This window comes from Synchiropus splendidus, chromosome 4 (assembly GCF_027744825.2).
Source record: "Synchiropus splendidus isolate RoL2022-P1 chromosome 4, RoL_Sspl_1.0, whole genome shotgun sequence".
NCBI classification, from domain to species: Eukaryota; Metazoa; Chordata; class Actinopteri; order Syngnathiformes; family Callionymidae; genus Synchiropus; species Synchiropus splendidus.
In genome coordinates, this window is record NC_071337.1 from 4,279,457 (window position 1) to 4,556,598 (window position 277,142).

A 277,142-nucleotide genomic window follows, 5' to 3' on the forward strand; every position below is an offset into this window, starting at 1 on the left:
ACGTGACAGAAGCCCGTCTTGACCCGGTTACGTCCACGCATGAGACAAAAGCTGGCAGCGCTGGCCTCACCCAGCCGCGGTCACGTGTCACGTCCATGCTGAGATCAGCCCTGGCCTCCTGATGTTCTCGAGCTCTGTGGGTAAAAACATGCACAGAAGGTGCCGAGCTCCAGCCTGCAGCGCTTGTCTCAGATGTGCCCCAGCGAAACCAAAGGCTGAAAAACATCCCGCCGCAGATGTCAGTGTCCTCCGGTTCACAGCCACGTGGTCAGCCACTCGGTCACCCGCCGTCTTTCCGTCTTATGGGATGTTTACCAAATGAAGGCAGAACACACCGTTTCACTGACCTTCACTTAGATTTATCAAAATGAAAATGAATAGCTTTCTCTGAAACAAGAAAAAGGAAACAGTCGAGAACGTGTTTTTAATTGAATTTATTGCATGATCTTTAATAACAGCGCCCTCAGTGTGGAGGTTTCAGCTCCTCGCCGGAAAGTCTCAGCAGATGGTGCCATGTGCTTTGGTGCTGCTCCATGTTACATTTCTAACCCACTGCCACACGCTTGCCACCCACCTGACACACTCAGGTGCCAAAACAGAAGTCACTTTCTTGCCCCCAACTGTTGCCCCTCTCAGCCTGACCAGGAAGAGGGGCGGGGCACCGGCAGTCTTGACTTGACCAGCTACTTCTGGGGTGAACCACCGTTCATGGGTTCTCTCACTCCTCACACCTATGTTTTTAAACGGTGGGAGGAAACCAGAGTCAATTTAATTCAAAATAAAATGGAATTAAACTAGAATTTAATTCAAAATACCATAAATCCTGGGCTACAGAGGAATATTAGCTGCACCCACTAAATATAAGAAGGAAAACAGATCTTGTTCATGCATAAGCTGCAGTGGTGGTGTCTGCGCCGTAGAAAGTGGAGCACCTTAAAAATGCATGAGGATCATTTCTAAACTGGTTTGGAAAACGGGCTCCAGCATGGAGACTGACTCATGGAGCAAACTGGGTAATGTTCAGAACTGGAACCATCAACTCCTCACATCTTTTATTGACATTAAAGCGTCTCAAAATGTGCTGTTTTCACCAGTGTGTCTAAGGTTCCGACACCACAGTTGGTCTCAGCTGCTGCTTCTCGTCTCCGCTCCTCCAGGAGATCGGCTCTGTGGGCGGAGCTGCGGACACACGGGCGAAAACAGAGCATTTTGAGCACTTTAGGTCAATAAAACGCCTATGATTTCATCGGTTTGAGGGGACGAGGCTCAATATTTTGGCAGCATGAGGCTGTTTAGCTTGTAAAAATCCAGATATTTGCCGTGTCATAAGATGCAGTATGGAAATGACCATAAGTTGCTGACCACCACAGTTGAGGGGTCCTGATCTTCCCATCTGGTACTGACACTGAGTGGTGGTCTCCTAGACTTAGGTGGGCTTTTAGCTGGAGGTGCGTGTCACCCCTGGTGGACAGACATTGGGACGTCCTGGTGAGCAGACTGTCCAGCCAGAAGAGCTCTCTCTGGGATCCAGAGCAGCAGCCAGTCCTCACCTGGAGCGTGACCACCCAGGGAGGTTATGTGTGGGGGCTGAAGAGCAGGAGCTGAATGATGACGATGCTTATAGACTGGGTGAAAATATGAATGGTGGAAGAGAGTTATGAATGGGGTTAAATGTGGCGGCTTCAGGATGAGGATAATAACATGTTGGATCTAGTGCGGAATCAAAGCTTGGTTGCTTCCATTCTGAAGGAAAACACTTGTTTAAAGGAAAGTCGTTCAGGTCAAAGCTTAGCCGTCTTCTGCTGCTGATCTTGAGGACCTCACCTCAACAAGTCACCTGCAAAAAAGAGTAAAGACGGCCGTGTTTCATGGCTCCAAAACACGGCAACGGAGCGTGTGACATAAACCTCATGAAGATGAAGTTGAATAGGACTGAAGACCTTGTGCAATTAGGAGAAACCTTTTCCGCCTCAGCTCCTCCGAGACGAGGAAGACTCTGGAGGACTGAGGGCGAGTTTCACGTCTTATGTAACAGCGACCACGTCAACGTGTCTCATTCAGCCTCCAGTCTGACTGCTGCCATATTTCTCCTCCGATGGTGACGAGCGTTAGGTCTGCAGCAGCTCCAGGGCGCCGCTGCTGGACCCGGACGTTGCTCGCACAGACCCGGCTCAGTTCTTACAGTTCTGCACCGAGCAGGCTGCACGGAAGCGCTGGTCGCTGCTGCTCCTCCCAGCCACAGGAGGACAGTTCATGGACGATGGATTAGGAAGCAGAGGACCTCACAGGCAACAGTCCAGGGTCACAGATGATTATGTTTAGATGGGATCATTTTGTTCTCGTGTTCTGGTCCAAGTCGCTCTGGCACTGCTTCCTGTTCCTGTCCAACATTCATGGGTCCAATTTGCTTCTTCATTTTTGAAGCAGTTGATGTGCTGCAGTCGAAGTGACTTCCCTCTCAGCTCGGACGTCTTGGAGCGTACGGCGGTGCGACCCACGAAAACCGAGGGATGAAATGTTTCCGATCATTCTCGGTGGATTCATTCCCATTAGACCTGTTTCAAACACCCAGCAGAGATTCCTTTATGACACCAGTGAGCATGTCACTGAAGAGGAGGTCACATGTAGCATCCTGAAAGGTTTTGCCTCATCTTTAAAAACCATGTCGTGCGATACTGTAACCTGAGCTAAGGCCCATTTATGCTCAATGTTACACACAGATCCAGATACGTGCGGAGCCTTCTGCCCGTGCTCTGCGTTTATTTCCATCCTATTTCTGCACGTTTCCACAAAGCTAACTTACGCAGGCCAAACAGAGCAGTACCACTGGAAACCATGTGGGGCAGTGTTGCTGTTACTACCCGATATGTGGCTGTAATGTGGCTCTGAAGTGGGACTTCCTCGTCTGAATGGCGAAGAATCCTCACCTCTTTTGAGTAGACAATCCAAGATGGCTTCTCTGCATGCAAACAGTAAGTAGAAGTTTTGTAATAACGCGATAAAAAACACTTTGTGTTTCCGCTTCTCCTCCAGGATTTGTAGTAGCAACAGGACTGCAGCTGCTAATGCTAAGCGGGCACAAGTGTCTTTCACGCGGACGTCGCTAATTTCTTCTGGCTTTGGAAACTGGAACGTGCTGCACATCATTCCAAGCTCCGACTTCTGAGGAACCTGTAGAATCTGTTGATCCAGCTGTTTTCCACTTGGTGTACTTTATCTGGGAGATTGTGTTCAGCAAGAAATAGTACTCAACAAGTAGAGTGGAACCTCAGTCCCGTACTTCGAACAAATCAGAGTTCGAACAAAAATTTCGAGATTTTTTTGCTTTGGATTTTGAACGAAAATCCAGAACTCGAATGCCCCCGAAAAAAGCTGGACGTGCACGGACCGATCAGCTAACCCACGACGCGCTCTGTTATTGTGTATAACGCAGCCTCTGTATGCAGACGTGTCCCGTTAGCTCCATTTACTGGCTGTTTTTTCTTCATACTGAGGTGTAAAACCTTTCCTGTCTCCACACTGGACCGTGGTAGAGTGTCACAGGGGAGGTGCTGGAGCGCTCACTCCAGGGTTTGATGTCCTGTTGTGGGCTGGAGCTGGGACAGGGATGAGGCCAGTCTGGGACAGAGCGTGACTTGGTTTATGACTTTGTCACAGCCAAACTGCACAGAAGCGCACATCTGGACACGCACCGGGCACCTCTTCACTTCTGGAGAGACGTCACTCACTCGGCAACCCCTCCCACATGCAGCGGCCACACACATAGAGGAACAGCCACCTGCAGCAGACACTCCACATTCACTCCTACAAGAGACTATTTTAAGGCTTGGAACGCATTGGTTGTGGTCGAGAACCGAGGTACCACTGTATAAGATAAAAAACGCATGAAAACGACTTGTCTTCGATTTTGGATTTTAAAATATCAACACTCAGCACGACCCTCGGAACCTGGTCTTTGTGTTTCCGCAGATGTGGACTGGGAGCGCTAAAAGAATTTCTCCACAGATTTTAGACTCACTCAACAATGTTACCGTGGCGCCTCTGGTCCCAGTCACTTCCTGACAGTGACCTCCCAAGGCTCAGTGAACACATGAACCCAGGTCTCAGGTCTGCAGCACCATGTTGTCCCCACATATAGAAATGCAATTTTTAAAATAACGTCTCCCGTACCTGTCACTTCATGTCCCTTCACTCGGCTCCGAATGTCTCCGCTCACCCTAACCTCAATTCCCGTTGAGCGTGAGCATATAAGTCTCATGCTCCTGTGGGTAATCTGATCTTGCCGGCTGATTGACCACAAATGTTCTGCTTACCGTTCGCACAGGAAAATCTTCTCACAGCTCCAGAGATGTTTTTCGTGTAAACAGATGATCTTGCAGTGAAACTGCACCATAGTTAGCGCAGGTGACTCACCGCAGGTGTGAAGCCGTCCGCCCGAACTCTCCTCATCTTCTCTAACCTTCTCCGTCCTCTCGACCATTATTGGTTGGCGACACACAATACAGTATTGACCGCCTCCGAACCAACAATACAAATGCTGACTCTTGAAGCTCTTGCGCTGGAGTCTAATTTCTGGAGGCCAAATCGCTCTTCCCTGGCTGCTGCCATCTGACAGAGATAAAACGGAAACAATGTCGATGGCAGCTCTGTTCCAGATTCCAATTACAGAACTGCAAAACACACGGCCGTCTGCTGTGATGGACTGCTATCCAGGGGTACTTCTGTTTGGAAAACAAGTCGAACCACCCGCCAAACACTTCAGCATGATGGTGAGGGTGTCGGCAATACCTGTCCACGAGGCGACTGTGGTTTTAAGCAGCGGGAGTTTAGAAACCTGCTGCTGCTGACAACAAAAGTGGCACCGTTCTCTCCTCTGCTTCCTGGCGCGCTTCAACTGTTCCACCACCGACACAGCAGGCCGCGCTGTTTCAGAGGATCCGATCCACCACAACCGCAGGAAGCACTTTGAACTAGTGACTTCATCTTTAATTTATAACATTCTTATCAACAAAACCGCAGTTCCTTCAAGATGCTCACACTCTCATCCACCGTGGTTGTGTTGGTTTGTGCCTCCTGCTGTCCTGGTGGTGGAACATTTCTTTGGCTAAAAGACGGAAACTTTCAGCAGGTAGGAGTTGGGAGTCAAGGCCACGCGCTGGTGCCACGTTAACATTGACAACAGAAAACATTTGTCAGTATCAACATGTTCGTTGACGTGGCACACTTGGTTATGAAACGTGACATGTTTGTTTTTTTTTGCGTTTCGCTAGGCTCATGACAGTCACTATTACAGTTGTGGATCCATGCATGGATCTGCCTTCATTTCCTCCGTATTTCTGCACGTTTCCACAAAGCTTACAGATATGAACCAAACGGAGCAGTACCACTGGAAACCATGGGGGGCAGTGTTGCTGTTACTACTTGATGCGTAGCCCTAGAAGAAGACATAACAATGGCGGAAACTCTCCGTCCTCCAGTGGCGATATATTTCACGTCCTTGTCACTGCCTGATGTGGTCTGCCTGCCTGATGTGGTCCGCCCAAAATTCCGGGACTGGAACCAGAAACTGTGCATGTTTTACCAACCGACGTTGACTGGTAAGCGCATGCATTTTTTATAACTTTTTAAAATTTTTACTTCTACAGTCTAGATTAAGGGTTAGGGTGAGGTCAGTGCGGTTTGGCTGTGAAAAAAGAAATAAACCAAAGTAATGCTTGTTTACCGCGAAGCGGTTCATCGGTAAGTTCCGGCTCCAGCACCATCATTTCCAGCGAACCACAGACAGACCAGATCGTACTTACGCATGCGCGTAAAAACGTATAATTTCCAGATTTTAATGTTAAATATGGACTATTTTGACAACTATTCAAAAAACACACAAATGTACGCGATGTAACCAATGAACACAATTGGTAGACCTTGCGCATGTGTGTTTCTAACATCCGGTTCCAGTCCTGGAACTTCCGGTGGACCGCATCAGGCAGTGACGGTCCTCGCCGACCACCGCCTCCTACAACGCTGACTCTGTTATACTGACTCCACAGTCGCCATGTTGCTTTCCGAATTTGTCGTTGACTGTGGGCTGCCCTCCCACGGTGGATATATTGGTGAACAGCAATACCAAAGTAAGTACAGAAATACGTGATCACTATAAAGAACCTGCTGTGAGTGGCGTTTTCCCAGAGGCCTCACTCTGCCGGGTCAGTCATCTGTAGCGTCTCATCATTTCCTTTTAGGACACGGCGACAGGCATCACTGTGTATCAGCCGGATGAAGATAAATAAAGTGTCCCAGGTGGCGCTCACCTCACCCAAACTCTCATCATCTCTTTAACCTTTTCATTTCCATTCCCGTGTCCTTCCCGCACCACAATTGATCTCCCCGGCCGCCGACTTTTCTTTCTTATCTAACCCCCTTTCCTTCAGGAAAGTCTTCCGTTTTTTTAATCCTTTACTCTATTTCATCTATAAATCCTTCCCTCTAAACTTCCTCACCTCCACTTTTGTCCTGCGCTCTTATCTCCTTCCTCACTCAACACGTCTCTTTTTTCTTCTTTCTTCCTCTAATCACCTTGCCTTCTGTCGGAATACCGTTTTATAATCTTCCCAGCTCTTCATCCCGCATGTCGCCCTCCTGGTCGGAGCAAACTTACAGTGCTTGTCATGAATGCATCGATGTTTGTATGAATGAATCTTCACGATGCCGTTTCCATCCAGTTCAACATCTCGGTTCACTGCGACGGTTTACACCCTGAATTCTTACGTAACAGGAAAATCTACTTTTGCATCAATGGAGACGAGCCAGTCGACATTTCAACTCTCTTCATTATTCATTACCTGGTCTCTCCTTCGTCTCACACACTCAGAGAAACGACTCACTGCACTCTGGAGCGGTCTTTTACACTCATGTTCGCTTTGCTTCCATCGCACACGTCAGGTGTAACATTTCCTCTCAAGTGGCTGCGAGATGTCTATACTGACAGCAAAACCCGAGGTTTTCCCACGGGTGAAACAGGGGTCTCACACAGGTCCTCATAGGGCCACAGTGGGTCCTGTTTTTGTTCCAGCCAGTCAGCGGTCTGAAGGCTGTCGTCTACTGACTGTCCGGCCGGTGTTTCTTGTTTCAGCTGCACCTGAATGGTTAAACTGTGTGTGTTAGTTTGGTTGGAACAAAAACCTGCACCCACTGCTGCCCCTTAGAGGAAACAGGGGTCTCACACAGGTCCTCAAAGGGCCACAGTGGGTGGGGTTTTTGTTCCAGCCAGTCAGCGGTCTGAAGACTGTCGTCCACTGACTGTCCGCCTGGTGTTTCTTGTTTCAGCTGCACCTGAATGGTTGAACTGTGTGTGTTAGTTTGGTTGGAACAACAAAAACCTGCGCCCACTGCTGCCCCTTAGAGGACCAGTTTGAGACCCCTGCTGTAGATCATTCGGCGGTGCACGGACACTACTGTAGTTTAAGCTGGTTCCACTGTGCCAGTAGCAGTTGCTAGCATTAGCATCTCTGGCTGGAAACAACGTGGTTTCTTCAAGTTTCATCACGATGCATCGATGAAAGGGGATTCTGACCAATCTGAATCAGGGGTACCTTCGCAAGGCAAACTGGGTCCAATGTCCTTTCCCCTTCTGGTGGGTTTACAGCAGAAAACAAAGTGGTCATTCGATCCGAGATTCTGTGGTAAGTAGTGATAATCTGGCCTTGTGTTTAGCTTTAGCTGAACCTGATCCTGGACATAACCCAGAGGTTGAATCCTGAATGTGGCCGTAATCCAGTCCCAGGAACGGGAGCAAACATTCATGGCCACAGTTGGTTCAGGGACCAAATGAAGGTCTTTGGTTCTGTATGTTGATGTCAGATACAAACAGCTCATCTCCGTCCCTCTTGTCACATTCACCCAATAGTACTGTCCTACATTAATGTCACTTCTCGGATTAGATACATGTTTTTGCATTTGAGATATATATATATATAAAGATGATGAAATCTGTCCATCAGTTAGGAGTCTGCGCCTCTGCAAAAGGAGTTAGCGCCTCTCAACTGTCCTATTATTCAATGCAGCTTCTAAGTTCCTAGAAAGGAAACTCGGATTTGCCATCAGCCGTTGCTGCCGCGCCAAACTGCACATGCTGGAAAGGCGTCAACCATCCTCTCAGCACAGGGAAGCCACTGTCCTGGAGAGTTGCACAGAGAGTTGGCGGCAGCAGCAGCAGCAGCAACGACTGTACAATTGTGTGTCGAGAGCTGCGCCAAGGAAACAGTTGAGTCAAGAGCAGGCTGAATGCGTGGCATTGAGCAGCACTCGTGAAAGAGATCTGTCAACACTCTGCGTCCCTTCGGTGCTGAGGCTCCCCTGGGAGGGAGAGTCTGTCACGCTGGCTGCGCAGTTGGTGGAGAGATTCTTGACCTTCGCAGCGGCCACAAGCTGAATCTGACTTCCTCTTCCAGTCCCAGGGTCAGCAGCGCCCCCTTCTACCTTTGTTTCCTCTTTTGCTGTCTCAATACTGAACGCCTGCTTGTCGATACATCAATGAGTCTATTTAAGAAGGCGGGATGCGAATCAATGCTCAAACAAAGGCCGGGTTTCAGAGGAGACCGCTGCACTGGCTCCAGGATTATCCAACATCGATGGGGTTATTGACTCCAACGTGGAGAAAATAGGACGTGAAAACACAGAGATTCCAGGCGGTGGACTGTGGCAGTGATGTATGGCCACAACAGTGAACACGTGTAGGCAATTATCGTATTGAGTCACACACAGATTTGTTTGGTTTGCTGTGATAAAAAGTTCTAAAAATATTCCCTAAGAAAACACTCATTCTTGGTTATGGCTTCAGTTTTGTTCTCATGGACTAGCGCCTCATGTGATCCTGGTCTTCTCTGGTCCGTCAAAGGTGGAGACAACAGTCTCACGAGGCCAGAGAGGCTGGGGAGCAGCGTCCGGTGGCCCGTGTGGACCAGTGGAACCAGCCGGTCCTCTCACGACTTACATCCCTGAGGGCCCCTCCGACGCTCACTCACCACCCAGCCTCCTGTCTACATCAACCATCCAGAACAGAGGGAGGTTGTGATCTCAGTATAACTTTCTCTGTCGCTTCACCACTTCACAAGGCATTCACGTATTATATACATATTTCCGGACGTTCAAAAAGAATGCCACCGGGTTTGGATGTAAGGTTTGACTGTCACACTGCAAGCTCCGACCGTTGTAACTTGGTATGTATATCTCCTTCAGAGACACGTGCGGTACTCTGCAGACCACGCTGTATTCCACCAGCACCACCCCACGGAGTAGCATCTATCCAAACCTTTTGGTTGGTTGAGGAGTCTGGCGCTGCACTGCCTCAGCATCAGGAAATGCCACGACAGGGGAAACATTTGACTCAACTGAAAGCCTCATGCCTCAACATGCAATGCAGGAGACTGACTCGCCCTGGGACACTGAAGTCCACTCGTCAATATGTGATGCCTCAGGAGGGAGAAGGTGTTTGCTCTTCAACCTTTCCACCCGGGTGAAGCCATCCATCCACCAGACACCTCTGGTTTACACCAAAAGTGTTCGGCACACAGACATCAGCCTTCTGTGTCCTGACGCATTGGTGTATGGATAAGCAAACAGGGTGCCACCCGGAGGCTAACCTCTGTCTTCCTTGTGACGCGACAGGATGTGCAGCGGAACATGAAACCAGTGGAAGCCTGCAAAGTCTGCACCGACTTTGGACGTAAAAGTCCATTTTCAAATAGTCGCGATTTAACGCCTTGAGAGTGAGAATGTCTCCCTCTCTGCCTCACACTGTATTGAGCTGAATGTGCAAGTTTGAGCTACAAAATAAAAAGCTTTGATCAAACACATTGATCAGAATGGTTGCTCTGGGGCCAAAAACTGGGGGTAGGAGGTTTGCCAACAAACAAAGACTGGAGTGTTTTCATCTGTGTGAACTATGTGGCGTCAGAAGTGGGTAGAGTTGCAGTCGAGACCAATGAAACTGAATTCTCAAAAATGAAGAAGAGCGAAGGCTGTCCCAATTCTCAGGCAGTGAGGAGCAAGATTCACTGCCACCTACTTTAGGATGGACTCAGAAAGCTTTGCATAATTTCACACAATGAATATGGCATTTCAAACCGGCGACGAAAGCAAACTAAGAATTTAAGTGTTTTCTAAAGATATTATTATTATGAAAACGCCCATTTCATGGATTATTTACCTCACTGCTGGATGACATTTACTTCTCCTTCTCAACCTTCTTCTTCTTTTGGCCTTCCACCCTTGTTGGTCTGGGTCTGGACTCTGCCTCGAACTCTCAATGTCTTCGTCTGGTACTTGTCCTCTGTATGGTCAGGTCCCAGTCTTCGGTTAGATGGAAGTGGTGTGGAAATTGGATTGGACTCGTGTTGTCTGAGGTGTGTAACGGAACCTTTTGTCCTTTGTGAGGGACCCGGGAGGTGAGCGGGCAGATGGTTCCAGGCCACCCCTCCTCTCTGTGAGAGTGCGACGGTCACCTGAGGTCAGTGTGGAGCTGCGCACTAATGGAACACCTTGGTGAAGGAGACGTCAGTGACTATGACGCTTGGATGTGTGAAGAGAGAAATCCAATTCCAGCTGTCAAGACCGCACCAGCTGCCACCGGCAGATAAGAGTCCGGCTGAGGACAATGTGGAGTCAAACCGGCAACTTTCCTGCTACGAACTCCACTCCGTCCTTCAGAAAAGGGAATATGAAATCATCCTGTCGATGCTAATGATTTCTCCTCCTCATGAATGATTCAGCTCCAGAAACACAGAAGTATAAACCTCCAGCAGCAAAGAAGATGAGCAACTGAATCCTGCTCTTATTCCTCTGGGCACTCGCTCGCCCCCTCGCTCTTCTTGCCCGCCGATCTATTCTTAGCCTCCTGGCAGGGAAATCCAACACAGGAGCGGCTCTATTAATAGCCTGCTGTACATCGATCCACACATGTGAGCAGAAAGCAGGGATTTCTGCCTGGAGAGACTGCGGACACTGGCGGCTTGGTAATGAGAGTTTATCGCCTGCTCTGCAGATTTGGATGCAGCAGAGCGAGCGCTTCTTGGCTCGCACAGGTTGGATGCTGCCGGTGGTTCTGTCCGTCCGCAGTGTGGATGGAAGGAGTTGACTTCCAGCATCTCTCCAGCACGTAGGTCCGTATTTCACGTCTGTTTCGGCGTTTTACACTCTTTGTTTTGACAAATCATAGTAATGAAGTGAAAGTACTTTGTTACTGGTAAGTACGCTGAGAACACCTAGCAAGAGATGTGAGTATAAGGCCAGAACCAAGACCACGTCCAAGACTTCAAAGGCCTGAGACCAAGTCGACACCAAGACGGAGTCTAAGTTGAAGTCTATTATTCAGACAGGGACTTGCACAGAGAGTACCAGCCCTTTTTTACGGATTAAGAGAAGAGCCCCTTATGGAGGCCATTTTTTCCCCTTCATTCTTAAATTTGCTGTAAAAAAAAGTTACTTTAATTTGACATCACATTTATGAGTTCTCTTCAGACTCCCCGACCTGCACGGGTCTTGGTCTCATCATTGGTTTTGGTCTTGGTCTCGACCACCTCATTGGTCTTGAGTAAAAGAAAGTTACTTTAACTTGACATGACATTTATTTGAGTTCTCTTGAGACTGGTTCCCCGACCTGCACTGGTCTTGGTCTTGGTCTTATCATTAGTCTTGGTCTTAGTCTCGCCCTCCTCATTGGTCTTGGTCTTGGTCTTGGTCTCGCTGTCGTCCTTAGTCTTGGTCTTTGTCTCACCCTCCTCATTGGTCTTGGTCTTGGTCTCGCGGTCGTCGTTAGTCTTGGTCTTTGTCTCACCCTCCTCATTGGTCTTGGTCTTGGTCTCGCCGTCCTCATTGGTCTTGGTCTCACCCTCCTCATTGGTCTTGGTCTTGGTCTTGGTCTTTGTCTCACCCTCCTCATTGGTCTTGGTCTTTGTCTCACCCTCCTCATTGGTCTTGGTCTTTGTCTCACCCTCCTCATTGGTCTTGGTCTTGGTCTCGCCGTCCTCATTGGTCTTGGTCTTGGTCTTGGTCTTTGTCTCACCCTCCTCATTGGTCTTGGTCCCGCTCTTTTCATTGGTCTTGGTCTTGGTCTCACCCTCCTCATGGTCTTGGTCCCGCCCTTTTCATTGGTCTTGGTCTTTGTCTCACCCTCCTCATTGGTCTTGGTCTTGGTCTCTTACTTTAACCTGACCTTACATTTCTTTGAGTTCTCCTGAGACTGGTTCCCCGACCTGCACTGCAGCGCTCAGTTCTCATGGGGCTCCCCCGACTCTGCTCCTGCCTCTCTGAGACACTTGTGACTGAGATCTTAGTGATTGCCCTTTATATTATGCGGTGGTGAAGCATTGACTCATTTGAAATGATGTGACACTTGGAAGAGTAAAATTAAAGGAGAGTCAACATATTTTAGTCAGGTATGAAAATATCTCTTCTTAGAAATGAGGTTTTTGTGAAAAGATGTAGAACATTATGACCAAAACCTCGGATCAACTGTTGCCATGGGAACAGAGTCTGAGCATCACTAGATCCCAACCTCCACTCCAGCAGCCGAAAGCCTCCCCGACTCTGGACCGGTTGGCCCGGCTCCGGAGAGGCTGGTTAAATGGGTCGTGTGGTCCCTTGTCACCACTATGTTTGTGATTATGAGCCACAGAAACGGAAGGGTGTTCTGTTGACCTTCTGCTTATCTGGGCCAGATTATACCCTCCGACACAAGCTCTGGCTCTGGAGTGTGAGCGCACCGGATCCTGGTTCCTTGCTTCGACGTGGGAACCGAGCTGGACCAGGCGGATGAGAGGATTTTCTGTGTGAATGAAACCAGCTTAACAGAGCCTTGTGCATAAACACCTCCAGCTGTATTTGAAGTTCCAACTGGGATTTACTGAGATTTCCAGCTGCGGCGCTTCAGAGTCGGGGAACAAAGAAGGACAGTCGGGATGAGCTCGACCCAGATCGGGTCCAAACTCTCCTCATGTTTCTGGAGAAAGTCTGCATGTAGGTCAGCAGCTGCGGACGTACGAGAGGGAGCCTTGTCAGAACCATGTTATCACCCTTGACATTTACCATCTGCACGCGCATCACATTCAAACTCTCACGTCTCAGAGGGGAATCTGGATACAGCGCTCAAGCTGGTGAAGGTGCAGAGTCGGAGGGTGGAAGAGGAGCTGATCGTCCGGACTTCGCTCGCGACCCGTCCTGACTCCCATGGCGGGATGCATTGTTATTGGAAAGTGGACTTTAGCGTCCGATACTGACGCCGAAGGCAGCCTTCAGCGCTGCATGGTGGCGTGTTTAATTCTCAGGAGACATAAATATGAAGGAAATGTAACTCTTACTGTACACAATATTTTGGAAAAAAATATAATGATTTAAAATATAATAACTGAACAAGTAAAAGTTTGAACCAATGGTCAGAAGAAACATTACGAATGTCTTTAAAATGCCTGTTCTGGTCAATACATACATCAGAACACTGTACATTTACATAAAAATCTAAGTTTATCATTCCATATTGGACTTCTGAAAAATATAAAGCGCCTTTTATGCATCCATGCTGACCAACGTGCTGCTCAAAATATCAATGATTCACACCATGAAAGATGGGCTTTTACCAGAGATTTAGAAACAGGAAGTGAAGAGGCTGTCGCAACTGTTCAGGTACCTGATTCCACGGCAGCCCTTGGCTCGAGTCGGCTTGTGGGGACCGCTACTGGACAGCACTGCAGGTGGTGATGGACTAGCTCGCTAACTAACCTCCAGCTCCAGGTCCAGGTCTGCTGTGGTCGTCTCACGTTGTGTCTGAGGTTTCTGGATCTAGACAGATTGCCAGCCTCTTCATTCATCTCCTGATGTTCTTCCGCTTGAATGAGAGTCAGTGGAGGGATTTAAGAATGGCTGTCATTCTGGATTTTTGGCGGCGGGAAGACGAACTGTCTCCCGTCCACGTGACTTGGAACCTAATGGACCTGAAGAGTTCGCACACGTTCGGCAGAAAAGTTCCCGTGTCTCGCTGTGTGTGTTTATGCATGTGTGTGTGTGTGTGTGTGTGTGTGTGTGTGTGAGTGAGAGTGCGTGCAGGTGGAATCGAGTCTCACGTTGCCTTCACACACTCATGCTGACAGCGTATGAGTCAGAGGGCCTCGCAGCCTACTGTAGCAGTCTGTGGGCAGCCGGGGGCGGACGCGGGTCACTCATGCATGAATGAGGCTAGCACGCTCACACACACATACACGCGCCACGCTTCATCACAAGCTAACGTGTGACATCCTACTTCCATCATCTGACGGGCGAAAACAATTATTTAAGGAAAATGTCGGTGAGGAGACTTCATCGCTCCACAGTCAAACCAGGAGCACGACCCAACATGGCGCAGCTGTCCGCCAGCTTACGCTCCGGGTGGCGCCGTCTGCTTCTGACCACGTCCTCGGCGTCCGCATGCTAATGTGCTAAAGCTTGAGTGGACTCTGGAAACGCTATCGCGGAGGGTGTTAAGTTGTCATGGCGTAGCGCCACACGTCTCACAAGTCCCGGCAGAGCAGGGTTCACGACTTCAGGTCAGGTTTAGCTTCAGGTGGCTCTTCTCTGCAGCAGCTTTTCCATCGGATTTATTGTCTCTCACCACAAAGTGTGGCAACCCTGCCTTTCAAACAAGACATTTTCAGAGCCCACTAGATGGCGCTCCAAAATCTTTTGATTTGAGCAACCATTTCAATGTAGCCTCATGTCACTTTTAGATCAAGAGCGCCACCTACTGACCTGGGAAAATGAGGACCCTGTTTCATGGAGCCTCATCAGCCCATCACTAGTGAAGGTGTGCACCCATGGGTTAACTGGACTCCTCACTCGGAGTCAGGGTGTGTTTACTACCCTCGCTCTCAGTACCCACTGTGTCCAGCTGGGGGCAGCATATGTAGACTTGTTGTTTGTGAAAGAAGGGAACCCTTCACCGCCAAATGGCCAATGATGCTGCCGAAAACCTGCATTTCACTAGACCAGTGGTTCTTGACCTTTTTGACCTCTGGGCCCACGTTTTCCAGAACAAATGGCTCTGCGATGGGATTTCAGAATGACTGATTTCATTGGTGTTCAATAGCCACATTTGTAAACAAACCAGAACCTTGTGAAATGACATGAAACCATGTGATCGGCGCCAAGATATTTGTCACGGAAAAGTCCAACCAGCAGCAGAAGCAGGTGCAAAACATGTTCATCAAATCTGCTCGTGAAAAAAAGAAGAAAATAAATAACCTTCATGCAAATTGTTGAGAAAATTGGAAAGAACTGGACGGCATGAACACAATTCTGAATAAAAAAAATATAATAGGACAACATCTAAATATCATAAAATATTTTCTTTTGCTTAAATATACTCTAAAGAAGAGAAGTAAAGTGTAAATATCACCACCATTCAAGAACGTCTCCATAGTTGGTAACTATCACAGATTTGCAGCTGTCTGATCAATTCAGTGACTCACTACTGCCACCGTACATGGCAGGTGTAGAAAGACTTCTAGGGGGCGCTCCCAACCATGGGCCTCGGCCCTATAAGAATCACTGCGCTAGACTGCTGCTGCACTTCCAATGCCTCTTTCCAGAGAGGTCCTGGGACGCCTAGCTTCACTCCCGCAGAAACAGACTCTGATCCAGGCCAGAGTCTGCTGTGTGAACCCCCCTCTCGCACCGCTCCCGGATCTGAGGAGTTGAGGAGGCTTCCCTCAACATGAGGACCACTGTGTTCTCTGATGTGGAGGTATTCTTTTCTCTGACTCAGAACAGTCTGTCTGTTCTCCTGCTCTCAGCTCTGCTTTCAAACAGCGGCTCCTCGTCTTGTTCCCGATCGCTGCTGCGATACAGACAGATGAGAAGTCATGCGTTTCTCACGTCGCTCTGATGCCCCGCCCCCTGCCCCATGTTTGTTGGTGAGGCTCACCACCATCCCTGCTCGTCTCCACCTGCGACACCAACTGCTGAGATCTTCTAGTCACAGACCACTTCACAACAACAATGGCGGACGACAGAGGAATTGGACCGTCACTGCCTGATGTGGTCCACCGGAAGTTGCGGGAGTGGAACCAGATGTTAGCAACACGCATGCACAAGGTCTACCAATTGTGTTTATTGGTTATATCGTGTAAATTTCAGTGTTTACACGATGTTTTTTCAGGGAAAACCTGGAAATTATACGTTTTTACGCACATGCTTAAGTACGATCCGGTCCGTCTGCCTGATGTGGTCCGCCGGAAATGATGGTGCTGGAGCAGGAAGTCACCGACGAACCGGTTTGCGATAAACAAGCGTTACTTGGTTCATTTCTTTGTCGCAGCCAAACTGCACAGACCTCACCCTAACCCTTAATCTAGACTGCAGAAGTAAAAATAAGTAAAAAAAAAACATAACCACGGACACATGCACTTACCAGTAAACGTCGCAATTTCCGGTTCCAGTCCTGGAATTTCCGGCGGACCACATCAGGCAGTGACATGGACTCATTGATGCAAAGCTCGGAAAATGTTTGTTATTCATCTCCTTTGGTTTATACACTGTGAGCACGCTTTTATGCACCACCTACAGGCCTGGCATGTGTACTACACCATCGTTTCCAAATGGATGCAGATTTTTCCCGAAAGATCGGAAGAGATTTTCACGTGGACAAGGCCGCGACCGTAATGTTTACTCTTCTGCAGGACGACCTTCATCTCTACAAGCATTTTCAACAAAGGTAGCGCTGCATGGGCGGAATATCCCGCAGTTATCGGTCACGATTGAGCCCATGCTCAGCGCACCGGCCGTGAAGTCAGGTTGAGGTCCAAACACACTGCTCCAAGTAAGAAGCTGCGTGAGATTTGAGGATCACGTGAGCGTGAAGTTGAAATTATCGGCTCCATAGTAGCAGCCGATAATTTCCCTGTTTTGGGGGGAAAAAAAAAACTGAAGTGACTTTCAGTGAGACGGAAGAGAAGGCATTTGCCTCTGGTTCGCTCTCGTGCCTCGGCTGGGGTTCATAAAAACATCATTATTTAGCAGGATCCGTGAGTGGGATGGAGACTCACGCGCAGGCAAATGAACAGATTCTCCGCAGTGCTGAAGGAGCAGAGTAAAGTCAAGAATCAGGAGGAAGAGGAGGAGGAGGAGGGGGAGTGGGGAAGACACGGGGACACAGAGAGGGAGAGAGAGAGAGAGCGACTTGACAGAGTGAGAGATAAGGAGGAGGGGGGGGGCTGAACTGCAAATTTTGGAGCGCAGACTCGTCAGTGCGCGCACTTCTGCTGTCAGCTGCGGTCGGATCCTCTGCGCCTCGCAAGGTGAGCAAACCTGACGACGATGACGAAGGTGGTGATGATGATGATGTGGAGGAAGGCTTCTCTTTCATCTCCATCATCTCCGCTGACGCCATCGTCTGCGCACGCCAGCGGCTCCGCGGGCACGAGTCGGACTTGGCGTCAGTTTTGGAATCCAGCTGCTGTGGTTTGGCGATGCGCATCTAGAAAGTCAGCGAGGCGGTGACGGGGGTGCGGTGGTGGTGGAGGAGGGGGGGCTCGGTGGTGTCAAGACGAGGCAGAGCTTTGGGGCAACATGCGTGCGGTCGTGCGCACATTTTTATTGATATGTAACGCGCATGCGTGCGTCAAAAAAAACGGAACTCTTGGCTAGTCTCGGGGATCCCATGTGTTCCAGCAGACTGCAGCACCACTTGCTGGGTCTCAGTGCGTGTGCGGGAGGGAGAGATGCTGCTCCGGTCCAGAGCACCCTGTGAGGTCTCTGAGGTCATAGTTGGCTGCGTGTTCCTGGGTGGATGTGCTTCTGTTTTGGATGACACACGGGTGTGTTTGTGTGACGGGGCTGGAGCGCGAGATGAGAACAGTGTACCTTATCACCGTTATGGACTGAACTTGACCTCCTGACCACTGATGAGGACCCTGCGACCCAGAGGTGGACAATTACGTTTCCTGAAGGGCCACATTAGCATCTGTAACTGCTGTGAGGGGCCATCATCTACAGAAACTCAGCTGTGACTACAAAACATGACGGGAAAATATCCAAAATATACAAAGATTATTATTATAAAGAGACTAAATGTAAGTCAGGATAGTATGAAGTGTAAATATGCGATGAAAACTATTGAAATATTTCATTTTATAGGCACTTAATTTGAATATAAATCAACATGACTAAAATGTTCAAGACAAAAAGGCAATTTATTTCAAAATATATTTTCAATATTCCTTCAATGTATTTTGAAGAACAAGAAAAACACGCAAAAATGGCCAATGAAAAGAAGAAAATTTTAGCCTTGAAAATGTGGTATATTTACTGCTGAAGTGGAGGTCGTGACTAAAAGAGAACAAAAAAAGGCAGAAAATTTACAATGTATCAGTTTAGTCTGACGTCAAAAAGGCCACAAAAGTACAGGCATCGGGCCACATATGGCCCCCGGGCCACACTTTCCCAGGTCCTCCTTTGCCGATTTCATGACTGGAGGTTGAGTGTTAACCTCACGGAACTCTGCGTTCACCACATGTGAAGATCGGTTGAGCTAAGATCTGAGGTCCAGATTCAAATGCCCTTCATCTCGTCCTGCTTGCTTCATGTAGCAATATGAGACAACCTGAAGTGCGGAAGCATCAGAACCTGGAGGTCGGCTGAGAAGAGCGGACCAGGAGCGTTCAAACACAAGAGGGAGGCTGGACGTGATAAAGCTGTGTCGGTAGCAAGTACTCGGCTCCGGGTCTCCAGGGTTGTGAACTGAGCTTCAGATTGTAGTGAACCAACTGTTGCAGCGCGGGCTCCGCTGTGACCCGGTTCCTCTCCGGAGCTTGGAGACCCGAGCAACCCAGAGGAAAGAGAAGTACTCCAAGAGAATTTGGGGAAGACTGACATGAAAGAATGAATTATTGATTCCCTGAAAGAGCATGGACACGAGCGGTGGAAGAAGCTGAGACGTGACGAGACTGTGTTCTGCCCATGTGCTGTAAACCAGGCTCCGGTCAGGCGACCTGTGCGAGAGCTGTTCTGTACCACAGTATCTGTCCGCCCCTCCAAACCTTCCCTTCTCCCTTCTTCCCACTGTTCTATCCATCGCTCATGCCAGTTGGCTGCGTCTCCTCGCTGCCAGCAGGGTGACATACTGCCTCCTCATCACAAAGCAAACATTCTCCCTCCGCTGTTTGTCAAACAAGCCCCGCCCATCAGCGCCGCGGGACCCTTTTGCCTGTCAGCACTGTCAGCTGGGCAAAGGTAAACTACGCTGAAGTCATGTAGGGGGGAAGAAGCAGAGATCACCTCCTGGAGCATCACCTGACCCCGGAGTCCAAACTGGCTTTGGTCCGGAGTTTGCTTCTTATGGGGGCCACACACTTTCAAACTCTTATAGGGGAAAAAAACCCTGCTGGACTCGGACTCACCGCAGCCTGTCGGACTATTTCAGAGACCCTGACTCCGAGTCCAGTTGCCTTGTTAAAGCCTTTCAGTTCTGCGGCGGCCGACTGGCGCAGGCCAGACAGAAGCAAGGTGTCGCGAGCACGGCGCTGACACAGCTGTCAGAATGGCTTAATGAAGTGGTCCATTTGGAGAAAATGTATTCTCCAAGCAAAGCTGCAGATTACGAAGCAGATTATTGCTCCTCCACTGACGATCCTGCTTTAATTAGAACTCAGACTCGTTCAGAGACTGTGAAGGTTCATTCATGGGAGTCACGGTCAGCGTCGGCTCCTGAAGAACCAGCAGTGACTTGTTTGTATCGGTAGGGTTGAGTCGCCAACGTGGTGAGCTATTTGTTCTGGGTTTATGATGTATTTGATGCTGAGTTATGAAGATACCGAGGTCATCGTAGGGAGTGACTGGAAAGGACTAGATCGGAAATGATGTCAGAGGGACGTGAAGAGAAGTTTGGAGACAGAGTTAGGAGGTCGGATGGTTTGGACATGTGGAGAGGAGAGACCAAGGATGTTGGAGATGAAGAGGAGGACAACCAGTGAGGTTCTGGTGGAATGAGGACATGAGGTGGTGACGAGAAGATGATGAAGGACTTGCTGAGAGGAGAAGAGGAGGTGGGGTCTGCTGGGAGACAACGTGTCAGATCCAGGACCTGATGAAGAATTACACCTCCACTGAAGACAGTTGAGAACCAAGAATGTTGGAGATGAAGAAGCGGAAGACAAGTTCTGATCGAAGGAGATAGAAGATGATGAAGGCAGGTAGATGTGGGAGACCTGCTTAAAAGAGAAGAAGAGGTGGGGTCTGTTAGGAGACAACGTGTCAGATCCAGGATCTTGGAGATGCCGAACAATGATGGTCATGTTGGAGATGAAGAGGAGGAGTGAGGTTCTGGTAGAGGGAGGACAGGAGGTTGTGACTAGAAGATGATGAAGACAGGTGCAGGTGGGGGACTTGCTGAGAAGAGAGGAGGAGGTGGGGTCTGCTAGGAGACAACGTGTCAGATCCAGGACCTGATGAAGAATCACACCTGCACTGAAGACAGTTGAGGACCAAGAATGTTGCAGTTGAGCAGGAGGAGTGAAGTTCTGATAAAAGGAGGACATGAGGTGGTGACTAGAAGATGATGAAGACAGGTGGAGGACGTGCTTGGAGGAGAAGAGGAGTTGAGACCTTGAGACCTGCTGGGAGACAACGAGTCAGATCCAGGACCTGATGAAGAATTACACCTCCACGGAAGACAGTTGAGGACCAAGAATGTTGTAGTTGAAGAGGAGGAAGACAACCAGTGAGGTTCTGATAGAGGGAGGACCTGAGTTGGTGACTAGAAGATGATAAAGACAGGTGCAGATGGAAGGACTTGCTGAGAAGTGAAGAGGAGGTGGGGTCTGCTAGGAGACAACGTGTCAGATCCAGGACCTGATGAAGAATTACACCTCCACTAAAGATGGTTGAGGACCAAGAATGTTGGAGATGAAGAAGAGGAAGGTGATGAAGACAGGTGGAGGACTTGCTGAGAGGAGAGGAGGAGGTGGGGTCTGTGGAGGTCAGGACCCGATGTAGTATTACACTGAAGACAGAGGAGGACCATGATTGTTGGAGAACAATGATGGTCATGATGGATGAGGTCATCCAGAAGTGGCAATGCTTGACAGATTCTGAGAGGCTGTTTGCTCATGCTCAAATGTGCAGTGACTTGCCAAGGTGGAACTCAGTGTGTGTCCCGCCTCTTCAGCAGTGGTGACTATGTTTGAGGACCACTTCATCCACCAGTATTAGAAACGTGGTTGAGTGAAGGTCGACACCAGCAGAGATGATGGTAACAAGGAAAAACAACGGCCCCAAAAGTCACCTTGAGCAGAGTGGAGTCTAAACTATAGGAGGTCAGAGGTGAGGATCAGGTGGTGCAGCACTTCCTTCCAAGCTTTCCTTTAGTTCCTGAAGCAAAAAGGCCCTCACTCGTGTGACAAATGCACTTGCTTCAGCAGGACCGTCTTTGGGTCAGAGGCCAAATGAAGGCGCTGTCATCTCCGTCCGTGCAGGCGAGTGAAGAGCAGCAGGTCTGAAACATCTCCTTCTGCTGGTTCAGGTTTATTGCAGTGCTCAAGTGTGTGTGTGTGTCGAGGTGTGTGTTACTGCTTCTCCTCTCCATGGCGCGCAGAACAGGGAGCACTAGTGCCACCTAGTGACCAACATCCTCCACTGCAGGTTTCCACAGATGAATTGCTGCAAATGTCTTTTAATCTTGAAACATTTTCACAGCAACGCAATGAGTTTGTTTACTAATTCACCCTGGACTCAGACTCTCAGTGTGATATCCAAAGCTTATTTTTCAGGAAACAAACGCTATTTTTGAATGAATAAGAGTCAATTTGGGGTGGAAATGAAAGGAAAAACGGTTTCCTGCAGAGACTTAATATCGCTGTTTTGAAACTAATTTAAAATGAAAGTGGGTGTTTCAGTGGACCTGACGCTGTCTTTAACATGTGTATCACGAAGCTTTGAAGCTTTAGTGATTTCAGATTCTTTCACCGGAGAAACACTGCGTTTATTGCTTCTGTGCTGTGTGGAAAGGCCCAGACTCCTCTGGTGCTCCAGTGCTGTTACAGCTGATTGTGCCGTCGTGGAGTGAATAAGTGGCGAGCGCGAACAATAAAAAGTTCGTCTCACGTAAGTGATGTTTGGGTCGACTCCAGGTCTGAGGTTTTTCAAGTGCGGAGAACCAGTCGCAGTGTCAGCGGCACTCGAGTGCTTCACGCTGCCAACACAAAGAAGTGGGTTCATTTTAAACACAGTTATGGAGGAGCCAGCTCCATCTGCCCCTTTTTTTAGTGTTTGGTTTGTCTTTTCTTCACAGCGGAGAATATTCAGAAATAAATGATAATAATAAGTAATAAAATGTTAAAATATAAATATGTTAAACGTTGACAATAAAGTGGCCCTTCACCTTCATCTGCGTTCACAACTTATCATTCATTACTAAATACATTTTTAATGTATCTCACTTATTTTCTTCCTCAAAAGTCTGAAATGTCAAATTAAATTCAATTCTTTCAATTCTCATTTTAACAGTATTTATTGTCACTCCAAATACAGAATAAATATATTTTACGAAATTATCTTTTTCTACAGTTTTGTTCCCAAGATATTCATACCTCAAAAGATTTCCCAGTATTTATGACTTATATTGAGATTAACCTATAAAAAACTATAATAAAGCAACATATTGAAGAAACATGATGTCACGTCATAATATTATTTCACTGTTTTGATATTGTTTTATAGTATTTATGAACAAAGTTAGAGTTAGATTTCACAACACTCACAGTATGTGGTGTGGTCCTTCGTCCTCCCCTGCACTGGACGGATGGGTTTGAATCATCTGGTATGAAGTATAAAGAGACTGGAAACACAACAGTGAGATGGATTTTTGTGGTTTCATAACTGGAATGTTTCTGCGCCTCAACTGACGTGAAAGTTGTTTATAGCAAGAAGAAAAGAGAGTATTTTTCTGGAGTGAAATGATGCTATCATGGTCTCCTGCCTGTTGGAACACAAGGAAAAAGGGAAGTGAGAAGAGGAAATGAAGCAGCTTTTCATTGTTCTCTGTGCGTCAGATTATGTTTTCACCGCAAGGTTTCCGGAGAGAGTCGGAGCCGATCTCGAGGTTGCTCTCCAGTCTAATTCCCCCTCTCGTCCTTGTCTAGCTGCTGAACTCAAATTCAAGATGTAAACTCTTTGAAATGCACGAGTCGGTTCATGCAATGGACCCTGCGTTTGGATTATAATCCAGCTCTTTGACCGATCCCAATCCTTTCCTCCTCAGATGAGCTCCTTCAGCACCAGGGCTCTGACGCTGCTCTCCTCGGTGTTTGGCGCCTGCGGCCTGTTGCTGGTGGGTTTGGCCGTGTCGACCGACTACTGGCTGCTGATGGAGGAGGGCATCGTGCTCCAGCAGAACCAGACCATGGAGGTGAAGATGGGCCTCCACTCGGGCCTCTGGAGGGTCTGCTTCGTGGCAGGTAGGACTTCATCCCAGTCATTCTTCCACTGTAGGGGAGGAGGTGGTCCCAGCTACACAGGGGGAGAGACAGGGGACGCCCTGGAGAGGAGGACACACTCACACAATTTTTAGTTGTGTTATTTTTGGAGGAAACCAGAGCGTCCAGTGGACGACGCAACTCCTCAGAAAAAGCAGAGCCCGGCGTGTGCCCTTCATCCCACCATGGTGACAGACTCACGAACAGCAGGATGATTATTGTCTGAAAACTCCCGGCTCGGCAAAACATTTTTCAGATCAACACCAAACTCTGACCCTCCGTGCAGACAGCAGCCCATTATTGTCGGAGTCGTCTCCGCGTTCCGGGTCACCATGGCGTCGCTCTCTGGAGGCGGCCATGTTTGTGTTTCTCTGTTGTCTGGTGCCGGGAACAAAAGGTCAGAGCAGGAAAAACGCCGTGGGCCTTCAGATGCAGCGCGTGCGGCGGAGTGTGGCACGAATGTGTGTGGAACGCTCCCCGCACTGAGCGCCGGGCTGCGTGCCTCCAGTTGGACTTGCATTATCATATTATCTGTGTCTGTCAGCTGGACCTGACTCTCTGCTCACGACCTCCACCTCTTTCTTAGTGACTCTCCGTCCACTTCCTCTGTCTCCCGCCGTGAAGTGACACCTCCACATGACCCGCTCTCCTCTCCCCAGGGCCGGAGAAGGGCAGATGTGTGGCGTCCGAGTACTTCACCGAGCCAGAGATCGAGATCACCACGGAGAACACGGCCAACATCCTCAGTGAGTCACCGCAGAGGGAGCCAGCCGTTCACTCAGACTCACTCGGGATGGAGCTGACCCCAAGTCATGGAGAGTGGGTCCCGCCCACGTCCGAGGAGATGCCCGCCTTTTGTGTTGGAACTCGGAAGCTAGTTTCTGCTACACAGAGAAACTAGAGTTGGGAGTCGGAATTTCACTGATACAATAGTCAAAATAAATAAGTACAATTTAAAAAAATGAAATACAAGAAAAATAAAATATTAAAAAGGCACAACCATATATTTTTAAATGATTATAACTGTTATACATTTATTATTATCATCATTATTATAGTGAAACTGTACCACGAACATTATGGAGTTACCAATAAAATGTATTTATAATGATCATAATAACGATAATTTTAAGGAGTTAAAAAAGTGCTGATCTGTGCACTCAAATCTTTACCTGCAAGCAACTGATGGTGTCATCAGGTGTATTTTTGTGCACAGATTCAAACCAGGAATCACTTGAGAATCTGTTGAACAAGAACTAAAGACAGCCCTCGTCTCGTGTTCTGCAGCTTATTCACCAAAAGCTATGTTCATATTCATGTTCATATTCAAGGCGATTTATCCGACAACACTGACAATGGTCAATGTGCTGACGTCAGCGCTTTAACCGGCCGTGTTAACCAATCGGTGGCCAAGTTTTACAGCAGAGAGGGAAGATTCAGCGACAAGAAAAAGAGAAGAAGCTCATGGTTGCGGTTGCTAACCTTCACGAGAGCTTCTCTGAAGGATCTGTTGGACCCAGAGTCGATGGTGTCTGAATCTTTTGTTGAATTCTAGTCGATACTTTCGTGACCCACTTCTTTATGTGTATTGAGAAACGGAGTGAAGTTGCTTGAGTGGCTCGACTACTCTGGTGTGAGTAGCGCCATAAGTGTTGCCAAGTTGTGTCTGGTGTGGACCCACCTGAAGGGTGTGGTGTGGGGCGGAGCCTACGTGAGGTCGGGGACACCCTGGACAGGTCACATGTTCATCATGGGACACGTGGGCAGACCACCACTGACTAAAACACAGTGATGAGCTGATGAGGCTTCATGAAACACTGTCTTTATTTTCGGGCCCCACTAGATGGCGCCCTCTGTTCTAAACTCTTTGGTGATGAACAACCATTTTAGTGAAACCTCACGACGTCTTTAAACCCAGATCGCCACCTACTGACCCCAGAAAATGAGGACACTGTTTCATGATGCCTCACTAGCCCTTTCCCTACTAAAACATTTCTGAGACATGTCGCGGGATGCTCGGCGGCATGGTAGCGCGAGGTCTGTCTGATGCGCGGTTCTTGCTAGCTGGAGCCCAACGTTCATTAAAATAGTATTAAATAAATAATAAAGTCGACAACCAGGAGCCAAAATTGAACAATCTCTCTCCTTCAGAAATGGTTCGGACCGCGACGCCCTTCCCCATGGTGTCGCTGCTCTTCGTCTTCACCGCCTTCATCATCAGCAACATCGGACACATCCGACCACAGAGGACGATCCTCGCCTTCGTGTCCGGAATCTTCTTCATCCTGTCAGGTGGGAACGTTGAATTTCCTCAAACTGCTGCAGTGTATTATGGGAAGTGGCTTGAATTACAGGTGCTAACAGGTATTTCCTTCCTCTCACTTCTGTGAGCGAGTCACGTTTATCAGAATCTGTCGGCATCTGGATCTCCTCGCCTCCTTGTGAGGCTGGTCGCCCAGCGTGAGGCTGTAAATGAATAGTCGGCACAATGACATCACTTCCTGCAGGACACAGGCTGAGACTCGCCCCTGCTGAGGGTCAGGCTGACGGAGTGATGGAGCAGATGCGTGACTCATCACTTGTTCCTGAGCGGACATGATGATGTCATCTGTTTTGTGCTCATGAGCTCAAAAGTGTCGACTGCTGACCGGACAAATGCACACGTGGGATTTAAGGCTGCTTTAATTCTGCCGTCACGTGACCCGGGTTTGTCTGGAGGGCAGGTCTGAGACGCCGCAGATCCCATGTACGGAGAGGACACAACCCAAAACTAGAGAGAGCTGCAGAATCATCGCTCGCTCTGTCACAACGTGTTTTCCTTTTCCTCGCCTCCTCCAGTCTTTTCTTTCCATCTTTCACCTCCGGGTGGTGTCCTGCTGCGGATGTGCATGTTTCTGCATGTGACTGCGCACAAAACCACCAGGAGGGGGGGGGGTTCTGTCAGCAGCTGTCATTCATAACACTGACATCTGCTGGCCAGACCTGTGAAGAGCAATATATTGTTATTATTCATGTTATTATTGTTGGTGTTGATAATATTTTTTCTTCCAAAAATATAATCTGTGATCCGTCATTACAGTGTAATGGGGGAGTTGTTTATTTTTATTTTTATTTTTATTTTTATTTTTATTTTTATTTTTATTTTTATTTTTATGCTTCATCAAGGGTTTGAGATACTTTGGAACCAGAGTGTTTTTCAGCAGTGTCCTTGTTTTTACAACCCACTAGATGGCGCTCTCTCCTCTACAGTTGGGGTTTTTTAGCAAGTTTGAATGGCTCCTCACATTTTTTTTATGGAGGGCCCCACCTACTTAGCTCTGAAAATGAGGCCTCATGAAGCTTCATCATGGTCCTCTCTGTTTGTGGACTGACTTTTCAGTGTGTGTGTCCCAGGTCTCAGTCTGGTGGTGGGTCTGGTCCTCTACATCTCCAGCATCAACGATGAAGTCATGAATCGACCCCGAGAACCCGAACAGTTTTTCCACTATCACTACGGCTGGTCCTTCGCCCTGGCTGCGTCTTCCTTTCTGCTGAAGGAGGTGAAAACACACACATTTGTATCCCTCTCCCCCTGAACACGTGGCTCACCTGAACCAGGACTCTGAACCAAACTGAGACCCAGTTTGACCCAGTTATTTGGAAATCTTAACCCTCAAATCGATGCTTGGATTTTAAGGTCCTCACAAGGAGGTGTTTTGTTTACAATTGGTCCCCACAAGTCAGGATTAAACCAGGCGCACACACACAGTCTCAACCGTTTAATGTGGAGCGTTTAGCAGAACACTTTCATGCGTCCACAAATTGCTTCCTGGGACGCAGCCGAACACACACACACACGCTCACACACACACACACACAGGCGGTGCACATCAATATTCATAACTGTTAATATGTGGAGCACTTGAGGGCAGCGCTGTGGCAGCACATCCTCTCCTCCTCCGGTGCTAATCTCTTCCTCACATCTCTCCTCCTTTATACATCTGGTCCGATCTGCTCTGCACATGAGCATCTCTGTCTCCGTCCTCTCTTCTTCTGTAACTCCCACCCGTCCTTTGACTTCCCTCTCTCCTCCATCTTGTAGCCACTCTCCTTCCTTATGTCCTCCTTCTTTATCTCCTCCTTGCAGCTTCTCTGACGCTCACACCTCCTTTCTCTTTCTCTGCAGCGGCGTCTCCTTTCATTTTCATCTCAACTTTTTTTTATTTTCTACAGCTCTTTCTCTACGGAAAGCTAGGAGGGCCAACATTCAGAAATACATTTGGAAGCAAACACAGAAATGAAAACGGAAAAAACTTCCAAATGGAAATCAAAATTCCCACCTTGACTTCCATCTGTTTCTGACTTCTAAAACTGCCCTGTCTCTGCTTGTCAGGGAGCAGGAGTGATGTCCGTCTACCTCTTCATGAAACGCTACGCCGAAGAGGAGGTCTACAGGCCCCACCCGGCTCTCTACCGCCCCCGCATGTCCGACTGCAGCGACTTCAGCGGCCAGTTCCTGCACCCGGACTCCTGGCCTCCTCCGCAGCGCGGACGCAGCCCGTCCGACGTCTCCTCGGACATCTCCATCCAGCTCACCCAGACCCCGCCGCCACAGCCTCCGTCCAAAGGCGGGGCCAGCGGGCGACAGACCCCTTCCTCTTCCTCCGGCCCTTCGTCGGCCGCCAGTTATCCGCTGCAGCCCGTGTCCTCCTCGTCCACCTCCTCCTCCTATCCTCACCCTCTCCATCCCAGCTCCACCCTTCAGAGGGCCTCGCACGTGCACTCTCAAGCCGCCGGACCTCCCCAGTCCCTACCGATGGTGGCGCCCCCTGCTGCTGTTCCGCCTCCACACTATCACACGCACATGAGGATGAGCGCCTCGCCCTGCTAAACCAGGCCGGCAGAGACCAAAAACTGAAGCACATGCGCTGGTACCTGTTGGAGCAACGAGGGAGGATATAAAACATCTGTTGCTGGAGGGATACAGTCGTGAAGGGGCACTTTCTGAAATTTATTTCAAAAAGAACAAGAGGCTGAGCCTGGATTTTTGAGACTGAAGTGGCAAGGAAGTGCCATGTCAGTCATGATGGGCTGATGAAGCTTCATGAAACACCGTCTTCATTTTCAGCGCCCACTAAATGGCGCCCTCTGCTCCACAATCCTTAGAGATGAACAACCATTTCAAAGTCAACTCAAATCATTTTTAGACCGAGAGCGCCATCTACTGAGCTCCGAAAATGAGGACGCTGTTTCATGATGCCTCATCATGTAAGGGTGCGCCCTGTGAGGCTTTTGTTGAAATGAAAACATGCTGATTCGGCCAATACATTGCAAGCCTTAGAATTACCTTAAAACAGTGATGGGTTGATGAGGCTTCATGAAACAGTGTCCTCATTTTCAGAGCTCAGTTGGTGGCGCTCTTGATTTTTAAAATGAAGGTTGCACAAATCCAAAGACTTTAGAGGATGGAGCCATCTAGTGGGCTTTTGCGAACGAGCATAGTGTTTCATGAAGCCTCATAACAAATTATACGCTGTTTTTATAGCTTGCAAATTATTGGATGAATCAGCATGTTTTCGTTTCAGCCAACTGTATAGGTTCAATCACACTAAGAGACAGATAAGTGGCGAAGCTTCATGAAGCCTCATTATCCAAGCCCAGTATTCGTTTCTTTAGCTTTGGGGGACTAGTTTACTGAAAATATCGTCTTTGAACAAAGAGCCCCACCTACTGGGCTGTTAAGGGGTAGACAATGCTTCATGAAGCTTCATCAGCCCACTGTAAATTTTCAGTCCGCACAAGATGACTTCATAAGCTTTGGCTATGAGGGACTATTTTACTGTTAACTGGCATCATGTTGGGGCCGAGAGCTCTTCCTACTGACGTGTGATGTAGGGGGCGCTGCTTCATGAAACTTTATGAAGCGCCAAAGGTTTTTTAGCAGGGACAAATGTAGCCAGAAGGTTTCTCATTAAACGCACAATACCAACAAGACAGATCACATTTCCTCAGACCAAGCTTTGGAACTTTCTTTCAACACACACCAGGGAGGTTTGGGGAGCAAGAACGAGACCCTCCATGGTTACTCAGACCCCGACCATGACTGTGTGACAGATGCTGTGTTGGAGGAACAATCCTGAAGAGGAGTGTCTACAGACTCAAACATGCATTCTAGAATCGCATGCTTCATCAGGACTTCCATCAGAGCATGAGGACCACCGTACCTACAGCCGTTGTTCTCCAGAGGAGCGTTCTTGTGGACAAGTCTGTGTCTGAAGTGATGGGACAAGGACATGATCTCAGCTCCAACATAGAGATTAAAGAGACCAATTTTCATATCAACTTTAAATCCCACTTGTGGGTCCATGAACTCGGAGAAAAGCTTCTCACTTTTCTTCCACCAGAGACTTGAAGTCGTAATGATGTGCTGGTGAAGCTTCATGAAGCTGTGATACATTCCAGAGCCCTGTAGATGGCACTGTCTGCTCTATACGCTGTAGCTACTTAACTGAAACATTGCTGACAAACAGAGAGCGCCACCTACGCAGCTCAGGAAACGAGGCTTCACGAAGCTTCACCAGCCCGTCTCACCTGGCCTCCTGTTGTTTGGGGGGTTCCTCTGGAGCAGGAAGGGTGTAAATAATTAGAAAAGATACTTTAAAGAATTGAATTAAAAACAATCGCAGTGTGTCAATCGTCGTTGCCTCGGAAGCTACCAGGTCGGGAAGGTCCTTGAGCAAGGCACTAGAACCAGAGGCAAGCTCCCTGTTCATGTGGCTCCGGCTCGGCGAGGCTCGTATCGCTTCCATCTCCACGATAAACGCCACGATAAATGTAGCCAGAAAAACCTGTGAGGAACCGACTCAGTAGCGTCCGCTGGCGTTTGTAGCGGAGCTTCACGGTTGAGTGTGAGGACAGTGTGTAGCAAAGCAGCGAACTGTCAGCATCTTTCATTTCCGCCGTCGCCGGCGGCTGTGACTTCGCCATTCGTTTCTCCTCAGTATTCGCCAAGGCCAATTTTCTATGCTTTCCTTTCAGCGCTAACCAACTGTTGTAAATACACTTTCTCTGTATCTACTGTACTTGTTTACAGGATTCTTTCAATCCAATATCAGCTATTTATTCAACATGTGCTGGTTTTATTTATCGCTGCTGTGATTTATGTTTGGACTAATAAAGCTTCCCAGCCTCGGAGCAGCTCTTCATGGTTTCAGGAAGTGAATGGGGCGTAGTTTCCCATAAGAACCAGCTGGTGGCAGCAGACTCTAAAGTAGGAAGACAAGTAGGATTGTACGACATGTAATCCTCCTCCTTTTTTATGGTGGCGCTGTGTCAGCTCTGGGAGGGAACCGAGGTTAGTGGCAGGGTCACCAGGCAGTGAGGAGGCTCAACTGAGGTTCAGAGATACACTTCTTATAAACCACCACTGAACCCTGACCCCGGGGTCGAGGGGGGGTGGAGTCTGTCCAACAGGAGCCAGAGATGCTTCCCCCACATTTGGACCCGCTGAGTCACTTTCCAGCCGCGACGGGTCGGCGAGGGGGTGGAAGTGTTGGCTCCCTCTGGAGGGACGGCCTGTTCACTCACTTTGCTGATTCATACTTCGGGCAGAGCCGTTTGTAATCTGCTGAATATTGATGACTCACGGCTCCGACCAGTCTGAGTGGAAGGAGGCGACGCTCCCTTCCATGGATGCCATCCCTCGCTGCTTCAGCTTCATCCTCTCATTCATGTCCAGTTGTGTTGCCGTGGCAACAGGGATATCGGAGCCGTCCCTTTCCCCGGCCCTGATGAAGATGAAGCCTGTCTTTCTGTTCAGTTCTCCGCCCAGGAACAAGTGCAAGATACAGCTGCAACTTCACATTTACACTCCGCCTCGGCTCTTTTTTCAGTATTTATGAGTCGCTACTTTGCAGCTAACACTCACACTAGAGGCCCGATGAAGAGACCCGCATTAAAAAAGGTTTTTATCATTTTGTATGGAGGGAAAGTGCTGTGAAGACAGACTGGAGTCGCTCAAACCTGCGCTCTGTGCCTCCACAATTTTAGATCTAAACTTTTGTTATGTTTATGTCATTTAGTTTAAAAAATAAAAAAGCTTGTCCAATACAAAAAAAATAAAATAAGATCACTTTTATTAGTTTAATGAGCGCAAATATATATTTCATTGCATATCAGTAGATATGCAATCATCGTGGAAATAACAATAATAATATGATGGATGAATTCAAATCAATCAATACTATAGTTAAGTGAAATGCACTGTAAAAATAAACAAATCCATAAATAATAATAATAATAATAATAATAATAATAATAATAATAATAATGGGATTTTTTGCTTTAATAAGTGACAAAAAAAGGAAAGGAAAGTTAGGATGATGAAGTGATTCAGTTTCAATCAAAATAAAATAAAATGAAATACAATAATAGAAAATAAAATAAAATAAAATACACATTGTGAGTTCTGGATTTTCTGACCAACTCTGATCCTGAACCCTACTAGACCCAGCCACCCTACACGCTCCAGAATAAACAGTTCTTCCTGGTTTGGCTGCTGGAGCTTCATGAAGCCTCATTTTCAGAGCCCAGTGGTTGGCCCTCGATGTTCAAGGACAAACATCATAGTGCCATCGAGCGAGGACACTGCTTCATGAAGCTTCATCTGGCACTCACGACTGACATGACTGCACTGGTGTGTGTGTGTGTGTGTGTCTGCCAGTCAGTGCATGACTGAGATTGTGTGTGTGGCTCAAACTTGTGGAGGTGTGCACGCACTGTGTGATGTTGACATGCATATATTGATTTGTGTGTGTGTGTGTGTGTGTGTGTTCAGAAGCGCGTTCGTGCGCGGGCCTTTGTCATATTCCATCAGTTATCACACATATTCATGAATTCCCATTTTATAATCTGAGAAGGACTGAGCTGATGTTGCATCCACTACTCCCACAAAACACACACACACACACACACTCTCTCGCCAGCTCCATCATAGACTTTAGAATCCTCTGTTACCATGGTGACGGAATAGAGCACGCTGTTCTCTTCTGTTGCTTCATCTCTCTCTCTCTCTCTCTCTCGCTCTCGCTCTCTTCAGTGGATGCAAAGCAGCAGCAGGAAGGATTGAATTCATCTTCAGGTTCATCCAATTTTTTTTTTCACCTTCCTCTTCATCCTCTTCATCATCGTCGTCACCCTCATCACCATTCTGAAGCACACCTCACCTCTCACCCACGCGTCTGTTTCCTCCTCAGGACAACTGCTGTGACAGTTCCCAGAGACCAGCGGACACAAGTGAGGACTCACTCGCCTCGGCTGCTCGCTGGAGGACGGACGTGGAGGAAGACAAGGGAGGCAGGTGTTGCCTCGGCGGTGGATGGAGGAAGCTCGGACGCTGCAGAGTGACCCTCGCTGACCACTGAGACCCACCGCAGCAGAGGAGATGGAGGCGAAAACCCGAAGCATGCCCTCAGGTAAGACACGCAGAGATCTGCCCCAGGATGGATGCCACACCAACACGCACACAACTCACAGCAGACGGACGACTCAAGCGTCCGGGGGTCAGCAGCGACGCCAACAACTCCAGCAGACCGGCTCCAAACCCGACCACTTCAGGTCCGGTTGTCTGGCTTCGTTTTAGCGCCGCTTGCTAACATTTACCAGAAATGATCCATTTGTTCACCTCTTCAGTTCATTTTTAATGACATCTTGAAATCCACCTCAAAAAACATTCATGGAAATGTCTGTTTTATATTTGCAAATGAAGAGTGTTTTCATTAGGCTCTTCAGTTTAAATGCTTTTTAAAAATTTCCCACCAAATTAGCATTTTTAAATTGTTTTCCAACAAATGAAATGTACATATTTCTGTTTATTCTTTCTCCTTCTTTAGAAACAGCACATAAATAAATGCTAAAATACAGAAGAGGCTTACATCCACTGTACAGTGACGTTGAGTTGAATGGCATCCGTTGGTTCCTGCCAACAAAGTGGGGTCTTAAAACTGACTTGCAGTATTTATTTTCCAGTTCTGAACCACAAAAATGAACAATTCAGAGTGTTTTTTTGTTTGATTTTGTCTTCTGAAACATTTGAATGATATTAGACATACAGACGCTGGACGGAACTGGAATGTGAACTGTGCAAGGTGACGTGACGGAGGCCGATGGGATGTTTTGTCATGGCTGCTTTGACACTTGTGCCCTTGTTAGTCCAAGAATCCTTCCCGAGGTCGAGTGTACGGCAACTTCTGAAGTCGCTGAATTTGTTTTCCGTTGGCTGCTGGAGTCTTTTGTGTCACTGACCGTGGTTACATGCGGAGCGTAGCCCGACTCAGGCAGTGACTCGATCAAGCCGCCGAGTCCAAATGTGCCATGTTCTCCTGGTTAACATGCAGTGGAGAGAGAGTAATGCACCTCCGTGACCAGGGGTGGCGCCACTAGCTCTTCAGTCCTTCCAGTCCTGCTGCCCAGAACCAGGAGCTTAACTTCAGATCAGGAATCCGCTTGTCTGGATTCAACTCACAAGTTGCTGAATAGCATGAAATATTCAGCTGATATTCATACTAGCTTAGCAACCATGCTAACAGTTTCTAACGTGGACGTAATGTTGTCTCTTAAAAACAACAAATCACATCTTACAATCCTCTAGTGAGAACTAAAGATCAGAACGCCCTGGGTGAAGACAAATTCCAGATCACTGTGGTTGCTAGTTACAAAACACAGCTGACATCAGCTACGTAGCAGAAGTAAACATACTGCTCCTCAGACGTGCCGACGATCTAATAGTGTTATCGACAATCAAGAAGTGTAACTGCGTGTTTAACCTTCTCGGACTTTGTGGATGTCCGCGGTGAATATAAAACAAACCTGAAGCTGGTGCAGCGGCCGCTCATAGTCCAGCTGCTGGCTACATGCTAGCTTAGTCCAGCTACTGGCTACATGCTAGCTGAGTCCAGCTACTGGCTACATGCTAGCTTAGTCCAGCTACTGGCTACACTCTAGCTTAGTCCAGCTACTGCCTACATGCTAGCTTAGTCCAGATACTGGCTACACTCTAGCTTAGTCCAGCTACTGGCTACATGCTAGCTTAGTCCAGCTACAGGCTACATGCTAGCTTAGTCCAGATACTGGCTACACTCTAGCGTAGACCAGTTACTGGCTACATGCTAGCTTAGTCCAGCTACTGGCTACATGCTAGCTTAGTCCAGCTACTGGCGACATGCTAGCTTAGCCCAGATACTGGCTACATGCTAGCTTAGTCCAGCTTCTGGCTACATGCTAGTTTAGACCAGTTACTGGCTACATGCTAGCTTAGTCCAGCTATTAACCCCATGATCCAGGTTGCGTAGCCCATCTCTCTCTCTTCTCAGTCTGCAGTTTAGCCACCTAAGATGACGTCGTCAGAGGTGAGGAGATTCTAGGATGGACGGTGTCGCAGCAGTATACGACTAAATCAAGGCTAAATCAAAACACAACAACTACAAAAGCAGAAGCATTTTCACCCTATGAGGCTTCATGAAACACTGCGCCATGTGGCTTAATGAAGCTACTGGATGCCACTGTCTGCTCCAAAATCCTTTGATTTGAACAACCATTTCAGTGTAGCTTGATATCATTTTTAGACCAAGAGCGCCACCTTCTGACCTCTGAAAATGAGGAGCCTGTTTCATGAAGCCTCACCAGCCCATCACAGGCTCTGATGTCAGGCCCCTCAGGGCTTTCATGGAAACCCTGAACCTTTTTTATTGGCTACAAGTGCTGATGAAGCTTCATGAAGCGTCGTGCTCGGAGCCCTCTAGATGGGGCTCTGCTCTACAGTCGTAGAGATACTATTTCAACCCCAATGAAACCACTTATTTTCAAGCCAACAGCGCCGCCTATTGAGATCAGAAAATGAGGCTTCACGAAGCCTCGAAGGTCCTCAGCAGCGGGGCAGTGAGTGTACCTGCTTGTGATCATCTTGAAAACACGTCACACACTTGATCTCGGCTGAATCAGGATTCACCGGCCTCATGTAGCAGAACTGCAGCTGCGCGTCTGGTGCGCTACACACTGGGATTAGTCATCACACCCAGAGTTACAACCGTCCACCACAGAGGAAAGTCAAAGTCACTTCCTTCTGTGTCTGATGCATCTTCCAGCAGAAAGGTTTTCAGGGTCAGAGTGGTCTTTTTGAGGAACGGTGTTGCCATGGCAACACAGCAGATGTCCAGAGAACAATTCGGCGTCCAGCTCGTCGTCTGGGATCAATGAACGGCCGCATCAGGTGGATGTTGGCGGTTTGAACTGGCCTGGTTTGGTTCTCTCTTCTCCTCATTGTCTTCCTCCTCTCTGCCTTATTCGTCTTTTCCACCCTCATCTCCACTTCTCTGGATGAATGGCTCTATGTGACGTCTGGACAATCTCGCCCGCAGACATCAGCTTCCTGCCGCGGCCGGCGTTAGTCTGGTGCGAGCGCGGCATCCAGGTGCTGCTGACCACCATGGGGGCCTTCGCAGCCTTCGCCCTGATGACCGTTGCCATCGGCACCGACTACTGGCTCTACGCCCGAGCGTTCATCTGCAACAGCACCGCTAACTCCACGCAGGACGACAACAACAACAACAACAAGGACAAGAAAGATCCCGGGGCCCTCACCCACTCTGGACTCTGGAGGATCTGCTGTCTGGAAGGTAGCGCTGGTGGCTACTCTGTGTGTGTGTGAGAGAGTGTGTGTGTGGCGCGCATCAGTGTAATAACAATAGACATAAATAGGTGAACATACACACACAGCAGATGCAGACAACAAGCCGCACATCCATGAAGAAGTCAAGCTGACAACCTGCAGCAGGCGTCGCAACATTATGAGCTGAAGAGGTTCTGTTGATGTTCAGAATGAACTGCACACTCATGTGCTCTCACACACACACGCTCCATGTCACCCCCCCTCAGGAGGCGCTACAAAAAAAATGCAAATGGACAAAGACAATTGAAGCGTTGGTGTCAAGGTGCTGGACTGACACATTGATATTGTGTATGGAAGGAGCTCATATTGTCGACAAGGCTTGTTCACTGGAGTTGGTTCACAGTCAATGCTATTGAAGCATTGTGTTTATGCTATACTAATACATATGACATGCACACATGCTCACGCACGCACACACACTCACATTTACACACTCACACTCACACTCACACTCACACTCACGCTCACGTTCTCTCACACACACACACACACTCTCGCGCGCGCTCACACTCGTGCACACTCAGTCACATTTACACACTCACACACTTACACACCCACTCACACTCTCACTCACACTCACACACACACTCACTCTCACACACTCACACTCACTCTCACACACACTCTCACACACTCACTCTCACACACACACACACACACACTCACTCACTCTCACACACTCACACACACACTCACTCTCACACACTCACACACTCACACACACACACTCACTCTCACACACACTCTCACACACACCCACACTTACTATGACACACTCACACACACTCACACACACTCACTCTCACACACACACACACACACACACACTCACTCACTCTCACACACTCACACACACACTCACTCTCACACACACACTCACACACACTCTCTCTCACACACACACACACACACTCACACACACTCTCTCACACACACACACACACACACTCACTCACTCTCACACACACACCCACACTTACTATGACACACTCACTCTCACACACTCACACACACACTCACTCTCACACACACACTCACACACACTCTCTCTCACACACACACACACACACACACACTCACACACACTCTCTCACACACACACACACACACTCACTCACTCTCACACACTCACACACACACCCACACTCACTCTCACACACACACTCTCACACACACACTCACACTCACACTCACTGAAATTGAGGCTTGGATTTGAGATATCCAGCCAAATGGTCCCCACAAAGGCATTATGAAAGGACAAACCAGGAACACACACACTTTCCCAATGTCCCCACATTCATGCAACCAGATTAGATGAGATCAGATGCAGCTACGTGAAAGCAGAAGAGAGTTCGGGCTTCATCCGTGTTTCCCTCCTCTGTTCCTCCCAGGTCTGAAGCGAGGCGTGTGCTCCCAGATCAATCACTTCCCCGACGACGCCGACTACGACCAAGATGCGGCCGAGTATCTGCTGCGTGAGTGACGAACACTCCACTCACATGCTGCAGATAAATGGCGCTGGACGTGCGTTCGTGCGTGCGCATCTAGGCACATCGCTCGCACAACCACAGAAGGGGGAAGTGGGCGGACATCAATGCTTGGATGTCAGATTTGAAGTGTTCCTGGAGATGAGTGCAGAAAAAACTGGTCCCGGTGCACAAGGTTGTGCGTCTGGGGGTGTGCGCAGAGCTTTATTTTCCACGGAAGGATTGAAAGAGCAGCCTTCACTAATGGATTATTTTCAGCGTACACATCCTGCCTCCACTGCGGTTCCTCTCCTTCTGCCATGAACCTTCTCAAACTATACGTTCCATCCGTATGTTATGTAAAGACGTCAATTTCTGTGGAGGAGGGGGGGACGCTAGCGTCAACTCTCATGTCTGCCGCTGTTCATCGTGGACCAATGAGGGCTTTCAACGGTGCTTTTCACGGGCTGATTTGCCACCAGTATTTGTGGTCAAACATGAGCGTTTGGCACATGAGGGAGGGAACATGATGCCGCACGTGTCAGGTAGAGGAGCGGGAGAAAGGAGGCTAAAGTTAATGGTGGAATTGGCAGGAAAGTCATCGCAGAGCCATGACTGTGGCTCTTAGCTTTGTCTACACAGACGTATGAGTGAACGTTCTGCTGAAAACCAAAGGGTTAAGCGCTCAATGTGCCTGGTCGTTGCATGGTCAGTTGTTATAACCAGCGTTGCACGCTAACAGCACAAAACTGCAAAAACTTCGGAGGATAATATTGACGTACCTATCTTTGCATGTCTAGGACGATGCAAAATATAACCAAATATATAACATTCATCGGTAACTTCCAAAATTACGGACAGACTCTAGGAACTGGCTGGTTACGGAATTTACGTGAAATTTCGCAGTAGTTTTGTGTGGAAGAAGGGACGCGTGTTTAGGGAACATTGTGTGGAAGCATAGCGAGAGGGGCGGAGCTCTTCCTGTCCGCGAGAGAGCGGCTCCCTCTGTTGACATGGAGTGTGTGGAGGCTTGTATCTATCTGTCTCTCAGTGCCGATCCAGTCCTCTGTACAACGCCGGCAGTTTACGTCGGTATGAGCTGGATTATTCACACATACATCAGCTAACGTATTCTCCGAAAGGTGCTGAGACATGGCGAATGTTTTGGTATGTGACGCGTCAACAATGAGAGTTTTGACTGACCGGGTGCACGCTCTTTCCAACGCGAAAAAAAAATCGACCTTGGTCTGAAAAAATAAGTCACCGTTTCGCTCAGCGTAATCACATTGCTGTGTGCACGCTTGGGTTGAAAACAACAGCTTCGAAGAAACAATGTGTGAAATATTGGAAAGACAAAAGAAGCATGACTGTAAACTACAGCTGTGTAAACTTCAGGAGGAAACAGATATGACATTTGAATGGTTGCCTGCACATTATGGCAACGTATGTATGGTGCGCTCATTCAGGAAAATGGATCCTTTTTCCTGTTTCAAAGTTAAACGTGATTCAAAGTCTTGGAACAATATTCCGAAATTTCGTCAGAAAAACTTTTTTTTCTTTTACGTTTTTTTTTTACTTATTTCCTGTATAAACAATCATCTCAACAGCAACTTGACCGAAAACGCAGCCGGTTCGGTGGCTCCGTGTTGCGGCTCATTTGGCGAAGAGCCGAATGAAACTGGGCAAAGAGCCGCATGCGACTTGACCAGGCCTGATCAGTTTGTTCGTCCGGTCAAACCAATAACTGAGCAAAACTGAGTTCCTGATGCTGTTTAACGTTGAAGAGTTTTATCATTGTCTCCTTCAGTGAAGCAACTTTTTTTTCTGTGAATTGTTTCTTATATGAGAAAAACTGCTGGAACAGGAAGTGCTTGATACCTTCCAATGTTTTCCTGTAAACGATAGATTGGCATTAGGTCGTACTGTCGACCCGACCAATAAGTACATGTCTGTATTGTGATAAAACAGGTGACTTACACTCTTAGCCAATAGGATTTACGATTTGCGCCTGTTCCGACACGATGCCGCCACGTAAGATGAAATGCTGTGCTTGTCGGATCAAACTGCAGGTCAGTCGGGGCTTCAGCAAACTTTTGTCTCCTTCATCTTCGCTTCAGGGCTTCAGATCAGGCAGCTGCAACACCGTGGCTCTCCCATGAGTTCCGTCACTTCAACTGCTCAGTAAAAATAAATCGGCTATTTCAGACTGATCTTTTGACAAACAGAACACCGACTGAGATGAAGCACGTCGAGAGAAAAGGAGAAAAATTTGGTTCCTGCTGAAAAATGTAGGATTTATACCGTCTTGTGCAAAGCAGAAATGTCGATTCCTCTTGGGCAGTTTGCCAAGACTGGAGATGAGGACTCCCTCGGGCCCCAACATTCGGAACATCAAACGAACCTTTGCCATCTGTGATATATTTTAGAAACCCTCCAAGGGTTATGTATACATGAGTCTTCAGTTCCAAGTCGAGATGTTTCTTATTCCATCGAAGCCCACCTCAGGTCTGAAGGCTGCCTGTGTGTTGCAGGTGTGGTCCGAGCATCCAGTATCTTCCCCATCCTCAGCGCCATCCTGCTCTTACTCGGCGGGGTGTGTGTTGCGTCCAGCAGCTTCTACAAGAGCAAAAGGAACATCATTCTTGGTGGGGGGATTCTCTTCGTGGCAGCAGGTATGTGTTTCCTGTCCATCATGAGAACGGTTCGACGGAATTCCGTTGGCTGAAGAACTTTCTTGTCCCGTGACTCAGGTCTCAGCAACATCATCGGAGTGATCGTCTACATCTCGGCGGCTCTGAGTGACATTTCGCCCAAAAAAGATGAGGATAAAAAATGGCACTACTCCTACGGCTGGTCCTTTTACTTCGGAGGTCTGTCCTTCATCCTGGCTGAGATGGTCGGCGTACTCGCGGTTAATATCTACATCGAGAAGAACAAAGAGTTGCGCTGCCGGTCCCGTACCGACCTTTTCAAGAGCACCACTCACGCCATGCTGCGGCTCCCCAGTTACCGATTCAGGAGACGCTCTCGTTCCAGCTCCCGCTCCACTGACCCACCTCATTCGCAAGAGACCTCACCGGTCGGCGCCTCTAAGACCTTCAGCCTTCCGCCGTCTGCGCCACCTTTCTCAGTTGCCACGCTTCCAAACCCTCACCATAAAAGCAGTGGAGGAAGTGGTGGCGGTGGGGACATCTCCATGTACACGCTGTCTAGAGACTCAAAGCTAGGCAGCCTCGGTGGTGGGGCCCCTCCTCTCTACGGCACCGTAGACCGCGCCACCCTCTACCAGCTCCATAACTACTTCCCCAAGGATTCCAGCAGCAGCTCTGGAGGAGGTGGAGCGGCCGGGATCGGGAGTGGTACGCTTCCTTCACACTCCAAATCAAACCTGGCAGCCGCGGCAGCCGCCCAGAATGCTGCGCCGTTAAATACGTCCACAGCGGCTGCTGCTCCCACCCAGCAGCCCCCGATATCAACGGCAACTATGGAGCGGGAGCGAGGGAACGTCGGAACCCTGGACCGACTGACGGCAAAAAGGGACAGGGATAGCAACTCAGATACCCTAAACAGAAAGACGACGCCGGTTTAAAGGTGGACTTTAAACGCGGTGAAAGGTCTGTTTGACATTTGAACGGGAGATTCATCAGCAGTGAGCCCGACCCGGAGTCTGTCGTGACTAGCTGCCATAAATTATGACCAGTCATGCGAACCCCGGCAGCTTCTCCCTTTGGAATGGCTGATGCCTTCCTTGGCTAACAGTTTAGACAGTACAGAGAGAATACTGGTTTTTGACACACCCCTCACTATCACAACCTTCATAAACAGTGTCAAAATCAAGGCAAGTCAGGCCCCGCATCACTTTCTGCGGCCCAGTACAGTTGGCCTGAGCTTAAGTTTATTCAAGGCACACGTTGACCAGAGTGGTCTTTCACACTGTTTGGGGTTTTGAGAAATTTGATCATGGTGATTTGAGAACTCAAGACCATCTTGTGTCTTTTACTTGACCCAAGAGCACATCGGTGAACTGGGAGCACATAAGACTGATGCTTCTTTTGGCGAATTTATGATGCTCATTTAAGGTACTCTTTCAACGATTCCATTACTTTCTTGCCAAGACTCAAGTTCAAACTCTTATTTGCTGCACCTTGACCACGCCCCCTTTGTTGGGATTGGTCAAGGCCGGAAAGTTTAACACCGATGCAGGGGACAGCCTATTCTCATGGCGTAATATATTGCCGGCTTCTGCGATTGATACATGTTTTAATGGAGTACATCGGGATCTTTCTTTTGTGCTACGCAGTACCTGCATCCCACGGAACGGCGGAACACGTGCTTCAAATGAATGCCTGATGCGTCAATATGCAACGCTGAAGGATGCCTTCGGCGTCAGTGCAGGGCGTAAAACTTCACTTCCCAACGTCAGTGTATTACGCCATGGGAGTGAGGATGGGTTTCTGGGGAGACACATCATCGTGCAACATAGAGCTGAACTTATTCCCTTGTGACGTAGAAAACACAATCTGCCTGGCTCAAACAAAACAGGGTGCGTCCGCATGAATACACTTTGACAGTCGTCCAAGAGGCAGATAGCAAGGTTCACATGACTGATCCAGACTTGATATTCAGGCGACTGCCGGGCGGCTGCTGCTGGGTCTCTCCACAAAGGGCTGCAAATATTGTCGACATGGAGGGGGTCCGTTCAGGTTACACTCAGGGGGGTGGAGATCTCGATACAACCTGATCAATATCTCACGTCAGTATAAAGCATTAGCCATTGTATCACACTAACCTCTTTACGTAGGCCTGGAAAAAAAAAGCACATTGTGGATAGTGATTATTTATCTTGATAGTGTTTATAACAATCCAGTCAAGTGTGTTGTAGTATTTGTGTTTCGGACTGAAAACGTTCCTGTTCTGAATCTTAATATTAGACGTGAGCAAGTTTAAAAAGTGCTTCTGTGTTTTGAGACGCTGTCTGATGGTGGGACGTGAGCGGGTTCGGCAGTCGGACGCGCAACTGCCTCGAGTCTACGGTTTATTTTCCTCATTCAGCTCAGACCAGTAAATGTTTGAGGAATAAAAATGAAGATTCCAACTCCGAAACATCATGACCAGCTAATTACATAAACCAACGTGTTTGCTAGTGAGAGGCTGATGAAGCTTCGTGATGCTTCATTTCCAGAGCCCAGAAGAGGGCACTTTATGCTCAATCCTTTATTGGAAATGAAACCAGGTTTAAACCAAGAGCGCCTCCCAGTGCTCGCTGAAAATGAGGACACTGCTTCATGAAGCTTCATTGGGTTTTTCCTTGATCAACTCTGACCTCTGCAGACTGGGAACTCCTCACAGGAGGCAGTTACATATTCATATAATATAAGGAGAACCTACACACGATGTTCTGTGTGGACAGGATCACATCTATTGCTCGCTTAAACTGAATGTCAAACTTTTAATAGGTGTCAAACCTGCGCAGGGGAGAATTCTTCTAGGAGGCGCGGAAAGAGCGAAGCCGGTGCTAAAGAGTTACAGACCTTCATTTAGGCTATCATATTCAAGTGACTTGACACTGAAGTAGCACAGTGAAGCATAAGGCAAATATACTCTTCTGGCAGCAGCATGTCCCACTCACCACCTACCATCACTTTCCTCCCTAGTTCCTGGGATCCAGCTTTGTTTCTGTAGCTCCACCATTCCAAAAGGCATCACTAGAGCCCTCAGCTAAAAACGTACACCGTGAACTGTGTGCAGAACATCCCTGTATAGCCGGGACTGAGCACGTCCATAGAAGCGCCCGTACTGCTCCTGAGTGGCCATTTTCGGTTCAACAAGATTGTGTCTCGTAGAGTGTGTTAACGTTGCAGGTGAGTCTATGAAGTGCAGGGTATAAATCTGTGTTTTTTTATTTCTATGAGGACTGTTTATGCGCACTGCTTTTGGGCATCATCAACCCGCGGTGAGAGGGTGAACTCATTGAAATTGCTTTCACTCTTAATAGGATACAATTGGCGACAAAGTGTCAACACACAATGGAGGGCATGAACCCTAGAACAACAGGGATTCCATTTCAGCTTTCATGATTTTTCTGGGAAATGGAAAAATACTGAAGAGAAATGAGGATTGTGAATTCATCCCGGCCGCACCAAAGACCAGAAGATTAGGACATTGGACATGTGCGTCTTAGAATCAGGACGACAGAACCTAGGACTTATTTAAGTGTGGACATCACCTATGGTCATGAACTGCCAATCTCAGAGATAGGGTGAGGAGCTCTTCTACACTGAGAGGAGCCAGCTGAGGCGGCTCGGGCATCTGTTTTGGATGCTTCCCTGTCGCCTCGCAAGAGGGGTGTTCCGGGCATGCCCCCTTGGGAAGAGGCCTTGGGGATGACCCAGGACTCGCTGGAGGGACTGTCTCTCTCGGGTGGCCTGGGAACGCCTCCTGGATGAGGTGTGTGAGGACAGGAAAGTCTGGGCATCCCTGCTCAGACTGCTGCCTCGGCGACCTGGTCCCAGATAAGCAGGAGAAGAAGAAGAAACATACAGTGGGGCTGACGTATTCACAGGGGTTAGAAGTGGAAGAGGGACGGGTGATCAAGGAAAACTGGACAAAGTGAAGCTACTGTGGAAGACATAGCGAACACGCATGACCGTCTGTTTACATGGAACGAGGGACGCAGGTACTATCCACTATTTAGCGCTGACTCAGTCAAAAATAATACTCCAGTATGTTTGATATGCCTTGAATCAGTGGTGAATCGATGGGTTTTCTCTGCAAATGTGTAGTGGATATGATCTTCAATCCCAAATAGGTGACCCACTATATCTCGAAAAGAATTTGAATTGAGGACAAAAAACAATAAATTCTACAGAGTGCAGACAGAAAAAATACCACGGTCTGTCAAGAAAAGAAGCAAATAGCTACTGTCGTCTTCCTGAGGTAGGTAGAGAACTGTCAGAGATTTGGAGTAGAGTTTTCTCTCGTTCAATCCTCTTTGTGCTTGTTTCCTGGATGAATTTCAATTCATCCAGGAATTCAATTCTCTTTTTTCTTATATTCCGTCACCAGAGCAAGTCCTCCTCTTACGAATCGTGGTCATCCTGGAGTCATGCCTTCTCATCTGTCCTCCATCTTGGACCTCACTGGTTGTCTTCCTCCTCTTCATCCCCAACATTCTTGGTCCAACTCTGTCTCTGCTCTCCACAAACTCTGACATATTCATTCCTGATCTTGTCCTTTCAAGTCACCACCTCAGTATCTTCATCTCTGACTCTTCCATCTCTGACTCCCGAGTCCTTAAACACTCACAAGTTTCATTTCATCGCTTTTCATTCTCCTCCATATTAACTTCAAACTGCTTTTGTGCCTCAAATCGTTTCTCACTGTTTTTGTCTCTATCTTGGGTTGTCCTCCCCACCCCTCCCCCCGACATGACCAACGTAGCCTAATAATCAGTGTTTTTTAAAGTTCTTCTTAGTGTTTGACTGTAAACTATAGAATTTATATTTATCTATTTATTTTCTGGTGGTGTACGTATCAATAATCCTCAGTGTACCATTGTTTCAGAGTATCTCGGCTCTGTGAAGGCTTCACGTCTGTCGGGTCCTCTGGGAAAGTGAGCTCTATGTTGTCTGTTTCGATGTTTCTATGTGGTGAATTACTGGGTCGGGAGCTTCAGGAGAACAGCGAACACACTGGCAGAAAATGTGACTTTTGTACGCGTGGATATAATCAACTCTGACTTCTCTTTGATATCTCGATATTGTGGTTACTTACTGTGAAGCCAGCGCCGGCAGGTACTTTTCTTTTGGCCGAAAAACGTCCGGCGACTGACGCCAAACGGTTGGAAGGAATTTTTAGCGGGAAGATTCGAAGGACTGACACTTGTGATACGGAAGCAATACGAAAATATCCTACAGATGCTCACTGGACAGTATAAAAGGTATATACACATACATAAATATATATATATATATAAATAGTTATATTCAATAAAGTTCTATTTGAAACTGGTGGTGCTTTATTGTCTCCAGCTCAACCTAAATCCATTTTTATTAATATATTTTTGTATCACTTTCATCTGACTTTCACCACACTTCCGTTTTCTACTCAGCCGCGCCGGCTGCTACTGACCGCATTATGAAAGTGGGATAGTCCATGGCACGAGTGAGAAAGGGGGAGGAGCCAAAATGACCAAGACGGATTCAGCAATTGTTTTTTTTTGCCGCAGAAGTAACAACAGTTGCTTTAAATTAAATCGAAGATGATTGTTAGTCAGGCTTTAGGAGACATTTTAGGGGCCCAAACTGGCTCACTAGCCCTGATGTCTGAATTAACATAAGCTTCATTTCCATATCATCTCAGACTGACAGGACTGAACTCTCAAGGAGACTGTAAGACATAGCTTTATTGTGTCTATTGGTGATGTCCCTTCAGTAAATGGCCTCAATCCCCACAAGGCACTGCAGCAGTAGAAAATCCCTGACCAAACATGGTCACCCACACAGACAAATTCTTAGCATATGTTTTCCTCACCGTCACTGGCGTGAAAGCGCTCCTTGCTTTGTCAGGAATCGCAGGCTCCATCGGACCGTCATGCACGCTGACAGACTCGCCGAAACTAACAGCAGAAAATGGCTTCTGAATAATGAAAGCCGCAGCTCAGCCGGTGACGGGTGGTAATTAAACGTCTGCTCGGGAGGAAAACTCTCTCAGCCAGTGCAGCAATAGAATCAGTGCGTTCCCTGAGAGACGTGGAGTGATCTCCATCATGCACCGCTGTCAGAGTTGAAGGCACAGTTGTTTAATTCAGTCAAACTAGTCGTCGGTTTTCACCTAAATCCAAGGTCACTGGCTTCACAGAGTGAGTGAAAGAAACTGTTACTCCGGGTTTGTCCTGTTGGGGGGAAATCATAGGGCAGACCCAGGACATGCTGGAGAGGTGCAGGGTGAGGAAAGGCTTGGCTCTTTCCTGCTGCACCCTCACAAATCTTTCTCCTTGATCTGCTGCTGCTGGAGCTCAGAGAGATCACAGTGGCTCGTGGAACCGTTCTGAGAGCATTGATGGTTCTGTTGTCATGTGGATCCACTCTGAACCTCTCTAGATACAGGCAGAAGGTCTGAGCCAACAGTGTGGGAGACGCTTCACAGAGACGTCAGGATAGAAGGAGGTCGACACGGAGCAGGAAGTCGACCTGCCCAAGTGTTTGTGGAGGTCATCTGAAGGAGATTTGATACTCGTGAAGGATGTTACGACTCGAGTCAGAACAGATTATTACACTGAGGGCACGTAAAGAAGATAAGTCTATGGGGAACTGCAGTCATAATTTGCAGTGATCATTTGATTTCAACTCCAGGTGTGTCAGAGGTCGGGGCCTTGATCAAATTTCATTTGACCTATTGGTGCAGATGAGGCTTCATGAAACCGTGCCCCTATTTTCCTAGCCCACTAGATGACACTCTACCCTCTAAAATCTTTCAACTTGAACAACCATTTCAATGAAACTCGACACGTTTTTTTTTTTTTAAATCAAGAGCGCCCTCTTCTGAGCTCTGAAAATGAGGACACTGTTTCATGAAGCTTCGTTGGCCATCACCACCCTTTGGTGTTATGCGTCTGCTCATATGTCTTAAACTGGGCCTCCCTTTGGTTCACACGTGGAATATCAGGCCCCAGGCCCCTTCAAAAGCTTTGGACCCCTGTGTCTGACTGGGGTTTGAGTCCTGCCTGGTGAGCAAACCAATGGTGAAAAAATGAATTTTCTCAGTGTAAATACAGATGCTTTAAATGAATATCACAAAAGGGCAACTTTAAAGAATATGACATTTACTTCTGTTACAGTTTCCAACTCTTTTTACAGCCAATACAAGATTATCTCTCATTTTAATCTTGTTTGTTGATTCAACTTTCCTGACTAATTCAGCTTAAAGAATGGAGTAGAGGCATATCATACAAAACAGTGTCGATTCCATATAAACATTACACCAACTATACTTTTTCTGAGAGGAAAAACAACAACCTGAAGTGCTATTTTGGAGCAGTGCCACCTCCGGGCCACTAGCTGGAGCCGCTCTCTCTTCGAGGGAGGCAGCGTTCCCAGGGACTGTAGGGCAGGGCCAGCAGCAGGAAGAGGATCCCGCCCACAATGAGAATGGCGCCCGCACAGCCGAGACAGGAGACCGACCAGGAGAACTCGTAGTGGAGAGGCACCGTGTGGTCGCTAGCTAGGAAAGCTAGTACAGACTGGTGGAAGACCAGGAGAGACAGGAGAACCAGCACACCTGAGGACACCACACCAGAGGTTTGTCAGCATCAGGAGCTCACTTGAACGTCTCACGAGGTCTGTGCGTTTTGCCTTTACTCCCAGAAGATTGTTGTGTTGCTTCAAGATGGTTAAATGCTGTCATGTATTTGGAGTTAATGCCTCAGGCCTTCACCGTTCCAGTCATCCAAGCTCTGAAAACCCCAGCACACTTCACCCAACCACCTGTAGGAAACTAATGATTCGAATTGATGGCTCAAAAATGTCTCTTTTTGGTGTTTAAAAACGCCTTACAGGACGCGATAGCTGGGATGCTAACTGATCAGAGCTGAACCCCAAATCCATGTGAAACACTGGAGACATGAATCTTGCTACAAGCTACAACATTTCAAACATGCTAGAGTCAGTATCGTTGGGGTTTTGTTGTTCTAGATTTAGATGAAGAACTATGGTACGACTGCCATCTTTCATTCTATACCTTAACTCAATGGGACACTTTACTTTCTAATGATCTGGGCGCTATGCTAATGTTATCAGACGCTATCAGCTATACAGTATTTGTTGTTTGAATGCTGTGCAGCAGTTGTGACAGTTGCTATATAAATGTTAGCCATTGTTACTGCGCATTTTTACATTGTCCAAATGGCCCTGGAAAGTGTCCACCTCCTTGACTCTGGTGCGAGTATTCAAAGCTCACCTGACAGAATAAAGCAGACGGACGCCGGCTTTAGGAAGAAGAGAACTTCTTTGCTGAGCGACATGGTGATGCAGATGGCGCCCATCACCATCAGGAACAGGCTGAACAGTGCCAACATGGCCGACGCCACATTCAGGTCTGTTGCAGGAAATGGACAGAGAATTAGCTTAGCAAATGTGAAGTCATTTCAGGCATAGTAGTTTCTGTCTATCCAGTACAAGGTCAGCCATTTTTTAGACACCATGTTGTAGCTAACAGACCAAGCTTTTTTGACAAACCCCTCTCAATTCTTCTGAGAAATCCCAAGATGTGTGTACCCCAGGGTGTGTACTGAGGGCGAGGGGGTCATCTATTCTCCCCAGAATGTTCAGTGCTCCTGACATGGCCGAAGCATCTCACCAGGAAATTCAATTTTTGATGGCAGAGCTCCTCATACGGACCATTAAAGGTCATTTTGTTCACTCGTAACTGCGATATCCTTCTTTCAATTGTCGGTGAGCTAAATTGACAGTTTTGCTTTTTTGCCTCAGCTCTTTCTTCACTTAAACAGAGCACCATTCTCAAGGTTGAAGATGATGCCGTTAATGTCTTTGCCATCTCACGAGCTGGAGGCTTAATCTAATAATGACTGCGAGGATAGACTTGATCTTCGTTCCTGGTTGTTACATGGTGACATCTTTAGAGCTCTACAGAAGCTACCAGGCACTTGAAGGCTATGTGTGTGTGGAAGAGATTGTTGGGGAGCAGACAATAGTGACTGAGTTGGACAGTGACGGTGACGTGCATCAGACATACTGCAGGGAGATAAAGGCAGCGGGACCTGCAAGACCAGCATTTGAAGACTGAAAACTTTGCTCTTTGTTGATTCCTCTATCTTCGCTCGATTCATCACCTTCTGAGTAAAGGCCCATTTATGCTCCCTTTATTCGCAAAAATGTACCCGTCCTTTTGAAATGATGTTACCATTTGATTCACTTCATTCTTCATGAACACATCCACCAGGGGGAGCAGCCCAGAGTCAAACGTTCATGACAACAACAAACTCCAAAGCCAACACGGCGACTGTAGAGTCAGTATTGATCATGTAGCTCTTGCACAAAAGAGGAAACAGAGTTGTAGGAGGCGGTGGTCGGTGAGGACGTTAAATATATCGCCACTGGAGGACAGCGAGTTTCTGCCATTGTTATGCCTTCTTCATGTCTCTTTAGAGCTACGTATCAGGTAGTAGCAGCAACACTGCCCCCCATGGTTTCCTGTGGTACTGCTCCGTGTGGCGTGTATAACTAAGCTTTGAGGAAAGTTAGAGAAATATGGAGGAAATGAACGCAGAGCACGACAGAAATTTCCGTCCGTATTCGGATCCGTATGTATCACTGAGCATAAATGGGCCTTCAGAGCATGGTGTTGCTGCTTCAGCTGAAAGGAAATGAATAGGACCCTGTCAGTGGTGTAGGGATGAGGGTAGCAGTGAGGACACGCTGGAGGCCTCGAGGCCGGTCGGCCCTCTATAGAAAGTGGAGTCACGGAATGACTTTATTCCACCAGAAGTCTCTCTGATGAGCCTGTCGCTGATCCTCCGATAAGCGGAACAAAATGAAAGGTTGGATGCTTTTGTTCTGTGACGCTCAACAAACAGTGCTCAGATGAAGTGCTGTTCTATTGACCTGTGATCCCCACTGGCAGAGGATAAACAGAAGAAAACAACTGTGTGAAACTGCAGCGAGCGGTGACTCACTCTTCCTGGTGGTCTTCTGGAACATCACAGCGTTTCCTCCGGTGGTGAAGAACTTGAAGAAGGTGCAGTTTGATTCTGCCGAGGAGAAGCACATGTCAGGATCAGCGTCCGCCTCACAGCCCCAAACCAATTTCCTCTTCAATCGAGGAGCGGCGTCTGGTGCGGCCGAACCGATCAGCCGTGAACATCAACCACCCGCTCAGGGTGACAAGCCACTTTCCAGAAGAAGATGTGTAACTGTAATGAAGTGGCCGCATGATTTACAACACGACTCACACACACACACTTGACTCTTCATTAGCGTGATCAAAGCTGGGTCCCTCAGTGGGTTCTGGTCCCCAAACCAGACTGGCATCCCATCTGCCAAATCCTGCTCTGTTCAACCATGGATCAAGCAGTTTGGTGCTGAGAAAAGTGACTTTGATCTGAGTTTGCATCCATCAGCCCGAACCATCCTGCAGGACACGTGACACCAGCCACTGATCCGGTACATACTTGGCTGTGGAGGGACACCTCTGCCGTCGAGACTTGAATACCAAGAATTCTATTTGAAAAAATAGAAAATAGAAAAATAGAAAAAAAAATCCGAAAAATGATGCTTTGATGCCCTGTTATTAAGGCTTGAACACAAAAAATACATTGTATTTTAAAGGTTTTCAATACAGCGTGAAAATGAATAACTTAATTCAAGTTAGTAACATGAGCGGTTCGGTTCAGAGGTCCGACATGATTGCAGTGCTGAGCCGCTAGTGATGTTGCATTCAATGTCGTTGGAGGAAAGTGGACATTTGAAATGTGATCACAGAATCATACACCATGGCATTATTTACTTCTTTTATATCGCGTTTGATGGCAAGTTGCATAATGACGTCACTACTTGTCGCTTGTCTATATGTGCGATACTTCACCATAGGGCCGAGGCGCATGGCTGTGCCTCTGAGAGGGTTTGACACCTCTGGGCCGTGAGGGTCGCGAGGCGCTCCCTTTGAAAACATGAGCCACGTATGGTGGCAGCAGTGAGTCACTGAATTGGCTTAACAGCTGCACATCTGTGATAGTTACCAACTATGGAGAAGTTCTTGGAAAGAAAAAGATGACGAAGGAAGTAATGCTGCCTCCAACAGTAAACACTGTTCGTGAAAGCTCCTGTAGCAGTTTTTAAAATAAATTCAAATATTGTATGGCAATACTTTACTGAAATCTTCTTTAGACTTTGTTTTACAAATGAAATTTAGACATTATTATATTTATTTTATTCAGAATTGAATTCATGTCACAGTTTTTTCTCAACAGTTTGCATTTTATGTGCTTTTTTTCTTTAGTAACTGATGAATATGGCTTGCACCTGCTTCAGCTGCTGGTTGGACTTTTCAATGACAAACAACTATCTTTGCGATGATCACATGGTTTCATGTCATTTCACAAGGTTTTGCTTTGTTTACATGTAAGTAGATTAAACTTGGTTATTGGACACAAGTGAAATCGGTATACATGAGTTTACATGAGTCAGTTGGAACCCAAAGCAGCCGTCAATGAGGTGTTTCTAAAGAGCGCTGTGTCACCGGCACCAGGGTCAACAAGGAGACAAGCTTTTCTGCTCTGGTCAGAGGGAAGAAGGCTGTCACAGCGCTGCATCTGTGCTCACATAAGTGTTGCCCTTCACTCCTGCTGGTAAATTTGCACGTTATTGAGAAGAAAAAAACCACAACACCGTACAGTTGTAGTTAACTGCAGTTGTGTTGGCAGAATCTAAGTCTGGGATGGAGCAATACAAACAGTTGTTGGACGTTTCTGTGATGTTTTGTCTTTGTAATGTGAAATAAATGTGTTCATTTTAAAAGGCTGATATTTATTAGATATAATTATTAGTGATATTAACATATGTAACCACATAAACCGGTTCTGATTCCCAGGCACCGTGTCGGTTCAAGCGTGAGCGATCATCTGTTATTCTGGTCTCTTTCCAAAAAACAATACCATTTTGACCGAGTAAGTTGCAGGTCGCTACTGTGAACCACTGTTCTGGACGCTCAACAAACCCATGTAAGCGCTGGGTCAACCCGCAGCTTCATCCCACACATGCCCTCTGTGGTCTGACAGCCGGCGTGTCAACCCCCGGACTAGTCAGAGCATTTTTGAGTCACCTCCAGGCAGCTCGGCAGGTCCGCAGCTCTCTCTCTCCGGGTCGATATCGGCCACCCACAGGGTCTTTGTGCAGCCTTTCCACAGACCGTAGTGCGCCGTCAGACATGTCTGGGAGAGCACAGAGCCGTCGGCAGTTTCAGAACTGTGCTGCGAAAACACACGGTGACTCGCAGGCGATGACTCACCTGGTTGTTGTAGAAGGTCTTCATGGGCGCTAGCTCCACCCAGAACTCTGTGCCCACCCCGAGGACGGTCAGCACCACGCCCACGATGGCCACAAAGAAGGCCAGTTTGATCTGGAAAACAAAGAATACTCCTTCAACGATGCAGACAAACTACATGTAACTGAGCTATATAGCTTCACTGCAGCGAGCTGGAGCTGTTGCTGGTAGTGCTGATTTCATGCTGCAAAAAAAAATTCAAACGCTTTCTGGTTCATTCTTTGAAGCGGAGCTACTCAAGTTACCAACTTCTTTTTCTATTAGGAAATAAAAGCAGTTGACAGGATGGGAGTATGAGCGCCTCCACTGGAGTACGGTGGCCTGAGGAGGACAAAAGTAACTGCAGTTATATAAGAGAGACTGGTCAAGGACAACCCTCTACTAGACATAAAGTACTCTCAAACACACAAGTCCAACCATGGCCATATTAGACCCGGTTCTAATGGGTGCCCATGCAATCCCTCTATAGCGCTTCTGGCAACAAGTCAAACTCCGGAAGCATTTGTTTTTCCAGCGATTGTTCACTTACTGCACACGTGTAGATGATGTTTCGAGCCACTTTCATTGGCAAAATGGATGTACAAGTACAAGTGTACTTGAAAATGGGTCGACTGATCCATCTGCATGCGATTGTGTTTTCTCATACACATGAATATATTCATTGAATTGATGTTGAGCAAACAGCTATTTTTTTAGCTATAGTTTTGCAAACTATTTTTCTCCAAAAGCAGTACATCATTTTATTTAATTCATTTTTGTACATAGTTTTTTTTTTATCTTTTTTTTTTTTAATTAGCAAGAATCACCAACTGCTCCCACTCTGTAGGTGGCGGTAATGAGCCATAGTGCTAATTTAGAACAGCTCTTTTTACAGCACAGAATGAACAGACGTGGTCCAATAAACTACATGAACTGCAGCCTAAGCTTCCAGAAGCAGTTGAACTTGTCTTTAAGGCACATTGTATTTCTGTGTTTACCTGCAGACAAGTTCATGTGCTTTGTTGATTCTGTGTTTTATTGTTATGAGGTTCGATTGTGTCATAGCTCCAGCTAAAGCGGCACACTTGGTTCTTTTTCAATATATAAGGTGTTGTTGAAGTGGGGGGGTTGACAGAGAGTCCCAACGCCAGACTGGTTCAGACCCGCCGCTCAAAAGTGCGACCAGCATCTGACGTGACAAAGTAAACGAAAATATACGTTCAAGCACGTCACTGAGCTTTAAACTCCGTTCCTCCCCCCAACTGCCCTCAAGTGAAGACAAAGGTCTAGAAATGGCCAAATGAAAATGTAGTGAAGAGAGAAAAGGCGTGTTACGTATGTGTAACTACTGAGCACTTGTCACCGGGTACTTGAGTGGTGCCATCAGAGCCTCAGGCCTGGCCATGAAATACCAACACGTGGCAGTAAAACCCTGACGTATGGACTCGGGTTACTGGAGTGCAACCAAATGTGCTTCCAGAAGATGCATTAGGGAGCAGTGGCCAGGAGCTAATCATGACACCGGAGACCCAAGTCTTTGCGAGGCTGGTTCAATGCGTGTTTGAAGAGAGCGAAAGAAAATGCCATTCCCATCTATAGCCTGTATTGGCCAGTGTTCTGTCGTGCGCTTATGTAGCATTAGCATTCCATGGGCTTAGTGCGACAATATCGACACCTACATCCCATAATTCAATTGAGAACACTTAACACTAATATCAAGTCTAAAAGTGTTTGAGTTTAGGAGCATTATTTGTCCATGCATTGAGATATTCTCTCAATCTCAGGGCTGGAAATATGAGTTCTATGGTGAATGTGTGTACACTAGAAATAAGCACCATACGCTGAATTCTAAACAGTAAGTACTTGAGAATAGCCTGACAGTGAGCTATTGAAACGGGATTCAAATATACACTACAGGGTTTGGACAAAAAAGCTTGAAGGTGTTTCCATTATTTTGTCCAACCCCTGTACATGACTTAAAGTGAGAAACAAGATAATGAATAGCAAAATTAGTTTCAGTAAAATCAAGTCAATCTGAAGCAAGTTTCCTCATCGAAACACAAGTCTTTTTCAAAAACAGAACTTCAGAAATTTAGCACGACGTAACAGAACGCAGGTCCTCTCCACACACATCCTACTAACTCACGGTGCCGACTGTATTGGTAAGGAAGGGAAACATCAACACACGTCCCAAATAAGAAGAAGATCATTCACATCATCACACAACAACTATCTGTTTTTACCCCTCAACACTCCTCCCACAATCCTCTGCTCCAGAGGCAGCATGGATCACTACAACATACTAACTTTAAACTAAAATATCAGAAAACATCTGGTTTGAAGATGGTGAAATACATGGCTGATGAGTTGTGATGTGGCTGCGTCTCAACCTCCTTGAACCAAGAGCAAACATAAACGTGAGTTTTCTTTTGATGAGACACAGGCAGCGATGTACAATATGATAGTTCACCAGTTATTTACCTCATTTTAAGACTTCCTGTCTACTGGAGACAGTAAAAGACTAGGTTATGTCTGAGATAAGATTTTACCCGAAAGGAGAAATACATGGTTAAAATAGGATAAACTGTCTGACACTTCTAAATCTAAGTTTCTTTTATCTTGTTTATCTTGTGTACTTCTTCCACAGTCGCCATGTTTATTTTGAAGTGTTGCTGTTATAACCTTTTGACTCTGAGCTGCTCCCCCTGGTGGAGGTATTGTGGACAGCAATACTGACGCATGGAAGCGTGTGATCAGTGACGGTACCATGGTTTGGATGGAGCATGAATGGGCCGTTGAACGTGTGGTGAGCGTGAAACCACCCACCTTCCCTTCCTGGGCTTCACTCATGGCTTGTCCGGTCGAGGTTGTCCTGCGCCGCTTGTTCCCCCCGAACGTGCTGCGTCCGCTCATGAGGCCGGCCAGGCCTCCGCCGCCCTGGGCCGCTCCGCCCGCCGGGGCCCCTCCCACCGTTCCCGTGGCAGCCGGGCTTGCCATGCGGCCCTCCTCGTCGGTGACCAGAAAAGTTGACCACATGTTGTGACAAGGTATAAAGCAACTAACACAGCAGCGCCGCGTTTCTATTCTGCAGCCAAACTAGCTTCAGATAGTTTTACGTTAAAAAGTCGCGGTCAGTTTGTACCCAAGAACAAGGCAGAGAAAAAAAATGTGAGCAACTGGAGAAGTAACTTACAGGTGATTGAAAAAAGGCGAGAAATGAAGACGAGGTAGGTTTAACAGGGTTGTGATCAAAACATAACACGCTACTCTGAAAAGGACGGTTAGATCCTCAGTGAGCAGGAATCTGTGGGGAATAAACCGCAGCCTCGTCCACACAACAACACGGATGAATTATTCATGGCAACAAACTAAATGTACAAATTCAGTTTCCTGTTAAGACTTTAAAAAGTTGGAGGTCAGTGACGACTGAAGTGTTGCTTCCTAGGAGAAAACACAAAAGCACATTTTGGTCATTTTGCATCAACTTCACCCAGACTTTTCACAACAACTGTGTAGAAAGCGTCTGAGGGCCGACACATGCACAACTACTGACCCTCACACATGGAAGAAACCCGTACAAACTGAAGGATTAGAAGGAGCAATAGATTCTCTTCACAATATGAGATGTCAAACATAAGGCCCGGGGGCCAAACCCGGCCCAGGCAAGATCCAGAGTTGTCTCAAAATAATTCAGCCGTCATTTAAAGTGCAAAGCATGTTGATGTCTTAACCTACACAAATTCAAGTCCTCCTACTGGCTACATGCTATCTTGGTCCAGCTACTGGCTACATGCTAGCTTAGCCCAGCTACTGGCTCCATGCTAGCTTAATCCAGCCACTGGCAACATGATAGCTTAGTCCACCTACTGACTACATGCTATTTTGGTCCACCTATTGGCTACATGCTAGCTTAGCCCAGATACTGGCTAAATGCTGGCTTAGTCCAGCTTCTGGCTACATGCTAGCTTACTCCAGCTACTGGCTACATGCTAGCTTACTCCAGCTACTGGCTACATGCTAGCTTAGTCCAGCTACTGGCTACATGCTACCTTAGTCCAGCACCTGCCTACATGCCAGCTTACTCCAGCTACTGGCTACATGCTAGCTTACTCCAGCTACTGGCTACATGCTAGCTTAGTCCAGCTACTGGCTTCATGCTATCTAAAATTTGCCTCCAAAAATATCAGAAACTGATATCAACATTGTGTCAGACTCTGATTTGCTGTTTTAAACCAAAATGTAAATAGAAGACATGAGGTGAGCAGCAGCAGCAGCAGCAGCATTAAAACTGGCCCGTGAGTCTGGTCCATGGATGGATGGATGCACAATATGCAAAACATGGAAAAGCTATTATTGTCAAATTTGTATATTTATTTTTCAATATACCTCCTTATTTATTCCTCCATTTTGAATGTATTATTCAGCTTCATTTATTTTTGAGTCATTGCATTCCGGCTTTCATTCATTCATGTATTTGTTTACTCATTTCCATATTTCTGCATTTATTCATGTCAGCATTTCTGTCTCTACTTGGTCAGAGATTTAAATGAAGTGGGCGGTCCGAACAATGAAGCCGGATCGGTTACATTGACTGCAACGGCCGTGACTTTATTGACTTATTTATTCTATTTATGATTTGATTTCAGCTTTTATTCATATTTATTTATCATTTTATTGTCCACAGCTCTTGAGCAATACGAGGAGGCGTGGTCAGGGAGCCACGTCCAGTCCAACCAATGACTTGCTTTTATTGAAGGGGCGACTCAAAATGATGGTATCACAATGAAAAGGTCTCTGAAGTTGACAGTGAGCACAGCACTCTGACTTCTGCAGTCACAGTGGAGAGCGTTCGAATGAATGGAAACATCAGAATTGCAGTCAAGTCTCTGAGGACAGTCTTGAAACGTGTCCAGGAATGTGCTGGACGACGTCGTCACTCACAGCGCTGTCCTTTCACGGCTATGCTGCTGTCACGTGGTCAAGCATCATGACGTTCGGCCTCTGAGAAAGACAGTGATGCAAAAGTTGTGTTTTGTTTTCAGTCACTATGGACCCTGCAGTGAAATGACCCAAGCTTCTGTCTGGCAGTGTGTTGGAGTCCAGACCACCAAACTTTCTCCTCATGTATATTGGTGGCTTCAGGAAGTTCTCCATTATGAATCACATCAGCCTTTGTCTCAAGACTGGAATCAAGACCACTCTGAAGGTCTCGGTCTTGTCTCGGAATCGGATGGATTTTTTTCGGTTATGTCCAGTGAATGCTAAAGGCTCATTCGTGTCGCTGTCTTTTTCAAACCATGTTACCATCACTGATCACATGCCTCCATGTGCTCTTCACGTTGCTGTTCAGCAATATATCCACCAGGGGGAGCAGCCCAGAGTCAAGCGTTCCATAACCAACATGGCGACTCTGGAAGAAGCATTGATCATATAGCTCTTGCACAAAAGATGAAACGGTGTGCAGGAGGCGGTGGTTGGTGAGGTCGGTAAATATATCACCACTGGAGGATGGAGAATTTAGAGCTACATTACGGGTAGTAAGAGCAACACTGCGCCCCATGGTTTCCTGTGGTAGTGCTCTGTTTGGCCTGTATCCGTAAGCTTTGTTTTTGTGCTGAAATACGGAGGAAATGAACGCAGAGCATGGACAGAAGACTCCGGATCCCTAACGCTGACACTTGGTTCTGAGTGCCCTCCACTATGAAGCTGCCTCTGGAGTGAAGGGACTGACGTCCCTAAGAACTTGGACGACACTTGATGAGGTCACACATAAAGACAGCGTGTCATTGGCTTCGTTGGCTTCGTTTCCTGCATATCCAGTGTTGGACACAACGTTTTGGAAATGACAGCTCCAACGTTTCTGCAACCTCTTGCTTCGGCGCTGATCATCTCACTTGGTTTGGTGAACCAACGCAGAAGAAATGGGCGGAGCCTATGTTGTGGTGACAGATGTGTCAGAGGTGTGAGGATGCTAACGTTAGCCTGGATGCTAGCCCACTGAAGTTTGTTCAGAAGAAATCCAAACCTACTGTTGAACATCCATGTTGTATTGTTCATGTTGTGGGACACGGTGGAGCATTTGGGTGGATACGAGAGAAAGTCAACAAAGGGAAGAGTGGTCCTGGCTACTAACATGTCCCTGTTGTCCTGTCCAACATTGTATTGAAATAAAGTCCTTTGGTATCCTGGACATCTCTCCACACGTCATATTCCCACTTGGTTTCAAGTCAGCTCCGGAGCTCCCTCGATTTGAAGGGATCATTTCAAGTGGTGAACGGCCAGTGCCCTCGGTGTGAGGAGGATTGGGACGCGCAGAGCCCAGTGTTAGGGTCAAAAACCAGTGTTCGGGTGAGAAATGGGACGCAGCCAATGACTCTACCATGTGTCTCTAGTGTGGTCACTAGAAGTGGTCGTAATCTTATGGAGGTTAGGGAGATGTTTGTTGTACCTTAGCTCCCACAGTAAGTTAAGTTAAGCTAAGAAAACGTGACATGGAGGCGCAATAGAACACAAGTTGGTTGCAAGCCTTCAAGAAAACCCAAGATTCCGCACTCAGGTGGGACCTGCTTCAAGATGGCGCCGCACCATGGCGTGACTTGTTCTGACCCTTAAATTTGGTCCACAGTGCAAATAGATCTTTTTTTTTTTTGGCAGACTTTTGTCATGATGCATTCACTGTCGCTCCGCATTCTGGATATCTGTTGCAAGCGAGAATTCCACAGCCCGTGTTGCTCTCCTTATAAGGAATCCATTTGGACGCGACGGAAATGTGACAATGAAACACGAGGAAGAAATTAATTACTGCCACTCAAACAAGTCCAATGCCTCAAAATATCCTGAGCAGCTCACAAGACCGTCACCGAGTCACAGAGCCTGACTCTTTCCCGCTGACAGGAGAGCCGCGGGGGCAGCGGCCGAGCGAGTTGGAGTGGGACACGCGCACCTCGTATCAAAACCGCAGGACTTACCGGTGGATGACCTGAAGTTTGTGTGCACGGTCCTTTTCGGAGGGCGAGGAGAGGTGACGAGAGGAAACCAGGGACTGGGAGGTGGACGGGTGAGGGAGGGGACTAGGGGGTGGAGGTCAGGGGGTGTTCATGTCATGTCTGAGATACGATAAGTGTGTGTGGGTTTTTTCTACGTTGGTGTGTGTGTGTGGGGCCAAAAAGCATGAGCAAAATGCCTGAGCATGAATATAGCCGTGTGTGTGTGTGCGTGTGCGTGTGTGTGCGTGTGTAAGACAGTCACCCGTGTAAGCTTATCTGTTTACGCTAACGTGGACACTGGTGCTGTAACAGCTTCAAAATGCGCTTGTGTGAAAATGTGTCAGACAAACAAGCCGCCTCCTTAGTGGCGTCTGTGTGTTCCAGCAGGCGTGCGTGAGAGTGTGTGTGTGTGTGTGAGAGAGACCATGACTTCTCCATCCATCTATTTTTGCCGCCCACCTGTTAATGACATTAAAGCCGACCCGGGGGAGAAGCGGGCGGCGGGGGCTTGTGTCAGCTCAACTCCGGCTGCCGGGCTCATGTCCGCGGCTGCCGCGTCCATCCGGCTCATTCAAAGAGGAACTGTAGATTCGGAAACAAGCGGCTCAACCGGGAGACTTATGACCTCCGCGCTCGCGTAGCGGCTCCTGGTGTCGGAGCTGGTAAAGAGTTCAGCTCAGGTGGCGGGGAGGGGTCGCTCAATCATCAGAGGGTTGACGGTTTGAGTCCCACTCTTTGACCTTGTGCCCTGAGGCAGCACACATTTTATCACTTTCATTTGCACGCTTTTATTCATGAGAATCTATTGTCTTCTATCTTTGTCGTATTTGGTTTAATCAAATACTTTTTCCAACCATGTTGACTTTTGTGGTCTCTTGACTCTGACTCGCTGTATTTATTGGTGTTCTAAACCTTGAGCTTAATATATATATATATATAATCTCTGTTTTCGATTGTAATTTCACTTTTAGTTTCACTTATTCAACCATCCATCCATCTTCAATCCATCCACCAGTCTGTCTGTCTGTCTGTTTGTCCATCCAGTCCTCTGTTGGTCTATCATCTGTTCTCATCCATCCATCCATCCATCCATCCATCCATTCAGCCATTCATCCATCCATTCATCCATCCATCCTTCGATCCATCCATCCATCCATTCATCCATCCATCCATTCATCCATCCATCCTTCGATCCATCCATCCATCCATTCATCCATCCATCTGTCCCTCCATCCATCCATCGATCCATCCATCCATCCATCCATCCATCATTCATCCATCCATCCATCCATCCATCTGTCCATCCATCCATCCAGCCAGCCAGCCATCTATCTGCCCTTATATCCATCCATACCTTCATCTATCCATCCAGCATCTGAGCATCCATCCATCTATCTGTCTGTCCATCTATCCAGGCATGTGTCCAGCCAACCAAACATTCTCCCATCTATCAGTCTGTCTATCCATCTGCCCTTGCGTCCATCCATCCATCTATCCACCAGTCTGTCTGTCTGTTCATCCAACCCTTCATCTTTCCGTCAGGCCATCCATCTGTTCTCCATCCATTATGTCCATCTATTATCATCCATCCATCTGACCTTTTCCTGCGACCACCCACCAATCTGTCCTTCAGTTCGTCCATCCATGTTCATATCGGACGCAGGGCAACATGATTTTAGGTGCAAAGAGGACCACACACTGGAGCTGTTTTAACGGGACTCAGAATGGACGCATGAATAACAAGATGGCTTCAGTCCAGTGGCGCAGATAAGAACTGCAAATTCATGAAACCATCTTTAACAAGCGTCAGCCATTCATCAGTCAGACCGGAGAAAGCCCAACTGAACTGGGGTGCAGAAGCAGCGCCCTCTCTCCAGCAGGGTGCGCTCCTCTCTGCTGCCCTAAAGACTCTGAACCTTGAAGGTTTAAATGTCTGATGAGATTAAACCAAAGCTGCAGGAGGAAATGAAGGTGACACTCAGGTCCTGGTTCTCACCCACAACAAAAACCAGATCTAAAGCAGGTCACGTACGAAAAGGTAGCCCTGGACTGCTGCGGTTTCGCCACGTTTTTGGCATGTTGGTGTGAAACACCTCGACATTTGACTCCCGTGATCCCATTGATCCGGATCAACAAACACTCACCTATTTATAGCAGTGCTTTATCAGCACCAGGACGCAGGGGCTCACAGTCAAGCTGCCGCTCAATCAATATGTTTTTAAGATTTTTCTTCACTGTTTGGGTCTCTGCTTGTCATGTGGAGGTGTTGAGGGTCTCAAAAGCAGGTTTTCCTCTTCCGTCACTCACGTAGTCCAATAAGTTGATTTTACTCATGTTTGGTTTGTTGGTTTGAAATTGACATTTTATCATGAAATTGACATTTTATCATCTCTTCTGCCTCATTTTTATTATTTCCATCTAGAATATGAGTAATGTTCAACATTGGCAATGAATAAGGTGCAATGTATATTAGTATTAGTATTAGTATCAGTATTATTATTATTTTCTATTAATTTGTTTTTGGGAAGATTTGTTTTGGTTAAAATAAAATAAAAAGTCCACATTTAATCTTGTGTGAAATATTGCTAATTATTAGCATTTAGCATCTTCCTGCACATGTATTAATTTATTATTTCAGTGTTTATTTAATTATTTTTTTATAAGAACTAATTCCCAAATTTCGCCCTGTGGACAGCCTTTTTTCATGCTTGTTGGTCGAGTACATTTGAGTTCTCTCGCTCATACAAACGCACAACAGGCACGTATTGTGTACATACAGTAATACCTTGACTACAGGGTACTTTCCTGGTCCTCCTTGAAGTAGAAACCCAGTATTTGTTTGATTACTTTCAAGTACTCTGAACCTAAAAATCACTGTTCCCATGCTCACCATTCCTTTACTGCTTATCTTCACTGCCAGAACCCCGAGAGACAGATCTGTCACCATCATTGGGCTTCTTCACCAAGGCCCGTGTTGTAGACGAGGCTTCATGAAACAGTATCGCCATCATCAGAGTCCACTAGATGGCGCTTTCTGCTCTAAACAGGTTTGAGCAACCATTACAATGAAAGAGCATATCAATTTTAAACTGAGAGCGCCGCCTACTGGGCTCTGAAAATCAGGACGCTCTTCCATGATGCTTCATCAGCCTGTCACGGATGTTCAGATATTAGTTGTTGACATTTATAAAACACTCTTAAGCAAGGATAACTTGAGGCTGTTTAGTGTCATGTGTCAAACTGAAGGACCCGGGCCCAAATCCAGCTTTAAATTAACTCAAAAACCAAGTGGATACTCACCGACAATGCACCGAAAAGTACATCAACTACTGTGATTTCCAATATTATAACCACTTTTAAGCTTTCAACAGACTCTTTTGTCGCAAAAGAGTAATTGTTGAAAAATGCCAGCTAAGGACTATTCACCAAATATATTAGGTTCCATATTTCAACACAAAAAACTGTTTGGAACTGTGTGGAAGTGTTGTGCATCTATTCAGTAATGTCATGCTTTACAATAGTGTTGGGCCGATGAGGCTTCATGAAACACTGTCCATATTTTCAGAGCGCACTTGATGGCACCCTGCTCCAAAATCCTTAGATTTGAATGAGCATTTTCTCATCATTTTTAGAACATGAGCACCACCTACTCGCCTCTGAAAATGAGGACACTGTTTCATGAAGCCTCACCAGCCCATCACTACTTTCCAAGTGGCCAGGAGTCCCAAGAAGATCCCAGCCCCAAAGTGTGTTCAGCTTTCCCCGGTGACAGTGTTGTGTCAGGCTCATTTTCAAGGTTGTGCTTCTAAAACTGAACAGAAATTCTGACTGAGGTTCATTCAAAACACATTTCTGTGACGCACTTGAAGTGCATCATTGTTTAAGAGTTCAGATTCCAGATTCCGTCGTGGATGACTGTCATAGCTCGAAGATTATTGGAGCCGTTTCACCCATCCATCGGAGAACACGACCTCCTGCAGTTTCCTCAGTGAGAGATCAGACAGAAACAGAACAACGGGACACGTGACCATCCGGAGTCCTTGGTCTCCTCTCTCTCTCTCCCACACACACAAGATAACAAGGTTCAATTATGAGCCTGCGTCACCGTCACACTCGCTGCTGTGAGGACGCACAGGAGGCGCCTCCATTTTGTGTTCTGTGTACAAGAGAGCCTCAATTATTCCTTTATGAATTATTCATACGACAAAATCTGAATTTCAATTTTGGTAAAAAGGATCATGAAGACACCTTTGATGACTGTTAAACTGTTTTACCGTGGAGTTTTGCATTATCTAAAGCAAGAAACAGGCGTACTGCTCGTGTGTAGTTGCTCATAATGACCGCGGCGGGGCAGCAGACGCAAAGAGAGCCGAGGTTCGAACGCGTCATCTCCAGGTGAAATATGAAGTTTGTGACTGTTGCGAGGATGACCAGTGTGTGCGCGCGCTGTGCGCCAGTCGCTCCTTTTATTCCGTGTTTTCGGTTGGCGTGCGTCAGTTTTGGGGTCATGGACGCCTTTGCGGGCGCGCGCGGGCGCGTGCGTGTGAGTTAAAATTACCCCCCCTCGAGCCAATCCCTCCTCAAGCTGCTCAGTGCGCTGGGCAAACTTGACCGCACCGGACCTGGAAGGTAAGAGACTTTGTTTCTGTTCGATTGTTTCCAAAGTTAGATGCAAAAACACGCGGTGCTCCGCTGTAAACGTGGATCTTCTGTTTAAACAAACATTTGGCATCAAAACTGAGCGACAGAAGAACTGGAAAAACGTCAGAAATATTGTGTGACTTTTACATCATCACAATGACTCTTATTTCTTTGTGTTTTTACTGAACAGTCACTGAAGGACACAAACTTAAAATATCATTTCTTTATACTGTTATGTGTCATAAACTCATTTCAGACATAATGAAATTAAACTATAACATTTACAATATGATCGCGCAAAAACAATTCAAACAATGTATGAAACTATCATTTTTGTAACACGTAAAATGTCTCTTTATGGTTAAAAGGTCAATTAGTAAACCATAAGTAAACGGTTTCAATTGATAAATGGTTTTATTGACAGCAGGTTTTGTATATAATGTGCATCTTAGTTCTTCATTAATAAGTTCTTCTCTTCATTCTCAAAAGAAAAGCTTAAAAAATGCTGTTTGAATTTCAGGACCTCATATTTGACTTTCATTTATTTATTTATTTTTCAATTAAATAAGACACATAACAGATTACCGCATCACTCCTGTGTTTTCTCAGACAGTATTGGAAGAGCTCCTGTTCAAAACACATTTTTCGCAGTGTGACCTTCACTGAATGTATTCCCTGCTCCATCAGTGTTTCTTCCTGAGTCGACAGTTTCACGTGAGTCAGTGTTTGTGAAAACAGTAGCTCAACATACGCTCACTTCCTCTCGTATTCTCGACCCAGGGTTTCAGCCCTCCGTGCCAGCGATGTTCCCAATTGGGCTGGCGGTGTATCGCGGTGTGTCGTGATGTGACATTTCAAGCCGCACGATGTTGACGTGCCAGAGCAACAACAAAGCTCGTAATACTAACGAACAAATTGAAGCTAATCGAGTTAACAAGCTTGACGATCATTAGATCGTCATGAGGCAAACTTCAAAAGCACTTGCTATTGCTAGTAAACTTAGCTTTCAGCTCTTTGGGACGGAGCGTCGGGCGCTAACTGGTGTTGAGACGCTTTTATTTAAAGAGAAACAGAAGAATTTGAAGTCCACACTTCCTTTCCTGCTTTCTCTTCTTCACAGTCTGGTTTCAAACGTTGATGTTTAGAAGAAACAGCATTGAGACTAATGATACTTCAAGTTGTGTGGTGAATGGAAATTCTTGGGGACAGTGCCTTTTCTCTGGTTCTACGCTATGACAACCCAGCACATCTGTGATGCAAATGAAGCCTTGCAAGGATTCCTGGATGCACATCATGGTTTTCCTTTGATGCTGTCAGTCTTGCGTTGACTTGGGCGATGGACACATTTAGAAAAATGGAGCTACACCTTGTATGGCTTGCTGCGTTTCTAGAGCTGATTAGCTAAGCTGTTATTTCGTCACATTGCTCCGATGCCGCTGTCGCTGAGTCCACTTGATCCTTACACGTTAAAGCAATTAACCTCGGCGGTCAGAGGGGTCTCTGAATCTCACTGACACCAGGGTCACTGCGTGGACAAACCTACCCGGCATCAGGAGTACCTGGTGGGTCGCCAGCAGTATTTCCCACTTTAAGCTCTATTTGTACTCAGAACACTTTTGCCGACTTGTATTTCTGTTCCAAGTTGGAAAGATATTGAAATGAGTGGAGGCTTTACTCATGTTGAGGGGGAGTCTCTTCATCTTTGGACACACAGTCGAGGGGACTAGAGAAAATTGGAGTTGGAATGAAAGCACCACCGTCTTTGCCAGGGAAAAGGGCTTGAACTCGATCAATAACTTACAATCTTAAGCAAATAAAAGGTGCCCAGTGGTAACTTCAACTGGGAAATTTGTTTTTCATCACCTGAACTTCCAAAGGAAGCAGATGTATGACTCAGACGTATCACGTTCCGCACCTCCGCCTGGCACCTCGAAGCCCCTTCAACCAACCTCCTCTTCCGCTGTTTCCAATACATTGAAAAGTCAAATCCTGAGTTCCATCTTTGGACATTCAACCTACTTTGAGGCTCTAACCAGGAGCTGTCTATTTAAAGGGTGTCGCCTACGGGACACACACATTTAATGCCAGAGGCCTGAGCAGCCTCGGATTTGTGGAAGCAGACACGGAGTCAGGCGGGTCACTTCCTGTCAGGGACGGAGCAAGTCCACCGGATTGTTTACACAAGCTGACCCAGTCAGTAGACAAATTCAGAGTTGTCTTGTAACGTGGCGAGTCACCACCATGCTGGCGGGTCGGGCTCCACTTCCTCCGGTGGAGTTCAGGATCCCACAGCCAATCCCTTGTTAACTGGCTTTAAATGCAGCCAATCCAATTAGTCCGTCACCCTGCAGCAGCGGAGGAGGTCAAACTGATAGTGAGCTGTGAAGGACTCAGACTGGAGCTGGATGTTCAGGGTCGGTAAAACACTGGTTCACCCTCACATCCTGGGGAATCTATCTGGGCCATTAGCGTAGCTGTGTTTCCACCATTTTAGAAAGTGCGCTAGTAGCCGCTAGCTAACCTGTTCCTGACTGTCAACACGTCTTATGGCCGCTTTCAAAAGTCGTATATTAACGGAACTACAACTACGGAGCCTTGGAAGTGACATGCATGTGTTCATTTTTTATCCTGACATAACAGTTATTTCAAGATCATTTTTATCTCGTGATACAATGGCAGAGCATGCGTAACTGCCTTTATGGCAAAGCATTTTGTATACATCCTCCTGGGACCACTATGTCTCCCATGGCTTCGTAACTGTCCGTCAACGTTGTCAGTCACTGTCTGCAAGTCTGTGCACTTTCAACACTCTGATCAAGTGCCTTCTACTCAAAATAATACCACATGTGGAAAAGCTATACGTATTACGGGTCCCTGGGAGTGACATGCATGACTTCATTTTTTTTCATCCCGAGATAAAAATGATCTTGAGATACAAATTATCACAAGGTAAAATCTATCACAAGATAAAAATGATCTGACCTCTAGATAACTGTTTTCTCGGGTTAAAAAAAAAGCTCATGCATGTCAATTCCAGGGAGGCGTAAATACGTGTAGCTTAGCCACATGTGGTATTATTTTGAGAAGAAAGCACTTGATCAGAGTGTTAAAAGTGCACAGACTTTTCCGTCTGCGATATTCTGATACTCTGCAGACAGTGAATGACAACGTTGACAGTTACGAAGCCTTGGGAAATATAGTGGTTACAGGTGGATGTTACAAAATGCTTTGCTATAAAGGCAGTTACGGATGCGCTGACATTTACAACTGATAAAAATGAGAGATAAAAATAATCTCGAGATACTAATAATCGAGATAACTGTTATCTCGGGATACAAAAAAATAAAGCCATGCAAGTCACATCCAAAAAATAAAGGCATGCATGTCACTTCGAGGGCTCCGTATACAACAGTGAATTTCACTCCTATTTTATGTTTGCACGCAGTAAAACTCAGGGCACCTTCCCATTGTTGGAGCTTTTGGCGCTAAACTAGCTCAGCATAGCAACAGCTACTGCCCCACACTCAGCAGAATAGTGAACTATTTATTGTGTGCATTCCTTTCTAGTCTTTAGAGTGGTCAAGTTCTGGGAGCAGGGACTTTTATGAGCCAATTCTGATGATATGTCACGCTGGAAACATTTCAGATGGGCTGCTTTGCTGCCTTATCTTATCTGCGTATCTACAGAATGAGTGTATTCTTTAGCACAAACAATGCTCTTGAGTCCTCACAGGCGAGAACAATATTGAGTAGTATAATGCAGTTTGTTTCAACCAGTGTGGCGTGGGAGACCATCAGGAGTGTTGCAGGAAATGTGCTCTGTTGCTAACTGCTAACTTTCAACAACATACCCCTGTGCTTCGGCCGAGGTTCCACCGGTGGTGAGCCTTGGGATTTTTTTTTTTTGCAGAAGAAATTAACTGTACTGTGACTCAAAAGAGGTTGAGGAACACTGGTTTATTGTGGCTCAAGTTTCTACAATGTCTCCCATGGACTTGGTGCTGGATCTCGTGTGCGAAGCCTCGTGCATCAACAGAGTATCATGTCACTTAAACCTTCGCTAATGTGGTCTTTAAGTATCAGACAGTCAAGCTCAGGAAGATTAGAGTGGTCATCTGATGGCTGCAACTAATCACCAGAAGACCTTCAAGAAGAAAAGCAAACAATCCACGGGGGGCTTTTTATCCGGATTTAGGTTGGAAATTGGAGGAATTCAAGGCATAACAAGGGTTACAGATACATTCATCATCAGCGATACACAGTTCCTCTGCACTCAAAACTCATTTCCATCACTTTGCTTTTGGCTCCTCATTTGCACTGGTTCAATGACACATCAGTTTCCCTGCATTTTGACCTCAACAGTGCGTCTCTCCATTTGAATTCAAGGCTGGGTTCTGGGTCTGACCCACGTCTTAAAGAAAATGTTGCGACAACCATGAATCCAGCAAAGCTATTAATAATAATGAAGAATTATCTTTCTATCACCTTTTGGAAGACTGCTCACACTGTTTACAGGCAGGACGGAGAAGAATGTTTTTACTTGCTTGACAATGAAGGCGGACAGCTAGGACCTCAGTGAGCAAGAGCCAAGGATATTCCATCAAAACAGGCCTATTAAAGTGAGTTGTTAGCAGGGATTCAAAGGTGGCGGTGCATGTTGTGTTTGGGATCTCCACTGGCAGACTGTTGGTGAGTGGAGGAGCCCTGACAGAAGCGGCTCTGTCACCTCTAGATCTTAGTCCAGACTTTCCTAGACTGAGGGACAACTAGCAGAGACCCAGGTGAGGATCCTGGCCGGCTCAGAGGGCGTCAGCAGTTCTACAATATAGTCGGGTGCCAGGGCAAGACGTGGATTCAGACAGTCTTGGTTGAATTTCCCATATGATTGTTCTTCCGTCTGTCCTTCAGGTGGACCTCCCTCATGCCAGAGCGATCAGATGGGTGGTTAGAGGCCGAACATAAATGGATTTCTCCTGGCTGCCGAACACAGGAGGTTGTTGGAGCCAACACTGATCTACTTGCTGGAAGACGCCCAACAGCTTGGTCTTAAGACACCGGAAGAAACGTCTTGCAGCTGGCACTTTTCCACGAGTTTACTTTGGATGAAGCCAAAAATCTCTTTTTGATACTCTTCTTCCAAAGGGGTCCAACCATGGATTGTTCTGCCATTCGGTCAGCTGGTTGTAATGTTTTGCTTTGACTCTGAGTTCACACTCAATTGCCTCCATCCATGGTCTTGGTGGGCCCGACAGACCTAGGTGGATTTTCACTATTGTCAAGGAATACGTTTGACTGTAGCCATGGCCAGAGATGTGCGACCTCCAGGCCTCATGCAGTTGTTTTTCATTCAACAGTTTGTAGGAGTCCCTCAAGGATTTTCCCTTCCTCTACAGTCTCTGATTCTGTCCTACTTCCTCTCCTGTGCGTCAGCGACAGGAGGTTTTACCGGTGTGGACCATGACTACAGCATAAGCCCCAAATTTGTTTGCACTCCAATTCCCCCAGAGGCAGATCCCAGTTGCTACTCCCCTCCCGCTGTGCCACACGGGCCAAGCAGTAATGGCCACTCCAACGGTCTCAATGGCAGCAGCCGCCGAGCTGTTATGTCCGACGAAGCCAAAGCCACCATTTTGCACCTCCGCGAAAGCCTGGTCCGGCAAAAGGAGACCATATTGGATCAAAGAGAAACCATCCGGGAGCTCACAGCCAAACTGACTTTGTGTGAGGGCTTTGGTGGCCACCATGGCAATGGCCACCACGACAACCACCACGATCCGCACCACGACAACCACCATTCCCCAAATCATGACAATCATCACGACAACCACCACAGCACGCACCATGAAACACACCACGACACGCACTATGATACTCACCACGACACACATCCCGATAAGCATCACGATGACCACATCGGACATCACAGCAGCCATCACCCGGCCTCCTCGTACCATGGGCCCTCGTCCCATCACAGCAGCGACCACCACTACTCTCATGGGGGACACCGGTTCGACCCCCACCATAGAACAAGTTCCTCATATGGCAAGCACAGCTCATTCTCCCCGGAGCAGACGGGGAAGACCCTCCAGACTCTGAAGGAGCGACTGGAAAACCTTCAGGTAATGGTCACACTACTGGACGGTCTACTGGTAGTAGACCGGTCCAGATGCTACATTGTGGATGAGTCACACAATCCAAACGGCACAAGCAGGCAGACCAGCCTGGAGGGTGCTAGCTTGATCTAGCATGACCTGACAAGAGCCTGCACCAGGGTCGCCTGCTTATTTAGGGAAGTAAATATCCCGCCGTTGTGGTGCAGCATGTTTCCACAGAGTCCAGTTGTGTCAGCAGTGATGGTCAGTTTGTTGGTGTGTGTTCATCGTCTGGGAATATTAGGTCTTGGGAAGGAGAATTTGTGCGGCCAGATGCGGCAACGTCAAGAAGTCCCACTAGAAAAGGAAGCACTTATCCATCACAAAAATGTTGGGCACAAAAATGTGTGAAGCCTTTAGGAGGGAGCATGTGTTGAGTGTTCAATCAAATGACAGCTAAGAAAAGAACATGGCGACATCAAAACGGCATCCTGAGGAACTGCATGTCTTGTGAGCGACAGGTCATGACCAATAAATTGAGTAGAAAATATGGCGCTTTCACATGTGAAACACCAGAGGCCAAATACATGTTTGTAAAGTGGAGTTGTCATGGTAGTGACTTCATCGATGGAGGGAACCTAGTGATCCAAGGAGTTTAGAATGAAGCCATGTGTAAAATTCAGTCCTCTGGAACTGAAAATGGAACCCCCTCTACACACAATACTGTTGTTGCTGAGTAAACCTAAACAAAAGTAGTCCACCAGTGAAGAGGACATTTTCCTGAGTCATATTTTAAAAAACTAATCCTCAAGCTGCCGTCTCGTCCTTCAAAGCGTTTGCATTAGCGCAGGTGGTCTGAGGTGAAGCATGGGGGGTAAAGTGTTGCCACAAATCCCCCCTGATCTTCCCCTAGGTGTGAGATAAACGCTGAGCCAGGATTGACTCTCCGGCTCGCCCTCCCACCTGCAGCAAGTCCACTGGCCGCAGGCCGAGTGGCGCAGGAGCGCTTCAGCTTCAATTAGCTTCATCCCTCTGATGGGGCTATTAATCGTGTCGTGCACTGGCAGGGAACAAAGCCGGATTTTCAGGTGGGGAAGGGACAGGAAGAAGGACTTGGAAGGGGGAGTCGACTCATTCCCGTGTTTTAGAACCGAATGTTTGTTTGTGCTCATGAGTCTCTGACCAATTTCACTAGTTTTGAACTTTCAAAAAATAATATAAAATATTTTGAAAGTGGAATAGGGACAGTTAGAGGCTGACTAATACCTGGTATGATGATGGTTGCATGTGGCAGCACCAAGTTTAACGTTGTTATTGTATGTCAGATGAAGAGCGAAGGCTCGGGTGTATGACTCTTTCGACGCAACTGTGCTTGTCTAGGCGAGAAACTCCTCCAGCTCCTACTCCAGTTCACTGCGCGAGCTCCTGCAGCGGAAGATCAAGGCTCTTGAGGACCAGCTACACAGTTACTACAGAGAGCATCGTGACAGTGGGAAGCACCACCAGGGGGAGCATCACGACGACGACGACGACCACCACGACGACCATCACAGCAGCGGTGGCCACTTCAACGACCATCACGGCGAGCACCACGATAACAGCCACCACAGCGACCACCACGATGACCACCACGGCCCAGGTCACCATGATGACCACCATGACGGGAATCACAACGGCAACCATCACTATGACCGCCACCACGGCCGGCACTACGATCACCACACCGGCTGGCCCCATGGCCGGCATTACGACCATCACGACAGCCACCACAGCGACCATCACGACGGTCATCACGATGACCACCATGACGACCACCACTACGATCACCATGACGACCACCACTACGATCACCATGACGACCACCACTACGATCACCATGACGATCACCACGGCGGGGAACACCACGGGCCACCCACTGGCAAAGAGACAAGGGGCCACAGCAAGCTGGACAGAGTGCTGAGCAAACTCCACCACAGCAGCTCGGACCACGGTAGGCTCCAGGGACTCAGTGGTTTCTTAACCACAGGGCCGAGGCCCATGTTTGGGTCGCGAGCGCCCCCCCTTGAGGGCCGCTTAAAGTTTTTTGTTTCACTCCTCTGGGCTGTGTAATGCTCAGTTTTAATACATTAGCCACATATGGTGGCAGTAGTGTGTCATTGACTTGACTTGACAGCTGCGAATTTGTGATAGTTACCAGCTATGGAGAAAAAAATATGAAGAAAGTGATGGCGCCTGTTCATGAAAGCACCCTGGAGCAGTTTTTAAGATTAAAATAAATTAGAAAATTTTATGGCGATACTTTCATTTACGCTTTACTTCTCTTCTTAAGAGTTTGTTTATGAAAAAGAAAATATTTTAGGATATTTCGACATTTTATTATATTTATTTTATTCAGAAATGTATTTATAACATACAGTTTTTCCCATTCTCTCGACAGTTTGAATCAAGGGTATTTTTTTCTTCTTTTCCTAAGCAATTTTGATGAACATGACTTGGACCTGCTTCTGCTTCTGGTTGGACTTTTCCATGACAGATGTCTCTGTCTCACATGGTTTCATGTCTTTCAAAAGGTTTTGGTTTGTTTACATAGAATGAATCAGTTCTTTTCCTTGAATGGGCCCGGGACCCATTTGTTCTGGAAAAGGTTGAGAACCCCTGGTTTTGCCACCACACGCAGACCTCCTCAGACGAGTGTGTCATCTGAACAGGTCACGTGAAGCTGAAGAGTCCCAGTGCGTTCCTGTTGGACTTCCCCATGAGGACCAACTACATGTACGCCAGGATGAAGCGCTCGGTCATCAACGAGATTTTCGCCTTGACCATTTGCGTGAACCTGAAGGCGGGATCCGGGCCCGGGCTGGGGACTCCTTTCTCCTACGCCGTTCCCGGACAAGCCAACGAGCTGGTGCTGATCGAGTGGGGGAGTAACCCCATGGAGCTGCTCATCAACGACAAGGTCGGTTGATGCTTCGCGCGGCACTTCCCCGACATCTCACGGCTGGTTGACGTAGCTCGGTTTTACTCTTCAGCTTGTCCATAAGGGAACTGCGGACGTCAACCTGCTAAACAACAAACAGCTTGAGCTAATTTGAGTCTTTTAATGGCAGGAACCACACAGTGACTTCAACACAGTCCAGCTCCAGCAGCTATGTGAACTCAAATTTCTGACTTCTTATATGAACAACTGCTAATAACATGACAATCTTTGATCATGTCCTGTTTCTATATCTATCAATGGTTGCTCAGAAAAATTGGTTTGACATGTTGCGCAGTGACAGATGAAGTCACGGTGAGTTTTATTTATCACATCTGACTTTATTTTTAAAAAAAAACACTTGAACGAAATGACAAAATGTGATGCCTGAAGATTCATATCGAATGTGTGGAAAATAAAAACACTACAATCATATTTAGTAACCCACAAAGAGAGATGAGAGTTTTCAAAATCCAAAGTGAACTGCGCTTGATATCATGTTGAACAGTGTTTGGTCCTTTGAAGTGAATCCTAAGTTCCTTTGATGCAGAGTGAGAGGATCACTGTTTCATGAGTCGTCATCTGACTCTCATTGTCTCGTTCCAGGCGGTCACGTTGCCGATCACCATGACTGATGGAAAGTGGCACCACGTGTGCGTAACGTGGTCGACACGCGACGGCGTTTGGGAGGCGTATCAAGACGGGGTGAAGAAAGGTTCGGGCCAGAACCTGTCCGCCTGGCACGCCATTAAACCTGGAGGGCTCTTCATTTTAGGACAGGAGCAGGTACAATGCTTTCAGTATTCACCAAAACACCAGCAGAGTGGTGGTACATACCTGTCTCAGTGGAGGTTCATTTCAGTGTCACTAGCCTGGTTCTCCACCGAGTCATGACTCGAGACCGTCTCTTGTTTGTCTCCTTGACCCACAAATGTATATACACTTTGCATCTTTCGTCAAATTCCTTCCACCTGTATCCATGATTTGACAGTTCCATTCTGAGCCAACGATTCGAAGCTCTTGCGGTCCAAATAAGACCACTCCTCAGGCCAGATTTGGCCCGCAGACCTCAGGTTTCACACTGCCACATAACTAACAGCTAGTCGGTTGTCATTCAGTTGTGTTAATGTAATGTTGCTTTGGAGCCGTGCCTGGTCAAACAAGTGCAATGTTCTAACCCGGGGTCAGCACCTAACAAGAGGATGGCCATCCTGAGGACCTCAACAGGATCTCTAGCTTGAAATGAGTTTGACTTTGATGAACCAAAGTCCAGTTGGCTTCACCTAACCTTCTGAAGTGAAGCACTGTGTTTGTGGTTGCTAACTCCTCCTGGTCTTCACAGGACACGCTGGGAGGTCGCTTCGATGTGACGCAGTCCTTCAATGGGGAGATGTCCGACCTTCAGTTCTGGTCCAGAGTTTTGTCCCCGTCTGAGATCTACAACCAAGCCACGTGTTCGGGTCACCTGGTGGGCGACGTCTTGTCGTGGCTGCAGGAATCTGTGGAGCTCCACGGTGGACTCACCGAGCTCCCCTTTGACCCATGTCACTAGCTCAAACAGACCAGTTTAGTTTTCCCACATTCCAAGTTTGGAATCTAAAGAAAAAGGATCGATCGATTTCCCTTTGAGTCTGGACTTCCCGTGTCCCTGTGCGGATCACCAGAACTTTGCAAGCTCCAGCGAGAGCTTTGGATTAACTGGCTCTGTGCTCATAAAAACATATATAAGAGGATTTCCTTCAACCACTGGTGTTGAAGCGGTTGCCCTTCAACCTCACCTGACCTTTCAAGCTGAAGAAGACGACACCTGCGTTTTCATATTGAAGGAGGAACTGCGTAGAGCGCTCTTCAGCGCCACCTGTCTGCACAAGAGTATAGCGTTTTTATACTAGTATTTCATATTGAAAGAAAATGCGCTTTTTTTAGACATATGGTAAACAATACTGCGTTGTAAATATCATTTCTTAATAAGAATACAGATGTTAAAAACGGATATTTTAACTTGATTTCATGACTTTTTTTTATGTATTTTAAATATGTTTGTGAGTCCGGTTAATTTCCTTTTTTATGACCAAAAATTCCAGCTTGTTCCCATTATGTATGTGAAGGTGAAATTCCATAGAAGCTGCTTTCTATATTTTCTCTGTAAGAAGATCACTTGGCAAGTCAAAGGTCACACCGTGATGATGTAAGAGTGACACCGTCGGACTTGGTCAGGTGGCTTACGTCAGGATCTGACAGATGATCCCGACTATTTCCGGGCCGCTCCAGACGAGTGCGCGGCCACCGTGGGCCAGAAGATGGCGCTGCGGCATAGAGAAGAAACATTCGAAACACCACCGGAATATTTATTTCTATTACGTTTATTGTTTTACCCCCCCATCTGCCGTCCATGTGGCATTAAATAACCTCGAATTCGGTCAGAGATCATTTTATTTATGACTTTATTGCACTGCCCCGATTAACCTTGACAATGACCTCAAATGTCCAAGCAATTTTGTTAACATTTTGAATGTGTTATATGCACTTTGGTAAGCGAGAGAACAGACTGCACTTTTTCAACTTTAGCACTTCCTTTTTTAGACCTTGTTTTTAAGAACCCAGAGTAAAACTCAACGTTGTTGCTTAGTTTTTGCCTTTGTTCCATCGCGTGTCTCTATTCTGCACGAGGGCCAACATTGTGTTGATTTGCTCTTGAAAATACGTGTCATATTTGTCAGATTTTGTATCTTTGTAAATGTGTATATTCAAAACTAGTGCCGAAATTGACGGCAGTGTTACCTTCCAGATCACCTGGATTCAGCGACCACAGTGTTCAGCAATAGGGGACGCTGCACCTCCGTGGTTGGGTGGGTGAGTCGTTCTCAGTGGAGGTCAGGATGGATTGTGCCTTGTCAGCAATCCAGTTATCATGGACAGGATTCTGAGGCGCAGACAAGGAGACTATGAGGGTTTTTTTTGTGGAAATAGAGCTGCTTTATATTTTAAAAAAAGTGTTTTATTTAATCTGGTCATGGTATATTTCATATCCATGGATATCATTTGGGTGGATATGCATAGTTTCCACTGCCAGGGTTCGATCACCAAGTGAATTGAGGCCCTGAAATGTTTTCTTAGACGGTACTAAAAGCATGAATGTTTCGCTTCTGTTTCGCCTTCTAGTTCATGTGTCCTGCTGTAAATATCAAAGACCGTGTGTTGAATCACCTCGCCCTTTGTTTACCTTCCCTCATGTTCAAGCCAAAACTGTTCACTCCAATGGAAAAATGAAATAAAATTCATTTCAAACTCTGTTCGTGTTTTTAAGAATTTAATGTTGAGCGACAAATTTAATGTCATTTCTTCACTGATGACATTTGTAAACAGGTTTGTTTTTCTGTTTCCCTCTGTAGTTTCACAAGTGGGAGCGAAACCTCAGGGCGAGATGGAGAGACTCGACTCTGGCGGAGGAACATCTGAGCTTGGCAAAAGAGGGATTTGGAAATCTGGTAAGTTCACTCTATCTGACAGTAATCCACCACATCACTGCTTCTCTGAGGTCAGGTTGCTGGAGCAGCAAAGAGGTCCAGACTGCCCTCAGAATCCTCCTTTTTTTTTTCAAGGACTACCAAGGCGTTCCCTCACCAATAAAGAGACTGCCTGTCCATCAAGTCGAGGGTCTGCCCCAGGGCTTCCACCTACCCAACTCATCCCTGGAGGACCTCACCGGGGGGTGTATCCATGACCGTGTTTCTTCAGGTGCTACCCAGAGCTTGAAGGTGAGTGAAGGAGTGTAGCCCGACTGATAAGTCGGGGGCTGGTAATCTCACCTCCCGTCTTTCCACGCATGAACAAGAGGAGCAGTCCTTCACCCAAGCAAACAGTTTGTCCAGATAGCACTCCAAAATACAATGAAACGAAGAAAACACGTACTGAATACTGTGACTATTATTATTATTATTATTATTATTATTATTTTGTTAGAGTGTTCATTTAATTGGTTCTAAACAGATGATTTTAAGCAAGAGTGTTCATTTAATTGGTTCTAAACAGATGATTTTAAGCAATAATAATATTTCATCCTTTACCTTTAAAGGAATTTAAACACATTCAGTCATTTGAATAATTATTATATAATAATTGTAATAACACGGCTTCCAACTACAGTGGAAGATTCATAAAATACTTCCGTATTTAATCTACATGGATAAAAGAAAGTCTGAAGTGGTCAAACTTGTGCTACTTTTTTAAATTTAGAACTTGAGCTTCTTTAAAAAATGTTTGAACACAAAACTATAACTGCAAATTATCTGAATAATTCCGCACAATAAAAGTAAATATAGAAATAACAAATAAGAGGTTAAACAAAACAGTTTTATGACAAAAAAAAAACATTTAATCTAACTCGTTATAGTCCAAGAAGAACGAGGTTGTCCCTCTGAAGCGCCACGTGACCTGCATCATGTGTTGCTTGGCAACGTTGCATCAGCATCTGCAGCAGCTGTCAAGGTCGCCGGCAGCGCGGTGCATGACGGGAAGATGGAGATGGAGGACACGGGGAGGAAGGGGGGGGGATTAAGCCGTCACGACCCGCTGCCGCTTCCTCCGTGCGCATGCGCGGACGGTCATCTGGACTACAAACCGAGTAACGGCCATCACAGGACGCGGACGCCGGCACGATTCCCGGGGATGCGGCGGTGACGCAGCGCGACTGGGCGGAGTCACGTCACGACATCCCAGTTTGTCCACAGTGTGACGTTTGAGCAGAAATGAAGTAAACGAGGAGGATCGGCGCGCGTGTACGTGCGGATCTCCACGCAGAGAAGCAGAGGAGACGAGACCCAGCGAGCAGCAGCAGCCGCCGCCGCCGCCGCCGCATCCCTGAACCACGTCGCGTCAGGTGCGTGTTTCAACCCATCGGTCAATGTCATTAGTTTGTGGGGTGAAGAAGAGGCGCTGTAATTCCACACGGTACATCCGGACTCAGCGTTAGATCCCGCACTGTTGTGGAGCCCGTGTGAGTTCGCGAGGGGAGCGTGGATTTTAGGGACTGATGACGAGGTGCGCTTCTTTATTCCAGCTCGGGAGCCAGACGGGCGGATCCTGCGGACACTGTGACACCACCTGAGGATCGGGGCATCTTCCGCTCGCCAGTCTCTCACTGAAGATGGAGGGAGAGGTGAGGGGCATTAAAGTGTCTTTTCTAGTGGTCGGGCTGAACTTAAACGTATACAGAGTAAAACTGAAGTTAAGAGCATAAAAATCACAATTTTTTTCTTCGACACAATTGAAGTTTGGCTATAGAGAAATTATTTTTCTGTTTTTGACACGTGCCCATCAGATTTTCAGTATATTTTGATTCAAAATCTTAATATTTTTAATGTATTGTTCCATAGTTTGGCAGGTCTGACCTGCACCTGTGGCCACGTTATTTTGTTGTTATTTATTGCAATGATCAAGGCAGCAGTTCTGGGAAATTAGATGTTTTTAAAATGCATTGATTTCATGTGAATGGCCGAGACAACATTGTTGCTGAGAAGAGCCACTGCTTCTCTCTCCAACATGGCATCCGTCCTTCCACACTCCAGTGGTAGATTAGATTAGATTAGATTAGATTAGATTAGGAAAAGTGAGGTCACGAGATATCAAACAACCCAAGACAAATACAGTAAATAAATGTCCAAAATATATAACCAAATATGATGCCAAAATAAAATATAATAGACAACACATACAGTACAAATAATAAGTGCATGAGTCAATATCCAAGTGTCCAGGTTTCTCCTAAACCACTAACTGAAGAAGCTGATCTGATAAAGTGAGGAGAAGGTCGGCCTGTCCTGATGTCGCCTCGCCATCTACTCTGTTTGCTCATGCTCAGTATTGACGTGCTCATCGACAGTTGGCCCCAGCCCGGTGCTTAAACCCAGTTGGTCTCGTGACGCTGCGCAGCTCGATGTACTCGCTTCCACCTCCGATGACAAGAGTTGTGACACGCGACTGGAAATGTGTGTCTCTGGCACGGCTGGGTTAGTGATGGTGATTCTGAAAAACGAAGCCTCATATTTCTCTACTTCAACTTCTTTCCTGTAATGCTACTTTCATTGCCATAATCATGTTATAACCAACCTGTTTTGACTGGACAATAACACTTTTTTGATCCTTTGTTTAGTTCATAACACATTTTTTCACTGCATTTTCTAAATACAGCTCCTTAGTAAGTTTTATTTTTCCAAGTTCTTATTCATTCATATACCGTAATGTGTAATGTAATGTAATGTGATGGTGTTTATTAGTTCCACAGATGAGCATTAAAGCAACTCACCTCTCTATGGATGCACAATAACCAAGTGTATGATCACGCTAAGATGCTATCTAACTAATGTTGGACAACCTCACACAGTACTCTTAAGTTGTCACCTAAAGTCTATGAATGTTTTCCGCTGTAAGTCCAGTGAGCAACTTCCCTCAGAAAAATCTTCCGCCAAGATGAATTCATTGAGTCAGTAGACCTGATAGGGAGGGATCGGCCTGGACGCTCCACTGACTTAACACTACATGAACATAAGTATCTCAAGACCGGTTGCTCTGTTAAAACTTCCTATCTTCGCCGTGGCTCTACTGTCATTTACCACCTATAAATCCAGACTCATGCGTTGAAACTGCCGTCAAGAGACGAAGCCCAGCGGATGCTTGGTGGTTCTTTAGTCTCCATGATGATCGGAGAACTGGAACCAAGGACCCAATGGTTCTACTTCTGATATCAGCTCATTCAGCTCAGTCCAGGAACAGGACTCTTGTTACTGCATGACTGTCCACTCAATTGTATTGAACTGTCCTGAACCATCTTGTGGTGTCATCAACAAGCGACAGATTTTCCAGGCTGGATTCGTTTGCTTCACACAGTTTATTTCTGCATGCACTGCATAACAATGCCCACAAAACAGGTGTAAAAAAACAAAAACTACTGACATCGACTAACACTGAAGTACGCTACACTTAAGAGGTGATCCTGAAATGCAAAGTTCAAAGGTCATCACTACTTCTCCACACTCACTAGACTCCTCAACAATATAGTGGATTCATTATTCACTCATCAAATGACGTCTTGCTTTACATATTAAAATGAAACACTTCTGACCATGATTGTCCATGGTACTAGTACTGAGAAACAGCCGCGGTCAGGTGACTGAAGATAGGGTTTGTCCGAAAAGTGTAATGCCACGATGACCTTTGAACTTTGATCTTCAGGATGATTGTCCCTTTGTAGTTTGTGTCACTGCCCTCCCTGCTTCATTCTTCACCTCAGTTCACTTGTGTTTTAAACCTGCTGTGGAACATGGTTCTCTTGTAGCTATAGAGGCGATTGACATGTGGATCGTGTCAATAGAACACTGTCAGCCTCACGCTGTTTCCACGGCGACCAAGATGGAGCCTGGTGTTCACAGGCCTCTGTCACGGAGGAGCAGGAAGAACTAACAACAGCCTTTTCTTTTTATAAAAGTCATGCCGAGCAGCCTTTCTCTGGCAGTCACAGGATTATTTTGTAAAGCTAGGCCTCCAGTGAAGTCTGGGTTGTCATGGTAACAGCACTCTGCTCTGCAACTTCTGCAGCACTGTACTTGATCGGCAAAGATATTTTCTGACTGTCTGATGTTGTCCTTGTGCTGACTCGGCCTTGGCTCTCATAGGACCTTCAGTCATCAAGTGTCTTCCTTCTTTACTTGATTATTTAGAGATAATATTGGGATATTTTTGAGTATACCTATCTCCTGTAATGTTATTACTGATGAATTATTACTGCATTTTATGCTAACAGAATTTAATATGAGGACTTTTTTCAGTCGACCAGTCAAATTTGCCATATATACTGTAAAATATATCTGGGATCCTGGAACAATGACGCATCCTTCTGCTTATATTAATCTTTAATTCTCTGCCTGGCCACGTTATTTTCTCCCTCAGGTGCTAATAATCCCTGAAAGTGCTGGGACAGCTCGCGTCATTCGTTCTTTCTTGGTAGAAGGTCGGGAACAAGGGCAGCGGCGGCTCACCTGGGGTCCAGCTCTGTTTCAGTCTCGTCTCGTATAACCTCCGCTATTTTCGCTTTGTCGGCAGAATGACTCTGCTGAAACTTATATCCCGGTAAACACAAGACACAGTGACCCAATTTTCGTTTTTTTTTTTGACACTCGATTTTGACCTGACCAGTTTGTAGTAATAACACTTGTGAGAGTTAGCATAGCTATGTAGAGACACTTTAAGGAAGTTAAACTACTAGATGGGTTTCTTTCAAGGGGATCCATGAAGGCAAATCCATGTTAAAATGGCCAATATTATTTTTGACTGTGTGTGTGTTTGAATTTTTCACTTTATCTCATTATTTTTATTTTTATTTTTATTTTTATTTTTATTTTTATTTTTATTTTTATTTTTATTTTTATTTTTATTTTTATTTTTTAAAACAAGGAAAACAAGATGGAAAAGACAAAAAGTTGCCCAGTTTTTTGTAGTATTTCATTATGAGGACTGGTGTTTCCACTCCAACCCATATAAACCAGCCTAACACCTGAGTGAACCACTGATCACTCTGTTACTTCCTGCCTCTATTCCTGATGCGTCACCATGACAACAGCCGACACAGATCTCATTAGAGAGATTAATCGATACCTTGATGGAAGCCGGCCGCGCCGCTGCAGCAGGTGGCTGTCAGTGACGTGGCGTTCCACAAACATGAAAACAAGGAGATGATGTAACCGCAGCAGAGCAGTGATTTACTTTAGTATTTGAAATAAATCAGTTGCTCGATGACATGGACATCTTTCAATACATCATTAGAAAGAAGAAATACTGGGTTTTCATGCCGTCTATATGAAAAACTTGATGCATTGTTATTATGATGAGGTCCTCATGAGTGGTTCAAACGCCGGCGCCATCTTGTGGCGTCACCGAACACCGGTGCGCTGCTCACTGAAGCGGTGAAGTGGCGGAAATATCAGCTAATATTGAGGGATTTGTCAACAGTTTTCAAGGAAGAAGAGCAGCTTCATGTGAGCCAAGGACTTGTTTTGATTCCAACCACGTGGTTGTGGAAGGGACGACTCGGACTATGGTGAGAGGATGAAGTGTCTGAACGGATCAACACTGAACGCTAATGTAAATGGAATGCAAAACTCTCTTCAGATGGGTCAGCAGGACAGAACATGTCATGTGTTTGGGTCACGGTGGGACTGACTGGGTCGAGTACTGATGCCTCCTCAGCCATGTGTTTGATAGCTTCTTTCATGGATAGAGCTTTCATGGCTTGCTCACATTGTAAAACCCTGGGTGTTTGCAGTCACTTTCCAAACCTGAGGCAAAATCATCCTGCAAAGCAGCCAAATGCAGATGGTTACCTCTCGTCCCCTTTTCTTTAAACTGGCTTCCTGATGAGGCTCTTCATCTTTTGGTTAGGAGAACAGGTTTCCATGCTTTTTGACCTGCATTCTAATGGTGCACGACAGGATCCACCCCAGTGACCTCACAAAGGCTTGGTTCTGGTTCTGACTCACGGATTCATTTAGCACTGATCCACACTTATTTAGCGCTGTAATTCAGCGGAACCACCTGTGTAGACCACATACTGTGTGATCATTTCAAGTTACATATTTATGCTTTGTTCCAGAAGTGTGTTGGTGACTCTTAAAATCTCATGATCTAGTTTCACGACTCTTGAAACTTGTTGTGTACATGTGGTTCTCACACACAATTGGTCGAACAATCTCTCAAATTGTGTCTTTCAGCAGCCGAAACAGGTGACAGGTTACCTCCTGTTCTCATTGGCCACCGCAGTCATCGGCTCCCTGCAGTTCGGCTACAACACCGGAGTCATCAACGCTCCAGAGCAGGTGAGTCACCGCAGTGGCACCAGAGATGATGAAGCCTTTATCATCGTCATTGTAGTGACATCACTATATTGTTCAGTCAAACTTGAGTTTCAGTGCGCCTTGTTTATTAAAGTGAAGAGTGAGCTGTGACAATGACTAAAGCTTTTTATGGCATTAAAATGTGGTTTGTCTGTTTTCTGTGGAATGCGTCTGCATCGTTGATGTCTTCTTTGTTTTCCCTCGGAAGAAACTGCGATCTTTCTTCAATGCTACCTGGATAGAACGTTATGGCGAGTCCATCCGTCCGGGCATCTGCACCATCGTGTGGAGCGTCACTGTGGCCATCTTCAGTGTCGGGGGGATGGTCGGCTCCTTCAGCGTCGGCGTCATGGCTAATCGCTTCGGCAGGTATAACACCGGAGCCTTGGCAGCGTCTTCTAATGCTACTTATTTATGATTTCACCTCATTTGCACGCTAGCTATCGTACGACTACTGATGGGCTGATGAGGCTTCATGAAACAGTGTCCTGATTTTCAGAGGTCAGTAGGTGGCGGTCTAAAAATGATATGCGGTTACATTGAAATGGTTGATTTGTGAGCAGAGAGTGCCATCTAGTGGGCACTGACAATGTGGACAGCGTTTCATGAAGCCTTATTAGCCCATCACAACTTTTTTTTTTTATCATGACACAAATTATCTTTTATTCATGGGAACACTTCTGTTTGGATGCTGGAAAAAATGCATCAATCACATCATTGCTTTTGTAATGTAAGTGACGAAAAAATGCAATGAGAGTATTTTTTCATAATTATTCAATCGGCATTTTCGTTGTTCTTTTGCTAACTAGAAAAGTGTTTTATAACACCCTTAATGGACCAACGTCACTCATGTCCAGCTGATTCCTCGGGATGTTTTTCTTCTACCGCTGTAATGACTTTTCTTAGCCGCCGCTGGAACGTCTCCAGTTGTTACCCTTAATGGAGTTGATGGAGCGTGGCGGCGGTAGCGGAGAGCTAATGTTCCCCAGAGTCTGCCTGGCTCACCACTTTTGTTTACCTCCCCAATCCTGGTTTAAAAGATATCAGGCGACTGGATTGCAACTGTGGCATCAGTTCACATACAGCTAATGTACTGCAAGGTTACTAGTCACATGACTTAACTTCAGTATCAGACAGTATACATGCCCAGCAAACAACTGCAAAAGTCTTCAATGTAGCTTGTCCAGCTAACACGCGTAATCTAGCTAGTTTAGCTAGCTACAGTTACCGAAAGACTTTATTTGGCTCTGTTTACGTTAGCACAAACACAGCTATCCCAGAGCTGCTAACAGTTTTCCTAATGTTATCAGCGTGATTAGCATTAGCTCCTTGAGCTTCAGAATATTGTAGCGCTGTTGACTCTGTCCTCAGGCGTCGCTCCATGTTCCTGGTCAACTCTCTGGCGGTGATTGGTGGACTCCTGATGGGCTTCTCCACCATCTGCTCGTCCTATGAGATGGTGATCGCCGGCCGTCTGGTCATCGGCCTCTTCTGTGGGCTTTTCACCGGTCTGACCCCGATGTACGTGGGTGAGGTGTCGCCCACCCCCCTCAGAGGAGCCTTCGGGACCCTGCACCAGCTGGGTGTTGTGGTGGGGATCCTGATAGCTCAGGTAAACAGAGATAAAGACAGATGGATTATGTGCTGCGGAGACCTGAACCTAGATCTCTGTGATGTTCAGATATTTGGACTCGAGGGTCTGCTGGGCTCTGACAAGCTGTGGCCCCTGCTGTTGGCTCTCACTGTGGCCCCTGCGGTGGTGCAATGCATCCTGCTCCCCTTCTGCCCGGAGAGCCCCCGCTTCCTGCTCATCAACCTGAAGCAGGAGGAGGAGGCGCGCAAAGGTTGGAACTTTTGAATTGTTATCCCAATAACTGGAGGAGTTCAAGTATCTCGGGGTCTTGCTCACAAGTGAGGACAAGATGGAGTGTGACGAATTGCGTCCTCAGGGTTCTGAATTTAAAAAAAAATCTTAGCTGAGGCTACTAACTTAGTTTGAGACTCCAAGATGGTTCATGCTTTGGATAAAAGTATTGATGGACTTGTGAAGCTTCATGAAACATTGTCCTGATTTTCAGAGCCCACAAGGTGACACTCTTTGGAATGGAGGCACAATTTAATTGAAACCTCACATCACTTTTAAATCGATAGCGCCACCTTCTGAGCTCCGAAAATGAGGGCATTGTTTCATGAAGCCTCACCAGCCCGTCACTAGATAAAGAAACCTGTGACGTCTGTCATGGTGAAGCCAAAACTGATCCAAAAGACAAGGTCTCAAGCTGCCACTCAATTTATGTTCCTACCTTCACCTGTGGTCTTGAGCTTTGGCCAGTGACCCAGATTGCTGGACTCACCATTTTAGAGATGCGGTGAGGAGCTGAGTCACCGGGGAGAGACTCAGTGTAGAGCACATACTCCTCCACCTCAAGAAACGCCACTACTGTTGGCATATTTTTTCCATGAGGTACGATCTGCATTTCCAACTGGAGGCAGTCCCGGGACAGACATAAGGAGATTATGTTTCCAAAAATTTATAGGTTTCTATGGAGAGGGAAATATGGGTCTCTTTGCTCCGAGTGCTGCCTCCACGACACAAATCAGTGTTGCAGGGTGGCTTTTAATAGAGGTTCATTTGAGTAGTAATTGTTATGGTTACTAAACCTGCCTGCTGTGAGCTGGCACCTCAACTTGGTTATCGCAAGAATACTTGATGTTAAACACCGGTACAGTATCGTACATCAGTGTAACTTCTAAGCTAGTACCAACACTCTTCCTAACTGAGTCATCTGCCACTTCAAGTGATGCCTGCCTCATGTGAGTGTCACGAGCAACAAGGTGGTGAAAGACTCGCAAGGTGATCGGGAGAGATATTTTCACTCTCGCTGACAGATGGTTTTGGCATCTGTGTGGAGTGGACTCCGAAGGACTGACCCATTGTACTTCCACTGCTCCAGTCTCTGTTGACACAAACACATAAAAAAAGCAGCTCAGATTAAATAGATATTTTTTGTAACCGGTTGTAATGGGATCTTTATTTACTATCCCAAGTACGGCTTGTGTCATGATGTCGTAGTGGGCTAGAGGAACTTGTGCTCATGATTCCAGCTCTGGTGCGGCTGCGTGGCAGCGAGGATGTGAGCAAAGATCTTCAGGAGATGAAGGAAGAGAGCGCAAAGATGGCCATGGAGAAAAAGGTCACCATCCCGGAACTGTTCCGCTCGGCGTCCTACAGGCAGCCGCTGCTCATCGCCGTCATGCTGCAGCTGTCGCAGCAGTTGTCTGGCATCAACGCTGTGAGTCCCCCAGCCAACACTTCATCTGTTGTTTCGGTGCCAACCACCAATCTGTGTGTAATGTCTGAGGCCAGGTCTTCTACTACTCGACGGGGATCTTTAAATCAGCCGGCGTCGAGCAGCCGATCTACGCCACCATAGGAGCCGGAGTGGTCAACACCATCTTCACCGTCGTGTCTGTAAGTGCTGCTGCTGCCCATCCTCTATCCCCGGCCACCGCGTGAACTCCACCTCTGCCTGTCCCACAGCTCTTCTTAGTGGAGAAGGCTGGCCGCAGGACGCTCCACCTGCTGGGCCTAAGTGGAATGGCGGTCAGTGCGCTGCTCATGAGCATATCCCTCCTGCTGGTGAGCCCAAACAGCCGCGCACTTGGCACCAATCTTGAATCAAGTCAAGCGAGAACTCTTTGTTTCTGAGCAGAAATCCATCCCAGCTATGAGCTACGTGGCCATCATGGCGGTCATGATCTTCGTGGCCATGTTTGAGCTGGGCCCGGGTCCGATTCCCTGGTTCATCGTCGCCGAGTTGTTCTCGCAAGGGCCGCGACCTGCTGCCATGGCTGTGGCCGGCTGCTGCAACTGGACTGCCAACTTCCTGGTCGGAATTAGCTTCCCGAAGTTGGAGGTGAGTCACCCGAGATATTCTGTCTGAAGTTGTTGCATCTGAATTTGTATCACTGCGACACTTCCGAGCCTCACTGGTTTATGCAGTCCAGCAAGTAAAAACCACCTCATTAAAACCGTGCGTTCCTCAAGGGGCACTTGGCAAAATCATGGAAAAACTGGTTTTGAGTTAGCACTTTCACGCAGACGGAGACTTTAGAAGGCTGAATTTTGTGGTTGTTTTGATATGAAATGGTTACGTCGATACATCTGTGGACCCAGTAGGGTAAACATTGCCTTGTTTAGCAGACACTAATTCAAAATAGTGACTATCTCCAGCTAGCAGTGTTGCTTACGTCTGTGTCACCAGCTTCTTAACACCTGTGCTGTCCACGTGTCGATGGCGTGATGTGTCTCTTACGTCACTTCCCGAGACACTATCAAAGAACACACGGTGACTTGCATGAGTAACTTTAATGGTTTGGAAATGCTCAATTGCTCAATTACTTGTTACTGAAAAATGGGATTCGTAAAGAGTCACCACCAGGAAACAGTCACTGTTTGGGATTCTGCGTGACGTAGGATGGTTTCAAGGTCACGTATTGAAATGCAGTGTCAAACTGCTTACTGAGATGACACTTGAGAAAGGTTTGTTGTTTTTAACAAGGTTCAGTTACACTGTTCTAAATGCTCTGTGCTTTGTATTTTTGATTTGTTCGAAACACTTTTGTAGTGCTTATTGCTCTACCGATATAAACAGGGCAGCAAAACCTAAGCTACAATATAACTTACAAACACAAAGATTTAAAATGATATTTTGATGCGCAGCTACTCTATGAGTGATTCGATTACTAAAGACAGAAAATGCATAACGTATTTTCGGTACCTTGTACGCCTCGTTTTCTGGTGGATCCCGTTTTCGAAACTAGTTCGGTAGCGATCCTCGCACATTTTTGAGCTCGTACCTGGAATCCACAATGCTGCGGCTAGTAGACCAGTGCGGCTTATGTGTGTTTTTAGTGGGTGGGCCTTATATACCGATGCACTCTATAGTCGAGAACCATACCATTTTAAATGGTATGGTTATGAACTGTCACCAAAACAGTTAATAACACTAAGCTAGGCATCATTTGCAACTCTGGTGTGTTAGCTATTGCAACTTTTGATGGTAATTTTTTCCCTCTCTCGGACATTAGGAATTGTGCGGCCCCTGGGTCTTCCTCATCTTCACTGCCTTCCTCATCATCTTCTTCATCTTCACCTTCTTCAAAGTCCCGGAAACGAAAGGAAAAACTTTTGACGAGATCTCTCGCTGCTTCGGGGGCTCTCCACCGCCGGCGTCCTCGTCCGTAGAGGATCCTCCCGCCAGCACCAGCGCCACCACTGCCGCCCTCCCTGCCTCCCCCGTGCAGGAGAAGCTCCCCCTGGTGGAGCCACCCACTGTCACCTCGCCCACCCCCACGGAGGCCACAGCTCTCGCTGAGAAACCAGCACCTGCTCAGGAAAGTGTGTAGAGTCTCCAGGTTTCAAAGTTTAACCACCAGATCTGACACATATGTTCAGAGAAGAATCAAAACGATTTTTAAGTATGAGGTCAAACATTTGTTTTGGCTGATTTGAAGAAGACCTGTGTCTAAATAAGCATTTTAATCTGTCACACTGAATAACTTGATGAAATTTAGTGAGTCTTTTCTCACTCAAGATCTTTGTGGGAGAGGGTCAATAACACAGGCCACAATGTAAAAGGATTAACTTTCTGAAATAATTTTAAACACGAATAGAAATTGGCTTCAAAACATTCACCCTACAGGACGGGTTTATGCCAAGTCTTCATGTGTGCGAGTACCGTTGCACTGCGTTATGGGACTTGTGGGACGACTTTTCGCTGGCTGCCTGGTAACAGTAGTAGTATGAAATTGGTGCTGGTGAAGAGAGGTCAGCACTCCTCCCGGTGCCATGTGGTCTCTGTCCTTAAGGGTTTTTTTTTTATTCAGGTTCAATCGTGTCTTTCGTCTGAAATGTTCCGCTGACGCTAGCAGGCTAACAAACATTCCCCAGATTTGCCTCTACACACATAGACGTTGGATAGATTTGTATCGCAGCGGTCGTTTTCGTCACGATAATCACGGGAACAGACATATTCATTATTAACTTAGCTCTTAGCTCCTTTGATGTCAGTGTAGCTGAGCCACCCGCTCTTGCTGTAGACACTGCTAACTAGGCAGCCTTTACAAAAACTAAACATTTGTGCGGAAATGCTATTGTGGACAGTAGAGCCAGTCACAAATCCATGCTCCATAATTCAGAATAGTCCACAACAAGAAACAGGATCAATAGATCATCATTTATGGATCTATTTAGAGACATGTGATATTTCTATTCCTCACTACAAATCTGAACAATGTACTCTTAGCTTTAGGTAAATGGATATTTATAAACACTCTCTTATTTTGGTCATTTTACTCGAGTGACATTTTTTTTCCACATGGTAGCTTATTTTAAAGTTTATATCCTGACAAGTATAAATATACTGAAGGCCATAATGGTTGAAAGGGTGGCAGTACGGAGTTGGAGGGCTTGATGCCTGAACAGAGAGGTCATATTTTTATAGCATATTATATTTATTTAATTCTACAAATACGCAGAGGAAGCTTGATTTGAAGTGTAAAGTACAGCTAGCAAAGTAGGCTGCAACGTATTTAAAACAGATGAAGATGTAACCAGGACGCTGCTTGTTTGTCACCACTGTTTTCTGTCATGTGATTTGGTTGCAGTCGCTGACTTGACCAGAAGTTTGCACATTAGTACTCATGGGTTTCATTAGGAGGAAGTAGAATGACTTAAGAATCAGACTTGTGGTCTCCAGAAATAATAGTGTAGCCTACAATATGTTATCTTAAACACTTTAACAGAGCAGTCCCACTCACAGTCACTTCCTGTTTTGATATTTAGTATCAGATGTTTTCCAAAGAGTGAAGATAGTAAGTGTGATTCACGATAACTCAGAAATGATAATGTCGCACCCTAACCTGAAGAGGGTTTGACTTACGAGGGTTATGTTTTTCATAACACAAGCAGACAGTCAGCTTAGTGCTCTGAAGAATCTCAATCCTCCAGTTAGTCTGAAGTGTTTCCGACGTGTCTCAGTGGTGTGTTTTTTGAGGCGTCAAGGCGAAGTGCAAATATTATAAACATCAGACAGATACACGTTTTATGTTGCGAACTGGTCATTTTTTGGCATGCAACATTATTATTATTATTATTATTATTATTATTATTATTATTATTATTATTATGTCAAAGGGACTGAGAACATCAAGGAACTAAACCAAATTCTAGATTCTAGAATATATATTGCTATGTATATATACATGTTTAGTTAGTACTTTTACCCACACTGCACTTTCAGAGTATTGAAATATATATATAAATATTTTATTTTATGGCATCATAGAGAAAAAATATTTTAATTTATGGAGAGTTTTATTCAATTGCTGATGACTAGTCACTGGTGTATCATTTTCAATCAGAGAGCGCCACCTACTGACCCGTGAGGCATCATGATGCTTCATCAGTCCCTCACTAGTTGCAACAGTGGGAGGGCGAGTTGAGGGTTGGGTATGTGGATATTGTAGTGACGTACAATGTTACCACTGGAGATGTATATTTAGGTGTAAGCTACATTGTTGTTGATATTTTAAATGATTTCTGGAGTTAAATATACAATCCTGTCTTTTATCCTTCAGTAAATTCCACTCTCTAGATTTCAGGATATTGTTTCAAGGCTCCAGACGCGAAACAATGTCCGGGTTTTAAGTGCAATACTGCAGTCACCCGACTTCCCATGGTTAAGAATTCTCCTCAGCTGTTACTCTTTGTATACTTATGTAACGTTGCTATGAGTAGCAAAATGACTTTCACACTCTAGATATAAATATTCCTGAATTGTACATGCTCCACGGACAGACAAAACTCCATGAATAACGAACATATTTTCACTAATTTTCAAGTTGTTTGTGAAGTCATTGAAGGTTTCCAAATGAAGCACCATGTTCACAAGTGTTCAGTTCATGTTCTTTTTCGCTTATTTTCTCTTTTCACTTGACTCACAAAGAGGCTACTAACAGTTCATTTTCATGATATCGCTTCTCTTGTTGTTTGCCAAAGGAGTCAGCTGTTTTAAATGATAAGTTTGGGGCGCCGCAGCGACGGATTCATGTGAACACTTGGTGTCATATTGCTGTACTGTTTGGAAGCCAAACTGTAGTTGTGTGGTTGTAACCTCGCCCTCACGAATCGCTCCACCACTTTGTGCTTTTTCTCTGTGTGCCTAATCGATTGCACTCAGCGATGTTGGTACGGTTTTGTTTTGTGTATTGATGGGTTTCATTGTGTCGCCAGAGTGACTGCTGCCACAAATAGTGTTGATTGATGTTGATATGTGTATTATTTTTTTTTACACTGCAAATTATTCATGAGACCGAAAGGTGAATTTTGGGAAGTCGTGAAAACTGCTGTGGAACAAGAATCTCTCGTAGGTACCGTGATCTTTGTCCTTTTCTTTAGCGTTTTCGGTCTTAATAGGTGTGTTCAGTGTTGAGATCAGTGCAGTGACTGTCCTAGTGAGCCTGTTGGTGACTGTCGTGCTTTCATCTGGCCAGATCACGCTTCATAGCTCTAGAATCTGTTTGCTTGAACGCCGACTGTGTTTCTGGGACGTGAGCAGAGACGGTGAGTTTTGGATCTACACATTCAGCTCTTGATTGAAGACGACCAGTTCTGTGCGTAAATGATTCACCTGAACACTTTTTATTTGAGTTGTGGTTTGCTTGTACACGTCTGGTAAATGTTGTTCATTAAAATATAAATTCTGTTACTCAGCCTCTAAGTGTTATTCTGCCACACATCATAGGGCAATTTGGGAAGGCTCGAGCCTCTATTAAATATCGCTCATACTCATATTCATTGAATCTCAGAGCGCAAAATGAAAGTTTCTCGCCACTGTTTTGAAAATTAAAACACTACTTTGTGCTGCCAGTGCAAGGTTTCTACAGCCATGAATATCCTTCCGCTTCTTCAAGTGCTTCTTATTTATTCAGCATTTTAAATTACAGAAATCCATTCTACTCAAAACAAAAACTTTAAATAAATAAGCTCATGTCCATCGAAAAAAAAATCTGAATTAAAAAATCGATCACACTTCAGCAAAACTGAAGGCGGCACCAAATCCCGCCTCTCTAAGGTATCTCTCCGTGTCTATTGGCTGCGACGTTGTGATAACTGTCCTCCCATTGGCTGACCGTTCTCCCGCCTGAAACTTCTGGAGCAAACTGAGCACGGAGGGTCGCTGCTGAGTGCTGAATTGGCAGCACAAGCGGATGATGGAGTACCTGCAAATGGACACGTAAGAGACTTTATTCACACCGTATTACATGAAAAACGACAGGTTTGGAACAGGTGCATTAACGACAACAGCATGCTAATTAAGCTAGGAGTAAAAGATAGCTATTTTGAGTGGCGTGTGTTGTGTATTCATGACTAAAACAACCCACTGCTGCCATTAAATATGGATGTTGCTCTTAATTTTTTGCAGTAAATTTGCTCGAACAACGATGAGAAGGCCTGGTATTGAACCTTGTTTTGCTCTACTTACAGTGAGTTGGAGCAGTTGGCTGGCCGCTTGAGGTGTTTCCCCCTCTGGAGATGCTGCAGCAGCTCGGTTACCGTGACGTCATGAAATGGTGGGTCACCTGGATGTGATGCACGCAAGAATAGGGTCACGCTTTAGAACAGTTGTCTGAGTGTATCAAGGAGGTACATGGTAAAAACGAGTACACAGCTGTAAACGTCAGGGGGCAATTCGTTTTATGTGGCTCTTTGGATGTTTATACAGTGGTACCTCGGTTGTCGACCACAATCCGTTCCAGAAATCTGAATCGATTTTTCCCATTACAATTAATGGAAAAAGAACTAATGCGTTCCAAGCCTTAAAATAGTCTTTTGTAGGAGTGAATGTAGAGTGTCTGCTGCAGGTGGCTGTTCCTCTATGTGTGTGGCCGCTGCATGTGGGAGGGGTTGCCGAGTGAGTGACGTCTCTCCAGAAGTGAAGAGGTGCCCGGTGCGTGTCCAGCTCTGAATGTGCGCTTCTGTGCAGTTTGGCTGTGACAAAGTCATAAACCAAGTCACGCTCTGTCCCAGACTCGCCTCATCCCTGTCCCAGCTCCAGCCCACAACAGGACATCAAACCCTGGAGTGAGCGCTCCAGCACCTCCCCTGTGACACTCTACCACGGTCCAGTGTGGAGACAGGAAAGGTTTTACACCTCAATATGAAGAAAAAACAGTCAGTAAATGGAGCTAACAGGACACGTCTGCAGACAGAGGCTGCGTTATACACAATAACAAAGCGCGTCGTGGGTCAGCTGATCGGTCCGGGCACAAAATCCGAAGCAAAACAATCTCAAAATTTTGGTTCGAACTCTGATTTGTTCGAATTCCAGGATTAATAAATTGGAAGGGATATTGAACAAAACAAAAACTCACCTAGTGTTATCATTTCGTATAGCAGAATTCCAAATGACCAGCTGAAGAGGACATAAAGTTGGATCAAAACATTTTCTTGGTTAAATATATTTGTATATATTGCCATGCAAAATCATTGTTGAATATCATCAGAGAAATGTATATATTAAACTTGCAACCCAAAGTGTTATTGTTCAGTTGCTCTCTGACTCATACACTCATCCACTTACACGTCGCTGCTCTGACTGACAGCTTGTCTGGCCAGGACTTCAGGGGCCTGCCATTTCCTCATGTCCAGCTCCTCCACCCCCCGTGGAAGTGGCGTCCGTGTTTTCCTGTGGTAAGCAGGGCTGAGCCCCCACAGCTTTGCTGACAGATCTGCTCCAATCAAAACGCTGCGAGCTCCCAGGTTGCCATGAATGCAGCCTTGACTGTGCAGGTACTCCTACAGGTATATGAAGTCACAGGTAAATAATGTGATTATCTGTCAGATGAAAAGACATTTTCATGTTTTAATCTCAGAGTGCCATCAAAAAAAGAGCCCTGGAAATTCACTAACAACCAGTAGTGTGTGCAGTCTTTACAGTTGACCAGAAGGTGTCACCTCTGTGCTTCTTCAGGAAAGCTTTGCTCTTCAACTGCAACTTTTGGTAGTTGGCAGTGAGACATGCACAGATGTAGATTATAAGATGTATTCCCTGCATTCTGTCCTACAGCCATAATGTTTGTGATTATTTAAATTTTCTATGTGTTCTTTTTATTTCGTTTAATTAATGAGTTAAGTAGTGAAACAAACCAGTGCAGATGCGACTTGTCCAGCCATAATGAAGAGTCTTTTCTCTGTGAAGTTACTGAAGTTATTCTGCAAGAAGAGAGGGCAAACGTCATTGGTTTTAGTTCAGGTCAGGTCAGGTCATGAGTCACTGTACCTGTCGACAACTCCAGAGGAAACCCAGCAGATCTCTGTGTTGTAGCTCCTCCAACACCAACATTATGGGGTGGTGCACAGAGACAACACCCAGCACTGCTGGGATGAAGGGGTGTGGCCCAAGGCCAGACAGGAACGAAGCAAACCCCAGGAAATAGTGCTTCTCTTGGTCATTTGCAGAGTCTGTGGATCAATGTCATTCATCAATGATTCTCTGAGTTTTGTTCACGCTTGCTGTCCTCAGTAACACTTGCGAGTCATGTGTCTTGGAAAACACATTTTTCTGGCTCTTCTTTAATCACTTGAAAAGTCAGTGTGCTATGTGTACAAAGGCCTCAATTCAAGATACTGAAATTGTTTGACTTTGATGGTTGAATGCAAGGAAATAAAACAATTTTCACCAGTACCTAATGTTCACTAATAAACTGCTGTGTAGGAACATCACCCCAAATTGCAGTGTGGAAGGTAGGAGATGTTGTGTTGTTCAGTACAGCGTCTTACTCTTCAATTAGCTTGAGAAGCTAATGGCCATAAAGCCTCACCGCTGTTTGTTTTCTATGGGGCTGTGTGGCTGCATAAGTGATGTTGTGATGTTGTGAGTCATGTTGACTCCATGTTAAGCAACTTGCATAAAAGCAAGGAGTTTTCTCGTCTGGTAGTTGTGTCTGACAATTGTTGGCAATACATGCTCATATGATGGGACCCTGACTGTTCTGTTAAATGCAGCTTTATCCCCTTATTCCTCTTTATTTATCCTTATTCCTCCCATCAGGGTTCGCCAAGTCACCCTCCTACACTTCAGCCTTTCTCCTGCATCCTCCCCAGTCACAGCTGCCCTCTTTTTATCCTTCATTACTGCCTCCTTAGATGCAAAAAACATCCCACTTCATGTTAATCTGTGGCTCAAATGTTGGCGAATGCTGTAAGATTATCATGAAATGATTATATTTTTGTACCAGGCTTGCCACTTGAGCAGAACCATGCACTGACTGCACCTCCTCATCTTGTCTGATATCTACACCAGCACCCCAAACTCAGGAGGAAAATACCTTTTAGCACTCTCAGGATTACGTTCTTGTTGTCCATGCGAGCCCTGTAGATGGTGGACATGTCATGTGGTTTCATGGCGAAGGTCAGTGGCAGGGCAGTGATCCGGCTGAACCCTTCTTGAAGCCTAGGCGAGGATGTCTTTGGCGTTGTTGAGAAGTTTGGATGTACTGACATTTGCATTTCCTCGTGCTCCATTGGATTTATGCCAGGTGGTGCTATAAAAACAAGCAGAATTGTAAAGTTGTTTTTGTGAAGTTCGGTAGTGGAATGAAAGATAATTTAATGAGATGAAAACCAGACATTGCGAGAAAAAATTCTGGGAAGCTGGCATGTTAATATATAAATAGTCTTGCTCACCATCGATTCCATGAAGTGGGTGTCTCTGTCTGTGGTTGTCTCTGTGTCTGTGGTGGTCTTTATGTCTGTGGTTGTCTCTGTGATGGTCTATGTGGTGGTCCCTGTGATGGCCCTTGTGGTGGTCTCTGTGGTTGTCTCTGTGATGGTCCCTGTGATGATCCCTGTGATGGTCTCTGTGATGGTCTCTGTGATGGTCTCTGTGGTGGTCTCCGTGATGGTCTCTGTGTCCTTCTGTGTGTCTATGCCTGTGCCCCTCCGGCTGTCTATTGTGTGCAGTGTTGTGTGGGTAAGGGACAGCGGTCCTTGTCGTACTCCTCTGGCCAGGACAGTACTTCATCAAGCAGATGGTCATTAACGTGACCAGACTGCCGAAGAGGAGAATGACAGGAACGATGATCACATCCAACTGATGTGTCCGGGCAACTGTGAGAGACAAGGCTTTGATTCAGTTTTCATGGTCCTGTCTGTTTAAATGTTGTGCTGCTGTCCGGCAGCTGACTTTTCAGACCGGTTTGCCTTCTCCTGTTTAAAAAAAGAAAAAAAAAAACCTGTCTGTGGTCATGTGACCTCCAGGTTCATTACGTAATAAACTATTCCGGACATTTTATGCCTCTAATTGTGTAATTGATGGCTATATTCAAGTCAACTGTTAATTGATCAAAAGAAGGGACTTCATTTTTTGGGACAGGATAGACTGGATAGAACTTTTTAAATTCATTCAAATTTGAATTTGTATCTGAAGATTATAGATAATCTGATTACATCCAACATTTTGGTTTGTTTGTCAAGTTTACCCAATAACAATAACAATAATAATTGTCATGTGGAAGAGATTGTTTGTATTTCATTTTGCATCATTGTTTGAAATCCCCCCTTTATTTCAGTTATTGTTGCTGTTTACCTGTTGGTTAAAGACTAAGACGTTTCATATCTATTAATTTATTATCAGCTGCTTAGTACTATTACACCAGGATTGCAGGCCACAGAGGAGAATCTAGGAATGTGCAATTTCACTGTCATTGAAGAAGATCACTTGTGAAGATCACTACAAGTTTATGTAAAATGCGTTCACCCTGTGTAAGCAGCAGCACCAAACCACAAATCTGTTCATGATTATGTGTTCATGAGTGACAGTGGATGACAGAAGGAGATTATCATGTGGGACTATTGAAGGAGTTTGTTTTCTTACTGCACAGTCTGTCGTCTGATGCACACGCGTCGTCCTCTGTGGAGTTGGTGGATGTCATGCTGGATGAAAGGAGAGATAAAACTGTGTTACTAGATGAGATATGGTTGTGCTTTTACACCTACAGTGTCAACAGACTTCACAGATATAAACTCTGTTTTTCTCACGTGAGAAGCCTGAAAATGAGTGCAATGTAAGCATGACACAAAAAATGACATGTTGATGTGCAAGATTTGAGAGTTGTGAGTCTGTTCTTGTATCAGATTAATGCCTTTGTAGCCAATTTCACATCCCACTATTCCAACAGCTAATCTCATGTGTTCATACATCACGTTTTGGGTAGCACTCCAGAGCAGCCGCTTCACAAACAAGAGCTTTCATACCCATCCACTTGTACACACATCCTTTTGACCGAAGTGCTCCTTCAACTTAAACTTCAAGTTTACATCAACTTCGGCCTTTCTCATGCATGATGTGCTCAATCTGCCTCATCGTATCGTTGCATCTTTTTGACATTTCTCTGAAGGACAAGGTACGTTTTAATCTCACCAAATACATGACATAAACATTTGTAGGTGCCTCAACGGGATATTACTTTCACAGTGGCAATGAAGTGTGGAATTAATTCAAGCATTGTTTCTGTTTGTGTTGTGATAGTTCAGTGAGCAACAGTGGTTTGGAAAGTTGAGGTTCAACAATGCTTTTCTTGTGAAAACCAAATCGGTTTTTACTGTATTTAACCATAGTTTAGAGCTTGGTTGTAAATGAACTGCTCATCTTGAAAAACACGCTTGACGCAGCGAATATTTTGAATAACATTTCACGTGTGTCAAACATGTGAAGGGTAACGTGAAACATGTGAAGTCTATTTTACGCCTGATCAAAAGTCACAAACAGTATGTTCCCCTTTGGTATCTTGGGATCTATCGTGAATTTTGAGACATGTTCAATTAATCATGTCAATGTTTAGCATGTTTTGAAGCACTAATGGCAACATATGAAGGCGACAACAGGAGCTTAGCTTAAAATTGTTTGACATTTATTCTTTCTTAACCATGCCGTCTTTTTCTCTTTTTTAGTAGCTTTTGTTGACCACCTGACTTTTTTCTTTTCAATCTGTGAATGAGCTTCTAAAGTAGGCAGGTATGTAAAAGCTCACATAAATTCCTAACTGGCAGAAAGAAAAGATCTACAAAATCTTATTGCATCATTATTGTATCTTACTGTATCATTGGCAGCTCCATAATTACTGATAATTAACAGCTAACAAGCAAGTAATCCGTTTACTAACAGCTAGTATGTGTTCTAAAGTGCAACCAAAACAATGTAACCACATTCAGATTTAAAAATCCATTACGTTAGTCAGTGTTGGCACAAATATTTAGTGTAACTTTTTTGGGTCACTCTTTAAATGACAGAACATTTGTTACCCTAAACACACTACTTATTCAAATGTGTATTCGCAGCATATTAGTTAGTAATTTAGCATTGAGTATTGATTAGTGTCTTGTTAAGACTGACTCGATTTTACCCCGGAATAGTCACCAAAAGTTCACTGTACCATCACACCGCGATTACCAAGTATTAACATTATTGATAGTTAATGTGTTCCCCAAGCTAAAGTGTTAGCCTTCCTGATAGCTATTACTGAAAAATATGTATAATATAATATGTAATATATATATATAATATGGACTTTGTTACCTTAAATAAGGTTAGTAAATGATAGTCACCCACGCTGAGTGTTGACAAAGTGTTTATGGCGGTAAATCCCAGCCAGTGGAGCCTTATATACACTTCTGTATCTCCACACTGTTGATCTCGTACTGAGGGAGCCAGGTCACCATATCGTTTGAACAGGTTTTTAAAACACACCTTGTAGACGCTTGACGTAAGTGAATTAGTGTGAAGCACCTCTCACGCGATGAATTTCATTGCAGTTTATACTTAGGCACCGTTCAGTCATATTTACTAGCTGTTTTTTGAAGCGTGTGTGATTAAAGCAGTCACTCATAAGAGCAATTTCTCTCGCTCAGTCTGCCACCGCAGTGGAGGACTCTTCAGACCAGAACGCAGAGGAACAACAAAGTACAGTAGATACTGTTTAAGTAGCATTTTAATTTTAAATGATTTTAAGATTTTCTCACATACAGTTACTTTCAGTGTCTAAACCAGAGGTCAGCGACCTTCACATTCAAAAGAGCCGCTTGTTTCCTTTCCCGCCTAAGCCACACAACACGATGCAGCATGGTAACTAAAAATACTTGTGCAGGACGACTTTCAAATGTATTGATTTTTGAAGTACACAGGACAGTTCCTGTTAGCCCTTCCTGTATTAGTTACTAAATGAAGTCTTTTAATATTAAAAAAACAGCTGTAAGAAAACCTCGAACTTTTTATGAACTGTGCAACAAAGTTTTCTAAACTAAAAATCGTACTTATATGAAAGTGTCATGAATTAAATTTTTCATAACGTGACGTGAACAGAGTAAAACAAAGTGTAAATACTTTAACAACTAGATAACGCAGAACTCATCATGGAGGTGGACATGAACGTGACAGTTTTTCATGGAAAAATCACAATAGAAACACTGAAGTGACTGAAGTCCGTGGCTCACATATTTCGGCCTCCTATATGAAGAGACAGACCATCTGAAGACAGCCATAGATTGGAGATTTACTTTCACGGTTAAGTGGTGATGATATGTCTAATATCTAAGCGTTGTAATGTGTAATGTAATGTATCAATCAGTTTTGTCCCTCTGGAGTTGCCATAGCGGTGATGTACATGATAGAGATTCCAATAGCGCTCAGATGCTACTGGACTGATAACTTTGGAGAAAACTTTTAATCTCCATGTGTTATGAGTTACTTCTGAGAACAAGTTCTTGTTTTTTTGGACACTTAAGTTCGACTACTTCGCCACAGACACTGACATATAACACAAAAAAAACAGGATTTCAAAGCTGGAGACAATGTAGATGTAACAGAATCTGCAGTTAGACCTGGAGTTCATTCATTCTGCCAATTGTGCTTCATAAATTGTGCTTCACAGAGTTTCTGTCACCACCAACACCGAAACCACCGAATGACATGTTGATACTTTCAGATTGGTATGTTCCATTATTGCGCCGTCATTGTGGTGTTCCCAAGTTACAGCCACATGTGCACACTCACACCCTAGTCATGCTGGTATGCAGTAAGCATTTTTGGCCAACATCAAAAAACATGCCATTCTGTCTATGGACAGACGTCACTCAACCAGTTTGCCTACATTGTTATTGCATTCGTTTGACACACACATGCACTTACACACACTTATCATTGGGAACGTACAACATAGGACTTGTAAGTTAGTTGCTAAAAATAGCAGACATACAATTTAAACCTTCATTTAATCTTAAACAGACACACTAAACTGCAAAACTCTGTGATTTACTTTTCAGTATGTATTCATTGAAATTCCTTGAAGTATTAAAAACAGCATGTAGGTATTGGATAAATGAAGACTGCAGTCACTGTGAAAAACTGCACAGATTTCTACTGTGAATATTATATTATACTTTGCTGAAAATGGTTATTGTGTAAAATAATATAACTGCATAATTGTTTGTTAAACAATAATTGTTAAATCATTGTTTGAAATGTATAAAAGAAAATAACCAATGTATTGATATTTTAGAAGAAATATTTACAATCTCAGATTGAGGTTGTTTGACACAATTGTTCTATGTCTCTTGTAGATACTATTGTCTATTATTTGTGTGCTGTACGTAAAATGCAAAGTCTACAGTACATCGATATTGGAAGAAAGTCTGAGTTTCTCACTTGTCTCCCTCGACCTGGTCACACGTCAAGCAGGTGTCCGCAGTAAAGTCACGTATCCCTTCGTCCTTTCATGATTCTGTTGCAAGTACTGTCTGTATTTCTAGCTTTCTAGTCTGGTTGAAGTAAATCCTTCACTACCTCTCTGAAGTTCCAGTTCTGTTTCGACTTTACAGGCCTGTCTGTTTACGCCTCGTCTTTCCTGGTAGCTTGTGTCACATTGGCCCCGCCCACTTCTTCCACACCTTAGTGTCGCCCTTATCACCTTTAGTATCATGTGCCCGCATGCTGGTGCCCCACTGCTCTCAAATCATTACACAAATATCAAGCTCTCTAATTATATATAAGGAGCAAAGATAAAGGTCACTTCAAAAATTATGCCAATGTAATTAAGTATTAGACGTTTATTTCAATCCCACATCAAACAAACAACTCTTTCATCTCTACTTCACCTGAGGGATCAAAAAGGAGCAGAGAGAAGAATAGATCTAATAATTTATGCCCCTTTTTATGTATTTACTTTTCCTGGATGAGTTTGTTTATGAAGACCATATTGATTTTCAAAGTCTTGTTAAATGCAACAGGAGCAGAGCTACTGATCACTTCAAGAGTGTGAGCGCGTCATGATTCTTTTTGACTGTGTCATTTCACTTTGTCCATTACTTGTCGACTTCAGAAGGTTTCCGATCGTGTCGCTGTCAGTCATTACTCCTCACTTTTGTTCACCTTCTGCTGGTGATGTGCCTGGGAGCCTGACAAGCTGCATCTGTCTTCTAGTAATTTTCCACCTTGCCATCTTGGAACTCAACACTCATCTTCACCGGAAAGAGAATCCGTGCCTTAGCGTTAATTTCCAGCAACTTCTTTCGCAATGCCACTTGCTCCTCACACTGAACCTTGAATGTTTTGTTCACCATTTCCAGTAGTTGTCGGCCTTTATTTTGTCATTGTACTCTTTCAGCTCTGCAGTTTCCTTTTGACTTTACTGTATCTATCATTGTTCTTCAACGACTTTCTGTTGTTTCCCTTCTCTGGAACAGCCTCTTCTACGACAAATTTTGAAAAGGGTCTCGTCAAATCATCCTTTTTAGTGGTACACCCTCTTAACAGTTCAGGAGCTCTGGTTACTTGCGGCCGTCTCACCTGGTGACTTTGATGAAGTTCATGTGCTTGTTTCTTTATAAGTGGACAAAAATATACTGCCAAAACAACATAAAACTAAAGGAAAATAAAATCTCGAAACAGCTGGTTGTGTAGTAAAGCAAGCAAGCAAAGTTGCAAAGGTAACCCTTCCCCCCCAATGATATTAAAGTTAGTTGATTTCTTTATTTATTTTTGTTTACCATGAAGCTAAGCTAAAAAATTGAAAGTGAAAGTCAGGTGAAAATACTGAAAACCAGAATATTTTAAGGCATAAGCCAAATTCCATCAGCAATATGAGATTGTAAGAAAAAAAGAAAAAAAAAAAACTGAAAACAATGTGTAAAAATAAATCCAATATTTACAGGTGATATTTTTATAAGATAGAATGTCCAATTTTGTTACTTTTCTTATTACTTATTTACTTATTTTTATTTTACTTTTTTGTTACGTAATATTGCGTTCACAATCCACAACAGCAAGTTATGGAAAAAACGATGAAATTATGAGGTAATAAGTTGTCAAGATTCTGAGAAAGTAAAACAGAACGTATGAAAATGTAGCATGTACGTGTGCGTTTTTTTTTTTTTTTTTTTTAAGTTGACTCATCTGGAAGATGATGCAATACATTTTTGTGTAACGATCTGACGCTGCAGAATCATTCAAAGGTTTGTTTCATTTGTCTTTTGCGTGGGTCGTTTCTTATTCAGCTCATGCTGCAGTCTTTCAAGTTATTTCACCTCTGGTCAGACAAAAGTGGTGTGTACACGCCTCTGATGTAATGCCAAGTCATGCATCTCTCTTGTGAGCATTCTTGCCAAAGACAACAAGCGTGATCCCCTACGGTGATCAATTGTTCCAAACGCGTGTTGCTTTCTGGCTTACATGTGCTAAAAAGCTTTAGAGGCTGTTTTCAATCATATCAGTGCCATTGTCTTTCCCAGCGACCAGTGTTGTGAGATCATAGCAATGACTACCACCCCTGTGAAACACACTTAAGGATTTATAGTTTAATATAATATTCGGAAGAATCTGGAGGCCTTTGTAAAAGAGACCAGGATTTTTGAAACAGTGGCAGAGCAGCATTTATTTTGTCTATATATATATATATATATATATATATATATATATTTTTTTTTTTTTTCTTGAAATATATATATATTGGCACATTTTCTGTTTTTGCCCACATCTGCCTTACTGCTTTATTTTATTGTGAGAAGATGGTTCCTTAGGAGCTATCTAAAAGGCTAGTTGAGTCCAGTTATAGTTGAGCTGTTATAGCACTCAACAAAAATGTGTAAATGACATGCCAACACACATTAAAGCCAACAAACATTTGTCATGCGACTGACCCCTTAGTTAGAATAAAAGACAAGTATAATTGACGGGGGGTGAGCAGGTCATTCATAATATGTGTGACATCAGAAATGTGCCTCTAAGCTGTCAGGATTTAATGATGTTTTTTTGTTGTTTTTTTTACTGGTCTTTATGTTTGGTTCTTGCTCTCCGAGAGTGACACCTGGTGTGGGCTTGCTGGATCTAGCTCACAGCCTGCCAGTGCATGTGTGTGTCCCGGCTGTCCAGCTGGGTCCCGGTAAAAGTGAGACACACTATAAGCGAGTGGTAGGGTTTATTTTTGGGTCAGTGACAGCGAGTCGATGGCTGCAGATGCATCTGAACGAAAGGCTCTAAGATACAAGCAAACTCTGGTCAGTGATTTAATCCTAAAATTTGTTGTTGTTTTTCATTTAGCTAGTTGTTGGTGACCTTTTTGCATGCATGTGACGGCACTGAAACAGACTGAGTGCAAATATGTAGCCCACTGTGCTCGACTTTAACCTGCTCCTGGTATTTCACACACGCACCGTTTCCTGCCGCCACCTGTCGTCCTTCCTCTCTGCGCCTCGTTGCTTAATCCTCATTTGGTCTTCACACGTGGGGCTGACTTCTGAAATTTATAACATGGTGTTTACTTGAGGGAAGGACTCAGGTGTGTAGCAGTTAAGCAAGTGCGTGCGTGTGTGTAGCAGTTGTTGTGCTCCAGATTAAAGGAATCATCCTTTGGAGTCTGCAGCAATTGATAATCTGGATTTTATTTCAGTCTGGACGAGATAGGGAAATCTCCATTGGCTTATAAATAGATGAGGACATTAGACAATTTTAGGTAATAACTATTCAACAATATATATTTTTAGTCATTATATAATGATCAACTTAACTCTGATTTGAGTGAGTTCAGTGAATGAATGACAGAATATTGATCAGTTAATGGGATCAGCCTCTCACCTTTCTTTTCAGCATGAATGCTGTCAAAGCTGTGAGGTGATGATAGCTAGGCATGTGCGAGCCGGTGATCATGGTGACCTACAGAGTTTAATGGTCACTTGACACCGTCAGCATGTTTGAGCCCTGCTTCGTAACCTGTGTTTGAACGCGCGTGGCCATGACATTGTGAGGACGTAAGCACGGTCCCTCCAACACATCGTGAACTATAGTTATGGCGTCATAAATCTCCATGTACAGTCGAGGAGAGCTGATTTAAGGTCAGTTAAGTTGGTTAGTGGGGTCAAATACAGGTCAAGCGCTGTGGATGTGTTTGTTGCAACAGCGTTTCAGCAGAGTACAGCCTGTGTGGTTTAGTGTTGTTTGGATTATTATATACTATGTGTTTTATTTTTTACATTGTCCAAATTTATTTTAAGCTCTCATCTAGAAGGCAATATTAGTGTATTCATAAAACACTGTAATGAATTCTATAAGGCTTTGTAGACAATGTTATGAACGTCCCTAATCATGTATGGTAAGTATAATACGTTGTGCTACGTAATCTGGCTATAGAGACTTGAGAACCCCAAACCCTCAGTCTAACCACTGTGATGATGTTATTACACTGTTGTATCATATATATAATAATAAATTGTGTTATTACTATTCTCTCAAATTGTGCACTTTATAATCCTTGAGAAACTTTGGAATTAATTACCATTAGTCTATAAAGCCTCATAATTGCATTATGATGTTTTATGAATTACTAATAATATACTGTATAATAGATGACAGCCCAACATAAACTAACATTTTTTGGTTTATTATTTGTTATTTAATAACTTAGATTTTATTTACCTCAGAACATTGTGATTATATTGTGTAAATGAAAAAGTCTGAAAAGGAGTTTTGATAATTATAATGCGAGCATTTACTTAATATTTTTACTTTAAAGTAAATCTGCATGATTATTATTATAATTATTATTATTATTATTTTAAGCTGCCGTGACACCAACATTCCAGACATCTTTTGGAGTGTAAATCTGAATTGCTCTGTCAGATTTCTGAATTTACAAAAATATTTTCCTTTTAACACAGCAAAGACAATCGTGTTAATCCTGTGTCCATGGCATTCTCAAACTTCATCAAAGAATCAATCATATTTGGTCGCTAGTTATACTAGTTTATCAGGCTGGTGTGTGTCTGTGTGTTTTTTTGCATTGCCATCAGTTGTTAGAATGTTCCCAAACCTTTTGTTTGGTTACGCAAGCTAACCCACAGGCCTTTGCGTTTGGAAAAGGTGCGCAATTTCAGATGCTTATAGTTGTTGGGGTGAGCAGGCTGGTCTTGTTGTTGGTCTGGTTGCACTTGTTAAACTTCTTTGAAGGTTCGTTGATCGTAAGTCAGAGGTGGTGCATGTGGTTATATGCTGTAGTTCTGTGCAGAGTTCATATGAGGTCATGGTATTTGTCTGTCGAAGGACAGCAGCTGTTTTTAACCTACAGCCTTGAGCCTCAGTTTTTGTTCAATTGAACAATGATGATTTGCTCCTTCTAGTACCATGGTTGAATGTATCAGCACCTAATTTGTCAACAGTTTACAGACTCCTTGTACTTTGTCGTGATATAATGTCCAAAATTGCAGAAACAAATGTATAATGGTCAGTGAATGGATACTAAGCGGAATGTTGTAAAGTGCACTGATTGGCGAGAGGGTGAGGAAGTAATGAGCAACACTTGATCGCACCACTTCTAATTATAACCTCCAGTGAAGTTTCAGTAGTGAAGAGAGAAAGAGATGACGAATGACTTGGAGGAGGTGATGGTGCGAGGAGGTTCAGGAGTGTAAAGTGATTGGTACTGACTAAAGTTTCACTGGTCTGGCAACATTGAGAATGTGGTGTTCACCTCACTTAGATATGGAAGCTGTCAGAGAATATGCTCTGGACACGGTCACACATATATATATTTTTTTGTTTGTTTGTTTTTATTTATTTTTTTTATTTTTATTTTTTAAGGGCTTTGTGACCTCAGGATCTCATTGTTTTGCTCACAGTTTAAGAATGGCAGTTTATGTCAATTTTGTCAAATTTATGTACTGCAGTGAAACTTGTGACTGTCACATACAGTATGTATGTATGTAAGAAAAAACATTCAAATAATATATAATAATTATACAATGATATATATCAGTAACTTCATGTGTAATGGTGAGCACTTAAATGCAAGTACACTACCTGTTTTGAAAAAAACTGGTCTTGGTGCATCCATTTTAATTACACACTCTCACATTGACTCATTCATGACCTACAGAAAATCGGAAATAGACATGATTAATAGTAAAACACGGTTACATTTTGTGTAATTATACTTCATAAACAGGCTCCGCAGGGTTTCCGAGCCAGCCCTGTTACATTCACATCCAGCTAAGCAGCTGAGTTATTATTAGCTGCTATTATGCGAGTCAGCTTTGTTATTGCACTTTGTTTGTGCTTCATTTGTTTTAGTGACAGCTCTTTTGCTGCCAGCACAGAAGCAAAGAACAAAACGGGGCTTATTCATCAGTACTTTAAGAATGTACAGCATTTCAGGTCCTGGAATGACGGCTTTTTAAGACTGTCTTTATGGTTCTGGCTGTTTTTGGCGTTAGTGGTTGGAATAGACATTGAAAAATGTAGGAAGATGAATTGTGGTTGTGTGTGTGATTATTTGTTTGTGTCATGTGATGGACTGGACCTTTCAAGGGTCGCCTTCTGCCTCACATCGCTGGAATAGCCTCCAACAGTTGTTGGAGATCTGCCTCGGAAAAAACATTGAGGTTGCGTTTCTTAACATCAGCATCTCCATTTCATATGATGAGACATGTTAAAGGTTTCTTGAGATATGCTTTGCGCCACGTGGGTGGTTACCACGGCACCAACTAACACAACTCAACTTTCACAGCCACGTTTTTGGCATCTTCTTTGGTATCATCCGGACTTTCCTCATCTCTTTCCAAGTCCGTAGACATAATTTCAAGTGCAGCATAGCTTTGGCTCTGGTTCTTGTCTGTTAGTTGCTAGCGTTAATGAAAATTATGTTTTTTAGTTTTAGTTGAAAGAAATAAAAGCAGGTTGTGGCCTGAAAGTGATTTAGTTGTTTGTGCAGTGGACTAGAAGGGAAGGGGTGGGAGGTGAAAATGAATCGCTTCCCCCGGATACCCTCAGCAGTTTTTATGGAGTCTGTCCAGGAGTTTCTGAATGTGGAGCCAGCTTTCATTGAGGCTGTTTGTTTCTCCACGTGGTTCTATATTTAAATGTCAGCAGCAGAAGCTGTGAAACTCAGCTCACTGAATTACCTGGATCTTTACGTCCAGTAAACAAATATTGACTTCACCTGACAGCTCTATGGGGAGTACCAAGAGCACCAGGGCGGCTCAGGCCGACGGGAGGCAACTCGGCTACTGACAGAGAGGCAGATCAAGAAACATGGTGACCCCCAGCGCCGCCAGGGGACGTCTTGCCGAGGGCGCGAGCGCCAACGAAACAGTCAAAATGGATTCCACAGTCGCTTCGGAAACCAGCACAGTTTCCGCAACAGCCGGAACCGACGTCTGTCCAGCCTGCAGGTGGACTCTGTTGTCGCTCAAGCAACTGAGTTGGACATCACGTCCTCGTCGAAGAAGACGCGGTCCTTTTCCAAGTGTAGAGGTGAAGTGGGTGACGGAATGTATCTATCAAAGTGCAAGATGTTCCTGAGTTGCTGTCCCTCTTTAGATTGCATAGCTCGGGTGCAGAGATTCCTGGTTAATCGGCTTGGGGAAGATTGGATCTTCCTGGTGCTGCTGGGGATCACCATGGCTCTGGTCAGCTGGTCGATGGACTACGCCAGCGCAAAGAGCCTTCAAGGTTGGTTCCAGGACCTTTGTTTGAAGGGAAGCATCTAAAGAGCACATCTATAGTTCTGGGTCTTCTGGACATTGTATTTCTTCCGTCAGCCTATAAATGGATCTACGGGGAGCTGAGAGGGAAGGTCCCGCTGCAGTATCTGGCCTGGGTTGCTTATCCACTCATCTTCATCCTCTTCTCCTCCCTCTTCTGTCACCTGGTCTCTCCTCAAGCCATTGGTTTGTTGATTGGAATTCCACTTCTTGTTGTACATGTGTGTCCACCATTCTCTGCTTGGATTGCTCTGTTTCAGGGTCTGGTATCCCAGAGTTAAAGACCATTCTAAGGGGTGTGGTGCTTAAAGAATATCTGACCTTCAAGGCTTTCATTGCCAAGGTCATTGGTTTGACCGCAGCTCTAGGCAGCGGCATGCCAGTAGGCAAAGAGGTAAGCGACTCTCCTCGGAATGCGTTGTGTGTATAAAACTGCCATCGATTGAGGTACAATGAACATAATTTGTTTAATTTCTAACCTTCAAATTAAACAGTGGTTTGTGGTCATTTTTTATTATTTATAATAATAGAATTTGTGCTCAAAACTAGCAGTGGTTATACTTACTTATCTCTCCATGTTAATTGGGGCAGACCAATACTGAGTATATGCACTGATATGTTTGTCCATAGCACACTGCATCTATCCCTCACTTGCGAATAAGTCCCTGAGATACTTGAACCTCCACTTGAGGAAGGATCTTTCCACCAATCTCAATACAATAATCCACCTATTTACCACTAACAGCCATGGTTCCACATTGAAGGAGCCGATATTCAGTCTTGCTGCTTCACATTTTGCTTAGCATTTGAGGTATCTTAGACATCTTTCTTCTGCCAAAAGAGCAGGTGTAGAGGGAAGTCTGGGCCTCTTTGCTCCGGCAGCTCCCCCTGCGACCCGACCTCCATATGTGGTGGAGGATAGATGGATGTTTTGTGGCCTCTTTACAGTCTGTAAAACACACATTAATAGTAATTTATACATGATCTCAGACACAGTTGGCATTATGGTTCTTATCAGCCTCTGTGCTGATCACTTTTTTCACTTCCAACTCCATGTGAAAACAAGGTGTGCCTGGTGACTTGTTTCATCTCCTGATCTCAGGGTCCGTTTGTCCACATTGCCAGCATCTGTGCCGCTGTTCTTAGCAGGTTCATGTCCTTCTTCTCTGGAGTTTATCAGGTAAGATAATGAATGACTTCTCACTTTTGAATTAGGAATAATCCTGCCATACATTTGATTCTTTTGTTTTTGATCTAACTTCTCTCAGTAGAATCCCTACTGTTACACCGACATCCTGACAGTCGGTTGTGCTGTTGGAGTGGGCTGCTGCTTCGGAACGCCTCTTGGTGGTGCGTTACCTTCCTGGCGACCTCATTTCATTTAATACTTAAGACACTTTCAAAGAAAATCTGTGGAAATTTCGCGTTTACAATATTGGCATTTGGAGGACACATATGTCATTGTCCTTTGAAATGAAAAAAAATAATAAATATAATAAAAATATTATATAAATACAATTATTTTTAAATAAAATATATGCAAAATAAATACTTTTTTTTTCATCTTGTGTGGTATTGTGCTATATAGGAGTTGTATTCTTATGTATGTTGTTGTTATTGTATGTTATTGTAATGTTAAATATACTGTTCATTTGCTAATCTGTAACTTTCCATGGTGAGTATGACTGCAGCTTCCCTCTCTCACCACCAGGGGTGCTCTTTAGCATTGAGGTGACGTCCACTTATTTCGCAGTGAGAAACTATTGGAGAGGATACTTCGCTGCAACGTTCAGCGCCTTCATATTCAGAGTGTTGTCTGTCTTTAACAAAGATGCAGGTTTGTCTCATTTTCTTCACACAAGGATGCACACACAAAGCAAGTTCACCCGTTCAAGACAACCTGTCAGCCATACTCACAGTTGGGATGTGATAACTTTCTTTCAGTCACAATCACGGCTTTGTTCAGAACCAACTTCCGCATGGACTTTCCCTTCGATCTGCAGGAGCTGCCGGCATTTGCAATCATTGGGTGAGTGTGTTTGTTGCCAAGAAGATTTGGGGTCTGACACTTCCGTGCCCATTTTTCCAGGATCATCTGCGGCTTCCTCGGTGCCTTCTTCGTCTATCTCAACAGGCAGGTGGTGGTGTTCATGCGAAGGCCCAACGCCATGACCCGCTTCCTGACCAGACAGTGAGCCAGATTGCAGCTTTCAGATGTCTTCTGTAACTAACCTAAATCTTCCTCTGCTTGTTCCAGTCGACTGCTGTTTCCTGCCGTGGTGACGCTGGTCATTGCTACCTTGACATTCCCACCCGGCTTTGGACAGTTCATGGCAGGAGAGGTGACTGGTAAAATCTTTTAATTCTGTGTCGTCTGTGTAAACAAGTATATAACACAGCAACATTCCTGTCACAGGAACAGCTTCTTCCCCTCAGCCATCAAACTGTTAAATTTGTGATCAGCCTTTGTTATTATTATTTTATTTTATTTATTAACAGCACTTCATTTCAAAGCACTTTCCGAGTTGGTGCAACCCCCTCTGACCATGGCAATAAATTCTATTCTGATTCTGATTCTGATTCTGAACAAACACTCTGAACTTGTTGGGATTCTTTCAGCTGATCTCAGCATGTCACTTTTCTAATGCTACATTTGACAAACCTCACCTAATATAATCTTCCTCTCTGACAAGATTGGAATTCAAGAAATTTGTTCTTAACAGGTCCGAAGATTTCATTTTCATTCATTCATTTACTGTACATAGATGAACTTATCTGTGTGACAAGAACAATGACGGATCTCGTTACACTCATGAGGTTTCGCCTTCTTACTCAGTTTGACCCGGATTTTTTTCTCTCCCATAAATCCCCTTGACGGAACTCGTCTCATTTTTACTCACTGCCTGCAGAACGCATGTCCACCACCAGGTGGCAGAGGCAGCCTTTGTTTTCAAATCAGCGGCGCCATAGCAACAGTTATGAGTTGCTTATACCAAATCTGTCTCTCTGTATGATAATGTTTATAGCTTTTGCTCGTCAAGATTGTGTCTGTACAAGACTTTGAACTGTTCTATTTCCTAAACCAGATCACATGACTAACACAGACAAGCAATATTGGAGACAGGTCTGGAAGAAAGTCGCTGTCACTGCTGACAAAATCTATGTTACGTAAGTTCTCAGAATAAACCTGAGTGTGAAGACGCTGTTTTGGAACCTGGAGGGCCAACACTTTTTACGTCTCGCACTTAATTAGCAGGAATGTCAAACTAATTCTTGTAAACAATCTAACAACGAACAAACACTGTAGTGAATTTTAAAAACCTTGATCAATTTCTTATTGAACACTTTGTCAATGTGGCATTACATATTCACAGAGAAATGTGCCTTTTAAAATGATGTTTCTCCAGAGGAAGTGCAGTCCTTTTCCCATCAGTCCTGAGTTGATGTAGAAAGTGAGGGACTAGTGAGAGATAACAGTGACTGAGCGCTTAAATAGCTGATGAGTCATCGAAAGAGTCATTACTTTTAGTGTGTTTTCTCACTTTCACTGTGCCTCACTCGTCTTCTTTGTCCATCCAACCGGCACTATTATTGATTCCTTCCTCCTTGTCTACTTCCTCCGAATTTTACTTAGATTCTTGGCACTTCCTCCCCTTTCATTTGGGATAAATGACATCAGGGAACTTGTGATGCTAATGTTTAAACTGTAAACTTTGCATTAAAAAAATAATAGCGTCTATTGCTAAATAGCCCATTCAGTCCATGTTTCTGTCGTCTCTTCTGCTCCTGCTGACTCTTTGTTCTTCTGGGTGCTCAATCTAACCTGATACTTGCACCCTTCCTCCTCTGCCATCTCCAAAGCTGATGCCTCGAGAGTGTATAAGCTCTCTCTTTGACAACTTCACTTGGACAAAGATTTCACCTTTGGCACCGCCTCCTGGTCTGGGTCGGTCCTCAGCCTGGCTCCACCCTGATGTCAGTGTCTTCATCATCCTGCTGCTTTTCTTCATCATGAAGGTCGGTGTTGGAGATTGACAAGAAAATAAAGGTGTTATTTATTTATTTTATTTTTAATTCCAGCCATTTTTAACCGTCCATCGTATGTCACTGTAAATAGATGACGCTGCGTTTTCTTGAAAAGGTATCTCTGAACTTACTAGATAGATAGATAGACGGACGGACTGACAGACAGACAGACAGATAGACAGACAGATAGATAGATAGATAGATAGATAGATAGATAGATAGATAGATAGATAGATAGATAGATGAAAAAGGGCTCTGTCGAGTGTGTCCCTCTGAATAGTGAGAGTTCTGACCTGCTGTCAGCTTGTCAATGGCTGAGGCAGAACCAAGCTGTCACCCTCTTTGTTGTTGATCTGAGAATTGTCGGGGGCTCGAACAGGGAAGGAGAAATTCAATAATTTCCTCAGAAAGAACTTCTTTGAAGCAGAAATGTGTTTCCACCTGTCCATTAGGGATCTGCAGGCATCCAAGATAGATTCACTTCAGTTCATTATTAGCAAAGAACAAAGAGGTGCTGGGATCGTTGGGTGAGGAACACAGTAGTGTGAAAACATACAGCCTGTTGTTATGAATATGATCACGAAACAAATTGACTTTTCAGCTACAAGAACAAGTCATACCGACTAATAAAGGCCATTTAATCTATTCTAATCATGTCGTTGTGGATTAGACTTTGACTTTTTGTCCTGTAATCTAGCAGCGCTGATTCTTACAGTGGAGAATTCACTTGCTTTCTGACTTGTTCTGAACTCCAAAGGGTTATTTTTTGTTATTATAGTTTCACTAATATTGTTTTTATAAGATTTCTCGAGGAATTTCTGTCATTTTCAATCTCATCATGAATGTTATTTTGCCAAAACTTAATACTGGCGGAGTACCATAAATGTGTTTGTGTTTCAGTTCTGGATGTCTGCTGTGGCAACCACCATGCCCATTCCGTCTGGGGCCTTCATGCCTGTTTTCATCCTGGGTGAGCAGAAGCCCTGCGTCCGTGTGGATTCTGAACTGACTGTTCTACTCCACTGCAGGAGCGGCGTTTGGCAGGCTGGTGGGCGAGATCATGGCCACACTTTTCCCCAACGGGATCGTGTTTGATGGCATCCTTTACCGAATTATCCCTGGAGGGTATGCAGTCATTGGTTAGTCTATTTACTTGTTCATTCCTTGACGTGTGACAATGCTTTCCTTGAAGACTGCACACTGTGTCACATCTACTTCATGAAGTTAGAACTCTGACAATGAATGTTATCAATCAAACCATCCTCTCCCATCTTCATAGTTCACTTTATTTGGATGTTTTTCTTGAGAAATTGGATGTTCCTTGTGCTCCTTAAAACACAACTAAAATCGTTTTATTTTTGAGTAGATGCGACAAACGTGGAACTTTATAAGCAGCATTTTTTGGAAATGATTGCAGGGCAAGTGTCTCAACTCACTTGAGCCTTTGTAATTCCCCTCCACTGTAAGGGCTGTCCTCCTCATCACACTCTCCTCTTCATCTTCTCCTGAACTTCACCCATATCCTTCTTTCTGACCTCTTCTATCTTCACCATCTCTCCAGTCCTCCCCTCATCCTCCCATCTCCCTGACAGGAGCAGCGGCGCTGACCGGGGCAGTGACACACACCGTTTCTACAGCAGTCATCTGCTTTGAGCTGACGGGTCAGATCTCTCACATCCTCCCCATGATGGTGGCGGTCATCCTGGCCAACATGGTGGCTCAGGGCCTCCAGCCATCGCTGTATGACTCTATCATCCAGGTGAAGAAGCTGCCGTACCTGCCGGAGCTCGGCTTTGGCCACATGAGGTTTGTCATCCAATCTCCACTACTCTCCCCCACATTCCACCAATCACTGTAGTCTCCTTTCACCCGCCTCTCTCCGAGGCATGTGCAGCATCATATTCCCTCCCTCCTTGTTGAGATGAAGTCATATACAACGTGTTCTTTGCACTAGAAGTACTCGCAAATGAAGCATATTTTGTTGAAATAATTGCAGCCTGGAGCTTTTTTTAGGCTCAAATAGTTTTTTTTTTCAAAGGTCCTTATTTCTTCTCATGTTGTTCCAGCCATAAATGATCTTTCACCCTAATTATTTAAAAAATCTGTTGTATAATGAGGCATTTTTGGCCAAATAAAAAAAACCTCCAGCAAATCCAGGAGGAAAATATTTTTACATTCCAATATTTTAAAATGTATTTAAAAGTGAATGAATCAAATGGAAGTGAAACCACTGATGGAACTGAAACCCATAATATAATAAAGATTAGAAATGTAAAAAGAAATTAAAGTAATATGAATTGTTGCAAAATTGTAAAAACAAAATAAGTAAATTACGTTTAATCATCTAACAGCAACAATTACTTATCATATTAGATTCTGGATGTGCACTAATGGATTCATGTCACAGTCTCTCTGCGTTTCAGCCAGTACAACATCTTTGTGGGGGACATCATGGTGAGGAAGGTCCAGTTTGTTTCCTCTCAGTCGACCTACAGGGAAGTCAAACTGCTGCTGGACTCGTCCTCGCTCAAAACCATCCCCCTTGTCGACTCCAAAGGTTCAAAGTTTGCTCACTCTCTATTCAAAAGATGTAGATGTGTGGCTGGTTGAAGCAAACTGGGGATTATTTTGTTGATTCCTGGACGCCAGGCAATACGGTTTTTGAATATTATATAAGGATGACGGTGAATTCATTGACAGAAATTTTGGATATTGGCAAAAAAAAAATCTGTTTTGCACAAGAGTGAACATAAAATATGATCTTGTACTGTAATTTATACAGTTTATTACCTATGTAGTTTATTATGATCTATTTATTATATATGTACTCATTCTATACTTATATTTTATTTTTTGTCATGATATTTGTTCATGTATTGTGGGTGTTAATTTATTTATTTTCCTTGTGTTATTCATGTTTTATGTGCGCTGATGCTCTGTGGAAGTCATTGATGTTTGTTGTGCATTTCTTTTTTTTGTGTGTGTCTTTGTTGTCATTGGCTGCTGTGACACATTGAGTTTCGCCACTGTGTGACAAATTAGGGACATCTAATCGATTCTAATCCAGTCGAAGTCTCCCAACTTTGAGCGGCTGCAGTGATACGTTTTAACCCACTGTTTTCTGCTTGAACACTCATTAAAATGAAGTGAATTAGCTGTGGCTCAATTCTTTTTTTTTCTGTTTCAGACTCCATGATTCTGCTGGGCAGCATTGACCGACTTGAGCTGTTGGCCCTCTGCGATTGGTGGTTGTCCCCTGAGAGGCGACTCCTGATGCAGGTTTGAATGGATGTTAGCAATCTGAGCTTTTAACAACCATAGTCTGAGACCTACTTGGACTTGGACTGTGCTTCTGCTTCGTCTAGCAGCAGAGAGGGAATGAAAATCTTGTTAGTCCATAACTTAATATGAGTGGAACAAGATTAGTAACAAGGGGTCACAGGGTGCTGTTTCCAGGTAAAATCGAGTTATTCTCATCATCCTGGACAGCTTCATGAGAAAAAAAGTTGATATTTATGATCAGATCTATGAGCTTAAACGTTGTTGTGTTGGCTGGTATACAGAAGTAGTAAACTGTTCAAGGTCATATCAGTTTTTATGACTGTTGCTCATGTTTGCTCCCATTTGCCTTCTTGTACCGGGATTTAATGTCAGACGATCATACATTTTGTTGTGAAAAATGAAATATAGCGCAACCTTCATTTGTGTTGATGACTTCAAGGCTGTAAAGGACACTGAATGTCTCATTTGCATAATGAATCAGAGACCTAAACGTGAAAATGTGTCTCCAGGGCTTCCTTCAGGAGCACAGACCCAGCTGGGAATCTTTGTCCTATGTCAATGAGGAAGAGGAGGATGACGAAGAGAAGGTGGGGTCACTCTCTTCAGATGTAAATCATGAAGGTGGAAACTCCACCCCTCGAAAGGACTTTCACCCGAGACAAAGTCTGTATTGTGGGAGGTGTGACAAACCTAAAATATAATCATTGTTATGGTTTGGTGTGGCATCACACACCTCTAGCTGCCACCATCATCTGATTACAGTTATGTAACCGGCAACACAGATGAGAGAGAAACGTAATTTTGATGTGTTACAGGTGGCATTGACAAAATCAAAGTCATAAAACCAAGAAGGCATGAGAATGCTCATGGTTTTCTATCTCAGATTTGAAGTGCCACTGAAACAAAATACCAATCCAAATATAAATATAATTTCTGCCCAGCATTTTCACACTACCTGTCATCATCAGAATGGAAGGTTGGCAGTTATAGTTGTTAATTCTGGAGAGCTGCAGTGTGACTCTGACAACAATAAGCTTTCTTTCATACATCGGCCTGTTCAGGGGCCACCAGTGCTGGAAGAGAGGAATGGACCAATCCCTGCACAGAGATCTCCTGAGCCCTCTCCAAACTACGCTGGCCCTGACCCTGGTATGTGACTGCCTGGACATTATTACCTTTGTTTGTACTCCTCAGTCCTGTGAGGCACTTTTTAATCACAACAGTAGCTTGTTTGTGATTTTGTTTGCAAGTGATGTTTGATCATCCTCTTGTGACAGGCGGCTAAAATTATTTCTTACGTAAGGATGTTGATGTTAGAATATGAAGGTGAATGACGAGGCATTTTGTTCTTCCAAAACTGAGCTCAGGCAAAGGAATATAACACAGAATGTAGCCTTAAAATGTCTCTCAGCGTGCATTTCACAAAAGTGTAGCTGGAAGAGTACCTGATGTTATGAGGAGGCACCTCTGTGTACTTTGAATCTTGGCCCAGCAATATTAACTTTAACTTTACTGTTTCATGATGGTGTATTAAATTGCATCAGAAAAACATTCAAAGCTGGTAGATGGTTCATCACCACAGAAACACTTCTTTCACCAGGGTTTCTGCTACATGTAAACAATCATGGTGCGCTGCCACGGGTCAAATGAGAGCCGCCATTCCTTCAGGATAGTGATCTCTTTTTAAAGATGAAATCCCACGTCATCAAACGTATTGAAAGTGGAATTGGGATTCAAAAGTGGAAACATCAAAACAAGCGGAAAACATGTAATGCATCATAGACATGAACATGGTGGTTTTTGCCATGTTTTTCACTGAAAAATCCTGATAGAAATATCAAAATGTTCTGCCCTGTAACATGGTCGTGAATATAATAAAGTTTTTTGTCACCTTTTCTCTCCGTCACGCCACTAGCTGTAATGCAGCCCGGTTGTCATGGCAGCAGGGAAAGTTCAAGCTATAAAAAACAATTCCGGGCTCCACGAAAATTCCACTGATAGAGCTACTGTATCTCTTTTTAATATGTTTATTTCAACAATATTTTCTCTTTTTATTTAATCTTAAATTGCTAGAATCTGGTTGTTGGACTATTTCTGAAATATTTTGTCTTAATTGTTCTATATTCATGGTGATATTTTCTAATTCACACCAACTTCATGTTCTTAGGCCACAATTAATTTCTTCATGCCAAGTTTTTTTGCCACATCCTAAGATGTTGTCAGATCATTGGTGTTTATCTGTCATCTTGCAAAGTAAGTCAAAAAGTTCCGATCAGACACAATTTCCAATGACATTTCTCACTGGTTCCATTTGGATCTTGGAAGTGTTTCAAGGTGTGTAATTTAATCACAAAAATAAATCAACTTCCCTTTGACTTCGGTGTGATGTTTTTGCTCTTTGCATTTCTTTTGTTCGACTCACTAGGTAAGTTTGGCAGATTTGAGACTGGAGCATGGACAAGCTAACATTACTGGTGAATCATGGTTATTTTTTTCCTTTCAATGTTTACTGCATTTTACGTAGTGACATGAATTGAGCTCCTCACTGGCTTCAACCCTTCAGTGCTTAATTTCTCCTCTTCCTCCGACTCCTGCTTTGATCTTCCGCTTCCTGAAGACTGGAAACTTAAGTTCCCTGTGTGCATTTAATATCCTCTCACTCTCATTGCAGGAATATGTTGGCTGGAAACATTGTGGAAACAATCTGATGCTAATTAGCCAGTAAGGAGTTATCTTTTCCCTGCATTTAGCTGTAGCGTACGTAAGCGCTGCGTTGGTATTAACGCTGGGTTTATTAGTCCAGCTGGTACTATCTTTCCCTCCTCTCCATTAAGAGCCAGTGTGACACATTAGAGAAGATGAGTTTGCAGCGTCAGTGGAGCTTTGGCTGCTCCTTCTCTTTCTCTTTTGACCAGCTGGTGTTGCCACTTCACCGTTTCCAGGCAACAACAGACATTCGTCCCGCTGCTCCTCTTCCTCTTTAAAAAGGACTGAACAATGTTAAAGGTCTTCCATGTTTCCTTCTCTCACAGAAGACGGTCCTCTGCAGAGTTTCAGCCAGACACTGAGGAAACTCTTCAGCTCCAAGAAAAGAGCCACAGAAGGAGCCGCACAGGTTCGTTTCAATGAGTGATGTTACATACTGCAACACAATTACAGTATTATTCAAGTTTCTGAACAGGGAAAGCCTGCGGCACTCTAGTTTCCTCACACAGTTCAAAAAGTGTTATTTAGTTATTCTTAATATCTCCTTAAGTGTGGGTGTTTTTTTCATTTGAAATTGGGATTATTCACTGAGTCATGTGACCTTAGATTGAATGGATAAATCTTATGGAAAGGTAAATTATGCTTTTACATTTTGGATGTCACTTTGTACTTGTGCAGGTCATTAATGTGAGGGTTTATTTGCATGTCATAAAGAGGATAAAGTGCAAAATAATTGACATATTACTGCGATAAATATTTGGTATTCTGGTATTCTCATCATGCTGGACTTGTTATGAGTAGTCCAGTCCTCCACATTCCTGAAAGGAGCTTTCATTTGATTTGGCCTCGTCTGTGGACGACAATGACGATTAATCTGATGATGAGAGAAGATAAGATTTTATTCATTATTTTGTAGGATGTTTTGTGTCACAGGACGTGTTGCTGCAGATGAACTAAATGCCACAGTACTGTACTTACACAGTAACGTATCAGAATATCTGGCTCTCAGCAGGAAAATAATGAAGTGTCCTAGATAGGACGAAGGCTTGAACCTTTTCATCCCTCATGAAGGCTGCCTACCTTTTTTCTTCACAATGGGGTTTCAACTGATGTGTTCTTGCACAATACAAAGTTCTTTTATTGGTTTCATTGCAGTTGATTGGTAAGTCTCGTGATATCGTGGAAATCTGCTGTCGAATGACTGTGTTAAAGGCTGACGCTGTTTAGGCTTATTAAATTATTAAAGCTAAACTACTCTAATTGAATATTCGCTGTCTTCACTTGCCTGTGATTTCATCGGTTTGATGTGACTAGGCTCAATATTTTGGCAGCACAACGTTCTTTACCCTGTAAAAATCTGTTTATTAGCCGCATTTTTGCATTAGCCGCAGGGTGCCGACCACGAGTTATCGTATTCCAAGTAGGCCTGTCACAAAAATCAGTGAGTCCAACTATATTAAAACTCATTTTCATTTTGCTGGGCCCGATTAATTGCCATGTGCATGTTTGCTTGTTTGATTTCCTCTCCCATCTTCCACTGCTGCCCATATTCCATATTCCTGACAGGAGGATTACTCTGCATTGGTCTTAGACACATCTCCGGGGGCATAAGTATCACCGCGGGATGACCAGAGGGATCCCTCTTGTCGGTCATGCCAGAGTCAGTTGTGCAGCGATGAAGGCAGAGTTTAGGCAGCAGTGTCGAGACGGAGGAGAAGCACATGACAATGTTGTAGAACTAAAGGGACTAAGTGAAGCCGAAAGCCACAGCCGTGGTGTGGGAATATTTTGGCTGCAAACCTGCTGAGTGAGGTGAGCCCAACAATGTGGACGAGCTAGTTTATCGAATTTGTTCTCATGTGTTGACAACAAATGAGGCAACACATCAAACACGCGTGCCCACGGAGTAGTTTCATTAAATCCATGGTTTGGTGGCAAAGATTCTGTTTAATTATCATGATCATTATTTTTAATTAAGATATTTAAGTGTTATTCACAATACATTTTGTTTTCAAAGGTAAGAAGAAGAAGACAGAATTACATTGAAAGTGTGTACATTGTCAATACATTAGTGCTTACTTCAATCTAAAAATATTGTCTAAAATTTTGTGGGACAATTAATCGACCAGCAAAATTTGTTAACATGACAGACCTAATTTCAACCACAAAAAGATGCATGTTGTAAGGTTTTGATGGTTTTGTAAAGCCATGGCAACGATGAGGTTATAAATATACAGTTTCCTGGTTGAGTTCTTCAGTTCAGGCTGTTTTGCATTTAGCTGCATGTTGACAGTGGATCTGAACGATATACAAGCTCATGAATACGCAGCTGCCTGTTGTCTTTGCACAAACTCCCCGGCAATGAGACTCAGTCGTCTCGTGTGAACCAAGTCAGACTCGGGGCTTATCATCCAGGAAGGCTGTTGCACGGGGGCTGAAGGAAGTAATATATGGAGTCTGTTTATATGAATACCAATGTTGGATATTTCATTGCCGTGGTGCTGTGAAGTGTAGATAGATTAAGTACAGATTTATGTTTTCATACCTGTGCGCTTGATATAGTAGGTCATGTCGCCACAGACTGTTGAATATATGCCGACTCTCAAATATTGACGTGCCCAGCAGCAGATAAGGGAACACCCAGAACTGTGAACACAGAGGAACCCAAGATGTTTTGTCTTTCTGGGTTTAACTTCTGTAAGGTCTGTGGAGCCTCCTCACAAAGCACTTTAAAATGAAGCTAACTCTGCAGATATTTGGAGGTGAAACCTGTGAACGTTTTTAGAACCATTAATAAACTGCTCTCGTCTCTTCGTCTGTCTCCAGGAGCCGCCCCCCCCACCCCTAACAGACACCATGACACCTGAGGAGGTTGGTACTGATGAGATGATTGAGGGGAGGTGATTCAGCAGGGGGCTCAAACAGGTGCAGGGAAACAGAGGATTGACTTGATGAAGCCTAACAAAATTAGATCAGATTGCGTGTTTCGTCTGGTAATTTGTATCATTAGATCTTCCTGTTTTTGCATGGCACTGAGAAACCTGTGTGTCTGAAAAAAGTCCGGCAATTATAGCATTTCTAATTTTAGAATATGTTTTCCAAAAGAATTTATAAATAAAATGGAATAAAACCTGTTTAAAATTAAGAAAAGCATGGACATCCACCAAGTGTACTTTTATGAATTTATAGCATTTCAAATATCATTGATAAATTAACAGTAACATTCAAATTAGCTCGATGGCACAGCTTGCACGACACACACACACACACAGTTGAAAGGAAGATTGGCAGGGGAGCTTGCGTAGGGTGTGTAGATCCAGAGTGTAATCTTGAGTCCCACAAAAGTAGTTTTTTTCTGCCATATCCAACATATCCACAATTGTCTTTACCAAGAGACAGAGTTTTAAAGAAAATGAAATAACCCATCCTCACCTCACCAAGGGACTGAAGATGGGTTGAATGGACAAATGAACTTGTCAGAAGCAGCAGAGGTGCTGACTATCGGCAAGACATGAACTCAGAAGTGGAGCCAAAACATCCAACAGTCGCCCTGAAGTATTTCATAAATTGACTGCGGACTCTGCCACTCAAATTTTCTGCTTAAACTCGTAGTGAATGGAAGTGTCTGCAAACACTATCGTCCAGGTTAATGTGTTGATAAACACAGCGCAGTTTCCTCACAAACGTGAACTTTCTTTGCCCTCCTTCGCTGCTCACTCACTGACACACCGATTGAACTCTCATTAAAGTCCATCTCTGGCTAAACACACAACTCCCGCGGTGACGGCAGCTCTGAACTGATTCCAGCACGATGCCCTCTCCGACCTTGACTCTTGTTCACTGCTGCAGATCAGAGCGTGGGAAGAAGTGGAGGTGAACAAGCCGATGGAGATCGATGAGATCAGAGTGGATCCGTCACCTTTCCAGCTGGTGGAGAGAACATCATTGCATAAGGTGTGTGTGGAGTAACTAACACCAACAAAGGGTCAATGTCCATCTCTTCAGTTTCTACTGAGATGGAGATGATTTAGATATAAAAATGCTTTTGCAGTTATCTGATCATGAAGTTGTTCAGTCAAGAAGCAAAAGAATGCTTAGATGGTGAAACCTTTTTACCACGGCTGTCTTGTTTCCATGATGTGTTTTTCATCAGCCTCTGTAATCCCATGTTATTGAGGTGTTCTGATGTGTCTGTGATTCTGAGCCACAGCGTGACCTCACATTCACACTGCAGCTTTTCTGTCCCTCAAGGACGTTCGTCTCTTGAAGTGGAACTGGATTCTTCGGACAGTCTTAGATTTCTAATGAGCCTCTGCAGCAAGTTTTCACGTCAGGAGCTAATTCTGCTTCATCTCCCTCCTCAGACTCACACCTTGTTCTCCCTGCTGGGTCTGAGTCATGCTTATGTGACCAGTATTGGCAAACTGGTGGGAGTGGTGGCACTGAAAGAGGTGAGCATATTGTCTCTTCTTCCGTTGTGGCTGTTTCTCTGATGCCTTTTGTTTCTCCTCGACTTTCCTCCACTAATCCGAACTTATTTCTCTGCTCCTTCCCTCTCTGTCATAACTGCCGCTCCCTCTTTTCTTCCTCTTTGCTCCTCAACTCCCTCAGCTCCAAAAAGCTATCGAAGGCTCCACCCGCTCGGGTGTCTGGCTCCGTCCTCCACTTGCAAGTCTCCGTGACATCAGCAATCACAATTCTGTCTCAAAACCTGCCACTTCTCCTCATTCCTCCGCTCCTTCGTCTCCCACCTCCCTCTCTGCTCCCTCAGTTTTACCCCTTTCCTCTGCCCACCCTCACCCCTCTCTGCCACATCAACACAAGAAGATAGAGGTGAGTGTAGAGGGAGTGGTGAAGGAGGCTGAGGAGCAAGATGTCCTTCCCACCCCCTCTACTCCCCCTGCCACACCTCTCTGCCCACCGACACCCCCACATGGACTCTTGGAAAACGATGAAGACAGTGACAGTGAACCGATGGTGTGACTCCAAACACTGTTTATATATATATATATAATAAAGTGTTTTGTTCTGAAATCTGATTAAATCTGCTTTTAGGACTTTTATAGGAATTAAATGGTGACTGATGACTCAAAGATCTGTGTGTGTTTTCACATTTATAAAAACTTATTTTGTACGATGATTTGCTGCATTATCAGCCGGACAGGAAGCCAAGTACTTGCATGGCTGCGACCAGGTCTCTATCTTTGAGAAATCCAGGCAGTTCTTCTAAAGTATCGAATTAGATTATATCATAAAAAAATATTATAAAAGTACTGTTAGAGTGCAGACCTCCGCCAAGGAGCGCATGTCACATGATTTAATCAAAACTCAGCGCGCAATCATATCAATAAAATGACTTCCGTGATTGACGAATGGTGTTGACTCATGGCATGAAGGAAGTTCCTTAATCGAACCTGGGATTCAGGGGTAAGTGCAGAGTCCAAACTACCTGGCTTCCGATGACGTTAGCTTAGCAACATTCAAGAGTTGTCAAACTACTGTCATCTCATCGAGCTGCAATGTTTAATGACCAACTACCAACAAATGCAGCCTGTCACCGCTGTCAAGCTGAATTATGAGTGATTTGATGGTTTGCAGTTTCATTAATTCTTTTTCTTTTTTTTCCACTAGCTCTGAATAGGGAACAGTGCTTGGGCAGCAGTGTTTACAAGAAATACAAGTGAGTGACGATTCCTTCAAAACCTTCCTAAATCCTGCTGAAAACCCTTGGACGTTATCAGTTCACTTAAATATATTTGGAATGTTAGCAATGTTAGCTATATTGCTAGACACCAACAAAAACATACCCTACTTGAAGGAGGTACTTTTCTATTTTAAAAAATCATGTTGCAGCCAAATCCTGCCAGGTTGGAGTTGAGCCGTATAACATCATTGAGTGTCCCGAGTTGAGTTGGTTTGCGTCAGTCCAGATTATTAGAATATTGGTTCTGACAACCGACCGGGCAACAACCAGACATTTTTGACCTCTGCTTCTCAAACAGACACTTGAGATGGAGCGGTCCACATTTGAAATAGCCTTGGTTCAAATTCTATTTATTTATATTTCTGCACATAAGTCAGGTTTCGAACCAAATGTTTCAACATTTCAACACTCACTTTTGACTGACAGTCTTCCATCCAGAATAGCAGTTACTTCTTCGATCAACTACAGAAAATATTCTGTTTCTTCTTCCCCTCCAAACAAATCTCACTTTATCGTCCGCCGCAATTTATTTTATTTTTTGCCTTTTTATGGATTTCTAACATTCACATTAGTGCATGTTTTGGTTATTTGTGAAATTAAGAACAGACAGTATTATTGTTTCAGTCGTAAATAGTGAGCAACATTTACTTGGTTTTGTGAGAGTATTTTGGGGTTCTAACTCCGGCAGCTTTTTTTCCATGACGATCTCTTTCCACTCACTATCTGGGTCGCAGCTGGAGTGCAACAGATTTTGACAGTGACAGGTGGCGCTTCACATTTTCAGCCACAGAGCTCAACGACATATCCTTCAAGCCTTCATCATGAAGGTATGAGTGTGTTTGTTTTGAGGTATGTTTTATAGTGCAACGAAAGTGAAAGTGTGTGTGCAATGTGAGCTCACACAACAGAACGCAGGTACTTGTGTTTTTTTAGAGAAGTCACCTTTTAACTTGCCTTGAACCCGCCTCATGTCCTTGTCCATCCCAGAGTAAAGGACAAGCAAGATTTCCGGTTAGCGTGTGGCTCTGGGTTGTCATGGCTCCTGATCAGGCTGGTGGTGAGTTGTCCTCTTCAGGAGCTTTAGAAGAAATGATTTTCTTGTCCTTTCTGCTTTTATAGCTCTTCCTGTGTCCCTCGGGTGTGATGTCATTACGACCAAGGTTGTCCTTCCTCCTCTTGGCGTGATTAAAGTTTTAGCTTCTGCTGTCCAATTCATTTTGATGAAATGAGTCACACACACAACTGCTTTTAGCAGTGAAGATGACGTCAAAGATGTGGTGCAACATGCAGAGGAAATAATTGCGTGGCCTGTCGTCACGATGGAGCGTCAGTCACTCAGTGTCGCAGGTGTGTTTCGCCCCTTGACCTGAGCTAAAAAGGGCTGAGTTAACCTTCATCTGCAGAGGTGTTCCAGCTTCTTTGACACCTGGTGTGAGCAGCTGTGACGTTAAATTTAGACCGTCTTGCAACATGAGGTGCGATCACACCTAGTTTAAGGTATTGTCAGTTTTATTATGACCCTCTTCTTAGTTATTCATAGCTGACGATGCAATAAAAAATAACCAGACAGTCATATTATTACATTTCCCCTCTGATTTTCCAATGATATCTACGACTCCATCTGTGAACACTCCACTTCCTTCCTCTATATCCGTCTGTCCCACGGCATCTTGATAAAAGGTCTAATAACTTGTTCTTCGCTGCTCTACCGAGAAATTGCTTCAATATCTGGGGCTAAATTGGGCTTCAGTTCCTGCTGGGGGAACATGGTTTTTAGAAAAAAAAAAGAAACAGAGCAAAGCAGTTCATTTTCAGGTAGTGTTTTTCTTTACACACAAGGCTACATTCTTTCATACATACATATTACATACATACAGTCTTACATTCATACAAATACATATTTACGTGTTGTTTTTCTTTTATTATAAAAAAATGATATATTATTACTTTGTATACCTTGATATACTGTGAGGGCTCAGTCACTGGGCGAAGCATGCATTGTACCTGGGTCCTGATTGGAAATTTGACATGTAATTTTTTTTTTTTTTGACAGAGGGGGGGCGATATGCAACCTCAGGACTGCACTGCAGTTTTTCCATCTTTTCTCGTTTCTCGTTCACACTTATCTGGTCACCAATCGCATGTGTTTCGTCATGCTGTAAAGGCAACGGCTTCACACTCTGCAGGACACACTGATGTGTGATCTGAGTTTACTGCACTCTGGTCATGAAGTGAAGCGCTCCAGTTTGCAGTAATGGTTCCTGCTCTCTTATGGCCGTGGGCTGTGGGTCGTAATGATCAGCTGTGAAGAGACTGAAAGTTGTGCTTGTCCAGTTTGTTATTTGTAAGACACCTTCCATCATCACCGTGGTCCTTCAGACGATCGCTCGGTTGACATCCAGTTGAGTTGAGTGAAGAATCACAGGAGATATTGAGCTCCGACTGGCGAAAGGTTAAATCTTCTGAGTCCAGCATAGAAAACAACCCTCAAGTCAACAGTCAGACCCACTTTCATCATCGTCCACATTACAAATGAGTGATAGGCTTGGCTCATTTCTTCTGTCTCAGACCTTGTCTTATTGCTCAGTTAAGGGTAGAACCAGTTCATATTTCATCAACAACCATTGCCTCCAAAGTAGAGAGCTGGTCCTTGATGTTCACATTTGAACTGATTCGGGGAGCTGTGAAGGAGCCAGACTTCGGTCCTCATTAGGAACACGTGAGGAGTGCTCCTCTTGTCAGTAATATCCGCATCCCTCTTATAAACTGGTCACAACTCTGGTGGGATCAGATGCCACTTTCCGCAGCGAACTTGAAGCTGCTTACTTGTGTAGGGTAAATTGCTCCTCACGACTCCTTTAATAAACACTTTTTCCTGCTCTCTCATTCTCTCCTAGATCTATTTCCAAGTGTTCTGACTCAGTTATGACTAATGTCATCTTATGCCAAACCATAATTTTCTGGGAGCAAACACACTTCAGTTAGCCAATCTATTTTGGCATCTTAGAAATTGGTCATTTTTGATTTTCAACTAGTCTGTTGGGTAGTAAATCCAGTTGGGAGTTTGGCTAAAGCAGAGGGATATACAGTATTAAAGTATGTTTACTCCACTGTGGCGTTTAGCTTAGCGCCGCTTTTAGCTCTGAAACATCTGACATTGCTCAGCCACGCCCTGTGTTCCTCATTAAGTAGACATTTCAGGTACACATCATTGTTTCTTGTCCCACCACATCGTTGATGTTTGCGTCACCTCTGTCTTTTTGCACCGTAAAATCTCGAAACCACCAGTCTTTCCTGTACCAGCTCTTCCTCATTTCCCAAAATCTTTCACTTTGGGCTTCTTGGCATTTGTTTATTGACTCCCACATTTGTGAGGGACGGGCGTGAAAAGTAGATGCATTTGTTATATTGCATCTATTATTGTAGATGTAATATAATATATGTATTTGTTTCCTGTCTCTATCAGTCTCAGAGCACGTCGCTCAATTAGTTGCAGCAACATGGGCGGGACCTTCCTCTGCATCCTCGTCTTTCTCGTCCACTGATCGTACCACGCAGGGGCTCACGTCGAAGGGTATCCTATCGGATCCAGAGTCCGTGAACTGGGTGGGCAGTCCTGGACTTGAACCTCTGGTTGATGGGGCGTCTTCTCTGAGTGGAGACGGAGTCAAGGAGCACGGCTCAGGCTCCAGCGTTAACGTCACCTCCTCTCCCTGGAAGAACAGAGATTTGTGATTCAGATAGGACATTAAGTAACTAGAACAGCCATCAGAGAGCGCAGACCTCCACCAAGCAGCTTATTTCCTCCCAATATTATTGGCCTACCGTTACATCATCTACGGAATTAAATCCTTCTTTTTAGCATTTGAAATATCTGCATCATTTAATAGTCAAGTGGGGCGATTTGGACAGTAGGTGGCCGTAGCGTTACGGAAATTCATGAGCAACACACTCAAGATTTTCAGGACCAGATGTCAGTCTGGAACACCACTGAAATGTGATCATCTGTTCCTTGTCCCGTAATAAATATTTAAATGTATGTAAATCTCTTCATCTACTATCTTGCTAACAAACAGACACTCACATGACCTTCTTGACAGCGGCCACAAGTTTTACTTTCCAGGAACCCACATCTCCCTCAAAATTAAAATGAAAAGTTTAATATTGTATCAATCAAGTGCCATGGTGCTAAATGACAAAAATGTCATCTCCACAAATGTGGTCAGAGTTGATGAAGGGCTACAATTCTGCCTCTCTGATCCACCATGTTGACTCGTCACTAATTTTACACCCACCCTCTGAAGGCTGACCCACTTCTGTAACGTGACCTGTGAGACTAGAGGAAGTCGTTTTAGTGGCTTGAAACCAATGACCTCTGGGGAAGTCATCAACCATGGTTGGTGCTGAGCCAGCAGTGAGTCAGCATGTTGTTGATGTCTCAAATGCAGTGCTCATAAAATATCACTCTTGTTCCCACTGTGTTCTAATAGAATTAGTTTCATTGCTTGAACGGCTTCGGTCACCTTCGTCACTTCTTCCTCCTCTTCGTGCTGCGCAGCATACTCTTCTAGTTCCTGGTTTTTGCTGACCATTTCAGCCATCCCTCCGACGAGATCCAGCATCTGACCACTCAGCTGCCCGAGGATCTCCACCTGAAACCAGAGAATATTGCTAATCCGCAGCTTTTTTTTTTTTTTTACAGGACTGAGGTAATACTGTCGACAGTATTGAAACCCAGATGTAAAAGAAGAATTAGCATCTGTTGGACCATGTATCCTTTGATCTCCTGAAGTCAGAACTCACACTTGAGTAGAAAAGAAACAGATAAAAGATGCCCTCAGTCGTGAACATGCTCCCCTGAAGACCAGGCAGCAAAACCAAGTCAAGTCCATTTCAGGCTGCCATGCAGACTTGTAGGAAACTCCATGCAGACTTCTGATCCGTCGCCTACCTTACTGTCTCATCTGGACGATTCCTCCATCACTCACTGCCCTACAGATGTGAGCTAAGTATCCCTGCTGACGAAAACCAGATCAAGAACAAAAATCAACGGAAAGGTATGTTCAGCACAAACCTGATGTTGGTCACCTTGGTTATCTGAGGGGGTTCTATGAAAAGGCTCTGTGAATTAGTCGTCATTGGATTATCACGACAGGGCAGATGTTTTCAATCCTCGGAAATCTGGCTCCACTTTTATGGCGGGATAAAATCTAACCTTACAATACTGAGGTAATCTAAGATCAGGCTGCATGTTAAATTGCCATTTAAGACATTATCTATTTCTATTAGATTATTTCCATCCATCTAGAAATGGCTCTATTTTATACATAACAGAAAGTGCTTCTTCTGTTGCGAGTGAAATTGTAACGTCTGAAATACAGTGGGTCGTGCGAGTTAGACTCATGGTCATAGTGACTGGTTGTGGTTTATCATAAATAACATTGTACGATAATAAAAACAACATTCTTAAAGTCACCATTGCTAAAGCAGGCAGGACAGACCCAACACCCACAACTAACTTGCTGACAATGTAACACCCATACTTGATGACCTTCTGTACAGAGAGCACATTCCATAATGCACTGCAACAGACCAAATAGTTGGGAGGTAAAGTTTTAAAACAAATCTGTACTTCTGTTTAAATGTGGTCACTTTCAGATATTCATTGAATGTTGATCATGTTTGACCATAAACCGACCGACATGTCAGTCATTTTCTGTTAGTGAAGGGCTGATGGACCTTCATGAAGCTCTGACCTCATTCTCTGAGCCCAGATGGCCCTCACTAGTCATACAATCTTTGGCTTTAAAGGAAAAAAAAATCAATGCCGCCATCCATTGTTTTAAAACGCATCACTGTTGAACATGAGACTTCATGAAGCGCTGTCAGAACTTAGTGACTCGTTGCTCCCAGACTTCCACAGTCCATCCCCTGAGGCATTGCTATGCTTCAGACATGGTCACAGTCAGAGTTGACTGTTGTTGCAACCGATGTTCAGACTCCTTGTGACTATACACATGGCTTTTGGTTTCATAGTACTGCGGCCTGTGGATATAAACATCTGCAGCAAACTTATCTGAAACCTTTGTCAGTAAATCACAAAGCATGTACCTGGTGAGCTTCCACCTGGGCTGCTCCCCAAAGATCCGCTAGCCGAGGATGCGTGGGTGGACCAAGGCTGTGGATGGTGCTGTTGGGTGTCACCTGGAGGGACTGTGAGGCACTGTGTAGCCGGGGTTCCAAAGACTGCTCACAAACATGGGTAAGAAATGAAACCAGTTTGAGGACAGAGAATCAGGTATGCGTGATTCCATCCGTAACGTTCATCAGCATGAAGCACCAGACTCTGTTCCCAGCTGCTGCTCCCATAACTCTTCGAAAACAAAACAATTAACTGTGCAGTGTTAAGTGAGACAGTGAATCATCAGTCTCAGTCAATTACAAAAGAACATCTGAGCTATGTCATCAGCATAAAGTATTGACTAAGAGCCCTGTCGCGTGCGTTTTCTTCAGTGAGACTGTGAGGCTTCGTCCCTTCAGAGCTTTTGTATTGGCTCTTAATCTTACAGACATGAGTCACGGTGACGCTGCAGGGAAATGTCAGTCTTCTAAGTTTTCTGACGGCCGGGAAATTGACAGGTCCTACTTTTAATAGAATATATATATTCGACTTTCTTTTCCCCATAGAAGTCTGATTATACAGCTCATTTCTACTGCGGTCTCAGAGGGTAACCTTTTTTTTTTTACATCGCAACCTTTTCGATCCTCGCTCATTTAATGAGCTGAGAAACCAGAAAAGCTGCAGGTGTCATTTTCCATCAGGCTTCAGTTCAGTTTGGAGTTAAATTAGCAGCCATTCTATTGTTCCCCAAATTATTTCTGACAGAAGCAAAGCCACTTTGTCCTGATTCCAGCTCCTATCCCCCGGCAGGGTGAGCTGTAGTCCACAGTATTCTGTGCTCTCAACAGAGCTTGGTAGGCAAGGAGCAGTAATCGGGATCATTTCTACTTTAGATGACAGAGGTGTCGCTGGGCTGGGAATCTCACTGTATCCTCGAGTTGATGCTGAAGTTAGTTGAAATGCCCACACGTTTGGGAATTAGTACGTTCTTATGCTTGATATGAACCGACTTCATTGATCATATACTGATCATATCAGTATATGATTCCTCCATACAAAACGTGTATGACGTCAGCATAAATTGGACTGTATTAGTTTTACCTTAGGGCAGACCTGGGCAAGTGTGGCCCGGGGGCCATATGCGACCCGATGCCTGTATTTTTGTAGCCCTTTTGACGTGCCTATTTTTTCTTTCTCATTTAGTCACCACCACTTCAGCAGTAAATATAGCATGTCCTTGTTTCCAGACAAAAATTTCCTTCTTTTCATTGGCCATTTTTGTGTTTTTCTTGTTCCTCAAAATACAAGGAAGGACTGCTGAATTTATATTTAGAAATAAATTGCCTTTTTATCTTGAATGTCTGGTCCATTGTTATGTTGATTTGTATTCAAATTAAGTGCATATGAAATGAAATATATCAATAGTTTTCATTGCATATTTACACTTCATAATATCCTTACTTACATGTTTTTAAGTCAACTTGTCCTTGTTACTTAAGTGTATATTTTGCTGTTTTGTATTCCCTGCTGTCTTTTTCTTTTGATGATGGCCCCTCACAACTGTTGCCCTTCAGGAAATTGAATTGCCCACCTCTCCTTTACAGCATGGGGTTTCATTAACACTGCCGTGGTTGGTTATCCATTGGAACAAGTTCAGTATCTAGGTGGTGATGAACAAAATGTTATATGAAATATGGCAGATCTACTCGGTGACTCGGTCATTCCACTGGCCAGTCAGGAGGTAGTAAATTTGCAGCATGCCCTGAAGATCCAGTCAGAAGTAGAGTTAAAAACTAGTACTGTTTTACTTTGCTCAGCCTCTGAAAATCCCAGTGTTTGAAGCGGAGGAGTGGAGTATAAGTGCATGGAACCGATACAGTTTAGTTGGGATTGTTCTTTACCTTGTGTTTGTTTTGTTTGTTTGTTTTCCAGAAATGTCAGGGAGTAGCATCACACAGACACTGTTCCATTGGCGTTTCTTAGCATGTGCTTAATCTCCATTAATGTTACCACTCACCCACGTCCACAGGTGAAACTATTACTGCCTAAAACATGATGACAAGATGATGGACTCCAGGATTAGTCATGAGTAGCATGTCATGTAGATCCATTTGTTTTGTGCTGTGTGATCAGGGCTTGGTCACTTGCTGTCAAGAAGAAGAAAAGAAGGGTCCTGACCTGTTGGTACTGCAGGAGCTGCTGCTGCTGGTAGTGGTGGAGCTGCTGAAGCTGCTGTAGGTGGTTTTGCTGCTGAAGCGCGAGTTGGTGTTGTTGAAGGTAACTGCTAACAGTCCCTTCATATCCCTCACCAGGAGTCCCGCCTGCTCCAGAACCACTGCCTGTTGGGATCACAAGCTAAGTCTGGAGCCGACCCGTAGGAGTCAGAGAAACCTACCTGCAGCCATGATGTAGGAGCCTCCGGCTGGCGAAGCCAAGCCAGACGGCTGACTGGTGATGGGATCCCAGGCATCTGAGGACGATAGGCAGTACAGGCCCTGGGATACATAGGTGTGAGGCCAGACGTCAGCAGAAGAGTGGTGAAGTACCTGGTCTGAAATAACCAAAGATTTGACTGACGTAAGTCTTCATCCATATAGTTTACTCGGTTTTCCAGTACTTGTCCACGTGTTTTAGGACAGCCCAGACGGCGTCTTGCAGAAATCTCTTTAAGGCCTTACCCAGTTGTTTTTAAAAAAAATCAACTTCTTATTTTTGCGACACCAGTCTCCCCCTGAGGCCCGTGAAGGGCAGTCGTCTGGTGCTGCTGTGTCCTTCACTCCCAAAGTCCTCTACAGCTGGTCAGAAGTGTGATGTGATGTTTCTGGTCTCCAGCGGTGGTTTTATTTGTCACCCTGAGCGCCTGACTGTGTCCGCACGCACAACCGTCTGCAGTGCTTCCTTGAGGGGAGCCTTATGTGGCCTGTTTCCTCGCCTGCTTTCATCCCACTCATTAGCCATGAATTAGCCAAGTTAGCCGAGGCGACTTTTGAAGGGATTCCGCTGCTTTATAAGCTTTTCTCCATTCACGTCTCATTGATCAACAGTTTTGCTTTTGCTAGTCATTTTCCATTCGAGTTGTGACTCGCCCACTCGTGTTCTAGCGGCGCTCATACATACGTGTCAGCTCACGGTTCAACTGGGTTCAGAATTGCACAAAAACAAAACATGAATGAGTCACTCTTTAAAATGGATGATGTTGTGTTTAGACTCTCATAATGACTTAATTAGAAATCCCTTTCACACTGCTTGATTACTTTTCTTTGATTGTGTTGGCATTTGGAGGCGGTCACATGCTACTGTTCACTCTCACTAGCTGTCACGGAATTATACCATCAGTGAAGGGCTACCACTGGTACAGTCAGTGTTTGAGTCGCACCTCCAGCTGCACGGTTCTATTTGACCTCTGCTGTGGTCACCGTGACAACCCCGCTTTTTACATGTCTTTTGTGAAAACATTGTGTGTGAAACAGCTGACGAAACCTTAGAATAGGATCTAACCCTAAAACTCCCTCCAGACCAGGGCTGGCCAACTAGTGAGAGCCTCATTGTTTTACTGTGTTGCTGAAAAGAGCCACATCCCACAAATAAGCAAGGAGCACCTGCGGCGATGCGTATTGTTTATGTTATGTTCAAAGTTACAGTAAATGTGAGTCGGTCTTTGAACAATAGTTTGACATTTCGCTGGAATACCTCTTACTTTTTCCAACTTATTTCCTATATAAACAATCATCTCAGCCAATCGATTTGGTGAAGAGCCGCATCAAACTGGGGAAAGCGCTCGATGCGGTTTGACCAGTCCCTCTCAAATAGTGGGGTGGCCTCCCCCGGCGGGGGTGTGTTTTTTAAAACTATACTATTTACAGAGGTAGCGGAGAGTGTGGGGAAAAGAATCGAGAAGCACTGCTCAAGACATTCTGAAGTATCCCCATCACTCATCTGGAGTCTTTAAAACTCCCTTCCTTTTGGCTCTCACCACCTGACTCTTCATTGTCATCAATCTAAAGGAAAACGTGGACAGTGCTGGTACCTCTGCTGGTAATGCTCTCCTGGTTCACCTCACTCAGGTGTGCCATGCTGCCCTGGTTGGATCCAGCTTCTATACTCTCCCCATCCGTGGAGTTCCAGCCAAAGAGAGTAGCTTCTGAGATGGCGAACTGCTGCATGATTCCTGAGTGAGCCAGAGTGCAGACGTTGGATTTTGCGGACCTTCAAAAATCTCTAACCCTTTGAGAAAGTGATTCTCAGACGGAACCTGACCTGCAGCGAAGCGAGCCTCCTTCTCTCCATCGCTCAGGTCGCTGTAAGCATCATTCTCCATCCTCCTCTCTTTTTCCCTCTGTAGGTTGCTTCTGCCAGCGCCACCTATGGGCCCGGCTGAGGGCTTTCCCCAACTCTGCCACTCGATCATATGAGCAACCCGGCCCTGGGCCATGGCAGTGGGCTTAGTAACCTTGTCCTTCATTGAGCGGGTCACACCTGTAAGTCCACACACACACACACATTGTCAAAGCCTGTTCCATCTGTGTGTGACGCTGCCCTCCAGTGAGGCTGTAGGGACATGAAAGATGTTGATAAGTAATGAGTACTGAGGTGATTTGATATGAATGTAGCAACGTAACTGCACTGAATTTTGAAGCGTCCACAACAGTCCCTGCGATTATGAACATGCCAGTCTCCCCACCAAGCACCTGAACACAACCCCAGAGGCTCAGTCTTTTTCCAACAATAAACGCCATCTGTAAAGGGCCCGTTTTTCCATGTATTGATGTCCTCCTTTCAAAAGTGAGCGAAAATATTCTGTCCTGTCTTCAAATCTTCCTACGGAGCTTATTTTTTATTCACCGCTGGATACGGGCTCGTGTGACAGGAGCTGATGCTAACATCATAGACAGAAGCGCTGCTGAGCCTGGAGAGGTCGAGGGTGACGGCTGAACGGCGAACAGAGCCATATCAATAATGAAGGATAATACGCGCCTCCTTGTAAACAGAATAAATTAATTTCATTAGCCTTTGCGTGATTAAATATGTGCGAGCGAGCCGGCGACAGGACAGTGGGAGACTAATCCCATGGTGTAAACACAACAACCAGAAGGGTCCACACTGCAGCCAGATTAAGATGCAAAAACAGGATTCAACGGAGGAAGTTGATACTAGCAGTGACTGGATGATAAATGGCTTTTCTGGTCCAGGTGAGGGAGACATTAACAGTAGGAAATCATTCTTTCAGTCTTTGAAATGCATAGTTTTATTAGGTTTTATTTTTACAAGCCACTGACCCTTTGTATCAGGAAACCAATAAAACATTTTGATTTAAAAAAAAAAAAAACAAACAAACCAGGAGATCAAATGTGGTTGAGATGAGACAATGGGAATGGAGGTGACTGTGGTGTATGGCTTGATAGAAGCTCAATAACAATAAAACTGTGCCACAGAAAACGTAAATCCAACACAAAACAGACCAGTTTTCTAGGTACTTAAAGTCGAGCTGTTACTTCAGTCATGATCTAAAGTGGGCGCTGATATGTACAGAGATATGTCTTCATCTATGTGTGTATTTATATTTATAGTATTGCTATTTTATAGTATTGCTGAGGAGTTTTGGGGTGTTGATGTTTTTTTTTTTCTTTTTATTTTGGCAGCTCGGCTTTAAGATACTACATGTGCCACGAAAATAAACACTTCACAAACCACTTCTGACCACAACGCCAACACCGAAGAACCCAACACGCCTGTGGAGATGCTGCAGAAGTAAGTATCTTCACTTACTTGACTGTCCTTAAAATCAGAGCTCTGATTAGATTTCCATCAATGGCTTCACAAATTTAGCCATTGACTGCTGATATTAATGTAGTGGAGGAGGAGAGGATCAGTAAGGAGGGGCACCCACAGGGGTGACCATGTTGGTTCCAAGCTCCACCCCTTCATTCTCCAGGGTGTGGATGTCGGCTGAGTGTTTAGTGGAAATGGCACCTGGTGCCCGATGAAAAATAACCGAGGACTGTAAACAGTTTAACAGGTGATCATTGTGAGCAAGCATGGAGCAAGATGGATGATTTATGAAAAGAATCATCCATCTTGCTCTTAGAAGCTCTTATGAAATGGCCTCCTCATTCTCACTTTTCCCAAGTCTTCATTAATGATAGTTGCCATGCAGGTAGCTTTCTCTGTATTAAAATTATTGTCATAGTTAACCTCTTAATTTTTGGTTATCCAAATATACTTATTACTACCAATATTCCTGGAAATGCAGAGTTTTAAAGTATACAATTTGAGGTCCATAATTTAGTTTATTAATGTGTCATAAATTATTGAAATGTAAAAATATTCTTTGGGCATATTGCGGGGCTGTCGGATAAATATTGTTCCAATTCGATGATTGATCATACTGCTGTCATACCGCAGCAAAAATATCATAACAGGTTCCAAAAAATGGCATGTGCTATACTGTAGAAAAAAAAGATAACAATTGGAAAGGACGAAACCTATTTTCATGCCAAACAGACGCTGAGTGACTGGCATCAGCGAACAGCTGATGAAGCTACAGAGTTGGAACACGAAGGCTCGACATCAGGTGAGAAAAAAACCCAGCATATTCTATTTGTGACTCTCTATATGGTCAGTGGATTTGAATTTGTACAAGCTTTTTTTTAGCTCAGCGACATCCACACCTTGGAGGTCCCTCTGTGGAGCATGTGGAAGCAACATGGGGGCTGGTTTACCATCGAGCAGCACAGACACACACCTGACACACCTGACAGAGACGACTTAGCCAAGGCCCCGATCCCATAACTATTGTTGGGCTTCCTCTTGAGACGAGGCAGTATGGACGTGGTGTCCTCCATGGACAGCTGGAAGAAGGAGGTTGTGAAGTGGGCAGGGAGAGGGTGTAGACGACAAGATATTCAGAATCTTCAATAGGGGTTGAGCGCGAACAATTCTATGAAAACATTGTGGTTTCATACAGTAGGTCAAAGAGCGTCATAAGAAGAAGGAACTTGGACAGATTGTATCATCAGATTACTTGACAAACAGCATACACAGATGAGCGATTGCAAACTCAAGAAATGCTACATAAATATTAAATGCATTCCTCATTGTTAACCCCTGAATGCCAGGGGTCAGGTTATATGCCAAGCTAGCAGTGAGTGTATGAACACATTCATTCCACTGGGCAGTCGACAAACAACTGGATCCACTCAGACCAGTTTCATAAAAACATAGGAATTCTTGCTTAATCAAGTCCCTTCATTTTCTAACAGCAGAGTCCGACTTCCTGTTGCTACCAACGATGCTCTGTGGTTTTAGAAATGGTTGTGTAGACACGAATTCAATCAGCTGAAATACACAAAGTATCGCTGCTTTTTCTCTGTCTTCACTGCCATTCAACCATCAGGAAACCAAGTCCATTCCTCAGTTTTATACTGTTAACTTGAGGTAGGGTGAGGTGGGCAGCAGACTAGGCGACAGAACCCTTAACCCTGAAGCTCCTTCCCCAGGCGATAGTCCCAGAATATCCCAGACCAACTCTACCTCCAGCTGGTTCTTCTTCCACCACAACAAGGAGACATGAAGATTCAATCCTGACAAGGATGTGGCCACTGTAACCTCCTACACCCGCAAAATTTAGCTGCTACTACAGTCACACTGGCTCCGCGTTTTGACTAGTGTCTCGGTAGATCAAGTGCCTCTAAACCAGAGGTGGGCAAACCTCGGGTGGTGCAGGTTGTTGTTGTTTCTTAGCTTGTCTCGTTTTTTTGTCTATCATTACAGTGGAAGAGTAGCCCAGGATTTTGAGGGGAGACACAAAACAGATGTGGCAGTGATTTCATCATTTTCATGAAGGTGTGGTTCAGCTGTACAGACCAAGACATGTGACAGGCATCTTAAAATAGTTTCACCCATTTCACAAAGTATCTGGTCTAGTGACTTAAAAAGTCAGATTCTTGTGTACACTCGACACTGTTTCCAGGTGGACGGGGTCTAAGAGCATGAGAAACTTACTTGAGCTACCAACCATGCTAACTGTCAATACAATGTGTGGCTATGTGACGTATATGTTTAAGTGACCTTTAGCCTTTTATTTCAGATGATTCAATCAGAATATTCAGTACTTCTCTGAACCAAAACAAGAAGTGGGACGACATCTTGAGATGGAGAATATGATCTTTGCCACTGAATAAAGTGCAGATGTCTGCGAAAGCTCTCCACATTTAATACGATTATTTATGTCTTTAGACAGTCAAGCGAGACAAAATTCAGACAGTGCAAGTGGATTCTGCCAACAGTGCAGAAACGCCGTGATGGACGTCATGCTGTTTCAAAGAGCTGGTGGACTGCAAATATGATAAGCTCATTACAGCCTGTTATCTGTGATGGTGAGTATATATATATATATACACACACACCGAGCTGCAGTACACCAGATTATGAGAGCATTCACAGCAGACCATGGACAAGAGTTTATTGGGAGAAAAGCAAAATGTGGGAGAAAGAGCTGCAGTGATAGAGACAGGAAGAGGTGGGAGGAGAAAGTGGGACGTAAGCTGAGTCCTTGCAAACGTCGAGAAATAAGGAGAAATGGTGGCGAGGTAAAAATGGAGACTTACATTGATTCCTTCCCAAGAAAACTCGGCACGGCCATGCTGGGGGACAGGTGAGGGGGAAAGTGTGGGAAAGAAGGCAGAAAGACTTTTACACACAAGGGACACAGAGAGCTGGTGGATAGGAGATCAAGAAAACATGCAGTAATATGAAAACCCACCAAAGTGAGGGAAGTCTGTGAGCAGTTTCTGGAACACTTCTGTGTCTCTGATAATGGATGAGTGTTTTGTGTCATTTTTGGTTAAAACCTTGCATTTCTTTAACATAGATTCACCCTAAAAGTTATGGTATCATGCGCAACATAACTGCTTCTAACTCAACTTTAGCTTGGGTGAAGAGGCCTGCACACTTCTGGAGGAAAGCCTTGGGTTGTAACAGATACCTTCCTTAAACATGTTCTGCGTCTGCACCAGGGCTTCCTCTCGAATGACATGTGTCCTGGAGCAATCCTACGCTGATGCCCGTAACACCTCAACTGGCTTCTGTCAGTGTGGAGGAACGGTGGTTCTGCGTGAGTGACCTCCTCCACCTCTCTCTCAGGGAAAGCTAACCACCCTGCGGAGCGAACTCATTTTGCTCATTAGTATCTGTCTTGCTGGTTTGATCACTACCCAAAGCTTGTGATCAAAAGTGAGGGTAAGAGCATAGCTGGCCAATACATCGAGAGCTTTGCCTTTTGGGCCAGCTCTTTCTCCAACCTGGCTGAGCAAAACTCATCACCAGACCTGAGAAAAGTGAGGCCCCAGGGCCACATGGAGCCCTCATAAGTTCCAAGTAAAACTATAAAACTGTATAACCTATAAGACTTTTTTCAGAACTATTTCTTGTAGCGCAAATAAATTGAAAGAAAACTGGAAACATATTTGCAATGGAAGTGACTTCACTCATCTGACAATATATATATATATATTTTTTTTCCTTCCACAATTTGTCCTTAGTGCATGTGTTGTATGTTTTTGTTATCATCCCTCCTTTCTTTTGGCTCAATGGCCCTTCATAACAAGCAGTCTGTAACGTGGCCCTGCTCATGGCTGAAGATGCAGATGTTTCAGGTTCCTAACAGTAGTTAACCAGGTTTGATTCTTTTTTAGGGAACTGTGCTGTAAAAACGTCAACTCACACAGTGGCAGACATGAGTCATGACCAACACTCATAAACCCTGCTATCTGCTCCCCACTTGCTCTCAGCCGTCTGTCTCCCTCCAGTCTGTCGACCAGAATGTTTATGTAGCTGACGGTTAACAGTCCAACGTTATCCCGTTGCCTTGGCAACAAAAATCTGCTGTTCAAATCAAAGATGAATCTCTGTCACAGCAGGTAATTAAGATTCTCCTTCAATCACACATTTGACCAGGATTGATGCAGAATAACAAAAGCATTCGATCATTTGATCTGGCGGCACATGGAAGCCAGTGTGTAGTCTGGAGTGTTGGTTGAGTCACAGATATAAATGAGACTCCATTAGTGTTGCTGGGTCTCTTATCCACCTCCATCACTTTACAGTGTGTATGCACACAGATTCTTCAGAAGATCGTCCAGAAGCGATTCAGCTCTTTATTCCTTTATTTCAGGGCTGATTGGAGCTCCGACGCAGATGAGGCTGAAATTGCACGGAGATAATAGAAACTCAAGGATCTGATATTGGAGTCAAAGCAAAGCAGTGACCGCAGAAGCCACGTGAGCAAGAGTTCCAGCTCAGGTGTTGAAATGGATCCTACACTGTGGCAGTGAAGGTTTCTCAGAGCATTAGCTAAAAATGAGGTGCATTGTGTTGCTGAGTCAGAGCAGCTGCTGCTGACCTCTGGATGCAAGTAGAAGCACCGTCCGTCCATCTGCCCGTCACACTCAGCAGCCTCAGCCTGTCCTCCCTGGTCAGTTCCCCTCTTCATTCTGGGTCCGTCCGGTATATTCTCCTCTGATCTTGTCTCACCTGGTCACTCAGATTGACAACCTCTACCTCCTCTAACTCTGACTCCTGAGTCTCAAGACCGTACATTATTTACGGTCTTGTTAAAGATTGATAAAGATTTTCTTTGTTCAATGCTCCTCCATGCCTGCACTCTCCTCTTCACCTGTCCTAATTTATGCCCATGAGTCAGGATGATTGATACCAACTTTTCTCTACCTTTTCTTTACCTTGCATAGCTTCTCTCTTCCTCACACACATATATCCTGTCATAGTTATCCTTCATTCCTCTCCAGCTGCTCCTTATCCTCACTACAGTCACTATAGCATCAGCAAATATCATCGTCCATATCTAACGCCTGTTAACCTCTTCGGCCAGTCCGTCCTCCTGTCATCTCTGCAGGTCAGTGCTTTGCTTGACATGATACCTAGTCACATGTATTGATGATAACAGGAAGTGGCTCTTCAGACTGGAGAGTTCTTCAGGTGCTCCACATGCTTCTGTCAATTCGTCTGTCAGCAGGAGAGCAATCTTCAAGTGATCCCCGATAAGTGAGAGAGAAGCTGTGATGCCCATTTTTGGTCCACACCCACTGACTAGTCCCTGCTATGCTGACTGTAAATTGCCCTTTCCAGTACCTGACTCCATGCACTCACTCTGTCTGTAGTTTGACTCACTAGCGCCACCCTGCCTGAGGCGACATGAATAAAATGTGGGGGAGAAAACAAATGTTTGTGCCCTTCTGCTTCTCTACTGGGTCCTAAACAGAGGGATGATGCATTGCTCAGTAACAGCCGCAGCTCCAGGGAATCTCAACGCTGCAGAATCAGTCAACGGTATCGACACACACTTTCTCTCGTACACACAAAAGCGCATTCGCTGGGGACAGACACGGTGTCCTAGTTTGACTGATGGGAGCACTTTCACTTGGTTCTATTGGATTTAAGATTATTTTTGTCTTCCTTGTTTGTCTGTTTTTGTTGCAAAATGATTGTGTCGCTGTGGTTCCCGATCCAGTGCCACATCATCATTGGTCAGTGCCCAAAGCTGGTGACCCCAGACCAAAATCAACGCCATCCTTCACTCAGTATACCCCAGGCGTTAGCAGCATTCTTCTTGTCATTTAGCTAATATTTCATTCCCCCATTTCTCTTTCCGGTTTCTTCCCACAGCCCAAAGACACGCTCCTTTTTGTGCTTTGTGTTTTTCTCACCACAGAACAACATGGACAAAAATGTCTATTTTTCTTTATCAGTTTGTGACAGAGGGGGAAGTGAAATGCTTTCCTACCTGATCCCCATCTTTTCGCACCGGCACCGCATCCGCTGCTGGAGAGAGAAACAGATGAACGTGAGATGATCTGTAATCTCAGATGTTTCAGCCGCTGAACATTAATCTCACAGAAACACAAACACTGGTCCCGTCAACCGTGTGCCCATTCTGCCGGCTGACAGACACGTCGCTGCCCGAACAACACGCGCGCGCGGACAAACGCGTCCTGCGAACTTGGATTAGTGTTGGCGCTGAGCTTCGTCGCACTGACGACACAAAGGAGTGAGTCACCAAGGTTGCCAGAGATTCTGGACATCTGAGTGGGAAAAAAACTGTTCTGCCAGGTTTTATTTGTGATGGCAGCACTCAAAGACAATTCCCACACAGAATAATAAAAGTCACAAAACATCTGTTGCTAAATTTAATAAGATTCTGTCTCTTCCCCAGTGAGTGAGAGATGTTGAGCAGCCAGAGGGAGATGACGACTGTCTCCGCACCTACAAAGAAAATAGGTGGACAGCTGGACACCCAGTATGTGGTGGACAATCGGTGATAAAGTCTGCTTTTTCAAGAGCCTTATGAGGACCCTTATTGTCCTGCAGTGATGTTCCAGATCATGTGACACAATCGGAAAACTGTCAACAACCTTCCCCCCCTCACATGGACTTGTGCTCCACGGAACCACCCCCTGAAGCTGCAGAACCACAAAGAGACCCCGGCACTAAAAGGTGGTGAATCAGCCTCATCTTCTTGGGGACACAACCTGAGTGAGTCAGACAGCTGCTGGACAGGGAAAAGCACTGCACAGTGTTAGGAGTCCAGAGTTTGCCATGGTGCTGCGGTGCAGAGTTGGTTCGCACCACAGGATTGAAACAATGGACACCTTCACTTGATGCCACAAACAGGCTGCTCTTCCTCTGCTGTTCCTTCCTTCCTCGTGTGACGTTTGCGTGGAGGTGGACCCCACCCCCTCCTGACGTAGCCACTGTCAATCGACTGTCTAAAAATAGCGCAGCCTTGTCCACTCTACTGTGAAGACCTGGACCTTCCTTTGAAATCAATATCAGGGGGGAAAAAAACCTTCTGACAAGTGCAGTCGCAGTTGAGATGCAACCAGCCTCACCAGCCGGCAACCTTCAGCTGTCATTGGAGCAGTCACATGTGTCTCCGCTGCTACGTCCATCTTTGTAAGTGCTCATTTCCTAATTGACTTGGAAATTGATCTCACTGCATTGAGATGTAAATTTAACACGCTGCTAATCCTGTGTTTATTTCATTACCAGGGAGCCCAAAAGTCATTTGGTGACCTTGAGAAATGGAGAAACTGTGAGTGTGAGTTATGCTTAATCTTAGTCTGGAGTGGTAGGAAAAACTCGCTCCCCTCTATGTGTAGGTGTAGAGTTTTGGGGGCTTCATTTTCAGTCCTGACTTGCGTTCCTCTTCTCAGTGGCAGCAGGTGAAAACATTCCCAGGGGGCAGCTGTGTCAGAAGCCATGAGAGGACCCATACACCCCATCGTCCTATTGCAACAGTAAAACTTCTATCTTGATGGAAGTGGACGTAGTCACCACAGTGTCAGAAATTTTAAATAAGATAAGCCCCTCTGGCAACGAATTCTAGACGGCTGAGTGGATACATTTCTGGTGCCATGTGGCCACGTCATGCTTGTGATCCGCTGACCTGCTCTGCAGTAATATAGTTTCCACCAAGATATATTGAGTCATATTTTATTAGACTTGATGGACAATACCTCCTCAGAACAGTCAATGATGATGAACGAAAAATGAAAATAAAATGTTCTTTAAGATAAGTAAATAAATGCAACATATGGCTTTGTGCAGGTACTACGAGGAATGTGGCAGCGTCCTAGCGCCCACTACTGACCACAAGTTGATCAAGAAATGTATCTGACGTTTTCAAGCAGTGTGGCCAACCAGTCAAGTCAGTCAGCCTAAGAGCTACATTGTTTGACTGCGTTGCTGAACAAAGCCACATGCAACAAACATGTCAGGCTCCACCTGAGCAGCAGGTCACGTGACTTAGCGGCAGTATAGCGGTTAAAGCACATGCCTGTGTGTCACAAGGTTGCTGGTTCACGTCCGGCGTGTGTCTCTTGTGCATGAGTTTTTAAAATCCATCCATTTTACCGCGATCCTCCTGGAAATATCAAGCGGCGTAGACAGAAATGTGTGCGCCATTTATTTGACTGATATATATTTTTGGTCTGTGTGTGTGAGCGACGCTGCAGACTGGAGCGTCTCATCTTCACTCCACTGAATTCAAAGTCTTTGAACAATATTTTGACGTTTCGCCGGAATAGCTCTTACTTTTTCGAAACTGGGGAAAGAGCCGCATGTTGGCCAGGTCTGTTTTAGAGAGACACCATTTGTCTGCCCACTTGTGAACAAGGCCCATAGACACAAAGTATCAGAAAAAGGTCAAACTCTGAAATGTTGATCCTCCTTCTGTTCTCTTCGCAGTAAGAGCTTCTTCTTTTTGTTTGTTTTTTGCAGAAGCTGTTTTTGTTATTGTTATGTTGACTGATCTTAAACATCCTGATCATTAGTCACATTTAAGTACAGTTAATTAACTCTATTAAAATAAACTTCAATCCTCTGTAAAGTACATCTGATCAAATGGAAGTGATGAAACGTGTGGCAAGCATGTGGCCTGAGGCTGCTCTAATTTTCATCCTCCACAGGTTAACCAGAGATGGAGCTGCTGCACTGAATAAAATGGGACAAAGAGAAGATGACAAAAACCGCCTGGTACAAGTCGCTGTGTGAAGTTTTGAAGAGCCCTTGAGCAAGGTGTGCATGTGAGTGAGAGCACCGATAGCTCTGGATTGTTTCAATTGCACCTCGACAAAGCTATAGTTTAAAGGGAAACACAGGAATGATGATGAAGGCTTCTTTGTTGTGGTCATGGCTAGTGATGGTGAGGCTTCATGAAACAGTGTCCTCATTTTCAAAGCCAAATAGATGACAGCCACTTCAATGAATCCTCACATCATTGTTAAAAGCAACAGAGCCATCTACTGAGCACTGAAAATGAGGACACTGTTTCGTGAAGCCTCATCGCCCCACCACCAGTAATTGGTCAATGAAGCTTTACGAAGCTTCTTCCTCCTTTTGGAACTAAGTTGGTGGCGCTCTCCGTTTAAAAATGAGGTGACTGAGAGTGCCATCAAGTGGGTACTGAAAATGAGGCTTCATGAAGCTTCAACAGCCCGTCATTGAGATGAAAGGGAAAACTATGATCTACATGCGGCGTGTCTTCCATGTTGGACCATGGAGACCAGTGAATAACTCCAGCCCAGTTTTGTTCTCAGACAGCTTCCATCCAGGAGGATTTTCCTCCAGTCCACCAGAAGGTTCTCTCAACTCCATCAGTTGTTAATGAAAGACGAGCAGCCTCAGTCATGACTCCATCACTGTGAGTACATTTGTGTCGCCACCCAGGGGAAGTAGGAGGCCACTTAGCGCGCACACGCACGCATGGCCACTTGAGCTGATGGAGCTTTTAGCCTCGGCCACAAGGGAGGAGGAAAGTGAGGATGAAACACAGAGATCATAAAGATCTCCAGCAAGGAAAAACATGGAGGGGCTGAAGTTAAACGTTGACAAGGAAGCAGGAAGGAAAAGCAGGTGGCGAGACAACCACCTCCACACTGGCTTGGAATTGAAATGTCACGGCCATATTTAGTTTCTGTGACTGCTAATAGAGCCGTAACGGTGCGTGCTTAGTTGGGTTGTGTGTTTGTGCGCTTTGTGTACAGTGTACAAGAGTATGTGTCTTTCTTTTCTGCGGTCTCTTGACCGCTGTGTTTTTGTGTGTGGATTTGAAGACTGGGCTGCAGAGGTTCGGTACGTGTGAGACCACTGACCTTTGAGAAAAAGGTCGGTGGTGTTTGTGCTGCTGGATCTCCACGGCGAAGTCAAACAAAAACAAAAGGCCATCAGATATGAAAGCGAAGGTCGTCCTTTCATCACCTGAGCTGCTGTGAAGCTCAAGAGGAGGCGTCTGGAGTCGGAAGGAGCGACGCAGATTGGTCATTTTGATACTTCACAAAGGAAGAATGGTGGACACCTGGAAGATGCTTTCACATGCGGCATGCAGGAATGAACGCCGCTGCACCTGCTGATGTGCACAAACAACACACACACTGGTGAGTGTGTTAAGGAGGGTGGTGCTGTGAGGCCGGCAACAATAGTTCCTGACAGCTCTCTCGCCCCTCTCTGCCACTGCCCCGGGCTGCGTGTTGCTGTGCGCTTGTGTGTGACGGGACACACTGACAGTGATACAAAGTGAAGTCTGGAGTCTGACTCACCTCCGTTCTAGCAACCGGAGCTCTGAGCCAACACACAGGGAGTCCTGCTCACGGCAGCAGACCGGGTAACCTCCATCCAACCACGCAACCGGGGAGTTTCGTGAGTCCTTCCCCCAACACTCCGGGGTCGGCTGGTCCTTCAGGACTACCACACAAACCACACGCAATAGTTTTCCTGCTCAGGACGTCAGGGGAGGCAACGGCTTCATTTTTAAAGAAAGGTCATTCAAGGTCAACGGCTTGCTCTACAATTCCTCCATTAGCTTAAAGCCACATGCTGAAATAGGGTGCGATGTCACGGTGTGAACCATTACAAAACATGGTTGCCAGGTCTCCTAGTCACAACTAAGACTCGCACAGACGTTATTACACAGCCTGACTCTCGCTTCACGTCAGCAGTCGTGCCTTCAGTTCTGGGACCCAGGACATGTTGGAGGCATTATCACTCTCATCCAGCCTGGAACTACAGCACCAAACCAGTCTTCCCAAAATATGCAGCAACACTCTCTAAATGACATTTTTTTATTTCTCAAAATCATTTATTTAACTTTCATTATTTCATAGTGATGCATTATTATTTTTTTAAATCACCATTTTATTTATGCTTTCAGTCAAAGTCAATGAAGTCTGCTTTCATTCATGTGGCTTCTCCAGCAGGTACATCAGTAAGTCATACAGCAAAGCATCAGCAAGTGAGTCACCAATCGAACACTTTTGGACTGTGGGAGGAAACCAGAGTTGACGAGGCTTCGCCCCAGATACCAGAGATTGTGAGGCTGCACCAAGTTTTAATTGCACAAAATCGCAGAAGATATTGTCTGTGCTTTATGTCTTGAAGTCAATGGATTCTTGGTATATAGAAAAAAAGAAATGAGGAATCAGAGGCTCGACATCGACACAACAACCCTCAAAGGACTCTTGGTCACCCACCAGACTCCAACAGGACTGATGTCAGCGGGTGGAAAAGCCATTGTTCAGAGGGAACGTCAAAAGGAGGAACTTGTTCAGAGCCACGTATCGTTCAACTGGATTGGGAACTTAGCACCAACAAAGTCTGGGACATACAACAGTCCAAGAGAGACGGAGAGAGGAGAAACAGGAGATGTTTCACCAGAGCAGGCAACGGGAGGAAGAACTGGAGAACAATCTGGATCCTAAGAGATAAAAGAAATGTACTCATCCAGCCTGAGAACCATGACCTGGCTGAGAAATGTCAGGGGATGGAGTACCAGCTGTAGCACCATGGAGCAAAGGTCAGGCGCTGTGAAACCAAGTTTGGAGGCAACTGTTCAAACCTGAGGTAGGCTGTAAGGCCGTCAGTCAAAGAAGGTAGAAGAAAAGCTAATGCAAACAAGAGGAAGAAAAATATTTTCCACGTTTCTAAAAAGGCTGCTCCGAAGGAGAGAGGATGAAGGATAGCAGAGAGATGAGGGCTAAAACAGAGCAGAAGAGTCTGCAAGGCTTCAACTGAGGGAAGACACTTGAAACAGAAGACAACTGCTGACCGGGTCTGTAAAACATGTCGAGTTTCCAAAGCTGTTGTGATGGCAACATAATAATGATCATAACATAGAGTCTGTCCTGCTGAAAAGCTACTGTCATGTCACTGAGGACGAAAAGCGAGGCGACGTGGACAGTTCAGAGCTGCTAAACCAGCTCCTGGTCGGAGTGTGACAGCGTGTGCCAGAAGACAGTCTGACCTCCGACTGACTTTGGAGGGCAAGTGGATGGAGAAATTAATTTATGCGCCGCACCACACGAGTGGCATTTAGAGATGATAGAATTACAGCAGCCGTGATGTGGCTGGCCAGCGGACCAATTGAAGAGCACATAGTAGACAAGCTGATGCACTGCTGGAGTCCAGCTGTGAATCATCTCTCATCGTGGCCAAGTGCAAGACTGTGAGGACCCGAGTCCAGATCAAGACCAGAGGGGGGGCGAGACCAAAGTGAATGTAGACTACACAGAAATCTATTAGTCATACAGACACACACATTGATCTCTCACAGAAAAGGATTTTTTAGTCTTATTTTTCTCAATAAATCGGAACTGAAACTATGTATTCAGTTTGGTCTTGGATGTGAGGGCAGGGCAGCACAGTGGGGTCAGGGTCAGCACTGCCTCACAGCTACTATAGTGCAGGTTCAACATGAGCTGGAGGGGTGAACCTGCACCTGTGTTTCGTCCTGTGCTTGTGTGGCTTGTACTCCGGACACTCCGGTTTCCTCCCACTTTATAAAAAACAGGGATGAATCCTTGGTGTGAGAGTCTGTTCAGGGAAGCCGACACAACTCCAGTGGGAAGTTAAATGATTGACAGAGCAGCACTTGAAAAAATACTTATCTGGAAGGGGAACATCTGGTTCATCTATGTTTTTATATATATGTATATATAGTGGTGGGACTTATGATTAATTATGATTAATTGATTGCAGCAAAAAAAAAACTTAAAATATTTAAGCATTTAATCGTTTTAATTTAATTTAACAATTTGCTTTATATATATATATATATATATATATATATATATATATATATATATATATATGCATACATATATATACGTTATATATATAATACAGTAATATCATATCTATATGTATATATAGATATGAATTTAAAAATTGGTTGATGAGGCTTCACGAAACAGTGTCGTCATTTTCAGAGCCTACTTGATGGTGCTCTCTGTTCTAAAATCTGTGGCATTGAACAATCATTTCAGTGAAATTTCACATATTTAAACCGAGAACGCCACCTACTGACCTCTGAAAATGAGGACACTGTTTCATGAAGCATCACCAGCCCATCATTCATATATATATATAAACCCAGATAAACATGGTACTTCTGGAGCAGTCTCCAACACAGGACAAGAGTCCAGCACACAAACCAGATATCTGGTATCCAGATATTTGTGCGTCGATCCCACCCAGGTCAAACGTCGCGGCCTGTCGCGACTCATGACGCTGTCAGGAGAGTGAGCCGTGAGCCTGACAGCCAACCTAGTATCTCCCCGCTGCACAGTCACCGCAGGATAATCCCAGCTCTCGTCTGTGGTTAGGAGGCACTTAGCAGAGAAAGCGACACCAGCGAGCCGATCGAAACAGGATGAAACAGCAGAAATGTTATTTTGGTGCGGTGACGATGTTCCGGTGACGGTTTGTCTTCTCCCATCTGATTCCCCTCCAGCTAATGAAGGTTGAGAGGGAGATGTTGACCCATATTTACTGTAATGTCTCCAGCTCCCTCGCTCCGCTTCTCATTGACCTCCCTCTTTCTTTTACCCCACGTCTATTTTTAGCAAACGTTCTCGTTCAGGCCTAATATTAGAGAAGACGTTTCTGCCGGCCAAGTCGTCTCCGTCCTCTGTCCATTTCTTTATTTCTCGACTTTGTGATGATCACGACTGATCCCACCACTTACCCCTGCAGCTACATGTCTCAGAGCCAGTCCACATCCTCATAAATTCTCTCACTTCAATGGATTTCTTGGACTCAAAGACATTTTCTAGCTGGAACTCTAAAAGCCACACTGTCAAAGGGAAGGGTTGTGGGCCAAATTATGCCCCTGTTGGACATATTTATGGACTTGCCGCTCATTTTACAAGTTCCAGGGTTCTCGCCCGCGCTGTAGCAGCGTAGGGCTCAGATCCTCAACTCCAGGTAGTAAAGTAATAAAGGTTTTTTTTTTATTGTCATGTAATAACCATGTTATTACATTTGATCTTGTGATTCCTTTTTTTGGAACACCATTGGTAATTACTGTGAGACAGCAATGAGACAAGTATTTGAGAGGAAAGTCTTTTCTCATCCATTATATATGGGCATTTCAGTGGCAGCCCTTGGGGTCGCGGTTGCTAAAAAGGTTGGTGACGCCTGCTCTACGGCACTTTTCCGGAGTTGTCATGGCATTTAAGGAGTGTAGAAGCACTGATGTTGAGGAGCAAAATGTCGGCTCTGATGGTGCGTTCCATTTGTCCTCAGAACTGGGAGATTCCCAGCTGCTGAGAGCGTCAGCAGTGAGTAGAGCTCCTGTGTGAGCACCATGCGAACAATGGTTATCGCTAGCCGGGTTGACTTTGGGAGGTCGAAGTTCAAGGGCCTTTAGACTGGGGTCGATCCAACCTATCACTCGCAGCTCAACGTAGCTCTGGAATTTAAGTCTAATGTCACATGCACCGGTCATGTGCCGGGTCTGAAAACTCTGTATCCTCTGCTGAAAAATGTTTGAATTCAGTGAATTCAAAGCTGCAGACGTCAGAAACTCCCCGAGTCAGTGCAGACACGATGAAGGTGACTGAGTTAGGAGCAGTGAGGGACGTGTGCGGCGCATTCCAGACATCAAGTCGGGGTGACACTCACACACACACAGGAGTCACATTTGCTTAACTTTACAGGCTGCATTACTCCAGCGTTGAAAACGAGTCTGAGGCCCAGCAGAGGAGTCAAATTTTCAGATTTGATGTCAGAAATTGACCGTCAACTTTAGACTGCCGTCACATGACAAGCCTCATGTGTGATTGAGACTCGATGTGGAGGACAAAGGTCAGATGTCATCTGGACATTTAAGCCTTGACGTGCTGCCTGTGTCCTCCGACACTGACTTTGCAGAATTCGCCGACCTGTTTTCACCTGAGTTCTGACTCATCCTCGAGACTCCTCCAGGATAAGTCAGATGCACTTTCAGTGCGCGCGCGCGCGACACCGACTGCGTCTTTTGTTTGTTACGTCGCCTCATGACGCACGTTTGAGACAAGAGGAGGTGAGGTGGGGGGTGGTGTCTCAGACGCCCAGCATGCAATGACCTTAGTTTCTCTGTCTCAAGGCGGAGGTCTCGCGCACGCGCGCACACCGGCTCCTGTCGTCCGGGGACTGACGCGCCTGTCTCGGCGCGCATCGCTCTCTCGCACGCGTTCCAGCAACGCGGTCACCCGGTCGCGTGAAATGGCGCAAACACGAGGTGTGTTCGCGCGGAGATGCGCTGTCAAAGTTCGCGCTCACGCGCCGGAAGCGAGAGAAAAAAACGGGCATCTTACTGATGGTTCTGGATCCGATGCAGCCCATCTTCTCTTACAGCGGTTCGGTCAGGTCCAGCAGCAGAATCACGTCCATCGCGTCCCCCCGCTGCTGCTCCTCTACTCCTGAGAAGCGCGGAGGCTGCGCGGGTGCGTGCGTGCGCGCGGGTCCTCCCCCTCTCTGCCGTCACACGCGCCCTCTGCCACATCCTCCGATGTCATCGCTTCTGCCGGCTCTGACTCAAGTCAGGTGACGTTCCTGCACCGGAGTGATGTCCATGTCAGTAGATCGAGGAGAGCGAGTCAGTGCTCTGTATCGCATCCCTCTGTATCCGACAGTGAAAAGTGCTTCACTATAACAGTGATTATTACTTGGTTTGAGCATCCGGTACACATTCTGACTATGACAGAATGTTTATCCCACCTTAACCTTTCTTTTTACAGTGTAAAGAACGTCATATTCACATATTCTTATTCTATTATTATACTGTTGAATTTGCCTTTGTTATTTTATTTTATTTTATTTTATTCCAAAGCACTTTGGTTGGTGGGATCCCCGCTGACCATGGCAATACATTTGATTCTGATTCTGTTATTCATTACTAATCTTGATACTCCGTCTGAGTATAAGAATACCTCTCTTAATGTAGCCAGTTAATGGGGGAACCTAACCTGAGTGAAAGTATTTCCTCTGCCCTACGACCTATGAAAACAGAGCCCTGGAAGTGACATGCGTGTGTTGATTTTTTGGGATGTGACATGTATGACTTTATTTTTATTTTTTATTATTTCAAATACCTTTTATCTCAAGACAATTTGAACAAAAATAAATAAATAAATAAAGTCATACATGTCACATCCCAAAAAATAAACACATGCATTTTTTATCTCAGGATACGACCGTAAATGTCAGCACATGTGTAACTGTCTCTCAGACAAAGCATTTTGTAACATCCTCCTGTAACCACTGCGTCTCCCGTGGCTTCGTATCACTGCCTGCAAGTCACATTATAGAAAAAGTTGCTGCATTTTAGCATCAGACCAAGTGCCTTCTGCTCAAAATACTACCACATGTGACTAAACCATATAGACTCTCGGTGTGAGTCACAGCTAGATGAAAAGAAAGCTGATCAACCGCTGTCGGTCCATGGCGCTTGTGCTCCCACAACTGGCTGTATGTAGAGATGTGTTCACAAAATCCGCTTATCACGAGATAAAAATTGTCTCGAGATTCAAATTATCACGAGATCATTTTTGTCTCAAGATAAAAATTATCAGGAGAATTAAAAAAAATAAAGTCATGTGTGTCACTTCCAGGGTTCCATATATAAAAATGGTCATCGCGTGTTTGAAATGTAAATATTAATGATGGCGGTCCATGTTTCATGTTACGGGGAGAACATGCAAAGTTGAGCATCAGAGACTCTTTAATTGGGCCTGATGCATCCAACTCGAGGCCCGTGGGCCTCACCTGGCCACTGAGATTGTCACATGGTCCTTTACATAATAGTCTTGTTTCTCTCATAGTTGGTGGTCAGCAGATCGAAAAGGTTTTGATACTACAAGTCCCGTAATGCACTGCAACAGTGAACATGAGACCAAAGATTGAAATAAATGTCAATGCTCATGAATCTAGGTCAGCATCAGAATGCTTTTTTTAATCCAGCTGGTAATAAAGGGGTTAAACTCATGTTATGTTGGGGCGTTTCAGCAGTGAGAAAACAATTACAAATGCTTGTTTTTGGGATATGAATCTGCTCAGTTCTCACAGTAGTTGTCAGGTTTGATTGATAATGTCTGGAATCTTGCTGCGTAAGAATCACTTGTTGAGTGACCTGGTTTCCTTCTGGTCCTTCCTGCGTGACCTGCAGACTCAAAGAGCTTCAACCTGTGGTGCCGCCTGTTGCCTCTGTTGTGCTGTTGGTGGATATCTGGGGAATCTTTCTTAGCATTTATGATCCCTGGATTCACACCCGGTGAGCCCAAGTCCAAGTCTGCTTTCAGAGCTGTGTCCCACCGTTCATGCTCCCTTTACATTTGAAAACGTACCTGTCTGTATCGTGTTAGCTTCAGTGATCACATGCTTCAATACAATCTTTGCGTTGGTATTGCTGTTCAGCAATATATCCACCAGGGGGAGCAGTCCAGAGTCAAACGTTCATGACAAAAACAAACTCCAAAACCAACATGGCGACTGTGGAGTCAGTATTGGTCATGTAGCTCTTGCACAAAAGAGGAAATGGAGGCAGCGTTGTAGGAGGTGGTGGTTGGTGAGGCTGTGAAATACATCACCACTGGAGGACGGAGAATTTCCGCCATTGTTATGTCTTCTTAGTGTCTCATTATAGCCACATATGGGGTGGTAACAGCAACACTGCCCCCCATGACTGCCAGTGGTACTGCTCTGTTTGGCCCGTATCCGTTAGCTGACTCGTAAAACAGAGTCTGAGGGCTGAAAGCCCCCAAAGGGAGTGAAGAGGAGAGTGCAGGTAGGGTGGAACAAGTGGAGATGATGGTCGGGGTGATGTCATTGTAGCAGTGAGAGGGAAAGAGATGCTTTATGGGACGGTCGTGAGTCAGAAGAACCAGATTTGAAGCTACTGAGGTTGTCATTGGGAGCGACTGGGAAGGACAAGAAATCAGAAACGAGTCTATCAGAGGGTCATGTTGAGGGGTTTGGAGACAAAGTTGGGAGGACGGATGGTCTGTGGAGAGGAGAGACAGGGTTGGACCAAGAATGTTGGAGAGGAAGAGGAGGAAGACGACCACTTAGGCTCATGATGAAGGTGTGACAAGAAGAAACGTTTGGAAAAGCACAGTCTTGTTCTGGAACAGAACAGCTCACATGCGTCTTTAAAGATCCTGTTTCCCAACGATACATTTTATTAAATCAAACCAAACACTTTTCAAGGCCATGAAATGACTGAGTGGACCACCATCGGACCTGAACTTTGTCTCTAACACGTGTGATGTCATGTTTCACAACTTCAAGGTATGAAAGCACTGAAGCGCGGCGTGGCAGCTCCCAGATCAACAACAAAGCCCGGACAGGTGTCGGCTATCAAGTTCACAGGTGAAGATCAGCAGATCAAAAAGGTTTTAAACAGAGTGAACAGAAAGGGAGCCAGCGGTTCCTCTCGTCTCCAGAAGACTGCAGCCCACAGGGTAACAGAGGGTCATCGTGTCACAGGCGTCGGCGCTGCTGTCCAACCTGGAGTTTCACTTCCCTGGATTTAGTTAACCCAGCCATGTCTCGTGGAGATAACTTGGAAAACAACACCTTAAACATGGTGTTGACTCGCGGTACCCCGTCGCTCCCGCACGTCGGGCGAGGAGACGGAGTTCCGCATTTTGTCATCAGGTACTACCAACAGATAACTATGCCCAGAAGACACCACGCGCCCGGAGAACATGCTGCTGCTGCTTTACAAAATGCTGCTCTTCAAGGAAACCCAGTGCCGGAGGAGAACCCTGCACCAAACCAGCCCATAGAAATCCTGGTTCCTTTTCCAAACCCAGGTGCTCCAGCAAATGCGGTTCCTGAAGACAACCCAGACGTCCTGCAAAACTTGCCGCCACCATTGAACCCGGTGGTTTTTGTAAATGTTGATCTTGTGCATAACCAAGTCGCCTCAGGAAACCCGGCGCCTGGTGAGAGACGAGCCCTGTCACAAAACTCCATCCGTCTCGGAGACCCTGAAGTCCATGAACTCAGGCCTGGTCCGCTGCACCACGCGCTCCCACAGTTACACCCAGGGCTCGCCGCTAACAACAATCTTCGACACGAGCCTCCGGGAGATCCTGAAGCTGGGCCCAACTGTGCATCTTTTCAAAACCCAGTTCCTCTGGGAAGATCGCTTCCCCGAGAAGATTCAGCCCCTGATGGAGGCTCAGGTCCTGCTGCACCAGAGGACGAGCCGGAGCCTGAAGCAAACCCTGTTCAGTGTCAAGACCCGCTCCTTGAGGGACAGTCTGTGGCGAGCAGAAACCAAGAGGTGCAGATCTTCATCTCTGAGGAGCACGAGGTGAATGTTGAAAACCCAATGCTGCCCCAAGTTTCTTTTCAGAACTACATCCATGTGGCGGACATCCTGCCGAGAGCAAGCCCAGACTTGGAGCAAATCATGGAGGAGATCCTGGAGCCAGTGCTCGACAGATACTCGGGTCTTCAGGTGGAGCCAGATCCTGAACAACACCCAGTGGCGCAGCCTGATCTTTTGCCTGGTCCTGAGGCGGCAGGGGTTCCAGCCGTCGAACCTCAAGAAAACCCACTAGAGGAAATGCCTGAAGAAGACCCCGTCCCTGAACCAGAGCCAGAGCCTCGACCGGCTGTTCAACATGGACAACAAGAAGCTTCACTAAACTAGTTCAACCAAACGTAGCATTCACACTTGACAGACCCTTTACAGGGTCCTGTAGACCTGGTGAGCAGGAAGTTACACGTGGAAGAAGTCAGCAACAACTCACCTTTCGTTTTGTTATCATTGAACTACAATCAACATATTCATGGTGCCAGATCGACAGACTTTCTTCTGTGATTGTGTCTGATTCTCTCCTTTGATCTCCATCCTTTCATGCCCAGTATAAGTCGCTAGCAAGGCCCTGTAGCTAGTTTTCTTCATAAAGTCGGGACTCTTTCTAGCATCTTCACAACGGAGGTGACAGATGGTGTGGCTTCACTTTGTCAGTTTCAGCCATGCTACCTGGTGGAGAACCACCTCCCGATGAAAGGATGAAGCGACAGAGACTTAGAGCGCATGGTAGACCCAAATGGTTTCAGTAAAATAAAAGGTTTGCACAAAACCCCAGTATAGTTGGTGTCCTTGGTCTTTATGCGGCGAGACAGGCTCCAGAGACTTTGTGGTCATGTGGCCTTGTGGTCAACAATGTGGTCATTTGATCAGAAGAGGCATCATCGAACCTTGAGCCCTGATCCTGGACAAAACATGACCCCCCTTCCAGGAGGGGAACACCTCGATGTTGCTCCAGTTGCCAACAGCAAACCCGAGTCTGTGACAGTGGTGTCTACAGCAGGGTCTCATACAGAGTGTTCAGCTCCTCATGGCACCACCGTGATGGCAGCCGTCGGTTGACGCTGAAGTTGTCATCCATGTTTCCAGTCCATTGTCCAAGTCTGTGTGAAACATCGAGTCAGCTCTGATCTTGGATCAAGACCAGGCGAGGTCTGCCATTGAGCGAGATGAAGGTCGGAGGCAGGATGAAATCTTTTTTTTTTTTGTTTTCAAACACGTCTCTGCTTGTTGTGTTTTAAGAGCTTGATGATTTCAAGTGAACATGGAAAACAGAGATGAAGATACTGAGGTCGTCACTGAGGGAGGCTAGGAAGGACATGACTCGTCTGAGACGAGTCTATCCCAGGGACATGTGGAGACAAAGTCAGGGTTTGGACACGTGGAGAGGACAGACCAAGGATGCTGGAGATGAGGAGGAGGATGAGAGAAGGTGAGGGGGGGTGACCTGATGGGAGTCGCTGAGAGATGAGACTCGTCATGTGACTGTGACTCAGAACGGCGTCAGCTGCTCTTCTTTGCTCTGACTCGAAACAAAGCTTCGAAAATGTCAGAGGATTCGAGGTGGGACGAAGCCCTGGAGAGGATCTTCACCCTTTGAAATGACTAGACTTGTTCTGAGGCACCAGTCATGACGTCACTGGCGGCAGTTAAATCCCAGATGGATTTCATTTCACACCAATTTTAACCCACAAGTTCTGATCTTGCGGCTCGTGAGGCCTGCTGTGATGCAGACTTCAGCTTGGCCTCTGGCGCCCTCTGCTGCCCAGGACGCGTAAATGCATAGTTCTGGCCAGAAACATTATTATTATTATTATCGATTTTATCTTAAACTTTGTATAGAATACACTGCGAGTTATTTAGTTTGGCATTAACCGTCAAAGACAACCAATGAATGTAATCTTGTTTTGCCGAGACTTTTAATATCACAACATGTGTATGACACTGTCTCCCACCTTTAACGTCGCCTTTATACACATTATGTTTATTAAAACACAAGTTTTTCGTGCTCATCTTTAACGTGTACATCTTGAAATCTTGGTATTCTCCCCATTAGAAAGAATGTGTTTTTTCATAGATGTTTTAATTTTCCTTAGTATATACTTTTTATTATGTTCTTTATTTCCATTTAAAATAATGTTGCACTTTTTATATTAATATATTCACTTGTCACTTGTTATGAAATTCTTTCAAACAGACTCGTTTTAAAATCGCGCTGGCGCGCTCGCTGACCGACCGCTAGAGGTCACTCTCTTGTTTGTTTGTTTTTTTAATCTTTAGAAATGTCAGTATTAGAAAATGTCCCTTCACTCTTTGGCCCCTCCTCCTCCACCGTCGCTCACTTCCGCTCTGAGCCCGCCCTCCATCCCCCTCTCCTCTTCATCCCTCCCTCACTCTGGTCCTCGCATCACTTTGGCTCCGCCCCTTCTCCTCCTCATCTCCTGCCAGATTATCTCCATCAAGCTGCCGCTCAGATGTGAGTACATTTATTTCAATATTCGCTCGCGTCTTTTCTCCCCTGCTGCTGGTTTCCTTTTCTCTCTGAACTTCACCTCCGTCTTTAAAAACACCGACCACTTTTACATCAGAATTTAAGCACGAGGATGAAGTTTTAGTGAGTGAGTTTGGAGTCTCAACCGCTAGTGAGTCACAGATGAGCTCAGGCGATGACTCGTCTCAGTAGAATAACCTAAACTGATATGAATATTTGGCGGTGGTGGGGGAGGGAGGGGGTTAATCTTCCCTCCGTCAGGAAACAAACCATAGTTTCTGTTGTGAAGTTGTCTCCGCCTCCTCCTGAAGCCCCGCCCACCTCCCCAGTGGATAATGTCCCATGATTCTGAGCAGTTTCATGAGGGAACAGTGGGGCTTCATGAAGCTTCTTCGGGGCCCACTAGAGGGCACTCTTTTGCCCTGTGCTCACAGAGGTGTTTTAATGAAACACCTCAAGTCATTTCATATCCGTGAGCGCCACCTACTGAGCTCTGAACATGGGGCTTCGTGAAGCATCATCATGTTCCTTAATGGATTTTAGGTCAGTGGAGTTGTTGGTCCACCATGGAAATCCTCCAAGTCCAGACGCCTGGAGGACCGAGTCATGTCCTGATGACACAGGCCAGACAGCGTTGACTTGACTCAGAGTCTCTGGAGGATGACAAGTCTCTGACAGGAACACGTCACTTGTTACATGTCGCAGAGTGAGGAGCCTGTGGCCTTCTGGCTCTGGTTCTTTTCTGACGCTGACCTATGAAGGACTCGACTCGTTCTCTGTGAGGACCTCCTGCTGTGAACCTCACCACGCCCTGAAACAAGTCGCCCAGTGTCACTGTAGCTAGTCCCAGCTAGCCAGGATCCACGAGCTGCAACCCTCCTCCGAGTGTTGACTAGAGAGTAGGCGGGGCTTAATAGTCACCTGTCCCTCTGAGGCAGGTCGACTCCTGACGCAGGAAGCTCAGCTCCGGAGGGGGAGGGGGGTCCCCCGGCCGCCGCCCCCAACCTGACAAGCAACAGGCGGCTGCAGCAGACCCAGGCCCAGGTGGACGAGGTGAGTCGGCGCAGCGCGGCCTGGACCTGGCTCCGCCTCAGTCAGGATGGACCTCTGGCTCTGTGCTCCCGCAGGTGGTGGACATCATGCGCGTGAACGTGGACAAAGTCCTGGAGCGGGACCAGAAGCTGTCGGAGCTGGACGACCGGGCCGACGCCCTGCAGGCCGGCGCCTCGCAGTTCGAGAGCAGCGCCGCCAAACTCAAGAACAAGTACTGGTGGAAGAACTGCAAGGTGAGCATTCATGTGTTCACCGTCATGGATCACTCCGCTGCCTCTGACCAGGTCCAGTCATGTCTTCACAAGTGTCCACTCCAAACCCACAGGTTCACTGTCTGCACTCCGCCGTCATTCATCCAGCCGTACATCTCACCTCATCCATCACTCGTTCATTCATCCAGCCGTACAGCTCTACCTCATCCATCATTCATTCATTCATCAGCCATACATCTCACCTCATCCATCACTCATTCATTCATCCAACCGTACAGCTCTACCTCATCCATCACTCATTCATTCATCCAACCGTACAGCTCTACCTCATCCATCACTCATTCATTCATCCAACCGTACAGCTCTACCTCATCCATCACTCATTCATTCATCAGCCATACAGCTCTATCTCATCCATCATTCATCCATTCATCAGCCGTACAGCTCTGCCTCATCCATCATTCATCCATTCATCAGCCATACAGCTCTATCTCATCCATCATTCATTCATTCATCAGCCGTACATCTCTACCTCATCCATCATTCATCCATTTATCAGCCATACAGCTCTACCTCATCCATCACTCATTCATTCATCCAGCCGTACAGCTCTACCTCATCCATCACTCATTCATCCAGCCATACAGCTCTACCTCATCCATCATTCATCCATTCATCAGCCGTACAGCTCTACCTCATCCATCATTCATCCATTCATCAGCCATACAGCTCTATCTCATCCATCATTCATCCATTCATCAGCCATACAGCTCTATCTCATCCATCATTCATTCATTCATCAGCCGTACATCTCTACCTCATCCATCATTCATCCATTTATCAGCCATACAGCTCTACCTCATCCATCACTCATTCATTCATCCAGCCGTACAGCTCTACCTCATCCATCATTCATCCATTCATCAGCCATACAGCTCTATCTCATCCATCATTCATTCATTCATCAGCCGTACATCTCTACCTCATCCATCATTCATCCATTTATCAGCCATACAGCTCTACCTCATCCATCACTCATTCATTCATCCAGCCGTACAGCTCTACCTCATCCATCACTCATTCATCCAGCCATACAGCTCTACCTCATCCATCACTCATTCATTCATCCAGCCATACAGCTCTACCTCATCCATCACTCATTCTTCCAGCCATACAGCTCTACCTCATCCATCATTCATTCATTCATCAGCTGTACAGCTCTATCGTATCCATCATTCATTCATTCATCAGCTGTACAGCTCTATCTCATCCATCATTAATTCATTCATCCAGCCGTACATCTCACCTCATCCATCATTCATCCATTCATCCAACCGTACAACTCTATCTCATCCATCATTCATCCATTCATCAGCCATACAGCTCTACCTCATCCATCATTCATTCATTCATCAGCCATACAGCTCTACCTCATCCATCATTCATTCATTCATCAGCCGTACAGCTCTACCTCATCCATCATTCATCCATTCATCAGCCATACAGCTCTACCTCATCCATCATTCATTCATTCATCCAACCGTACAGCTCTACCTCATCCATCATTCATCCATTCATCAGCCGTACAACTCTACCTCATCCATCATTCATCCATTCATCCAGCCGTACATCTAACCTCATCCATCATTCATCCATTCATCCAGCCGTACAGCTCTACCTCATCCATCATTCATCCATTCATCCAGCCGTACAGCTCTACCTCATCCATCATTCATCCATTCATCAGCCGTACAGCTCTACCTCATCCATCATTCATCCATTCATCAGCCGTACAGCTCTACCTCATCCATCATTCATCCATTCATCCAGCCGTACAGCTCTACCTCATCCATCATTCATCCATTCATCCAGCCGTACAGCTCTACCTCATCCATCATTCATCCATTCATCAGCCATACAGCTCTACCTCATCCATCATTCATTCATTCATCCAACTCTACCTCATCCATCATTCATCCATCAGTGGATACCCTAATGTATTCATCCTCCAATTCTCTGCATATTTCTCCCATGCCTTCATCCTGAAGCTCCGCCCACGGTCATGTTGTTGTCCAATCAGCAGCAGATGCTGGGATTACAGCAGAGGAGCTCTTGTTGATGGACAGCGACCACAAAGGAGGAGGCCGATTTCAATCTGGATTAGAGAGACAGGCTCCAGATTAAGCCGGCGGCTGCGGCCCACACACACACACACACACACGTCCTGGTTAATCTCCAGTCGTGCGTCAACACTAACTTCCTGTTTGCGTCCTCAGTGAAAGGTGATGATGTCACCCTGTTGTGTTCTCAGATGATGATCATCATGGCGGTCGTCGGCGTCATCTGCCTGGGTGCCGTCTTCAGTGAGTGACCTCTGACCTTTCGTCTGTCAGAAAGTAGAAAAGATTCGACCAGCCTCACAAATACACTCTCAGCCAACCACAGTGTCCTCAGATGATGACGTCAGTGTGTGTGTCTTCTCTCCCCAGTGTACTTCTTCTACTGACCACCTGGACTGACAGAATCTCTTCTGGGCAAAATACGCTCGCCTTGTTTTCCGCCGACTGTTATATCGCCCCCTTGTTGTGAGTTCCGTTACTGCTGCTTTTTTTTCCCACTTCCGTGCTTTTCAATTCCCTTTTATTTTGTCTGGTTTCCAACTGTTTTTGAGTGCGAAATGAGACGTTTTTGGGAGTACAGAATGAGATGTTTCAGCTGACACATGTTTATGTTTGAAATGAATTTAAAAAGTACGGTTTGAAAAACACCACGGCTCTGTGTTGTCATAAATATCACACACACCAACTCACTCAATAGAGTCTCACGTTTTTATACACACTGGTATAATATATGTATACTGTATATATATATATATATATATATATATATATATATATATATATATATAGAGAGAGAGAGAGAGAGAGAGAGAGAGAGATACATGTATATATGTATATATGTATATATCTATATCTATATATATATATAGATATAGATATACACACACACACAAGTAACATCCGACTTACGACCTGTTCCAGCAGATGCCAGCATCCACTTGCGTCCAATGTGACTTGCGACCGGTTAGTCGACTTTGAGACACTACACACCAAGAGCGCCACCCTCTGACAATGAAGCTTCACTAGCAAAAGCTACAAACACAGGAGGTATATCACGAAAACCTGACTCTTAAAACAAGGTCAGTGCCACCCTCACGCCTCGTCCTCTTGCCAGTTGAGGGCTCTTGGGTAGTGGACAGGGGTCAAGGGTCAGTGTCTGCACCGTGATCCAGGAGCATTGGTTCCTCACTGCAACACTGTGGTGTGAGTTTGACCTCTGACCTCGAGGTTGTTCTGACGAACCAGAGAAGCACTTTTTATTGGATTTTTTTTATTTAGGTCCCAAAAAACTCAATAACATTATATCAATAATATTAATACAGAAATGCAAAAAAAAAAAAAAAAATGGAAGTTGCGGGCAAAAGAAAACGTTTCTGTCCACAGCCTTAAAAACAGAACAGTAATAAAAAGAGCGGAGAGATTTGATCCTCCAAAGTTTTGAGTCTGTGTGAGGAGGGCGGAGCCAGACTGTCCATTTTCTTCTGTGCACCGAGCAGGAATGTCCGTGTGAGGCCGGGCCAGGGTCCCGAGCCAGTCTCAGGTCACTGTTGCGACATCTGGTCAGGAAAAGCGGGTCAGGTCTGGAGCGTGGGTGGCGAACGGCGGCGTGACGCGGCTCACCTGCGCGGCCTGTGTTTGCGTCTGTGTCTCGGGCCCTCGGCTGGCCAGCCGGCTCAGGATGTTCCTCTCAGACATCTGGAGCCGCACGGCCACGGGAGGTATCCGGGCGATGGTGGCGGGGAGTCGGGTGACGTCGGCCTTCATGTCGCTCAGCAGCTCCTCCAGCTGCTTCAGCACTGCGCACACACAGTCGTGGGGTCAGTGTGGGCGCGTGACGGACAGGCGAGGGAGGGGGGCGGTACCTTTGTGCAGGACGGCGTTGGCCGGCTTGTTCCCGGACATGGACTCCTTGCTGAGGTGCTGGTGTGACTCGGCGAGACACTCCACCTCGCTGAAGCGGGTGTTGAGGGCCATGGAGGGGTGAGACGGGTCCTCGGACATGTTGAGGTAGGCGGCGCGGCGCAGCTGCTCCTCGATGACCAGCGCCTGCTCCAGCAGCTGCACACACACACACACACAGAGGTCCGTCAGACACTCATCACATGATAGACCGGGATGGAAGCCCGGTTCTGCCGGTACCTTGAACCGTCGGGCCAGGAACTTGTTCTTGATCTCCAGGAAGTTCCCTCGGTTCATTTCCCCCTTGAACGGCTCGTTGAGGATGGCAAACTTGGCGTCGTTCTGGATGTCCTGCCAGCGAGCGTAGCCGTGTCTGGGGCGAGGGGTCAAGGTCCATCACATGGCCCCAAACATGGAGGCAGAGACGGCACGACAGCACAAACAGGAGAAGGATACTGTATGATCCCGGCCAGCAACCAGTAGTCGTGGCGGCGGTGCCAGATCTCGTTGGTTTTCTTGGTGACGGTGGCGGCGCGTTCTTCGTTCTGCCACAGCGAGTGAAGCTCTGGCGGCAGCAAACGTTAGTCAGCACGAGACGCGCGGCACCGAGTGCGACCGACGTCTGAAGCCTCGCTCACCTGTGAAGCCTCCATCGGCAATGTTGAACATGAACCGGGTCTTGGCCTTCTTCTTCTCCTCGCTGACTCCGCCCGCCGAGGCTCCGCCCTCTTTGCTTCCGTCGCCGTTCTGCAGTTTGGCCGGCTCCTCGGCTTTGGGCGCCTCCTTCAGGTCTGTGGCAGAGTCACGGTGAGTCTCAAACAGTTGGAAGCAAAACTGAGGCTGAAGCAGAACGGAACCTTTCTTCTCCTCCACTGGACTCGTGTCCATCTTCTCCTCCGTCTTCACGTCGGACGCCGCTGGACACAAACACGGGGAGTTAACAACCCGACTCATGTTCAACAGTAACCGTTCTGCGTTTGACTCATCAGCTCCACCTAGTGTTCATGTCTGCTATGGCAACTGACAGCTGTCAATAAAGGTGCCCTACCTTTGACCTCGGAGTCCTCAGCTTTGACCTCTGAGGCCTCGGCCTTGGCGTCTGAAGCAGCTTTGGTCTCCTCTGCTTCTTCCGGACTCTTCTTCTCCGCCTCTTCGTCCGCCTCCTTCTCCTTCCCGTTGACCACCTCGCCATTCACTGGTTTGTCCGTCTCCATCGGCTCCTCGCCGTTCTTTGTCTTCTCCTCCTCCGGCGGCGGCGGCGGCGGCGATGCCTTCACCTCCTCGTCATCAGGAATGGCGATGACCTGCAGGAGAGAGGCAGGTTTCCTCCAGCTCAGCTCTGATCCTCGATCCGCAGGCCGGACTCTTGTTAGTGAGCTCACCTCGTCGTCGCACTTGACAGGGTCTTTGCCGTTTTTCTCGCCATCGGCCTCTTTCTTCGCCTCCTTCTCTCCGTCTTTCGTCGACTCGTCGCTCTTCGACTCGTCCACTGAAACACACAGGTGCCGTGATGACTGTGCTCCGGCTCTGTCGCCGTAGTAACGCGATGATGTACCTGGCGCCGGAGTGTTGGGTTGCGTGTCGGCAGGCGTCCCGGTCGACGGAGTTTTCCCGGGAGAGTCGGGCTGCGCGGCCGCACGCTTGTTCTCCTCCAGCTCTGCCATCCAGGGCATGGACCACTGGCCGTTGACGTGCTCGAACTCCTGAACCTGGACAGCGACGGCGGCGAGGACAAGCGGTCAAGCCACAGCGAGGCTAATAATGCTAGCGGCTAACGTCACCGCACCTTCTTCCGTATGAGCGACATGACGCCGATGCGCGTGAGGACGTGCTGGCGGGACAAGCCCTCCCTGGGGACGCCGTCCGCAAAGGTCTCGGCGCCGTCGGCCCCCGGCTCGCAGAGGTGGCGCATGAAGAGGGAGACGTAGGCCCTGGAGGGGGGGAGGGAGGGGACAGGAAGTGAGTCAGCGGAACAACCGGGTGAGACGCCACACGACGCCCCGTATGTGTGTCAGGGCCTCACTTGAACTCCTTCTCAGATTTGCCCCGCAGGTCTCGGACCAGCCACTGGGTGGAGAAGGCGTCCTGGGGTGGCATCCCGTAACGCATGACGGCGTTGAGGAAGGCTTTCCGCTGCCGGGAGTTGAAGCCCAGCACCTGAGAGGGGGTGGAGGGTCAAAGGTCAGAGGTTTAAACTGGAGGCAGGACTCAAAAAAAGAATCTGCCGCTGAACGGCTCATGACGAAACGCATGCTAATATTTGACACTAGAAGGAGCGCTCACCTCGATGTTGCCGCTCACCCTGGCCAGCAGGGGGGGCAGTGGCTTGTCCTTGTCGTTCCTCAGGCCTTTCCTGTTGGGCCTCCGGGAGTTGGCTGCACACAAGTGGGTCTCTTTTAATATTCAACGGATGCAGAGGAAACTGAGAACTGCCGCATTATTTGCCGAGTCATGCTGGTGACCAGACCCACGGCGGGACACTCTCACCTTCTGTCCGCTCATCAAAGTCCTCGTCGCCCTCCTCCGAAGCCACGGAGTAATCCGACTGCCCGTCGGACTGGTCGTCCTGCCAGTCGGCTGCGGGACGACAGCACACGTCAGCACCGACACCAGCCAGCGAGCGCCGCCGCGGTCTCGCCGCGCCTCACCTCGGTCCTCCTGGGAGCCGTCGTTGTAGTTGACCTGCTTGCGGATGCGCTTGCCCTTGCCCAGGTTGCGAGCCAAATCCTCCTGCTGCTGCTCGTAGTGGTGGCGCAGCAGCTTCTCCCAGTAGTCGGGGTCCACGCTCTCCTCCTGCTTGATGATCTCACGCTGCACCTCCTCCTCCTGGCAGGACGCAGGACGGTCAACCATGCTGGCAGCGGAAGCTCCGCAGGGCGTTGAGCTCCGACCCACTCACCTCCTCGTCCTCGTCTTTGACCACGTACTGGGCCACCTTGAAGGAGCTCAGGTACTCGTTCATGCTCTGCAGCTCGGTGTCGTCTGTGGCATCCTGGTTCCGGTCCAGCAGGCGGTCAATGGCTTTGTCGTCGTAGTGGATGACGCTGCTGTCCTCCTCCTTGTTCTCTCCTGACCACACATGACCCAGTTAGGACCCAGTGCCTCGGACCTGCGGCTCCGCTGAGGACACCACTCACCGTCCACCTCGTCCTTGAAGAGCTCCTCCGTTCCAAACTTGAGGATGTCGTCCAGCTCCTGCTTGGACATAGAGCCCGTCTTGGAGCCGAGGCCGGGCCGCACCACCAGGTGGGTCAGCATCATCTTCTTCTTGGCCACCTGCGTCAGGGATCACACTCATGAGCTCTGCAGGCACAGCAGCAGCAGCAGCAGCAGCAGCGGCCCCTGCAAAGCAAGGCTCACCTGCGTGATCCTCTCCTCCACAGACGCCTTGGTGACGAAGCGATAGATCATCACCTTCCGGTTCTGACCGATACGATGGGCTCTGCTGAAGGCCTGCGGGCGACAGACCCGGTCAGGCGTCTGACCTTCACCGTGAGAGTGACGTGGTGTCAGTGCTGACCCACCTGGATGTCGTTGTGCGGGTTCCAGTCCGAGTCGTAGATGATGACGGTGTCGGCGGTGGCCAGGTTGATCCCCAGGCCTCCGGCTCTTGTCGACAGCAGAAAGGCAAACTGCTGAGCACCAGGAGCTGAGGACACGTGGACACAGGGTCACAATATCGTTCGAAGATCGGGACCAGAACTGAAGCAAGAGACTGCACCGGGCTCTGTGGTGAAAGAAAAGGCAGTCTCACCGTTGAACCGGTCGATGGCCTCCTGTCTCATCCCTCCTGTGATGCCTCCGTCGATCCTCTCGTACTTGTACCCTTCATTCTCCAGGAAGTCCTCCAGGAGGTCCAACATCTTGGTCATCTGCAGGAGAGCGGAGCCAGACCTTCAGAGAACAGCAGCACCAGGAGGGTGACGGCCAGACAGAGCGCTCGTCTCTGATACCTGAGAGAAGATGAGGACCCTGTGTCCTCCCTCCTTCAACTTCCTCATCATCTTCTGCAGCAGAAGCAGCTTCCCTGCCGTTTTGGTCAGAGAGTTTCCTTCGTACATCCCGTTGGGCAACTTAGGAGCTTCCTGTGGAGGACAGAACGGCCCATGAGAGCTGAGTGAGGCGGATCAGGAGCCAAACACACCCATGACACACATGTGCTTTAACAGCACCACCATCGCTGACAGCAGCAGGAAGAGTGGGGCTCCTACCATGGCAGCTCCAGGGAAGAGGTAGGGGTGGTTACAGCACTTCTTCAGGTCCATGACCACGTTGAGCAGAGAGACCTGGTTACCGCCTCCTTTGGTGTTCAGGGCCTCAAAGTTCCTTGTCAGGATGAATTTGTAGTATTTCCTATGACGAGAGGGGAAACTGAAATGACTGGCAGCTCTTTAGTCCGGCCTCCTAACTTGGCTCCAAACTTCTCCACATGTCCCTCCCATGTACTGGTTTCTGCCCTTGTCCTTCCTAGTCACTCCTAATGAGAACCTCAGCACCTTCAACTCTGACTCTGCTGTCAGAGCTGCACTCTTAACACCAAACATCATGACAGGTTTCATGTCCCTGTAGAGCTTCTCACTCACGTAAACTGCTACACTGACGTCATCCCAGACGGTCGTCTCCAACTGTGTCACTCCTCTTCACCTGAGCTCCATTCCTCTCCTCCCCAGCTCGTAACTCCACATCATCAGCAAACAACATGGTCCATGGAGATTCCACCCTCAACTCATCCCATCAGTCTGTGCATAATCTTCCTCCCCTCTTCACCACTCTCCCACAGTTTCCTTCATCATGTCTTCACGAGCTCTTCTAGAACAGTGGAAAGCTTTGACTCACTTCTGCATGGGACTGAGCTCCACACGGACGATCAGCTCCGTCTTAGAGGGCATGTGTTTGAAGACGTCGGCCTTCAGTCTCCTGAGCATGTGAGGACCCAGCATGTCGTGAAGCTTCTTGATCTGGTCTTCTTTTGCAATATCTGCAAACTCCTCCAGGAAGCCCTCCAGGTTACTGCAGAGAAGCACATGGACAGATGAGTGGTCTCTCTCTCTATAAATACACGTCAGTGTGTTGCTACGGCCAATCCATGTGATTCTTCTCCTCAAAACATTGCACCGAAAGCTCTGAGATGCTTAAGTAGCCAAATATTTCTGCTAATCCTGGTTGAAATGTGGCTGCACCCACCTGAACCTCTCAGGCGTGAGGAAGTTGAGCAGGTGGAAAAGCTCCTCCAGGTTGTTTTGCAGCGGCGTTCCCGTTAGCAGCAGTTTGTGTTGCAGAGGATAGTTGTTCAGCACACGGAAAAACTGAAAGACCACGGAGGCATGATTTGAGTTTCCACAAGCTTAAGTTTAAGCACAAGTGCAGACTCATCTGACGCTCTTTCTGACCTTTGACTGGTTGTTTTTCAAGCGGTGAGCCTCGTCCACGACCAAACAAGCCCAGTCGATGGAGCCCAGGATGGCCATGTCGATGGTGATCAGCTCGTAGGACGTCAGGAGCACGTGGAACTTGATGGACGAGTCTTTCTGCAGGTGACATCATCCGCGGTGGGCGGTTACACCTCTGACGCAGACGGTCTCCCCGACGTTCTCACCTTCATCTTGGACGCCTTCTTCCCGCCTCGGATGGCGTTGTCTTCGAAGGAGAACTCGTTCTCCCTGATGACAGCTCGGCTGTCTTTGTCTCCGACGTACGTCACCACATACATGTCCGGGGCCCACATCTCAAACTCTCGCTCCCAGTTAATGATGGTGGACAGCGGTGCGCTGACCAGGAATGGACCTTTGGAGTGACCCTGGAGGAGAGACCACACCACTCAAACGCTTGGCTTCACAGCGCTACCTGTGGTGCTCGCTTCATTTAAATAGAGCATTTTAAATAAAAATACATTTCAAAAATGTATGTAAAATGTGGACTTGTGTAGTGTTAAATGCTGTTTGGAAAAACAGTCCTGAGGGTCAGACATTTCGCCTCTCCGGGCGGAGTGGGCTAATACAACGATGACATCACGACTTATTGACAATAGAACACGTTGGCGACTAATTTAATAGTTGAATATAGTCGACTATGTTGACTAGTTGTCGCAGCCCTGAGACATCAAAAGATTTGGATTATTCATGGCAGCTATGACTTTGCTGTCACCACACAGCAACAGTGAACTCTGGGTCTCGCCAGGATCCGTTCTGCGTTGCTCTTTCAGGTCCTTTTCGTGAAGGAATTCCGTTTCATTGCTCAACAAAGAAGGATTTAGTGGACCACATAACGGATATTATATTTTCAAATCGACTTCAGAAGTAGCATTGTCATAGAGCTGAATGGCAACTTTGTGTATCTTTACTCACAATAAAACTCGAGTGAGACTGTATAATTACTCTGATGGAAAGTGATGAAAATGAAAACAACCAAGTCCCTCGTCTCACAACACAAGCATAACTGGTCATCATGTGATCTGCCAAAGGTTTACACGCTTGATCTAATGCAGGGTGAAAAGGCGACTTGTCAGCAGCAGCTTATTGTCGACGTTGTCTTTCATGCTTGGCAATGAACACAGCAGTGAAATATCAATCCAGGTTTCATGTTCAGCATGTAGTTGCTACAGGGCCCGATAAGTTTCAATAAAATGAAACAATAATCATAACTCAACACAGCATAAGTCGCCATACATTTGGCCACCATAGCTAGGAGCTTCAGGCTGGTTCAGTAACCAGAAGCTGGAGGTCTGATTCATTAGGATTCAGAACTTGAGCACCACAGGTCACATACCATCTCTGAACAAGCAGGCCTGCTACATTAAACCCTCCATCTCGCGTCACAACACACACCTCTTTATAGAGCGAGTAGAGGAAGACGGCCGTCTGCACAGTCTTGCCCAGTCCCATCTCGTCAGCCAGGATGGTGTCCGTGCCCTGAGCCCATGAGAAGCGCAGCCAGTTCAGTCCTTCCAGCTGGTAGGGGTGCAACGTCCCGCCCGTGCTGTCCAGGTACTCTGGCTGACGCTCGAACTTGATGGTCGGCTGAGGAGGAAAACAGAACCGAGGTCTGAGTCTAAAGTGCTGCCAGATCTGAGAAACCTAACGACAAACATTTCCTCCCATTATTCAAGTTCCACTGAGAGAATTCACTGAACTCACATCAACCACGGGGTTCTCTGGAGGTCTGTCCACTCTTTTCACCCGGCCTTTGACCTTGATCTTCTTCCCAGGTTTACCGTCGTCGCCCATCATCAGCTCTCTGCTCGGAACATGCAGTGATGTAAGCAAGAGCAGAACCCAAGGACAGAAACCAAGGACGGAAGCTCACCGGTGGTTCCAGTACTGGAGCTTGTACGTGTCGAACTCAGGAATGTCCATGTCGTCTGCCTCCCAGGTGGCCTGGTCGTACGGCAGCTCTCGCCACTTGATCAAGTAGTGGACGTTGTTCTTCCTGTCCACGCTGTGGACGACAGATTAAAGAGCTGTAGTCATGTAAATCTTAGAAGGGTTGGTGGGTGCATTGCAGGGTAATGGGATGCTTTCCTTCATACATGGGTAAAATGGTTTCAGAATTCACCTGGCAGATGATGTGGATTCTGACTATAGGCTGCTCTATAGAGATCAATGGTTGTATGTGTACCTGTGGTTGAGGATGCGGTGGATCATGAGCCACTCCATCTTGATGCCATAGCGCAGGTACTTCTCTTCCAGCTTTGCGTACATGGGGTCTTTGTTCTTCCTCTTAACGCTCTTGTCTTCTTCCCCATCACCAAAGTCAATGGGCGGCGGTTCATCCATGTCGTTCTTCCTCTGGTAGTTCCGGAACATGACCTGACAGTGGAGCTCCAGCTGCAGACAGAAGGGTATACACACGTTAGCCAACATGTTTCTTTAGCCCGCAGATGAATTGTGTCCCAAACCTGAAGCTCAGTGACCCAGGAGCAGTGCCAGTACGACATGTTGGACCACTTTGCAAAGAACTCCCTCTCTGGTCGACCTGTAAGCGGCTGAGGGTCCGGGGAGTCTGCTGGGAGGTCTGGGGGACGGGGCACGGGTGTGGGAGGAGGGGGCTCGCCCCACTGCCAGGTCAGGATCTTCTGCACTTTTCCCTTCATGGGAGGACACTGGGAGAGGAAAAAGAAAACAAAGGTAAATGACCAAAAAACCCTTAAGGTGCGTCTTACTGAAACTGAAGCAAGAAGCGGAAGCGCAAAAGAGTGGACTGACCAGGCATCGAGGGCAGATCCACTCCCCATTAGGAATCTCAGGCAGTGGCGGGTTAAGACAGTGAATGTGGTAGGACGAAGGACACGAGTCGCAGCAGAGCAGCTCCCCTCCATCCTTACAGACTCGACAGAACTCCATGTGGTGGTCGTCCTCCTCCATCTCCCCGGTCTCCCCGTTGTCCTCTTCACCTTCGGACTGCTCCTCTCTGGCCTCCCACTGGATCCCTTCCTTCTCCTGTCCAGTAAAAAAAGTTTGCATTTCAGCTAAATAAGATTTGGGCAGCGCCAGGAGCAACCGGAAACAGTGTGGTGGAGAACATACACAGTGTGGGCAGCTCCAGGTTCCCTCTGGTGCCTTCTCCATGTCAGGGTCCAGACACACCATGTGGTACGCTCGCGGACATGTGTCGCAAAGGATGATCTCTCCTCCCTGCTGACACACCTCGCAGTAGTCCTGGTGGTCAGTCTCATAGCCGTCGCCGTCCTCAGCTTCTGATGACACAAACAACAACATAGTGAGATTCTGGTGAAGGACACACTGAAGGCTGATAAAGTACTGTCTTCAGGAAACATTTACCAAGAGACTTAAAAAAAATCAGTACAACAAACTGCAACATATTTACAAATTAAACATGTATTAGTAAAAATAGAACAGAAGTGTGGGGGACGGGGGGATTGGTGAATTTGTTTATATACAAAAAATAACAACACGTTTTTTTATGAAGTGGAAAAAAAATCCAACCTTTCTTTTTCTTGGGTTTGCTCTTGTTCGCCTTCTTCTTGCTGCGGCTGCTGCGGCTGTTGGATCCTTCAGACACAGACATGCTGTTCATGCTCCCGTCTTCAAAGTCGCTGTCCACGTCAGGCTCGTCCTCCTCACTCTACAGGCGTAAACATCAGTTCAGTCCGACAGAAGCCGCGCAAACCTAGTTGTAAACGAGGCTAGAAAGGCGGATGGTACCGATGAGCGCTTCCTCTTGCTGTTGAACCCCCCTAGTTTGATCTTGAGAGGAGCCACTTTCTTGGTCTTGGCATTGCTCTTCTTCTCTTGAGGTTTAGCCACGGGTTTGGATCTTTTCCGTGCGTTTGGACCTGCAGGAGACAGAAGTGTGCATCAGACACAGGTGGAGATCCTCTTCGGTCAGAGATCCTCAGAGCCTCTTCATACCTTTCCCCTCCTTGGTTTTTGCCTTGCGGATAGGAGGAACTGGAGGCTGCTGAGGTTCTACTGGCGCCGGCGCCGTGTGCGGCGGGCTGACCTCCGCGACCATGTTCTCAACAGCAGCGGGAACGTTTGCAGTGGCCAAGGCAGCGTTAGCAGCAGCAGCTCCCTTTAGTGGGTTGTTGGTGCTGAACTCTCGCCACTTTGCTCCCAGAACCATCATCATCTTGGACACTGCAATTTTCGGGTTCTTGCCTGCGATGAGTGGCCTGCAGGAGGCAGCATTTTATCAGATGTGACACAATGAGCTCACGGTCTTCTGATGTCAAGTGGAGGTCTATCACAGTGCTTTACTTCAAAAACAAAGAGTCAACGGATGCATGGACGACAACAGTGTCACTTCAGATACATACATCTTCTACTCCTCTTTGTGCCCCAACCAATGAAACATGAATTCTTTGATTGAATTACCAATATGTGCCAAACAACGTCCACAAACATGTCCACAGAAACAGTCACAAGACTGAAGTTATAAAATAAATCTTTGCTTTATTTTTAAATCTACTGCCTATCAGTTACCTGACAAATTGACTGAAGGCCTTGTAGTTGGTCAGAGAGCGATAGTCCTCTTCAGTGAAGACGTGGTCGATGTCCTCCATCCCCCAGTTCTCCAGCAGCTGAGACGAGGACTTTGGCTCCTGTTTCAACACACAAAAAACAATCTCAAACATGTGGAAAACACAAAAAGATCTGCAGGACCATGACAAACCAGATTATAGCACATTAGACGTAGAGTAATTGTTTGGTCGCAGATATGATCATCGTGACCATGAACAGTGACAGTCAGCTACACGCGCACACACGCGTGCGGCCTGGCAAAAACAAATAAATCTGTAATTAGACCTGAATATTGTATTCACTGACCCCACCACAGATGGGCAAGTGTAAAAAAACATTACCTAAATTTATATTGAAGAAATTAAGTGTTTATGACTGTGCACATACATTCTACAGTCCAAAACCCTGGAAACTTTCTAGAGTCCATAATAACTGACAAAGAAAGAAGCAGCCGCTGAGCAGAGAGTACATCTCTGTAGGAAACACCAGGCCATAGAGAAAGAAAAATCCTTGTCACTCCTCCATTGTGACCTCAAGAACGTGCAATTGTCATCAACCATCCACTCCAGAAACCAGAAGCATGGTGGACTCAGTGATTCTGATCAATGGTTGCGCTAACTAAATTGGGAACTTGGAATGACATCATCCAAAAGGGTTGGACGAACAATGATTGATAGTGAAAACACAGACCATAAAACATGCATGAGAATGAGTGTGACTTTCCTTGCGCTGCAACAGAGGGATCTCTAAAGATCCACCTCCTCTCTTTGAGTAGATGGTGAAGAATTTGAAGGAGTTCAAGAAATGTATTTTGAAGTTGCCGCAAACATCCTGTTCCATGTCCATAGAAAGAGGTAAAACCATATGCATATTTCCAGGGAAGAAGAGGTTGAATTTGAATGAAGAATTACAGGCCAAAGCTCCTCTGCAGATTCATGGAGAAGCCACATGGAGAAGCGATAAGAAACTGGTCTGCTATTCGGAATTTGGACCTCACCCCATCTTGGCCTCTGACCAACCAATCTCAGCAACATTTTGTCTCATTCAATGCAGCATAACTCCACAAAACAATGCAACAGAATTCTTCATCTTTTCAGGAGCTTGTTTGTTTACTTCTCCATCACTCCTTCATGCTGATGCCGTTTCCCAAATCTACTTCCATTCTTGCCTTCCACAAACCAAAGCAGCAGATACAGATGTGTTAATAATGAAAATGTGTTTATCAGGAAAAGGGTCAAGAGCGCAGTGCAGTAGACAGTTACCATGGTAACAGCACATATCTATGCCTTACACACCCTCGCCAGACTTATACATATTCACCTACGCAACCCCCCCTCCCCTCGCATAAGTGTCATTAAGTATAAGGCCCCCTATTGGCCGCTGAGCCCTGAATCCAGGGCTCTTTGTTTAACCAACACGCACTCTGTCTCTCTCTCTCCCGTCTCTCGCTCTCTCTCGTCACGTCTGTTTGACAAACCATGACTGACTCCATTACAGGTTCGACACACGCATAACGGAACAAAGAAACTTGAATCCTAAAATGGGTGAACCGCAGGGAGCAAACACTTTTCATCCAAAAAAAGAAGACAGTGAACTGAAGCTGGCGCTTCTTCACACACACACAATGGCGAACAATTAAACACCAGTATCCGCAAAAAAGCGGACAGAGAGGTACAGATGGTGGCAGAAATATACACACAAGGATGAGTAATGTTTAAGATGAGACAGTCCTGGGCAATTCAGATGTAGTAACCTAGGATTCACCGAGACACGTTTCAGAAAAACACACCACAAATACAGAGAGCAAGTCCAAGTCTGGCTCGATGACTAAGAATATTAGCTGACAAAACAAGTTAACACTCTGTTCTTATAATCAATACACACGGCACATTGTTGGATAATTTTGGGGTCAAATGGGAAGGTTAATTCAATGAACTGCTTTACACTGTAAACAAACATTTATACACTCATTTAACCACAAACATTTGGGGTTAAGCCGCTGCTTGTTGTCGTGAACTTGTGTTGTGGCTATAAAACAAACACTGTGAACAAGTGAACAAGTGAACAAGTGAACGAAAGATGCAAGTCTACGCGACTACATATTTAGCTTCATTTACACTACATTTATATTAATAGCTTAGAGAAGAGAATTTCTGGAGTTGTCATCACACTGCTATTTTCCTTGTGTGTATGACCAAAAACATGGCTGGTAGGCAGATGCATACAGATCTTGTAGTTTATATTTTTATATTTCTACTGATAACTGTGCGCTGGGAGGACTGCCATTTCATTTGTACTGGATGTCTTGCATTTAGTATTCATGACAATAAAGTTGAACTCGAACAGATGGATTTAGACAGGAATTCTTTTTTTGAGTACTAACCAACTAACTGAATGTACAAAATGCCAAGAAAACAAAGGACAAGTTGAACCAATGCTTTCCTTTCTTTTTCTAAAGATGTACCAGACAAATTTGAAGAGACTGATCTGAGGTCAGACTGACCACTATTGTGTGGCGGCGACAATGGGAAGCGAACATAATATCCTACAGATGCACATCAGAAGCACAAACTCCTAGGAACCATAAGTCCAACACACAATTCCAGCCTAAGTAATGACAGCAACCAACCAAAATATGTTCACTTCTTCCAACAGTTCATCAAGATTGTGACTCCCACAGTGCACTTCCAGAGGTCATTGAGGTGGCCCTTACCCAGCCGTCGTCATCATCGTCATCTTCATCCTCCTCTGGTTCGGGATCCTTCTTTCTGGAGCTCCTCTCAGACCCAGTGCTCCTCTTCTTCTCCTTGCCGCTGCTGGCCCTCTTCTTTTTCTTCCGTCCCGGAGTGTAATCGCTGCCCTCACTGTCTGAGCGCTGCACAGCCTCTTCCTCAGCTTCATCAGCATTGCCTACATCCATAAGCTCCGGTGAACTGACAGGGAGCTCCTGAAGGGAAGCAGAAACGGAAGTCAGACTACAGAAGAACACCCCGGAGAACTCTGACCTCAGGAGCACGATCTGCTCTGACTTGATGCTTCTAAAGACCCTCACCTCTCGGCGGGAGCGTCTTTTGGCTCCTTTACTCTCTTTGTTTTTCTTTGCCTTCTTTTTCTTCTTCACCTTCTGCGTCTCAGGCTCAGACAGGTCCTCATCATCATCGTCTGCAGAAAGGGACATTTTTACACACTTGAATTCACCAGCAAGTTTGGTTTGGTTTAGTCCACCACAACCTAATCACATTCACACTTTCAAATTGTAACTCAACACTGAACTTCAAGAACAAAATACATTTGAAATGAATTGAAGGACATTATTACAAAAGCATGATTGTTTGAAGTCAGAGGTCACTTGACTAGAGTTTCTCCATAAGACGTCTTAAATTACAATAGAGTGCAAAACAAAACCACCAGATGCAACAAGGAGCCAAGAATTTCTAAAAGGCCAGTTCAACACAAACAATAATCCCTTCATGATCCCCATTGAAATCAAAACCACACCCAGCTCAGACAGGACACCACAGCAGCAACTTGTTCTCAGTAGCAGAACCTGTGGACAACCTGAATTTTGCAAACTTAACAGCATGTTTGGCGAGTCCTTCTTTCAAACCGTCAAATAAGATTCAGTTTCTGAAACGATAACAACCAGCAGAGAAGTCCAGGAATTCAAGTCAGCTAGAGCGGGTATTATATGCTGATATTATGATGCACCTGGTTAGGGAGCAAGGCTCAGAAAGCAATAATCGCAGAAATGTGGAAACTATATATCACATTTTTTATCTGGAAGATGTAGTGCTTGCTTTGAGGAAAGTGGTGATATGGAGCTGAACTTGAGCTGAACCTGCAAACTATGAAGTAAAGCCAAAAGACAACTGCAAGACCATGGAGAGATAGCGTTTGAGTCACTTGACCCATTCCTAAATGTTATGGGTTTCTTAGTCAAGGACTGACACAAAATATTTGTCTTTGTGTAATGTGAATTGTAAATATTTTTGAATGCATGTTGAAGTCATGCAACATTTCAAAATATTAGTTTTAAAGTCAAATTTAATGCTAGTTTGTTATGCTTATTTTTCCAACGTATGACAGGGGTTCTTGTCAAAAAGGAAAATGCAGTAAACACCAGGCAAAAAGTGGACAATAATGGTGCTTTTGTATTTTAACTGTTCCTGTTAGATATGGCTAAATCACACATCAGTAAATTCAGCAAAAACTCCAGTACACACTAACCGGTGTATCTTGCAATATACAGCATATAAAATTCTTTTAAATCCGACACATTGTTTCGCCATTTAATGGTGCTAGAGCAAGCCACTGTACAAACAAGAACATTCAGGTTTGATACTTGATCAGGCACAAAAATGGACACAAAGAAGTGTACAGGAACTAACGGAAGTATGTGAACGTTGCTAAGCATTTGATGGTGGGAGAAATAAGAAAGTCTTAACATATGTAAAGTATTTAAAAGAAGAAATGTTTAAATGTTGTTTTAATTTGGCCCACTCTCAAACAACTCATCACTAAGAAGAGGATTCAATGTTAAATAAAACTGCATAACAGAACCCTTCTGACCTTCATACTTGAAATACAAGTTTTGTATTATAACAAGTATATTAAGCAGCCTTATTAGTATTCAAGCGTTAATTGTTTTTGAATAGTAAATTAAGTCCTCATGTTGCCCATTTAATGAAGAGCATTCTGTCAAACACCAGTCAAAATAGTCGACTGTGATCAACTTCTAAATTAGTTGCAGACGGGTTTGTGAGTCGACGAGTCATGATCTCATCATACGATCCAAAAACAGACTGAGAAACAATTAAGTCTGCAATAGCATTTGCAACAATTTACATACATTTCATCTGTTTTAAATGACTACTTCATCATGACAGTCAGCATGCTGGCATGTTTATCAACGAGTGCATGTCAAATGCCGACTAGTCAACTAATTATAAAGGTAGTCAATGACTACTCGACAAATAAGTTAGACTTAGTAGTCGACTCTCCACTGCTGCTGACTGGAAAGGTCTGACATGTACGACAGATCAACAAAGAACCTTTCATGTCTGGAAACATAAATGACATGGACTTTTTCTGGTCCACACATGCGAAACTCCTGGAGATTAGAATGTTGTGGGCCCACAACATTAAGTCTATTATCAACAACCGCCATCACTCATACTACATGATTCAGATTATTCCTTAAGCTTTTGTCGGTTGATGGCTCAAAAAAATATTTATGTGCCTTTATTATGAATAGATATCCTTTATGAGCATCTATTTAGAGCAAATGTTTTTACTGCATGGAATGGGTTTACACTATTCTCTCGGTACGTATTAATAAATTCTAGGTTTGCAGCAATATTGATCACGACCGGAAGCATATAGATCATTAATAGATACACACGTGATCACAGAATTTCTGTAAATGCTTACATTCCGTGTTTACTGAAACAGATGTGCTTTGAAATAACTGAAAAGGTCGTTGTGGGCGAGCTGATTTCACGTTAAAGCACTTGAAGGCAACTTGAGGCGCTGCCGGTCCTCTTTGTGTTAGTGCTGCAGTCCAATCACAACACTCCACCGAACTATTATTCGCCACATAAACATCACAGTGTGGCGTATCAGGTCCACGGTGACTCGAGAAAAAACGTTTAGTCACTTTTTTTGTCCGGCACTTCAGCTGAAAGCGCCGGCCATGAGGAGGGAAACGCTACCGAACGTCATCCTCCAGCTTCCGAAGCTAACTGGCTGCCTCCATCTTGTCATCGACACGTAAAAAAAATACCGGTAGCAGGCTCGGGCTAGGCCGCGGGAACATGCCGGTCGGTCGGCGTGACTTCACGGAAATGCTCCGGGGAACCCGCATCGCAGTGGGATGGAAATACAAACAGGACCTGAAGTACTGGGTTACCGACTGTCTGCTCCACAAACTGTTGCGAACGCCAGCGGTTCAACGCCGTGGCCGGCAGTAGCAGCGGCTAGCAGCATGCTAACGGAACATGATTGATTTGAATGCCAGCAAACATCTGCTGTTAGCATACAACACCGCGATTTTAGCAAAGTAAACGGCTCTCGCCTTACCGTGGAGTAAGCGCTCCTCGGGGGCTCCATAGTCGTCCCTGTCGTCCTCACTTCCAGACATCGTGTAGGGAGGGAAACTTTCTATTTAGTTAGCTAGCACTTTAGCTAACTAAATGAAGTTAGTTCGCAGGTATAATCCAGAGTTTTTGCTTTAGTCTTGAGTTGCACCGGACCAGGAGTGGTGCGGTGGAAGACAGGGTTCGAACGAGGAAGACAGGAACCACAGAGGGGACATTAGTGGCTTTAAAACACCTGATAACAACAGTCAACACACTGGCGAACACACCATTCCAACTAACTTTATAGTCACAATCACGCCTTCTCCTTTCTCCATCCAAATCTTGACTTTGCGTCTTATTAGCATTGCGTGCTAACTGAGCCGCACCGGCGTCCAGCTTCACATTTTGACCATCAACATTCAATATCAAATCATAAACCAGCAATTTGACAACACCGTATCTTCCGCCATTACAGATGCGGCATTTTAACAATTACAGCATCAAAAAAAAGATATACTCACAACTTGGTTCCAGAAACATAAACTCGGCTTTGACTTTGTCAATCAATCAATCAATTCTTGGTGGCTTTTTTTGTTGTTACGATGTTATTTTTCGCTAATTTCCGTGTTTTTCGCGGCGGCGTGTGCGCACGACGCTTCTCTTTCTCTTGCACACCACACACACCCCGCGCGCGCACACACACAAAGAGATCAGGGGGCAGACATCCCATAATATCTCCCCTACACACCCCTCCCCCACTCTGCATAGTTACCTTGCAACGTACAGACCATAATAGTCAACTCGCCCCCCCTCCCTCTCCTACAGTCTCTTCCCCATTCCAGCATGCACCCCCCACCATAGCAACCGTGGTTACCATGGAAACGCCCCCTCCCGCCTCCCCTCCATCAGCCATCCCATAATAATAATGAGCAGAGTCACTAACATCCCACAATAAGCATAACTCCAAAAAAAGATAGGAAGAAGGAGGGGCGGGAGGAGAAGCCGTCACATGGCAACTGTGTGTGCCACATGACTGTTCAACTTGAGCGTGCGCGTCTGCATGTATGCGCAGACTGTAGATGAGTGATGCGCACACCGGTTATGATGCAAGCGCCCCGGCAGACCCCGAGACACCGGGGAGCGTGGGGCGGGGGGAGGGGGTCAAAGTTGACCTCTGCGACCCCAAAATGAGAGTCAACCTATGCACCGCGTAAAGTACAGTAGCTGCAGGAAGTGGAACAGAAAGGTGGTGTTTGTTTGCTGCGGGACAGTTGGTGTGTTCCCCGGCGGATGGAGACCATCTGCGAGCGCAACACACTCAAGTCAATGGTGGGAAAAACGTCTGGGGCCTAGACGGCAGCAGTGACCTGCTGGAGAGGAAGCGTGTGATGACAGCAGGGGCACCTTGATCCTGACCCGGCTGGAGCGGGCGACGGCACACACTGACACACACACACACACACACGGTCGGAGTAGTGTAGTCTGAACTAGTAGTAGTTCAGAATAGGCTCGATGTGGAATCAGTCTGTGAGAATGTAAACACAACAGAGAATGTACAACAATTTTGTCAATGTTTATGAGCAAAAAAAATGAATATAACTTGTCTCCTGCGCTGTTGCCACTCTGAAGCCAGAACTCCATCTCTATCTGGACCCGCTTTTAACGGGTATTAATGGCCGTGACTGTGATATACGCCTCCTTTTAAACTCGTGGTGCTCGGTAGGCCGACTCAGCTGTTTTCAGCGCACTGTTGAATGGAATGTGTTCACATCTTGAAAGCGGGCCACAGGAAGTGAGGTGGCGGCCCGGATGTGGCCCTCAGGCCTCGTGTTAGCGCCACAACATTGATTCAGATTTATTCGTTGGTAAACAATAAACACATTGGCTCATCATGGCTGGTGAGAGCGGAGCCGTCCACGGGCATGATGGGAAAAGTCTCTCTCCCAGACCCTGCTCCATCACAGCGTGTTTCTGACTGACAGGCTAGCATGCTTCTGTTAGCGTGGCGTGAACGGCGGCTGCCGTGTGCTGACTCATTATTCATGCCACGATGCCGTTCCTGCGCCTCTTCCCTTGACGTCCAGCCTTCTGGCTGTGCCTCTGAGAACCCGGGCCTCCGTCTGGTCCGGGCCTGACTCAGCTACTTTCTGAACCGCTCCTGGTCTCTCCTGCTCTCCCACTTCCTCAACTAACTTGTCCGTCTTTCTTTCGTTCCCTCCTTCAGTTTTTTCTCCCCCTCCCCCACACCACTTCCTCCACTGTGGACATAGTGTTCATGTCTGCATTTGGGGATGTGTGTGTGTGTGGGGGGGGGGGACATCCCATAATCACCAATCAGAAGAACACTGGGGCAGTTGTCATAGAAACCTCCCGCATTGCCCCTCCCACCAGCACAAATGCACGATACATAATGATAATATCATTTCTGAGACCCAAGGAGAGAAATGAAAAAGGTGGAGTGTGTCGGGGGGGAGTGCGGGGGGCAGACCATAATAGTTCATACTGCAGGTTACCATGGAGACATGCTCATTTGCGTGTGTTGACAGCACTGGTGTTGAAGGTTAGAGATGGGGTCAGATTACCATGTAAGTCAAAATGCAAACCATGAAACATCTTTGCCCCCCCACTCCACTACACCGCCCCCCACCACCCGACAGCCCGGGGGTCCGCCCACGTGAGCCTGCGCCAAATAGTCAAGTGAAAATGGATTTGATCAGCCCCAACGTGTCTGCGGCGCCAGATAAGCCGTGATTGGCTGAAGGGCAATAAAATATTTTAGCAAGACAGATGAGGTCGTCTGGCTTCGATGTGATGTTGACCTTTGACCTCGCCATCCCCCCCAAGAACCTCGTCATTATTTTTTTAGTATCAGCGGCGAGAAGTCACTCGGACAGGTTTTTAAATGGCGACCTTCAACACGACCTTCAAGATCCATGAGCGGAACTCGGGTGCTGAGTCACGTTCCTGAAGACCACGGTTTGTAGGTGCCACCTTTTACTAGCAACAGCTTTGGGTTTGGACTTTCATGGTGTCGTTCATGAGGCCGCAAGCGGCGCCTCGTGCCACGTTCACACTGAAGCAGGCGATGTACAGGTCGATGTAAAAGCGGGATTCACGTGTATGTGGGGGCAGAGGTCGCGACATGAATGGGGCGTCTTTACGTTTCGGGCAGAGACGCCGCCGTATCTGGCGCTCAAGTGGAAAAAAATCGTACCGTTCCTCGACCATTGGCGCCACATGAACCACAGCAAAAACCCACTCATAATTCTGTTTATATTTTGACATTAAACGTCCCTTCGGCAGAAAACAGCTTTTCAGATACTTCGTAAACAGGTGTTTGGTCTCAGCACAGGTTTGCTCTGGGGTTTAGTCCATCTCCAGGTTTTCTGCGACGCGTCCGTCCACCTCTGACACGTGAGTCTCTGCACCCACAGGCACACACACACAAAGCGTGGCGGACTAGTGAAAGGAGGGGGGGCGCTCCCCCACACGCACACACAAAAACAGACCATAATACTCACCCCTTCCTTATTCTGCCCCTCCCCCTCTCAACTGCAGACATCCCATAATCTTGACACCCCCCCTCGTCTTAGTTGGCCGCCACTGTGCAATGATCACATGTCTAATTCACTTTCTATACCAGCAGCCCCCGCCGCTGCCCCACTTCCCCGCATCACTTCCTGTGTTCAGGTTCTGGAGTGCAGATTCTACTCAATCCCCACGAGAACATCAGAATAAACACTGACGGCGTGATCGGACTCTGTAACACGGCAGGTTGTCCCCGGTGGAGCGTGGTGGGAACTAGCGTGTCTGGGTAGCTGCTCCCACCTGGCTGAGGAGCACGTAACCATCCTCCAAATGTTGCTCCGTCACCGATCTTCAACATGACCGACAATTTCCAGTACTTCGGGCATTTGTGCAGCTATATACTTCTTGTGTACTTGTCGGGGTGCTGTCATTTTGCAGTCCAATTCATGAGTCCCCAAAAAATACTAATTCAAAACTCAAATTTTTGACCCAAATTTTCAATAATTTGCTTGTCAAACATTATTATGATTATAAATATTATGATCACTGTTTTAAAGTATTAGCTTCTATCGAACTCACGATTTGTGTCTACCCCACTGTTTTACATTCCACCCCGCTACACTGGTTCATGCTATTACGAAGACGCTGTGTCAGATGACAGATGACATCACTCAATCCTTCGCGGGAGCCACGCAGACAAGTTCCCGCGCCATCAGATTTATTAGCGCTTTTTTTTTCGTAGTTTGTTTAGTGCTTGACGTTACCACCCCGTGACTCACGATGCAGATAGACTGCAACAGAAAGTGAAGGAAATTTTATTCAGAATTTTTGCTGGGTAGGTTAGTCGAGAGCAGCGCCCTCTAGTGGCACCACCCTGTTTTTTTATCATTTCACTTGAGAGAAAAAAGAATATAAGCCGCAAAACCATATCGTGCCAGCCCTTCTCAGCTCTGGGTTCCTCTTATCTTGAAACAAGTTCATGTTTCATCTCCGTAACTGTTGAGCAACAGAGACTGTTGAGCACTGACTCATACTGTAGGACAGTGTTTTTCAGCTGGTGCCGTGAGAGAGTGTCAGGTGCACCATGGGAAATAATCCAGTTTCACCTCATTTGTCTGGAGACAGAAGTGGGCGATACGGTGACATGAAATCATCAACAATTACAACATGTTGATGATTTACCAACGTAGATACACGTCTGTCTATACACTATAGATCTATGTTTCTATGTCGACTGCTGCTGCACTTTGTTCTCCTGTTCTCCCACACACACTCACAGAAGCCGGTCAAATGCACAACTTCCAGTTGTTTCTAAACCAGCCGCACCCTTGACCACACACCTTCATGACAGAAAGATGGAGTGTTGTTTGTCGGACTCACGACACCGAGGACTGTCAGCTAACATGACGTCTCACTTCAAAACTTTATTAACACTCGTAAACTATAAAAGTTGGCAAAACGTGAAGAAAGAAAAAAAGGATTGTTACGCAAAGCAAGTTGAGGCAAAGAATGTTAAAGATTCAAATACACTCAAATAAAATCATGCAAAAAATAAGTGATAAAATCATCTGATCTTTTCCAGAGACCTTTTTAAACAAATACATTTTCTGCAATTTGCTTCTGCAAATAGCCAAAATAGCTGAGTGTCTGGCGCTAAATATTTTCACAAACATCTAGGGATTTTCTAATGGACTTTCCACTATGCACAATTGTGCTTTTGTCAAGGTTCCATGGGTGGTGTGACTCAGGATTTCTTTCAATGAAGCAAGTGAGCCGTGGCTTAAAAAAGGTTGGAAAACTCGCTGTGTCGTGATTCAGAACAAAACCAACCACAACAACAGTAAGAACCTCTCAGCGTCGTATCTGGAAGTTGGGTTTCTGTCTTCCATCCAGCTAAAATTCTGGATCTGTACGTCATCCGCGCAAAATCATCTTCACTTCTCCCTAAAATAATCGAACTGAAGTGGCGTCTCAAATGCCTCACACAAATCCCTGAACTTCACTTCACATTTCCACCAGAAATGGCCGTCACTAAGGTTCAGTCTGTGAAGTCTGCGCTCTCACGATTATGACCTTTCCTGGAGTGATCCAGTGAAAGGCAGCGGACACCCTGGACAGGCCAGCAGACAACCACTCACACACACAATCTGCTAACCTCTGGAGGTTTTTGCTCTGTGGGAGGAAACCAGAGGATTAAATCCAAGACCAAGAGCGCCTCACTTTGACGACGATTCAAAACAGTCACATGATGAAACAAGTCGGGACACCACGCACTCTGCTGAGTCACAGGTTTGAATTGAACTTTAACATCTGCCACATGTGAACGCCGCAGCAGGGCTCACGGACGCGGGTCGGCCATTTTGTTCACCGTCTTATTACTTACTCCGCGCGCACGCACGCGCACCTTCGCACACAACCCACCCCCACCCATCCCGGCACAAAACACACATACCTCCCTCTCGCACGCATCGCACCCCCTCACGCACGCTCCCCAGTCCCCTCCCCCCTCCCGCTCCATACCAGGGCACGTCGTGACAAAACAAAGAACACCCCATAATAGTCAAACGCACAGTGCACATGGTAACCAGTTATGTCAGAGAGGAAGGCTGTGACTGTACACTCACAAACATGTGCATCTTCATTGAGACACAACCAGCGAGAGGCGCACACACACACACCAGCCTCCCACGCCAAATTACAGGCTCGCATGTTTCCAACCTCAAACACATACGCCACGGAGGAACAAACAAAGGCTGCATGGCACCGAGGAAAGTCGCACACAAAACTTGAACTTTCAAGTGTTGACACAATGCGATGAACAAACACGCACGCACACACACCCCAGTGTTTGCCCTCGACGAAGAACGCGCTTCACTCCTCCATCAATACATAAAACCAACAGACGGAATGTGTGCGTTTGTGAGCGGAAGCAACAGAATAGGTCAGGTTTCTGTCCCATGATGAAGCCCAGCTCCCCCGCACCCTTCACCTCCCCCCGTCACTGGGTGTGTTGCCCGTGACAACACACTTATAATGAGGTCAGATGGACATCCAATAATAATCAGGAACAGCAGAGGCTGAGTCAGCAAGGCAACGACAAGCCGGGGAAATTAAGATGATTCATTTTGTGACACATGAGGAGACGCAGGTTGGGTTGGAACCACGGGATTAAATCGTTGACATGTCAAAGGAAGAACTTCCACGGCCAACAGGCAGGACTTCTGTCAGCGCTAGCGCCCCCTAGCGCTTATCAGATCCAGATCAATAGCCTAGACATAATCTGGAGTGGGAACGGATGCTACTACATAATCTGTAGCTGCCACCATGTGGAACCTGAAGATCTGACATAAGGAGCAACACTGCAACTGTGCACTAGGTGTGCCTTAATCCAGAGCGTCCAGAGGCCTTGCTTAATCTGGAATTGTCTTTTATTGCCCATGCAAGGTGGAGCAGGGGTCACAGACCATTGCACTAAAACATCTGACATAATCTGGAGGTGCCACATAATCTGACCCGTATTTGGGAGCTGTACATCTGAAGCATATATCACGAGGTGTCACATGATCGGGTGCAGTCACACACAGGAAGAAAGAAAGTGTCCTGTAATCTGAATTAGTCAGTCACTTCATCTAATCCAGAGCTGTCATGAGGAGAGATTTAATCTATAGATTCTAGCAGCCAAGAGCACAAACATATCCTGGAGCTGTTAGATATTCAGTTGCTGTTATTCATAGATCTAGGCGCAGCAGTCTCCTGTGCTAGAGGTGCCAAAATCTGAGGATGCCACTTGACTCTAGGAGTCATTCAATCTAGAGCTGCCATGTAAACAGAGGCACCGTATCCTCTGTTGCATCATAACTCACGACAGGTGTCACATAATCTGGTGCTGCCACACTCTAGATAGGTGTTTTGTAATCTGAAGGTGTGAAATAGACAGTGCCACTTCACTCAATCCAGAGCTGTCACACAAAGAGAGGTTGGAGATTCCTCTGTTCAACAGCGGAGATTTACAACGGAGTTGTTACATAATCTGTCACATATCTGAGACCTGTCGTGCAACATGTGTCACATGTGCTACATAAACTAAAGCCGTCACACGCACTGGCTGTCATAATCTGTACTGCAGTGACTCAATCCAGAGCTGTCTTTTAATCTGAATCTTAAGGAATACATGTCCCGGAGCGCTCACATTCATCGCACCTGTCACATAATCTAATGTATATTCAAGACTTGTTGCTCTCACTTTTGTTCCAGGCGTCGCCTAATCTAGAGCTGTCACATATACACTAGCTGTCACATAAATCAGACGCATTACATCACCTGGCGCTGGCATGCGCTCGGCAGCCATCATTTCATCTGGAGCCAACACTCACACTGTCCACACCTGAGGCATATTTTACGTAGCAAAAGTGACACATAATCTGTACCTGGCATCTACTCTTCAATTTTTATGAAGTCATTCATCAAAATTGTAAAAGTAAAAATTGTGTAAAAGTAATTCAAAAAGACAAACTATTAATTCATTCAATTCACAATTTATGCCAAATAAAACATGTTTTAATAGTCACCAAAAATCCAAAAGACACTCCATTATTACTTGTTTAAAATTGAGCTTCCAAACTTTAATTTATTCCAAAAAGCTATTCCACCTATGGCAGCATTGTTGTTGTTATCCAGTCGTTCACACTCACAACATGGAAGCCTTCAAGCAGCAGCAAAGCATGACGGGATTTTTTTTCTTCTTCTGTCAAACAAAGGGCGTCTGCTCTTCTGTCAATCAAACTTTTCAATTTGCATACCGATAGAGTCATAACACGTGAAACAGCTCCCTTTAGCGGGCGCGATTCGGTACTGCACCAGTTAGCTGAGGCGGTGAAATTAGTTTCACAGTATTATGAAATGGTGAAAAGAAAAATGAGCGCAATACATTTTGCAGGCCTTGATATATTGTTATGTTTGTGTGCTTGTGTTTAATAATACCGTATGGTATTATAGAACAAGGATTTTCTTGCCATAAAAGAGAAGTTAAATGACGCTAAAACTAATATATAAACTAAACTAATGATTTAACTTAACTAACTAAACATTTTGAAGGTGTTTAACAGATTTGTTTATCATGAGTTAAATAATTAAGAAAAGATGTTTCAATTTGGGATCGATTTATAACAGATTACACGTCTTTAATACCATGTTGCGAGAGTCAGATCAACAATTGTGTTTAATCGTCATATCAATAAAGAAAAACTTAATCTTCATTACAAATAATTTCAATTTCATAAAATAAAAACATAGCTTTGAGTCCGTTCAACAAAATGTTTTAAATGTTATGTTGAATAAAACAATAAATAAAACACTTATTCGTTACACAGAATAAACATCATGAATTCGGTATGTTTTTCTGTCTCGTCCAGGTCAGCAAAGTGTGTTAGTCATTTTACTGCGCATCACCACTCCGCTACAGCAGGTGGCACCCACTTCTGGATTTAGCATCAGGTGGCTCCAGCGCAGCCAGGATCGCCTCATCGAAGACGTTCTTCAGTCCTCGCTGACAAAGAAGATCACAGTTTAGCATGGCTAGCATAAGGCTAACACACGACTATAACGCACCTGTATTCTGCGATTTTAGTTGTTTAAAAAAACTCCTTAATAGAATGAAAAGCGAGTGTTGGGATAGTTTGCGATGACTCGCCTGTCTCACCTGCGTCAGAGCGGAACACTCGGCGTACTTGACGGCCTTCAGATCGCGAGCGAGTTTGTCGCCGACCTCACTTGTTAGCGGCCGTTGCTTGTTCTTGGCGAGCTTCTCCAGAATGTTGCCGTCGTCTCTCAGGTCGATCTGCGTACCCACCAGCAGGTACGGCGTCCGCGGGCAGTGGTGGGAAATCTCCGGCACCCACTGACAGAGAGAGAGTGAGAGAGGGAGACATAACATCATATAATAATACACATTTAAGGACAAAAGTTTAACACTCATTTTCATCAATAAAGCAAGAACACGCTATATTTGATGGTTGGATCACCACATAGTCCAGTAGTCAAGGAAGTGTGAAGAGATCGGGATGACCTTTGACCTTTGCTAGTCAGGATAACGCAACTATTAAATGGCTCTTTGAATTGACTTTTCAAAGTATCTTACTCCACGTCAAACATTTATAGCGTCGCAAAGATCCTGAATGACTACGGTTCAGTACAGTTCAATACAGTGCAGAAAAGATTTAGTGGACACCTGTACAGTAACAGTAAAGTTGTGCACCAAAGCACCAATAGTAGAACTCCCCCATCCATCAACTGACTCTATGATAAGTCCCATGATGCACTGCAACAGTCATGGTTCTCATAACAATAAACATTAAAGAACAAAAATCCTTGTATTCATGATTATATTTGGTCTATTTAAAAGTGAGTGAAGGGATGGAGAATCTAAACGTCCAGTAAAAGCAGCTGCATCAAACCTTCTCCCGGACGTTCTCGAAGGAAGACGGCGACACCACGGAGAAGCAGATGAGGAAGACGTCTGTCTGAGGGTAGCTGAGAGGCCTCAGTCTGTCGTAGTCCTCCTGGCCTACGGGGGAAGACACACTCGTCACCGAGGACAAGTCGATTCTTTCCTAGTTTTTACCTGCAGTGTCAAAGAGTCCAAGAGTGTACGGCTCTCCTCCGATCATCACCGTCACCGCATAGTTATCAAACACCTGACAACGGCGGAAGAAAGAGTTTTCAAGCGTGTTGCATTTGTGCTGCACGTGCAGCGAAGGGGGTCGCACCGTGGGGACGTATTCTGAGGGGAACTTGTTGGTGGTGTAGGAGATGAGCAGGCAGGTCTTTCCCACCGCTCCGTCCCCGACGACGACACACTTAATGGTCTGCATCTGACAACAGCAGAGAGAACGGCATCAGTGGGAGGAGAAGATGAGGCAAAAGAGGAAGAGAGAGAGAGAAGGAGGAGGCACAATAGTGAACCTAACTTGAGGACATTTAAGTTTAGCTACCTGATTTCATGGATCAGCCAAGCGGGAATATGAACCGGCTGGAGGTAGTGGAAGAGTATGTGGAGGAGGATGGGAAGCAGAAGAAAGAGGTGGAAAATGAGGAGGAAAAAAAAACGTGAAAGATGTGTGAAGAAAGGAGGACAGCAGGAGGAGGAAAAAGAAAGGAGAAACAAGGAGGTTGAAGCACTGGAATTTAAGTGCTGCTTTTTATCTTTTAGCCAAACCTGAGTCCTGTAACAAGTCCCTGAAGTATGAAGACTTGGTTGAATAAAACGTCGACCAGGTTCCAATGTGGTTAATGTCCAGTGTTTTAAGCGACTTGCACCAGCGTCTGCTCTCCTCCCAGCGCAGCATCCAGGCAGTGGCACACTGTGGCAGCTCTGTAGCACCAGTGCTGACTGCTCAGTGAGACGGCGTCTTGTGACCTCACAGACGCTGAGCTGGTCACAAATTCTGACAGGAATGAGCAGCTCCCTTCACTAGATCATTGTTAGGAGAAATTCACATCACCTGATGGTGAAGCGTCTGGAACAATCCAGACAACAACAACCGGGTTTAAATAAATATTAACGATGACTTGACTCAGCCATTAACTGGACTCACCATTGAGGGCTTTTACGTTAAATAATAATATAATTAAAAGTCTAAATAATGTGTAGTAACAACGATGCAAATTTAAACTAAGGTGAACAATTGTAATATACATTTTATTTTAATTTAATCGAAACTATTAAAATAATATTTAGCATCCACCGCAATTTTCATGATTCAAAATGAACCCGAAATCTGCCACATTTTTAGTCCATGAAAATGGAATGTATTGTTTTCCGGCATCAACAGCTCATTTTAGCTGAACTTAGTCGCCTCTATGAACAAAGATGTAAAAAGGACAAACTGAATGTAAAGTGCTGCACAGACAGATTAATATTCTGCTCATATGAATTAAATGTTTACATCCTTTAACAGAAGTTAGCAGCAGCAGTTTCTTACCCCGCACTGTTGGTACCGTCCTGCTGCGTTCACGGACTTCACGGTGATCTGACAGTCAGCCGCAGTCGGAACTTGCGTTGTGTTGCGTTCGATGCTTCCGGTCCAGTTCTTACGAACCGTTGATGTGGTCTTTTGCGGGTCAGTAATAATAATAGAAATATATATGAGAGAGGGAGAATGAAAGTGCTGTTGTATGTAAGCGTCACATTAATTCGTATTATTATTACTATTATTATTATTATTATTATTATTATTATTATTATTATTATTATTATTATTATTATTATTATTATTATTATTATTATTATTATTTAGAAAGCCACCAGTGACGAAATATAGTCTCAGGTAGATTTTATTTATCTGAACCAGTCCGTGTCAGCATGATGAGCATCACGATGAGGATCAGCTCCTATAAATTCAGCCGTGATCCCCTTTCCTATACTGCCCCCTACTGTTCATTGCAAGGACTGTCACCGGGAAAATATTGGGCAATATGTACTGTATGAAATCTGAAACACATTTCTGTATTTATTCCAAATCAACAGCCGAGCCAAGTCAACAAGCCCTTGAGAGTGATGATGTAAGGCGACCACTAGATGGAGATGGAGGTCAGTGACCGCTCACCAGCAGCTCCAACTAACCAAGTCATGAATGACGTGCAGGTCCAGACCTCCGTTTTCCCTATTACAATGCTAATACTGCAGCGCATAAACAGCCATTTACATACTTTAGTAGAGTGATTTCCACAAAAGAATTCAAATAAATACAACCAATATGCCTCAATATTGATTTGTACATTGACACTGAGTTGATCGAAATGGTTTTGTTCACAGTTTTAGGTGTTAAAATGAATCATATACTGCTAAGAAATATCAGACAGGGATCATCAAAAAACGAAAATGCGTTCAAGGCGTCATCAAAATGAAGGTTTATTTGGGATAACAGTGTTGAAAAGGAAGCGGAACTGGAAAGATACACCAGAGAACTGCAAGAAAACTGAAGATTAAACAAGTAGTCAGATTTTAATATTGGTAGGAATCATCAGGGGAAATAAAGAAGTGTAGCAGGCGGATGCTTTATGTCATGAGGGGAATTAAAAAGGCGGTGAGATGATGGGATAATACAAAATCACTACATACCTTGTGTACAATGGAAAAGAAAAATGAAAGCCGTTTTCTATTGTTGTATACCAAGGTGTGCAGGAGAAAGAGGTGTCTGTTTGTGTAGAGGAATCCACAGACAAGACCAATGAACGGCGACAGGAATTAAAAAGTGCAACCCGGGGGCCATATGCGGTCCTTTGTCTGTGTTTTTGTGGCCCTCATGAGGTCAGACTAAAACTATACAACTGATAACTTGTCATTTCAGTCATTTTTATAATCCTATTTCTTTTTTAGCCAGTACTAGTTCAACAGTAAATACATTCATGACAAAATTTTTGTTTCTTCTTTTCGTTTGTCATTTTAGCATTTTCCTCAAAATTTGTTGAAAGAAAATTCATAATATATTTTGAAATAAATTCCCTATTTGTCTTTGATGTTTGGTCCATAGTTTTATAATTATTATTGAGTATCACTACTCAAATAAATGCATGTAAAATTATTTTTATAGGGTTGATGCCATATTTACACTTCTTAATATCCTGCTTCCATTGAACCTTTTATGGTTTATTTCGTCGTTATGATGGCCCCTCACAACAGTCACAGTTTATTCAGTCCCTGCATTACGGTAATATAAAAAAATAATGACAAAACAGACAAATGTAAAAAATGTGAAGAAACTCATATATTTCAATTGAGTCACTATTTTTTTTAGTATGTGGGAGGAAAGAGTGTCATCCTGTAAGTGAGTTTGAAACAATCCCGCTTAAAAAAAACTGCAATTTTCATTTCGTGTGTTTGCTGGTCCTCACAAGTTCAAGCCTCAGTTTAACAATGAGAACCTCAAAAACAAGTAGGCCATTACGATTGGGTTAAGACGAAAGGCTGGGGAAAGGGATATGGCAACGAGAAACCTCACAGAGCCCCCACAGGGACAGCAGTGCAAGCATCTGCGTGTGTGTCTGTCACCATCAGTCGCTCACCCTGGGCTAACAGGGCGGATGGATGTCAAGGACGATGTGCTGCTTGTCTCCGAAAGATAATCCCATTAAAGTAAGAAATGAAATTATAGATGAACTCACACACTCACACCAGCACATGCCCACACTCGCCGGCGCACACAATAAACACCCAACACGGTGCTCAGCAGAAACACGCGCGGCCTTCCTGTCAATGAGCATCAGCCTCAGCCTCTGGTCGACCAACAGATACTGTCCTGTTTTTAGGCGACGGTGAGGCAGCTGCAGCAGGAAACAGTGCTAATTCTCAGACACTCATGACGCGTCATATGACTGTGAAAGCTGAGTCTGGGCTCCTTATTAATGTCTTTATTTATTCGTTTTTTTTTAATCTACATTTCATGTTCAACCTCTTTTACTCCTCAATATTTTCTAAAGTGGTTGCATTGCTGTTCCCTCATGTAGGACCGCCCACATGGGACCTCATTGTGGAGCACCACTGCTTCGGTGGTGGAGTCAGACTGCAGACTCTTGAAGGTTCTAATTTCATTTTCTGATTTGCAGATAAGAAACTTTTTTCTTTCTTTCTACAAAGCTTCTCAGACCCCGTGGACCAGTCACCAGTCCATCACACATCATCACTGTTGTGGCCCCTCTGTCCAGCCAGGACCCACTTCCACCGGTCCACCGTGATCCTCCTCAGGTGTAAAAACGCCGTCACGCTATCGCAGCCAATCTTCAGAGCTGGAGGGAGTTGTGGGTCTCACAGCATCATCGGCTTATGTAACAACCATCTCCCATCCACAGGAGTCCACTGCTGCGGCACCAGAGCCCCTGGTCTATTTTTACCTCCATCGCTGAGGCGACCAGAATTGGGAGCCTGCCCTCCTCGACGCAGCCTGTTATCAATCTCCTTCTTTAATATTAACCCTCCTCTTCCTCTTGCGATCTCCTCTGAGTCATTGCCCCTCCCCCTCCCTCGCACAGCACCCCCCCTCCTCTTTTCCTCGCCATCGTTCTGCCTCCAGTGTTTTCACAGCAGACAGAAGACAAGCGGCAGGTAAACCCTTCTTTATGCTCCACATTCTTTATTTATCATGCCGTGCCATTGTGTGTGTCAGTGATGATGATGATGATGATGGTCAGGTGTGTATGACAGACCCCTTGGTGTGCAGGTTGTGTGCATGCATGTGTGTGTGTGTGTTGTCTGGGTGTTATTTGAATGGGATGTTTTTGAACCAAGAGCAGAGTGAGATTTGAAATGAGAGCTTGGTTCTCCATCTCTACGAGGATGTGTGTGTGTGTGTGTGTGTGTGTGTGTGTGTGTGTGTGTGTGTGTGTGTGTGTGTGTGTGTGTGTGGAGAATTAATGTCTTCCCCTACAGCCCAAACTGACCCGTGTGTGTGTGTGTGTGGGTGTGTGTGTGTGCGTTTCATTATTGAAGATCAGCTGTTAACTGTGTACTGTGCAGGGGAGCAGACTGTAGTTGTGCGTGTGCACTAAAATAAGACACATCCACTTCCACCGTGTTTCCTTCCTCATCACTCTGCTCGCCGCGCTTCCTCCCCTCATCTTCCTCTCCTCGTCTTCCTCTTCCCATTTCCACAATTCATCGTGCTCCTCCTTCACCCATTTCCTCTCTCTTCTGCAGCAAAGAGGATGATTTAATAATTAATCTCTCTCTTAGAGTCGCTCTCCTTCTCCCTCTCCCTGCTCAGTCCCCTCTTCCATCACTTCCTCCATGCTGCATCATCATCTCCTCCTCCTCCTCTTCTCACCTGAGGCTCTGCCATTATTACATCAGACTGCTTATCACTCAGAATACTTTAGGTTCACTTTCAGCCTGTATTGCACCAGGCAATGCAGTGACTACGTCCTGATGACATCATCATTGTGGGTCGAAATACAGACCACTATCTATCCATCCATCCATCCATCCATCTAGTCGTTTTCACCTGAATTTTCCATGTTACTTTTGGGCAACTGAGCGAAAGATCATGTGACCAGTGGGGAAGGCTGCAGGTTTCCTTCTCACCCAATAGTGACCTCATTCTGCCCAAGGCTTGGGAGCGGCCATACTTCTCGCTTCACCTGCTTCCGTGACATCGTGTCTTCCTATCTCTCACTGGCCCCCTCTGCTGGTGAGACCTTTGCTTAGTGAGCACTGCAGTATGAAGGTTTGGTGGTGCATTCGAGGTCCGCTGCTGCCGCCGCCGCTGCTGCTGCTGGGGGGCTTATGCAATAGAGGAGGAAAGAGACATGAGGGAGGGAGAGGTGGAGGAGAGCCAGGCTTCCAGGAGGGATGAGACGAAAGAGCCAGAGAAGGAGGAGGAGAAAGAGCTGGAGAATTGGGGGGGAAGAAGGTGCTACATACTGACAAAGACAGTTCAGTTACGGTGTTGCTAATAACTATTTTCTACCGATAAATAACTGCGTAATATGCCGTGAATACACACACAAATAAGTAGTTTATGGTTGATAAACGTGTCCCATGATGTGCAGCGTTTCCGAAAATTCTAGTACTTTTTACTGTGTGAAATCACGTCCACTCAGCAACTATCACTGACCCTGACAATACACCATCTTCACTCATGGCTTTAGTTTGTCTCCACTGATGCTTCACCGCCCTCACAGAAGGGTTCAGTTATCCTTTTCATTGTCTGGTTACTCTACATCCATCCCACTTCTGACACCATTGGTCACTAGGATTAAGGGAAACCTGTCCTGACCTTGTCTCAAAAACCTGCCTTTATACGGCAAATATGGCGAAGACTAGTTACTCGCTGGACTCCCGATGACCTGATGTTGACTCACGTTCACGCAAAAACTCTTCTTCTGACATAAACATCAAGACATCAGACAGAACAACAGCCTCACCCATCTAAACAGCATTCTGCCTCTTAAGTCAGAGTGGTGACCTCTTTCCTTTGATGTTCCTCAGGATGTCGATTGTCAGCATTGTTGCCAGGGAGATCCTGGATTCCCGGGGGAACCCAACCGTTGAAGTGGACCTTCGTACAGAGAAAGGTGACAACATCCTGCTGCCAAACAGCAACAAGTTTTGGTTGACATTCTCTGAGGTAGAAGCATTAAAGGCGCAAGTCCTGAGGAACAGTCAGTGGCCCTGAAGTCACATTTAAATGGTTGAAACAAGAAAGTTGTGTACGCATTGTGTAACTCAATAAACACATACAGTCAAATAACTAAGAACAACTTTTTCAACTAGTAGATTTTCTACTAGTTGTTAAAAGAACCAAGGACATGAGCAACAGACAAGACAAGTGACTCCATAGCAACCCTCCTGAATCCAGATGGAACTTCACAGCATCATCAAAAATGTTATTCTTTATTCCTGAAATCTTCACCAAAATACAATCACAACTTTTCAATTCATCTTATTAACAGACAGATAAACATGGTCAGAAACATTACCAAAAAGAAAACACAGACACAGGACCTGTGGGACACCAAAGCTGAAATGAGTTTTCGCAAACGTGAAGTCGCTGGGTTTCATCTTGCGTCTCTATTCTAGGTCTGTTTCGGGCTGCTGTTCCCAGCGGTGCGTCCACAGGGATCTACGAGGCTCTGGAGCTTCGCGATGGAGACAAGAGTCGCTACAAAGGCAAAGGTCTGTTGATGCTCTCGCGTTCCTCACAGTACCCCAAACCCCCGCTGACGCATCTCTTTGCTCTTCTCAGGTGTTTTGAAAGCTGTGGGACACATCAATGACACCCTGGGCCCAGCACTCATTGCTTCTGTGAGTCAGCCAACACTTTCTGAATCCGAAAGAAAGTTCTTAATGAACATCTTAGAACGTCTTAGTTGTGTTGCATCAGGTTTCACAAAATCTGGCAGCACATGTCGAGTTTCGTCCAATGACACTGAAGAGTTACAGTACAAGAGCGATTTCTGTGATATGCGATATCACTTTCTGAAAGGAATTCCTTTTATTTTGAAAGGTCACCTTTTACTTTGGAGCCGTGCTTGACTTCCTCTCTTGCTTAAGTTGAGCTGAATTAAGGCGCCTGCGGTGTTACGGCTCAGCGGAGGTGGAGACCCAGGAAACAACAGACAAGAGCAAAGCACAACACAAATGGGATGTGGCCCAATGTCCAAAACAAGAACTAAGGGAGTCTCCAATAATTATAGTCCTAGAAGTCCACACAAAAAATCACTCAACAAGATGGGCATAAGGAACAGGAACTGAGATTAGGAAGCCGAATTCACCAAAATACAGAGCAAAAACACACTTAAGACAGTATATCTTGGGAAGAACACGATCTGGCGCCGCAACAACTTCCAGCCACTCTTTAAGTGTGTGGAGGTGCAGCTGCCATTCGCGCGTGACACCCTCAAGAGAGACAGAAAAACAACATAGGCACAAAGTAATAGACTTTCTGAAAACATTCGGTACATTTTGACGTCACAAGCTTCGCTGGTGTATGTCAAATGGCTTCGTCTTTTTGCATGTTATTGTGTCTTTTGGTCTATTGTTTGTGAGTGTAAACAACTTGTGGCGTAACGTAAGGTGTGTAAAAACACAGTGAGGTTTGTGCATCCACACAAGTGGTTGGCAAATGCGTGTGGTTTGTGTGTCGGCAGGGCATCAGTGTGGTGGAGCAGGAGCAGTTAGACAACACCATGATTGAAATGGACGGCACAGAAAATAAATGTGAGTAACCGCAGTCGGCGGAAGCCTTCAGCTCACCAGTGAGGATCTCGATATGAAAAAAGACGGTCATTTCCCTTCTTAAACAGCTCAGTTTGGAGCCAACGCCATCCTGGGTGTGTCGCTGGCCATCTGCAAGGCGGGCGCCGCTGAGAAAGACGTGCCTCTCTATCGCCACATCGCCGACCTGGCAGGAAACACGGAGCTGGTTCTTCCGGTGCCTGTAAGATAACACCGCCAGGCACTTTAGAGAATCAATGCCGCTCATTTAACGCTGTCCCTGAATTAGGCCTTCAACGTGATCAATGGAGGCTCTCACGCTGGGAACAAGCTGGCCATGCAGGAGTTCATGGTTCTGCCTGTTGGCGCCGAGTCATTCAAGTAAGACGTGTCTAAAGAGGGCAATTACGATGGTGCAACTTTTAATGGCTGACTCATATCAGGGAGGCGCTGAGAATAGGGTCGGAGCTCTACCACACGCTGAAGGGTGTGATCCAGGAGAAGTACGGCCAGGACGCCACCAACGTGGGCGACGAAGGAGGGTTCGCCCCAAATATTCTCGAGAACAGCGAAGGTGAGCTCTCTCTCGGCTCAACGGTTCCCATGGAACTAGTGCACTGTGAAGAAGATTCACGGCTTCTTGTTTTGGTCTTTGTCAGCGCTGGAGCTCCTGCAAACGGCCATCGAGAAGGCCGGTTTCACCGACAAGGTCGTGGTCGGAATGGACGTCGCTGCGTCCGAGTTCTATCGTGAGGGAAAGTACGACCTGGACTTCAAGTCTCCGCCTGATCCAGAGCGACACATCAGTGGCGAAGCTCTGGCTGACATCTACCAGGACTTTGTCAACAACTACCCAGGTGATTGAAGTGGTCATCTGACTGCGCCACAATCAAGAGGCTTCACATTCATGCAGTTTTCTTTCCTCCTGGGGACTTAACTTAGCGCCCTCAACTGCCCATGTTAATCAGTTAATGTTATTATGACCTACCTAACATGACTTGGTGACCTGCACCAGAGAGGTTGCTTGTTTCCAGCTTCCAATTTCCAGTGCACTTTAAAAAGTAGGTCAGCCTGCTGTGGTTGGGTCTAAAGTGTCAAGATGGCGGATCAGAGAGGCAGAATTGTTGCCCTCTGTCTATCTATTACAGTAGTAAAGGATAAGGATGCCGCCGTATTTGGGTCCATCAGATCAGAGGAGATCAGCTTGGTGAATTCCAGCATCCAATCCACTTCTGTTCCACTTCAGTTCTTCTTGTTGATTCATTCCCTTAAAGTCTGGGCTGTGATTGGTCAACATGCGGCGACTTCTCGCTGGAGTTCAGATATTTCGACAGTAAATGTCGCCTGAAACATGTCACTGGATATACACTACACAGATGCGACACGTTTGGACGGACTTCTCTCGTACACTGCTCCCACTATGTAGAGCAACAGTTTATCGCAGCTCCACAGTGACTTTGCATGTAAATCTTTTGATGCTTAAATCACCTTTGGTGTGATCTTACCTTTAAGGCCCATTTATCAGCATTACACACGGATCCGGACGGAGCCTTGTGTCTGTGCTCTGCCTTCATTTCCTCTGCATTTTTTCACACCAAACGGAGCAGTACCACAGGAAACCATGGGGGGCAGTGTTGCTGTTATTACCTGATATGTAGCTATCATGGGACACAAAGAAGACATAACAATGGGGGAAATTCTCCGTCCTCCAGTGGTGATATATTTAACGTCCTCACCGACCACCTCCTCCTACAACGCTGCCACTGTTTCCTCTTTTGTGTGAGAGCTACATGATCAATGTTGACTCCACAGTCGCCTTGTTGGTTTTGGAGTTTGTTGTTGTCATGAATTATTGACTCTGAGCTGCTCCCCCTGGTGGTTACATTGGTGAACAGTAGTACCAATGTAAAGAACGCATGGCAGTATGTGATGAGTGATGGTAACATGGTTTGAAATGAACAGGTATTTTCTTACATAAAGGGAGCAGAAATAGGCCTTAACAGTACCATTTTCCTGGTCTTTGGGATTCAAATGCTGATTCTGAAAATGGTGATGCAGGAACACCACACTATGGAAACACTTTGCGAGCCATAAAAATCCACTCATCATTTCAAGACACTGCGGGACACATAAAACGTGTGGGCCTAGTTTGGGCCTTGCTACTGCGACAACTACTGAAACAAACACAACTTCGAATGCAAAAAGGCACATGTCTGATTCCACCTGCGTCTCCTGCTACAGTGGTTTCCATCGAGGATCCGTTCGACCAGGACGACTGGGAGGCGTGGACCCGCCTGACGGCCCAGGTCGGGATCCAGGTCGTCGGGGACGACCTGACGGTGACGAACCCGAAGAGGATAGAGAAGGCGGCGGAGGAGCGAGCCTGTAACTGCCTGCTGCTCAAAGTCAACCAGATCGGATCAGTGACGGAGGCCATCCAGGCGTAAGTCGCCACATGTCACCGCCAACACTTCTTGGTCTAAAAGTGAAGGCGCGTTTTGGAAACTTGAGCCCAGGGTTGCTCAAGAGATTCATGTCGATCTTGACTCACCAAAAAACATCTTTCATCTCTCATAAATCTCATAAGGCTACTCGCATGAGAATGTCTTTATCATCACATGATGGCCCCAAACTGGACCTCAACTTTTGACCAAGACCAGTATTTACTGACCAGATAGAAAAGGAAGCATTTGTTTGCTGATAACTCAAACCTGAACTCGTCCCCCTCAGATGTAAGCTAGCACAGGCTAACGGCTGGGGTGTGATGGTCAGCCATCGCTCAGGCGAGACGGAGGACACCTTCATCGCCGACCTGGTGGTTGGACTCTGCACCGGACAGGTGGGATATTTTCTGTCATTTCTGAGCTCCCTTCTTGCATTGGCTGACTCTTGTCTGTGTCTCAGATTAAGACCGGCGCCCCCTGCAGATCTGAGCGGCTGGCCAAGTACAACCAGCTGATGAGGTCAGTCTTCTTGTTTCAGAGAGGTGGAAGTGGGATTATTGATTTTTTTTGTTTTATAATCTGAGAACCTTTTTCATGGTGAAGGAAAAACGCACTCATTTCACCCAAACCTGTCAACATAAGAGATTTGCAAGGAAGAGGTGGGAAGGGAGCAGATGGATGAGGGTCAACAGGGGAAACTCAAGGGGATGTAGAGGAGGCGGAGCAAGAGAGGGAGAGGGAGGAGGAGGGATCAACTCAGTGCCTTAATCCCATCAGACTATTGTGGCAAGGCAGGAGGAAGCAGAAAGATTTACCGGAGTATTAGAGAGTGATGAACACTAATCAGCGCGCGCACGCACGAGTCCCTACACAGGTGCAAACACTCCCAGTCATATTGACGCGGATCATTTTTAGACTCTGGAGCAGAGCACGCCGTGTTGCGGCCAGCAGGGGGCGTGTGTCACGGGTGTTCATGTGGCGAGTGTTAGTAACTGCAGGCGGAAACTTATCTTCTGATATTCAGTTTAAGAGATCGACTGATCCGCCAAGTGATTCGCCAGAAAATTAAGAGCAGAGATGGATTTTCCATCACCATGCAGGCGGTGACAACGTAAAACTGCTGAGTGAATGCAAGATCACGACTGTGACTCGAAATTCTGCACCTAAGAGCGCTATCTTGAGGCAGAGCTTGACTTGACCTATCTATATATCCGGTGTGTGCAGTATGACTTGAAAATTGATGCTATAAACTGATAGTTTTAAGAAGCATTCTATGATTTTAAGAGTCACCATCATCAGCCGATACATCTTTAGAAAGCAGACGTACTGGGTTTAATTCCGTGTATACAAAAAACTTCAACAGAATTTGGTTTTCCATATATTACCATAAAATATGCTCTGAGTCTGACAAGGTCCTCATAAGTGGGTCAAACGCCGGCGCCATCTTGTGGAGGGACCAAACACTGGTGCGCTGTGCACTGAAGTGGTGGAAGTAGCGCTCATGTCAGTCAATACAAGTAAAATTACTTGTTACTTAAGGCTGGGTTCGGTTCCGACCAACCGTTCGTAAGTCAGATTGGACCATTCAAAATAGCAGACGCGAGGGTTATAGCTACTACTGTTGTGGTAGATGGCTGTGTGAGAGGGAGATGCTGGGATACTGTGCTGCCGTAACTGTTGTATGCGTTGCCGGGCTGCTATATGCTACAGTGCCAGACATTGAATTAAAAAAAAGCATCTGCTGGCCGTGGTCGTAAGTACGGTTGGACGTAAGTTGAGCAGGTCGTAAGTCGGATGTTACTTGTATTGAAGGATTTGTCAACAGTTTTTGAGGAAGAAGTGAACCAGGGACTTGTTTTGATTCAAACCACATTGTTGTCGAAGCGACAACTCAGACTATTGTGAGAGGATGAAGTGTCTGAACGGATCAACACTGAACGCTAATGTAAATGGAATGTAAAACTCTCTTCAGAAGGCTCAGCAGGACAGAACATGTCATGCGTTTGGGTCAACAGTGGGACTGACTGGGTCGAGTACTGACGCCTCCTCACCCATGTGTTTGATAGCTTCTCTGCTGTTTTGATAGCTTGCTATCATGCCTTGTTTATGTTGGAAAACCCTGGGTGTTTGAAGTCGCTTTCCAAACCTGTTTGGGGCAAAATCATCCTGCAAATCAGCCAAATACAGACAGTTGCCACTCGTGCCTCATTCTTTAAACTGCCTTCATCTGTTTCTGATGAGCCTCTTCATCTTTTGGCGAGAAGAACAGGTCACCATTTCTCCTCTTTTTGACCTGCATTCTAATGGTGGAGAGACAGGATCCACCTCCAGTGACCTCACAAAGGCTCATTTAGGGTTCTGACTTTGATTCACTTGGAACTAGATTCACTCTTCTTTAGCGTTGTAATTTCATGCTGCATATTTATGCATTGTTCCAGAGGATGACACTTTAAGGATAAAGGAGTATCTTTCAATATAGTGGTTGTGATGGTTGTCAGTATTGGCTTGGATCAGCATCAGGTCCAAGTCAGGGCAAAATGACTGGATCTGGCACTGGACTTTTTTTTTTCAAAACCCATCCGATCCGATGCATAAGCCCTAAAATCTTCTGTTTCACTTGGCGTGAGATGCCCTAATGTCTTTTCATTTGGTGATGGTGCGTCCAACAAGGTGTATAGCCAAGTGTTTTATTTTGTTTGCTTAATAATTTCAGTATTTGTGCCATGTTGCTCTTCTATTTATGCTGTTAAAATCTTTACATTTTAATGAAGCCAAGGCACAGCTTCAGTGGTGAGGTGTTCTTAGGTGTCAGTATTAAACATGAATAATGTTTTGAGTGACAGGTTCAGAAAAGGAGCCCCCACTTTAGCATCTTTAGCCAAAGGCTCCAAAGTCTCAGCAGGTCAAATCTCCACCCGCACAAACATGACCTTGCTAATTTCCCATTCCTCTCACCTGCAGGATCGAGGAGGAGCTGGGCGACGCGGCTCGCTTCGCAGGCCACAACTTCAGGAACCCGAGCGCCCTGTGAACCAGAATGAACCACACCAACGCACACACTTGAACGCAGAGCGAGCCATGTACAAAAACACACTCAAGAGCCACGCAAAGTTAATATGCACTAAAGTTACTAGTCGTAGGGAGACAACGCTGTACAGACACACACACAGGAACATGCAGGGAAAACTGTAATAATAAGAAACTAAGCCAGACTTGCACTGTTACTGTATTTTTGAGCAGAACTGCAGCAGAAAAAAAAGGTGGAATCATCAACACGGAGAGAACCTAGCGGTTTCAGGGACCCAAACTCCTGCAGCTCATTTCTGTCTCTTACGTTTTTCGTCTGCACTTTTGTCTCTGTTTTTCTTCACGTCCTCGCCCTGATGAATGATAATAAATAATCCATGAGTACGTAATGTTCCCCACGATGGAGGGTGGATATGAAAATAAAAAACAATAAAGCTTGGCTGTGACAATGAAATAAAATATTAACCATTTTAAACACATTTATGTGTCGGATGTTTTCTTTCTTAGAAGCAAACACATCTTCCATAGTTTTTGTTAACAAAAAAAGAATGTGTGGGAATGTATTTTTGCCCACACATTACTTTATTAAAAAAATGTAGCTCAGCTGAAACGTTTTTCTTTTTTTGTCTCGTTTAAATTTCCTTCTTAAATTTCCCCCATGAGGTCGGTTACTTAAATGTAACCAAAGTTCTCCGAAGTAAGCTCTGCCTCTACGCTGAAGGAGAACTGAGACTTGTGTTCGTATTGTATCTCTTGATTAAACACGAGTAAAAATTTTGTTTCTGGGGATTTTAATTTATATTTTATATTCACCCACAGTGCAATATCATGTTTATTATTTTTACATTGTTTATCTTTTGCCTTCGCAATGAAAATGGTGGCCTTTCAAGACTGTATGATGCTGTTTAACACTCACCTTTTTTGTGACTAATTCTTGACGTTGATCCAGTGTATCTTATTGTGTCTTCATATCATATTATATTGTTATATATGTGTGACATAAATCTGAGGTTCCGCCCCCTCTAAACTGAGCGCACTGTTTAGTTCACAAGCGAGGATGTAGCATAGTTGATGTGATGATAAATGGACTCTCCAATGTGTTAATGCAGAATTCTATGTTTATTAGAAACCGTTTCAACAAACATTTGATCTTTATACACAGCAACTGGCGACTCGTGAACGTTCTATGAAACGCAGCTGGTCATCAGAGTGATGAGCAGGCTCGACCACGGGCTCCACCGAGCCACAGAAAACAGACATCTCTCGTTGCACGTTGACCAAAAGATGAACTCTAGCTCTTCTGCAGTGGCGGACGTCGGAGCCGCTCAAAAATAAAAGAAAAGAAAAGAGAAACTGTACATAAACTCTGCGTCTACACAACCCTAGCTACGGTCAGTGCTTCTAAACAAGTGCAGGGTCAAGTTGAGCTTTCAACCATCAGAAAAATAACTCCTCCTTCTTCTTTACTGTCAGCTATGTGCTGGACATTGTTGATCTTTTTCTTCTTGTTTTACACAGAGTGCTATTTTATTAATTTATTTTTACACATTTTCTGTTAATTTTTTTTGTCAATAACAGTAAAACTCTCTTTACTTACAGTCGGACACATCAAGTTTTCCTGACGCTTTTCTCCACCGCTTACGTATGCATAGATGACCGAGGAGGACAAGGAGATGTGGGGAGAGAGAGAGTAAAACTGAAACTCCCCCATGACCTGATTCACCTCCATTGTTTAATCCCTTTCTCCTCCACCGCCTCCCTCTCCTCCTCTACCCCCTCTCCTGAAGCTTTGGCCTGGAAACTTAGTTCCACAGTTTGAGGAAACTGTCCCAGGATCCTGTGCAGACACCCATTCCATCCTCAGGAACGCCGGTGCAGCTCACTCTGTTGTCGTGGCCGGAGAGAACACCTGTGGAGGAGAAGACAACAGGGTGTGAGTGGAGGAGCGTGATGGAGAAGAGTGGGAGGAAGGAAGGAAGGGTGGAGTGAGGATGGATGGATGGGTGGGTGGATAGGTGGATGGATGGATGGAAGAATGACAGAATGAAAGCAAGATGCCGATAGGGAGGAAGAATGAAGGATGGATTCAGGGTGCATGTCAGAAAGGAAGTAAAGAAGGATGGAGGAGACCGAGGACAGATGTATGGAAGAAAGAAAGACAGAGAGAGGGAGGAAGAATAGAAGGAAGGATAGAGGGTGAGTGTGTGAAAGGAAGGAAGGTTGGAAGATTGGAACAAAGGAAGGGGTAAGGGAGGGATGAAGAATGGAAAAAAGGGGGAGTGTGAGAGGGTTGACGGAAGGAAGGAAGGAAGTATAGTGGTAAGGGGAAGGTAGGGAGGAATGAAGAATGGAATCAGGAAATGGAGAAGGTGGATAGGAGTAAGTGAGGAAGGGAAGCACAAAGGCAGGGAGGAAGATAGAAAGAAAGAAAAAGGAAGACTCTGGGAGCGAAGAAGGAGGTTGAAAGAAAGATGGCAGAGTGAGGAAGGATGGATTTAGAATGGATCGAAAGATGTAAGGTGAGTGGGAGAAAGGAAGGAAGGTAGGTAGGAAGGCAGGAGGGATGGAGGCTTGAAAGTTAGAACGAAAGAAGAGGTAAGGGTTAAGCATGGAAAAAGAAGGGTGGGTGCAAGCAAAGAAGGTATAAAGAAAGGAAGGAAAGAATGAAAGGGGAGTGCGGGAGGGATGAAAGAAAGAAAGAAAGAGAGAAAGAAGGAAACAAAGTCGGCAGAGTAACCACTCAGCCACTCTCTGAACCTTCAGCGAGTCACTGGTCTCAGCTCCACTTCCCTTCCCAGCCTGGAGCGAGTCACTCACCGACTTTCTCGCCCTTCAGTGAGTCCCAGATGTGGCAGTTGAAGTCGTCGTATCCAGCAAAGATCAGACGTCCAGAGTTGGAGAGGGCCAGAGATGTGACGCCGGCGTTGAGGCTGGAGTCCTGGTATCCGTTCACCTCCTGGTCGGAGCGCAGGTCGTACATCTTACAGCTGCAGTCGTCGGAGCCGGTGACGATGGCATTGGCGTTCGGGAAGAACTGTGGAGAGCCGCTCATGAGCCAGAGCCCCGGGAGAAGACCCTGGAGGGGTTTGAATGAGGGCTCACCGCGATGGCGTTGATGTCGCTGGTGTGGCCGCTGAAGGTTTGCTTGCAGGTTCCTTCCCTCACGTCCCACAGCTTGGCCAGAGAGTCGCAGGCTCCGGAGATGAAGAGGTTCATGTCCGGAGACAGGGCCAGAGACATGCAGTCGCCAATGTGGTTGGTGAAGATGGTCTTCTGCTTTCCTGTCTCCAAATCCCACAGGCAACTGAGAGGGAACATTCGGAGTTGAGTCCGACAAGGCTCGCACGATGACAATGACTTTCAAGCTCAGGAATAAAGCATAAAAAAATGCTCTCACCATGTGGTGTCGCCAGAGGCCGTGATGATCTCACTGTCACTGAGGAACCGGCAGCAGGAGAGGTAACCTGGTCCAACCAACCGTAGTTATCCACTGCTCCATATGTTGCATAACACGACCTCACCTGTGTGAGCATCCAGCTCGCGCAGAGTCTTGGGACTGGCAGCCTTGATGTTGTAGACCGTGCAGATGTTGTCCAGACCGCCGCTCGCCACCAGGTTTCCAGAGGGGGCGAAGGCTACGCTCATCACCCAGGCTGACTTTAGGGGAACGGCCACCAGCTGGAGGGGAGTCGGGGGGTTCAGTGTTTCAGTTGTTTTTCATTTGAAAAACATCATAAACGCAGAGGGACGACCGGAAACAGGAAATGGGGCGGTGACTTGTGAACTCATGGGGTGGTTCGGACCTTCCAAAATGCTTCTTTTGCTGCTGTATTTTGATGGAATTGCACCCACACAGCAGTGGATTTAATGATTTTGAACCACACAGATGGGTGTTTCAACACAAAAATGTGACCAGTTATGTAGCACGTCGCCACTTAAGGATAAAATTAGCTTCATATTCACAAAGAATATCTTGTTTTTTTAAGCAACAGCAACTGAATGTGGTAGACAGCAGTGAGTCGTGTGCTGTTTCTTACTTTATTCCCGGTGAATGTGTCCCAAACCAGCAGTTTTCCGTCTTGTGACGCGCTAACCATTTGCCTGTGGACGCAAAAGACCATTTGTTAGAGAAAAATAAAGATCATTTTATGTTGTAAAAGTTGAAATAATAACATTTCTGTGATCGTTTTTCTGTTTAAAAAAGACCGTAGTTATTAGTCTTTAGCCAGGCAGCGCAGCGCACCTGGAGTCGGCCGACCAGTGCATGGCGTAGATTTTGGCCAGGTGACCTTTGAGTGTCTTCCTCTGCTTCAGCTGGACGCGGCCCACTGAGGCTACACTTCCTGCTGCCGCCGACATGCTGCCATCATTTACAGCCTTGCGAGCCGCCTAGTGGGCACAGAGAGAATAGTAGCAGGGATGGAACCCTCGGAACAAACAGAGAGTCGGTCCCCGCCTCACCTCTATCTGTGTTCGGAGGCCGTCGCACTCCTTTTTCAGTTTGTCCATCTCAGCTTTCTCAGCTGCCATGGCGACAGTTGCAAGGCGGCGATGTGGCTGTCAGGAAAATGGGGTCTGAAACAGCAAGTGGAAAGAGAGGAGAGCTTTAATAGTGTTAGCTAAGCTAAAGCCTGGTGCCAGTCGGGCCGAGATCTGGGTCGAAGTGAGACCTAGTTACTATGATGTTGAGTAACAGGTTTGCTTATGTTTGTTATGATTGAACACCACACATATGATTGATATTCATTTTGGAAATCAGTTTTTGACACAAGATGTACCAAAAAGCAAACATTTTATAATAGATTAGAATAGATAAATCGAAATTTAATTTTAAGCACACCATGCTATGGTACTTCATTCTTTTCATTAATTACATTATAGTAATAATTTTTAGTGTTTAATTTTTGTGGTGTTATTATTGAGGAAAAATGATAAATCATAGTTTTAAAATGTATTCAGACAGTGAAGTTAAATGAAACACATCAAAATAATGTAAACATTAATTTAAAAACAGCAAATTTATATATATATATATATAAATCTTATATTAAAAACACAAAATTGTGATATAATCATTAAAATTTGGTGTTTTCGAATTAATGTTTACATTATTTCACTGCCTGAATATGTTTTAAAACTATGATATATATATATATATACATATATATGTATATTAGGACTTTCACCTTGATGTAATTCCACATGAACCTGCCGTTCATGTTTGTATTTCCTCATCGATCTGCAGAGTAGAAACCTCCATCAGCATCACTGCTGATGGTTTGATTGAATTTCCTCTCTGTGCTGTCGCTAATTCTCCGTAATCGGATCCTGACGTCGGGCTAATTTAACGCCAATTACCCGCGAGCACGACTGGGCCCACTGACAAGAAGCTTTGCTGGACAGCAAACTTCCTGCTGCGAAGTAAAAACACTGTCCTGAACGTCGAAATGAGACTCCTGTGTTTTGTGGAGTCCATGAGAAGCGAGAAGTGATGACAAGGAGAGTGGCCTTGCTGGTCGCTAGTGACCTCGGCTGACCTCCGCAGTATTCTTCTCTTGCCTTTTCTATTCCGCTCTGGGCCAACAGAAGAACGGAACCGGTCCGATTGCGTTGGTTCTGATTCGCCCAGACTATCATGTTTAGATGGTTTAACAAAGTATTGAATTTCCCTTCAAACCCAAAAGGCCTCTCGACTTGTTTCCGCTCCTGTATTTCAAGGTGAGAACAGGAAATTACCGGAGCGACGGAGGAAAGAGCAAAGGTGAAGGTGGATGATGCTGATGGAGATGCAGGTTCCTAAATCCCACAGGAGATCATGAGGGAAGCAAATCTCCTCTCATCCGATTACTACTGTCTCTCTACGGTGGGATCAGGCAGGCGGGAGGAGGAAGAGGAGGAGGATGAAGTCAGAAATCGAACTTCTGCTTCCAACCCACTTTCTGCCCCGAAAGATAAAGCAGGTTGTTTAAAATCTCATGTTTCAGGAGACCCGTTTGGAGCGAGTCCTGGGAGACGGACGGAGCTTAAGGGCGACACACCTGAGGCCTCAATCCTCTTTGGCAGCTTCAGCAGTTCACCTTCAGAGGCTTTAGCCGATCGCCGGTGACGGCTCAGGAGAATAAACCCTTCCATTGCAAGGATGGAAGGGTCTGTCTCCCAAAACGCTTCATTTCAGAATGGAACTGCTGTTTAGCAGGTGTAGCAGAGAGGCTGAGCTCAGATGTAGTCTCAAGAGCTCGGGCGTTTTTGGCCCAGGCTGGGTCCAATACCCCAAAATCTTAGGTAATAATCTTAGCTTTACCACATGAATCACATGAAACGTGAGAATCTAAAGCAAAAAATTGGCGACGCTAGCTAGTTCATCACTTTGGACACGTCTAATATCGGAAATATCGGTTGTAGCTTAAATGCTGTCGCAGAAAGCCACTGCACCCTGACACCACAGACAGTAAAATGTTGCTCGACTGAATCGAAGGTCACCCACAGGAGCTGACAAAGCTAATGACCAGTTTTGTCTTCGCATTTTCTGTCACGACAAGGCGCATGTTTCCCAAATGACCAGATCATTTCAAGTTAGCTGCGACCTCTCACTGGATTCAACAACAATCCACACCTGTTGTAAACAGTGTGAGTAGAGTCAGCATCCAAACACTGAAAAAAGATTAGAATGAATGCCATTTTACGGACATGACTCTTCAAATGTGGCAGTTACACACTCACTGAGTGTCAGTCCTCATCTGTAATCTACATTTGATCAAGATAAAACAAAGAAATCCTGGATGAGCCTCTGGATGCAAAGGTTTACAGCTAAATTTCACCGATTTGACTTGACAAATGCATGTTAAGGTAAGTTGAAGTCAGACTTGGTCCTGTTTGACAGATAGCTGATGCTGTCCTGAGCTAACTGCTGTGCACCTTGCTAGCTATCAAACCACCTTTCATCTGCTCGACTCAAACTCTGACCCTACTGTGACGTCCGGACGGCACCGTCAGCGACAGAAGAAGCAGAGGCAGATCCGCACCTCTCCGCGCGAGGCTTCCTCTCCTGCTCCCGAGCAGCTTCGGTCTCAGAACCTCCCGCTCCGGTAGATCCAACAATCCCAGGACGCTCCGACTGCTAGCAGGTGACTAGTGGAAAAGTCTCTCCTCTCGCTGAAGAACAGATGAGGATTGGAGAGGATGAAGGAGATCAGGGATGAAGGGATAAAGCTCAAAGATGGAAATAGAGAGCGAGCAAGGGAGACAGAACGCAAAGAGCAGGAAGGTAAACCGATTGGAGGACAGAAAATCAGGTTATGGGGTCAGAAGATAAGAGCAGGTGAGGAGTGAGGCGACAGGAAATGCAGGAAGACCAAAGAAACAACGGAGAAATCAAAAGAGTACGAGGCGCAGCAAGTCGAAGCGGAGGAGGAGAGCTTCAGTTTCCTGCTGCAGAATGACGAAATACTACAGGAAACCCACCTGCTCCCAACTCCACAGTTTGCTCACGGCTTAAATGTATTTTTGCAAAAGCAAGGAGTGGAGTGGAGCAGGGAATCGAACCTGTGAGTTCATGCTGTGAAACATCATTTTGGAAAACAAAGTCAATACCAAGTTGAACACATCTGATTTATGTGATTATGTAGTGATCGTTGCTGCAAATGCTTCAACTGTGGAAGTGAATTATGAAATTTATGTTGTTACCAACGGACAAGAGTAGTTAAATCCCTGGGCGGATGAGGCCTGCGGACCTCGAGTTCAATCTGATGGAGTCGGACCAGTGGGAAAAGAAAAGAAAACGTGTTAGTTGCTATTAAGGAATAAGCTAAGATGGATGGATGGATGGATGGATGGATGGATGGATGGATGGATGGATGGATGGATGGACAGATGGATGGATGGATGGATCGATGGCTGGATGGATGGATGGATGGAAGGATGGATGGATAGGTGGAAAGATGGATGAGGGATGGATGGATGGCTGGATGAATGGATTAATGGATGGACAGATGGATGGATGGATGGATGGATGGATGGAAGGACAGATGGATAGGTGGAAGGATGGATGAGGGATGGACGGACGGACGGATGGATGGATGGATAGGTGGAAGGATGGATGACGGATGGATGGACGGACGGATGGATGGACGGACGGATAGGTGGAAGGATGGATGACGGACGGATGGACGGTCAGATGGATGGATGGATGGACGGATGGATGGATGGACGGACGGATAGGTGGAAGGATGGATTACGGACGGACAGATGGATGGGTGGACAGATGGACACGAGGCCATGGGACTGACCAATGGTCCCTTGGGGATTATACCTCTCACCAGGGAAAGGAACGCCTTGGAATATTCCTGTTATATTCCTGTGTCTGTGCTTCCTAGAGTGTGTTACCTCCGTGACATGGATCCTACACCACCTATCTGCTTTACATCAATTGACAAACCCAGAATATCCCAATATTCCCACCAGCACTGTTAGCCGTCTCAACCCGTTGCTTCTCAAGTGACGTCTTCAGTCTTCTCCCTCCACCCATCTCATGTATCCCATCTGTAGACTCAGTGGCCCGTGGAAGGGGGTGATGGCAGCCTGCTGCACCAGCAGCCAGGAGCCAGAGTCGGGGCCCACTGGGCCCTCATGAATGGCGTGTTTGAAGAACGACTTGGGAGGGACGAGTGCATGTTCGAGGTGTCGGGGGAGTATGGTGCCAAATCCAAGTGGGAGCTGCTGGTCTTGGTTGGAGGTTCTTGGTTTGTCGGAGCTAATGAGCTGATCCCGAGTAATCGGGGTCTAATGGGATATCCGGGGACACGTAATCCCGTTAGGGATTTAGAGCAGGTCGGGATAAACGTGCGTCACACCTGACAACCGCAGCAGAAAGTGGATCAGGAGTGGAAATCAGAGTTTCACAATCAAGGACTCAGAGAGGTGGATGTTAGCGACGGAGCGAACGCACTGATAGGCCTGGTCCTGTAGCTCCGCCCACTGGACCACCTCTCATTTGACCTTCTGGTTTGCTACTGAAGTGAAGCGGGGAAGGTCCACGTCCCACCCTCAGGTGAATATACTCAGCTGTGACCAAATGTTTTCGGAGAAAGAGAATCTGAATGTGGTCACCTGACCAGGTCCATCCGCAGGGCTCACTGAACCCTTGCTCTGTTTTGATTTATTTTGGTTTTGTTTGCTGAGCTAGTCTTGGCGCCAGATGCTGCTCCGGACCTCAGGATTTGTGAGGTGACAGAAACGGCATCAGGTGACTCTCTTGCTTTCGTCATGAGAATCTCTTGGCAGCGGACAGTTCTCTAAAACACACTAGCCCACGAGCCATCATCATCTGCCCTGTAATCTGAGCCAATGAGCTGGAACAGACGCGGGCGACTCAACTGCTTGAGCTAACAAGCTCAGGACCGAACCGAACGCGCAGATCCCTGTCCTTCCTGAGAATGAGGTAGACAGGAAGTCTGCCAGGTCAGTGGAGACGTGATGCGACGCTGGGACGCTTTGGGTTGTATACGGCAGCGATACGACGTGTACTTCTGTAACTTGTTTTTGGAGTTGTGTGGGTTTCCTCCAGGCACTCTGGTTTCCTCCCACCGTCCAAAAACATTCAGAATCTATATTGCCAGTAATATGTGTGTGAGTGAGTGTTTGTCGATGTGAGGCCTTTATTACCTGGCGACCTGTCCAGGGTGTCCCCTGCCTCTCACCCCCAGTAGCATAGATAGTAAGCGCAGCAAGGCATGATGGGTTTTGTGTCGCAACACTGCCACCCACAGGATGACGGTTCAGGTCACAGGAAATGAATATTATGAGAAAAATAAGTTGTGTAGTGACGAGTGGTTAAATTCATTTGACATAACAGAAGTTGATGCGTGTTTAGAAATTAATTAAAATCATGTCAAAAATATTTAAATCAAATATCAAATTATTTTCCCATAATGACACTTGTTGTTGTCATAAATATGCGAACACAGCTATTCAGAACGTAGTTTAAACAGTTGCTTTACACAGCCAGTAGATGTCATCGGTTGAGCTTGGTTTTCTTACGCTCTTGCATCTTCCATTTTCCATTTTTCGAATCTAACTTAAGCTTTTTCTCGGTTTCCATCGCCCTCTCTTCATTTAATTTATTTCCATGACAATGAGTACTAAACCTTTACATGTGTTGAAAAATAGAATTGAACTCTCAAACGCGAGGTCAAAGGTGTTGTGCATGTTTTCAGTCTCAATGACTAGATTCTCATTTTCAGCTAAAATACACGTGTCAGTTACAAACCCGATTCATGTATCATGACAACATGAATGTAAATGAATTAAACTTTGATCCTTTGTTTTATTCTCTCGTGTCGTACCCCCAATATAGCAATATGTATCTAACTCATCTTCGTAAAACGTTCTGCTTTATTCGCGTTTGTGTTTGTTTTTAATGCACAACTGGACTGAAGGCGTCAAATTTGCTTGCAAATCACTTTATTTTCATTTCATTTCCAAACACTGAAAACACTTCTAACTTGGTGCAAACGTCTGACTGAAACAGAGAATTCTAGAATCGAGTATTACAAACTGTGTATAAATATCTATAACGGTTTCACCCTCATGAAAATACTCCACTTACACAAAAATAAAGCTTGAAATTCATCCGGAAATAATACTTTAAAGGGTTGAATCCTTCCGTCTGCTTCTGTAGAGCGTCTTTCCTTGTTGAAGCTTCATGATCATGAATTATTGTTTCCTAATCTTCATGTAATATTTGACTTCTAGAAGCAGCTGCGGACAGATTGAAACGTGAGCACGACACCTGACAAAACCACCTTGCTGTCCTGTGATCACCTCCCTCTCTACTGCTGCGGATCCTTGCCGGCCATGGTTTTCAGCAGCGAGGTCAGTGACCTCTGGGTCTGTTCCCCCCAGCTCTTGAGCGAGCGGCGACTGGCCGGCGGGCCGCTCCAGCGGAAGTGCTTCATCTTGTACGACCCGTCCTTCTTCTCCAGGCCGGGCCCTTGCAGCCGGTCCTCCCCGGTTGCTCTCCTCTCCTCCCGCACCTCCCACACCGTGTCCTCAGACGGCTCCTCCTCCTTCTCCAGTGCCGCCTCACGCTTGCGGCCGACGGGTTTCCCCCAGCGGAAGTGCTCCATGGAGTAGGAGCGTTTCTCCTGAGAGGCCGGGGCCGGGGAGAGGTCCAGCTCGGCGGAGGCAGGCTGAAGGTGCGAGTCTCCGGGGAGCAGCGGCTGCTCTTCACTGAGGTCGGAGCGACACAGCTGGGTACATTCCTGAGGGTGAGAGGAAGACGGAGACGGAGTGTAGCTTCACGTATGAACAGACTTTGAACACAAGAGAGCAAAGGTGCCGGTGTAAACTAAAGTTACAGTGCAAAGTCATAAATATTTTTGGTTTTCAGAAGTTTGTTTACCATCATCCCGCCTTCAGATATGACCTGGCACTTGGGATGGTCCCAGCACTGACTGGCGGCTCCCTTCGCTCCACACAGCAGCAGCACAGCCACCGTCAGCCACGCAGCGCTCATTCTCCTGTGAACAGCAGAGAAGCATCGGTCAGAGAGAGTTCTCCCCCTCCAGCATCACCGCCTGAATCCACGGATCCAAGTGTTGGTGACTGAGGAGAGCGACTCAGGCTGGGGATGAAGCGGGTCGGTATCAGAGTGAGGGCAGAACTCACCAGACTTGGTTGTTGCCTTGTTTCTTCTCCATCTGCTGCTCATCTCACTGCTTTTCAGTTCCAAGACGACTTTATAGCCAGAGTCAACACGCACGCGCTGCCACCCGTGCACACACACTGGACACACACACACTGGACACACACACACACTGGACACACACACGCTGACGTCAATCCCAGAATTCTGTCCAGTTTAATTGAGACCCTTACAATTTCCACTGCTCTGAACACCTGCCCCAGACACACACACACACACACACACTGCTGGATCCTTCTGACCAGCAGCACCAGCATCATCATCATCATCATCATCATCATCACTTTTATTATCTCCAGCTCCTCATCATCCTCATCTTCAGCATCATCACTGTTATTACCTCCAGCTCTTCAGCATCATCATCATCATCTTCATCATCATCATCTTCACCATCATCATCATAATCTTGATCATCTCCAGCTCTTCATCATCATCAACCTAAATCTCCGACACCTTCATCCTGGCAGCATATGCGTCTGATCAACACCAACTTTTGCCCTCAGTATTTTTCTCACATCTCTGCTCATCCCCATCTTCATCATCATCTTCATCATCATCATCTTCATCATCATCATCTCCATCATCATCATCATAACTTTCATCATCTCCAGCTCTTCATCATCCTCATCTTCATCATCATCATCATCATCATCATCATCTTCATCTTCATCATCACTTTTATTATCTCCAGCTCCTCATCATCCTCATCTTCAGCATCATCACTGTTATTACCTCCAGCTCTTCAGCATCATCATCATCATCTTCATCATCATCATCTTCACCATCATCATCTTCATCATCACTTTTATTATCTCCAGCTCCTCATCATCCTCATCTTCAGCATCATCACTGTTATTACCTCCAGCTCTTCATCATCATCATCATCATCATCATCATCATCATCTTCATCATCACTTTTATTATCTCCAGCTCCTCATCATCCTCATCTTCAGCATCATCACTGTTATTACCTCCAGCTCTTCAGCATCATCATCATCATCTTCATCATCATCATCTTCACCATCATCATCATAATCTTGATCATCTCCAGCTCTTCATCATCATCAACCTAAATCTCCGACACCTTCATCCTGGCAGCATATGCGTCTGATCAACACCAACTTTTGCCCTCAGTATTTTTCTCACATCTCTGCTCATCCCCACCTTCATCATCATCATCTCCATCATCATCATCATAACTTTCATCATCTCCAGCTCTTCATCATCCTCATCTTCATCATCATCATCATCATCATCATCATCATCATCATCATCATCATCTTCATCATCACTTTTATTATCTCCAGCTCCTCATCATCCTCATCTTCAGCATCATCACTGTTATTATCTCCAGCTCTTCAGCATCATCATCATCACCTCGGCATCATCATCATCACCCCTGACCACCGACCACCAGGATCATATGGTCCTCGTCCCTCCACGCTGGCTGGAGCCTGGCAGGTGTGTACAGTAACAAAGAGGGGGATTAGATGTGATGAATCTTTGGAATTTAATTTGTCACCCGAGCGTGTCAAAGGCTCTGGGCATGAAATGAAGCCTCGCTGGGATGAAACGGCTCCAGCCAGAACGAATCCTGACCTTTGCCGCCTCTCCTCGCGGTAAACATCATTAACTCTGCTTCGGCTGCAGGAAATAATTGCTCCGTTTCAACTGGATTTGAAGTTGAAGTGATGTTGCTCATGGTCTCAGATCAGTGGGCTCCGACTCTAACTTGTTAAACACCAGTCCAGGGCCAAACAAACTTTTATTCATTGAAGTGTCCATAAGCGGAGCTGCGTTCACAGGAAGTGAGAGTCTCACAGAACCTGTCATCAGTGGCTACTCTCATTATTGGAGGCTAAATTTCGCATTCATGATCTGCTTGTTTCCAGACAAAGACGTCGGCCTGTTTATCCACCAAGGCCACCTAATAACAAGTATTTCCTCAGTCAAACACACACCAATATTTTCCCCTTCACCATCTTTCACACAGCTCTTTTGATATTTTCCAGATTCATTGTTTGGGTTTAAGAGACCTGGAGACCTGCTAAGCAAGAGTCTTGTTCGGTGTCGTCCTTTGTAAATGACGGGAAACAGGGAGGCTCGGACGTGATCGAAGTTTGGTTGTGATCCACAGCTTCATTTGGAGCTGCGGTTGTTCCAAAGATTTCCCCATTCATTTCTATTAGTCATGTGACCAGTCGAACCTTTACTGAAAACACTGATGTAGAAGAAGTTTGTTTCAGTCCTGCGTCAAACATGCAATGACAACTCTCCTGTTTCACTGTGGTTTCAGTGGAGCAGAAAGAAGCAGCAGTCTTATCACTTCTCCTCTCTTCAGTCTGTCAGCTGTCGGTTTTCCCACTGAAATCCATTTTGATTTCCGGAGTCCTGTCGGTGAGCTTCGGTGCAGATACCTTTACTTGAGTCATTAGAGCTTTTTTAAATTCAAACTTGAGAGACATTGACATAGCAACAACACAGTCAACACTGTAGAAACAAAATAATTAATATAAAAATAAAAAAAAATACTTAAATACATTTTTGAGATTTAAAAAACGCCCAATAGTTAACAGTGATTTAGGGGGATTAACGTGCTTCTATCCAGAATTTTTTAAAATTACATTTCCAGCTCAATCTCATTTCATCTCCTTCACCTTGGTTGGTTTGGTCATGACATCACAGTGCATGATGTGCTGCACCTGGAACTGGTGACAGAGAATGTTCCCTGTGGAAGCCAGTTTTCAGTAATTGATCAAGTGAAGTGAACGTGTTAAAGTCCCATCCCTAACTGCTGAATCTGCCGTGGGCGTCACTCGCAGCTTCCTCACCCACCGCGCCCTCACCAGGCGCCTCTGCTCCTTTTGTTGGCCTAATTTTGATCCGGTGTCCCGCTTGAAAAGGGCCGCTCTTAATGGCCTTGCATAAGTCGGTGTATCTTTCAGCGGACAAATCCGATGAAATGCAATCTATTACTTTCCAGAACGTTGGCGTCCAATCCCATCAGAGGATTATAAGGATAAGATGTCACACCAGCTGCTGGGGAAACACAAACACACAATCCACCGTCTCCTGACCACATTTCCTCACACACATGTAGCAACACAGGACTCGGGCTGCAGGTAGGAGACGTGCGCACGTGTGTGGGTGTGTGTGAGAGAGAGAGACTTGCTTGTGCAAAGCTGTGGCAACTGGTTCTGAACAGTTTTGTTGGAAGTGCCGTGCGTCTTTGTGGAGCAGGGACTTGCTTGTTAGCTAGCGTATTTAGCGGCACCTCCAAGTGTGTGAATCAGGGTCTGCCAGGAGGTGGCGATCATGTGCCAGTGACGCACACCTGATCAATACCTAAATACTCCGTGTCTCTTGATTTCATCGCTTGAGATTGATGGTGTGTGGATATTTATTAGACACACATTCATCACTTCTGCACTGAAGCCTCTCCAGGTTTCTCTGGGAAAAAGGCTACACTGGTTGTCTTGGATTGGATGCTTTGAATCATAAAGATGTTTGTGAGAGTGCTCAGTTATCCGGGTCATCACGCAGCGACGGTTTGAATCAAGTCAACCGGACTAATAATAGTCCATAAAAAAAAAAATATATATATCATCTAAAAATATTCAGTTGCTTCAATTTTTCACAAATTAAAAGGGATTTTCTACAGGTCTTTCGACCAAGCACTTTTGTTGAGCTTCCTTTGGTGGAGAGCCTCGGGATTTTTTTCAACAAACGAAATGTGCTGTGGCTTGAAAAACGTCGAAAAACACTGCGCTAGTGTTTCCTCTCACCAACAGTCAAAGGTATGGATTGCATGTATTGCTGCTGTTGCGGGACTTGTGAGCTGTTTGGCTGAGTAGAGAGACCAACCAGCTGCTCTCTGGGAGGACAGCATATATGAATATGAATGCATATATGTCATTGCCTATTGTGTTTCTATTTCTTTAGCAATCAAATCTCACGCTCAAAGAGGAGGAAGTGTAGTGTCAAAATAAAATGTATAAGTTTGAAGTTTCAGAGAAAACATCTCAAACTTTTGTCCGACAGATACTGCTGCTACAACGGCTGCAACGGATGTTAAGACTGCAGGTTGACCTTAAACAAAGCTTCACCCTTTAGTGTGCGGAGGATGCCTGCGGACGCTCATGGAGGGGTGTTGCATCGTCACCTTCGCCTCAAACCTGCTTCAACATATCGGCCTGGCATGGTTTGACTCTCAGAGTCCGGGTCATGTGACCTGCATCCCCTCATTTTGTCAAACCAGGAAGGACGAGTTGCTTTTGAGTCGAGGATGAAGATGTCCATCTTTCTGTCGCTCGTCCTGCGCACCAGCTTGTGTTTCATTCCTGGTGCGTTCAGGGACCAGCCACCAGATGCTCAACACAACAGTTCACACTCAAGCGTTCACAATGACAACAGCATCGAGGATTCCGACTTCAACATCCACTTGGACACACAAGAAGATGAAGAGTATCGGGAGGCAAACCCTCTCTTCCCGGAGCTGAGCAAGGATAACTACGAGGATGCTGACTGGCATCGGCCCAAATACCTCCAGGAGACCCACTCCGAGTTTGACCCTGATGCCCCGCTGGTCACTCGCAGCAGTGCTCACTCTGAAAATAGCCTTAATAAAATCCAGCACCAGACTTCAGGACGCCCCCTGGCGACGTGCGGCGAGCACAGCAGCCAACTGTCCGACGGTCAGTGCAGGCTGACGGCAACACTGCCCCCGGTGGGCAAGACGGAGAAGCGCTGCCCGGACATGTTCCGCTGCACCGACGACATCTCCTTCTGGCTTCACGAGAACCAGAACCGGAAGGAGCAGCTGACCCAGCTGAAGGAGACTTTGTCAGAGCAGCAGGAGGAGCTGAGGGACCACAGATACAGAGTCAGCGCCATCGAGGGACAGGTACGGAAGTGGAAGGTATGGAAGGTATGGAGCCAACACTCTGGAGAGCAGGGAAGGATGGGGTTAGACAAGGCCCTGGAGAAACATAGTGACGGAGTCATGTGTCTAACTCAAGGCCTCGGGGCCAAATCTGGCCGACTGGGTCTTTTTACACGGTCAGAGCCACAGATTTAACAGTGCACCAAAAAGTAGCTCACCAGCGTAGCATGACCTAAAGTGAGTCAAGTGTTTTCCTGATATTCGCCCCCAAAATGTTATGAGTCTGTGGTGAAGGATGTGTTTTAAAGAGTCACACATTCTTTGCTCAGCCTGTGAAAATGTGGCCCCTTGCCTGATGAGTTTGACACCTCTGCAGCCCAGACACTGGAGAACAGGTTGTCAGATACCTGGAAGGCTTATACAACCAGGACTGTCACCTTGTCTTCTCCCTTCTCATCAACTTGTTATCTGACTCCACTAATGCCTCATTAACCCGAGGACGGTGGAGATTAGCCACGTCCTCCTTCTGCCCGACGCAGAGACAGGATCCCTGACCCTTTTAGAGATACAGTATATCCTGCGCCAGCTTCTGTGAGCGTCCGTGTTTGTGTGGGGAAACTAGTCGCGTCCGTTGAAACTGTTGTCGGTGAAAGACTCCGTCATCATTGTGTGGGTCTCTCCTGCGTCTGCTAGAGTGAGAAGAGCAATGTTTCGGACCCCACCCTGGTCCAGCGCCTCCGCGAGCTGGAGCGCCGTCACAGTGAGACCAGCACCTTGCTGCATGTGCACTCCATGCTGCTGCAGGAGCTGCAGGTGCAGCTGCAGAACCTCAGCGCCACCATGCAGCACGTGAGCCGCAGTTGCATGGTCAACGTGGTGGACGCCGCCGGCTCGCCCAACCAGAGAGACTCACTGGCCCCAGGTCGCCTTGCTGTTTGAACCGTCCCCTGTTTATGACAAAGCCATGTGACCGCACTGTTCCATCGACCCCATCAGGCGGACAGTACCTGTCTCTCTGCCCGTCTGACTGTGCGTCGCTCTTTCACAACGGCGTCCGTCGCTCCGGAGTCTACACCATTGTCCTGTCGCCGGGCGTCACCTCATCGGTTTACTGCGACATGGAGACCGAAGGTGAGTCTCAGCTCTGACCGCCAGGACCCTTCCCACCTGTGTGTGTGTGTGTTGGACGAGTCAGGCGGTGGCTGGACCGTCTTCCAGCGCCGGAGTAACGGTTCCCTCAGCTTCAACCGCGGATGGTCGGAGTACCGCGACGGCTTTGGGGAGCCGCATGGAGAACACTGGCTGGGGAACCAGCAGCTTCACCAGCTGACCAGCAAGGGTCGCTACGGCCTTCGGATCGACATGGAGGACTGGAGCAACGCCCACAAACACGCCCTCTACAGGAGCTTCAGGTAGATACGCCCTTCCCTTAAAGCCCCAACAATCCAAGCAGAGAATGAGTTAACAAACGGGAATCTTCAGTGAGATCAACAAGTTCCTCTGTCTGCAGCATCGAAGACGAGGAGAACCGGTTCCGCCTGCATGTGTCGGGCTTCAGCGGGACCGTGGAGGACTCATTCGGCTGGTACCACGACCGGAGAAGCTTCAGCACGCCGGACACCGGCGACATCTGTGCTGAGATCAGCCATGCCGGCTGGTGGTTCCACCAGTGCTTCTACGCCAACCTCAACGGAGTCTACTACAAGGTGGGCACGGTGGTGACGCACCTTCATGGAGATCATGAGCAATACATAAATACACAGGTGGTTGTGCCAGTTGTGTTAATGTTACAGTATGTTCATGATATATGCCAGGTTTCTATTGAAAAACAATCATGTTTATCTCCACAAGTGTGGAACTAATCGTCCAAAATGGCATTAAAATGGCTTGACAATATGGGAGTAATAGTATGTGCACTGCAGTGCATGTGTTTTTCTTAGGTCATGTTTGTGTTCTGCACGTATAACGGTAACTTCTCATCCTTCTCCAGGGGGGGCACTACACCCTGAAGGCCGAGAACGCCTTGGGCCCGGACGGAATGGTTTGGTTTTCTTGGAAGGATTCCGACTTTTACTCTTTAAAAAGTGTTTCTATGATGATCAGACCTCGCGACTTCAGGACCCGGCCGTCGCCGTGATTGTCGGTGCAGTGACACGTTTGGCCTCCGGAGGGCGCTACGATAGCAATGAAAGCTGAAGATTTCCGGACGTTTTGTTTTGCTGGTTCTGTTTTTTATTTATTTTAAAACAATTTTGTTTCGCCTCTGCTTCCTTCACTGTGCTTTTTTTTTACTTCTCGATGCCAAATATTCAGAGTTTAAAGCAAAAGAAACATTGAAAATTGTGATTCAATAAAGTTTGCAGCAGATTTTTTATTTTAGTTGTGATGCTCTCTTCTCAAATCTCTCAATGAAGCCCCTGGTTTGTAAATGGGCAAGTTTGATATTTACTCTGTAAACATGACTCATGAAAAACTAAACTTATGCAATGTTGTCACGCTTTTTGTACTGTCAATTAAAACTCTTCTTGTTCTTTACCTGTTCGCATGAGTCAGATTTGTGAGCCATAATTGTCAGAATAAAAATGAAAAAGAAAAGGCAATGAGTTTTAAATACGAGTCATTCATTTTTGGCACTCCCAGCACCAACGGCATCCCAGCAACGAGAACGGAGAGAGGTGGGACACCTCCCCCATCACGCTCAGTATTCTAGATTGGCCAAATGTATCAACAGAAAAAAATGAAGGATTGAGTGAATGAAAACCAAAAGTTGGGCCTCAAGAGAAATGTTAATAGAAGAAAAGAAATTTGATAATAAGGTGAGGCTCTTCGACGCTGGTCTGGAAGGTTATCTATGCTAAATTCATCTAATCTGATCTGTTATTTGCCCCACTTTCTGCCTCCTATTTTCATTATAGGATAGAATAAAACAAACATTTAGCAAACAAATGTGTAACAAATTACATCACTGCGATGGTCTTCTGTAGCTGGGTGGGTGATGCGGCGTCCCATAGATAATGTGGTGGAATCACAAGTTGGAATCTGGGTGCAGAAGCTACCCACTACCAGAGGATGCCAAAAAAATGCCGGAGGCCAAGATTCACAGCATCACGTTGGCAAAAAAGAAAAAAAATGCACGATGGCAGAGATTTGAAAGTAAAGCACAAAGAGTGAGATGCCTGTGACAAGTCATCGCAGTTCTGGTCTACAGATCAAGAGTCAGGAATCTATTACTAGTTCAGGTGGTGAATAAATCCAAGTCCCACAGAATGTTAAAAGACTTAGTGAAGTGTTTCATTCAGTGACAAATGAAAGCAACACAAGCACACACACCATGAGAACGGAGCGTAAGAAGATAGTGCTGTCAAGACGACAGAGAGAAAGAAACACAACCAGGTCTAGTCATATTTATTGATTGCTATTTTCACATGGAAACACCTGAAGACAAACAGAGTTCTATTTTGGGTGGTCCAGTCCCAGGTGCTGACACAAGTTTAATTTATGTGGGGCGCTCCCGTGGGCGGGTCACAATGTGCCACCACAGGGGGGGCAGGTCGCCCTCCTTCCGGGCCGGGGGCAGGGCCTCGCTGGTGGGACCACCGGCAGGAGTCTCAGCTTCCAGCTGAGCCACCTGGAACCATCAAAATGAATCATGATAATCTCTCCAATATCTTTCTTATGAAGAAGAACTAGAGTCTGCCGGCAGATTAATCTGTCCAGAGAATTTCCAATGAAAATCTCAGATTATTGCCATGACATTTATTGCTATTCAAAGAAAACAATTATGATTTAACTAATTAAATATAACTTAACAGTTAACAGACTTTTATGTTTTATCGTATGATATGAAGTAGCTAGCTGAAAAAAATCTAAATAAATAGTAAAACTGAAAAAATAGTAAAATGTGATCAGTAAATAAAATGAATAACAAGAAAAACACATCACAGTATAATAAAGACTAATGACTCGCCTCTCTCTCCCAGCTCTGCTCCCTCAGCTTCTTCCACTGCTCCCTCTTAGCAAAGTAGTCTGGGTACATGGCTTTCTCAGATGGGTGCCAGTAGTCCAGGACCCATTCTGGAACCTATGGGGCCACAACACAGCATCAGCAGCAGCACGAGCTAACAGCGTGAGCAGTGCGACCCAGGCACCTTGTAGCACTCGTATCTCTCATAGGACGTCCCTCCGGGGGAGTCGGGGAAGATGTAGGGCTGAGGATGCTGCCTCTTCCAGAACTCTTCCTCTCCTTCCTTCAGCAGCTTCGTGGCCTTCACCATGTCCTTCTCATGCTTGTTCTCGTCGAAGCGGGCCCGCAGCATGCAGGCGTAGAACCGGTACTTGTCTCTGCGGGGAGGATTGTAAACAACAATGGCCATACAACAGCCATGAAAACACTATCCCACACTGAAATATGACAACACTGCGGTTGGGAAAACAGGGTATTTGTTCTTAAATAAATGGCTGGTGCGCAAATATAAAGAGACGGTTACGAAAAAATACACCATTTTAATTCATTAAACATAAACTAGCTTGAAGGGAGCGTGTCAGGTGAGTGACAGGCTACGGGTGAACCACAGATGAGCATGAGACAAGCTACATACATGTAAATGAAATACTACATTAACGAGGTTTTAACGGGACAATAATATAAACGAGGAATGGAACTGTTAGCGCCTGGTTTGAGTTTGCAGGTGACCCGGTGAGCATTAGCTTTAGCTTAACAGCAGTGAACACAGGCACATGGACGCGTGTAGCGCGACAACGGCCAGAGACATGTGAAATGGACGGTTCCTCTGACCTATAGATACACCAGGACTCCAAATGTCGCAGGGATTTCTTGTAAAGTCGCAGAACTTTCTGCTGGTGAGATAAAAACGCCGACGCCATTTTCACCTCTCCGACCGCCGCGCGGTGGATTCTGGGAGTTTGTGGCGTTTGACAGGGCGACCGTAACTGTGCTCGTTAAGCGCAATTCATTTTACGGTTCATGATTGCTAACTTCGCCTGCCTCGTTACAGCTGCATATATGTTTATCTTATTATAATATTGATGGGTTGTATTTAATCTTTTTTTTTTTCAATTAGTCAGCACTTACTGATGCGTACTTCTAATTCGCGAGGTTTAGAGCATTTAGGGTAGTGACGTCATGCTGCTGGTGCAAGCCGCATGTTTTCTTTTAGCCAGGAGTTTCTCTCGCGCAAACATGGCTCAGCGCAAATTTGTTGGTAGGTATTCGTGAGTTTAACCTCGTGACTGGCTTGCATTCTTGTGTCTGGCGAAATGGTATGTTGTTGACGACGTAAATCCGGATGTCGGATATAAACAGAGCAGCCAGCTTCGGCACTGACGCATCTGAATGTTGTAAAGATGATGGAATCTCAGTTTTCATGTGTGAAGTGATTGTCATGTATTAAGTGAATGGAGCCACACTCCTCCCTTGTCAGCGGCCTAAATGCGTGTTGTTTTGTGAATGACACGTTTGCAAGGAAACACTCAAACTACAGCAACTAATAAGAGTATTTTTCTGGAATAAAATTAATTCAATAACCGCAAAAAAAAAGGTCAACGACGCAAGCAAGATGGCAGATTTTTCCAAACGTATTTATTATATTTTTAATACATTAAGAATTAATGTAATTTGGATATAATGACGTTGAACATTGTTCCATATTTACGACAACAATTGATAGTCTCTATGGTTTTCCTGTTTTGCGTTGTCATTCACCTTAAGTTAAATTCCTTAAACATGCTGCCTTTCAGCAAACATGGGTGTAATAGTCTTTATTTTAGAATGTGTTATTTGGGAGCTCAGTCATCTTATTTTCTGAGCGCTGATGAAGTGCAAGACTTGAATCTGTTCTCTAAACCTCCTTAGATATCGGCGTTAATCTGACCGATCCGATGTTCCGAGGAGTGTATCGAGGGAAGCAGAAGCACGACGGTGAGAGGGAGACAGCTTTTCCATCCTGGACATCCTGACTGTAACTGTCTGTTTCAACTGCAGATGATTTTGACCAGGTCGTGGACAGAGCGGTCAGTGTGGGAGTGGAGAAGGTGAGACAACCTGATGACATGGGTTTCTGCTGTCCCTTTAAAAACCAGAAGAAGTGTGTCTGCATTTGTTTTCACCTGGTGCTAACCTGCATGTCTGAAATCTGTTCCCTACAACACTCATCTTCTCTATCAAACCGCCATTGTGACTCATAAAGGGCTTTTTCAGAAGCTGATACTTCTGTTGTCAGTATATTAGATTTGACTCTCGACAAGATGCAAATGAATTGAATGTGTTTGACAGTTCATGATTACAGGAGGGAGTCTAGACGACAGCAAAGAGGCCATCAAACTTGCCCACACCAGAGGTAAGACTGTAAATGTTGCAACATTCATCCTCATCAAGTCTTGGACCTAACTTTGATTTGAAGTCAAGCCCTTAAATGTGTGGAATTTAAATAGATTTTTTAAAATAACATAACCCAGTTGTTACCTTTTGAAAAATGTTTCTGTTCACTTACGTTTGGCAAATGTCAGGAAAAGTGACATTTAGCATGTCGCTTTTCATTTTAGGCATGAAATCATTTTAGAACACACATCGACGTATTTATGCTTGGTTTTTATGGGGGTGTTACTGCATAAAAATACTTTTGTGTATCGTAGTATTGTATTCTCCTTTTATTATATGTTTCTAAAGTATTGTTTCTTTTGTTTGTTTGTAAACACAATAACTACAGAATGGATGAACGTATTCCAATAAATAATGGTCATGGCTGTTTGGAATGATTTGGTTTTGATGGTGTTCTGTTGGTTTGCATTTATAGACGTTCTATAATTCCCAATTCTCAACACATCCAGCCACGTTGCTTGCTCTGAATAAATCCGGCAGAAACATATTCCTTCATAAAACTCAACATGCAATTGAATCACTTTATAAACAATATAATACTAAAGTAATGTGAAGTGTAAAGAATGAATATCCAATCTGATCTACAGTATTTCCCATGTGTCCCTTTCTTCTTCACGTCTCTCTCATGCTGTATGTGCCATAAAGGAACACCCTCGCGCTACTGCCATCGACTGTCTGTTTGAGCTCATTACAGTCGGCATATTGAACATGAAACGTACTGACAGGAATAATCGATGTCAATTATGCATCTTCCCATGTTGACCCTGGTATTCTCAAGACTTGGGTCTGAATTCCTGTTTGTTTTTTCATCATATACTTAATAGCAACAACGTGTTCTGCCGATCCCTGCCCTCCTGTGGTCAATCCCGGGTGCTACCCCAGTGTCCTCTGCCATCTCTTCCTCAGATGAGTTCTACTGCACGGTCGGCTGCCACCCCACACGCTGCTCGGAGTTTGACCAGAACGGACCGTCTCAGTACCTGAAGGACCTGGGCCAGCTGGTGGCAGTGAACAGAGGGAAGGTGGTCGCCATCGGAGAGTGTGGATTAGGTGACTGAACCGGGCCGTGGCGTTGCAGCTGTGTTCCTGAAGCCACTTATACTTATCTACTTTTGCTTTCCTTGCAGATTATGATCGCCTGGAATTTTGCCCCAAAGAAACTCAACTCAAGTGAGCCATTTATCATGATCTGTGTCAACTTCTGTCACTTCTGCTGAGTGAGAGTTCCTCGACACAAAGCTGAAAAAACATTTGTTTTGTACTAAAGCAGAGACGTGGCATCTCATCCACTTAAACTCTTCATTAAAGATTAACAATGGTTCTCATTAATCGTCTAACTCGATTGGCTGCTGGCTGGTTCTGCTCCAGATTCTTTGAGAAACAGTTGGACCTGGCTGAGGAGAGCAAGCTGCCCTTGTTCCTGCACTGCAGAAGCTCTCACCAGGACTTCACAGGTCAGCCACAGGACCTGGAACCCTTGGTAGCATTTTCCGCTTCTGTCCGATGAATCTCTGTCCGTCTGTTCTCTTGCAGACATCATGAGGAGGAATCGGGATCGATGCGTCGGAGGAGTGGTCAGTTCTTCTCCCTTCATCTCTCTCGAGTTGCAATAGCTGCTCAAGATCTCACTCAATTCACATTGACGTGGTGAGCGTTGCTCTATAAAAGCTGCTGCTTGTGACTCACCATCACAGGTCCACTCTTTTGATGGCAGTCCGGAGGAGGCAGCGGCTCTCATCGACTTAGACCTGTACATTGGAATCAACGGCTGGTGAGCAGCGAGTCCGTAACCATTCCAGAACATTCATAGGAACCCTGTTTCCACATTAGAATGGACTAGAACAAAAGCCCAGCACACTGAACCTCCTCTGGAACCATGTGTAGAACTGCCTGAAGGTTCTGGATCTTTCATGTTCCTGGGTCACCTGCGATTGTTCAGTTGAGCTTCTTGTTGATGACCGAGATCATTTTGCTCCTCAGTTCTCTGAAGACCGAAGCAAACATCGAGGCGATGAAATCTATTCCAACAGAGCGCCTCATGATCGAGACAGGTGAGGGAGTGACTTGATCAAGTCAGTTTTAATTAATAAAGCAAACAAAAATAGCAGTTCTGAAATATGTTTTCATAGGAAACCTCAAAAATATTTGAAATCCTGGGATAAATTGTATCAGACAGAAGGTTACTGAGCTAAAAAGTGTGGAATTAAAAATAAATCGGTTAAAAAGAAAAACTTTTTTTATTGATGTACTCGGTATCCAGAGAGTCCGAGCAAATACTGACTCTCAGTTCTGTCGTGCTTCTTTCAGATGCTCCGTGGTGCGGCGTGAAAAACACTCACGCCGGAAGCAAACACGTGAAGACCGTGTTCCCCACCAAGAAGAAGTGGGAGTCTGGTCACTGCCTGAAGGACCGGAACGAGCCGTGTCACATTGTGTGAGCGTCCGAATTCCTGAGGCTCCTCCTGGCTGGGTTCTTATTTGGATGGTCTGTGCCTGTAGGCAGGTTCTGGAGGTGATGGCAGCTGCGAGGGAGGAGGACCCAGTGGAACTCGCTCGAGTCATCTACAGCAACACCTGCAGAGTCTTCTTCAGTTGATGAGCTTTATCTAGTCCTCACCAGGCTCTCTCACCCGAGGCAGCTGACGGCCAGGAGGTTCACTCCAGGTCCTCATTCGTCATCAGAAAGTCCACCTGCTGTGATCTGGCAGCGACATGGTCCAACATTCTTCAGATCTTGGTTGGGCTCCAGCCGCAGCTGATCCAGAACTGGAGCGAAAACGCTCATGAACAATGACGTTGAACTACAAAAACTCAATGGATTTTGTGCATATAAACAGATAAATGCACAGTGTAGCGTTGCATCACTCATTTCTCACAGTTAAAAATGTCTTTTAAACCAGTAAAAACTTTTGTAAATGTGCAACCACAATTTAAGTAACATAAAGTAGCGGTTGGTGAAACTCCTGTTCAGCAGATCCATTTATCTTCATGCGACTATATTTTAACTTGTATCATTTAGCAACGTAATCTCCGCCCTCAATTTGATAACTGTTTATAATTTAAACTATAGTATAAATCTATTCCCATAATTCCTGCTGTTGACCTGAACGGAAGGTTATCGATTATTTTTTTTATGTAAATGTTGGTGGTGCTCGATAAATATATTTTAAATGTATTTACATGTCTATATGTATATTTTCACTAAGTATAACTGCTTAAATTGGGGAAGTTATAGACATACCGAAAGCGTTGGTGACGTCACGCCCACGCCCCTAGCGACGTCACGAGCCGGTCCAGAGCAGCGAGAGAATCAACAGGAGGCTCAGCTGGGCCAAGATGGTGGACGGTGGAAGGCTCATAGCAACCGAGTAAACAGCCGCAAAGACGCGCTGGTGGCGCCGGTGGTGGCTGCCGGGGGAGTACAGCTGGCGGTGACCGCTTCATGGATCTGTTTGCGGGACTCTGCGCTGCGAGCTGAAGCTGCATGGCCTCCACTCAAACCCGGATAGGCCAGCAGGCCGTGGCGGTCCTGGACGTGGCGCTCAGGGTCCCCTGCATTTTCATCATCGACGTGATTTTTAACTCCTATTACGACCCGGGCTCAGGATGGGCCGGCACCGTGGGCAAGGTTCTGGTCCGAGTCATGGGTGAGTGGGGGCCACAGCGCCCATGCTAGCATGCTAACGGCGGCTAGTCGGCTGTTGGATAAGTTCCCTGCGCTGACAGCCAGCTCCCTCGCCTCACCTGTGCACCGCCTCCTCAACCTTATCGTTTACCGGCCGGATTCTGCTCTCACTTCTCACTGGAACCCGCTGCTGAGCTGCCAGTCCATCACCACAGTTGCAGATCCAGTTTTTGTTATGACATATTGCTATTATTATTAGTCTAACAGCCATAGTTTATTCGTGAACTTGTAAATACAGGTAACATATTGCTTGTTACGTTGGATTTAAACGTGTTTAATCGTGACTAAATCCGATTATCATATTGAATTATCTGTGTTACGTGCTGTATTCCCCGAAATATGAAGTTAGATTTGACTATTTACACTCTTCCCTGCGCTCATGAATGTCTATTAGGATCGTTATCTCAGCTGTCATAACAGCTTGTACAGAAATTGAACATAATGTTTTGTGATTTTCCCAGCATTGCTGTAAGTGGCTGTGAAACTTTCATACAGTTTCTGCCAGATGTTAGAATTTGCTTCTATTTTGCACCCAGTTATTACGTTACATTTGTTGGCTGCAGACGTGACCCTGTTGTTATTTACCAGAACCAAGACCGGATCACCAGTGACACATGAGGAGTCATTGCTCCTTGACAGTCTGACCAAACATGGACGTAAAGTTCTCTTCATGCCGGGATAGTGATCACCTCTCAATGTACTAGCGGAAATCACAAAGTCACATGATAGTCACGTTTGTAGTTTTTCTACTGGTTGGAGGTCTGGTAACAACAGCCCTGACTCAGATTTGTCCGTCACTTCCATCTGGTCAGATGAAAACTTCAAGTTCATTATTTACCAGGGGGATAAAGTGGCGCTTCGCCGCTATAAGCAAAAGCCAGTTACACAATTCCTTGTTTGTTTTGTATCGGCCTCTGAACGGCTTATTTCTCGGAATGTGCAAAATGTGCAGTTCAGTCTTTCAAACCAGGTGAAGGACGGCAAGAAACTGTCTGTCTGTCAACTTCAGGACCGACCCCCCCCAAATAATAACCAAATAACAGAAATCCAGTTCAAGGTTTATTAAGATTTGTTTTCACCCAAGGATTTAAACAAAAAAAGATGCTGGTTTTGGAAAATGTCAAGATGAAACCCAGAATCTTTGGCGCGGCATCTTAGCTTGCCTCTGTTTCTCTGAGCGAATCCTCTTGTCTGTCCTTGGTATGAAAGCATTGTCTGCTGAGAGCGGACCTGAAGGAAAGCCAGGCAGGAATAACCGTCGGTATCATGCAGCGCTCGGACCAGAATCTGCATTAGCTTGTGCAAACATTGCAGTGTAAATATTCCGCTCATTTCATGTGTCCTCGACTGTTGTGGAATTCTGCCTCAGATCAAACTGCATTTTTGTTGACTTTAGTGACTCACTTTGCTTCCATTTGTTTGTCTAAGGTGAGATGTCATTTGTCCCACCAGGTGTCCTGGTATCCAGCGTGGTCTTGCTGCTGTCACAGAAAGCCTTGTTCAAGTTCTACATGCTGTTCCTGGCGGTTCTGCTCGGCCTGGCCGCCGTGCTTGTCAACTACTACGCCGCCTCCCACGTGGACTTCTACAGCGCCTACTACAAGGCGGCGCTGGGGTTCCGCCTCCTGCCCCGCAGCGGACCCACGCTGTGGCTGGGCATGGCGGTGGTCCAGCTGATGTTCGGCGTGGGCTACGTCTTCCTGCTCAACCTGCAGTCGGTGTTCGCGGCGCTGGTGGTGCTGAACATCATGGTCCCTCTCTGGGGTCTGATGATGGAGCTGCCCCCTGACGTCCGGCAGCTGGTGGCCGTCTTCTCGGGCCTGGCGCTGATGCTCAACACGGGCGTTTGCCTGGCCCTCAGACTCCGATGGTTCTACTACTCGTGTCGGTACGTCTACCTGCTGGTTCGCCACATGTACCGGATATACGGCGTGCAGCTGCTGCTGGAGGACACTTGGAAAAGAATTCGCTTCCCGGACGTCATGCGTGTGTTTTGGCTGACCCGGGTCACAGTTCAAGCCCTCATCCTGGTCTACGTGGTGCGGGTTGTGCGGAGAGAGAGCAGCCAGGCGACTGGAGGGCTCTCAGACGGGGGTCCGGACTCACAGGTACTCACTCACACAGGTGTCTGATACGGCTTCATTGCTGATGTTTGTTTTGATGGAATACAGGACCATCTTCTCAACTGGGATGTGTTCTGGGATCTGACCAGCAACCTCATCATATCCGGCTGTGACTCCACCCTCACGGTGCTGGGCATGAGCGCCGTCATCTCCTCCGTGGCCCACTACCTGGGCCTCAGCATCCTGGCCTTCATAGGTAATTGTCGGACCTTTGTTTTGAGCTGTCTTCAGGCAGCAAGCCGCAGCAAACCCGCTTGCTTCTCTCCTGCAGGGTCCACGGAGGAGGAGGATAAGCGCTTGGGCTTCGTGGCGCCGGTTCTGTTCTTCATCTTGGCTTTGCAAACAGGGCTGAGCAGCCTGGAACCAGAAGAGCGGCTGGTACGTTGCTGAGTCGGGGGATGTCCCAGAGTGCTGAGTTTGTGAAGCCATGTCTCTCTCCAGCCTTTGTGTGTCCCTGCTTTCATCACTACCTGTAGTAGACTCTGGCACGCTCTCCTGTGCTGAGGAAAACCTCCACAGGCCACATTACTAGTGTTGTAGTACTTGACAACTAGGGTCTCGAGAGCGTTTTTTCTTACTTGGGACTCGGATTTCCACTGGATGGGTGGATGGGAGGTGCAGGTTTTGGGGTCTCCAACTAATCCCAAAACCTGCACGTCCAGCGACTCACTTGTGGACCGGTCTGAGACTCCTCATACACACTGACTCGGTCTCGTGTCGGGTCTCGATAATGTCTTGGTCTCGGTCTGTGTGGTCTTGACTACAGCAGCTCTAGTGTGGCTTCCTGTGTGTGTCAGAATCGATTTCAACACCTTTTTATAGGTTTATAACCCCCCTAATATCCTCGGCCATTTATCCGATCTGCTTCTGCCACATCAGCCCATGAACCCTTCAGACCATATAGTGGTCTCTTAACTGCTCCCTGAGTAAAAAACAAAAACATGGAGACGCCTCTTTCTGCTGTCATGGCCCATGTCTGTGGAAGCCGTGGCTATTTTGAGAGATCAGGCTTTTAGTTAGAGGATTTGTGGGGTGCATCATGACAGGACATGAATCTGCTCCTCACTAGCGCCTACTTTTGAGCTGCGGTTTCTCCATCTTTATGGCCCAGACCAACATTGCGTCACAGAGCTTGGGCCAAATGTTGCGCGACCTTCCATATTTGATCTGCAGAAGAACAAGAAGTGACTGTGCGGAAAGGTCGAGTCAGCAAATCTTTCTATAAGTCACACTCGGAGAAGTGACCGAGGAAAACAGAGTCGGAACAATAGGACGTCTCCATGACGCCCTGCTCGCTGAGCGCCACCTAGTTGTTGTTGTTGCTTTTACACAAACCATGTTTCAATATTTATTGACCATTTACTATTTTGAGGAAGTTTTGTGGTGCTGTGATGACTGAATGTTTTATGCCAAAATATCTCAGATCAACCAGCCACGCATCATGGTCGGCTGTTATACATGAAACAGAGTGTGATCTGTACATGCCGACACCTGTGACGGCCCGTCGTGTGGCCAACCCCACATGCAGCGTCCCTTCCTTCTCTTTTCCATTTCTGTGCGCGGATAAGCATCACAAAAAAGATATGGCGGCCATCTTTATCGGTCATAAAGTCATAGTCTTGTTTGGCCGCCCAGTCTGGGGCCGTGGATATGGCTCCGGATGAGGGTGAATTCTTCATCTGACTGCACTGTTTTCCTCTTTAACCCCTGCCGTGTCTGTGCCAGGTCCGTCTGAGCAGGAACATGTGCCTCCTGCTGACCGCTATCCTGCACTTTATCCATGGGATGACCGACCCCGTCCTCATGGCCCTGAGCGCCTCCCATGTCTCCTCTTTCCGCCGTCACTTCCCAGTCCTGCTGGTGTCGGGCACACTCTTCATCCTTCCCATGATGCTCAGCTACTCGCTGTGGCGTCACTACGCCCTCAACACCTGGCTGTTTGCCGTCACCGCCTTCTGCGTGGAGCTCTGCCTCAAGGTGAGACCTGAGGAAGCCTCACTCGCAAATGCTCGGCACGGCTGGAATAAGGTTCTGTTTCGGCTCTGCTCCAGGTCCTGGTCTCGCTCACGGTCTACGGTCTCTTCATGGCGGACGGGTTCTCCAACGTTCTGTGGGAGAAGCTGGACGACTACGTCTACTACGTGCGCTCCACCGGGAACATCATGGAGTTCCTGTTCGGCGTGCTGATGTTCGGCAACGGCGCGTACACCATGATGTTCGAGTCGGGCAGCAAGATCCGGGCGTGCATGATGTGCCTGCACGCCTACTTCAACATTTACCTGCAGGCCAAGAACGGCTGGAAGACCTTCATCAACCGCCGCACCGCTGTCAAGAAGATCAACTCGCTGCCCGAGCTGCGCGGCGAGCAGCTGCGGCGCATCGAGGACGTGTGCGCCATCTGCTACCAGGAGTTCTCCAGCTCGGCCCGGATCACGCCGTGCCACCACTACTTCCACGCTCTGTGTCTCAGGAAGTGGCTCTACATCCAGGACTCCTGCCCCATGTGCCACCAGAGGGTCTACGTGGAGGAGGAGAGCCGGGACCACGCCGCCTTCTCCAACAACAACGGCGGCTACGTCCCGCCACGGGACGCGCCCGCGGGGGCCGCGCCTCCGCCTGAGGACCAGCCGCAGGGACAGCCCGCTGCTGCCGCCGCCGCCGAGGTCCTGGTGGTCAGGCCGGACGCGGTGGCGCCACCTGGTGACGGGCCGCAGCACGAGCTGCTGGAGGACAATGACAGTATAGAGTATGACGAGGAGGAGTGGGGGACGCAGAACGTGGCGACGCTGGTCGAAGAAGACTATCTCCACGACGACACGGACTCGTCCGATGACTGACTGAGAAATAAATCTTTAATTTTATTTAAGTTAAAAATGATTTTTATTAATGTCAGGGTGATGACAAGGGCTCCGAGTGTGGTGCGTGAGCGCATGTGTGCGTGTGCGTGTGGACCGAGCAAGGTGACCTCGAGGGGAGTGTTATTACGTGGCCTGAAACAGACTAAAATCAAAAGTAGTTCGACCACAAAAATTGTCTTTCGTCACGATCATCTGACGGGTTGGGAAGGAAGCGGACCAAAATCTCATTTTCCCTCGTGTCAGCACCGGCCCGTTCGGTCGGGAAAGTCGAGGTCTAAGGCTGCTGTGAAGTCAAAGTTCTAACTGTAAATCTGAGGCTGAATCAAACTAGCTGTCGTGCGCGACACTGCTGTACCTTGTCTGTCAAACACAGGTGTATTTTGACAACTACTGCGTCAGTTTTGGACCTGACAGCTACGAATCATCTTATACTGGGACTCACTGACCTGAGTACAGTTATTGGGTAAATCTCAGCACAAATTCAGCTTGGTGTGTATGTGTGTGTGTGTGTGTGTGTCATGCAAGTGTTGCCGACCTGGAATGTTCTCCGACGTCTTAAATGAAGGTCCTCTTGGGGCGGGAGGGGCGGGGGAAGTGTCGGTCTGATCAACGAATGCGCCTCACGTTTTGTCCAGAACTGAACCTCCTCCACCTGGTGGAGAGCTGCTCGGTCATTAATGGTCTCTAGTGTGACCGTCCCCACATTTGTGTACATTGTTGTACACTTTTCTACATCCGCTGTGCGACTGGTGCCACTTTTTACACGGTTCTTCATCGACTCGTGCGACTGCGTCACCGTCCCACCTTTGGATAAGTGTTTGGTTCAAGTCCCGGGCGCGTGCGCGGAAGCTTCAGCCCCCAAAAATGCACAAATGAGTGATTGAACATTTGTGGATCTTTCTCTGTTAATAAAGATTCAATATAAAAAAAACCTCGCCGAGTCACGTCTATCATTAGACACCGTTTTTTATTGTCTTGTCCAGAAGGATGAGGACCAAAATACACAAGCGTGTAATGCAGTCTGTCAGTCCAGACTGGATTGTCGACAGATTTTTAGCTGATTTCTTTTCTCAATTGAAGATTTCAATTCAGACAGACTTTACCCTTCACTGAACAGCCTGATCAGCGTTTCATATTTGTTGGAATTATGAAACAGGTTGTCTCCTCTGAAGAAATCCTCTTCAGTTATGAGCGGAAACTTCCTTAAAATAAGCTTTCGTTATGGAACAGCACATCGAAACGTGGTTCATCAGTTGCGTCTTACACAAATTAAAAGTGTGTTTGCGTGATCTTTATGAGGATATTGTTTAAGAGGCGATTTACTTTGACAGAGCGCTCCACCGGAAATGCGGTGATTTGTTTTGAAGGCGGACACGGGAAGTCGCGTGATCGCTTTTTGGCTTGACATCAGCCCGGCCGAAGTTGACGAGACGAACTCCTTGGAGTCGGTGGAAACCATGAGTGGGTCGGGCGGACGCTGGGTTCCGAGGAAATGGGCCGTTGAAGGACGGTGAGCAGGAGACTTGGACGAGCCGAAGCTAGCGTCTCACCCTCTCGCGCGTCAGTGGAAGTCAGTCGGCGCCTCGGAGGAAGCGCTTCTTCTGCCCGGCATGCTCGCGCTCTGGGCGCGGGGACTTCTCCGAAGCGGAGTCCGTGGCGCGCGGATCGGACCGGCGCGGCGCCTCATGGGGACTCACGGCAGGAACGAGCCCAGAGAAGCGCTCAACTCCCCGAAGAGAGCGAAGGAGTTCATCTACCGCCTCCACCCCGGAGAGAGGAGGTGTTTGCTGGAGCAGCTGCACAACTTCGAGTCCATGGCCGCGGCCCAAGGTGAGTCCAGGGGTCAGAGGTCAGGCGGCCACGCTCACCTGCCTGGGCCTTTCCCGCCACTACGCTTACTCATGACTCCTCACCTGAAGTTGTGTTGTGAGTCACTTCCTGTTGGTCTCTGCACGTCACTCCTGCGTGACCTTGTGACTTCCTGTCCCTAAAACATGACCCTAAAGTGTCGAACAGTTCCGCCGATCACTATGAACTCTCAATAACCATGTGCTTTCACCGTTGTACAGCGAGCAATGTCGCGTTTTTTTCGCGTCATCGCGTCTCTTAACTAGTGACCAGTCCGGTCAGATTCACCATTTTCCTATGTCGCGTTGTGTTTTGAACCTTTGTCCTTATTAGACAGCAACTTATGGATTAAATTGTCGTTAATCTGAGATGAATTCAAGTCAAAATACCTTCAGAGTCTCGGAGTCGCTCCTTCTCCTCCCTCGTGAAGCTTCATCTCCAACTTTCCTGGTCCTACGGTGTCACTCCACCCCACTGGCCCTTGAGTCCACACCCCTCCTTTTCCTCGTCAAAATGATGACAAACGTGGCTCTTTCTAACTTAATTGGTTCTGCAACTAACGACTATTTTCACTGTTGTTTGGTCGTCATAGAAACATACGTATGTAAAGGGCTGCTATAACACGCCTCAGGGACAATGTCGAACTGTGCAGCATGGAATGGTCCTGCGTCGTCTATGAAGGTGTTTCTGCTGAATTCCAACGCTAAATAAGTGTGGATCTAGTTCTGAGTGAATGAAGGTCAGAACCAGAACCGAGCCTTTGTGAGGTCACTGGAGGTGGATCACACAATTAGAATGCAGCTTCAGTGTCAGAGGAGGAATGGCAACATGACGGCTGGAGGTTCTGGTGGTGACGGTGAGCGTGGAAGCTTGTTCTTCAAACCAAAAGATGAAAAGGTCAGTTTAAAGAATGAGGGACGAGTGGCAACCTTCTGTGTTTGGCTGCTTTGCAGGATGATTTTGCCCTGAAAGTTTGACTCAAACAGGTTTGGAAACCGACTGCAAACGCCCAGGGTTTTCCAACGTAAACAAGGCATGATAGCAAGCTATCAAAACAGCAGAGAAGCTGTCAAACACATGGCTGAGGAGGCGTCAGTACTCGACCCAGTCAGTCCCACTGTGACCCAAACACATGACATGTTATGCCCTGCTGACCCTTCTGAAGAGAGTTTCACATTAGCGTTCAGTGTTGATCCGTTCAGGCACTTCATCCTCTCACAATAGTCCGAGTTGTCGCTTCCAAAAGGACGTGGTTGGAATCAAAACAAGTCTTTGGCTCACATGAAGCTGCTCTTCTTCGCCAAAAAACTGTTGAAATCCCTCAATATTAGCTGATATTGCTGCTACTTCAATGCGCCGGTGTTTGGTCCCTCCAGTGACAGAATCAGAATCACAATGTGTTTTATGGTAGGAGATGTAAACCAAACTCTATTGAGGTTTTTTTGTACACACGGAATGAAAACATCGTATTTCTTCCTCCTCATGATGTATGGGCTGATGTTGGTGACACGTCAGTGTTTGCTCTGAGTGATTAAAAGAAAGCTAATTAAAATGCCATTTTTGTCAGTGACAAATGTCCTGAAGTTACAACGGAACGAAGTCACTCCAGCTTGAGTCGGAGCGATAAGGTTCAGAAGATGTTTGTCGCCTGTGTTCAGCTGAGGAGGATGAAGAATTGGAGGGTGAAAGTAGCGTTCGCTTCATTTGCATGTGCTTATGACACCGTCTTCATCAGTCTCCACCCGTCTGTGTTGTGTTTCTGTCAGAGGAAAGTGGCATTAAAAATGTCACAGCCGCTCCCTCAGCTGCCGGGGCCCGGCCCCCCTCAGCGGGACCACAGACCAATCGCCTCATTAGCGGGAAGAGTTAGCGCCGGCGTCGGCGGCCCGGCGCGCTATGACTCTGCCGTCCTCTGATGTGAATGAGGGGGTGGGGCCTGAAGTTGAGTCTCTCCGTCCCTGTGGGTTTTGGTCTTGAAGAAGTGGCAGGCGCCGGTCCACCGGCAAATGTTGTGTGTTGAGCGACAGCAGGAGATTCTGCTGGGTAACCAGGCAACACGGCTCCCCGGCAGCTGCTCTCCTGTCAAACTCCTGTCTCAGGACGGACACACTTCAAGATGGAGTAAAAATAATCAGGGTCTCTTTCAGAAGAGCTCCGATTTCATCCCGCGGCGGGCTTCCTCACGTGCGGCAGGGCGGCTTCCCTGCACCTGACCAGCGCTGAAAGTGTTCTGTGCCGATAAAAATAGATGAAAGGTGTGTGAGAATACTGCGACCTGTTATCAGCCTGGCGAGGTGACAGGTGTCTGTCAGACCCACTGGAGTCCGAAAGACGTGGAAAGAGGCAGATTTGTATTTTTTATTTGCTTCAGACCGCTGGTGTTGTGTGGTGCTAGCCAGGCTAATGACCTGTTTTTGTTGCGCCTGATATCGGCCTCAATGTTTGGCCGACGCTGGCAGACCGTCCCGGGTTCTGGTCCATGAGTGAGAACTATTTTTGGCCGGTAGCTTTGTAGTGGCTCCGTGGTCGGGCAGGAAAAGTGGGTCACTCCCAGCAGCGCAGGGATTCTCAGAAGCTCGTGAGGAAGCCAGAGGAACCTTGATGTTGTTTTGGTTCTGAGAGCAAAGCAGGGTTTGGAATGTCCCAGGATTCATCTTGGTTATGACCAGAGACGAGGTGCCAAACTGGGCCGTCGGTTCTGACTGATAATGTCTGAAGAAATGTGTTTATTTTCCAGAAACTCTGGAGCCGACGGCGCCATCTGCTGCTCAGATCAGATACGGTGAGAGGATCCAGGAGCACGGAAACTTCTGTTCACGGGAAACTTTTCTTCTTCCTCGCTGACCTGTTTTGTCTCGGCAGTGTTGTTCCACAACGCGCTTCCCTTCGTGGGCTTCGGTTTCCTGGACAACGCCATCATGATCGCAGCTGTGAGTCAGCGACTTGTGACTTCTGACAGGCCGAGTGAAACCGCTCACGCTTGTCCCTCCTCTCCTTCTTCAGGGAACACAGATTGAACTTTCCATCGGCATCACACTCGGCATCTCCACCATGGCGGGTGAGACCAGAGGGAGCTCACTGAGCAGCTGCCGAGTCACTTTCAGAACTCAAGTCGCTCGATCATTAGCTTGAAAGTGTTCAGTCCTGCCGGTTATTCTGAGGGTTTCACTGCGACAAGTGCTTCAAGGTTTCCACACGGTCACATGGTTCCTGACTGCAATTTCCAGCCCTTTTATTTAGCCCAGAAAGAAAACATGTTTGATACATTTACTAAGGTTGTGTTTGTGAGCGACACAAGCGTTGGACAGATTTTCAGATGACTTGTCAGGAATGGGGTTAGGAACAAGTGAATCGATTTTTTTTTTTTTTTTTTTTTTTTTTTTTTTTTTTTTGTTAGGCTACATGAGCGTTCGAGAGAATTCCCCATTCATTTCTAGTCCTTCAGGTTCTGTGGTGGTCTGAGGTGGTCGGTGAGGACGTTGAATATATGGCCACTGGAGGATGGAGAGTTTCCACCATTGTTATGTCTTCATCATGTCTCTTTAGAGCTATGTATCAGCTAGTAACAGCAACACTGCCCCCCATGGTTTCCTGTGGTACTGCACAGTTTGGCCCGTTTCAATAAGCTTTGTGGAAACGTGCAGAAATACAGTTGAAATGAAGGCAGAGCACGTAGAGAAGTTTCCGTCAGTATCCGGATCCATGTTTAGTGTTGAGCATATACAGGCCTGTAGAGCAAGTCTCCGGGTCCTAATGCACTCTGCTCTGAGACGCCTCCTCGGCTGCAGGGCCGGTGAAGCCTGTGGAGTGTTGTAGGTTCATGAATGAGAAGGTTCACTGCGAGGTACACAAGGGCAGAGTTACATCCCAGAGATGAAGAACCCTGGAGCCGTCATGTGCTGAAGACTCATGGGGGGCAAGAAATGTGACGATATTTTGTAAAAACAAAAGAAAAAAAAGTCAATTTAACAGCAGATGGAGACACCAAAACCCCTTCCGTTCCTCCCTCAGTCTATACTAAAGCAACTGTTTTCGTGACTTTTCCACTGCAGAGTTGTTGCAGACTTGTATAGAAAAGTCTGGTCCAAGTTGACAGCGGCACCTGATGTGGGGTTTATTGGCATGTAATTCATTCCGACCGCTGAGAGGCCAGGTTTGGTCTCTCGCTGTCTGGAAGAGTTAGATTCAGCCGGCGCCTCTGTCTCCTCTCTGTCTGCAGCCGCCGCCTTGGGGAACCTGGTGTCGGACCTGGCGGGCCTCGGGTGAGTCCCTCCCTCAGTCCTGACCCGACTCCGCTCCCCCACAGGAACGAGTGTGTCTGATGTTGCCTCTCAGTCTGGCAGGTTACGTGGAAGCTCTGGCCTCCAAGTTGGGAATGGCAGTTCCAGACTTGAGTCCCAAACAAGCCGACATGTGGCAGACCAAGTTCACCTGTCACCTGGTGAGTGTCCCTCCTGCTGGTTTCTCCAACTCCCCCTGACGCCTCGCCACCTGCAGGGAAAAGCCATCGGCGTGACGGTGGGCTGCATCCTGGGAATGTTCCCGCTTCTGTTCCTGAGCGACGAAGACGACAAGGATGCGGCGCCGCGCAACGACGATTCCTCACAGAGTCAGCAATAATCCGCGCACCCCAACTCCCTCGCTGGTGACTAGATCGCCATGAAGTCATCGCGCGACTACTTTAAAATGAAGGTCAGACTTCCCCTGGCTGCTCGTCTTGATTGAAGCCAACAGTAGGGGGCAGTGTCGAGGCTCGGTCCTCTCCAGCCAAACCTGGGGTTTGTACATATTCAATAACATATTGTCGCGCTGCTAATGAAACGCACAATCAAAGACCGAGAACCTTTTCAGACGCTAGACTCAGCAGTTTCATTGAAACACTAAAGCACTCCTTGTTCAGCGCCAAAACCCCGCCAGTCACGGTCGTCTCTGCTAGCTACCGCGACTGGCGGGGTTTGTAATTTCAGATCGCATTTGTTTGTGTTGCCAGAAATTTCACGCCATAATCCTGCTCAAAACGCTTTTATCGTGTTGCACTAGTGCCGACAAGCATCTCACGAAGTTTTGCACCAGTTGTCGCGGAGGCTGCCAGTTAGCATGATCCTGCACGCGACGATTCTTTTAACGCTGCTCCATTTTAGCCGCTCGTGTTGCCCAAGTGTCCAAAAGACTAGTTCCTCTTTACAAACACTCAAGTTTTTGTGTCAGTCAGTATTTTCTGTAATTTACTGTGGCCTTGAACGTCTCATGGAAACACTTTTTGTACTGTGGAGGAACTGGAACTGCTTCTCGATCGGTGTTGAATGAACTGTTGTTTGTGCTTTGATGACAAAACAATCCGTGAGTAAATAAACTGGATGTGTAACGTGAACCTGCTGTGTCACACTTTAAGTCGCAGTACTGGGCCAAACAGAATCGGAACTTATCAAGTGACTCCAATGACTGGGGCTGTCAGTGGATGACATTTTTTTAATCTCAGTTAATCGCACTACGTCTGAGGCAAATTAACCCAAAACCTTCTGTTCAATAAGAGACTTACTGGCCACGAGAGGCAGTAACGTTTCCAGCAATGTCTTCCTTTAAGCTACATTTAGAACAGATGCAAAATGTGTGATTAATTTTACATCAATCGTTAAATATACTCTGCGATTAATTGAGATTCAAATTTGAAGTTTTTAGGGCTACTGACACCTGGTTTATTGAAAAATAAAATATCATTTTAGGGAATAAATGTTGAGTAATGTCGAGTATTTTTATTACAATTGAGCACCACCTATTGTTTATAATCACTTACGTGATAATTTCTTTAATCGCATTTTCAGAATTAAAGCCATTTGCTGTGTGAGATGCTCAGTTGTGATAATATGGACCACAATAAAGCCCAGGAAAGATAACAGAGATCGACTAGACCAGTGGAGTCCACATGAATTGAAGAGAGGCCAGTCGACCCGAACCAGTTGAACAAGCTTAGGAGACGTGTGTGTTTCAAGAAAGACAAACTGCAACTATAAGCAAGTCCAAACCATCTGTCACCCACCTGTCTGTGTCTGGAGTGGGCGGGGCTTCAGGCTGAAACAGGAAGAAGGACGGTACAGTCGGCATCTGCTTGTTTCCTAAAGCAGCTCATTTGGTTTATTCAATAGAGCTTGGCCCTACAGGCGGATTTAGAAGTGATGTATGGTCCAACTAAGATATGTCTCATTGGACCTGGACTCCAAACTGTAAAGCTGAACTGTGAATAGTTACAGGTTATAAGCAGCAGAGAAGCAAGTCAGGCGTTTATTGAAGGTTGATATATTGGAGTAAGGCAGCGATGAGCCCTAGCTCAGAGAGGACTCACGACTGTCTCGAAGTCAGAGTGGACTAGAGCTGGAATCGAACTGTGAGGAAGTGTGGTGCCGACCCGACTTCACTTGTCGGACGGGAAGCGGACGAACAGTCCACACGTTGTTTATTTTTCATCTGACACATTTACATCTTCTGAAACGTACAACTTTCTTAGTCTTTGTCTAAAAATATTTGCCACCAAAAATGACCCGTCACCATGGAAACCATATGAACCCACAACACCTGGAGAGGAAAGCACACAGTTGCTTTAAAAACAAAGGTAAAAATCTAAATGATTTTATATTAATTCAAACATTTCAAATATGCAGGTCTCTACAGAAGAGAAGTGTTGTGCAGGAGAAGCCAAGTCAGCGGCGGCAGGACCAGCATCAGGGTGGAGGTTTCTCTGTGGAAAACCAGTGACCTTTCAGGACTGGGAACTTTTCACTTGAGATTCAGTGGAAGCTCAGTCATTCGTGTGCGTTGGGAGAGCTGGTGACAACCTGCTCACTGAAATGTGTGTGACCAAATCAGAGTCTGGTGAACAATCGCAGTGTACCTCTGACCCGGCACGGGTCAGTGCTGGGCCTCAGGTCAATCTTCCTCCTTTTCATCATCATCATCAGGGATGTGAGCTGACTCCTCATGGCCAGCAGGGAGCGCTAGACTTTCCGGTGGACTGAGATCAGCTGGAGATGAAACTTTCATGAAAAAGTAGAAAGGATGAACAGAGAAGCAAGAGAGAGAGAGACAGGGTTCTGACCATTGGCAGGCAGCGACTTGGCTCTCTCCCGCTCCTCGTCCACTTCAGACGCGCGTCTGCTGGGTATTTTCAGAGAAGATGAGCGGCCGCCGCGATCGCCGTCCTGGAAGATATCGCCGTCCTCCGGCAACTCACCTGCGGAGACCAGAGTCGGGAGTGAAGCAGCGCTGCAGGGAAGCTGATACAGAGAGCTGTGGTGACCAACCGTCCAGTGGTGAAGCGGCATCCGCGCTGCTGCTGACACTCTCTCGCTCCTGCTCCGATGGTGACCTCTTCAGGCGAGGAGCAGGGAGCGGCGGTAAGACAGTGGCGACATCGGCCGGAGACTCAGAGGAGACGTCTGCGACGGCGAGAGACAAGTCAGCAGGAGGAGGTTCATCTTTGATATTAGCATCTTAGGTTGCATTAGCATGTCTGCTAGCTTCACCACGATGGAGTCAAACGCTAAACCCAAACTTCTATTCCGTTAACTAGAACAGGAAGTGAACCATTCAATGACAAAGGTTCTTGTAAGCCAAATAAAATGACGGGTCTGATGGAGTTTGACATGCAGTCGAGAGTGTCACATGACCCAAACACGGGGGGCCTTTCTAGGTTTTAGCACGTTCACTAGCTTCGTACCACTAGCACAGCCGCTGCCGCTGGTTCCGTCCGGGTCCGACTGAAGCGGCAGAGGGTCAGACGTTTGAGGAGACAGCTGTGGTTTAAATACTGGAGACGGTCTCGGGCTGACGGTGGGAGCTTTGGACCTGGGTGCCGGCTCCGGTCGGTACTCGTCGGCGTCTGAATGTGAAACGACAGAATATGTGCTGAGGAAACAGCCGTGGAAAGTGAAATCGGACCAGAGGCCAGGCGAAAACAGACCAGTGGAGTCCACGAGAAGTCAAGAGACTAGTGTGTTTCAAGAAAGACAAAGTCCAGTAAAAGAACGGGGCTCATCACCTGTGTCTGCCTCAGGAGTGGGCGGGGCTTCACTCTGAAACAGATGGTAGGCACAGTATAGAGCGCAGACCAGACAGTAAGCATCAGTGTGTCTGTGTCTCCGACTGAGACTCACCTTGTTGGCCGTCATCTTCTCCTGTCTGGCCTTCATCTCGGCCAGCAGATCCAGACCCAGGACAGGAACCCCGATGTGATGGAGCACAGGCGGGTTGTCTTCCTCGATCTTCTCCTCGCTCCTCTCTGGGTTCTCCTCCTCAACCTCCGCAGCCTCGGATGTTTCCACGTCGGTCGCCACAGACGGATATCTGGTGGTCTCTGGCAGCAGCTCCGCCGTGACGTCAGCAGGAGGCGACGTTGGCCTCGCCTCCTTCGGCAGAACGGCGGCGGTGACGGGAGACGCCGGCCCGGCCAAGTGCGCCGCTCCCTGGCTCTTCTCGGAGCGTGACGCTCGAGATTTGAGCAGGTTAAAGAAGCCGCTCTTCCTGGACTCCCGTTTCTTCTCTGACGTTTCCTGCGAAGACGTCCTGCTGACCGAGCGCCTGGAAGCAGACGTGGCTTGAGGTCACTTCCTGTTCTGATGTCACAAACATTACAGCCATGGACACTCACTTGAAACTGAGCTTGATGACTTTCTTACAGAAGAAATCGTCCAGACCTTCGTCCAGTTTCCCCAACGTGCTCTGTTGATCGCCCTCTTGTGGTGTGGCGGTGCTGGACGCCTCCCTCTAGACAGGAATCAACAATTCAGTACCAAGTTTTGTCCTCACACAGCTGCAGAACCCACGCGTGGTCGGCTGGGTTTTGTCCTCTTCTTGGGTTTGGGCCGAAGCTTGGTGTGATTCTCCAGAACTTTGTGCTCCAGCACAGGCAGCTCTGACAGAGTTGGACTCGGCTCTGGATGAGACGGGGGCGGAGGAGGAAGCGGGTCGGTGAAGTGGGTTGACAGCCGGTCCCAGAATTGTGAGGTCCGGGGAGGAGGAGGGGGATCCTCCACGTGGATTGGAACTTCTTCCAGGGCTTTGTCCAGGTCAAACTCCACCTCTGGTCAGCCACAAATGTCTTCATTTTTAACATGAGCTGTGGTGTGTTTGAGTGTGTGTGTGTGCCACTGACCGAATGCCACAGAAACCGGACGCAGCATCCGCACCAAAATACTCTTCCTCTTTGACTTGGTCATCTGGGAAATTGACATTGATTGATTGATGAAAAAAGCATCACCCAGTCACTGGACTCTATGGTCGGTTATCAAATGCCACTCATCCCCTCACAGTTCCATCCATCAGTTCATCTGAATTCCATCATAAACTGTGAGATGACTGACCATGCAGGAGGCCACGTTGTTCACCTCCTCCTCAGGCTCCAGCACCGTCTCATCCAGGACCTCGGTCTCCTTGGGAGGATCCTGATGCAGCAGAGGCTGACTCTTCCGGATCACATGGTCTGCCTAGGAGGTGAAGAGTGAAGTGTGAGATGAACTGGAGGAGAAGATCTGCAGAAGGAAAGGTGGTGCGAGGTCTGCAGAGGGAGGAGACTCACCAGGGTTCTTTGCGACCGAGACAACGACTCCAGAATCTCATCTACGATCCGATCAGACAGGAAGGATGCGACGCTGAGCTTCACCTCACTGTCGGAGGAACCATGTCATGAATGTACGGAACTATTGTGCTGACTCATCAAACCTTGTGCTCAGTGTTTGTCCAGAGTTATGAGGATCAAGAGCGACCAGGTCAATACTAGTTTGTTTACTCATCAAGCAGGTGACCTGATCTTGTTGATGATGTCGACAGCCGACTGCTCCAGCAGCGTGGACTTGACAAAGCTGCGAGGAACGTTCAGCCTCCCGGACGCCGCCTTCAACAGGTCTGGGCGAAGCTCCCTCCTCTTCATCACGTGAGGACAGAGACTCTCAGCAGAGTCCAGCATGGACGCCAGCATGGACTGGACCAGGAGGACAGACAACAGCCTTGATTTCAAAACCAGAACCTTGAGCTGTAGATGTGGTCCAGCTGTGTTCAGAACCTGCAGCTGCTGGTCCAGGACGGCCGACACCTCCCCTGCCATTGACTCCAGTTTGTCCTGAATGGCTCCGACGCAGGTCTCCCCCGAGGACCCAGACTTCAGGTGGTACAAGTGTGGGAGCAGCTGAGGAGCAGAAAGAACAGTCAGCTGCTCTGAACCTGATGTTTTGGTGAGTCTGGTGAGAGTCTGCCGTGCTGGTTCAGCCACGTCCTGTCAAGGCTCACAGTTTTGGAGTTCCGTGCATCTCTCATGAAGTTCTCCGCCACCTTCACATCCTCCTGAACGGAGCTGGACTTAGTGAACCGCAGAGAGTTCAGGTGGTCCTGGACCTTCACACACATGGTGTCTACCATCTGCAGAGGACATAGAGAGGTCAGTACCAGGTCACGGACAGCGGAGGCAGCAGAGAGTGGAGATGAAGCTCCTGCCTGCTGCGTCGTGCTGGTGACAATGCCCTGCTGCAGTCGGTACGCCTGCTCCTGGAGATACTTTCGGGTTTCGTGGTTCCTGAGCAGGAACTGGCCCATCTGAAACAAACACATAGATCGATGTCGTGATTGACATCGGAGTCATCACAATCAACTGAATCTGACCCGACCTTCACCCCTTCATGTTGTGTTGTTGTGGGTGTCAACTACAACACCATGATAACAAATACAAACTGAAGATGATTATTCTTTTTGGTATTAAAGTGTCACCAACATCATCCAATAGAAAAAGAAGCAGTACTAGGTTTTCATTCTGTGAATTTAAAAAACTTCAATAAGTTTCCAACTCCTACCATAAAATACATTGTGAATCTTACAAGGCTCTCCAAAGTGGGTGAAACCGCCATCTTGTGACATCACTAGAGGGACCAAACACTGGTGCGCTGTGCACTGAAGCAGTGGGAGTAGCGGCAATAAAGCCGGTTCATGTGAACCAAGGACTTGTTTTCATTCCAACCATGTCGTTGTGGAAGCGACGACTCGGACTATTGTGAGAGGATGAAGTGTCTGAACGGATGAACACTGAACGCTAATGTAAATGGAATGTAAAACTCTCTTCAGAAGGGTCATGTGTTTGGGTCACAGTGGGACTGACTGGGTCAAGTACTGACGCCTCCTCACCCATGTGTTTCATAGCTTCTCTGCTGTTTTGATAGCTTGCTATCATGCCTTGTTTATGTTGGAAAACCCTGGGCGTTTTCAGTCGGTTTCCAACCCCGTTTGAGTCAAACTTTCAGGGCAAAATCATCCTGCAAAGCAGCCAAACACAGAGGGTTGCCACCCGTCCCTCATTCTTTAAACTGGCTTCACCTGTTTCTCATGACACTCTTCATCTTTCGGTGAGTTGAACATGCTTCCATGCTCACTGGCACCATCAGAACATCCAGCTGTCATTCAATGCTTCGCCATTCCTCCTCTGATGCTGAAGCTGAAGAGCTTTTTGACCTGCATTCTGATGATGTGATCCACCTCCAGTGACCCCACAAAGGCTCGGTTCAGGTTCTGGCTTTGATTAATTTAAAACTAGATCTACCATTATTTAGCGTTGTGATTCAGCAGAAGCACCTCTGCAGGTGTGTCAGTGACACTTTAAAGGGCTGCATTACTGGTGCTCATCCTCGTCACTGACGCACTGCACTTGTGACAGAATCTGACTCATGAACCACCAGTCCAAGGACACCAGACACTATGACACAACGCAATGATAATTATCACTGTCTACAAACAAGTCCAACTTGATGCCAAGAACCTGAACACAACTTCAACATGTCAAATCCATGAGAAACATCTCAAATGAATCAAGAGACTGAACGCTAGAAGAGCTCTGGGAATTGTGCCTCTTGCGCTTTGATGAAAAATAGTGGGGCGACTAGTTTAACTCAACTGTGTTATGAGTCAGTTGGAACTCAAAATACAACTAAACAGAAGTGGTGTGTGCAGGACAGACCTGTGTTTAAAAACCAAGAGTCAACACGCTATTATTACAGTGTGACAGGAACATGACAGAGGCATTGCACCACTCCACCTCAAGTCCAGCAGTCTCCCCGATAAGGTGAGTACCCTAGTGACCTCCATCTTAAACCTTAGGTGAGTCTCCAACATGAGGAGTTTGTTTAGAATGGAATAAGAGAAGTAAATTTTAGAATAATTTCTCACCCACCAACAGCATGTGGCGCTAGAGAGCATAAAAGCGATTGGGAATAACTGAGAAGTGCAGCTGGACCTTCAGCAGAGCGTCCTCTGTCTTCTCCGGGTTCGCCTTCAGAGCCTGAGCGGCGTCAACGATTGGCACCGGCATGAACCTGATGGTGAAATTCCTGATGGGTCAGAGAGGACAGCGGTTACAACCAGAAGCACTTCAAGTATAACCTATGTGAAAATACAGACTTCTCCAGAGCGGCAGCCACGTCCTGCAGACCCTGAGGACTCACGTTGTTCCGGTCCCACAGAACCGTCCTGCAGATGGGCAGCTGAGTTTAGGCAAAGTTCTGACCAGGCCTTGGCTGGTCTCACCTGAGCTTGGTGTTGATCTGCAGAGCTTTGGCCAGCATCTTGGCTCCCATGTCGCCCATTGAGTTGCCACTGATGTCCAGTCTGGTCAGGGACGTGTTGCTGCCCAGAGCGTTGAGGACGATGGAGAGGTCAGATTTCAGTTTGGAGTCGGCCAGAGACAGAGAGGTCAGCGGCTGCAGGCCCACATGAGAGAGAGGGTCAGTCTGTGGACAGTTTTCTCCAACTTTTTCAGTCCAATGGAACAGAATTGAAGATAAAAAAAAAGAAGTAGAACGTGATGATGACTCACTGACTCTTCCTCTTGAATCATGTGGACCAGATTGTCCAGAACCGGAGCAACATTTCTGCAGACAAAGTTCGTGGAAATGAATGTTCTTCATGTTGTCACAGACACTGATGTTTGAGAGACTCACTTGGACTTGATGTTGTGGAAGTTTTTCCCCAGGGACAGGTGTCTGATGGAGCGGTTCTTCGCCAGCCAGACCAGAAGGGTGGTGAGATCCAAGTCCAGACCTGGAGTCAACAACATCTGAGACTCTCCTAAAGCCACGGCTGCTTCTTGAAGGTCCCGAGGCACCCACCGTTGTCAGAAATATCCAGGCTGGAGATGTTGGGGTTCTCAGCAATGCAGCCCTCCAGAACCTGAGATCCAGCCGAGCGAAGCTGTGAGAGACCAAACACACAAAAGTGACGGCAAGTTCGGGTTTACTGACTAGGGAAGGGATGTGAACGGAGGAAGTGACGTCAGCGGGTGAAACAGTTGTCTACCTCACAGCTGCTGAGGTCCAGAGACACGTCGCTGAGGTTCGGGTTGCAGCCCAGTCCCAACAGAAGAGCTCTGCAGACACAAACCATGCCTGAAGGTTCACAATCTTTGACCCACACACCTCTTTTACACACATCACAGAGAGCGAGTCTCTGTGAGAGAGTGCACCAGTTCATCAGTCATTGTGGGGACCTCATGTGGGGGACATTTATATAGGGACATTTTTGCCAGTCCCCACAAGGTAAACTGCAATTTGAGGGTGAAAGCATCAAATTGGTTCAGAGTTAAGGTGAGCCATGTGTTTTGGATGGTTAGGTTTAGAGTGAGAGGCTGGGGAAAGGGTCATGTCAAAGAGAAGCCTCACAACGTCCCCACAAGGATAGCAGTAGACATGTGTGAGTGTGTGCGCCTACTTCAGAGCCTCGAGGGGCAGCTTGGTTCCGGACAGGACGACAGAACTCAAAGACTGAGCAGAACTGAAGAACTGCTTGAAGGAAGGATGGATCTCTTTAGATTTTCTGGAAGAGAGTTAAAGCTCAGAGGTTACTTCAGTTCAGTCTCCACCAGAATGTGGTCTGACCTGTGGGAGTAGAGCGTCTTGGACATGTTGAGGACACTAAGATGTTTCAAAGATCCTTTGAGCAGAGATGCAGTCACCTGCAACACACATCAGCGATGACATCATCAAACCTTACTAGCTCTTTGTTAAGCTGAGCAGTGCAGAAATGTTTCGTGTGCTTGTGTCAAATCCACTGGCCACCTTCAGCCTGCCACATCATTTTATGCTGCCCACAAGCGCTATGAATACATAGAGTTCATAGGGATGTCGTGATCCGACACTCAGGATCGGAATCGGTTGTGGATCCTGCTGCCCGCGGGACTCTCTCAGACAGTGGAATGGAAACAGAAGACTTGAGCATGACTGGACTTTATTTGGCTTCACACTTCACTTCAGCACATTCCTGCTGTTGTTTCTCCATGGTGACCACATCCACCATCCGCACGAACCAATCCACAACAACAACGTCATCTACTATGTCCTACAGTTTACCCATAATGCCCTGCTTCTTGAAGAAGAAACAATGCGCCGACTTCTTTAATAAAAAACTTACTTTGTGAGGGTTAAAGACAGGCTCTCACGAGTTCGTTTAAACATTGTTATTATTGATAAAAACGTGTTCCGCACTTTAGTTCTTCTGTTGTAGCAACAACTTCAGCACAGTAAAAATGTCATCGTGGGGACATTTGGCTCGACTCCACGAGGTTACGCCTCACTTTGAGGATGAAGACTTCAAAATAACTGGGTGATTCTAACTGGGTCTCAGTTTGGTTCAGAGTCCTGGTTGAGGTGAGCCATGTGTTTTGGATGGTTAGGTTTAGGAGGAGAGGCTGGGGAAAGGGTGATGGCAATGAGAAGTCCTCAGAATGTCCCCACAAGGACAGAAAAACAAAAGTGTGTGTGTGTCACCTGCTCCAGTGAACAGTCAGTGTGCGACAGATTCAGTGTCTCCAGACAGTTGGAGTGACTCAGGAAGTTGTGAAGATGCTGTGAAGAAAAAACACAACATGGACTTCACTGGTCAACTCAGTGGACTCAATACTGGCCTCTTGTGGTCTGCAGGGACGTTTGACTACACTAGTGCTTCCAGAAAGTTCCAGAGACTTCAGCAGCTCATGCAGAGCTCCAGCATGCCGTGACTTTAAGGTCTCTACACTGGACCTCCAGCTACAGATCTGGGTCATGTGTGAGTGGGTCTGGTACCGGCAGGTCGTCTCCTCTCAGCGAGTTTCCAGAGAGGTCCAGGTGCGTCAGTGAGGTGGCGAGGGCAGGGTTAGCGCCTAGTGACTGACACACACCGTTGACACCTGGAGGACAACAGGAAACCGTCAGTCTAACAAAGGTGGTGATGAAGCCACAGCACTGGTTCGAGCTTTCGGACGCCACCTTTAGCGGACATGAGGGTCCGGGACATGTTGAGCTGCTTCAAGCCCATTGGGAGTTTGGAGAGCTGAGAACCCAGCGCACACACACCTGTGGAGCCACACACATAAGTGTTTTGGAAGTGCACTGACTCGGTTGTTTTTTGAGGAAATATTTCCATATTTTCATTGCATGTTTGCATAGTTGTATGTGACCTTTGTCCTCCAGCGAGTTGTTGCTCAGGTTGAGTGTGTGCAGAGATGAGGCAGGATTGTGAGACAGCGCCACCGCCAGTTTCTGAGCAAAGTCACTGTGGAGACAAACTCTTTAAAAGAAAGGTCCCAACGCACACAGTTGCCATCGACCTCTGACCTTCTGAGCCCAGTGTTGTCCAGCACTAGCTCCTCCAGGCGACTGGATCGAGCCACGACACGCAGGATTTGGTCGCACACGTCTGACGACTAGATTCAGTGTCGGGTTAGTGAGAGCCACAGTCAAGAAACTGGAGTACAGGAAGTGAGAGGCATTACCAGCTTGTAGTCTTTGCTGAATATTTTGGTGAACCACTGGTTAAACTCCAGCGCTGCAACGATTGGCACCAGGTCTCTGTGGAGAAACCAGACACTGCTTTCATAGCTGCTAGTGCAGTACATACAGTACAAGGTTTGTTTTGATATTGTGTAGGATTTCCCTTTTTTCCCATCACATTTTTGATAACAGTTGAACTGTACTGTGAGTTTTTGTCTGACATTTCAGGCATCATATCGATAAACAGCAGCTTCACTAAGCTTGAGTCAAAAGTACAGACTCAGAAGTACCACTTTTTGTTAAGCAATCCATCAGAAATTTCCAAATGATGTTTTTCACAATATTTTTGTCACATTTGGGGCTGTTCTGCGCATCTGTGCCAAAATTATGATAATAATAATAATTATTATTGTTATTATATAATAATAAAATATATAAATTTTACTTTTACAAACCGTTTTATAAATGTTTTGTAAAACATATTTGTGATTTTCCCAACTCGGATTTGATGTTAGTGTTGTATACTGTGAAAAAGATAATTGAAGAGCACAACTGATGTTCCAAGTTTAGAACACGGTAAGAACTTAAAAATTACATAAAAATCAAAGTAAAGTGGTGAATTTGAACAACCTCTCATAACCTTTAATCCGAGAGAAGAATTATTTGTGTTTTGAGCTGCTGTGGCAGGAGGCAGCAGCCTGATGGTCTCCTCACTTTCAAACTCATTTCCAAACCCAAAGATCATTAGAAACAGAGGTTAAACTGGACAAACTCGACTCAGTTGGGTCGACACAGCTGCACACACCTGGTGTCCAGGTGGACAAAATCCTGCAGGTTCAGTTCCCGGGTGTCCTGGGTCAGGTAGATGGTGTCCACGTCCTGTTGAGTGACACACAGGAGTCAGAAGCAGATGGTCGCAAGAGAGAATGGCACTCGGGGAGTACTGACCCACTGGACCTCCTCTCTGTAGGGCAGGTTCATGTGGTCACACACACACCAGTACTGGTGGGAGAACCCACCTGCAGGGACCAACACTTTTAAGAACCCAGCACAAATGTTGATGGCAGAGTCTTGGCTTTACCACAAGGTCCCAGCTCCACTGAGTTCTGGTCCCACCGGTTCTGGAGCGCCGTGGTCCTGTCTGGAGGCTTCAGACTCAACTTCCTCATCATCTTCCTTCAAGCAGAGACAGGCGTAGTGAGGAGAACTCGCAGGCAGTCGTTTGGCTTGGACTCGAACCTGTCACTCCCACAAACCTACACGGGTGACGAGGCGGGACAGATCCGCTGCAAACAGAACCCGATCTGACCTATGACCTCGTCCACCTCCTCTGCAGAGCCCAGACGGAGAACCCATGGGCCTCGATCACCTTCCAGAACCAGCTGCGCAGAGACCCACACAGAGATGATGACTGAAGTGTGTGTGTGTGGGCTTGTTTATACTGCCTCGTGAGGACCAATCTGACAACACACTATCCTCGTGGGGACCTTATGTCTTTGTGGGGGCCGGTCCCCACGCGTCCAAACCTCAATTTGAGGATGAAGACTACAAAATAAGTGAGTCATTATAATTAGCTTTGGTTAGGTTGGGGAAAGGGTTATGGCAATGAGAGGTCCTCACAGAGAGAGAGAGATACAAACATGCGTGTACCTGTGTGTTCCTGCAGCTGCTCACTCCCTGCAGGTCCAGGTAGTTCACAGAACTTTCTACCTGAAGAAAAGAAAGGCAAAACAGAACCAGAGAATGTAACAAGTGTGAATCCAGCATTAAACTGTACGTAGTTGTGCATACGTTTTTCTTGTTCACCGTTTCAGCATTATGTTGTGGATCATGGTGCGGCCACTCTTCTTTGCTCCTCTGTTTAAAAGGGGCGTGGCTTCATAGCCTGCGGCCGTTACTCAGCACTTACTCAAGCTCTCGTGTTACAGAGATGTTCCAGTTCACACAGGCTCCAGAGGAAACAGAACATGAAGCTGTCGATAGGAACGTTTCACGACTAACACAATGATATTTAGTCATAATGAAGTGAAATCAGAGGGTCGTGTCTCGCTCTGCAGGTCTGTACTGCACATGTCAGGACAGTTTCTCAGTTCTGGTCATTATTCAAGCCTGTTCTCCCATTGTCATTCAGTAGAAGAGACAGGGGTAGCAGAGCATCAACCGGAGATGAAAGGTGGCTTCAGTACCGAATCGTTCCTCTGGTATGGAACTACTGGAGTGACATCGTCGCGAGGTCCCACCGCGTTATGTGCTATGTATTCTACAAAAACTGACAAACACATTTCAAATAAAATTCCCAGGGCTGGTTGATTATGGTGGTATTCTGCATGTTTATTCGGATTTACGAACGTTGTGTAAATTCTACCCAATTGATTTTCGGTGAAACCAAAGGTACATCCGGTCACGTGACCCGTCAACCCCAGCAAAAACTGTATAGTTTGACTTCATAAAACACAATATACAATCGAATCACTTTAACAAATCAACTTTCACGTGAGTATGGTGACAAAACGTGGATTTACCAAACGCAATGACGCGACTGCCACATGCTGTCAGATTGCCATCATTGCACCCTGAATATTATGTACACGAATTAGGTTGATAAAATCTGTGTGGTGTTTATGGAAAAGAGAGGCTTTGCGATGATACATGCAACTCATTGACTTTCTAGCTTGAACATGTGACCTCAATACATTTGGGGATGCAACATGAGTCACTACTTGGAGGCCTTATAAATGCAGAGTCGTCATTCAAAGAGTTACACGCGTCATGTCTAAAATTTAAGACATGACCTGTCGGCCACTGTTATTGAAGGATATGACTGTCGCAACTAATTCATGGCTGTTGAAACTGCTCGACGAAATCTATTACTTAAATGTGCAACATCCTTTATTGCTCAAGGTGAGCAACATAAGCTTGGTTTTTGTCTAGTCAGCTATTTTTCACAGCTCATCTGTGGTCAAGTCGCGGGGGCAGCAAATGAGCATGCAGACCTCCGTCTCCACAGAAACATCCTGGATTAAACCAGCTCTCCCAGAGGGAAAAAAATGCAGCCAGTCGAGAGACATCATCTTCGGTCGGCCCCGGGGCTCCCTCTCGAGTTACCCTCTGCCATGAGGGTTCATAAAGGGCTCAGTATGTAATGTATGTAACGTTAAAGTTAGGTCCAGATACCTCACTTTAAAAGTCTGATGAAACCGATCGCACCAACATACGAAGGTAACGGTTGCAAACACACACACACACACTAACCTTGGAAGGAATCCGCACAGTCAGCAGAAAAGCTCTGTGTGATGTCAAAGCCTGAAAACAGAAGAAGTTGATTGAAATACAGTTAAATATCCCACGCACTATGATCTCCAGTCGTCATGTGAGATGACTGCTCACACAGGAAGGGGAACTGTGATGATAATAGTTTGTGATCTGTCATGGAAATCTGATCTTGATACTTGAATTCCCAACATGTCACAGAAGCTCAGTCCCACAGTGTGTCACAGAAGGAGAAGAAAAACCCTGTCACACTTCAAGATCATGTCATGTTCAGGTTATGACGATTTGCCATCAGATCATCGTCGCATGAATCACCTGGTCTGCTTCCTCACTGCTCCTAAAATCAGGAATTTTGTTTTGCCACCGTTATCTGACTCTGTGCAGATAGAGAACTTCCTGTCATTCTGGCCTCACCGAGCTTGATGTGAGCGTGTGTGTACCTGGTTTGGCTATAGTTATGGGGACCAATTCTTGGAAACAAGTTTAAGCCTCAATTTGAGAATTAAAACATCAAAATCACTGGGTCATTATACTTGGTCCTGGTTCAGGTTGGCCATGTATTATGGATGGTTAGGTTTAGGGGGAGAGGCTGGGGAAAGGGTGAAGTCAATGGAATGCCCCCACAAAGATAGTGGTGCAATGGTGTGGGTGAATGTGTGTCGGCATCATATATGTGTGTGTGTGTGTGTGTGTGTGTGTGTGTGTATGTGTTCAGTCAAGCCCCAACAGGAGCTGGTATGCAACTTGAATGCGCAGCACGGCTCTTCCTGGACAGCAGGGGGGCAGCATGGAGAAGAGCATGGCCCTTAACATTCTTAGCATGTCCAAACATTAGCGGGTCAGAGGCGGCCTCCACAACCAACTGCTATGGATCATCCTCTTCCCACCAGGGATCTCTTTTCCTTCCCAACTCTCCTCTGACTGAGCTCAACAGAAGTCAAGACTCCCATCTAACCCTGGATCCATCTGAACTTTGACCCACTTCACCTGGACCTGGGGCACAGGTGTCAAACTCAAAGCCTGGGGGCCACGTATGGTCACTTTTGGTGGTCCGCGGCCATTTTTAATTCCTGCAGGTGGCTTCAAATGAACTCCAACACTAAATGAAAGTTCACAAGATTATACATGTCAACAATGACTCTAGAAACTAAGTGATGAATGAGGAGTTTTTAAACTCAGACTGGGTTCAAAAGTTCATCCTTTTATGTGTGTGACTTTGACATCCTGTGACTGAACTATCTCAGTGAAGAAACTGCAGCTCTGCTCCAAGTCTCTTTTGGGAGACAGAGCTCCCATTTCAGGAGGAACCGCAGTTTTCAGTGAAGGAGACGGTGGAGGTCAGCTGGGCGAGCTCGTCGTGACTCACCAGAACTTTGTTCTCCAGCTTGTCCCCTTTGACCTCCAGCTGGACTTTCCGCCTCAGGATGAGCTTCAGGTTCAAACCCACCGCCTCCCGGACACTTTCTATGTGGAGAAGACAGTAGGTGTCAGTAGAGAGCAGGGGTTTTTAATTCAGCCTCCTGAGTCTGTGGTCAAGTTAATAACCAGGATGGAAGTTCCACCAGTCCAACTGAGACTCAAGCTCTGATTCAAGGCGAGAGCTTAGAGGAGCAACTGATGGCAACAACAAAGATCTCTCTGCAGAAGACTGACTCCCAGTAGAAGAAGGCACACACTCCAGGTACACAAAACTAGTGGTAGATCCAGTCCTCTAACAGATCAATAGCAGAACATGAAGCAAGAGCGCCCAAATGTTGCCCATTTCAGGAGGAATGTTTTGGTGATTACGGTTGAAACCTGGAGACACGTGGGCAACACTCTGTGCCGCTGGAACATTGATAAGGGCTATAAAGTGGCCCGAATAGGAACAAATCTCAGAGCAACTTCCTGCTTCCCATCTCGACTCCAGATCTGATCTCACACTCCTCAGGAATTTCGCAGGTCACGCCCACTTTCCCCAAAACTTTTCCCTGATTCCAGACCAGGAAGAAGAGTGAAGCCCGAGGGCAGAGAAACTGCACCAAAACTGAAAAATAACTATGAAACCAACCCTCGTGTTTGAGTCTGAAGTCTATAAACGTTAAGACCCAACGTTATTCAAGACTTCTTTCAGTGGGAAAAGAGCAGAAACCTACGTATAAAAAGTTGTTTCAAGTCGTGAAAGTGGCTCGAAATGGTTTCGGAGACAAATAAAGCTATAAATCATTCCTTTATTAGCGTCACCACGAGTTTATTAAAAGCTGTTTTTGGTTCGTTTTGTGGGCCGGACTTGTCGGTTCTTACCGTGCAGTTCTGGGTCAAACTTTTCCTCCGACATTTCTCCAGGAAAAAGAGGAAACCTGCCGCTGCTGGAGCTCCCACCTCGGGAAACACGGTGTCTGCCGCGGTCTGCGCTTACCTGTCGACACCTCCAGGTACCGGGACCGCCCGAACCTTCATGGACCCTGGTGAGGACGGAAGTTACATTTCAGGGAAAAGAAAAAAAGCGGCGTAAACTCAGCGAACACTGGCGTTTCTTCAAGTCAGAAAAATTAGGAGAATCTTCCTCTCCTGGAAAAATAAGGAGAAAAAAAAACGCAGAAGGAAAATGGCAAGACGGTGACACCTAGTGGTCGATTAAGGAACATGCAAGTCTCGCAACTCTCTCGAGTCAATTATTAACCCGTGTTTTGTAACGACGACACGGAAACAAAAGCAACATTAAAAAAGTGAAATAATAAAACGTGTTTCAAATTTTAAATACAAACTACTGTGGAACATTCGTTGCGATACAATATTATTATTTATTTAATTCAATGTTTTATGAATTTACTTTATGTATTTAATATCTCACTCAAACACGCCGTTGAAATCCAAATCAGTGGCTCCCAACCGTGCCGAACTTTCTTCACCCAAATCAATACAAAATGGAACATTAATTATCGTTTATTAAATATATAAGAACGTATATAAGAACGTAATACATAATACGTGTTACAAACACGCAGATCACACCTCATCTACGGTGTAATTGCACTGAAAAAAAATTAATAAATAAATAAAATAGACGACTTCCTGCAAAGAAATTGGATGAAATTAAAGAGGGAAAAATAAGTAAAAGAACGAATATTTTAACGTTGTTACACTTGGAAGACTCGCCAGAGCGGCGCGTGACGCAGTTTTGACTTCCAACCAACCCGTGAAGAGCCAGCGATCGACGGCTCACGACCCGTTAATCCAATAACTATATGCAGTGACCAGAGATCACCGCTAGAGGTCCATGTTGCTTAACTATTGCCACACGCATTCAGAAACTCGACAAAACGAAACAATGTTGCGAACGTGAAACTGGATGACGTGATACAATGAGACGAAGATTTATTGCTAAAAATGTTTGCTGTTGTAAAAAGCCAAAAAAAAAAAAAAAAAAAAACTAAAAACATAAAGTGAAAGTTCTGACCCTCGGTTGTTCCTGATCCAGAGTGAGGATGGAATCTCTGTATTACACCGATGCAATAAACACAATACAATTTAAAGGAAATTTAAGGGAAAATAAATGTACTTAAGGCTATTGTATCTCTCTTTATTTTTTTGGGTGCGTTTGCTCTGGATTTTGATGATATTAAATGCGGAAGAACCTTTGTAAACTGAGAATTTAAATTATTCTCAAACACATACACAATTGAAACTACTTGAAACTGCCGTAATTTTTCTTCCGCTTCGCCGCAGGTCTGACGTCAGACAGGTGCTGTTATCGGGTAGTGATCTCATAACGTTTCTCCTCAGTTGCATCATCGCCCTGTCGCGCCACTTTTCCTGAATGGAAAGACACGCTGCGGAAGACAGAGAATAAAGGTGAACGAGTGGGATTTTCCCGGAGGATTTCATTGTTGGTGATACCGTCCTGGTTTCTGTTATGTTTTGTGCACAAGCGGTGTTTCGGTTCCTGGTCAGGAGACTGAACAGTGGGTGATAAACTGTGAGTGGGAGTGAGAATCACATCTCTGTAAAAACGGAACTGAAAATACCGGTAAATAAATAAAAGACTTCCTGGAAAGAAATTGGATGAAATCAAACAGGGAAAAAATAAGTGAAAGAACAACTAAGTAAAAGAACCATTTTTGTTTTGAGTGATAATTAAAATCAAAAGTCAAACGCAACCTAAGGAGAATTACAAAAGTAAAAGCTACGAGAAATGAAAAGAGACTGTACCAGGACTGTTAAACAAAGGAAACATAAAATTAAATAAACACATGCGTTCTACTTGTAAACTTGTTGTTTTTCACTTTAAAAAGCACGCGTGTGCGTGAAAGCAACAATAAGCAAAAATAATAATGTATTTTAAAAATAGCTTAATTTGCACATATTCATCATAAATTGTCAAACCTCATTGATCCAGGCTGTAAAGAAAAATGTTTTAAGGGTTGAATTTGATGTTAAACTTAACTTCCTGTTTCCTAAACTGAGCCCATCTATCATGAAGCAATTCCCATCCCACACAAATGCAGCACAAGGTGCTTTATAGTTCAACACAAACTATAATAAAATACTATAATAAAACACTACATACAACATGAAATAAAATGTATTCTTTATTCTTTTTGTTGGAGTTTTAGTCACTGTCCAATTTCCCCTCTTGCTTTTTTATTTTTATAATTACTATTGAATACAAACAGAAAAACAAAACAAAACAGGTGGCTTAAAAAGAAAAATGAAAGTCTTTTGACAAATTCACAAATGATCAACACACTACATGATCTGTCACCATGTTGCTTCCAATTTTGTTTCTTCAGCTTCAGAGGCATTACAGTCGTGACCTCCACGGACCTTATAAAAATCAAAAGGAAACTGAAAAGCAAAACCAGTTGGCAGCCTCCCTCCTTGAAACACGTGGGAGGCTGCCCACGCTAGGAATGTCCACCTCATCCTCCTGCATTTTTCACAGCATTTTACAGTTTGCTCTGAGTGTAAACCCTTCCACAGTGCACCACTTGTGGTATGGTAGTCCATCGGAAGCAGAGTGGCGCAGCGTGAGCGTGCTGGGTCGATGGATCGAAACCATCCTCTGCTATCAAGGTTCTTATGTTTCTTTTTATTTTATCATGCAGGGTTCCAATCCAAGTGTTGCCTCCATTGTGTCTGTGAGGAAGCATTGGACCATGAGGTTCCTTCTTGCGTCAACAAGTGTAGAAATCAACCTGAGAATCTGATGTTTACTGAAGGTGTTCCTGCGACTAATATTGTTTCAGATCAGATCCAGATGCTATGTTTCTCCCCCAAAATAAAACTACATTGTCCCCGATCATTTATCTGCTCAGGAACTCTGAGTGTGGACCAAACCATCTTTGAACTGCAGTGCCCAGTCAACTTGGTCCAATGGTTAGTTTAAGAATGACAGTGGACATATGAGTCACTGCTGGGATTTGAACCCAGGATCTCCGGTTTACTAGACAGGCGCTTTGACCAGCTAAGCCACAGCGGGGAGCTCTTGTGGGGAACAGGAGCGTGTGAAATGTTCTGCCTGTCTGGAACAATATTTGGAGTCAGAAGGAAGAGCTTCAGCAACATGTCAGTGTGAGACTGAACTCAACTCTCAGGACACTCTGGAAAGACAAACTAAGTTGGTTCCATGGTGTAATGGTCAGCACTCTGAATCCAGTGATCCGAGTTCAAGTCTCGTGGAATCTCTGTTATCGTGTCCTGAGACACTTTGTCATGTCTCTCAGCGGTCGGTTTTTCTCTTTATTTAGATTCTGCATTTTTAGTGATAGCACACACACAGTCCCAGGAAACATAAACAATAAAATTATATAATATAATAACAGTAATAATTGAATAGCCCCAGCTATGTTGCAACTAACAAGTTTAAATGGTCAGCAAGGAAGTGTGCCGGGCCCATAACCGAGAGGTTGATGGATCAACACCATCCACTCAGGATCATTACATTGCCTCATTTTATTTTTCAGGGTCCAAATCCAAGTGTTTCTTTCAATGTGTCTTTGATGAAGCATTGGACCATGAGGTTCCTTCTTGGTTCAACAAGTGTAGTCAGCTGAGCCACAGCGCCACATAGCTCCAGGGAAACGGATATAAAGTATTTCAAATTAACTGAAATAGGAATAAACGACAGAGGAACGTGGCTCATGTGGGAACGGTAGTGTGTGAAAAGTTAAAGGGAACTCAGAACACGACAACAGAGGTTCCACCGAGACTTGAACTCGGATTGCTGGATGCAGAGTCCAGAGTGCTGACCATTACACGGTGGAACCGCTGGAGATGCATGATGACACCAGTGGTCCAGAGGACCATAGCTCCTATGGAGAATGGGAGTGTGTGAGAAGTTGAGTCTGTCTGGAACAATAATTGGAGTCAGTGGCAGGAACACCTTCAGCAAACAAGTCAGTGATCCAAGTTCAACCTCCCATATTGGAAGTTGCATTTCGTCACACTGACATGTTTACTGAGGGGGTTCCTGCGACTAATATTGTTCCAGATCATTGCTTCCTACGTTTCTCCCCCAAAATAACAAATGGTTAGTTTGCTCTGTGGACCAATCATACCAATCCAAGTGTTTCTTTCAACGTCTTTGTACTGAAAAAATGTACCATCAGCTTCTCATCTGGTGCACTAAGTGTATGAATCTGATGTTCACTGAAGGTCATCATTCTCCAGTGGTTCCATGGTGTAATGGTCAGCACTCTGAATCCAGCAGTTCAAGTCTCGGTGGAACCTCTCCTTTTGAAAGTTGCTGAAGGTCTCACAAATACCATTCCAGCTTCCTCTCTCTATATAAAGAATACATGAAATAAACCAAGGTGTGGAGTACCTCGACAGAACACTGTTTCACTTCATTTGCAAACTGTGCTTTCCATTCATCGTGCTTGGGATCATGCATTTAAGTTGCGGTCAAGTCGCCCAGACCGACTCAGAGTTCCTGAGCAGATAAATGATGGTTGTTCACATCTGAGACAGAGCTGCAAGAGACAGAGAGGTCGAAGCATAGAGAAGTGAACAGCACACGATTCAAACACGGCAGTGAAGGTGAGGTTCCACTGAGACTTGAACTCAGATCACTGGATTCAGAGTCCAGACCATTACACCATGGAACCAGTGGAGACTAACGTCCTTCAGTGAACAGCAGATTCTCAGGTTGATTTCTGTAGTCAAGTGTTTCTTTCACTTCTCCATGCCTGGTCATGTCTCTCTCACATGTAAACAAAGGGGGAACATCCAAAGACCCTGAGAGCAGGGATGGTTTCCATCCACTGACCTCTGGGTTATGAGGCCAGCACGCTTGCATGAACAATAAACAGCATTTCTGTCATCTGTTTTCATCTGCGATGTGAATCACTCGAGAATGTCAGTCATGAAAACTGCTTGCTGGAAAAGTTCCTGCAACATTTTTCCACTGCACGTAACCAGTTGCAGTTGGGTGATTCAGAACAATGCTTGTCACTTTCAGTCATCAGGTCAGATCAGAAAAAACAGGTGAGGCTCAGGCGAGTGGATTCAGTTTTGATCCTGAAGTCATGCGTCCGTCTAGAGCATGTGTCACACAAGTCATTCACCGTGTCCCACTCTCATCCAGCTCCAAATGAAAACCATTGGCCTTCTGCAGCGCACCAAAAACTGGATTGATTCAATTGTCAATATTGTGAAGAGGTGATGAATGTCAGGTGCAGGGTGGGGCTGCAAAGCCGCTCTCTGGAGGTCATTCAAGGGCAAACATGATCGGCTTTTATTTCATGCATGTTATGTGATACACATTTAGAGTTTCATGTTCTGGATGCTAAAGGTGCTGGTAACTGTGAGGGTGGAGATGCTAAAGGTGCTTCTCTCTGCTCCTTTTCGATCCTTTAAATCAAGTTGAGATAAAAGGCTTGTTGTTGCATCTTTGAAGTTGGATTCAAATAAACGTATGAAGCAATGAGTTCATTCCATTCTGACTCCAAGCATTGTTGACCACCATGATATTCATGCTTCCATGAAGGGTCTGCCGTTTTTTTCTTGGAGCCTTGTGTTGCGGATTGGGTTGCCATGTTTGTATACGTCTGAGACAGATGCAGTGAGAGAGCCACAACATGGAGAAATGACAGTGCTGCAAAGAAACACTTTGACGTCGACATGAGCCAGTTCTCTGTTATGAGCCAAGTGGAAGCAGAGTGGAGCAGCAGAAGTACGCTGAGGCCATGAGGTCATGAGGTGTAGAAGTCAACCCCATGGTTCCATGGTGTAATGGCCAGGACTCTGAATCCGGTGATCCAAGTTCAAGTCTCCGTGGAACCTGACTGATGCTGTGTCCTCACTGAAGAGCATTCACGTGGCAGGGTTAATGATGGTTCAGTGCCATGGCTTTAATGAAAGCTGCCACACCTTCAGAAAATTTAATCTCTTCTTAAAGATGTGGTCAAACGTATTTAAACAATGTGGAAACACCTAAACCACAGTTGTCAAACCGGTCCTCAAACAGCTGCAGCGGGTGCAGGCTTTGGTTCCAACCAGTCAAGAGGACACCTTCTCACCAATCCGGTGTCTTTAGAATAAATCATTGTTCCAGTCAGGATCAACTTTTCCACCTAACTGTCCACCTAATTCTCGATGTGGCACTGTGGCTTAGCTGGCCAAAGCCCCTCACAGGAGATCCTGCGTTCAAATCCCACCTGTGCCTTGTTTGTCCATTGTCTTTTTCAGACTGGTCGACAGAGCAAACTAACCATTTGTGCCAAGTTGACACTGCAGTTCAAAGATGGTTCGGTCCTCACTCAGAGTTCCTGAGCAGATAAATGATGGGGACAGTGGAGTTTTATTTTGGGGGAGAAACGAACGTAGGAAGCAATAATAGAGGAACGTGGCGCCTGTGTGTGAAAAGTTGCGAGTCAGTTGCAGGAAGAGCTTCAGCAACATGTCTTTTGTGTAATTATATTATTTATTGCTAAACTGCCTTGACTGTGTGTATGATGTCTTGGTGATTAAGTATTTGGAAGTTACCTAGAAACACCGGTATTGCCTGCAGCCATGTGTAATTATCTGGGTTATGGGCCCAGCACGCTCCCGCTGCACCACTCTGCTTCTGAAGAAAGTCTCCTTCAGTCACACTGACATGTTTACTGAAGCTCTCCAAATGAATGAATATGCATTTCACTCCACATTAAACACAACATTTCTTTCATCATTTAGCTACGACCATTTACCATCAGCTGTGTTGCAACTGAGTTGGCTGTAACTGTTGTGTGATCAGCTGTGGTCTAAGCCAAGGCAGCGAATTGTGGACCACACCTTCCTGAGCACAGGTCACTTCCACTGCGCCACTCTGCTCCACCATGAGCTTTAAAGCCAGTGAAAGTCGACAGAATTTACATGAACGCTCACACCAGTGCACACACAGCATCTTTTCATGAGGCCAACTGTTGACATTGGCTCTTCAAAGTGGCGTCCATTGAGACCTGGACTTGGAGGTCCAGGTCCAGTTTCATCTGAAGTGGGAGCTCAGAATGAAGTCATGACAGGGAAGCCATGTTGGATTGCACACTCGTGTAGTAGTGAGGATTCTCTGACCTGGAAATCACAAAAATACTCCAGTGAAGTCCTGTGGACGCTGGTTGATATCTAGCAATTCCACACTGTTTATTGAAATGTAGCAGGCCATGCTAATAACCATTATGCTAGTGATGCGGTTTTGTGCCAGAAAGGGAAGTTTTATTGTCAGAATTTGACATGAAACAGGTTTGTACTGAAACCGTTGATATGTTAAATCCCACATCCAGAAGAATAACAGGTCAAGCAGAAGTATATCAATGTCAACGAGCACAGGAGATGCTAAACCTCCTTTCTGAGGAGCCGTTAGCATGAAGACTGGTGGATGGATGATGGACGTGTCTTCCACGTCGGCACAGACATAACCGCGGCGGCCGTCAATCTTTGACCTCATCCACAAACACTGGTGAGATTTTGTCTAATCTGCTTCAGCAGCGTCTGAAGTTTCTCCCCCGCGGTTCTCGCTCCCGAATTCTGCACGATCAGCGGCAGCTGCTCCAGCTGTGTTGTTGTGGCAGTGGACAGCCAGGTGTTGATCTCCCCTTCCAGCTCTGAGCTTGACAGATGAAACGTGGCTTTTAGCGTTTTGCCGCTAATTTTATAGAGGATGTTGGCCAGCTCATCACGAGAAAGAGCGTGGTAGGCGAAGAACGCTGGCAGGATTTCTGCAAAATACTCCTCTGCTTCTGCGGAACCACACCGGAGCAGACCATCAGAGATGCAGCGATTCATGTCAGTGACAATCATAACCATGTCCACCACTGTGATACATGCTGTTGTTCTCCTCATCGAGATCAGCTGGGCGCATCACGGACATCACGTGACGCTCACTCCTTGGTCAGTAGCACTTCAGAACATGAGAAATTCTTCATCTTTACATATACACGTCACACCTGAGTATCAATGGCAGGCAGGCTTTTAGCTGGGAGTGTGAGTCAGGGTGTCACAGTGTTGTTTTTGGGGCCAGGACATTTTGAAATTTGAACCCACTGAAACTCTACTCTATTTCCTGCATTTTGAGAGGTACATTTTGTGGAATTCAGGCAAAATCTGGTCTCTATCACTTTGTCAATCTTATTGTTCGTTTCTGTTTTTTGTGAGTCTGGATAAAAATATCACCAGTAGAACATGAGTTGCTATAGGCGTGAGTGCCAATCCCAGGATGGTAGGGGAAGGTGCCGTATTTCTTGCTTCTGATTGGCTGGAGTCTCTCTCCTCCCATAACTTTAACTTTCTCCTATATTTCTAATTTGAGTTATTTTGCTGAATAACTGCCAACTTATCTTCAAACATTTGCCTCTGCTCAGCTACCTACCTCAGCTGTCCAGCTCCAGGTGAAGGCTCAGCCTTTTACCTCAGATGTTTTCTCAACGTGAGAGGGCGAGGAAGCCACAACCTTCCTCTACTATCCTGGGATTTGCCAATTCACTCTGCGTAGGCATGAGAATCTGCAAATTACTGCCAAAACACCCTTTTCATGTGAACCAGTATGTTCACGCTGCAGTTAGGGCACTTTTTCAAGGGCTTTTCAAGAGAAACGGCACTTACAGTCCAGTTCATAGCATCACAGATCATTGCACTGTATCAAGTAATTTTTGTCTGATTCCACTTGTTAGATTGAAATTCTCTAATATTTTCCTGTTTTTACAATGGAATTTTGTTGAATCCAGTTTCCCATCATCGCAGCTCGGCTCAAGAGCCACTATCATGTCAGTCATTTATATAATAATCATGATGATCCAGGATCGAGTTTCAAGAAAAGTCACCACTGTAAACAAACGTACCACATGTGACGTGATGGTCCCTGGGTCAAATGAGAGCGACAAAATGGCGACGCCCATTTCTTAAAGCGAATTAACGTCGGGATTATATAACTTGATATGACGCCACTCTTCGCTTTTGTTTTAAATGGGTTATACTCGGTTCTGGTTCATTTACCTCCAACTCGGTCGCTGTCACACTTCACACAGATGCTGTTGTGCCAGGTGGTCCCAGGTAGGAGGCTCTTGAACCCCACTAATGACTCGCAAAGCTGGTGTGTGAAACATTCGTGCTGTGCGGAGTTAAGGTTCGAGAATGTTCCGTTTGGACACGGTTGGCACACAGTGTCAGCGACCAGCGTCCCTGGAGAGGAGAGTTGTTACTGTCGCCAGGCGTGACACTCAGTTTCCTGCTGGTGGAAGAAGGTACCTTGGTGGAGGACGCCCTCCCCGGGGGGGCAAGTGCTGTGGGACAAGCAGGTGTCCATGTTCTCCAACTGGTAGTGTCCGGTTTGACACTGGCACTGACGGTTGCTGTCGGCTCGGCACTCGGCCGTCTGGTATTGGGTCCAGTCGCAGGTTGTACAGGGCAGACACGACATCTGGATGTTCCAAAAATCGACGTAGGAGCCTGCGGGACACGGAGAGCACCTGGTCGCCTGCGTCGTTGTGCAGCTGGAGACCATGAATGTTCCTGGAGGACAAAAGTCACATTCCACTAGCGTGTTGGTGTTCCGGTCCAAAACACTGTACGTCCTGGTCGGTGCGGACGGTTCAGCCTGAACTGCACTGAGGCAGATGACCAGGAGCAGCAGGACCGAGGGCGACATCTGTGTGAGGCGGAAGGTGACGCTTGAATACGGAGGGAGTGGCGGGGTCTAGGATCAATAAAGAAGCGACATTTTGTTATTCAAACTGGAGAAGAAGAAGAATTGCACTGATAGAAAATACAGTCATCGTCACAGTGAATAATACATTCATTTCCTAAACACAATACTGTCACAGATCATGGCATTATATAAACTCATTTTTGTCTGATGCCCTTTTTTAGATTGAGCGACTATTTCACTCCACTCCGACATCCGACACCACTGGAACCCGCCACCAAACTCCAAATCAGACGGAGGCAGGCTCCGCGTTCAGGTACTCACCGCGAGCGTTTGCTGGAGGACGATGACGGTCCCGCTACTTGTCTTCCTCCTTTTTTATGTTGGACGTCACACCCTACTCCACTATTTGGCCAGGTGAACGAAACATTGTGGCCACATTGTCAGATAAAGAATCAAAGAACGTACACACCCAATAAACATGGCGATAGACAATGAGTTTTGACCTTGTTGGCTTCATGCCACAAGAACCAGTTCGTGGTCAACAAAACCAGCCGCAAATCGTTGCTGCTGCTCTTTCAACTTGAACTATGTTGTGAATAATTCTCACTTCCTCAAGTACAGTTGAAGTACAAAATACTAGCCTCAATACTTCTAGACCCACCACAGCATTTAGCACTCCACGTCTCCCTCAAAATATTGATGAGGTCAGAGCGAAGTAACTGGATGGATGAAACACAATTAATGAATTAGTGAAGAAGTTCCATCATGTCTGATGTTAAATGTGTTGTCCATTGTTATGTTACCATGATATTCACCCAACATTAATGATCAATATTCTTGAAATGTCATGCCTCTAAAATGAAAAATATTCAACTAAAATAGTTTAAGCATATAATGACTTGTTTTCTTTTTATCAGGAACAAGGCTGAATCTAAGCTACATTTTTCCTCTGTCCGTAACAACAGTCTTGGTAGATAATGTGGAAACTTGCCTGATAGTGCATGACTTTTTTTTTTTTTTTACTGCAGTTAAGTTGCGATCCTTTATTGTTTTGGAACAACATGAGGGGAAATGATTTTCAAAAGATAGGCTTTATTTGCTACTTATATTTAAAGTAAATGTCCTTGCTAAATAAAAACTGATGATAAAATAAGTCCATCTTTTTTTATGATGATCTTCTGTGAGTAGTTTCTGGGCTGACAGTGTGTAGTGCTCCTTGTTTTGTCATGGAGCTCCTCACAAGGGCGGAGCCTGACATAGGCTTGGATGGGCGGAGTCTGAGAGGTAAAGGTGGGGAATGTTTGTGTGTGTGTGCGTGTGTGTGTACAGAGTTGTTCTGCGGCTCATAAATGCAGCCAATTAAAACAGTGGCTGCTGATCTGTTCCACAGGGTCGAGATGTCGAGGGTCAGAAACAGCCTGGAGGGAGATGGGTCTGGAGGTCGGCCATGTTTGTTTACATCCCGTATAGTGTTCGAGTGACGTTGCACTGGTGAGTTCCGCTTTTATCGTCCCTCTATTTTAGATTTCCATCGTGGCAATTTGGACATTCAGGAATGGATTCAGAATAGTTCACGTCCGAATCGTGACCCTTGGCAACTATATTTGTTTCGTTTGTTTGGTGTCGAATTGGCAGGAAAGTTGCAATGGCAAAAGTGCAGTGCCTTGCAGAACTCACGCCTCATATGTCTGCTGTCTTTTTTACACTGGTCCACAGAGCAAACTAACCATTTGTGCTGGGCAGACACTGCAGGTCAAAGACGGTTTGGTGCTCACTCAGAGTTCCTGCGCAGATAAATGATGGGGACAATGGAAGTTGTAATTATATTATATTAAATATTTTATTTATTGCTAACATGCCTTGACTGTGTGTGTGTTGTCTTGGTGATAAAGTATTTGGAAGTTACTTAGAAACGCCTGAAACCACGGGTGTCGAACGAGCCCTCAAAGGTCCACAGCAGCCCTTTGGTGGTTCAGTTTGTTTGGTCCTCACTCAGAGTTATGGCTCGGCAATAACCCGAAAATGTTGCCATTAACAAAATTTACCACAATGACCAACGTCAATTTGTCCATGTTTGTAAATTCAGTATAATTCATAATAAAAGCAAAATCAAAGTTGTTTTCATCTGTTCTGACCGTGTGCTCTTGTGGGCAGATGTGCATTTCCCTTTAAGACGGAGTAAAGCGTGTGTGGTCACGTGACTCCACCCATCCAGCCAGTGTTAGGGGTGAACATTCAAGGTATTAACGTCCTAAAATCAATGATAACCATTCACCCTGCGAGGAGCGTGATCAACATCACTTGCCCTCTCCCTAAAACACAGGCCAACCACAAACCCAGTTTCATGCCTTTTGTTGATGTCTCTGGAAGGCTTCACAGATACATCCAGTGACATGATCAACAGAGCAACCAGTCAAAAACACCTTCTATATATGCAGCAAAGGTTTATTGTCCAACCCAAATGAGACAATAACTTGAGGGAACGTATCCCACAAACTTTCTGACTGCTGTCATGCTAATTGCTGAATGGTAGCTGAGGCGGAGCTGCTCAGCATCCTTCCTGAAGGCTGTCCTGGGGTGCAGTGCTCCGGGGACATTGGTTGGATGTTGGTTTGTCTGGTGTTGCTGCAATCACTGAAACAGTTTATCCCCAGACCTTTACTGCAAGACGCTGTCCATGCACAGTGCAATTTAACTCCAAATGTTTACTGTCAGGTAGTTATGGCACATAAACAGCTTCTTTCTCTTTGGGCTTCTCCCTTCAGGAGATACAGCGGATCGTCTTCCTCCATCTCACCCCGTCCTCTGCTTCCTCTTCTCTCAAACCTAAACCTAAACATTCTCTCTATATATAAAGAATACATGAAATAAAGCAATTTTATATTGGGATAATGTATTAACTGAAAGCAAGGTTGAACCACGAAGATGTGGAGTACCTCGACAGAACACTGTTTCACTTCATTTGCAAACTGTGCTTTCCATTCATCGTGCTTGGGATGATGCATTTAAGTTGCGGTCATGTCGCCCAGCCCGACTCAGAGTTCCTGAGCAGATAAATGATGGTTGTTCACATCTGAGACAAAGCTGCAAGAGACAGAGAGGTCGAAGCATAGAGAGGTGAACAGCACACGATTCAAACACGGCAGGGAAGGTGAGGTTCCACTGAGACTTGAACTCAGATCACTGGATTCAGAGTCCAGACCATTACACCATGGAACCACTGGAGACTGACGTCCTTCAGTGAACAGCAGATTCTCAGGTTGATTTCTGTAATCAAGTGTTTCTTTCACTTCTCCATGCCTGGTCATGTCTCTCTCACATGTAAACAAAGGGGGAACATCCAAAGACCCTGAGAGCAGGGGATGGTTTCCATCCACTGACCTCTGGGTTATGAGGCCAGCACGCTTGCATGAACAATAAACAGCATTTCTGTCATCTGTTTTCATCTGCGATGTGAATCACTCGAGAATGTCAGTCATGAAAACTTCCTGCAACATTTTTTCACTGCACGGAACCAGTTGCAGTTGGGTGATTCAGAACAATGCTTGTCATTTTCAGTCATCAGGTCAGATAAAAAACAGGTGTGGCTCAGGCGAGTGGATTCAGTTTTGATCCTGAAGTCATGCGTCCGTCAAGAGCATGTGTCACACAAGTCATTCACCGTGTCCCACTCTCATCCAGCTCCAAATGAAAACCATTGGCCTTCTGCAGCGCACCAAAAACTGGATCGACTGAATTGTCAATTTTGTGAAGAGGTGATGAATGTCAGGTGCAGGGTGGGGCTGCAAAGCCGCTCTCTGGAGGTCATTCAAGGGCAAACATGATCGCCTTTTAGTTCATGCATTTTATGTGATACACATTTAGAGTTTCATGTTTCTAGATGCTTAAGGTGCTTAAGGTGGTAACTGTGAGGGTGGAGATGCTAATGGTGCTTCTCTCTGCCCCTTTTCAATCCTTCAAATCAAGTGAAGATGAAAGGCTTGTTGTTGCATCTTTGAAGTTGGATTCAAATAAACGTATGAAGCAATGAGTTTGTTCCATTCTGGCTCCAAGCATTGTTGACCACCATGATTTTCATGCGTTGTTTTTTCTTGGAACCTTGTGTTGCCAGGTTTGTTTACGTCTGAGACAGATGCAGTGAGAGAGCCACGACATGGAGAAATGACAGCGCTGCAAAGAAACACTTTGACGTCGACATGAGCCAGTTCTCTGTTATGAGCCAAGTGGAAGCAGAGTGGAGCAGCAGAAGTACGCTGAGGCCATGAGGTCATGAGGTGTAGAAGTCAACCCCATGGTTCCATGGTGTAATGGCCAGGACTCTGAATCCGGTGATCCAAGTTCAAGTCTCCGTGGAACCTGACTGATGCTGTGTCCTCACTGAAGAGCATTCACGTGGCAGGGTTAATGATGGTTCAGTGCCATGGCTTTAATGAAAGCTGCCACACCTTCAGAAAATTGAATCTCTTCTTAAAGATGTGGTCAAACGTATTCAAACAATGTGGAAACACCTAAACCGCAGTTGTCAAACCGGTCCTCAAACAGCTGCAGCGGGTGCAGGCTTTTGTTCCAACCAGTCAAGAGGACACCTTCTCACCAATCCAGTGTCTTTAAAATAAATCATTGTTCCAGTCAGGCTCAACTTTTCACACCTCACTGTTCCCCACAGCAGCCTCATTTCTTGATGATTCCCGTGTCAGTTGGAAATACTTTATCTCCCAACACACTGAGACTTCTCTCGTTCTCCATGTGGCGCTGTGCCTTAGCTGGTCAAAGCGCCTGTGTAGTAAACAGGAGGTCCTGGGTTCAAATCCCAGCTGTGCCTGATATGTCCACTGTCTTTTTCAGACTGGTCCACAGAGCAAACTAACATTAGTGCCAAGTTGACACTGCAGTTCAAAGATGGTTCGGTCCTGAGCAGATAAATGATGGGGACAATGTAGTTTTATTATGAGGCAGCAACATCCTTTGCATTGCATTGTTCACCACCATATTCATGCGTTTTACGAAGAACATCCAAGGACCACTCTGGAGTCTAAACCTGTGGTTCCATGGTGTAATGGTCAGCACTCTGGACTCTGAATCCAGTGATCCGAGTTCAAGTCTCGGTGGAACCTCTGTTATCGTGTCCTGAGAGTTGCCTTTGGTCACACTGACATGTTGCTGAAGCGCTTCCTGCGACTGACTCCAAATACTGTTCCAGACAGGCACAACCTTTCACAGGAGCCACCTTCCTCTATTTTATTTAATTCCCATTTCACTTGGAGATCTCCAAGACCCCGAGACTCTTTAGCTATACGGTGCTGTGGCTGAGCTGGTCAAAGTGCCTGTCTAATAAACAGGACATCCTGGGTTCAAGGTAACTAGTAACTGTAACTCAGTTACTAATTGGTTGCAACTGAGTTGGCTGTAACTGTTGTGTGATCAGCTGTGGTCTATACCAAGGCAGCGAATTGTGGACCACACCTTCCTGAGCACAGCTCACTTCCACTGCGCCACTCTGCTCCACCATGAGCTTTAAAGCCAGTGAAAGTCGACAGAATTTACATGAACGCTCACACCAGTGCACACACAGCATCTTTTCATGAGGCCAACTGTTGACATTGGCTCTTCAAAGTGGCGTCCATTGAGACCTGGACTTGGAGGTCCAGGTCCAGTTTCATCTGAAGTGGGAGCTCAGAATGAAGTCATGACAGGGAAGCCATGTTGGATTGCACACTCGTGTAGTAGTGAGGATTCTCTGACCTGGAAATCACAAAAATACTCCAGTGAAGTCCTGTGGACGCTGGTTGATATCTAGCAATTCCACACTGTTTATTGAAATGTAGCAGGCCATGCTAATAACCATTATGCTAGTGATGCGGTTTTGTGCCAGAAAGGGAAGTTTTATTGTCAGAATTTGACATGAAACAGGTTTGTACTGAAACCGTTGATATGTTAAATCCCACATCCAGAAGAATAACAGGTCAAGCAGAAGTATATCAATGTCAACGAGCACAGGAGATGCTAAACCTCCTTTCTGAGGAGCCGTTAGCATGAAGACTGGTGGATGGATGATGGACGTGTCTTCCACGTCGGTACAGTCATAACTGCGGCGGCCGTCAATCTTTGACCTCATCCACAAACACTGGTGAGATTTTGTCTAATCTGCTTCAGCAGCGTCTGAAGTTTCTCCCCCGCGGTTCTCGCTCCCGAATTCTGCACGATCAGCGGCAGCTGCTCCAGCTGTGTTGTTGTGGCAGTGGACAGCCAGGTGTTGATCTCCCCTTCCAGCTCTGAGCTTGACAGATGAAACGTGGCTTTTAGCGTTTTGCCGCTAATTTTATAGAGGATGTTGGCCAGCTCATCACGAGAGAGAGCGTGGTAGGCGAAGAACGCTGGCAGGATTTCTGCAAAATACTCCTCTGCTTCTGCGGAACCACACCGGAGCAGACCATCAGAGATGCAGCGATTCATGTCAGTGACAATCATAACCATGTCCACCACTGTGATACATGCTGTTGTTCTCCTCATCGAGATCAGCTGGGCGCATCACGGACATCACGTGACGCCCACTCCTTGGTCAGTAACACGTCAGAACATGAGAAATTCTTCATCTTTACATATACACGTCACACCTGAGTATCAATGGCAGGCAGGCTTTTAGCTGGGAGTGTGAGTCAGGGTGTCACAGTGTTGTTTTTGGGGCCAGGACATTTTGCAATTTGAACCCACTGAAACTGTACTCTATTTCCTGCATTTTGAGAGGTACATTTTGTGGAATTCAGGCAAAATCTGGTCTCTATCACTTTGTCAATCTTATTGTTCATTTCTCTTTTTTGTGAGTCTGGATAAAAATATCACCAGTAGAACATGAGTTGCCATAGGCGTGAGTGCCAATCCCAGGATGGTAGGGGAAGGTGCCGTATTTCTTGCTTCTGATTGGCTGGAGTCTCTCTCCTCCCAAACTTTAACTTTCTCCTATATTTCTAATTTGAGCTATTTAGCTGAATAACTGCCAACTTATCTTCAAACATTTGCCTCTGCTCAGCTACCTACCTCAGTTGTCCAGCTCCAGGTGAAGGCTCAGCCTTTTACCTCAGATGTTTTCTCAACGTGAGAGGGCGAGGAAGCCACAACCTTCCTCTACTATCCTGGGATTTGCCAATTCGCTCTGCGTAGGCATGAGAATCTGCAAATAACCGCCAAAACACCCTTTTCATGTGAACCAGTATGTTCACGCTGCAGTTAGGGCACTTTTTCAAGGGCTTTTCAAGAGAAACGGCACTTACAGTCCAGTCCATAGCATCACAGATCATTGCACTGTATCAAGTAATTTTTGTCTGATGCCACTTGAGTTCGAAATTTATATAATAATCATGATGATCCATGAACTGGTTTCAAGAAAAGTCACCACTGTAAACATATCACATGTGACGTGATGGTCCATGGGTCAAATGAGAGCTGGTTCATTTACCTGCGACTATGATGCTGTCACACTTCACACAGATGCTGTTGTGCCAGGTGGTCCCAGGTAGGAGGCTCTTGAACCCCACAAATGACTCGCAAAGCTGGTGTGTCAAACATTCTTGCTGTGCGGAGTTAAGGTTCGAGAATGTTCCGTTTGGACACGGTTGGCACACAGTGTCAGCGACCAGCGTCCCTGGAGAGGAGAGTTGTTACTGTCGCCAGGCGTGACACTCAGTTTCCTGCTGGTGGAAGAAGGTACCTTGGTGGAGGACGCCCTCCCCGGGGGGGCAAGTGGTGTGCGGCAAGCAGGTGTCCATGTTCTCCAACTGGTAGTGTCCGGGTTGACACTGGCATTGACGGTTGCTGTCGGCCCGGCACTCGGCCGTCTGGTATTGGGTCCGGGCGCAGGTTTTACACGGCAGACACGACATGATGACGTTCAAAGAATCAATGTAGGAGCCTGCGGGACACGGAGAGCACCTGGTCGCCTGCGTCGCTGTGCACCTGGAGACCAGGAATGTTCCTGGAAGACAAAAGTCACATTCCACTAGCGTGTTGGTGTTCCGGTCCAAAACACTGTACGTCCTGGTCGGTGCGGACGGTTCAGCCCAAACTGCACTGAGGCAGATGACCAGGAGCAGCAGGACCGAGGGCGACATCTGTGTGAGGCGGAAGGTGACGCTTGAATACGGAGGGAGTGGCGGGGTTTAAATCTAGGATCAATAAAGAAGCGACATTTTGTTATTCAAACTGGAGAAGAAGAAGAATTGCACTGATAGAAAATACAGTCATCGTCACAGTGAATAATACATTCATTTCCTAAACACAATACTGTCACAGATCATGGCATTATATAAACTCATTTTTGTCTGATGCCCTTTATTAGATTGAGCGACTATTTCTTAGTCCTTTTTTTCTTTATTGATTCTAAATGTACAAATTTAGAATCAATGAAGAAGCTGCCGAACAGCTGGAACCACTCCGACATCCGACACCACTGGAACCCGCCACCAAACTCCAAATCAGACGGAGGCAGGCTCCGCGTTCAGGTACTCACCGCGAGCGTTTGCTGGAGGACGATGACGGTCCCGCTGCTTGTCTTCCTCCTTTTTTATGTTGGACGTCACACCCTACTCCACTATTTGGCCAGGTGAACGAAACATTGTGGCCACATTGCCAGATAAAGAATCAAAGAACGTACACACCCAATAAACATGGCGATAGACAATGAGTTTTGACCTTGTTGGCTTCATGCCACAAGAACCAGTTCGTGGTCAACAAAACCAGCCGCAAATCGTTGCTTCTGCTCTTTCAACTTGAACTATGTTGTGAATAATTCTCACTTCCTCAAGTACAGTTGAAGTACAAAATACTAGCCTCAATACTTCTAGACCCACCACAGCATTTAGCACTCCACGTCTCCCTCAAAATATTGATGAGGTCAGAGCGAAGTAACTGGATGGATGAAACACAATTAATGAATTAGTGAAGAAGTTCCATCATGTCTGATGTTAAATGTGTTGTCCATTGTTATGTTACCATGATATTCACCCAACATTAATGATCAATATTCTTGAAATGTAATGCCTCTAAAATGAAAAATATTCAACTAAAATAGTTGAAGCATATAATGACTTGTTTTCTTTTTATCAGGAACAAGGCTGAATCTAAGCTACATTTTTCCTCTGTCCGTAACAACAGTCTTGGTAGATAATGTGGAAACTTGCCTGATAGTGCATGACTTTTTTTTTTTTTTACTGCAGTTAAGTTGCGATCCTTTATTGTTTTGGAACAACATGAGGGGAAATGATTTTCAAAAGATAGGCTTTATTTGCTACTTATATTTAAAGTAAATGTCCTTGCTAAATAAAAACTGATGATAAAATAAGTCCATCTTTTTTATGATGATCTTCTGTGAGTAGTTTCTGGGCTGACAGTGTGTAGTGCTCCTTGTTTTGTCATGGAGCTCCTCACAAGGGCGGAGCCTGACATAGGCTTGGATGGGCGGAGTCTGAGAGGTAAAGGTGAGGAATGTTTGTGTGTGTGTGCGTGTGTGTGTACAGAGTTGTTCTGCGGCTCATAAATGCAGCCAATTAAAACAGTGGCTGCTGATCTGTTCCACAGGGTCGAGATGTCGAGGGTCAGAAACAGCCTGGAGGGAGATGGGTCTGGAGGTC

The 277,142-nt window shown here is 46.0% G+C and overlaps 22 protein-coding genes, 2 long non-coding RNA genes and 1 other non-coding gene across 40 annotated transcripts in view; 14 read left to right on the forward strand and 11 right to left on the reverse strand.

Annotated features, from left to right (window-relative positions):
- The first annotated feature begins 17,217 nt into the window (after positions 1 to 17,217).
- On the forward strand, positions 17,218 to 31,188 carry cacng7a (calcium channel, voltage-dependent, gamma subunit 7a). Its single transcript, XM_053864038.1, has 6 exons — positions 17,218 to 17,315; positions 23,273 to 23,468; positions 24,146 to 24,232; positions 25,638 to 25,778; positions 26,880 to 27,025; positions 27,859 to 31,188. Exons 2-6 carry the CDS (start codon positions 23,273 to 23,275, stop codon positions 28,354 to 28,356), a joined length of 1,068 nt encoding a protein of 355 aa, XP_053720013.1. The 5' UTR covers positions 17,218 to 17,315; the 3' UTR covers positions 28,357 to 31,188.
- Positions 31,189 to 32,551: 1,363 nt separating this feature from the next.
- Positions 32,552 to 45,602, forward strand: LOC128758052 (voltage-dependent calcium channel gamma-4 subunit-like). Its single transcript, XM_053863832.1, has 6 exons — positions 32,552 to 32,604; positions 32,720 to 32,938; positions 35,879 to 36,136; positions 37,581 to 37,664; positions 40,187 to 40,327; positions 40,406 to 45,602. The coding sequence occupies exons 2-6, from the start codon at positions 32,908 to 32,910 to the stop codon at positions 41,242 to 41,244; spliced, it is 1,353 nt and encodes a 450-aa protein (XP_053719807.1). The 5' UTR covers positions 32,552 to 32,604; positions 32,720 to 32,907; the 3' UTR covers positions 41,245 to 45,602.
- Positions 45,603 to 47,506: 1,904 nt separating this feature from the next.
- On the reverse strand, positions 47,507 to 59,711 carry LOC128757524 (voltage-dependent calcium channel gamma-6 subunit-like). Of its 4 annotated transcripts, none has more exons than XM_053862879.1 (7): positions 59,660 to 59,711; positions 55,518 to 55,694; positions 52,677 to 52,787; positions 52,491 to 52,599; positions 50,347 to 50,421; positions 48,612 to 48,749; positions 47,507 to 47,933 (listed from the first exon to the last, which is right to left on the reverse strand). In XM_053862879.1, the coding sequence occupies exons 2-7, from the start codon at positions 55,686 to 55,688 to the stop codon at positions 47,710 to 47,712; spliced, it is 828 nt and encodes a 275-aa protein (XP_053718854.1). In that variant the 5' UTR covers positions 55,689 to 55,694; positions 59,660 to 59,711; the 3' UTR covers positions 47,507 to 47,709. The 4 variants fall into 4 exon arrangements, with proteins under 4 accessions (XP_053718854.1, XP_053718853.1, XP_053718851.1 ...); XM_053862878.1 differs by having other exon boundaries at positions 55,518 to 55,697; positions 59,660 to 59,706; XM_053862876.1 differs by lacking the exon at positions 59,660 to 59,711 and adding an exon at positions 56,245 to 56,453 and having other exon boundaries at positions 55,518 to 56,132.
- A 4,452-nt stretch (positions 59,712 to 64,163) lies between these two features.
- Positions 64,164 to 76,677, forward strand: LOC128756825 (neuronal pentraxin-2-like). Its single transcript, XM_053861548.1, has 6 exons — positions 64,164 to 64,306; positions 69,227 to 70,437; positions 71,791 to 72,400; positions 73,119 to 73,366; positions 73,991 to 74,170; positions 74,727 to 76,677. The coding sequence occupies exons 2-6, from the start codon at positions 69,619 to 69,621 to the stop codon at positions 74,934 to 74,936; spliced, it is 2,067 nt and encodes a 688-aa protein (XP_053717523.1). The 5' UTR covers positions 64,164 to 64,306; positions 69,227 to 69,618; the 3' UTR covers positions 74,937 to 76,677.
- Positions 76,678 to 77,975: 1,298 nt separating this feature from the next.
- On the forward strand, positions 77,976 to 92,039 carry slc2a3a (solute carrier family 2 member 3a). Of its 2 annotated transcripts, none has more exons than XM_053861551.1 (11): positions 77,976 to 78,263; positions 78,444 to 78,542; positions 83,149 to 83,250; positions 83,477 to 83,637; positions 84,640 to 84,880; positions 84,950 to 85,112; positions 86,374 to 86,561; positions 86,636 to 86,740; positions 86,810 to 86,908; positions 86,982 to 87,185; positions 88,360 to 92,039. In XM_053861551.1, the coding sequence occupies exons 2-11, from the start codon at positions 78,531 to 78,533 to the stop codon at positions 88,675 to 88,677; spliced, it is 1,593 nt and encodes a 530-aa protein (XP_053717526.1). In that variant the 5' UTR covers positions 77,976 to 78,263; positions 78,444 to 78,530; the 3' UTR covers positions 88,678 to 92,039. The 2 variants fall into 2 exon arrangements, with proteins under 2 accessions (XP_053717526.1, XP_053717525.1); XM_053861550.1 differs by having other exon boundaries at positions 77,977 to 78,263; positions 83,146 to 83,250.
- On the reverse strand, positions 91,987 to 101,227 carry LOC128756827 (tyrosine-protein kinase STYK1-like). The gene is made up of 10 exons (XM_053861552.1): positions 101,034 to 101,227; positions 97,209 to 97,267; positions 96,020 to 96,442; positions 95,662 to 95,877; positions 94,614 to 94,795; positions 94,481 to 94,546; positions 93,915 to 94,129; positions 93,706 to 93,746; positions 92,817 to 92,913; positions 91,987 to 92,553 (listed from the first exon to the last, which is right to left on the reverse strand). Exons 2-10 carry the CDS (start codon positions 97,264 to 97,266, stop codon positions 92,358 to 92,360), a joined length of 1,494 nt encoding a protein of 497 aa, XP_053717527.1. The 5' UTR covers position 97,267; positions 101,034 to 101,227; the 3' UTR covers positions 91,987 to 92,357.
- On the forward strand, positions 92,220 to 95,076 carry LOC128756828 (uncharacterized). Its single transcript, XR_008414312.1, has 3 exons — positions 92,220 to 92,567; positions 92,819 to 92,904; positions 93,937 to 95,076. It is a non-coding gene; the product is annotated as an uncharacterized LOC128756828 (long non-coding RNA).
- Positions 101,228 to 103,577: 2,350 nt separating the features above from the next.
- On the forward strand, positions 103,578 to 123,354 carry LOC128757006 (chloride channel protein 1-like). 2 transcript variants are annotated; one of them, XM_053861962.1, is made up of 24 exons: positions 103,578 to 103,879; positions 107,819 to 108,125; positions 108,192 to 108,323; positions 108,413 to 108,541; positions 108,616 to 108,749; positions 109,458 to 109,535; positions 109,627 to 109,705; positions 110,067 to 110,192; positions 110,300 to 110,384; positions 110,445 to 110,546; positions 110,613 to 110,697; positions 112,217 to 112,372; positions 113,282 to 113,351; positions 113,410 to 113,520; positions 113,974 to 114,187; positions 114,805 to 114,938; positions 115,569 to 115,660; positions 116,173 to 116,250; positions 116,725 to 116,812; positions 118,696 to 118,778; positions 121,196 to 121,240; positions 122,219 to 122,323; positions 122,734 to 122,820; positions 122,981 to 123,354. In XM_053861962.1, exons 1-24 carry the CDS (start codon positions 103,829 to 103,831, stop codon positions 123,350 to 123,352), a joined length of 2,943 nt encoding a protein of 980 aa, XP_053717937.1. In that variant the 5' UTR covers positions 103,578 to 103,828; the 3' UTR covers positions 123,353 to 123,354. The 2 variants fall into 2 exon arrangements, with proteins under 2 accessions (XP_053717937.1, XP_053717936.1); XM_053861961.1 differs by having other exon boundaries at positions 107,819 to 108,323.
- Positions 123,355 to 125,856: 2,502 nt separating this feature from the next.
- LOC128757008 (protein FAM131B-like) lies at positions 125,857 to 151,524 on the reverse strand. Of its 4 annotated transcripts, none has more exons than XM_053861964.1 (11): positions 151,338 to 151,524; positions 141,992 to 142,029; positions 138,801 to 138,836; positions 136,946 to 137,042; positions 134,452 to 134,670; positions 134,222 to 134,362; positions 132,590 to 132,745; positions 132,373 to 132,533; positions 130,185 to 130,319; positions 128,597 to 128,725; positions 125,857 to 127,786 (listed from the first exon to the last, which is right to left on the reverse strand). In XM_053861964.1, the coding sequence occupies exons 1-11, from the start codon at positions 151,363 to 151,365 to the stop codon at positions 127,556 to 127,558; spliced, it is 1,371 nt and encodes a 456-aa protein (XP_053717939.1). In that variant the 5' UTR covers positions 151,366 to 151,524; the 3' UTR covers positions 125,857 to 127,555. The 4 variants fall into 4 exon arrangements, with proteins under 4 accessions (XP_053717939.1, XP_053717938.1, XP_053717942.1 ...); XM_053861963.1 differs by having other exon boundaries at positions 136,937 to 137,042; XM_053861967.1 differs by lacking the exon at positions 138,801 to 138,836.
- Positions 151,525 to 157,767: 6,243 nt separating this feature from the next.
- On the forward strand, positions 157,768 to 161,880 carry vamp1a (vesicle associated membrane protein 1a). The gene is made up of 5 exons (XM_053862092.1): positions 157,768 to 157,823; positions 158,777 to 158,891; positions 158,966 to 159,124; positions 161,415 to 161,466; positions 161,593 to 161,880. Coding segments are annotated over exons 1-5 (345 nt in total). The 5' UTR covers positions 157,768 to 157,821; the 3' UTR covers positions 161,610 to 161,880.
- Positions 161,881 to 162,491: 611 nt separating this feature from the next.
- Positions 162,492 to 179,888, reverse strand: chd4a (chromodomain helicase DNA binding protein 4a). Its single transcript, XM_053862090.1, has 41 exons — positions 179,701 to 179,888; positions 179,181 to 179,336; positions 176,155 to 176,264; positions 175,816 to 176,049; positions 173,064 to 173,182; positions 172,491 to 172,753; positions 172,284 to 172,414; positions 172,065 to 172,203; positions 171,645 to 171,814; positions 171,324 to 171,557; positions 171,017 to 171,220; positions 170,737 to 170,945; positions 170,425 to 170,556; positions 170,256 to 170,355; positions 169,947 to 170,138; positions 168,719 to 168,919; positions 168,513 to 168,650; positions 168,307 to 168,428; positions 167,959 to 168,132; positions 167,334 to 167,475; positions 167,076 to 167,207; positions 166,877 to 166,994; positions 166,647 to 166,771; positions 166,483 to 166,575; positions 166,260 to 166,398; positions 166,022 to 166,191; positions 165,771 to 165,948; positions 165,610 to 165,699; positions 165,406 to 165,497; positions 165,146 to 165,279; positions 164,909 to 165,053; positions 164,678 to 164,831; positions 164,505 to 164,611; positions 164,171 to 164,426; positions 163,980 to 164,039; positions 163,761 to 163,913; positions 163,579 to 163,687; positions 163,363 to 163,495; positions 163,086 to 163,281; positions 162,844 to 163,019; positions 162,492 to 162,779 (listed from the first exon to the last, which is right to left on the reverse strand). Exons 2-41 carry the CDS (start codon positions 179,239 to 179,241, stop codon positions 162,765 to 162,767), a joined length of 5,850 nt encoding a protein of 1,949 aa, XP_053718065.1. The 5' UTR covers positions 179,242 to 179,336; positions 179,701 to 179,888; the 3' UTR covers positions 162,492 to 162,764.
- Positions 179,889 to 187,328: 7,440 nt separating this feature from the next.
- LOC128756936 (cell division control protein 42 homolog) lies at positions 187,329 to 190,724 on the reverse strand. The gene is made up of 7 exons (XM_053861807.1): positions 190,687 to 190,724; positions 189,921 to 190,175; positions 189,472 to 189,576; positions 189,327 to 189,399; positions 189,160 to 189,269; positions 188,406 to 188,603; positions 187,329 to 188,252 (listed from the first exon to the last, which is right to left on the reverse strand). The coding sequence occupies exons 3-7, from the start codon at positions 189,574 to 189,576 to the stop codon at positions 188,163 to 188,165; spliced, it is 576 nt and encodes a 191-aa protein (XP_053717782.1). The 5' UTR covers positions 189,921 to 190,175; positions 190,687 to 190,724; the 3' UTR covers positions 187,329 to 188,162.
- A 2,842-nt stretch (positions 190,725 to 193,566) lies between these two features.
- LOC128756935 (gamma-enolase) lies at positions 193,567 to 203,355 on the forward strand. The gene is made up of 13 exons (XM_053861805.1): positions 193,567 to 193,805; positions 195,687 to 195,772; positions 196,278 to 196,373; positions 196,444 to 196,502; positions 197,348 to 197,417; positions 197,504 to 197,637; positions 197,704 to 197,795; positions 197,858 to 197,988; positions 198,074 to 198,271; positions 199,656 to 199,857; positions 200,145 to 200,253; positions 200,319 to 200,377; positions 202,820 to 203,355. Exons 2-13 carry the CDS (start codon positions 195,688 to 195,690, stop codon positions 202,887 to 202,889), a joined length of 1,305 nt encoding a protein of 434 aa, XP_053717780.1. The 5' UTR covers positions 193,567 to 193,805; position 195,687; the 3' UTR covers positions 202,890 to 203,355.
- Positions 203,356 to 203,985: 630 nt separating this feature from the next.
- Positions 203,986 to 210,094, reverse strand: gnb3b (guanine nucleotide binding protein (G protein), beta polypeptide 3b). Its single transcript, XM_053863917.1, has 9 exons — positions 209,908 to 210,094; positions 207,347 to 207,460; positions 207,129 to 207,274; positions 206,923 to 206,986; positions 206,407 to 206,563; positions 206,283 to 206,349; positions 205,988 to 206,189; positions 205,703 to 205,919; positions 203,986 to 204,794 (listed from the first exon to the last, which is right to left on the reverse strand). Exons 2-9 carry the CDS (start codon positions 207,413 to 207,415, stop codon positions 204,688 to 204,690), a joined length of 1,029 nt encoding a protein of 342 aa, XP_053719892.1. The 5' UTR covers positions 207,416 to 207,460; positions 209,908 to 210,094; the 3' UTR covers positions 203,986 to 204,687.
- Positions 210,095 to 211,271: 1,177 nt separating this feature from the next.
- Positions 211,272 to 222,033, forward strand: LOC128757973 (fibrinogen-like protein 1). Of its 6 annotated transcripts, XM_053863666.1 has the most exons (11): positions 211,273 to 211,931; positions 213,635 to 214,216; positions 214,301 to 214,520; positions 215,941 to 216,047; positions 217,570 to 217,708; positions 218,628 to 219,513; positions 220,162 to 220,390; positions 220,465 to 220,599; positions 220,664 to 220,880; positions 220,979 to 221,174; positions 221,459 to 222,033. In XM_053863666.1, exons 6-11 carry the CDS (start codon positions 218,872 to 218,874, stop codon positions 221,603 to 221,605), a joined length of 1,566 nt encoding a protein of 521 aa, XP_053719641.1. In that variant the 5' UTR covers positions 211,273 to 211,931; positions 213,635 to 214,216; positions 214,301 to 214,520; positions 215,941 to 216,047; positions 217,570 to 217,708; positions 218,628 to 218,871; the 3' UTR covers positions 221,606 to 222,033. The 6 variants fall into 6 exon arrangements, with proteins under 6 accessions (XP_053719644.1, XP_053719641.1, XP_053719639.1 ...); XM_053863664.1 differs by having other exon boundaries at positions 213,635 to 213,754; positions 213,865 to 214,216; positions 214,301 to 217,708; XM_053863669.1 differs by having other exon boundaries at positions 211,272 to 211,931; positions 214,301 to 217,708; positions 218,628 to 219,489.
- On the reverse strand, positions 213,337 to 214,581 carry LOC128757974 (pro-opiomelanocortin-like). The gene is made up of 3 exons (XM_053863671.1): positions 214,550 to 214,581; positions 214,284 to 214,401; positions 213,337 to 214,143 (listed from the first exon to the last, which is right to left on the reverse strand). Exons 1-3 carry the CDS (start codon positions 214,579 to 214,581, stop codon positions 213,712 to 213,714), a joined length of 582 nt encoding a protein of 193 aa, XP_053719646.1. The 3' UTR covers positions 213,337 to 213,711.
- Positions 222,034 to 222,863: 830 nt separating the features above from the next.
- ndufb9 (NADH:ubiquinone oxidoreductase subunit B9) lies at positions 222,864 to 224,392 on the reverse strand. The gene is made up of 4 exons (XM_053863182.1): positions 224,264 to 224,392; positions 223,617 to 223,809; positions 223,436 to 223,549; positions 222,864 to 223,096 (listed from the first exon to the last, which is right to left on the reverse strand). The coding sequence occupies exons 1-4, from the start codon at positions 224,350 to 224,352 to the stop codon at positions 222,965 to 222,967; spliced, it is 528 nt and encodes a 175-aa protein (XP_053719157.1). The 5' UTR covers positions 224,353 to 224,392; the 3' UTR covers positions 222,864 to 222,964.
- A 219-nt stretch (positions 224,393 to 224,611) lies between these two features.
- On the forward strand, positions 224,612 to 229,023 carry tatdn1 (TatD DNase domain containing 1). The gene is made up of 12 exons (XM_053861746.1): positions 224,612 to 224,690; positions 225,341 to 225,406; positions 225,470 to 225,519; positions 225,761 to 225,824; positions 226,772 to 226,915; positions 226,993 to 227,035; positions 227,234 to 227,319; positions 227,399 to 227,439; positions 227,560 to 227,636; positions 227,846 to 227,916; positions 228,173 to 228,299; positions 228,365 to 229,023. The coding sequence occupies exons 1-12, from the start codon at positions 224,612 to 224,614 to the stop codon at positions 228,459 to 228,461; spliced, it is 945 nt and encodes a 314-aa protein (XP_053717721.1). The 3' UTR covers positions 228,462 to 229,023.
- Positions 229,024 to 229,153: 130 nt separating this feature from the next.
- Positions 229,154 to 235,439, forward strand: rnf139 (ring finger protein 139). The gene is made up of 6 exons (XM_053861745.1): positions 229,154 to 229,512; positions 231,003 to 231,658; positions 231,722 to 231,869; positions 231,945 to 232,051; positions 233,399 to 233,650; positions 233,725 to 235,439. The coding sequence occupies exons 1-6, from the start codon at positions 229,350 to 229,352 to the stop codon at positions 234,508 to 234,510; spliced, it is 2,112 nt and encodes a 703-aa protein (XP_053717720.1). The 5' UTR covers positions 229,154 to 229,349; the 3' UTR covers positions 234,511 to 235,439.
- A 498-nt stretch (positions 235,440 to 235,937) lies between these two features.
- On the forward strand, positions 235,938 to 242,419 carry tmem65 (transmembrane protein 65). The gene is made up of 7 exons (XM_053861747.1): positions 235,938 to 236,361; positions 239,117 to 239,161; positions 239,242 to 239,309; positions 239,383 to 239,437; positions 240,599 to 240,641; positions 240,715 to 240,820; positions 240,877 to 242,419. Exons 1-7 carry the CDS (start codon positions 236,142 to 236,144, stop codon positions 240,997 to 240,999), a joined length of 660 nt encoding a protein of 219 aa, XP_053717722.1. The 5' UTR covers positions 235,938 to 236,141; the 3' UTR covers positions 241,000 to 242,419.
- A 243-nt stretch (positions 242,420 to 242,662) lies between these two features.
- On the reverse strand, positions 242,663 to 257,961 carry LOC128756907 (F-actin-uncapping protein LRRC16A). 3 transcript variants are annotated; one of them, XM_053861743.1, is made up of 39 exons: positions 257,700 to 257,961; positions 256,783 to 256,880; positions 255,399 to 255,449; positions 253,797 to 253,856; positions 253,407 to 253,528; positions 253,228 to 253,322; positions 253,095 to 253,165; positions 252,952 to 253,025; positions 252,149 to 252,224; positions 251,991 to 252,079; positions 251,834 to 251,928; positions 251,643 to 251,729; positions 251,460 to 251,563; positions 251,166 to 251,243; positions 250,278 to 250,354; positions 250,111 to 250,215; positions 249,700 to 249,769; positions 249,513 to 249,594; positions 249,345 to 249,444; positions 249,221 to 249,275; positions 248,932 to 249,104; positions 248,806 to 248,874; positions 248,642 to 248,735; positions 246,859 to 246,957; positions 246,655 to 246,783; positions 246,431 to 246,553; positions 246,174 to 246,349; positions 245,948 to 246,035; positions 245,733 to 245,855; positions 245,525 to 245,588; positions 245,196 to 245,452; positions 245,021 to 245,136; positions 244,527 to 244,950; positions 244,412 to 244,445; positions 244,091 to 244,252; positions 243,675 to 243,809; positions 243,470 to 243,604; positions 243,266 to 243,395; positions 242,663 to 243,112 (listed from the first exon to the last, which is right to left on the reverse strand). In XM_053861743.1, the coding sequence occupies exons 1-38, from the start codon at positions 257,731 to 257,733 to the stop codon at positions 243,301 to 243,303; spliced, it is 4,119 nt and encodes a 1,372-aa protein (XP_053717718.1). In that variant the 5' UTR covers positions 257,734 to 257,961; the 3' UTR covers positions 242,663 to 243,112; positions 243,266 to 243,300. The 3 variants fall into 3 exon arrangements, with proteins under 3 accessions (XP_053717718.1, XP_053717717.1, XP_053717719.1); XM_053861742.1 differs by having other exon boundaries at positions 242,663 to 243,395; XM_053861744.1 differs by lacking the exons at positions 253,797 to 253,856; positions 255,399 to 255,449; positions 256,783 to 256,880; positions 257,700 to 257,961 and having other exon boundaries at positions 242,663 to 243,395; positions 253,403 to 253,527.
- A 7,079-nt stretch (positions 257,962 to 265,040) lies between these two features.
- LOC128757448 (tumor necrosis factor receptor superfamily member 6B-like) lies at positions 265,041 to 267,991 on the reverse strand. Its single transcript, XM_053862750.1, has 4 exons — positions 267,841 to 267,991; positions 267,120 to 267,567; positions 266,868 to 267,053; positions 265,041 to 265,615 (listed from the first exon to the last, which is right to left on the reverse strand). The coding sequence occupies exons 2-4, from the start codon at positions 267,517 to 267,519 to the stop codon at positions 265,320 to 265,322; spliced, it is 882 nt and encodes a 293-aa protein (XP_053718725.1). The 5' UTR covers positions 267,520 to 267,567; positions 267,841 to 267,991; the 3' UTR covers positions 265,041 to 265,319.
- Positions 266,739 to 277,142, forward strand: part of LOC128757450 (uncharacterized) — a 16,879-nt gene continuing 6,475 nt past the window's right edge. Inside the window, exons 1-3 of the long non-coding RNA XR_008414376.1 lie at positions 266,739 to 267,832; positions 268,910 to 269,010; positions 277,090 to 277,142. The exon at positions 277,090 to 277,142 is cut by the window's right edge and continues 6,475 nt beyond it. This is a non-coding gene — a long non-coding RNA (uncharacterized LOC128757450). The remainder of the gene's footprint in view (positions 267,833 to 268,909; positions 269,011 to 277,089) is intronic.
- trnaq-cug (transfer RNA glutamine (anticodon CUG)) lies at positions 272,562 to 272,633 on the forward strand. The gene has a single exon. It is a non-coding gene; the product is annotated as a tRNA-Gln (tRNA).
- Positions 273,358 to 276,138, reverse strand: LOC128757447 (tumor necrosis factor receptor superfamily member 6B-like). Its single transcript, XM_053862749.1, has 4 exons — positions 276,023 to 276,138; positions 275,225 to 275,678; positions 274,973 to 275,158; positions 273,358 to 273,926 (listed from the first exon to the last, which is right to left on the reverse strand). Exons 2-4 carry the CDS (start codon positions 275,622 to 275,624, stop codon positions 273,631 to 273,633), a joined length of 882 nt encoding a protein of 293 aa, XP_053718724.1. The 5' UTR covers positions 275,625 to 275,678; positions 276,023 to 276,138; the 3' UTR covers positions 273,358 to 273,630.

Excerpts from the sequence above, each read along its gene's own strand:
- LOC128757448 (XM_053862750.1), bottom strand. The coding sequence starts at position 267,519 with ATGTCGCCCTCGGTCCTGCTGCTCCTGGTCATCTGCCTCAGTGCAGTT. Across the intron at positions 267,054-267,119 it reads GGAGGGCGTCCTCCACCAAG|GGACGCTGGTCGCTGACACT; the intron begins GTACCTTCTTCC and ends TCTCCTCTCCAG. Across the intron at positions 265,616-266,867 it reads TGACAGCGACCGAGTTGGAG|AAGCAGAGGAGTATTTTGCA; the intron begins GTAAATGAACCA and ends GTGGTTCCGCAG.
- LOC128757973 (XM_053863666.1), top strand. The coding sequence starts at position 218,872 with ATGAAGATGTCCATCTTTCTGTCGCTCGTCCTGCGCACCAGCTTGTGT. Across the intron at positions 220,600-220,663 it reads CTGCGACATGGAGACCGAAG|GCGGTGGCTGGACCGTCTTC; the intron begins GTGAGTCTCAGC and ends TGGACGAGTCAG. Across the intron at positions 220,881-220,978 it reads GCCCTCTACAGGAGCTTCAG|CATCGAAGACGAGGAGAACC; the intron begins GTAGATACGCCC and ends CTCTGTCTGCAG.
- LOC128758052 (XM_053863832.1), top strand. The coding sequence starts at position 32,908 with ATGGAGGCGAAAACCCGAAGCATGCCCTCAG. Across the intron at positions 36,137-37,580 it reads GAGGATCTGCTGTCTGGAAG|GTCTGAAGCGAGGCGTGTGC; the intron begins GTAGCGCTGGTG and ends TGTTCCTCCCAG. Across the intron at positions 40,328-40,405 it reads GATTCTCTTCGTGGCAGCAG|GTCTCAGCAACATCATCGGA; the intron begins GTATGTGTTTCC and ends CCCGTGACTCAG.
- LOC128757974 (XM_053863671.1), bottom strand. The coding sequence starts at position 214,581 with ATGGAGAAGAAACAAGGCAACAACCAAGTCTG. Across the intron at positions 214,402-214,549 it reads CAAGGCAACAACCAAGTCTG|GAGAATGAGCGCTGCGTGGC; the intron begins GTGAGTTCTGCC and ends TGCTGTTCACAG. Across the intron at positions 214,144-214,283 it reads TATCTGAAGGCGGGATGATG|GAATGTACCCAGCTGTGTCG; the intron begins GTAAACAAACTT and ends TCTCACCCTCAG.
- LOC128757447 (XM_053862749.1), bottom strand. The coding sequence starts at position 275,624 with ATGTCGCCCTCGGTCCTGCTGCTCCTGGTCATCTGCCTCAGTGCAGTT. Across the intron at positions 275,159-275,224 it reads GGAGGGCGTCCTCCACCAAG|GGACGCTGGTCGCTGACACT; the intron begins GTACCTTCTTCC and ends TCTCCTCTCCAG. Across the intron at positions 273,927-274,972 it reads TGACAGCATCATAGTCGCAG|AAGCAGAGGAGTATTTTGCA; the intron begins GTAAATGAACCA and ends GTGGTTCCGCAG.
- tatdn1 (XM_053861746.1), top strand. The coding sequence starts at position 224,612 with ATGCTGCTGGTGCAAGCCGCATGTTTTCTTTTAGCCAGGAGTTTCTCT. Across the intron at positions 225,520-225,760 it reads TCAGTGTGGGAGTGGAGAAG|TTCATGATTACAGGAGGGAG; the intron begins GTGAGACAACCT and ends TGTGTTTGACAG. Across the intron at positions 227,917-228,172 it reads GCGCCTCATGATCGAGACAG|ATGCTCCGTGGTGCGGCGTG; the intron begins GTGAGGGAGTGA and ends TGCTTCTTTCAG.
- cacng7a (XM_053864038.1), top strand. The coding sequence starts at position 23,273 with ATGAGCTCCTTCAGCACCAGGGCTCTGACGCTGCTCTCCTCGGTGTTT. Across the intron at positions 23,469-24,145 it reads GAGGGTCTGCTTCGTGGCAG|GGCCGGAGAAGGGCAGATGT; the intron begins GTAGGACTTCAT and ends TCCTCTCCCCAG. Across the intron at positions 25,779-26,879 it reads AATCTTCTTCATCCTGTCAG|GTCTCAGTCTGGTGGTGGGT; the intron begins GTGGGAACGTTG and ends TGTGTGTCCCAG.
- rnf139 (XM_053861745.1), top strand. The coding sequence starts at position 229,350 with ATGGCCTCCACTCAAACCCGGATAGGCCAGCAGGCCGTGGCGGTCCTG. Across the intron at positions 231,659-231,721 it reads ACGGGGGTCCGGACTCACAG|GACCATCTTCTCAACTGGGA; the intron begins GTACTCACTCAC and ends GATGGAATACAG. Across the intron at positions 233,651-233,724 it reads GCGTGGAGCTCTGCCTCAAG|GTCCTGGTCTCGCTCACGGT; the intron begins GTGAGACCTGAG and ends GCTCTGCTCCAG.
- LOC128756936 (XM_053861807.1), bottom strand. The coding sequence starts at position 189,576 with ATGCAGACCATTAAGTGTGTCGTCGTCGGGGACGGAGCGGTGGGAAAG. Across the intron at positions 189,270-189,326 it reads TGGACTCTTTGACACTGCAG|GCCAGGAGGACTACGACAGA; the intron begins GTAAAAACTAGG and ends CTTCCCCCGTAG. Across the intron at positions 188,253-188,405 it reads AGTGTTCCGCTCTGACGCAG|CGAGGACTGAAGAACGTCTT; the intron begins GTGAGACAGGCG and ends CTTCTTTGTCAG.
- LOC128756935 (XM_053861805.1), top strand. The coding sequence starts at position 195,688 with ATGTCGATTGTCAGCATTGTTGCCAGGGAGATCCTGGATTCCCGGGGG. Across the intron at positions 197,796-197,857 it reads GTTGGCGCCGAGTCATTCAA|GGAGGCGCTGAGAATAGGGT; the intron begins GTAAGACGTGTC and ends GACTCATATCAG. Across the intron at positions 199,858-200,144 it reads GTGACGGAGGCCATCCAGGC|ATGTAAGCTAGCACAGGCTA; the intron begins GTAAGTCGCCAC and ends CGTCCCCCTCAG.
- LOC128756907 (XM_053861743.1), bottom strand. The coding sequence starts at position 257,733 with ATGTCGGAGGAAAAGTTTGACCCAGAACTGCACG. Across the intron at positions 251,730-251,833 it reads CAACTCGCTGGAGGACAAAG|GTGTGTGTGCGCTGGGTTCT; the intron begins GTCACATACAAC and ends GTGGCTCCACAG. Across the intron at positions 246,958-248,641 it reads CAGAGGACGCTCTGCTGAAG|ATGGGCCAGTTCCTGCTCAG; the intron begins GTCCAGCTGCAC and ends TGTTTGTTTCAG.
- LOC128757524 (XM_053862876.1), bottom strand. The coding sequence starts at position 55,727 with ATGTGGTCAACTTTTCTGGTCACCGACGAGGAGGGCCGCATGGCAAGC. Across the intron at positions 52,788-55,517 it reads GTGAAGCCCAGGAAGGGAAG|ATCAAACTGGCCTTCTTTGT; the intron begins GTGGGTGGTTTC and ends TTTGTTTTCCAG. Across the intron at positions 48,750-50,346 it reads CCAGAAGACCACCAGGAAGA|ACCTGAATGTGGCGTCGGCC; the intron begins GTGAGTCACCGC and ends TTCCTGCAACAG.
- tmem65 (XM_053861747.1), top strand. The coding sequence starts at position 236,142 with ATGCTCGCGCTCTGGGCGCGGGGACTTCTCCGAAGCGGAGTCCGTGGC. Across the intron at positions 239,162-239,241 it reads TGCTGCTCAGATCAGATACG|TGTTGTTCCACAACGCGCTT; the intron begins GTGAGAGGATCC and ends TTGTCTCGGCAG. Across the intron at positions 240,821-240,876 it reads CCAAGTTCACCTGTCACCTG|GGAAAAGCCATCGGCGTGAC; the intron begins GTGAGTGTCCCT and ends CGCCACCTGCAG.
- slc2a3a (XM_053861550.1), top strand. Across the intron at positions 85,113-86,373 it reads GGAGGAGGAGGCGCGCAAAG|CTCTGGTGCGGCTGCGTGGC; the intron begins GTTGGAACTTTT and ends TCATGATTCCAG. Across the intron at positions 86,562-86,635 it reads AGTTGTCTGGCATCAACGCT|GTCTTCTACTACTCGACGGG; the intron begins GTGAGTCCCCCA and ends GTCTGAGGCCAG.
- chd4a (XM_053862090.1), bottom strand. The coding sequence starts at position 179,241 with ATGTCTGGAAGTGAGGACGACAGGGACGACTATGGAGCCCCCGAGGAG. Across the intron at positions 168,920-169,946 it reads TCTACTCGCTCTATAAAGAG|GGTCACTCCAAAGGTCCATT; the intron begins GTGTGTGTTGTG and ends TCTCTCCTCCAG. Across the intron at positions 165,949-166,021 it reads TCAAAGACGAGGACGAGGAG|GAGGAGGAGGTGCAGCGTGA; the intron begins GTGAGTGGGTCG and ends GCGTCCTGCCAG.
- LOC128756825 (XM_053861548.1), top strand. The coding sequence starts at position 69,619 with ATGGCCAGAGATGTGCGACCTCCAGGCCTCATGCAGTTGTTTTTCATT. Across the intron at positions 72,401-73,118 it reads CCACAGCAGCTCGGACCACG|GTCACGTGAAGCTGAAGAGT; the intron begins GTAGGCTCCAGG and ends TCATCTGAACAG. Across the intron at positions 73,367-73,990 it reads AGCTGCTCATCAACGACAAG|GCGGTCACGTTGCCGATCAC; the intron begins GTCGGTTGATGC and ends GTCTCGTTCCAG.
- LOC128757008 (XM_053861963.1), bottom strand. The coding sequence starts at position 151,365 with ATGGGCTGCATCGGATCCAGAACCATCA. Across the intron at positions 142,030-151,337 it reads CATCGGATCCAGAACCATCA|CAGCGGATGCGGTGCCGGTG; the intron begins GTAAGATGCCCG and ends TTCTCTCTCCAG. Across the intron at positions 137,043-138,800 it reads TTTCTTGGGAAGGAATCAAT|CTGTCCATGGAGGACACCAC; the intron begins GTAAGTCTCCAT and ends TCCTTCTTCCAG.
- LOC128756827 (XM_053861552.1), bottom strand. The coding sequence starts at position 97,266 with ATGACATCCACCAACTCCACAGAGGACGACGCGTGTGCATCAGACGAC. Across the intron at positions 95,878-96,019 it reads CCCACTTCATGGAATCGATG|CACCACCTGGCATAAATCCA; the intron begins GTGAGCAAGACT and ends TTGTTTTTATAG. Across the intron at positions 92,914-93,705 it reads ATACGAAATGATAACACTAG|GTGACCCACCATTTCATGAC; the intron begins GTGAGTTTTTGT and ends CATCACATCCAG.
- LOC128757006 (XM_053861961.1), top strand. The coding sequence starts at position 103,829 with ATGGCTGCAGATGCATCTGAACGAAAGGCTCTAAGATACAAGCAAACT. Across the intron at positions 115,661-116,172 it reads AGAGGCGACTCCTGATGCAG|GGCTTCCTTCAGGAGCACAG; the intron begins GTTTGAATGGAT and ends ATGTGTCTCCAG. Across the intron at positions 116,813-118,695 it reads CTACGCTGGCCCTGACCCTG|AAGACGGTCCTCTGCAGAGT; the intron begins GTATGTGACTGC and ends CTTCTCTCACAG.
- vamp1a (XM_053862092.1), top strand. Across the intron at positions 158,892-158,965 it reads CCCAGGCCCAGGTGGACGAG|GTGGTGGACATCATGCGCGT; the intron begins GTGAGTCGGCGC and ends GTGCTCCCGCAG. Across the intron at positions 159,125-161,414 it reads ACTGGTGGAAGAACTGCAAG|ATGATGATCATCATGGCGGT; the intron begins GTGAGCATTCAT and ends TTGTGTTCTCAG.
- gnb3b (XM_053863917.1), bottom strand. The coding sequence starts at position 207,415 with ATGGCAGCTGAGAAAGCTGAGATGGACAAACTGAAAAAGGAGTGCGAC. Across the intron at positions 206,987-207,128 it reads CACTGGTCGGCCGACTCCAG|GCAAATGGTTAGCGCGTCAC; the intron begins GTGCGCTGCGCT and ends TTGCGTCCACAG. Across the intron at positions 206,564-206,922 it reads ACACATTCACCGGGAATAAA|CTGGTGGCCGTTCCCCTAAA; the intron begins GTAAGAAACAGC and ends ACTCCCCTCCAG.
- ndufb9 (XM_053863182.1), bottom strand. The coding sequence starts at position 224,352 with ATGGCGTCGGCGTTTTTATCTCACCAGCAGAAAGTTCTGCGACTTTAC. Across the intron at positions 223,810-224,263 it reads GAGTCCTGGTGTATCTATAG|AGACAAGTACCGGTTCTACG; the intron begins GTCAGAGGAACC and ends TCCTCCCCGCAG. Across the intron at positions 223,550-223,616 it reads AGAGATACGAGTGCTACAAG|GTTCCAGAATGGGTCCTGGA; the intron begins GTGCCTGGGTCG and ends GTGGCCCCATAG.